Source organism: Caretta caretta, chromosome 2, assembly GCF_965140235.1.
Source record: "Caretta caretta isolate rCarCar2 chromosome 2, rCarCar1.hap1, whole genome shotgun sequence".
In the NCBI taxonomy this organism is placed as follows: domain Eukaryota; kingdom Metazoa; phylum Chordata; order Testudines; family Cheloniidae; genus Caretta; species Caretta caretta.
Window position 1 is genome coordinate 245,302,238 of NC_134207.1, and position 288,358 is coordinate 245,590,595.

The window sequence follows — 288,358 nt, forward strand, 5'->3', positions numbered from 1 at the left end:
GTTCAGTCAATCAAACCGTAATGTGTTGATTTGGGTTAAGCTGACCCAAAGTTAAGTATTTTGTTTTGATTTCCTCGATAAAAATAAAATATTGGCAACATTTTGGGGGAAACTGCATTTTCTGCCAATCATTTAAAGGAAAATTCTTGACCAGTGCTAGTGATTTGTTTTGTGGGAACAATGATTTTTCCTTTGTATATTGCTCCCTACATGTGCACCGCACCCCCCATGAACGCATATATGCATGCACACAGACATCCACCACTGCCCCCACACACATTTGTAACCCATTATATACTACTTTATGAGATGGATCAGAAATAGAGCTGGTTGAGAATGTGTAGACTACATATTTCTGTTGATGTTGATGTCTGCAGAAACATATTGGCTTCAACAAAGCTCTGTCAGGAAGGGCTGGTGAAGCGGCTGTTCCTGGTGTCCGGGAACCTGAGCCACACATTGACTCGTTCTGCATTCATTGCAAGAAAACCTGACCATACAAAACCAAACTGGGGAAAGGTCAGACTGACTTTTGGAACTACTGCGGCTCTATGGGTCCTACTCTTCCAGCCACATAGTGAAGATGTAATGGAATATGAAAGGAGAAAAGAAGAGAGGGAGAACCTGATGCATGTACAGGATGTTCATAGTTGATGATATGCTCTAAGAAGTGATTGAGCAATAATTGTAATCCACAAGGAAATGATAAACAGGGTATCAGAAAATATCTGGATATTTCTCTGTTCTCAATGTTTTGTACAGAGCACTGTGAAATAAACAGCAATTACTATGGGGGGGGGGGGAAGAAGGGGGTCTCAGGTCCTGGGTGGGAAAGAGAGAGAGAGAAACAGACAGAGTGACTCTCTTATCTACTCCAGGTTAGCCAATAGCTTACTTATTATGCCAATCCTCTAGGATGTTAGAGACCCAGGTTCAAATGCCTATACTGCCTCATTCAAAGTAGGGACCTGAACCTGGTCTCCCACATCCCAGGTAAGTACTGCAGCTATTGGCTCTTCCAGGGTGAGGTTCTTTCTCTCTTTTTGTGAATCCTCAACATTTGTTGTGAAATGAAGTTCTTGTTTTCTGGCCAGTCCTAATCACGACAGTAAACAAATGGCAACTCAGAGAAAAAGGGATACACAAAGGATTTTTTCACAAACCTTTTCCATTTTCATTGATTTAAGTCAGTCCTCCTGTGTTTCACTCTGGCCCTTTCAGTGTCTCTCTAATGATTTGGTCATGGCCACCTTAATTCACCTCATTTAGTGTTTACGGTGGGGAATCCTGTGTCCCTAGCTGTATTTATTAACCCAGGGAGCTCGGATTTAGTATCTAGAATTTAGCAGCATTTTTATTGTCCACTTACAGTACATTCAAAGAGTAGGGCCTCTTTCTCTTGCACTTGCATGGGTGTAACTCCATTGATTTAACTTAAGTTAGTCCCAGTACCCATTGTGGTGAATGAGAAGAGAATCATGCTCCATCTCTGTAATATCTGGTAGAGTTACTCTCAGGGCTCTGCTCCATAATACAATCACAGCTTCCTTGGGTAACTTAAATTAATTTATCCTGTAAATATTTGAGGACTGAAGGTAAAATTAAAGCTCTTAGCATTTCAATGCAGCTCCAGCCTGGTATATATATATATACAAGGCCAAATTCTTTATTCCAGCTGAGCTGAGCTTGCTGCCGGAGCAGCATAAAAGAGGCTCAATGGAATGGAGAATTCAGAACCATAGTTGGTTCATTGATCATTTGCAATCAATGCAGGGAGTACATCCTTTGGTCCTGCCACATGGTAGCTCCATGACAACATCCATCTCCATTCACATGTCAGAAGCAGTACATGATCCCGTTGCCTCCTTAAACTCTACATCCTCAGCCTTGATGAAAATGACCTCACACCATCATATCTTAATATGTCCTCTGTTGTCACAACTACAGTCTACAAAAGAGTTTTACTGAAACACTGAAAAGAGCTACATCAACTCTTAGTCTCAGAGTGTAAACTAAAAATATCATGTACCCTCATATGGTGGGGGAGATCCATTCTGTTAGAGAAAGGAGACTTTCTCCTAGTCTAGGAGATAATGCAAGCCCATACCATGTGACCTGTAGGGTCCTATCTTATGGTAAGGCCACATCTGATCAGTTAGTGGCTCATCACCAGGTATTCCCTTCCTCCTGTATCTCTGCCTCTTTCATGTCTCTCACTTCCTTTCCTTTCTGTGTCTCAGTCTCTTCTGTATATTCCACTTGCTTTGCCTTCTTTAGTTTTCATTTCATAGAAATTCATAAGATATAAATTAACATTTTATGTTCTATATATAGATTTTTATACTCTGCTAATCACTGTAGTATATGAGCACCTTCCATCAGTGCATTAAGCGATGTGACTACACATCTGTCACATGTTGTTTGTTTTCTCATCCTCTCCCCAGGGGGAGAAGCATGTGCAGTGGAGTGTCTTGTTTTGACAGTGTGTCTTTTAAAAAATATATAAATATACTTGTGATGATGTCTTCATGTTAGAGAAGGCAAGGTCAAAGAAATGTGTTTTGCACTTGGAGCAGAAAGCGGTCCTTCATTCCTGGGCCGGGGGCGGGGGGGAGAGGGGGTTCATTCCACAATTTTAGAGCACCCTTGGAGAAAGTTCTGCCTCCCACACAGGTAAGCTTTGCTCTTATTGTTGAGAGCTCCATTGTGCCAGAGGAACAGTTATTGACCATGGTCTTTGTTTTAGAGCTTTAGATGATATTCTAGGTATGCTGGGCCTAGGTCATGGAGCACTTTGAGGATAAGGACTCAGACCCGGAACTTGATTTGAAATTCTATGGGAAGTCAGTGTAGAGAGTGAAGGGCAGTTCACAGTTCCCTGTGTTGCTGAGGAGATGCAGGGAAGTATTCTTATTAATTGGAGTTTCCTAAGCATGGAAGACTTCATGCACTGCTGTAATCCAGCCAAGAGGGGATGAAGTCATGACTAACTGAGGCCATGTCTGTGTCCGCCAGGATGGGATACAGTTTCCTAGCCAAGTGGAAGTGGTAGTAAGCCTAACTTGTGGATACTGCAATGTGAGAGCTCAGCATCAGGGAGGAATCCAAGAGTACTCCTAGACTACAGCCTGAGTCGATCAGTTGTGGTTGTGTATTTTCAACCACCAGAGACTGCAATGTAGCTGCAAGCTCTTCAAAATACTTTCCTCTGCTCTCCAGTGGCAAGCCTGTCGTGCTCGGGTTTGGCTTCAGCCTACAATTCTTCATCCAAGAGCTGATCTTATCCAAGCACTGGTCCATCTTGGTGGTAATAGGGTGGTCATATGTGGTGAAGGGGCATAGCATCTGCATAGTGCTGGCACTTGCATCCATGTTGACTGACCAGTTCACCTAGAGGTTGCACATAGATATTGAAAAAGCCTGGAGAGAGAATTGATCCTTGTGGAACTCCACATTAAAACATTAACCTACTTTACAAAGTGGCAACACTCTTAGGCTCTTAAGATTTTGTTCTTTTTCTCCTTTAAAAATAACCAACATTTTGGACTAAATTGTATCTTTAAATGTTTCCATATAAAGATTTTTCTTTTCATTGTTAAGTATGACATTTAAAGCCTGATCCAGAGCCCTCTGATTTTTCCACTGACTTCAATGGGACAGACTTTGGATCAGATACACAATATTGTGAAATTTCTTTGTTTATGGAGTTTGTATAGATGTTTGTGGTAGCATTTTTAATAAAGTAAAACAGATGTCTAGTAACTAAATTTCTCACTGTTCATAAATTAGTCATGTGACCAGTCTGTAACAGAATTACCAGTATTTCCATATTAATACTGCACAGAGTAACATCTCTTTGTAAACCTTGTTCAGCAAACAGAAATGAAATATGCACTGTTGTGAAATTCTGTTTTTTTAATATATATTTACAATGTTTGAGTGAGGCTGCAGAAACAGAGGAAGAAATAATTGAAACATACAGAACAGTTTGTTCCAGATACGTTCCTCTCAACCCTTCATGATTGTGCAAGTAACCACAAAATATTTGCTGCAATTGCTCCTTCTTATGGACAATGTTATTGTTTTATTAAACTGTCATTTGCTTGCACAGGTCAGATTCAGTAATGCAGTGACTATACATTAAAACAGTGATGCCCCCTTCACATAGTAAGTGCATACACCTGCCAGGTGGGATTTTTCAAAAGCACTCAGCATTGGCCTAATTCTGTTCCCATTGATGTGAGTGCGTAAAGCTCCCATTGACTCTGCTCTCATGTTTATAAACACAAGTTAGGACCTATTGAGTTAAAGATAGTCATATTAAACCTGGGGGTAACCATGATCAGCAAATACATTGGTAAGCAGGAGTGTTAGAGCTGATTGAAAAATGCCAATTATTTTTGCAGCAAATTTAGAAAAAAAAAGGGAGGTGTTTTAATGTCTTAAAGAAATGTTGGTTTTAGGAGGAAAGTGTTTTTCTAACTGATTTTTTATCAAAGCTCAAAAGATTTTACTAAAAAAAAATGTTGGTTTAAAAGGAAAAATATTTTGGCTCAATAATTTCATCCAGCTCTGAGTTGCTAAGTGGTGATTAGAAGCATGTTAATGAAACCAGGTTATAATATATTTTCGAACATCACTCATTTTCCCAGTGTTGAAAAACCCTTTACTTGGCTCCCCCATTGCCTGATTCTCCCCTCACATGGAAATTACTTATACCTTGTGGGGAGGGAATTGGGTCACCAGTATCACCAGTGATACTACTATGGATTTGTCTTGATGCCCCTAAGCTACAACACAGCTTCAGATGTGTTAGTTTGCATCTTAAAGAGCATCAAGAGGGCTTTTCTGTCTTGTTGGGCTAACTTGATTGAGGTAATATGACTGAAACCTTTTGCCCATCTAAACAGAGCTTTAGAGATATAAGAGGGGAGAAGAGTAAAAGGGGACAAAATAAAGACATACAAAGTAATGAACAGTGTAGAGTAGATCAGGAACTTCTGCTCACCATTTTTTCAGACTTCAAGAAGGGGACTTTCAATGACATTGAAAGGTAGCAAATTTAAAATGGGTGAAAGGAAATACTTTTTCACGCAATTCACAACTTGCCTATGGAACTCATTGACACAAGTTATCATCACTACCAAGAAATTAGCAGAATTCTAAAAAGGATTGGACACTTCTGTGGATAACAAAAATATCCAAAGTCATACTAAGAATGATTTTGAAAGGTCCAAATTTTGGAAAGGAGATAAATCCTTATAATTCAAGCAATAAACCAACCTTAAACTAGTGAGGGTTAAGATGACTTTGCCTGTGGACAGTTTAGTCCGTATCTGCCTCATGCAGGGTTTCTTGTACCGTCTTCTTGAGCATCTGCTACTGGCCATTGTCAGATACAGTTTATTGGACTAGATAGAAAACTGGTTTGATTCAGTATGGAGTTTCCTGTGTTCCTTCCTTTTCTCAGTAAAACGGCTGCTAAAAGTAGTCTAGAAATACCAAGTGGACTAGAAATGCCAAGTGTCATTAAAGATGAAAGTTTTATTTTGAGATACGTTATAAAATGGATTTGTAGGAAGTTGCTACTTTTGTGTTTCGGGCCTGTCTTGCTGTCATTGGGAGAGGATTTTTACTAAATAACGTTGTCATGAACATCACTCAATTAAATGTTAGATGTCTGCCATTTTGAGTAAGATCCCAAGTGTATCCCAGCTATAGTAATTATAAGTTCCAGTACCATTATGTTACCTTTGTTTTTCAGCAGGTATGTTAAGTTATATATAATGTCGCACACACAGAATACCAAACTGGCACTAGTGCTTGAAACCACATGTGCAAACGAATACATTTTTATAACCTCATAAAACCCTGGGGAATAGGTCAAGCATTAAGTTGATGCTGCTCTGTTGAATGAGATGACGGACTGGAGAGAAGCTCCACTAAAAACAAAAAAATGACAACTTGTACCATACAGGATTTCTTGACAAAAAAGAATGCCGTTTATTTTGCTTTATTTTTCACCAATGTGTGCCATTCAGTTTAGGTTATCCCAGCTCGCTCCCAGTTCTTGGAAGAATTTCAAGTGCATTTGAACACAGGGCTTGCTGGTGGAAGCTAGCATAATCCAAGGCACAGGGAAAACTCACCATGGGCTTTAGGGGAACAATGGTTAGGGTGCTAGCCTGGGACTCAAGAGATGTGGTTTCAATTCCCTGCTCTGCTGCAGGTTTCCTGTGTGACCTTGAGCAAGTCACCTAATCTCTCTGTGCCTCAATTTCCCATCTGTAAAGCTGGGTATTATGTACTTCCCTACTTCATAGAAGTCTTGGGATAAATGCAGTAGATTATGAGGTGCTCAGATACTATGGTAACAGGGACCATATGAGTACCTAAGATAGATAGGGGCAGTGTAACAGAGGGAAGAAGGCACTGGCAACCCTTGTTCAGTTGGAGGCCTGCAGCCAGTGCAGGCCCAGGTGTGCATGGAACTGGTTTAGCAGGTTTTATGGCCAGAGTGATTCAGCAAATGCCACTGACCAGGCTCCTATGACATGCCTGCCACAATTTAAAATTACTGCTCTTTCCATAGAGCCCAGGAGAGGGTCAGAGTTGAAACACACACCACCTACCTCCCCTCAGGAGTGAATTCCTTTCAACTGGAGTACATTGCCTCCAGAGGGTCAAGGGGATGTGAACTGACCCAGCTGAGGCAAGGTGAGCAAATAGTGTATTTTGTTGAGCTTTTGGTCAAAGAGGTTGTGAACACTTAGCAATGCAAAAAAGTAAAAAAAAAAAATACAGGGCCAGCTCTAAATTGGCCTCTTTTGAAATCTACTGAGAGTGTAAATTCGCCTCCTTTGAAATCTATGGAACTATGTTAAGTTTGTCCAGATGAGATTCTAGCCCAGAAGCTTGATTCAAAATCTGAAAAACTTGGCTTTGAAGAGAATATGAAACATGGATGTGGGCTAACATCAGACAATGGTGGCTCTCATGAATGAAGCGAGAACTCTGAGGTGACAGTATTTTCTAGTGGGATCAAATGAGCAACCAGCCAATCCATCATTGCAGAATTTCTAAATCTTCCTTTATATTTGAATTGAGTTCTCAACCTCTATCTACAGTACAATCATAATGCCATTCCTCTAATTCTCTTACTGAGTTTCCCACCTCTGTGACCAACAAAGCTTTTCTCTTAATCAGATAATGACAGAAGACAGTCTTCAAGTTGACATTTGAAGCCAAGTTTTAATAAACAGTAAACCAGTAATGCTTAATTGGCCAATTAAATAGGGTTGGTTCTGTAGAGGGAATTCCATCTACTAGTTAGAGCAGAGGACTGGAAATCAAGACTCTTGGATTCTTCTCCTGGGTCTGCCATTCACCCATTTGGCAGCCCTAGGCAATTCATTCCATTTATCTGCCTCAGTTCACACTTCTGTAAACCATTTTTATCAGTCTGCTACCTACAGAAATGTAGGATTGTAATGTTGCCTCTCAGTTTTATTGATGGCTTGACATTGTCCTAACAATATATTACCTGTTTCTATAGGGAAATTCATGTTGTATTGTGGTGTTTTGAGGAGCTGTGTGTCTTTAATGTTTAAAATCTAAACTTATTGAGATCTCTAGATTTTTTCCCCCTATACTATGGGATTTTCAGTAAGAGTCAGAAAAAAATTGAGGGCACCTGTCTCAAGGAACTCTTCCACTTACAGCAAGGTCTTTACTGGTGGTTGCTTGGCTCTGTGCCCTCTATTACTGGTATGTGCCAGTTTAAATTCACACTTTCAGTAACTTTGTTGCCTTCCTGGACTTCCTTTAGTCCTTGGCTTTGTATACCCTGACTACTGCTCTCATGAACATTATAGACTATTGCTGAGCACCCAATAAAGTAATCGGAAGAAGATGTTCAAGTTACTGGGCTAATCCAATGTGAATCTATTGTGTAACTGTAATGACTGGGTTGTTGATGGACAGCTGTATCCTCCAGTTACATTCTATCCAAACTCTCTCTTTCAGATCAAATCCAAATACATCATCTTCCATCAAGGCTGTATACAGCCCTCTCTCTGTGTTCATTTAGTATCTTGTTTCTCACTTATTTTCCTCTTGGGCTCTGTGCTCCTCCAATGACATTTTCCTTAATGTCTCTTTAATTCTGTCTCCTTAGTGTCTGTCTCCAAACACTTCCAAGCCTTTGCTGATGCTGCTTCCATCACATGGAGTATCCCCCTTCGTTCCAGTTGCCACACAAATGTCCTTCCTTCTCCTCCATCAAATCCATGTTGAAAACCCAGCTCTTTATACAATTTCTCTGACATACCAACTCAGTCCCCAAACTAGCCACTTTCAAGAGGCCAAAGGTGTGTTTAAAGGAGTTGATATTGTGTGGGAGATTTTGGGACAGCAGACTATTTCCTTTTGTCCTGTTTGACAGGGATGGTACCCCACAGAACTGTAGCTTCCCAGAACCCAGCAGGGCCCACAATAATATTGGCTGGAAGGATGCCACTAAGATACCTTACTTGCTTATCAGGCCAAATTTTGCCTCCTTTTATTCATTTTGAGTAGTACTTAATTTCTTGGGCTATTGAAGTCAGTTGAGTAAGGGCAAGTCTACACTACAAAATTAAGTCGACCTAAATTAGGTTGAGATACAGCCTGCAGTGGTTCAAGGCCACATTATGCCCCCTCTGTCAGTGGCGCGCGTCCTCACCAGGAGTGCGGGGCAGGGGCGGGGCCTCATGGAAGGGGTGGAGTGGGGGCGGGGCCGGGGCCAGAGTGGGGATCGAGCACCCAGGGAAAAGAGGCGAAGTCAACACCTATGGGCACTGACAGCTGAAGCCTCTCCCGACCTGCCTTGGGGTCAACAGCCTGAACTGTCAGCCCCATGCGAGGTGGCTCCAGCTGTGAGCCACGTGCAGGGCTGACAGCCAACAGGCGATGTAAGTAACTACATCAACCTAAGCATTATGCCTCTTGCAGTAGTGGAGTTATTAGGTTGGTGTAGTGGGCAACTTACATTGGCGGGAGCAACATTGTAGTGCAGACACTTAGAGTTACGTCGATGTAAGTTGCCTTACATTGACCTAACCCTTTAGTATAGATCAGGCCTAAGTTGTTAATCAAGGATAAGGGTGGCAGAATTTGGCCTCAGGAAGTTGAGATCTTCGTAACAGGAAAGATACAACTCCAGCCCAGCAAAATACACATGGTCCTCCCAGAACTGATTGATTTCACACCTAGACTGGATTCCTTTTTCTAGGTGTGAATTATGTGTCATGATTTAGCCACAATATCATCTCATATTGCAGCTTTTGAGTACTTGCACAAGTGGTATCTTCTCAAAAGCTGAACAGTAATAGTCTTTTAATGTAGCATAAAATGTTCCACGATCCTCTTATACTGGCTGAAATTCATCCATTCCCCCATGGCGCTATGTTTTGTCTCAGTTCCTACACAGAGGTATTTCACTAGCTTATCTCTTTTCATTACCATTTCAAGGAAGAAAGTGTTCCATTGCCAGCTGATAAAAAAAATAGGGTGAATGACAGTAACAATTTTATTAAAGAATCTGGCTTTAAAAATATGAATGTAGCTGGGGTCACTTATCTTCCTATAGCTTCTGCTTATGTGAAAAAACCCTCTCTTTTTATAACTGCTTGTAAGCTGAATAACAGAAGGGGGGGAGCCAACTTGAAAGACATGGGTGATTGGTGAGATTGAAAAGAGCTTTACAATCAGAATTCTGGCAGAGCACAAAAAAGAAATTGTTTGGCCATGAAGAACGGAGCCTACTTTAGAATTCCCTTTCCTCAGCCAGATAGCATGCATCACTGTTCATACATTCTCTTGACATTGTATAGAGGACTTCAGAACTACCACCCAAAATTATCCTGTACTGTTTAGCTCTATTTATGATATTTGTTTGGGGTTGAGGGAGAGGGGAGAGTGAAAGCTCTAATACTACTGACTATAATGGCATGTGGTTAAATCCCATTCCATTTATACACTGAATCTGTTACGCTTTTCTTTTCTTCAACCTTACAACACCCATTTTACTTAATTAGTTCTTTCTATGTACATTTTCATAAAAAGGCAGTTTTCCTATTCTGTCCCCTCCTATACCGTATTGCTCCAATTTTTTTTTTAATTTATTTTGCAAAGGAAAGTGTGAGTATAAGTGAGAAAAAGAAAAGAAACGAAGCCTTTTGCAGGTGTGTTTTGGATTACAGTGTTAGAACAATGGGGTAGCCTTCAATTAACTATATACCCATTCATGGACATTGTTTGTTTGTTCCCTGGTTTCAAATGTTATTTAATATTTGAAAACCTTGCCTATTACACAATGTACTCGGTAATGAGAATAGGCTTTCAATTCCAACTGAACTCCTCTGTACTCACAACTGACGTCCCAGTTTTTAATTATTTTTTAATAGTGAGCTTTACCACCATCTCCTAGCACAAAGGAATCACAAAATGCATATTGTTAACTATTTCACAGCAGTGAGATGAGTTTCACTGCATGGGGGATCTTGTTAATGGCATGTGCTCAATTTCTTCTAGCATATAAATCTGAAATGCTAAATACTTATATTTCCATAAATCTTACAGCTTTAAAAGGACCCCATCAAAGTAGCTTTCATCATTTTAAAAAACTACCATATATGTAACCCTTCTGCCAGGTAGACTTGGCAGCAACAAGGGCCAGGTTCAATATCTAGGGAGTTCCTCTTAACGATACAACACAGAACCAGCTAATCTGGGGAAAATTAAACACCATCCCTGGGAACCTCTAAGAGGCAATACTTCCCCTCTTGCAAGCACTGAGTCTGTGTATAGCAAAGACAACTTTTAATAAAAAAAAAGGGAAAGGAACCTGGCATTAATTTGGGAAGAAACCACAACAATGATTCGAGAGCACATGACCATGAGAAAGACACCCACCGCAGAGTACGTTGAGCAGTTTTCTTTGCTTCAGATTCTCACCTCATGATGTGAAAGTCTGACAGACAAACAAATACCCCAGTCCCCTCTTCCTCCACCACACCCCGCTCACAGTTGCTGTCCTGGGTAATCAAAGACACAGAGTTCAGAGGTGTGTTTGCCTGAGTTCACCGCCCACCCGGGGGCTGGAGGAAAGGTGTTGAGCAATGCCTCAGCCACTGATGCCTCCCTGTTCACTCTGCATTGCTGCCTGCTGCCATCATGGTGCTGGCAGAGCCAGGCTTAGGGGTAGGCCACCCAAGCTACTGCCCAGGGCACCCTGGTCATGGGAGCACCATGTGGCAATGCAGAGGTGCGTGCTGCCAGCGTAGTGTCAGGGCAGTGCTGTGTGGGGGATGCCCAGATTTCTTCCTGCTTCCTCCCAGTGGAGGATCATGGGGGGCAAGCAGTCATGCACAGATACTGTTCCTCCTCACCCCCGTTGGGGCTATGAGGGGGGAGCAAGGAGCAATGCCAGGGCTCCTGCATTCCAGGTGACTTTCCCCACCTGCACTGTGCTGTGAGGTGAGCATCAGGAGCTGCTGCTTTCCTGCCCTCCCCATATGTAGCCCAGGTGGGGAAAGTGACCTGGATGCAGAGAGCTCTGATGTTGCTCTCTGCTCCCTCCCTCACAGCCCCCTAGGGAGGAGCAGTGTTCTGGGGGAGGGAGGGAAGCGAGCAGCAATGCCAGCCACTTCATGCATCCAGGTCAGTTTCCCCATATGGGTGCATGAGGGGGTGCAAGGTTTGGGGTGTAGGGGGAGAGTGCAGGGATTAGGGGGTGCAGGAGGGGGTACAGGGCAGGGGTTAGGGGGCAAAATGCAGGGGTTACAGGTGAAGGGGGGTGGGGAATCTGGGATCCCGCAGGCACAATGTGGGGACACCCACTGGGGGCCGGGGGCAATGGGGTGGGGCACCATGCCAATGGGGGCCAGTGGCGCCATATACAAGTTTACCCAGGGAGCCATTTTCCCTAAGGTGGGCCCTGGGGGCCGTCATTCACTCCACCGCTGCGCCATTGGCTGCTGTGTCGTCATTCACTCACTGCTGGCTGCTGCATCATTATTCATTCTGTGGCTACGCTACTGTTCACTCCGCCATCATTCACTCTGCTGCCATTGACTGGGATGCACTGTGGCTGTCTCTGCTACAACCGACCTCTCGACTGCAACGGCTTGAGGTCCCACCACTTCACACCGCTCTCAGGGGTGTCAGCAGCTAGTGGGGAACCTCACGGCTCATGGAGTCTCTTTCACTGAAAGTGCTGTCCCACAGCAAGTCCAAGGCTTAGCACTCTGCCCTGGTTACCAGTGACTTCAGCTCTCGTGATCACTTTACAAAACAAAAAACTCGATTGAGTCTAATCGGCTCTCTCTTTAAATAGTGGAGAGGGGAAGAGTCAAATGGCACTTAGGACCCTTAGGCAGAGCCCACACCACCAAGTAGGAACACCCATCCTCACCCTCTCTCCCCTTTCACTGGGATTTGGCATGCTGAACCCCTGCTTAGCAAGTGCAGTTCAGCTGAGGGTGACCCCCTCAATCAGGGCATGCTAAACACAGTTCTGCTGCCCTTTACTCATACCACAAAGATAACAACATGTCATTACCCTTGCATTCAATACTAAAGAGATTTGTAACCCAATACCAGCCAAAAATGATCACTCTGGCGATACAGCTTTGTCTGCTGAATATCTAGGCAGAGTAGGTGTGTTCATAGAAATACGATCTGGTCCTGAAGTCCTTTTCTTCCCCTCTACCCCCACCCCCACCCCAGCTCATCACTGGGTGCCAGGGAAGCTCTCATTCAGATCCTGCTTACATATATATTTTTAAAATCTGCTGGATATGAAAACCTTTGCATGGCGAACAGTGACAATTCTTTTCTTTCTGAAGAAATGTGTAGGCACAGAGCTGCTCAGTAGGGAACACTGCTACCACTAATTTTTCTATTTTTAAAAAAAACCTAGGACAATCAAGATTTGAACAGCTTCTTAATCCTAAAGTTCGCCTGAGAGGTTTCCCCTGGGATAGTTTTGAGCAGCTTCAGGACTAGGGCTGGACAAAAATGTTCAGAGAAAACTGTTTTTAGATGGAAAATTTGGGTTTTCAATCAAATTTTCAAAAATTAATAGAATCATAGAATATCAGGGTTGGAAGGGACCTCAGGAGGTCATCTAGTCCAACCCCCTCCTCAAAGCAGGACCAATCCCCAATTAAATCATCCCAGCCAGGGCTTTGTCAAGCCTGACCTTTAAAATATCTAAGGAAGGAGATTCCACCACCTCCCTAGGTAATGCATTCCAGTGTTTCACCACCCTCCTAGTGAAAAAGTTGTTCCTAATATCCAACCTAAACCTCCCCCACTGCAACTTGAGACCATTACTCCTTGTTCTATCATCTGCCACCACTGAGAACAGTCGAGCTCCATCCTCTTTGGAACCCCCCTTCAGGTAACTGAAGGCTGCTATCAAATGCCCCCTGACTCTTCTCTTCTGCAGACTAAACAATCCCAGTTCCCTCAGCCTCTCCTCATAAGTCATGTGTTCCAGTCCCCTAATCATTTTTGTTGCCCTCCGCTGGACTCTTTCCAATTTTTCCACATCCTTCTTGTAGTGTGGGGCCCAAAACTGGACACAGTACTCCAGATGAGGCCTCACCAATGTGGAATAGAGGGGAACGATCACGTCCCTCGATCTGCTGGCAATGCCCCTACACATACATCCCAAAATGCCATTGGCCTTCTTGGCAACAAGGGCACACTGTTGACTCATATCCAGCTTCTCGTTCACTGTAACCCCAAGGTCCTCTTTTGCAGAACTACTGCCGAGCCATTCGGTCCCTAGTCTGTAGCGGTGCATGGAATTCTTCTGTCCTAAGTGCAGGACTCTGCACTTGTCCTTGTTGAACCTCATCAGATTTGTCTAATTTGTTGAACCTCATCCTCTAATTTGTCTAGATCCCTCTGTATCCTATCCCTACCCTCCAGCGTATCTACCTCTCCTCCCAGTTTAGTGTCATCTGCAAACTTGGTGAGGGTGCAATCCACACCATCCTCCAGATCATTTATGAAGATATTGAACAAAACCGGCCCCAGGACCGACCCTTGGGGCATTCCTCTTGATACCGGCTGCCAACTAGACATGGAGCCATTGATCACTACCCGTTGAGCCCAACAATCTAGCCAACTTTCTATCCACCTTATAGTGCATTCATCCAGCCCATAATTCTTTAACTTGCTGGCAAGAATACTGTGGGAGACCGTATCAAAAGCTTTGCTAAAGTCAAGGAACAACACATCCATCGCTTTCCCCTCATCCACAGAGCCAGTTATCTCATCATAGAAGGCAATTAGATTAGTCAGGCATGACTTGCCCTTGGTGAATCCATGCTGACTGTTCCTGATCACTTTCCTCTCCTCTAAGTGCTTCAGAATTGATTCCTTGAGGACCTGCTCCATGATTTTTCCAGGGATTGAGGTGAGGCTGACTGGCCTGTAGTTCCCAGGATCCTCCTTCTTCCCTTTTTTAAAGATGGGCACTACATTAGCCTTTTTCCAGTCATCCATTTCCATTGAAAATGTTTGGGCCAAAACCTGAAAATTTTCATCTGAAAACATTAGGTTTTTGGTTTTTTGACCGAACATTGAAATTTTCTCGGGATTGGGGGAGAATACATTTTCCAACCAGCTCTACTCAAGAGTGCGGTAAAGTACACACTGCTGACTGTGGCCCTAAGGCGGCTCTTTTCCAGCTGAGGACTGCTGTAGTTCAGCAGCACTCTGGGCCTTTCTCCCTGACCCTCAAGAATAGCCCTGGCCTACAGGAACTGGGAGAGAGGTAGGTGCACAAGTATCAGAATTGTCCTAACGACATACCATGGATAGTCCCTAGCTTTAGCATAATTTGGGGCATGGAGTATCCCATTAAGGCAAACTATAAAACAGAGACATGTTTTAAGCTTTGGAATGAGAGACAATTATGCTGTTACTGGGTGAAGGTACAATAAGGATGGGCGGTGACACTCACTTGGCTGCTAGAGCTCTAACAGGCACATTTCCAAAACTGGCTACTGATTGGGAGGGCCTCTGTTTTGGGGTGCTCACCTTGAGACACCTTTGGGCCTGATTTTCAGAAGTGCAGTTCCCTTTAAGTTCAGTTGGAGTTCCTGGTGCTCAGCACCAGCCCAAAGGGTCTCAGAAATATAGGCAACCAAAGTCAGTTTAGACATTTGGGCCCACGTGTGTAACGTCCCTCCTGGAGAGAGCGCAGGAATTTACCTCAGTGATATTACAGTATTTTCTTTGGCATGCAGCCAAGATTTCCTTGAGTCACTTTTAAACCCTGAATGCTTCCTACTGTGCTGTGCGCTGTCATTGGGCTGCCATCACCTTTCCAAGCATGTTTCTTAATGCAATAGTCTTGTAAGGAAATTTTCCAGTCATGAAAGTGGAGAAACAGGTAGGTACAGTAAACACTGAAAATCCAAAGGCAAGTCTAATCTTCATTCAAACTTGTCTAACTCACCATGAAAGTGACCTTTGCTCTGATCTGGAGAACAATTTCACTTATCTGTAAATGGTATTTCTCTGATGGACAAGGGCAATATTTTTCTTTATATGTTTTCACTTAACAATAGTGGTTCTGTGCCGGAGCTCAGAGAGTATTTCTAGCCTCCCCCTGCAATGGTTTAAATCCACTTCCTCCCATGTAAATTTCTGCAGAATTTAAACTTTCCTTTGATATATGCAAAACTCCAATTCTTCTGGCTGTGATGGTAACGTTCAAAGTGTGATCAGTTGTAGTGCTCTCTTACCAAGCCTACATACAGGCAGAAGAAACAGCACCCGGGGAGTTGTAATCTGTCCAGTTCATCTCAATGGAATGCTTACTCTGAAGCCTAAGTGTGACGATTTATATGTCAAAGCTCTTAACTATTTCAGTGCTGACCTTTTTGGCAGAGCTATCTAGGTAATGTGTTTATCCTTCCTTGTTGGATGCAGTGTGCCTGTCAATAGGGTGGAGTGGGGATACGGTAGGCTGTAGTGGAGTTGGCCTCTCCCCCAATCCTATACTTTAAATGAAGTGTGCTGCTTTAAGTGACTGAACCCTGCCATGCTGTCCTGTCTTTCCTTCTCTCTGTGACTAGGCCTACTCTTCAACTGAGTTTCCCTCCCTGCTGGGGGAGAAGGGGAGAAATGAGCTTCTCCATCCTTTGAGCAAAAAATAAGAAAAAGCTTTTTCTTAAGCACGTTTTACCCTCTCGCCACTCCTGCAGCTGATGAGCTCTTGTTCTCCATGTCCTGAGCTAAATAAATGGACAGTAATCGTCTTTTAATGTAGCATAAAGTGTTTCATGATCCTCTTATACTGGCTGAAATACATCCAGTTAGGGTGTGATCACAAGACTGGAAAAGGCCTGAGATTTACTTAGACTGATTTGGAGCATGGGACCATTTTTTGTTCTGTGTTTGTAGAATGCCTAAGACAATGTAGCCCTGACCCGTGGCTGGGGCACCTAGGTGCTATTGCAATGCCAATAATAAGTAATATTAATAACAAAGAAGAGTGTTTATTTTCTCTGAACTGGTTCATCCATTTCTATTCCAGGCACATACATTTTTAGATTTCATAATTTTATTTCTATGTCTTGATTGTCACTTGAGATGCCCTGGGACTGGCATGTTCTGCTTTCTCCCTATCTTTATGAGGGGGCGGAACATAAACTCAAAATAATTAGAGATTAAAAATATGGAAGGAAAATGTTTTCTCCTCGTAATTTGAATTCCCCATGAAAAGCACTTTTTAGATCTGTTTGTTGTTAATACATGTGTGGGTTGTTAACTCTTAGTGGATTAATGTTGATTATAGTCTGAACTGATTAAGAAATCTTGATCCAAAGTACAACTTTATCTGCCATTCATTTGAATTACTTCCACTTGTGTCAGCACTATTTAAAAGGAATCAATGAAGATTTCTGAAGAAAAAAAGCTTTGTCATCTACCTTCAAATGGACTAAATTAATTAAACTTCTGGAGCCAAATCTATGACACTTCTCATATATTATTACTTTTCATGGATTTGCTGCTGACATTGATTGAGACAGGGAGATGAGCCTTTCAAACAGGATGCAACGGAGATCTGTTTTTTATTTAATTTTGAATGTATTTATACAGATTAATCTCAATGGGATAAACAGTAGAAATGTTCTGCATGAGCCTACAAAAATCTGGGCAGCCTCCAAATGTGAGGCTAGAGAAGGTTTTTGTTACCTTACACAGAAGGTAACAAAATTCTCTGAAATCTGATTCACTTTGGCTGGAAATGACTTCAACAGAGACTCCCAGACTTCGACTCCCTCAGGGAACGGATGGCCAGGATCCCCTGGGGGACTAACTTGAAGGGGAAAGGAGTCCAGGAGAGCTGGCTGTATTTCAAGGAATCCCTGTTGAGGTTACAGGGACAAACCATCCCGATGAGTCGAAAGAATAGTAAATATGGCAGGCGACCAGCTTGGCTTAATGGTGAAATCTTAGCGGATCTTAAACATAAAAAAGAAGCTTACAAGAAGTGGAAGGTTGGACATATGACCAGGGAAGAGTATAAAAATATTGCTCGGGCATGTAGGAATGTTATCAGGAGGGCCAAATCGCACCTGGAGCTGCAGTTAGCCAGAGATGTCAAGAGTAACAAGAAGGGTTTCTTCAGGTATGTTGGCAACAAGAAGAAAGCCAAGGAATGTGTGGGCCCCTTACTGAATGAGGGAGGCAAACTAGTGACAGAGGATGTGGAAAAAGCTAATGAACTCAATGCTTTTTTTGCCTCTGTTTTCACTAACAAGGTCAGCTCCCAGACTGCTACGCTGGGCATCACAAAATGGGGAAGAGATGGACAGCCCTCTGTGGAGATAGAGGTGGTTAGGGACTATTTAGAAAAGCTGGACATGCACAAGTCAATGGGGCCGGACGAGTTGCATCCGAGAGTGCTGAAGGAACTGGCGGCTGTGATTGCAGAGCCATTGGCCATTATCTTTGAAAAGTCGTGGCGAACCGGGGAAGTCCCGGATGACTGGAAAAAGGCTAATGTAGTGCCAATCTTTAAAAAAGGGAAGAAGGAGGATCCTGGGAACTACAGGCCAGTCAGCCTCACTTCAGTCCCTGGAAAAATCATGGAGCAGGTCCTCAAAGAATCAATCCTGAAGCACTTGCATGAGAGGAAAGTGATCAGGAACAGCCAGCATGGATTCACCAAGGGAAGGTCATGCCTGACTAATCTAATCGCCTTCTATGATGAGATTACTGGTTCTGTGGATGAAGGGAAAGCAGTGGATGTATTGTTTCTTGACTTTAGCAAAGCTTTTGACACGGTCTCCCACAGTATTCTTGTCAGCAAGTTAAGGAAGTATGGGCTGGATGAATGCACTACAAGGTGGGTAGAAAGCTGGCTAGATTGTCGGGCTCAACGGGTAGTTATCAATGGCTCCATGTCTAGTTGGCAGCCGGTATCAAGTGGAGTGCCCCAAGGGTCGGTCCTGGGGCCGGTTTTGTTCAATATCTTCATAAATGATCTGGAGGATGGTGTGGATTGCACTCTCAGCAAATTTGCGGATGATACTAAACTGGGAGGAGTGGTAAATACGCTGGAGGGGAGGGATAGGATACAGAAGGACCTAGACAAATTGGAGGATTGGGCCAAAAGAAATCTGATGAGGTTCAATAAGGATAAGTGCAGGGTCCTGCACTTAGGACGGAAGAACCCAATGCACAGCTACAGACTAGGGACCGAATGGCTAGGCAGCAGTTCTGCGGAAAAGGACCTAGGGGTGACAGTGGACGAGAAGCTGGATATGAGTCAGCGGTGTGCCCTTGTTGCCAAGAAGGCCAATGGCATTTTGGGATGTATAAGTAGGGGCATAGCGAGCAGATCGAGGGACGTGATCGTTCCCCTCTATTCGACATTGGTGAGGCCTCATCTGGAGTACTGTGTCCAGTTTTGGGCCCCACACTTCAAGAAGGATGTGGATAAATTGGAGAGAGTCCAGCGAAGGGCAACAAAAATGATTAGGGGTCTGGAACACATGAGTTATGAGGAGAGGCTGAGGGAGCTGGGATTGTTTAGCCTGCAGAAGAGAAGAATGAGGGGGGATTTGATAGCTGCTTTCAACTACCTGAAAGGGGGTTCCAAAGAGGATGGCTCTAGACTGTTCTCAATGGTATCAGATGACAGAACGAGGAGTAATGGTCTCAAGCTGCAGTGGGGGAGGTTTAGATTGGATATTAGGAAAATCTTTTTCACTAAGAGGGTGGTGAAACACTGGAATGCGTTACCTAGGGAGGTGGTAGAATCTCCTTCCTTAGAGGTTTTTAAGGTCAGGCTTGACAAAGCCCTGGCTGGGATGATTTAACTGGGAATTGGTCCTGCTTCGAGCAGGGGGTTGGACTAGATGACCTTCTGGGGTCCCTTCCAACCCTTATATTCTATGATTCTATGATTCCCCTTCTTCTCTCTCTGGACTATAAATGACATAACATACTGGGAGGGATTGGTGGCTGTGTAAGGATCACAGTTGTTAGAGACAGAGAACAGCAATTAGCTCACCAAGTCCATCCCATGCAAGGTAAGGATATAATCTCCTGTCAAAGGGTGTTTCACGTATTACACATAACCACAATTGATTCATGCTGAGGTGATTAAGGTTAAATGCAAATAGAAGCATAGGGAGAAATCTGCCACCCCTATTAATATTGGACTAGATTGCACCTTACAGGTATAGCTCATATTAAGGGGCACCACTAAGCTGCACCATCCCTGAGGGAGAAGTCGCGGATGTTCTGCCTCAAAGATACAGGATGCTTCCTGGAGCTCTCTCTCTCTCTCTCTCACACACACACACACACACTGTGCATCTGCTACAACACTTTACTGGAGCACAGTTTACTCCTCCTTTCACAGCCAACCAGCTCCACTGACAGATCAGAAGGGGAACCAGAGCCATGATCCTGCCCCATCTCTGCCACTCCCAACCCTCTCGGAGCTGCTGTGTACCCCAGGAGAGTGGGGACCAAACAGTCTCATGCTTCTGAGAATGCTGGAGTCCAATTCATCGAGGCCCTTTTACAGGCTCCACAGAGCGTTGGAGAGGCTGCCCCCACAGCATTTTCACATAAGAGGCACACTGAGCAGCAATTACTTTCACAAGCAGTTTCATTGTCCTTTAAATAAGGCTTGCAAAATCAGGGCCTTCGTGATCTACTGCCAGCTGTAGGACCAGGCAAAAATAAGTAAATGAGGAGTTTTGAAAAGCTATATACAAGTACCCATGTTCCATGTTTGTATAGCACTAGGACACAATAGAGTGCTTGACTCAGACCCCTAAGTGGTACCTCAATTAACCAAATGGGAGAGTTCAGGCCTGATTCTCAGTTGTAGGAAAGCTTTGGCATTGTAAAGGCATCAGAGCAACATAAAGGGGTCTTGGCATAACTGAGAATCATAACCAGAGCACATTCAATTTGCCAGTGTTAATTTCCTTTAATATTTTTTCCCTAAAGTTTGGAAAAAATATTCTTAGTGCTGGAATATCTCGCCCAAGATAACAGAGAAGAAGAAAATAAGCAACGTGAAGAATAATGTAAATGTCCACTTTAATTATTTCTGTATCTTTACTCTAGATAGGTTTGTAAAGCTAATTGCAAAGATGATTAAGACAAATGCTATGAGTCACCACTTAAATAGTTTTTAGAATAGAAGAAATGTTGAGAACAGGAACAGGCGTAGTCTAGGCTAACATATTTTACCAATAATAGATTTATTTACTGAAAGGTAAACAAGGGAAGGGAAGGGAAGGGAAGGAGCGAAAACAGAATGGCTGGTAGAAAGTTGCAGGCAGAGTGACAGAGGTTATGTGAAATCACCAGAGAATTGTGAGTCAAGGTCTCCCTTGTTTAAAAAACAAAACAAAACTCTTCATTAGCAGTGAATAACTTGCACCTAGAAGGAATTTTTAGCAATTCTTCAATAACTGATGAACTTTGTTATGAATTATCAAAAAGTCCACTGCTGCAACACAATATTTTAACTAACCAATAAAAAGAATGGTGTTATTTCTCTATGTACGGGGAACCACATGCCCTCAGACCTAAGTTTTCTCATGAGAATCTTTAGTGCACATGTGTTTTGCCTTGCTAGTTTCCTTCTGTGGCTGGTGAGGATGGGACTTCCTCTTCACCTGCATGGCATCCAGGGCCATGTCAGACCCACATCCAGATTTCTCCACCAGCTGTAGGAAGTGTGATGGTTTGGATCAAAGAAACCCCCTTGGGGCTGCCAACTGATGTGCCAAGACTACTTCTGCCCCTGCTTTCCTGCCCTGGCAGCTTGGGACTTCAGTGCCCTGCCTGGTTTGAGCCAGACTCACTAGCCTGCTGCAAACCCAGACCCAGGTCTGAACCACATCCCCTAGCAGCTGTAGGCTTAACTGAAAGCAGCTTAAGAAGTGTTCCTGTCTTTAACTCTCAGATGCCCAACTCCCAATGGGTTCAAACCCCAAATAAGCCCGTTTTATCCTGTATAAAGCTTATACAGGGCAAACTCATAAATTGTTCACCCTCTATAACACTGATAGAGAGATATGCACAGCTGTTTGCTCCCCGCCCCCCCCCCCCCCCAGGTATTAATACATACTCTGGGTTAATTAATAAGTAAAAAGTGATTTTATTAAGTACAGAAAGTAGGATTTAAGTGGTTCCAAGTAGTAACAGACAAAACAAAGTGAAATAACAAGTAAAATAAAATAAAACCCACAAATCTATGACTAATACATAGTAAGAAAACTGAATACAGATAAAGCCTCACCCTCAGAGGAGTTCCAATAAGCTTCCTTTTACAGACTAGTCTCCTTCTAGTCTGGGTCCAGCAATCACTCACACCCCCTGTACTTACTGTCCTTTGTTCCAGTTTCTTTCAGATATCCTTGGGGTGGAGAGGCTCTCTCTTGAGCCAGCTGAAGACAAAATGGACGGGTCTCCCGGGGTTTAAATAGACTTTCTCTTGTGGGTGGATACCCCTCCCTCCCTATGTGTAGAATTCCAGCTACAGGATGGAGTTTTGGAGTCACATGGGCAAGTCACATGTCCATGCATGACTCAGAACTTACAGGTAGCAGCCATGGTTCACTTGCTACCTTGTACATCCTCATGTAGACTTCTTATGTGGATTGGAGCCTTCCAAGATCCATTGTTCGTTAAGTGCTTCTTGATTGGGCACTTAACTTGCAAATTCCTTTCTAAAGAAGCTAACCAAATGCCACCCATTGGATTAGATTACTCCACTCTGAACCCTTTCAACCCAAACCTGGATCTCCCCACACTAAGCCTCTCCACACTTGGATCCTGCCTTGCTGAGCCTGCCGGTCCATGCCTGGTACACCTGGCATGGAGGGGCAGGGACCTGAGGTGTTGCTAGGCCAGGCCCAGTCCTTGCGCTGTGTCAGGGTTGGGTGCAGCCTCACCACTGAGTCCATGTCCCAGGGGATAGCTGCACAATGATCTCCCATCTGTGCTGCCAGTGGCCTGTGCTCCCCAGTGCCATGCTGGAGCCTCCACATTTATGTGACAAATAAAATTTGCAGAATTTTAAAATATTATGTGCAGAATTTTTAATTTGTTAGTGCAGAATGCCCTCAAGAGTAATCACAGTGTAAATACAAGGATTCTGTTGTTGGTTTGGGGTTTTGTTTTTTTGTTTTTTTTTTTTTGCTGTTCACTTGTTACTCATAACATGTGTGAAATTTACCACAGTGAAAACTGGGCTTAATGGGACTTAGGTGGTGAATAGGTTTCGTGTTGGCTTTCTGGGGTGAATACCATGCAAAATGATGAAGGAACCAGTAGATCACAGGTTGATATCATCCCTCAAAATGTTTCTGCTTGTTTGAGTATAAAGCTTACAGAGAGCAATATGTAGATTTCTTTCCATTTGTTTAGACTTTGTGTACTAGCCACCCTGCCCCCCCCCCCCCTTTATGGATGTTTATGGCTTTTGGCATTCAACCAGTAGATCAATAGCATCAAGATGCTTTTAACATAATTTCTGGGGAAATTACTGACAGTTTCAGGCCATTCTGAAGGGAGGAGGTTATGTGTCATCAAGTTGCTTGTCCATTCACTGCAAAGGCACAGGGATGAAAAACAAGCCAAACTTGACATTTTCTGAGACTGTTGTGTTGTTTGTCTCATGGAGAAAATTAGGCTGACAATTTAAAGTATGCAATGAATGGTATGTAAGCAATGCCTTGCCACTGATTTATTGTGCAAGAAGCCAAAGTGATCTGCGTGATTTCACAGTTCTAGAAAAGTTAGGTTTGCTGTAAACACAGGCCCAATAAAATGCATCTTACAAGCTAGTGGGATCGCAAGGTCACCCATGAAATATTTGTGGTATTGATACTTTCCCCCCTCAATCAATGCCAGACTAACAGCATGGGAAAAGTTAGGGCAGCAGCAATGCAAGCTTCCCCCACATTTCTCTATCAGTGTGCCTGGAATTCTGACCTGGAGGGGACCAATGAAGGTAGCTTGCTCTGCTGAGACTGCCAACAAGGCTGCCAGCCCAAGTCAATTGTCAAGGCAGTTTTTATGATGTCCACCCTTGTCACTAGTCATTGGATTGAGACTATCGGCTCAGTTCACATATCAGAAAGCCATTAGATGTTAATGGCTTTTGGTCACTAACAACCCAAATTTGAGTTGGTGAAGCTTTATGGGCAAGATTCCTGCTCTGCTTGGCTCAGGAGAAAGGGAAGGTGGGTGTTAGAGAGCAGCTTACAGTCTTGAATCTTGGGGCTAACCTCAGCCTTGACACAACTTACAGCTGCTGACAGGCAGCTCTCAAATTTGCCCCTATCATCAATTGACCCTATTCCCACAGATAATTGCTATGGCTCCCCTCCACCAGGCCTCATCCCTATCTTTCTCCCCTTCCTGCCCCTGGCGTGCCCCCTATTCTGGGTGGTGGGCGGTAATAGAGGTGTAAGCTTAGAGACAAAGCCCTGCACCACTCAAGGAGTTTTCTTATGCCAGGGAAATGTTGTGCTGGGCATTTGTAGCCAGATTACATCCTTTTACACCACCTGAGCATAAACTCTGCAGAGAAGATGGGCACAAATCTGCACATGGGGAAAAAACATTCCTGATGCAGTAACTACACAGGGCTACCACAGCAGTATGATTCAAGAAAGCTTGGTTCAAAATAGAACAGTGGATCAGAATTTTGAACATACAACTTGTAACAATCTAACTGCTTGTTAAGATACCTAGAGTCCTTAGCACATTTGAGCTTTAAAATTTGTGTTGAAATACCTCCAGCTTAGTCAATGACTGTATTAAAATACAGGGTGATGGGGTGTTAGGAAATTTTATCATCAGCTTCTTACATCCAAGCAAAATCTCATTTTTGAGTAGGAAGTGTGAATCAGTTTGGATTCCAACAGTCACACAAATACACACAGTGAATCTTAATTAACAAGAAAGCAGCAGTGAGTAAAGGTTATTTTCTTAAATATATTCCAGAAAAATCTCACAGGTTTATAGAGATTACAATGCCATTAAGTCATAATAGTAGAATGGAGTTCTTACTGAACCAGAAAACAAGCAAATGAATAGGGGCAGTAGGATAATATCCTGCTGTGAAACCAATGGTTACAAATTGGTTCCCTCTAGTCAGAGTTGCCTTCTACTGCTTTAGATTCTCAGCAGCTTTTCATTAAGAACACTACATGTTCCTCTTTAAATAAGGAAGTGCATGACCCCTTTATTTATGCGAATGAAGGTACAATGAGTCAGACACTGACTTCAGATTGGTAAATTGATAGAGTTGTTTAATGTTTTGTTTGTGAATGTGATGGTAAAGTACGTGGCAAATTTCTGTACTGTACAGGGTGTGGCTATCTCCTGAGTCAGTCAGGCCCACAGGTGTTTTCATGTTATTTATTATGTATCTCATGATTAGAGCTGGTCAAAACTTTTCATTCAAAACATTTGACAAAAAATAGCATTTTTGTGGCGGTAGAAATTGCTGTGAGAAATGTCTGGCTTTGATGAATTTTGAGGCCAGAGGATACTGAAAAAAAATTGTTTTCAGGCAAATAGATTAATTTTTTAGTTGCCAAAATTATACAAAAATATGAAAGTTTTTAGGTTCTCATTTTTTTGATGTAAGCCAAATGCTTTTGAAATAAAATTGTGATGAAAACAGACTTTTCCATTTTTATCAATTTTATTTTTCACGGGAAGAAAAAACATTTCCCAACCAGCTCTATTAATGATTTTCAGTTAGCTATAAAACATCCTGTGAAATGTTAAGTCCCTCAACTCCTATTGATACTGAGCACCACTCAAGATTGGGATCTTGCCTCGGTAACTGTGCATATTTATTTTGCAGCTTATTCAATGGCATGTGGTTGTTGTAGGAATCTTCAGTGAAAGTAGCAACAACTCTGTGTAAAAAGTGGTGCAATATTTCTGGTGAGCCCCCAGCCAATGTTCCCTCTAATTTTTGATATGCCGTGTGCACAAAAAATTTCTTCTGTGCAAATTGTTGTACTTCTGTGCAATTTTTGTGTGTGTGGTATTTCGCCGTGTGCGCAAGGTTCAGGATCTGTGTGCATGCACACACACGCACAGCTTAGAGGGAACAGTGCCCCCAGCCTGTTTTCAGGTTAACTTTTGGTGAAGTATCTAAATCTTTGATTGTTCATCTGAAACTGATCCATACAAGTCATAAAATAGCTCATACTCAGCAAGACTGGGAATACTGGAAAATGTACCAGTTTTGGAGTATGTTCGTCTCTGGACAGAGGTGAAATTAGAAAGTGCAGATATTTGAAAATGTGGGGAAATAATGTAACTATTTTGAATCTCTTTCAAGTTTAGGTTTCCCCCAACCCCGCTGTCAAGGTTCCTTCTCTACTCTGAACTCTCGGGTAGAGATGTGGCGACCCACATGCAAGACCCCCTAAGCTTATTTTTACCAGCTTAGGTTAAAAACTTTCTCAAGGCACAAATTCTTTGTCCTTGGAGGGTATGCTGCCACCACCAAGTGATTTAGACAGAATCAGGGAAAGGACTACTTGGAGTTCCTGTTCCCCAAAATATCCCCCCAATACCTCCTTTCCTGGGGAGGCTTGAGAATAATATCCTAACCAATTGGTTACAAAGTGGACACAGACCCAAATCCCTGGATCTTTGGACACTGAAAAATAAAATCAGTTCTTAAAAGAAGAATTTTATTTAAAAAAAAAGAAAAGGTAAAAATCCTCTCTGTAAAATCAGGTTGGAAGATAACTTTACAGGGTAACAAAAGATGCACAAAAACACAGAGGAACCCCCTCTTGCCTTAGTTTCAAAGTTACAACAAAACAGGGATAAACCTCCCTCCAGCAAAGGGAAAATCCACAAGTTGAGAAAACAAAGAAACTAATATGCCTTGCCTGGCTGTACTTACAATTTCTGTAATATGAAAGACCGGTTCAGAAAGATTTGGAGGACATGGATTGATGTCCGGTCCTTCTTAGTCCCAAGAGCGAATGAACTAAGAAACAAAAGAACCTAAAACAAAGCCTCTCACCCCCCCCCCCAAGATTTGAAAGTATCTTTTGTCTCCATTGGTTCCTTTGGTCAGGTGCCAACCAGGTTATTTGAGCTTCTTAACCCTTTACAGGTAAGGAGGAATTTTAGGCTACCTTTATGGTTATAACACCCCCTTTTTCCCCCAAATTGGTTCACGCTTCTCTAGTAATAAAATGATCTGTCAGTCAACTGGCATTGTCTAACAGCTAGACATAATTTCCAGATATACCTCTTTGGGGAGAGCAGTATTTGCAGGAATAAGAACACACCTGGCACATGAGATACAGAAATGGTTCATAGTTAGGACAATTAGTCAAACTCTGAATTAATCATAGTGCTCCAAACACTCAGATACAGAAGTGGCCAAGTTTGTGGCTTAGGTCAACCCCTGCTACGCAGTATAAAATATTACCCTAAATTCTTTTTGATAGAATCTCTGCTGCTGTAAATCAGGGTACTATTGAAAGCAACACTATTCAACTAGCTAATAATGTGGCTCTCTACAGTTATTCTCTTAATCTCAAAATCTGAAGCTTTATTTAAACTAGTAAATTATCCCTTATTTGAAGGGCCAGTACCTAATGTTGACTTCATTTGGATCAGGCTCATATTAAAAAGGCTGATATGGAAAGAATACTGAACTAAGGGCAAAATCCCATAGCAGAAGGGATGGAGCCTTAGTATACCATGGGGTTGTGCAAATACATGAACAAGTTGATTGTTTGTTTTACTTTGTCACCAGTGCATTTCAAATTGACATCAGTAATTCACTGTAGCTAGTCTATTGTGACAGTAACCCAGGCTTGTCACTGAGATTTCACAGTAGAGCTGTTCCAGAGACCTTAATGCTTCCCTGTATTATATCTGTTAACTTTTCATTCCCCGACACACAATAATGCTATCCACTGAGAATCACATTTGGAGCCCACAATGCTCTTTGTACACTTGCCCGGTAGGAATGGCAGGACTAATCTTCAAAAGCAGTGTCCAAAAGAAAGGCTGCCACAGGAGCCTGAGAAATGCAAATCCTATTGTAAATAAGGAAAAACATGTTCTTGAAAGTTCTCCTGAACAAGCCAGAAATGCAAACAAAATCATAGGGTATACAGTCTGGCTCAACACCCAAGGGTGTGGTACATGCTGGGAAGAAAGTGTAAATGATAATAAATCAGAATGCCCAGAAGTTTCAACATGAATAGTATCAGCAGGGGTGTAGTTCTAGACAGAATGCCTATTGGTCCTGCCTTGCTGGAGAACATCTTGCAAATGCCATGTTGTGTCAGAAATGTACAGGTGTAAACAGAGCAGCCTGAGCAAAGCAAAGTCAGGAGGAATACAGGAGAAAAAATGATATTTACACTCATATTGCAATGGGGGTGTGGGGCCAGACACATGGATTTCAATTCTCTCCACCAAGAGTGTGTAAAACGTTAAATGAAAAGAAGAGGAATTGGTCAGATGTGGACAGATCATAATGCACTGTGATTTTTAGCCTCAATGATGAAGGAAGAATGGCAAAGAAGAAACTGAAATCAGAGGAGATGAATTAATGTCTCTGGGCCAGATTCTGTATTAATAAAAATAATAATAATAATTAATGTGACTATTTATTGATGTGTTGGTTGTTTATTATTGTAGCACCTTGTAATCTCCATCAAGGATGAAGGCCTCTTTGTTCCAGGCACTGTACAAATGTAGCAAAGAAACACTCCCTGCCCCAGACAGCTTATACCCCAGAAGTCAAACCAGGCACAAAAGGAGAACAAAGGGGAACAAAACAAACATGGGATATAAGGAATACAAGTCGGTTTCACCTTTATTAGTAGCGTCATCACATGGATAATCATGAAAAACACAACAAGTAGTAGTTTAGTAACCTTTCAATATTTCGTTTGCAACACTCTGTAGTGTTTTGATGCCTGTCTTAAAGGGATTTATCAGGTTGCATAGGCCCAGATCCTCTCAGGAATTCAGGAACCTTACTCCAGTGAGAATTAGATGCCTAAATACCTTTGTAAAAATAGTTTTGTAAAAAACACAAGTAAAACTGTCACAAAAATTAAGCATGTTTTCATGGCATTGTTTTAATTAAACTGTTCGCCTGTAATGTTTACAATGCAACTATTAGAATTGTGCACATACATGAAAATCCAAAACTTAAACAGCTAGAAACAAAGGAAAAATTTACTAAATAAGAAATGGGGGTGTTGCATTTAAATGTCAAATTCTTCAACTTAAAAATCAAAAAAGTTATTAGTAACACAGAAGGGGAAATGTGTGGGCGAGTGTTTATTTTTAATCTATGGCCAGAAGTTTAGCTGGTGTAAATCGGCATAACTACATTGAAGTTAATGGAACTATGCCAGTTTTCCCTAGCTGAATATCTGACCCATGGTTTTCAGCTTCAGGTTTTTTTTTTTTTTTAAGTAGAAAGAATGGGGAAACAACCTTGTCTTCTACGCTAATTTTAAGCCATTTGGTGAAAAATCAGCTTTTTTTTTTTCACATGGCATAATACAGTTAACCCTATTATAGTGGCATTCCACTTATTATAAGTATCTTTAAAGAGATGTGTATCAATTTATTCTAGCAGTAAATCCTAGATTTACTTAGATCTTCACAAGATCAATTGTGGACCTTTCCAAGAGGAATGAATATTAAAGAGTTGATGTCTCATGTAGTGCCTGCAAAGATTAGAATAGCTTACTAGGTACATCAAAGATTTATCCACCTTAAGCTCCTACAAAAGAAGTTATTTTTTTCACACTTGCACATGCTATGCATGCATAAGCAAGTAATGTTAAGCTAAGATGAAGGGGAGGGGGAGGTGTATCTGATACCAGCAAAGACAATACACAGATGAGAGAAAGCTACTTCATAGCAGCTAGATGCCATTTTCACAGCTAACAGATGTAGGTGGAAACATTTTAGTATTAATGCAGGCTTATTTATTTGACTATTCACACTCTCTCTCCTTCCTCCTCACACACTTTAAACATAAAATTGGTTACATGATTAGGAGACCACCTAAGGAAAAAAGATAATATATTTTCTACAAATTGGTTTTATTTGTCATTAGCTGTATTGCATATTCTTTCAAATTAAATTCACAGTTAAAGTATATTTAAAGTGTTATCAAACATGACCAGTGCTAATGGTATTTAAACTCAACACCAATGACTGAGACTAGCTTGTGGATCAGAATGAAGCTAATGTAAAATATGTTTTGCTAAGGAATGTGGTGGATCTGTCAAAGGGCACTGAAACATTCCCTTACTCCTAAAATCTTTGCCAAAGCCCACTGATGTCAATGGGAATATTCCCATAGAGTCCACTGGGCTCTAGATTAGGCCTTTAGAGCACACATTAATGAAGGGTACTTTTGCACATGTACCTTACTCCTTGATAGTGGTTGTCACAGCATTAGTGAAGTAGGAGAGTTCTTTCAGAATTTCTGTGGCTTCTTCCATTCTGCAGTCTCCAAATTATGGGGCACTGGTGCAATTTTTCCTGAGGGACTGGAAGTGCTGCCCTGTTAATAGCTGTGTATGAGGCAGGAAATGCACCCCATTCTTCTTTAAATTCATTTTTATATTTGAGGATTTCAGAATACTTTACAAACATGTTTCACAATGCCACTCTGAGATTGCTGCTGTAGGTATTATCATCCTAATTTTATCAGTGTGGAAACTGAGACACAAAAGTCCTTTCCTGAAACCCTTATGCCTAGGCTATGGCACAGCGAGCTAACACCTTCACATGTGTCAGCCTGTGTCTTAATTCTTGTTAAGAGGGCTTTGCAATGGTATAGCGCTAACTTGATTGAAAAAAATTACCCTTTTTATCTATCAGGACAGGGTCAGGATGTAACATTACTTACTTAAGGTCACAGAGTGAGAACCAATAGAGAAATCCAGAATCTGACTCCTAGGGCAGTGTGCTGTAACCACTAGACAATGCTCCCTTTGTAGAATCACCATCAGCTGTGAGTGAGAGCAATGTATAATATCCAGAGATCTGATGAGGCTTTCTGGTACCCAGAAAAGAGACAGGATGGAACAGTGGAGAGAGCACAGGACCAGAGGTTAGGATTCTTGGGTCTGCCACTGAATTCCTGTGGGATATTCAGTAAGTTTTTAGGAGTGCAGTAATTTGTATGACTCAATTTTTGGAAACTAATTTAAGAAACTAAGGGCCTGATTTTCAGACCAACAACTCCAGTTGAAATCAATGTGAATTGTGGATGCAGGCCATAGATGTCTTAAATGGGACAATCAAAACCCCATCCGACTACATACTTAACAAGTTAGATCTTAACCCATCTTTGCCTCTGTTTTCATCTATGTAAAATGGCACTTAACCTCCTTTGAAAAGCCTTTTCAGATCTATGATAGATCCTTATTTTTTATGTCTGTCAAACGATTAAAAAAAGAATCACAATTAATCACAAGGTTTAAAAAACTAGTTTCAGAGGTTCAGCTTTGTGACTTTGTCCTTACCCATAACTATTTCACATTTGGGGACAATGTATACCTTCAGATCAGCGGCACTGCTATGGGTACCCGCATGGCCCCACAGTATGCCAACATTTTTATGGCTGATTTAGAACAACGCTTCCTCAGCTCTCGTCCCCTAAAGCCCCTACTCTACTTGCGCTATATTGATGACATCTTCATCATCTGGACCCATGGAAAAGAAGCCCTTGAGGAATTCCACCATGATTTCAACAATTTCCATCCTACCACCAACCTCAGCCTGGTCCAGTCCACAAAAGAGATCCACTTCCTGGACACTACAGTGCTAATAAACAATGGCCACATAAACACCACCCTATACCGGAAACCTACTGACCGCTATTCCTACCTGCATGCCTCCAGCTTTCACCCTGACCACACCACACGATCCATCGTCTACAGCCAAGCTCTGCGATACAACCGCATTTGCTCCAACCCCTCAGACAGAGACAAACACCTACAAGATCTCTGTCAAGCTTTCTTACAACTACAATACCCACCTGCAGAAGTAAAGAAACAGATTGATAGAGCCAGAAGAGTTCCCAGAAGTTACCTACTACAGGACAGGCCTAACAAAGAAAATAACAGAACGCCACTAGCGATCACCTTCAGCCCCCAACTAAAACCCCTCCAACGCATTATTAAGGATCTACAACCTATCCTAAAGGATGACCCAACACTCTCACAAGTCTTGGGAGACAGGCCAGTCCTTGCCTACAGACAGCCCCGCAACCTGAAGCAAATACTCACCAACAACCACATACCACACAACAGAACCACTAACCCAGGAACTTATCCTTGCAACAAAGCCCGTTGCCAATTGTGCCCACATATCTATTCAGGGGACACCATCACAGGGCCTAATCACATCAGCCACACTATCAGAGGCTCGTTCACCTGCACATCCACCAATGTGATATATGCCATCATGTGCCAGCAATGCCCCTCTGCCATGTACATTGGTCAAACTGGACAGTCTCTACGTAAAAGAATAAATGGACACAAATCAGATGTCAAGAATTATAACATTCATAAACCAGTCGGAGAACACTTCAATCTCTCTGGTCACGCAATCACAGACATGAAGGTCGCTATCTTAAAACAAAAAAACTTCAAATCCAGACTCCAGCGAGAAACTGCTGAATTGGAATTCATTTGCAAATTGGATACTATTAATTTAGGCTTAAATAGAGACTGGGAGTGGCTAAGTCATTATGCAAGGTAGCCTGTTTCCTCTTGTTTTTTCCTCCGCCCCCCCCCCGATGTTCTGGTTTAACTTGGATTTAAACTTGGAGAGTGGTCAGTTTAGATGAGCTATTACCAGCAGGAGAGTGAGTTTGTGTGTGTATGGGGGTGGGGGGGATGTGAGAAAACCTTGATCTATGCAGGAAATAGCCCGACTTGATTATGTAAAGAGTTGTCACTTTGGATGGGCTAGCACCAGCAGGAGAATGAATTTGTGTGGGGGGGTGGAGGGTGAGAAAACCTGGATTTGTGCTGGAAATGGCCCACCTGTTGATCATTTTAGATAAGCTATTACCAGCAGGACAGTGGGGTGGGAGGAGGTATTGTTTCATATTCTCTGTGTGTATATAAAGTCTGCTGCAGTTTCCACGGTAAACATCTGATGAAGTGAGCTGTAGCTCACGAAAGCTCATGCTCAAATAAATTGGTTAGTCTCTAAGGTGCCACAAGTACTCCTTTTCTTTTTAAAAAACTAGTTGCCATTAATCACAGTTTTAATCACTCTGTTAAACAATAGAATACCAATTTAAATTTATTATAAATATTTTGGATGTTTTTCTACATTTTCAAATATATTGATTTCAATTACACAATACAAAGTATACAGTACTCACTTTATATTTTTTATTAAAAGTATTTACAATGTAAAAAAACCAAAAGAAATAGTATTTTTCAGTTCACCTCATACAAATGAACTCATGGGCGACTTTAATCATCCTGATATCTGCTGGGAGAGCACTACAGCTGTGCATAGACAATCCAGGAAGTTTTTGGAAAATGTAGGGGACAATTTCCTGGTGCAAGTGCTGGAGGAGCCAACTAGGGGGGGAGCTTTTCTTGACCTGCTGCTCACAAACCGGGAAGAATTAGTACGGGAAGCAAAAAGTGGATGGGAATCTGGGAGGCAGTGACCATGAGTTGGTCGAGTTCAGGATCCTGACACAGGGAAGTAAGTAGCAGAATACTGACCCTGGACTTCAGGAAAGCAGACTTCGACTCCCACAGGGAACTGATGGGTAGGATCCCCTGGGGGAATAACATGAGGGGCAAAGGAGTCCAGGAGAGCTGGCTGTATTTCAAGGAATCCCTATTGAGGTTACAGGGACAAACCATCCCGATATGTCGAAAGAATAGTAAATATGGCAGGAGACCAGCTTGGCTTAACGGTGAAATCCTTGCAGATCTTAAACATAAAAAAGAAGCTTACAAGAAGTGGAAGATTGGACAGATGATCAGGGAAGAGTATAAAAATATTGCTTGGGCATGTAGGAATGTAATCAGGAGGGCCAAATCACACCTGGAGCTGCAGCTAGCAAGAGATGTCAAGAGTAACAAGAAGGGTTTCTTCAGGTATGTTGGCAACAAGAAGAAAGCCAAGGAAAGTGTGGGCCCCTTACTAAATGAGGGAGGCAACCTAGTGACAGAGGATGTGGAAAAAGCTAATGTACTCAATGCTTTTTTTGCCTCTGTCTTCACTAACAAGGTCAGCTCCCAGACTGCTGCGCTGGGCAACACAGCATGGGGAGTAGATGGCCAGCCCTCTGTGGAGAAAGAGGTGGTTAGGGACTATTTAGAAAAGCTGGACGAGCACAAGTCCATGGGGCCGGATGCGTTGCATCTAAGAGTGCTAAAGGAATTGGCGGCTGTGATTGCAGAGCCATTGGCCATTATCTTTGAAAACACATGGCGAACGGGGGAAGTCCTGGATGACTGGCAAAAGGCTAATGTAGTGCCAATCTTTAAAAAAGGGAAGAAGGAGGACCCTGGGAACTACAGGCCAGTCAGCCTCACCTCAGTCCCTGGAAAAATCATGGAGCAGGTCCTCAAGGAATCTATCCTGAAGGACTTACACGAGAGAAAAGTGATCAGGAACAGTCAGCATGGATTCACCAAGGGAAAAACATGCCTGACTAATCTAATTGCCTTCTATGATGAGATTACTGGTTCTGTGGATGAAGGAAAAGCAGTGGATGTATTGTTTCTTGACTTTAGCAAAGCTTTCGACACGTCTCCCACAGTATTCTTGTCAGCAAGTTAAAGAAGTATGGGCTGGATGAATGCACTATAAGGTGGGTAGAAAGTTGGTTAGATTGTCAGGCTCAACGGGTAGTGATCAATGGCTCCATGTCTAGTTGGCAGCCAGTATCAAGTGGAGTGCCCTAAGGGTCGGTCCTGGGGCTGGTTTTGTTCAATATCTTCATAAATGATCTGGAGGATGGTGTGGATTGCACTCTCAGGAAATTTGCAGATGATACTAAACTAGGAGGAGTGGTAGATACGGTGGCAGGTAGGGATAGGATACAGAGGGACCTAGGAAATTTCAGGATTGGGCCAAAAGAAATCTGATGAGGTTCAACAAGGATAAGTACAGGGTCCTGCACTTAGGATGGAAGAACCCAATGCACCACTACAGACTAGGGACCGAATGGCTAGGCAGCAGTTCTGCGGAAAAGGACCTAGGGGTGACAGTGGACGAGAAGCTGGATATGAGTCAACAGTGTGCCCTTGTTGCCAAGAAGGCCAATGGCATTTTGGGATGTATAAGTAGGGGCATAGCGAGCAGATCGAGGGCTGTGATCGTTCCCCTCCATTCGACATTGGTGAGGCCTCATCTGGAGTACTGTGTCCAGTTTTGGGCCCCACACTACAAGAAGGATGTGGATAAATTGGAGAGAGTCCAGCGCAGGGCAACAAAAATGATTAGGGGACTGGAACACATGACTTCTGAGGAGAGGCTGAGGGAACTGGGATTGTTTAGTCTGCGGAAGAGAAGAATGAGGGGGGATTTGATAGCTGCTTTCAACTACCTGAGAGGTGGTTCGAAAGAGGATGGTTCTAGACTATTCTCAGTGGTAGAAGATGACAGGACAAGGAGTAATGGTCTCAAGTTGCAGTGGGGGAGGTTTAGGTTGGATATTAGGAAAAAAATTTTCACTAGGAGGGTGGTGAAACACTGGAGTGCGTTACCTAGGGAGGTGGTAGAATCTCCTTCCTTAGAAGTTTTTAAGGTCAGGCTTGACAAAGCTCTGGCTGGGATGATTTAATTGGGGATTGGTCCTGCTTTGAGCAGGGGGTTGGACTAGATGACCTCCTGAGGTCCCTTCCAACCCTGATATTTCTATGATTCTAAGTACTGTAGTGCAATCTGTTTATCATGTAAGTGCAACTTACAAATTTAGAAGTATTATTATATTTTTTTTAAATAACTGCACTCAAAAAAACCCACAATGTAAAACTCTAAAGCCTACAAGTCGAAGCATGAAGGGGCATATGATTGTTTAGCATATCTGGCATGTAAATACCTTGGAACATTGGCTACAACGGTGAGATGCAAATGCCTTTTCTCACTTTCAGGTGACATTGTAAATAAGAAGGAAGCAGTATTATCACCCGTAAATGTAAACAAACTTGTTTGTCTTAGCAATTGGCTGAACAAGATGTAGGACTGTGTGGACTTGTAGGTCTAAAGTTTTAAATGGTTTTGGTTTTGAGTGCAGTTATGAAAAAATAATTTTACATTTGTAAGTTGCACTTACAGATAAAGAGATTGCACTACAGTACTTGTATGAGGTGAATTGAAAAATAATATCTCTTTTGTTTATCTTTTTATAGTGCAAATACTTGTAATAAAAATATAAAGTGAGCACAGTACACTTTGTATTTTGTGTTGTAATTGAAATATATTTTAAAATTTAGAAAAACATCCAAAAATATTTTTAATAAATTTAAATTCATATTCTATTATTGTTTAATAATGCGTTTAAAACTGATTAAGCACAACTTTTTTTAAATTTAGTTAATTTGTTGTGTTTATTGCATACATTAACTGCAATTAATTGACAGCCCTAATTATTTTTATTAGTGATGTCCTGCTTCATGGAAGATGCAAGGCCCATATGTACAAATACTGACTTTTCATTTGTGCAGGACATGTCTCATTACCATAATATGCCAAACAGACTGGAACCCATAGAAGCATATCTCACAGGAAGTTTTGCTATCAATAGATGAGTAAAAGCAGGCAACAGCTACTACTTACGTGTCTGTTTTCAGATTTACAACGTTGTTGTTATGCAAGGGCACTAGGTTAATGGAAGACATGGTGTAATGTCAGCTCATGAACTGACACAGGACCTGACAAAGAAGATCTTTGAGAGAAAGACAACAGACGGTGGCATTTTGGGGGAGGAAGGGTGGAGGATATTATTTTTTTCTATAATAGAAATGAGGTTCTTTCCTGGAAAAAGTCTATTTAAAAAGGTAGCCAAGCACAGCAAAAGACACAACCAGATCCTTCCAATATTTAAACAATCTCTTTAGAGAAATGTATTCTTAACAAATCATTCATTTTAAAAATGGAAGAAGATAAGAACAAATGCTGACTTTACTCAACTGCAACTCAGTCACCTTTCATGAGCGAGCAGCTCAGATGTTCAATTCTAGCTAAAAATAATTTATGGCAACAAAGTTAATTGAAAACATCCATACCTAGAACTTTCATCCATATAAAATTCACATGATCTAAAAAGCAAACTATGTTCTAAATGAAGTGGAGGAGGAAGTGATTTGAGTCTGTTTAGCACTTAGCTCCCCTAACATTGTGCTGCAATTGTGTATATCACAATTCAAGTTTCCTCTATGTGAGCTGGAGGAGGCTGTTTCAGAGGCATTTCTGATAGACATATCAGACTATTGGATGAGGAATCATATGGATGAGAAGGACAAGGCTAAAGTGATTAATTTAATTCAGAGAGAAAGAGGAAGAGAGGGATGGGATCCAGTAATAAGAACATTCCTGGATCCATGTGTAAGAGTAATCCTTATGTATCTTTCCCTATGCAATAAGAATTAGTAGAAAAACACATGCCAGAACCCTTGTAGTATGCATAAATTACTGTACTGATGGTAGGTCACACTAGCTATTAAGGTATCATCTGGGTTAATAAATTATTAGCAGATATTTTAATAAATGGTTAATCAATAATTATAGATTGTTATACAATCCAATAGGTCAATGGGTTGCTTATAACCATCTATGACACCTGTTTACTGATGTGCTGCTAGCCATTTATAGCATATGCTACTTATTACTACTACTAATATATATTATGTATATAATATCCAATATATAGTTAAATTAACATGGCTAATATAATGTTATCACAAATAAAAAGTGGAAGTTAAATTATGAAAGGAATGTGCGTTCTTATGAAACATGCAATGTATACAGTAAAAAGGCGTTAAAATGTAAAGAAGACCTGCTACTTAATAAAAAATCCTAAAAGAGTTTCATATAGAAGCCACAACATGTTTTGTTTTCTTTTTCAGATGGCTCTGGGCTTTGATATATGAAACCAACCCAGCACCAAGGAAAATCTGGAAATATAAGAAGTAAAGTCCAACCACTGAAATCCTATTGAAAAGTTCTGTTTAACAGTGATGTAAAATAAATGTTACTAAAGGAGAAAAAACAAAAAACTATATGGTGGCATTTGATAAATTAAAAAACAACAACAACATGTTCTAAATTGGAAATAGGTCCAAATGGTTTAGAGTTAAGACCTATTAAAATATTGTACAAAAATGTTCAGTTTGGTTAAATTCAGTAATATTGACACAAATAATCTTCAATTACCTACTGGACTGTGTCCACAAAAATTTGGTAGAATATGGTTTCTAATTGTAGAAAAATCTTTCTAGGCAAAAATGTATACTTTAAAATCTATGCAGCATAGTTGTAGCCTGGAAAGCTCTGTGTGGCTCAAAAGCTTGTCTCTCTCACCAACAGAATTCAGTCCAATAAAAGATATTACTTCACCTACTCTAAAATGTATAAGACGCCAAGGTGCGTGGGTGGAGCAAGGGGCAGCTACAATGAAGGATACTTAATAGTATTGGCATGAAAACTAAACTATTTCAAATTGGAATAAAAAGAAAGATGGAGACTAACAAATTTATTAGAGCATAAGCTTTTGTGAGCTACAGCTCACTTCATTGGATGCATTCAGTGGAAAATGTAGTGGGGAGATTTTATATAAACAGAGAACATGAAACAATGGGTGTTACCATACAGACTGTAACAAGAGTGATCAGGAAAGGTGAGCTATTACCAGCGGGAGTGTGTGTGAGGGGGGAACCTTTTGTAGTGATAATCAAGGTGGGCCATTTCTAGCAGTTGACAAGAACAGTAGGAGGGGAAATAGTTTTACTTTGGGTAATGACACATCCACTCCCAGTCTCTGTTCAAGCCTAATTTAATTGTATCCAGTTTGCAAATTAATTCCAATTCAGCAGTCTCTCGTTGGAGTCTGTTTTTGAAGTTTTTTTTGTTGAAGAATTGCGACCTTTAGGTCTGTAATCGAGTGACCAGAGTGACTGAAGTGTTCTCCAACTGCTTTTTGAATGTTATAATTCTTGACATCTGATTTGTGTCCATTTATTCTTTTATGTAGAGACTGTCCAGTTTGACCAATGTACATGGCAGAGGGGCATTGCTGGCACATGATGGTATATATCACATTGGTAGATGTGCAGGTGAACAAGCCTCTGATAGTGTGGCTGATGTGATTAGGCCCCATGATGGTGTCCCCTGAATAGATTTGTGAACACAGTTGGCAATGGGCTTTGTTGCAAGGATAGGTTCCTGGGTTAGTGGTTCTGTTGTGTGGTGTGTGGTTGCTGGTGAGTATTTGCTTCAGGCTGGGGGGCTGTCTGTAGGCAAAGACTGGCCTGTCTCCCAAGATTTGTGAAAGTGATGGGTCGTCCTTCAGGAGAGGTTGTAGATCCTTGATGATGCGTTGGAGAGGTTTTAGTTGGGGGCTGAAGGTGACGGCTAGTGGCGTTCTGATATTATCTTTGTTGGGCCTGTCTTGTAGTAGGTGACTTCTGGGTACTCTTCTGGCTCTGTCAATCTGTTTCTTCACTTCAGCAGGTGGGTATTGTAGTTGTAAGAATGCTTGATAGAGATCTTGCAGGTGTTTGTATCTGTCTGAGGGGTTGGAACAAATGCGGTTGTATCGTAGAGCTTGGCTGTAGACAATGGATCGTGTGGTGTGGTCTGGATGAAAGCTGGAGGCATGTAGGTAAGTATAGCGGTCAGTAGGTTTCCTGTATAGGGTGTTGTTTCTGTGACCATCGCTTATTAGCACTGTAGTGTCCAGGAAGTGGATCTCTTGTGTGGACTGGTCCAGGATGAGGTTGATGGTGGGATGGAAATTGTTGAAATCATGGTGGAATTCCTCAAGGGCTTCTTTTCCATGGGTCCAGATGATGAAGATGTCATCAATGTAGCGCAAGTAGAGTAGGGGCATTAGGGGACGAGAGCTGAGGAAGCGTTGTTCTAAGTCAGCCATAAAAATGTTGGCATACTGTGGGGCCATACGGGTACCCATAGCAGTGCTGCTGATTTGAAGGTATACATTGTTCCCAAATGTGAAATAGTTATAGGTGAGGACAAAGTCACAAAGTTCAGCCACCAGGTTTGCCATGACATTATCATGGATACTGTTCCTGATGGCTTGTAGTCCATCTTTGTGTGGAATGTTGGTGTAGAGGGCTTCTACGTCCATAGTGGCTAGGATGGTGTTTTCAGGAAGCTCACCGATGGATTGTAGTTTCCTCAGGAAGTCAGTGGTGTCTCAAAGATAGCTGGGAGTGCTGGTAGCGTAGGGCCCGAGGAGGGAGTCTACATAGCCAGAGAATCCTGCTGTCAGGGTACCAATGCCTGAGATGATGGGGCATCCAGGATTTCCAAGTTTATGGAACTTGGGTAGCAGATAGAATACCCTAGGTCGAGGTTCCAGGGGTGTGTGTCTGTGCAGATTTGTTCTTGTGCTTTTTCAGGGTGTTTCTTGAGCAAATGGTGTAGTTTCTTTTGGTAACCCTCAGTGGGATCAGAGGGTAATGGCTTGTAGAAAGTGGTGTTGGAGAGCTGCCTAGCAGCCTCTTGTTCATATTTTGACCTATTCATGATGACGACAGCACCTCCTTTGTCAGCCTTTTTGATTATGATGTCAGAGTTGTTTCTGAGGCTGTGGATGGCATTGTGTTCTGCATGGCTGAGGTTATGGTGCAAATGATGTTGCTTTTCCACAATTTCAGCCCATGCATGTCGGTGGAAGCACTCTATGTAGAAGTCCAGTCTGTTTTGACCTTCAGGAGGAGTCCACCCAGAATCCTTCTTTTTGTAGTGTTGGTAGGAAGGTCTCTGTGGGTTAGTATGTTGTTCAGAGGTGTGTTGGAAATATTCCTTGGTCCTTGCATGGACCTAGGGAATGTTATTTTAATTGGCCTATGTTCTATTTCACACCTAAATTTCCTCTGGTAATCAATGGAGAGATTTTTATACCAGTTTTTAATAATGTAATTAAAATAGAAGCAAAGTTAGAATTAAAAAAAAAAGTGCTTTAAAGTCAGAGCAAGTTTATAATGTGGGATTACACCCTGGAAGTCTGTACCATAGGAACTAAGATTGCACTCCCTGGTTTATACTTTGAGCCTAGTATTTATGGTGGGTCAAGTAGATACAATACTGAGGTCTTGAGAATGCGTTGCTGGGTAATAAAGTTAAAAAAGAAGACACAGAACAGGAATATAATGCAAATAAAACAAATGATTATGCAGAAAAAAAGATAAACGAATGTAGGCCTTGCTTTATATGAGTAATTAAACATGGGGGAGATCTCATTTCTTGGGAGACAGGATTAGGGAGGTAACTAAATCGGCAGGCTGAAAAAAGAATGCTTGTGCTAAAATAAGTAAATGGGTCAGTGAGCTAAAAGACAGAATGCGTGAGCTAGCTAAGATAAGAAGGGGAACACCCAGAGACTTATGAACAAGATAATAATGGACAAGAGAAGTCAGAAGCATAAAGATGAGGTAAAGAATAAAGTTGAATATGGACAGTACGTGTGCAGAGCATGCTGTACAGTGATTATTCATGCAAAATAACCAAGCCAATCCCAAAACATGTGATGCAATGTATAGTAAATGTAATGTAATGTGTAAATGTATAAAAGGCAAGGGGATTTCAGTGCAACTTTGGATGTGTGGTATGCCCTGCATCCATCTCCTACGCTTGAGCCTGATCAGCTCAAGTATAGTTTGTATGTCAATAAAGAAACATCAGGAATGAGTTCAGAGTTGGGCTGAGTTCTTAGGAATCAAGTGGATAAGGGCTCAGAGGCTACTGAGTGGATAAGGTCCCAAAAGCCACTCCAACATGTAACAGGCTTATAACATGTATTAATAATTTATTAATCCTTTATAAACCATTTGTAAATTGAACCTTAAAAGAAAGTGTCACCAGCAATCATATAGTGATTTTCATCCTCAAAGCTTTTTATTAATATCATCCCATAAATTCTCACGACACTCCAGTGGGATGGGGAAGTATTTTACAGCTAAAGAGTCTAAAGCAGAGGTTAAGTGCTTTTTCCAAGGCTATTGAGAGAGTCTAGCACAGGATGAAGTTAACCCCTATGCACAGAGGATGTATGTCACAGGTCCTAGCGGGACTTTCTCTCCTTATCCCCCAACTAGGATTGCACTGAGGGGAATCCAAGACTCTGCTGCTCTGGATCCCCAGGATGTTTGTTAGAGCCTCAGGAGGCTGCAGCACTAATTCTTAGATTCCAAGGCCATAAGGGACCATTGTGAACATCTAGTCTAACTTCCTGTATAACACAGGCCATAGAACTTCCCCCAAATAACTTCTAGAGCAGATAGTTTAGAAAAACATCTAATATTGATATAAAAATCATCAGTGGTAGAGAATCCAGCAAACCTATTAGGTCCCTTAATGACTAGTAGCCAGGATGGGCAGGGAGAGTGCCAGAAGCTGGGAATGGGTGACCGGATGGATCACTTGATGATTACCTGTTCTGTTCATTGCCTCTGAAGCACATGGCATTGGCCACTGTTGGAAAACAGGATACTGGGCTAGATGGGCCTTTGTCTGACCCATGATCCTTATGTTTTTACCCTTAGTTAATTCCAAGACTAATCACTCTCACTGTCAAAAATTTACAGCTAATTTGCAGTCTGAATTTGTGTAGTTTCAGTTTCATAGAATCATAGAATATCAGGTTGGAAGGGACCTCAGGAGGTCATCTAGTCCAACCCCCTGCTCAAAGCAGGACCAATCCCCAATTAAATCATCCCAGCCAGGGCTTTGTCAAGCCTGACCTTAAAAATATCTAAGGAAGGAGATTCCACCACCTCCCTAGGTAATGCATTCCAGTATTTCACCATCCTCCTAGTGAAAAAGTTGTTCCTAATATCCAACCTAAACCTCCCCCACTGCAACTTGAGACCATTACTCCTTGTTCTGTCATCAGCTACCACTGAGAACAGCCAAGCTCCATCCTCTTTGGAACACCCTTTCAGGTAGTTGAAAGCAGCTATCAAATCCCCCCTCATTCTTCTCTTCTGCAGACTAAACAATCCCAGTTCCCTCAGCCTCTCCTCATAAATCATGTGTTCCAGTCCCCTAATCATTTTTGTTGCCCTGCGCTGGACTCTCTCCAATTTTTCCACAACCTTCTTGCAGTGTGGGGCCCAAAACTGGACACAGTACTCCAGATGAGGCCTCACCAATGTCGAATAGAGGGGAACGATCATGTCCCTCGATCTGCTGGCAATGCCCCTACTTATACATCCCAAAATGCCATTGGCCTTCTTGGCAACAAGGGCACACTGTTGACTCATATCCAGCTTCTCGTCCACTGTAACCTCTAGGTCCTTTTCTGCAGAACTGCTGCCGAGCCATTCGGTCCCTAGTCTGTAGCGGTGCATGGGATTCTTACGTCTGAAGTGCAGGACTCTGCACTTGTCCTTGTTGAACCTCATCAGATTTCTTTTGGCCCAATCCTCTAATTTGTCTAGGGCCCTCTGTATCCTATCCCTACCCTCCAGCCTATCTACCTCTCCTCCCAGTTTAGTGTTATCTGCAAACTTGGTGAGGATGCAATCCACACCATCCTCCAGATCATTTATGAAGATATTGAACAAAACCGGCCCCAGGACCGACCCTTGGGGCACTCCACTTGATACCAGCTGCCAACTAGATGTGGAGCCATTGATCACTACCCGTTGAGCCTGACAATCTAGCCAACTTTCTATCCACCTTATAGTCCATTCATCCAGCCCACACTTCTTTAACTTGCTGGCAAGAATATTGTGGGAGACTGTGTCAAAAGCTTTGCTAAAGTCAAGGAACAACACATCCATTGCTTTCCCCTTGTCCACAGAGTCATTTATCTCATCATAGAAGGCAATTAGATTAGTCAGGCATGACTTGCTCTTGGTGAATCCATGCTGACTGTTCCTGATCACTTTCCTCTCCTCTAAGTGCTTCAGAATTGATTCCTTGAGGACCTGCTCCATGATTTTTCCAGGGACTGAGGTAAGGCTGACTGGCCTGTAGTTCCCAGGGTCCTCCTTCTTCCCTTTTTTAAAGATTGGCACCACATTAGCCTTTTTCCAGTCGTCCGGGACTTCCCCGGATTGCCATGAGTTTTCAAAGATAATGGCCAATGGCTCTGCAATCACATCCGCCAACTCCTTTAGCACTCTCGGATGCAGCGCATCCGGCCCCATGGACTTGTGCTCGTCCAGCTTTTCTAAATAGTCCCGAAACACTTCTTTCTCCACAGAGGGCTGGTCACCTCCTCCCCATGCTGTGCTGCCCAGTGCAGTAGTCTGGGAGCTGACCTTGTTCGTGAAGACAGAGGCAAAAAAAGCATTGAGTACATTAGCTTTTTCTACATCCTCTATTACTAGGTTGCCTCCCTCATTCAGTAAGGGGCCCAGACTTTCCTTGACTTTCTTCTTGTTGCTAACATACCTGAAGAAACTCTTCTTGTTACTCTTAACATCTCTTGCTAGCTGCAACTCCAGGTGTTATTTGGCCTTCCTGATTTCACTTCTGCATGCCCGAGCAATATTTTTATACTCTTTCCTGGTCATATGTCCAATCTTCCACTTGTAAGCTTCTTTTTTGCGTTTAAGATCAGCAAGGATTTCACTGTTAAGCCAAGCTGGTCGCCTGCCATATTTACTATTCTTTTTACACATCGGAATGGTTTGTCCCTGTAACCTCAATAAGGATTCTTTAAAATACAGCCAGCTCTCCTGGACTCCTTTCCCCCTCACGTTATTCTCCCAGGGGATCTTGCCCATCAGTTCCCTGAGGGAGTCAAAGTCTGCTTTTCTGAAGTCCAGGGTCCGTATTCTGCTGCTTTCCTTTCTTTCTTGTGTCAGGATCCTGAACTTGACCATCTCATGGTCACTGCCTCCCAGGTTCCCATCCACTTTTGCTTCCTCTACTAATTCTTTCTGTTTTGTGAGCAGCTCAAGAAGAGCTCTGCCCCTAGTTGGTTCCTCCAGCACTTGCACCAGGAAATGTCCCCTACATTTTCCAAAAACTTCCTGGATTGTTTGTGCACCACTGTATTGCTCTCCCAGCAGATATCAGGGTGATTGAAGTCTCCCATGAGAACCAGGGCCTGCGATCTGGTAACTTCTGTGAGTTGCCGGAAGAAAGCCTCGTCCACCTCATCCCCCTGGTCCGGTGGTCTATAGCAGACTCCCACCATGACATCACCCTTGTTGCTCACACTTCTAAATTTAATCCAGAGACACTCAGGTTTTTCTGCAGTTTCATACTTGAGCACTGAGCAGTCATACCAATCCCTTACATACAGTGCAACTCCCCCACCTTTTCTGCCCTGCCTGTCCTTCCTGAACAGTTTATATCCATCCATGACAGTACTCCAGCCATGTGAGTTATCCCACCAAGTCTCTGTTATTCCAATCACATCATAATTCCTTGACTGTGCCAGGACTTCCAGTTCTCCCTGCTTGTTTCCCAGGCTTCTTGCATTTGTGTATAGGCACTTGAGATAACTCGCTGATCGTCCCTCTGTCTCAGTATGAGGCAGGAGCCCTGCCCTCTCGTGCGCTCCTGCTCGTGCTTCCTCCCGGTATCGCACTTTCCCACTTACCTCAGGGCTTTGGTCTCCTTCCCCCGGTGAACCTAGTTTAAAGCCCTCCTCACTAGGTTTCTTATTGGATCATATTATACCTTTCTCTGCTAGACTGAAGGGACAATTATTGAATATTTGTTGTCCAGGAAGATACTTATAGATTAATCAAGTCACCCCTTAGACTCACTTAACAAAGAGAAAGTTATCACTATAAGGCATATTTTCTAATCCTTTAATTGTTCTCATTGCTCTTCTAAAAAACCCCTCTAATTTATCAATGTCCTTTTTGAATTGTGGACACCAGCAGTGGTCACACCAGTGCCAAATAGAGAGGTGAAACAACATCTCTGCTTGTACTCAAGATTCCTCTGTTTATGCCTCCCAGGATTGCTTTATCTCTTTTGCCCACAGCATCACAATGGGAGCTAAGTTCAGATGATTATCCACCACTATGCTCAAATCTTTTTCAGAATCACGGCTTCAAAGGCTAGAGTCCCCCATCATGTAAGTATGGCCTACAATGTCTGTTTCTGGATGTCTACATTTACATATAGCTGTATTAAAATGCATACTGTTTGCTTGTTCACAGTATACAAAGTGATCCAGATCATGCTGAATCAGTGATCTGTCATCTTCGTTATTTACCACTCCTATAATTTTTGTTTCATTTGCAAACTTTATCAGTTATGATTTTCTGTTTTGTTCCATGTCATTGATAAACATGTTAAATCACATAGGCCCAAGAACCAGTCCCTGTGGGACCCTACTGAAAACACACTCTCTTGATGACAATTCCCCATTTACAATTACATAGTGAAACCTATCCATTAACCAGGTTTTAATCCATTTAATTAATGTTAATTTTATATCATGTTAATTGTTTAATCAAAATGCAGTAAGAAGTCAAACAGCTTACAGAAGTTTAAGTATATGATGTCTACAGCCAAGCTCTAAGATACAACGGCATTTGCTCCAATCCCTCAGACAGAGATAAACACCTATAGGATCTCTATCAAGCATTCTTAAAACTACAATACCCACCTGCTGAAGTGAAGAAACAGATTAACAGAGCCAGAAGAGTACCCAGAAGTTACCTACTACAGGACAGGACCCACAAAGAAATAACAGAACGTCACTAGCTGTCATCTTCAGCCCCCAACTACAACCTATCCTGAAGGACGATACCTCACTCTCACAGATGTTCAGAGACAGGCCAGTCCTCACTTACAGACAGCCCCCAAACCTGAAGCAAATACTCACCAGCAACCACACAACACACAACAAAAACCACTAACCTAGGAACCTATCCTTGCAACAAACCCCATTGCCAACTCTGTCCACATATCTATTCAAGGGACACCATCAGCCACACCATCAGGGGCTCACTCACCTGCACATCTACCAGTGTGATATATGCCATCCTCTGACAGCAATGCCCCTCTGTCACATACATTGGCCAAACCAGACAGTCTCTACGCAAAAGAATAAATGGAAACAAATCAGACATCAAGAATTATAACATTCAAAAACCAATCGGAGAACACTTCAGCCTCCCTGGACACTCAGTTACAGACCTGAAAGTGGCAATTCAACAAAAAACTTCAAAAACAGACTCCAACAAGAAACTGCAGAACTGGAATTAATTTGCAAACTGGACACCATCAGATTAGGCTTGAATAAAGACTGGCAGTGGATGGGTCATTGCACAAACTAAAAACTATTTCCCCATGCTAATTTTCCCCCCTACTGTTACTCACACCTTCTTGTCAACTGTTTGAAATGGGCCATCCTGATTATCACTACAGAAGTTTTTTTTTCTCCTGCTGATAATAGCCCACCTTAATTGATTAGTCTAGTTAGAGTTGGTATGGCAACCCCCATCTTTTCATGTTCTCTGTATATGTATATCTTCCTACTGTATTTTCCACTCATGTATCTAATGAAGTGGGTTCTAGCCCATGAAAGCTTATGCCCAAATAAATTTGTTAGTCTCTAAGGTGCCACAAGTACTCCTCATTCTTTTTGCTGATACAGACTAACATGGCTACCACTGTGAAAGATGTCTACATTATTACATTTATCAGCCACGCTCATAATCTCATCAAAAAAGATATTGAGTTAGTTTGACAGGATCTATCTTCTATAAACCCATGCTGATTTTCGTTATATACATTACCCTCCTTTAATTCTTTTTTTTTTAAAAGTCCTGTATCAACCGCTGCATTATCTTGCCCGGAATCAATGTCAGGCCGACAGGCCTATAATTAGTCAAGTCACCCTGTTCACTCTTTTTAAAAATTGTCACAAGATTAGCTTTCTTCCCCAGTGTTCCAAGCCTTATTGAAAATCCAGCAAGCTCCTCAACCAGCTCTTTTAAAACTCTTAGATACAAGTTATCTGGACCTGCTGATTTTAAAAATGTCTAATAATTAGTAACTTGTGTTTAACATCCTCAAGAGATACTAGTGAAATGGAATGAGTGTTATCACGACAATATAATGAAACTATAACATCTGTTTTTTCTCTCCAAATACAGAACAGAAATATTTATTGAACACTGCTGCCTGTTCTTCCATCTAGTAATAGACCAATACCAGAGTCAGGATTCTTTTTATTCATAATATATTTTAAGAAAAAGACTCCTTTTTGTTGTCCTAAACTGCTGGTCATAATTTTTTCCTTGTGTCCCTTTGTTTTTCTTATTACATTTTCTACAATTCCTAACTTCTGATTTATATTCATTAGTATCAACTTCCCCTTTCTTCCATCTGTTATATACACATTTTAAAAAAATTATAGATGCCTTCACATGGCCTCTAAACCAGGTCATTTTTTTTAAAACCAGCACAGCCTTTTCCTTCAGCTGGGAATGTAGCTTTTTGATCATCTAGTAAGGCATTCTTAAATTATTCCAAATCATCATTTGCAGTTTTCTGATTAAATTCTTCCTCTCAGGTTATTTGGCTCAGAATTGTTTTGAGCTTTGTAAAATTGGCCCTGTTAAAGTACCAAGGATACATATCACTGATCTGGACTTTATTCTGCTTGCACATTATAAATGTGATCAAGTCATGACTACTGGTACCTAAGTTACCATTATTTTTTAGTTCTGTGATTAGTTCCTCTTTATTTGGTAGGACAAGATCTAATAAAAAAATCCTCCATGTTGGCTGTAACACTTTTTGAATTAGGAAATTGTCATCTATAATGTTTAGAAATTCTAGCACGTCATCCAAACGTAAGTGCCCCATAATCGTGCATCTTTTTTTCTTATACATAGGTTCCTTGCTTGGCCTCTCTGGCAACTCGGGTAACTGACTGAGAGTTACCCTTCTCAGAAATAGAGCTCCTTAGCCCACCTGCCCTAGGCCCCAGGACCAGCACTGACTCCCCAAGATACTCAGTTACTCAAAGCACACACCTCTCCCAGAACTCTTCCAGAGGTGTGAAGCCTCTGGTTTACAGTTCAACTCGAGGGCATGCAGTAGTTGTGAAGCTGTCAACACACACACACTTTGTACAGTGTAACCCCTTTGTGCTCTTTTATACTTAATTGTGGTAAGCACAGGAGAGTACAGATCAAACCAAACAACAAACATCTGAAATCAGAGGTCCCTCACTATCTAGCTCACACTTCCTGTGTGTCAGTTTCCCTTGTGGAACAACCTGGGTCCAAGAAGGCAGGCAGGCAGGATGTCCCCTCCTCATGCAGACGGTTGCATCCCAGCTGGTCCCTCTCCCTCATGGAGCCTCTTATCCAGCCTGTGTCTGGGGAGTACATGTTACATGCCCTGTCAGCAATAGTGGCTCTCATAGGCATTCATAATACAGCAGTTTTTCATAATACCACTAAACAATACCCAATCAGAATTCACAAGTTGTACAGCTATAGCTCCAACTCATCACAACATATAAGGCATATGCACCACTTAAACCTTTTTTGAAAGCTTAAGTGTGTCTTCAGTGGTAAATAGGCCTTAGGCTGGTCCTCTGCACAGTAGCAATTTTCACAGTCAGGATGAAATCCTGGCTCTACTGAATCAATAAACGTTTTGCCATTGACTTCAGTGGGGACAGGATTTCACCCATGATTAGAGAATGGCCCCCAAGTTAGGTAATATTTCAGTAGGCATCTCCCCTTCACGTTGTTTTCAGGTATATTACATCAGAAGGAACTACAGAGGGCAAGTTCACCTTTGCTGCTCTGAGGTGTGATTTTCTAGATTTTACTTAGGAAAAACAGAATGAATTGCAAAATGACCATCGATTTGGAAAAAAGGCTTCGTCAGAAAGGCTTAGTTTCTCAAGTATCTTTATCTACTGATCCAATATTCTGTGGCTGCTCTTCATTTCAGGAGTGGATATGACAATTATGAAATTTGCTATTTTTTTAAATATCAAAGTTTACACAACATTTTATGGAAAAAACCTGCAGTTCTTCAAATTATGTATATACAGAGGTTACAGGAGAAGGACAGACTAATGGCTACCTGTCATCTCTAATATAGAAAATCTACTCCACTTTCAGCTAGCATGTAGACTCAGCACTGGAGCTGAGTAAATAGCTCATAGTCAAAGGACAATTTAGCAGATTTTTCTTCAATTTTTTCATGAGTGGTTTATGACTTTCTCAAATATGTTTCTTAATCTTAATCATTCTTGGAGGAATTTTGGCAAACAATTCTTGATTTGTAAAATCTGAAATGTTAACTGTGTTGATTCGTTTTGATTGGCCACATAATCACGTAGTATTATTTCTTTTTCTTCAATTGGATGAGTAAGTCTTAGAATCACATTTCAGGTGAAAATCCTCATGTGTGAGTTCAGAAATTGATTTGGTGAACATTATGTGGTATTAACCTTCACTGTTTTTATGGATCTTCCTGCTAGAAAAAGCATGTGGCAGAATATTTGGAGAACGACAAATGCAAAGAGAGTGCTCATCTAAGGTGTAGATACTCAGAGCCCCTTGCCTTCATGGTTGGTGACAATACAACAGCCTGAATAGATCAGCAGAAATACAAGCAAAGAAAATTCAATGTTTTATTCAAGAGACCTATCATGGAAAAAATTTCCCAGGATTTGATCAGCTTTACCCAAGATGCTATACTGACCAAACCCTGAAGAGATTTTTTTGAGTCACATACTACTGAGATGGGGAAAGTGACTGTAATTCTGTACTTAAAGCTCCCTCATTTCCTTTTGCCAGACAGTCCATGTAAAAAAAGCTCTACTTTACCTGATGCATCAAGATCTCTACATTCTCTTATTGCTGTGATTCTCCTCTCACTCACACCCCAAGCACTCAGTTAAATGTTACCCCTCAACAATATTGAAGACTGTCTTGCTGGAATACAGAGCTGCAAGAAATTAGAATCATAGAATATCAGGGTTGGAAGAGACCTCAGGAGGTCATCTAGTCCAACCCCATGCTCAAAGCAGGACCAATCCCCAACTAAATCATCCCAGCCAGGGCTTTGGCAAGCCTGACCTTAAAAATATCTAAGGAAGGAGATTCTACCACCTCCCTAGATAACGTATTCCAGTGTTTCACCACCCTCCTAGTAAAAAAGTTGTTCCTAATATCCAACCTAAACCTCCCCCACTGCAACTTGAGACCATTACTCCTCGTTCTGTCATAGAATCATAGAATCATAGAATATAAGGGTTGGAAGGGACCCCAGAAGGTCATCTAGTCCAACCCCCTGCTCGAAGCAGGACCAATTCCCAGTTAAATCATCCCAGCCAGGGCTTTGTCAAGCCTGACCTTAAAAACCTCTAAGGAAGGAGATTCTACCACCTCCCTAGGTAACGCATTCCAGTGTTTCACCACCCTCTTAGTGAAAAAGTTTTTCCTAATATCCAATCTAAACCTCCCCCACTGCAGCTTGAGACCATTACTCCTCGTTCTGTCATCTGCTACCATTGAGAACAGTCTAGAGCCATCCTCTTTGGAACCCCCTTTCAGGTAGTTGAAAGCAGCTATCAAATCCCCCCTCATTCTTCTCTTCTGCAGGCTAAACAATCCCAGCTCCCTCAGCCTCTCCTCATAACTCATGTGTTCCAGACCCCTAATCATTTTTGTTGCCCTTCGCTGGACTCTCTCCAATTTATCCACATCCTTCTTGTAGTGTGGGGCCCAAAACTGGACACAGTACTCCAGATGAGGCCTCACCAATGTCGAATAGAGGGGAACGATCACGTCCCTCGATCTGCTCGCTATGCCCCTACTTATACATCCCAAAATGCCATTGGCCTTCTTGGCAACAAGGGCACACTGCTGACTCATATCCAGCTTCTCGTCCACTGTCACCCCTAGGTCCTTTTCCGCAGAACTGCTGCCTAGCCATTCGGTCCCTAGTCTGTAGCTGTGCATTGGGTTCTTCCGTCCTAAGTGCAGGACCCTGCACTTATCTTTATTGAACCTCATCAGATTTCTTTTGGCCCAATCCTCCAATTTGTCTAGGTCCTTCTGTATCCTATCCCTCCCCTCCAGCGTATCTACCACTCCTCCCAGTTTAGTATCATCCGCAAATTTGCTGAGAGTGCAATCCACACCATCCTCCAGATCATTTATGAAGATATTGAACAAAACCGGCCCCAGGACTGACCCTTGGGGCACTCCACTTGATACTGGCTGCCAACTAGACATGGAGCCATTGATCACTACCCGTTGAGCCCGACAATCTAGCCAGCTTTCTACCCACCTTGTAGTGCATTCATCCAGCCCATACTTCCTTAACTTGCTGACAAGAATACTGTGGGAGACCGTGTCAAAAGCTTTGCTAAAATCAAGAAACAATACATCCACTGCTTTCCCTTCATCCACAGAACCAGTAATCTCATCATAGAAGGTGATTAGATTAGTCAGGCATGACCTTCCCTTGGTGAATCCATGCTGGCTGTTCCTGATCACTTTCCTCTCATGTCATCTCCTGTCATCTACTACCACTGAGAACAGCCGAGCTCCATCCTCTTTGGAACCCCCTTTCGGGTAGTTGAAAGCAGCTATCAAATCCCCCCCTCATTCTTCTCTTCCGCAGACTAAACAATCCCAGTTCCCTCAGACTCTCCTCAGAAGTCATGTGTTCCAGTCCCCTAATAATTTTTGTTGCCCTCCGCTGGACTCCTTCCAATTTTTTCACATCCTTCTTGTAGTGTGGGGCCCAAAACTGGACACAGTACTCCAGATGAGGCCTCGCCAATGTCGAATACAGGGGAACAATCACGTCCCTCGATCTGCTGGCAATGCCCCTACTTCTACATCCCAATATGCCATTGGCCTTCTTGGCAACAAGGTCACACTGTTGACTCATATCCAGCTTCTCATCCACTGTAACCCCTAGTCAGCAGAAGCAGGACTGTAGCTCCCTGAGAAAGCAAGCAGTATTGACAAGAAGAACCTCCACACAGTCAATCAATATGCACTACAAAACCTCTCTTTAAAACAGCATCATTCATCTTTGGCAGAAGAACCCACTATCCTGCCAATTTTTCCTTAGCTGTACCCCAGGCTTACTAACCTGTTCCCCTCCCCTTTATTCCCTTCTCTCCATTCCCTCCCCCCTCTGCTCCCCTCCCTGTTCTTACTTGGATTTCACCTTTTAAGATTCATAGTAACATTTTCAGATGTGCCCTTCACTTATCAAATTTTGTTCCATATGACAAGTAACCTTCCAGCATTCTCCTGAGTACAACTGCAGAAATGAAGAGGAATTCATTATAAAACAAAAGCTAAGGCCCAAGTGTGCAAGGAAAGTAGTGTCCTTTCTCTCTCTCTTAACAAGCTATCTGATTTTGCAAGAATTTGTGATAAGCAAGGCAATGGCAAGGAAACGAAATAGAGTCTCTCTTAACAATGTTTCATTTACTCTGACTTGACCTTTCTGAATGAGGTTCATACTACACAGGACATGAAAACAGATTCTATTCAAATCAGGACCAAAAAGAAAAAAAAGAAAAAAAATCACATTAGAGATTCACTTTAGAGCCATCACTAAGCCAGATGGTTTAGGCTTAGTTTGTTGGCATCTTTCCGCTCATTTATATTCCCTCTCCTCCCCCCAATCTATTGTAATTGCCATTATCTTTTTTTAGCAGTGGGAGAAGGTTCTTTTAGAACTTCCTTCACACAGCAGAGAAATGAACAGAATATTATATTGTGTGTGAATATCTGCACTGTAATCAGAGGATTAAAAGAATGCTTTATGTTGGTTTTATATGGTATATGTAAGGATGTCAGGTAGGAGGATATTATTTATCAAGAAGGTCTATATCTGACACATTGAAAGTGTAAGGAATATATTTTGCACAAAAAGCTATAGCATCAAGCACAGAGAACATTTGGGCACACCAGATCATAGTATGGGCTGTTTTCAGGTGGTATTGAAACCAAGTGGAATTGTTTGTGTGTTGATGACGTATATTATTGATACATACAATTAGTTGCAGATCTACACTTTACATGGGGAGGATGTACTGGACATAGACTTGGGGCTAGTCTACACACAGAAATTGTACCAGTTTAACTGTGGGATTGTCTATATGCTAACATGCACCAGTTTACTTACATTGATACAAATCTCTGTATGAGCACTTTTATTTTGGATTAAAAAAAAAGTGTCTTAAACATAGAATCATAGAATATAAGGGTTGGAAGGGACCCCAGAAGGTCATCTAGTCCAACCCCCTGCTCGAAGCAGGACCAAATCCCAGTTAAATCATCCCAGCCAGGGCTTTGTCAAGCCTGACCTTAAAAACCTCTAAGGAAGGAGATTCTACCACCTCCCTAGGTAACGCATTCCAGTGTTTCACCACCCTCTTAGTGAAAAAGTTTTTCCTAATATCCAATCTAAACCTCCCCACATGCTCATAATCAGTTGAAATAAGAGTGTCTGCACAACCTCTTGCACTGGTGTAACTGAATAGGTTTACACCTTAAATTAAACAGTGAAATTCCATACACAGTCAAGCCCTAAAACTGGCAACTTCCTGTATGGACACACTAATATCAGTTTAAAACTGGTCATATCATTTGCACCTGTAAATTTAATGAGACAAGTTAAACTGATACAACCTGGATTTAAATAACTCCTCATGTGAACACTTATTGTGAAGAAGAGCTTTATCTTATTGTGAATAAGAGTGTATTTCTGGTTCAACTTAACCCCCTTCTGAACAACAGTATCCGCATGGGGCGTTATTCCAGAACAGCTATAATTCTTTAAATTCATACTCTACTTCATTCTAGAATAATTTCCTATCTAGACAAGCCCTTAGTCAGTTTAAAAATCACACTATTAGTTCAACCAGTGTTTAGACCAGGCCTTTTCTGTTGGGACCCAGCTTTTTGGAAATCCAGATTTTGAACATAGCAATATATTTCAATTATGATTCCAAAAAACCTTTGCCATAGAAGAAAGCATAATTTATCATACTGTGCTCGCTGATTTACTGCACATGTAATCTATAGTTGTCATTTTAAATACTGATGGATTTAATGCCAGGCCACACGAATGAGCAAGTATTTTTCCTTTTCTGATTCAGTTGCACCGCACTAGGGCTTGAAAAGTGTCCTGAGCCTGAAAAGGAAACTGAAGGGTTCTTCAGGTCTCTCAAGATCCAAGGATATCCCAGCCACAGGGTTAGACCCACTCCTGTGTGGAAGGCATCCTTATGGCTACTTCTATATTTGTGGAAGCTCTGCTGCTTATAAAATGCAGTAAATACTTCTATGTAGTCACACAGGTATTTCCTATTTAACCTGAAGACTTTAAACATTTGTAGGTGCCTGCAACGCAGTCAAAACGGCCCATCAAATTAAAAACCAAAACCTGGCATGCCAGTGTAGTTGGGCAGACCCTAAACTGATGTGTAGCAGTGTCACTCTTTTCAGAGTAGCAGCCATGTTAGTCTGTCATTGCAAAAAGGAAAGAAGGACTTGTGGCACCTTAGAGACTAACAAATACTCTATTAGCTTCAATGGAATTACACTGATCTACAGCAGCTGAGAATCTGGTCCTCAATGCATATCCCATACTATCAGCAGTAGATAACAAAGATAGTAGTGCTAACGGGATGGTGTGCCCACAGCAGACCAAGAGACAAACGAGGTTAGTGTTGGCTAATTAAACCCTTTTCTCTGCTTTCACTTCAAGTGGGTTGCCTCACCCTGCAACAGAGTAAGACTCCCTTTCCCCAGTTAAGAAAGTGATGATATGACATGGATCAGCAACCTTTCAGGGACTTAAGCCTAATCAAAAGCCCATGGAAGTCAATGGAAAGACTCCTACTGATGATGTTCATGGGTTTTGGATCAGGCTGACAGTGATCTATGGAAATCATGGCAGGAGTGGAGGCAACTCCATTATTATTTCAGAATCATGGAAAGGGCAGTTGCTCCAGGAAGATGGGAGCTCCTTCTCCTCCACGTTCTTCATGGGGGTGGCTAGAGCCGCCCCAATGGAAAAAGACTTGTGTTTGATATTTGTTATAGTGTTAACAGAAGTGCTGAGCAATTCATTCTGTGTGTATTAGTCTCTTTTCCTTTCTTTACTCTGTTGCCGATCTACCGATCTTATCTCGGTCAGGGTTTTGAATGGTTGCCCATCACTCTAGTATCTGTGCATCTTTCATAATAAATGGATTGGAAGTAACAAAGTCTATAGTGATTTTTATGGTGTATTTAACTCTTCTCCCTGTGACAGTCATGGAGCTGCTATGTATTAATCTATGAATAATGAAATTATTGGTATGAATGTTGCAGGGGAACTGCTTAGTGAGGAAAAGCTGCTCTGTTACTGTGTAGGGTTATTAGAATTTCCTGTACAAATGTATTGACCTAACTTAATAGTGGGCAGTGGGAAGAACAAGCAGGATAGTCACACAACAGATCTAGATAAGGACAACCCAATATACACAAAAGACAATGGTCATGCTGTTAGCTTCAAGAATTGTATCCACAGTCTCTAATCGGTTACAAGCTTTGTTCTTCCAAAGCCATGAGACTAGAGATCAAAAGAACACTAAAGAATTTAAAATACTTTCTCAGTAGAAGAAGGAGGAGTCACTGGTTGGCAGGTGTCAAGGAAAACTCGGAGAGAGACTCTGCATAGGAAGTCCAGGGAATGGTCAGCCTTAGGGAAAAGGTAGATACATGTACAGTCTTTTTAAGAGTTGTTCTAAATAAATGATATTTTGCTTTAAGGATGCTGTTTGATCATCAGTTACAACTGTCATTGCTCTGGAGGGAACAGAACTGCAGGACCTGTACATAAGTCAGATCTGTTGGAGTAATCACGGTTGATACACAGGGGACTTCAACCCAGGGCCTGGCCTGAGAGTGGAATGACGATGTATGAGTCAATCCTGAGAAACAGGGAATGACTAGAGAACTGAGACATAGGGAGGGGTGTGTTTGGACAGACCAGGAGGGTATAAATATTGTACTTACATTTCAGTGTATAGCAGGGGTAGGCAGCCTATGGCACGAGTGCCAAAGGCGGCACGTGAGCTGATTTTCAGTGGCACTCGCACTGCCTGGGTCCTGGCCACCAGTCCCAGGGTCTCCGCTGCTGGCCTGGAGTACTGGCTGCTGGCCCCCTTGCCAGCTGGGGTTCTGTCCTCTGGCCCCGCTCAGCCCGCTGCCGACCCCAGGTCCCTGGGGCTCAGCTGCTGGCCTGGGGTACTGGCCACTGGCTCTCTGCAGCTGGGGTTCCATCCGCTGGCCTCGCTCAGCCCGCTGCCGGCCCCGGGTCCTGGCCACGGGTCCCGGCCACCGGTCCGGGGGGGGCTCTGCTTCCGGCCCGGGGTCCAGGCCGCCAGCCCGGGGCTCTGCAGCCGCCCCCAGCTGTGGCTTACTGGTCCCAGCTTGGGGCAGTGAGGGGTACAACCAGGGGCAAGAGGAGGCGCAGCTCAACACCCCCACCTTAAAAATTGTTCCAGCGCCGCTGTGCTGGGATATTTTTAAGTCCTGATTTGCTGCTTACATCACTATCCTGCCACATGGAAAAGCGCCCGGCGTTTGATGTTGAGATTAGAATGTACATGCAAGAACTGGAATCAGAATTTCACAGATTTCAAGATTTCCAGCGATTTGGCCCAATGCTTTCTTTTCAAATTAAACCTGAAAAGTTCAACGAAAGCGACTTATTTTAGGGGATGGGTACTGAAGATTTCAAAATGCAGCTCATTCAGTTAAAAAGCTCAGAATTGTCATCAATCATCAGGACATCAAAGTTTGGAGATCTGCGGAATGTATGTGAAGCTACCAAGAGAGATCATGGGGCCTCTATACTGACCTGCTGGATGTCCCTGCCAGTGAAATTTAACTGTTTGGAGAAAATTGCGTTTGCAATGCTTTCAACATTTGGATCCACATACTTGTGTGAACAGGTATTTTCACACTTGAAATCTGTCCTCTGTCCCTCTTGGAGCTGGTTAACAACTGATCACTCAGAAGCCTGTGTGCACCTTAAAGTATCCAAATAAGTTCCAGACATTGGAAAACCCAGCAAGGAAAAGCAAGGGCAAGGATCACACTAAACTGATAAGATCTGCATTTTACTTTAATTTTAAATGAAGCTTCTTAAACATTTTAAAACCCTTATTTACTTTACATACAATAGTTTAGTTATGTATTATAGACTTATACCAAGAGACCTAAAAACACTAAAATGTATTACTGGCATGCAAAACCTTAAATTAGAGTGAATAAATGAAGACTTGGCACACCACTTCTGAAAGGTTGCTGACCCCTGGTGTATAGTATATAGAGCAGTATAAGCAAATCATTATCTGTATGAAATTTTAGTTTGTACTGAATGCTAAAAACTAGGCAAATATCTAGATGATTTGATGTACCCCCTGGAAGACCTCTGCATACCTCCAGGGGTCCTCATATTCATGATTGAGAACCACCTGGATAAAAAATTTTACTCAAATGTGGGTGAGATCCTGGCCACAAAGGAAGTTTTTCCATTGGCTTAAACAGTACTAGACTTTCATCCTATATGTGGGAGTCAAGGCCACAAAATGAGAGTGCAATGCTGTGGCTCTAACAATGTGTGGCATTATGGAATGACTGCTGTGAGTATGAAACCTAAATCATCTGAACAGATGGGTGGGGTAAGGGCAGTTGATGAAGATGGACTGCATGGTCCGCGGATGTGGGATCCTGAAGTTGAACCCATAAGTCAAAAGAAAATGGGTTCTTTTTTGGCTAATTACTAACACGGCTACTACTCTGAAACCTATTTCTTAGTTGCAACTTGTTCTGAACGGATTTTATTGAATTTGCAATAATATTTTCTATGATAGTATATTATACTCCTGAGACACTTATTTTTTCTAGTTTCCTCCTACAAAACACCCCTTTAGTTCTAATGAACCCAAATATTATAATGAACCCAAAACCTCAAAGCACAATTCACCAAAATCTCCATGATTCACCTGGTTTTGCATCAAAATTGCAAAACCACAGAGTTTTTCATTATTTCCATCCAAATCCATAAATCAGCCCCAGTTCACCGGAAGGGGTTGCAAGTGTAAGGCCATGTCTTTTTCTGCTAGACAATTAAAGAACCATCTGCTATCAGAAATTTCTCTTCCCAATATAGGTACTTGTATACTGTTATCAAGTCACCTCAGTCTTCTCTCAGATAAACTAGATAGATTGAACTTCTCAAGGCTCTCACTGTAAGGCAGGTTCTCCAGACCTTGAAGCATTCTTGTAATTCTTTTCTGAACCCTTTCCAATTTTTCAATGTTTTTTGAAGTGGGGTACACTAGAACTGGACACAGTATTCTAGTGATGGTATCACTAATGCTATATAAAGAGATTACACCACTGTGATGGTTCTTGTGCATCACCTTGTTATTCCCTGCTACCAATGCAAGGAAGTCTTGCTTGTGCTCAGTTTGGTGTCAGCTTCCTAATACCATCAGCCTGTTAGCCACTCAAGCATTCTGCTCTGTGGTATGCCAGGCCTTACTTTGCCTTGCAGGTTAACAATAGGTGCACCCCAGTCCCTGAGACCTTTGAAGCATTCCCCTGTGATATCTAGCCCCCGACACTGACTACTTAAAAAAATACCAAGTCTGCTGTCAGTATTCAGCTCAGGACCAGCACTTTGCTTAACACCACAGTACTGAGATATATTTATAGTGAAAACATGAATAAACTTTACCTCCTGAATCCTTAGACTGATGATGTAAGGATATTGGAAACAAATGGTTACATATAAAACAAATCATAACATACTTTCCAGACACTAAACTTAAATAACAGGTTAATCTCCTGTCTAAAGAGGCTTATCTCACCCCAAAGTCCTTTTCAGTATCTTAAACCAAAGTTGGCTAAGATCCCATTTTCATGAATGTAAACACTCTTCCTGTTTACTTGCTAGGTGCAGAATGAAGGGTTGTCTTCTTTTCCTCCAATATATACCCCCAAAGTTCATTGTCTGTATTCAGAGACAGGATAACCACCCATAGCTTTCCCCCTCCCACCCCCCCACCCCGTCTGCTGCTTTCCTATTGACTTTACATCCCTTTATTAACATTTAAATCCCAACAGAGATATACATTTTTTGCTTCGTATCTGGAGGAAAACCCTGTTTTTCACCTCTGCTGATGACTAATGCCTTGTCACAAACTTTAAAAACGTATTTTCAGTATGTATGCATAACTCCTCACACAATAGCTGAAAATACATATCACAACAATATTAATGACCAGTGTGACCCCAGCTGTCATTAAAATTTCACATGACATTCTTTGGTGTACCAGACTGAACACACCAGACACATGAGATTTCTGTAACCCCTTGCCAACTGGCATTAAGAGGTGCTTGGATCTAAACCCTGCTCCTACTTAATGCTTCCAAGGATCATGTTCACTCTCTAAACTACAGCATCACACTGGGAGTCCATGTTCAGTTGGTTATCTACCATGATCCCTCAGTTCTTTTCAATATCACTGCATTCTAGGTGCTCCCATCTTGGAATTGTGCTCTACATACTTCATTCCTAAATATACATCCTTGATTAGGCTGCATTAAAACTCATGTGGATGACGCTCATGGTGGAACACAACTAGGTAAAGAAGCAGTGATCAGGAAGAACTTGTCTGTGGTTGTAGCTGGAGTGTAGTGTATTACAACAAACACTCCCAAAGAACAGGAAATATCTCTGATGAAACAAGTAGTTCAGGTGCAATGACTGGCAGAAAAACACCTGTTCATGGATTTCCAGTTTCCTCACACCATCGCATGCTATGCTGGCTGCTATGCTGAAGTTTAATTGCAGACTCATCATCACTAAATAGCAATACTTAATGTAAACAATGTTTCAGTATTTTTCAGCTCATACTTCTGGCACCACAAAAGATCATGTCTGAGAAGGTAGGTTATGTAGGCTTGGAAGGATTAGATTTTTGTCAGAATCTGTCAGTAAACATTGCTTTCACTGTGTATACACAAACAAAAGATAATATTTCCATACATAATAACAGAAATTTACAGATAGGCAAAGTAAGACAAATGGTGCTTGAGAACTAATAGCAGTTTGATTTAAGGGTTTTTCCTTTGTATATTTTGATATGTAATGTTGACAGTTTGTGTTCTTAAAGCTTTAGCTATTTGAAGTTCAATATCTAGTGTCATTAAATGATTGTCTGAATCTCCCCATAATTTCCTGCAACTGCAAAAATTTAAATTGATAAAAATAAAAAAGATGCTTGAAAATGAACATTGATATTATCTGTCGAACTTACAAAAACAAAAATCTAATTTTGCCAAGCCTAGTTTTATGCAGTAAAATACAAGTTGTAGAATATCTTATCAAGGTGCCTTTGAATTAAAACAAAAGGAAAATAAGCACAGCTTGGTTATAAGTTGTGTCTGACATATAACTGGATTACTCCAGTTTTCTGCCAGTGTAAATGTACACTGGTGTAAAACTTGATTAAGAGTGGATCAGGCCCCATACTTATATGTTCACTGTTTAAAAATGTACCCATGTCATGCTACTCAGTGTATCAGGTACGGTATGTGGGCCAAATGCATTTTTGATGCTGCCTGGTGTACTTGATAGAGCCCTAGGTAGTTGTGAATGATGTTTATAGAATGCCATGGAATGCTGCTGTCATTATACCAAAGTGGTAACAGCACTAAGCAGCTAGAAGATTAATAGAGAGATCTTCTGTGAGTGCCTGTGGCAGTGGATGAGGCATTTCAGATGACAGGTATATTGAGAAAAGTCTGGAATCTGACCTTAAAAACTAACTGAAGGTCTATATAGAAAACCCTTAAAAAGAGTGACTAGAGAATGTTTTCCTATTGGATGTGTTTTTCTCTGTTTTCTTTGCCCTGTTTGCTAGCTATCAAAGGTGTAGTTCTCTCACAACCTATCCCTCCATTGAAGTCATAACCCTGGATCTGTGACACCACAATGATTTCCATGGCAGCTTGTCACTGTCTAACAGAGAGCCACTGCAGTGACTGTCACACAGGACTGGAGTGTTCTGATCAGCAATTTTAGTCTGCCCACAGAATTCCAAGGTGGTGGAGAGGATACATTAGTGACAGAAAGGCCAACACAAAAAGCCCTAATCAAGCCTACTTGTAATGAAAGTACAAATAATGATCTCTAGTCATTTGCAGCTAATGAACACCTCATTTGCTACATTCTTCAAATGATAAAATACCAAGCTTGAGGGAACAGTAACATGCCCAAATGTTTCAAGATCTAGCCCATCAAAATTCAAGCACAGGAAAATCACCCTCCTGCATTTGTGCCTTGTACCAATCAACAGTAATTCAGTTGGAGATTTAGGCAAAGCCTATTGACTTTCTGTCCACCCAAGAATGAATTCAAATCTTTCAGCAAAAGACCAAGGAGAGTGCCATGCCAGGATGCGATAAAATGCATTGGAGTGTCATTCACATAATAATGGAAGCCCTCATTATTCTTGTAGATAATATCTCTTAAGTGGTGCTCTCCACTTCCAGCATTTAAAAAAAAAAAGGTGCAAGAGTGAAAGCTTGAGAAACATCACATGCAGTTTCATAAAGGTCTGTAGCTGCTTAACTAAACAGAATATTTGAGAGAAACGTAATTCAAACCACAAAACTAATCCATGATAATGCTAGAGAATGTATCAATATGCCATACCCTTTCTTTCAGTAATGAGATGCAAGTTTCCCCTCCCACATAAGTGATGAGGTGAGTAGAAAGTACCTATCCTACCTGTAGGCCGCCCATGCACCCAGTCTCAGGAGGTAATATTTGGGCTACCTACAGCACCTCAACGCTAATCTTTAATGAGCCACTGTAGTGTCCATGAACAGTGTAGTATCCCTTTAAATAGTTTGTGAGTCCTCTACCAATGCATGCAGTGTTTTATGTTTGGAAGCAGACAGAAACCAGTCACAGCAACAATGCGTATGTAGCTAGGCCTTGCACATTTGTGTGCAATTAGTAAACATGGTTCTTTGCCCATATGATTTCTTCATGTTCATGTGCAAAGAGCTAAAGACACAATGCCCACCTCGACATATATTCTAAACATACAGGTCTAGATCCTCAGCTGGTATAAACTGGTTTAGTTCTATTGAAGTAAATGGAGCTATGCTAATGTACACCAGAGGAGGACATAGCCCTTTGCCTTTTTCATTTTTGTTAGTAGCTTTCTCTCTTTCTTGTTTAATCTAGACCTTCTTCTTCCACTCCCTTGCCTTCGAGGAGAAGAATTATGCTCTCTCACTCACAAAAATTAGTCCTTTCATCATCTGTAGCCTTGTCATATAACTTATTATGGGTTACTCTGAAACCTGTTATTATGGTGGGTACACTAATGCTGACCGGTTTCCAACATTTACTGAAAACAGCAGGCCAAATTCTCCTCCAAGTTCCCTGAGACTGTCTGAGTGTAACACAGAGCAGAATTTGGCTGAGTTCTTCATTGACTTTCAGATTACCACACAGCTTGTAATAAGGCCATTGAGTCACCAAGCATAGTTAAGATCAAGCATGGGGAAACCTATTATTTTAGTAGTGTTACAGCCCTGTTGATATTGAGGCTTTTAATTCCTAAATGTACAAAATCAGATAAAATGTATATCATTCCCATGCATGCCAGCTGTATTCAACTTTTATTGCTACTTATACCCATGCTTGTAGATTTAATTCCTCCTGCACAAAGCATTTTCTTTTTAACTTGACATCCCACCAATGAATATATGCAATATGTTTGATATGCTTAAAAATAATAAAATCAAGCCTTACAATGGCAGTCCTGCTTTATTTGAATAACACCTGCTTAGTAGTATGATGCACCACGTACTAGTAGTTATTTTAAAAGCACAACTTTTCGTAGGGCTCCTATCCCAAACAGGACACTTAGTATTGGATTCATTGTTAAACCAGACTGCATGCAGAGCTGGCTGCCTTTCAAAGCAGGGCACAAGGCCTGTTTTATCAATGAGTTCACAAACAATCAATAAGAGCTTGAGAAGAAAAGCACTCTTTCTGGTCCAAATGGCAACAGAGATTTATCATGGGATTTTTATCTGTTGATATGACTACACTACTTCCATCTCAAGCAGCTACAAAAACAAAAAACTCCTTGAAGGAGTCACATTTTCAGGTGATGACAGTGAAAGCTGAAAGCGTTGTTTGGATGGTTTTATTTTGAATGTTCTATACTAAGAAAAAATCATCAAGCAATAAACAAAGTCATTTTAATCAATTTCTTATAGTGTGTCCAATTCATGGCTGTGCTAGGTTTCAAATAAAGTATTATTGTAATAACTGATTCGTAGTATCCCTGACAAGACTTGTTACTTTTAGCTCACTTTCCTCCCAGGGGTCCTCTCCTCAGGGAATCTGATGGTATGTATTTTGAGGGGATAACTTAGGACTGTCTCCTTATCCATTACCAGGATACCAATCAACTTCACTTGTGTCTCTTGAGAAGATGGGGGTAGCATCCTTTCAGAAAGTGCTAGAAGGTATCTGACTCACCCCACTTCACCTCACCTCATTATAGTCAAAATCCTGAGGTCCTTACTCAGTTTATACTCACTTCTTAAGTACAAAATAGGTAAGGACTGAGTAAAAACTGAGATTGCAATTCTGCCTTTAATGCCTCACATCTCTCTGGGTGATATCTGGGAGACTGAGGCAAAGGCATCAGAGGTGGGCTGAAGACCTGGCCTAGTATACAGAAGAAGAGAGAGAAGTGAACTGATAATACTGTAATAACTGAAAAATACTGATGGTGGAGAGGAACAAAGGGGTAACTTTGGGGTGAGCACATAGAGAAATAAGTATTTCCATGACACATAAAGGGGATCTAGCGAGTTGCTTACAGATAGAGCTGGTTGGAATACCAAAATTTTTACCATGATATTTTGAACAAGACATTTGGGGTTGAAATATTTTATTTTTCCTGCTGGAATTTTCAAATCAATTCAAAATGAAAATTTTGTTTCAAATTTTGTTTATTTCATTTTTTCATTTTACTCCAACTTTAAAATGTCATTTTGTTTTGGTTTTCAAACTGACATTTTTGGTTTGAATTGGCATTTTGACTTACCATGTGGATTTGTTTTAAGTTTTTTTATACTGGAAAAAACAATGACATTTTAAGTCAAAATTAAATGAAATTATTCATTTTGACATTTCTCATGGAAAAATCAAAATGTTTCCTCAGAATGTATAGGTTTCAGAGTAACAGCCGTGTTAGTCTGTATTCACAAAAAGAAAAGGAGTACTTGTGGCACCTTAGAGACTAACCAATTTATTTGAGCATGAGCTTTCGTGATCATGGTCTCTGTGTGTATATAATGTCTTCTGCAGTTTCCATGGTATGCATCCAATGAAGTGAGCTGTAGCTCACGAAAGCTCATGCTCAAATAAATTGGTTTGTCTCTAAGGTGCCACAAGTACTCCTCTTCTTTTTTCAGAATTTATATTATCTCACTAAAAATTTTGGTTTCACAAAACCATAATTTTTGGTGGGAAAAGATTTTTGACCAGCTCTACTTTCGGAACAAGGATGAAGAAACTGAGGTTTTGTTATTGACTCCTACCACTGACACACTAGCCTTACTTGTACAAATAATTTAACCAGACTGAGGCTTATTATCCCCATCACTAAAATTGTGAGAATACCTACCAACTGCACAGAAGTGTTGTGATTAATAACTATAAGATTCTTGAAAGTTTAGAGCCTGATTGTCCTCTCACATCAGCATAAAATTAATGTAATTTTATTCATTTAGGTGGTCTTACTTTAAGTCAGGAGTAACTGAGGTAAGAATCAGGCCCATAAAATAGTAAACACTACGTTGTTTTTAAGTATTTAATTCCCTCCTGTGCCTCATAATTATTGTTAGTGATTGGGATGTTCCAAATTTCCCAGCCTAGAGCAGTGCAAATTCATCCATATGTACTTGGGCCTACAAATCCTTAAAAACTCAGGTCCTTTAAAGTATTCTTGAACCATAGAAAATAATTGCTGTTGAATTTTCTTTTGATTCCACCACAGGCATAAAAGGGCCCCAAAGGAGATTTTGTATAAAACTGACAAATCTTTAACTATACTCCAGATTTATTTTTCCTGATATTTTTGTACCTGTTGATAGAGTAGAATTGCAATCCTTCCTCTCTGGAGAATAAATCAGAAGATCATGACAGTACAATTGGAAGCAGTCAGGCACCTTCCACAGATTGCTATGTTTTGCTTCACTTACTCCAGTCCCCCAGTTGCTTTCCTACTTTTATCTGTAGATTTTTTTTTTAGTCTGGTTGCTTCAGACCGTACACTGGAGTGAGTGATGTCAATTGCATACTTGTTGCACGCAAACCTTGTAACAGCCAGTTGAATACAAACTTGTCAATGTTCTTCCATTTTTCCCCATTCCCTATTCGTACCATGTGAAAGACAAAAATACTTATGGCTTCAGCCTCTACTTAGCTAGTTCTAGCAATAAGTTATAAGTAAAACTGGTATATTCACCAAAACCTGCAGTTTTGATGAACCCCAAACTATTTGCAATATGTGTAAAAACTTCCAAATAGTTTTGACCAAATTGAAAAAACCAAAATGTTTTGTTTTTACCCAACTTGATTTTTTTCATTTTGATTGTGGGCATTTTGATAAAAGTAAAGGAGGACTAGATTCACCAAATGGCCTGGTGGGGAAGACTCCTATATATCCTTGGAGCCAGGTTGTGAACTTGAGTATCCTACATTATAGATAAGTGATGGGGTTGGGACTCACCACCGCTGCGCCTCCTGCTGGCACATCTGCGAATTAGCTCTGTCCGTTGCGGAGCGCCCTCGTCTGCTCCCCCATTGGTATCCGGACCTGCGTTGCTCCCTGCTCGGCAACATCTGTTTCTGGTCACTGCCCTCCAGCAGTGCCCTTTAGTCCATCCTCACCCCATTCCAGGGGGGAAGGGGAGGGCTCTTAATGGCAGACCTTCTGCTCGGGCCTGTTGCACTGGCCAACTGCGACCCAAAGTCTAGCCCCTCACGTCTGGGGCCCATTGCAGTCTGACATGGCTGCTCTTCGTCAGCCAGGTGCAATGCAAGGGGAAAGGGGGGGCGGGACCCAGGCTCACCCGCTACTCTGGGTCCCGGCCCAGGAACCCTCTAGCGGCAGCCTCCTTGCTCTCCTTCTCACCCCTCTATCCTCCCTGGGCCAATTCCCATCTGGCCCCTCACACCCACTAGGCCCTTCCAGTCAGGGCCCGCAGCCTGACAGGTATTGGGCTGGAGCTCCCCCAAGCCAAGCCAAGCCAAGCCAAGCCAAGCCCTGCGTGCTGGTCTCCATCCCTCAGGAGACGGATCTTCTCCCTTGAAAGTCTTGGAGAGACTGCCCTGCTCCTCTGCTGGGCAGCCTTTATATAGGGCTGAGCCTGGCCCCGACTGACCACTTCCTGCTCATCCCTGGCTCTCCCACAGGCCCTCCCTGATTGGCTGCCAGTCTATGCAGCCGCTCTGGCCTGCCCTAGCCCTGTCTTGCATGGGGGTGGGGAAGCCACCCCACCACAGTAACGTTACGAGTATGTCACAGAGGTCAGGAGAGTCACAGAATCAGTGACTTCCAGAGACCTCCCTGACATTTTCCGCCCCAGGGCTGAAACTGTCAGCTGGCAGCAGGCCCCCAGCAGCTCCTAGCCCCTGGGCAACAAGGGGACCCCGGAGCTCCCAACTGCAGGGGGACCCCACAGCTCTCCTGTGGTGGCGGGCAGCAGGAGGACCCAACATCTGCCTAGCACTGGTGGGGCTCCCCCCGCCCCCCAAAGCTGTTCAGCTGCTGGGAGGAGGGGGAAAGGGACCCTAGAGCCCCCACCTGCTCTGGGTGCTGGAACCTCCTCTCTCCCCATTTTGTCAGGGATATTTTTTGTAAAAATCACAGACAGGTCAAAGGCTTTATTGCCTGTGACCTGTCTGTGATTTTTACTAAAAATATCTGTGACAAAATCAGAGCCTTAATTATAGGCGGGTGCCCCAGTCACCAGACTAGAGAATGGTTCTCACACTGTTTCCCTGGCCCAGACTATTCATTGTAATTCATAATGGTAATTAATAGTCATGGGGGAAGAGCATGAGAATGACTCAATAGCTTGGTGATTAGAGCACTTACCTAGGATGTGAAAGACCCAAATTCAAGTCCCTGGCTGCTTCAATGGCTATTTAATTATTTATAAAAAGTGGAACAGCTTCAATAGAAGAGATTGGGAGAGCACCCATACCCCATCAGAATATTTCATAGTCCAGTTGCAAGGACATATTCCTACAGTGTAGTAGATATGTTCAAATCCCTCCCCATATCAGGTAGGGTCTCCCACACCTGACGTGATTTACCTGAGCTACAGATTTCACCCTTCTCTCCTCGCTCCAGCCCACAGAACTCTTGTGAATCTAGTTTTCCTTTGCTTTTGTCAAAATGCCTGGATTTTTTTTATTTATTTTTTTTTACTTTTCAATTTGCTAAATATTTAGAAAAATATTGTTTTCAGTTCAACCCAAAATTAAGCTGTTTTTTTTTTCAGAATTGCCATGGAACCAAAACATTCATTATTCATATAGGTTTATATGAGGTACTTAAAAAACTTTTTGAACATTAAATACTCCTACAAGTTATTCTGACTAGGTAACAGTGCATATTGTTATTCAACAGATCTATTCCCACTATGCAGTAAAAGTCAGATCAGTTTACTTTAATGATAAACTAAATGTTCACTGCTTTTTACTCCTGAGCCAATAACAGCAACGGGAGGGTGAGCTAGATTTTATTTTGTCTCATGCAATATCAACAGAATTATTAACAACACACTGATGAAGAATCTTCATTTGTTGTTTAGGTATGAACCAGAAAGAATCCAGCTTTTCTTCCTGATTCCCAGGTAAATGTGCAAGCTGGCAGATCAAAATTAATAACTTATTTACTTGAAAACTAAGCCAATTTGATTCCGAAGTAATTGCAGAATATTAACCACTGTGATACCATTTTAGAAGCTTATGCTCAGATAAATTTGTTAGTCTCTAAGGAGTCACAAGTACTCCTTTTCATTTTAGAAGAAGCAATGTAAAGAGCAGAACTACATAAGGATCAAATATCAAACCAAGGCATACATCTCAAAACCTTACTTACATTTCCAATAATTTGCATAATGCTCTCATAATTAGCAATATGTGAACATTCAAAGTTACCATTCAGTTTTGCATAAATCGCTTACAGGAAAATATGATACCCATATTCATGCTGACTAGTAACTTACACTATTCTTACATCTTAAGCAGTTGATGTGAATGTAGATATCACAATCTGGCCCATAAGCATTGAATTTCTGTCTGAATTATCTATAGCTAATGGACCAAACTCTCTCTTGCAGGAGAGAGGGGCAGGGGAATCCACATTACAGTTCCCTAATTCTGAGGACCAACTCCAGCCCCGATAACTCTTAGAGATGATTCTGAGCAGCTCTAAGTTACACCACTGGCACAGAGTTCTCGGTGATCCCTCTCAGTGGAGGACTGGCATAGCACAGTACAACTTTGCCATCCCGAAAGGTTAGGGGACATGGAAATCATATTCTTTCTACCAAATATGCATGTCAAGATGATGATTCCCTGCAGGTAGCGGAACAGAAATGGGTCTTTACGAGGGACTTCAAGAAAGAGTGTTGGGGGTACTTTGCAGATGAGCTCAGGAAAGTTGAACTACGTGTGATGGGCAACAAGCAAGAGTAGAAGGATGGGCAATGCAAACTGAGAGAATCTTGGATCATACAGAGCTTCATAGATAGCTGTACTGATTTGTACGGCGTTGGCAATTCTAATTTATGGGCATAAGAAAAGGAATCACAATGTAGAAGTGCTGTCTGGAGTTTATCCTGTTCCCATAGTGAAAATAATGTCAAAATGCCCATTGATTTCAGTGGCAGCAGGATCAAGCCCTATAACAGGCAATGAAAGACCTAAATTTTTTACTGGTGAAGGTTATTGTCTTTGTACACTACACATTCAAATACACCAAGAAATAAAAACTTACATTTATACAGTACCTTTAATCTTAAAGCATCCAAGAATGGTTTACAAATGGTAATGATGACTCAGATATGCAGTGTCAGTTTCTATAATGCTAGACACATAAGAAAAAATCCCAGCAACAGATCATTCAGTTGTCTTCACAGGACCAGCATAATCATACTCTAAGAATTGTTCATTTCCAACCACACGCTGCAGAGTAGGATGAAATGGCACATTCCATTTTTCAAAGACGGATGGATGCTCTGCTAAGACAATAAGCATTAGTAAGGGCTTGAAAAACTCTAGTCCCCCAACCTGTGCTAACTTACTTGCTAAATGTACTTACTAATGAAATACAATTGAATAAAAGATCACCCACCCATGTTAATTCTAAATACCATATCAGAGTCAGACTGGAGCAGAGTCAATGTTGATTTGTGCTTAAGATAATGAAATTTGAAAGTCTAGAAATTATAGGGTTGTTTATATGTCCATCTCTGTAAAATAATTGCATCCAATTTCCCATAATATAAAAGAGAGGCATTCTGTTGCAGCTGTTTGAAAGGATGGTTTGATTAAGGAATATAGATAACATTTACAGCTTTTGAAGGACTTCAAAATCTATCCGGCAAATCAGGGAATTTTAAGAGAGAATAAAATTTCTAAACTTAAAAGCATTATTTTTCCTCAGACATCTAATTTAGATTACATACAAGAAGCCTATAATAAACCTCCCACAAAGAAATAATAGTACACTGCATATATTACGGTTGTTCAACACTCCATTTAAATACAACTCCTGGCCCTCCTCCAGAAGCCAGGAAACATGCCTTTCCATAGCAACAGTAAGAGAAAGGTCAGGACAATATTTTCTTAGGAAAGCTGGCCCTTCAGAGGGATTCAGGAGGACATTCTAGGACACATGTCAAATGAGATACTGTGGTTTCAGACTGAAACTCAGATCTTTTTTCTTTTTTTTTTTTTTTTGCTATACAAAGCCTGGCGCCTGGTTTCTTAGGAACTATTCCTTCTGGAAACACAGCCAGCATACAGTTGCCACAGCTTCCAGCTTAGCAAAAGTATAAATGAGATGTGAAAACTGTTCCTTGTTAATTCATTGAGAGGATAGCTCAGGATCTATTTAATTAAAGGCAATGATCCGAGCTAATCTATGTAGTTCATTTTATTGGATTTGGGCCAGTAAGTATCCATTTAGACAATAGAATATTTAAAGGACAAATGTGACAATTTTTATTTTTATCTATTTTTTTAACTTTTTAAAAATATTATTCTGATTGTTCAGAAAAGCCATCTTGCAATTTGAAAGTGAATCAATTCCTTACAGGAATTGCTTTCTCTATCATGTCAGGAGCACACTGAGTTGCTGTTGTAAAGTTGCATATGATTATTGGGTTAATGGCATCCTTTTCCAGGCCCTGATCCTGCAAACACTTATGCACATTAATAACTTTGTCATTGGACTCCTATTGACTGCTTTGAGTCAGAGTCTCTTTTGGAGTCATATTCTGTGTTAGACAGAAATGCAATCATTTTCCTTAGTTACCTTAAATCAGTATGATTTTTTTCTCCATAAAAACAACTTAAAAACAATAAAAAAAAAAACAACCAGAAGAATTTATAGGTATTTATAAATAAGAATAATCCTTGAGAAGGAAATTAGACCGTGATAGTAAGGAACACAGGCAATGCCCCAGTGAAGTGGAACCTCCTCATCCCTAGTATTCTTTAACAGTATGTCACAGAAAAAGTTTCTGAGCGTTAATGTTATTCAAAGCTACAGTGGAGTAAATTTAAACCAGAAAGCTTTTAATGAAAGAGAACTTTCCTAAGGCAATACTATAAGAACATAAGACAAGAACGGCCATACTAGGTCAGGCCAAAGGTCTATCTAGCCTACTATCCTGTCTTCTGATAGTGGCATGTGCCAGATGCTTCAGAGGGGAGTGAACAGAACAGGGCAATTTATTAAGTGATCCACCCCTGTCATCGAGTTCCAGCTTCGAGCAGTCAGAGATTTAGTGACACCGATAGCCATTGATGGACCTATTCTCCATGAATTTATCTAATTATATGTTTAATCCAATTATACTTTTGGCCTTTGCAACATCTTCTAACAATGAGTTCCACAGGTTGACTGTGCATTGTATGAAGGAAGAAGTATTTCCTTATGTTTGTTTTAAACCTGCTGCCTATGCATTTCATTGGGTGACCCCTAGTTCTTGTGTTATGAGAAGGAGTAAATAACACATCCTTATTTACTTTCTCCACATCATTCATAATTTTATAGACCTCTATCACATCCCCTCTCAGTCATCTTTTTTCCAAGCTGAACAGTCCCAGTCTTTTTAATCTCTCCTCATATGGCAGCCATTCCATACCCCTAATAATTTTGTTGCCCTTCTCTGTACTTTTTCCAATTTGAATATATCTTTTTTGAGATGGGGTGACCAGAACTGCATACAGTATTCAAGGTGTGGGCATACCATGGATTTATATAGCACACTATGATATTTTCTGTCTTATTATCTATCCCTTTCTTAATGATTCCCAATATTCTGTTCTCTTTTTTCGCTGCCACTGCACATTGAACAGATATTTTCAGAGAACTATCCACGATGACTCCAAGATCTATTTCTAATTTAGACCCCATTGTTTTGTATGTATAGATGGGATTACGTCTTCCAATGTGCATTGCTTTGCATTTATCAACATAGCATTTCATCTGCCATTTTGTTGCCCAGTTACCCAGTTTTGTAAGATCCCTTTATAACTCTTAGCAATCTGCTCTAGACTTAACTGTCTTGAGTAATTTTGTATTATCTGCAAACTTTGCCACCTCCCGTTTACCCCTTTTTCCAGATCATTTATGAACATGTTGAACAGCACTGGTCCCAATACTGATCCTTAGGGGACCCCTCTATTTATCCCTCTCCACTGTGAAAATTAACCATTTATTCCTACCCATTGTTTCCTGTTTTTTAACCAGTTGCTGATCCATGAGGTGAATGGTGTGCTATAGGTCCCCCTCCCTGATGATCTGCAGAGAACATCATTATGTTACAGCTCCAGCTATGGAGCTTTAGCTCAAGCTGTAGAAGCTAGACAGTGAGGATGGAGTCCCGTGGCTAGGGCACTCTCCTGTAATGTGAGAGACACCTGTTCAAATTCCTTCTCCGCTTCAGGTAGAAAAAAGGAATTGAACAAGGTCTCCTGCATACCAGGTGAGTGCCCAAACCTCTAGGCTAAAATTTATACGAGAGCTTCCTTCTCTGCCCATTTTGTGAATCTAGTCCTCATTTCCCTTGCTTTTGTCCCAATGCCTGAAACCAAAACATTTCTTTTCAGTGGGGTCAAAACAAAACATTTCATTTAGACATTACTGAAATGTTTTCATTTTTTTCAGTTCAGTCAAAACTATTTGGTAGACTTGACATAAATTTATGAAGAGTGTAGGCCGACTTGAAACTGCATTTTTCAGCAAATATTGTATTCACCAAAAACAAAACAAAAAAACAGCCAGTTCTAATCCTTGGAGAGGCTCTTAAACCCAGTGGATGGCACGCAAAACCTCCCAAGAAGTACTCAGCACCTTGCATAGGGTCCAGCCCAAAGCACATTGAAGTCAATGGGAAAGTTACTGTTGACTTCAGTTGGCACAGGATCAGTCTTGGAACCTTACTCCAAATAAATGAGACTTGGCCAGTCTACCAATTTGATGGGTTTTCTCATTGCTTTTAGTAAAGTGCAAAACCTTGGGTGGGTTAATTCAGAAAATTAAAATAGAAAAATAAAACTAAAAAATCTGGCCTATGCCTTAATCATAGTCCACTGACATGCTTCTTCACAAAACAAGTGGCTCTAATAGTATCACACTCAAGCCAGTGGGAGTTTTGCCTGAGGTAACAGCTGGACTGAGTAAAGACTGCACCACTGAACCCAAAGCAAATAGTGCTGTCTCAGAGTGTCTTGCCTTTGTGCCTGTAGGCAGAAAACTTTCTGAAAAGTGTAAAAGAAACCATTTTCCCTGCTGTGATTATTATAACTGTTTACTTAAAACTTTCCAAGAGCAGAGGATCTTTGTAGACACCTATTTTCAGAATGAACTTTTCATCCGTTCTGCCACCTGGCAATTGAGCAAGGCCTAACCTTAACTATTTTTTATTTTAATTCTGAAATAAGGATTGTACAGCTATTCTTACTGATTATACCCAAGCTCTCATACAACTTTGAAAAAATCCCCAAAGCCCTCTCTGTCAAACAAGTTATTATAAATATTTTTGTTATGTAACAAAGCATGACATCTAATTGAAACACACACACACACACAGAACAATAACTCTTACCAAGCAAGCACATTGTAAAACACTAAAGGCCTCATTCTGCAGTTAGTTACATGTCATGTGCTCTATCTCTGATTTTGATATAAATTTTATGAGAATGGCCACAACACACGTCTCTTGATTAAGTTACACAAAATTAGCATTCTGCCATCCAGAAAATAGTGTGCTTCTCCAGTACTGGCTGTTCCGCTTGAACATACATTACGTAGCACAATTCCAGATCTGAATTGTACAAGTGAGAAGAGACTGGGATATAAAAAAAGGATCTAACTCTTTCACTTGGCTTAGTAGAATGAGTGAATCCTTGTGTCAGGCAGGTTGGCCCAGGAGGAAGGATGATCTTCTGGTTGAGACACAAAAGTGGGATTCAGAAAAACTGGGATCAATTTCTGGATCTGCCATAGACTTCCTGTGTGGCCTTCGGCAAGTTAAGTAGGCCTCAGTTCTACTAAGTATTTAAGCATGTAAATCAGTGGTGGACATAATTAAAGTTACATAAGTGCTAACCTTGCTGAATTGGAATCTTAATCTGTCTGGCTCTTAAATTTCAATGGGTCTTAAAAGTACATGCTTAAGTGTCCTGGGGTTTTTATTTGATTGGGGCCTCTCTAAATACATCTGCACAGCAAAAGAAAAAAAAGAAAAGAAAAGAAAAAACACTCAATAACAACAACCCTACAACAACAACAGCGAGTCTCAGAGCCTGGGTCTATGGACTCAGGCTGATGAGTCTAGGACTACAGGATTAGCCATGTAGACTTTTGGGCATGGACTGGACCCTGGGCTATGAGACCAGATGAGGAGGAAGAGTGAGGAGTCTTGGCTCTGAAACTCTTTCTCCTCACCTGGTCTCATAGGCCAGGCTCCAGTCCGAGCCTGAATGTCTACATGACTATTTTTAATCCTGTAGTACAAGACTTGCAAGCCTGAGCCAAATGACCCTGGCTCTGAGACTGGGGTGTTTTTGCTGTGTAGATGTACCCTGTGTCTCAGTTCCCTTTTGTAAATTGGGATAATACTACAACCTTTCTTCCTTCCTTTGTCTTTTCTATTTAGATTGTAAACTTATGGGGACAAGAAGTGTCTCTTTACTCTGTACTGTGCTTAGCACAATGGGATGTTGATTGTGGCCGGAGCCTCTAGGCTCTACTGAATCTAAACAGAAATAATAAGTGTCATATGATTACGGGAGTGAGAAGGCGAAATATTGATGGGCCAAATTCATTACAGGCCTAAATCCACTGACTCCGGTTGATTCAATCATGCCAGTTTTGAGGTTTTAGTCCATTGTGTTGTAAGGGTCCATGAATTCTTAATAAACAAATTTGACTTTTTTTGAGTTTTAAATATGACACTCTTTGTTAAAGCTGAACATGCTAGAATTTTTGGAAAACGTTTCTTTGTGATGTATTTGCTCTTTGAGCAGAGAAATAAATTTATTTGAAATTTTTGGAATGATCTCCAGTTTTACTATTGTTAATTAAAGCATCTTGTTGCAAACAGAGATTTTGTTTACCTCTTTGTTTTGTACTAAAGATAAATAGAATTGCTGGCAGCACAAGTTATTTCTTTACATAAGCAGTAACGGAGAGAGTGACAGATATACAAGATAAGGGAATACAGCAGAGTCAAGACACTAAGTTATGGATTACAGTAAGTTTATATACAGCTTTTTATAAAAGTTATATAAATGATTTATTTTTAACCACTTGTCCCATTGTTCCTCAGATAGATGAGCTGTTAATCTAATACAGGCAGTAAGTCATTCCATTTCTCTTAATTCCTTTAGTCTTGTCACACATTTTTTTTAGTGGATATTTGTTTTTGCAGCCACAGTAACTAAATTCACTTGTTGGCATCAGACACAGGAATTCCAAAGACCTCTCTATCTTTATTTAATTTCTGTAAATCAGGACATTTCCCTAATTCCATAATAATAAGAATATGGGCAATATATCAATGAAATAACTTGTGCATCAGTTTTCTAAAATCGGATCTGATATCTTTTGACCAAGAGCTTTTTTGCAGTCTCTCACACAACAGCAGAGAGATGAATGTAATAAGATTGTTTGGATTTTCATGCATCAGTAAAGTTAAAATAATATAAAAACCGTAACATGTAAGACCAACAAACATGACAGGTCTCAAAGGGAGTTCCAGACATTTCTCCTAGGCCAGAAGGATTGGTGACCACATCAGATCTCAATAGAGAACATATGAAAGCCTGGAGAAAGTGGTACCCTTGGACCTCTGCATCCCTGTGAAAATTCACTTTCCTATATTGAATGAAAGGAACAACTGACCTTCTTCTTCACTCTCAGAAACATATTTTGGAAAAGTATTTAAACTTGATTTAAACACTCTGCCAGCCACACCAGCTTCTAACATGGCACCTAAATCACAACCTTGTTTATAATCATGGGGTCAGACCCTCAGCAGATATGAAACTAGATGCAAATTATCTCAGTCCATATACAACAGTGGTGGGCAACCTGCCGCCTACGGGCCGCATGCGGCCCATCAGGATAAGCTGCTGGCGGGCCAGCAGACAGTTTGTTTACATTTGCATGGCCGCCTGCAGCTCCCAGTGGTCGTGGTTCATCATTCCTGGGCAATTGGAGCTGTGGGCAGAGGCACAGTCTGGCGGCTGCTTCCTGCAGCTCCTATTGGCCGGGAATGGTGAACTGTGGCCGCTGGGAGCTGCGGGCAGCTGTGCCTGCGGATGGTCAATGTAAACAAAATGTCTCGTGGCCCGCCAGTGGATTACCTGATGGGCCACGTGCCGAAGGTTGCTGACCCCTGCCCTAGCTGTTTTCTCATCACTTCGGTTTTCTCATCACTTCTGCAGTATTCAAATTCTCAGTTTTCCTCTCCGCCAGTATCTTTCATTCATTGGCTCTAATTTCTATAGAGCTAAAATATATGTCTGCCTCTTTATAAATACAGTGAGTTTACATTTAGAGAGCAAAGCAATGCAGCTTGATAAACAAAGGTGCACATGTAAGCATCCCCTACTAGAGAGGCCTCTGAACTTAATTGGGAGTATTCCAGTCAGCAGAATCCTGAGTGCTGCAATCCAGCCTTGGAGATTTCAACTCCCATGATGCCTTGGGGAAGAGAGAGAGACTTCCACTTCCCGGGGGAGCATGTGGTGGGCTCCATCTGGGTGGGGGAGATGAGATCCTGGTTAGGTGAGTGGTGATTGCTTAGTGGAGCTCTGTCCAAGCCAGGAGCTGTTGCTAAACTTCTGATAGAAAGCTAGAAGCTGCTGCGGCTGAGAAACTGCTGGGGCTTTGATCAGGCAGGGAGCCTCGGAGAATGTTGCTGGGCTTCACTGGAGTTAGGATTGCCAACGTTCTACTCACACAAAACTGAACACCCCTGTCCTGCCTGTCCTCCGAGGCCCTACCCATGCCCTGCCCCTTCTCCGAGGACCCCCACTCACTCCACGCCCCCCCCCATTCGCTTTCTCCCCCCACCCTCACTCACTTGCTCATTTTCACCGGGTGGGTGCAGGAGTGAGTGAGGGATCCAGCTGGGGGTGTGGACTCTGGGGTGAGGATGTGGATGAGGAGATTGGGGTGTAGGAAGGTGCTCCGGGCTGGGACTGAGGTGTTTGGAGGGCGGGAGGGGGATCAGGGCTGGGACAGGGGGTTGGGGCGCGGGGAGGATTCAGGGGTGCAGGCTCAGGGTGCTTACCTCAAACAGCTCGTGGAAGCAGCCTCATGTCCCCACTCTGGCTTGTATGCAGAGGCGCAGCCAGGCAGCTCTGCACACTGCACCGTCCACAGGCACTGCTCCCCGCAGATCCCATTGGTCATGGTTTCCAGCCAATGGGAGCTGCAGAGCCAGCACTTGGGGCAGGGGCAGCATGCAGACCCTCCTGCCTGCCCCTATGTGTAGGAGCTGGAGGAGGGACATGCCACGGCTTCTGGTAGTCATGCAGAGCCCCGCTGCACCGCCAACCAGACTTTTAACAGCCCGGTAAGCAATGCTGACCTGAATCACCAGGGTCCCTTTTCGACCAGGCGTTCTGGTCAAAAACTGGACAGCTGGCTACCCTAATTGTAGTCAGAGCAGAGACTGTTGCTGGGTCCAGAACTGAGTGAGGTTGGGCTGCAGTGCAGGCAGTGTAAGTAACCGCTGCCTTTGCTGTTTGGGAAAGTGCTTGCAAGGGAAGGGAGACAGCAAAGAGACCTTAAGGGGCTTCCCTGAGTCTGAGAAGAGACAAAGTGGTCTTATCGTCTAACCAGAATCCAGGGTTACTGACCTCTGGTTAGAACAACTCCCATCTTCAGAATGGGTGTGTAGCTTGGAACGATCCCAAGTTAGAATTGCTCTGCCCCTTGTTACCTTGGCTGGGCTGTTTTGCTGGGCCAAGGGAGTACTGTCCCCAGCTTCAAGATCTTCAAGTGCAGCCATTCAAGTGTCTTGAACTCTGAAATTCAGAGGAGTGCACACTCAGGGCTGGGGTAAATGGGGACAGTGTAAATGTAAGTTAGTTAAGTTTCATATACTGCATTTATTAATTGATTTATTGAAGTGCCACTTAGTGACACAAAGTGGTTGTGATATATTAATTAATCTCAATCTGTTATATCATGTTTTTCTAAATTGTTGAGTAAAGGAGTGTTAACGCTAATCTAAGAATATCTTGGTTATATTGTTTATAGTTGGTACTTTTGAGCTAGACCCATTGCATAGATTAGCTCAGGTTTACTCCTGGAGACTCCCAAGACACGCCAGTGAGTGTGTACAGGGCCCAGCGATGTGGAGGCGCTGCCAATTTTAATTTCCAATAGATGGGTGGAGAGAGGATTCCCACCTATCCAACATCACCACTGGGATACGCAGGATCTCCTTTACAGTTGACAACATCAGGCACCTCAGCACACAGGTAACCCAGAAAGGAAAGGTGGGCTTACACACGTGTAGGTTGTCTATGATACGACCTAGGGATGTGGTTCCCCCTGCTAGTATACACATACTTTCACTAGCTCTCATTGCTCTAGGGTGAGTATAAATAGCTGTGTGGGCATGGTAGCACAGGTAGCAGCAGTGGAAGCATTGCTGAGCCGTGCTGGGTAAGGACCCAGCATTTATGCGGGTTTGCACTTGGCACTGCCAAGCCATGCCTTTGCTATTGCTACTCCTGCTCCCATGGCTTCGCTGCTATCTAGACTCGTGCTTGCTCAAGGAAAGCTAGCGCAAGTGTGTATGTGAGCAGGGAAATCACGCCCCTAGTTCATAGAGTAGACATAGCCATAGTTTTTGGGGGGGTGGGAGAAACACTTCTAGCCGGTCATAACCGAGTCATTACCCCCACCATTTTTATATTACAGTACTTTCCCATTGAAACACTGAGCAGCCTCATGCACTGTCCTGCAGGTACCAAGTGTGGGTTTGTGGATTATCGAATGTGGTCAAGTTTCCCAATGTGTTCACTACAGAAAAACCTGCCATCAATTACTTTTGCTCCACATGCCTTGCTTAGCTGGGTGAAGTTGGTTACTGTGTAATTGCTCATCTGGATGCAATATAAATCAGGGAAAAAGTGGTTCAAGGCAACTGAAAGGACTTTCCTTTTTTAACTTCTACCTTTTAGTAACAGCAGCTTTTCATCCCTTATCATCAGAGGAGTTTTTCTACATTTCAGCTCTTATTTCAGCACATTTCAGGAAAAGGCACAGTTAGACAGATTTTAAGATGTGCTATCATTCTAAGAGCACAATGAAACCAAATTAAGGCCAAGCAAATAATGACCACCTCTGGGGGGAATAGTAAAAGCCATGCAATGTTCAGCTGTGATACTATCAGATTTTATACATTATAAAGGGTTGGACTAGGTTTATACTTGGATGGGAGACTCCCAGGAAAAAATCCTCAAATACCCATGTACTGAAAGAAGTCATAGGAGTGACTCAATAGGTGGCATGCTTCCCTCTGTTAGGACTGCACCAGTGCTCCAGGACCCAATGTACTGCCCAGGCAGTGCAGTGCTGTTGGAGATACTGTCTCTTGAAGGAGACAGAGAGGCAAATCCTCAGCTGGTATAAATTGACTTCAGTGGAGCAATAACAATTTACACCAGCTGAGGATTTGCCTAATAAATCCTAAATTCTGACCATGAGTGGTTATTAAGAACCCCATGACATTTTCTAAAAAGTAGAGTATTTTTTAGGTTGGTGGCTTTCTGGATCAGTGATGTACTGGTCCAATTCTCATGTCGTCCCTCTGCAATTGCAGTGGGATAAGACTGCCATGCATCACTTCAAGCTGGCTGTGTTTTACCAGAAAGTGCAGCATTCACCAGAGGTGGTTACACTTCAGTGATGGATGAAATGAGTCCCAGTTATAATATGTAGTTAATAAATCTTGCAACGTTTTTTGCGGTTACTTCGTAGGGCAAACAAGACACTGGCTTCAGAGTAGCAGCCGTGTTAGTCTGTATTCGCAAAAAGAAAAGGAGTACTTGTGGCACCTTAGAAACTAACCAATTTATTTGAGCATAAGCTTTCATGAGCTACAGCTCACTTCATCGGATACATTCAGTGGCAAATACAGTGGGGAGATTTATATACATAGAGAGCATGAAACAATGGGTGTTACCATACACACTGTAACCAGAGTGATCACTGAAGGTGAGCTATTACCAGCAGGAAAGCGCCAATTGCCATCACCTTCAGCCCCCAACTAAAACCTCTCCAACGCATCATTACATCTGAAACCTGTCATTATGCAAGGCACTGAATTTAGCCGTATGGAGTGGAAATCTATCAACTGCATGAAAAAACTCAAATGCAAACAGATGGACATCATACCAAAAGGACTGAAGGTAAAAAATCCATTACAATCTATATACCACACAGACTATGCTGACAGCTTGTGCCACATGCTCTCAAAGAAACTGTGGAACCACCTGATCAACATCCTCTACAGCAAACAGGGAAAGATTAAGAATGAGCTCTCAAAACTGGATACCCTCATAAAAAAACAACCTTCCATACAAACTTCCTCGTGACTGGCCTTTACAAAAATTAGACAAGCCATTTACAACACACACTTTGCTTCCCTACAAAAGAAAAAGGACACTAAATTATCTAAACTACTCCATGCCACAAGAGGCCACAACAGTGGTTCCCTTAACCCACCCAGCAATATTGTTAATCTATCCAACTATACTCTTAGCCCAGCAGAAGAATCTATCCTATCTCGTGGCCTGTCCTTCTGCCCCTCCACCCCTACGAACATGATGCTGTTCTGTGGTGACCTAGAATACTATTTTTGACATCTCTAACTCAAGGAATATTTCCAACACACCTCTGAACAACATACTAACCCACAGAGACCTTCCTACCAAGACTACAAAAACAAGGATTCTGGGTGGACTCCTCTTGAAGGTCGAAACAACAGACTGGACTTCTACATAGAGTGCTTCCACCAACGTGCATGGGCTGAAATTGCGGAAAAGCAGCATCATTTGCCCCATAACCTCAGCCGTGCAGAACACAATGCCATCCACAGCCTCAGAAACAACTCTGAAACCATAATCAAAAAGGCTGACAAAGGAGGTGCTGTCGTCATCATGAATAGGTCGGAATATGAACAAGAGGCTGCTAGGCAGCTCTCCAACACCACTTTCTACAAGCCATTACCCTCTGATCCCACTGAGGGTTACCAAAAGAAACTACAGCATTTGCTCCACAAACACCCTGAAAAAGCACAAGAACAAATCCGCACAGACACACCCCTGGAACCCCAACCTGGGGTATTCTATCTGCTACCCAAGATCCATAAACCTGGAAATCCTGGATGCCCCATCATCTCAGGCATTGGCACCCTGACAGCAGGATTGTCTGGCTATGTAGACTCCCTCCTCGGGCCCTACACTACCAGCACTCCCAGCTATCTTCGAGACACCACTGACTTCCTGAGGAAACTACAATCCATCGGTGATCTTCCTGAAAACACCATCCTGGCCACTATGAATGTAGAAGCCCTCTACACCGACATTCCACACAAAGATGGACTACAAGCCATCAGGAACAGTATCCCTGATAATGTCACGGCAAACCTGGTGGCTGAACTTTGTGACATTGTCCTCACCCATAACTATTTCACATTTGGGTATACCTTCAAATCAGCGGCACTGATAAGGGTACCCGCATGTCCCCATAGTATGCCAACATTTTTATGGCTGACTTAGAACAACGCTTCCTCAGCTCTTATCCCCTAATGCCCCTACTCTACTTGCACTACATTGATGACATCTTCATCATCTGGACCCGTGGAAAAGAAGCCCTTGAGGAATTCCACCATGATTTCAACAATCTCCATCCCACCATCAATCTCAGCCTGGGCTAGTCCACACAAGAGATCCACTTCCAGGACACTACGGTGCTAATAAGCGATAAGCACATAAACACCACCCTATACCAGAAACCTACTGACCGCTATTCCAACCTGCATGCCTCCAGCTTTCATCCAGACCACACCACACGATCCATTGTCTACAGCTAAGCTCTGCGATACAACCGCATTTGCTCCAACCCCTCAGACAGATACAAACACCTACAAGATCTCTATCAAGCATTCCTACAACTACAATACCCACCTGCTGAAGTGAAGAAACAAATTGACAGAGCCAGAAGAGTACCCAGAAGTCACCTACTACAGGACAGGCCCAACAAAGAAAATAACAGAACGCCCCTAGCCATCACCTTCAGCCCCCAACTAAAACCTCTCCAACGCATCATCAAGGATCAACAATCTCTCCTGAAGGATGACTCATCACTCTCACAGATCTTGGGAGACAGGCCAGTCCTTGCTCACAGACAACCCCCCAACCTGAAGCAAATACTCACCAGCAACCACACACCACACAACAGAACCACTAACCCAGGAACCTATCCTTGCAACAAAGCCCGTTGCCAACTGTGTCCACAAATCTATTCAGGGGACACCATCATAGGGCCTAATCACATCAGTCACAATATCAGAGGCTCATTCACGTGCATATCTACCAATGTGATATATGCCATCATGTGCCAGCAATGCCCCTCTGCCCTGTACATTGGTCAAACTGGACAGTCTCTATGTAAAAGAAAAAATGGACACAAATCAGACATCAAGAATTATAAGATTCATAAACCAGTCGGAGAACATTTCAATTTCTCTGGTCACTCGATTTCAGACCTAAAGGTCGCAATATTACAACAAAAAGACTTCAAAAACAGACTCCAATGAGAGACTGCTGAATTGGAATTAATTTGCAAACTGGATGCAATTAACTTAGGCTTGAATAGAGACTGGGAGTGGATGGGTCATTACACAAAATAAAACTATTTCCCCATGTTTATCCTCCACCCCCGACTGTTCCTCATACGTTCTTGTCAACTGCTGGAAATGGCCCACCTTGATTATCTCTACAAAAGGTGCCCCCCCCCCCGCTGGTAATAGCTCACCTTAAGTGATCACTCTCCTTACAGTGTGTATGGTAACACCCATTGTTTCATGTTCTCTGTGTATATAAATCTCTCCACTGTATTTTCCACTGAATGCATCTGATGAAGTGAGCTGTAGCTCATGAAAGCTTATGCTCAAATAAATTTGTTAGTCTCTAAGGTGCCACAAGTACTCCTTTTCTTTCTAAGACACTGACTGTGTTCCTCCTGAGCAGGTATGAAGGTGATCGTGAGGAATGTATTGATGGTTCATTACTGATGATGCATGTATGCATTTTATCTCTCTCTATTTCTAAAGCCATTCAAATAAATAAGCATTTATTCCTACAGGACCTCCAAAGCTGGGATTGTTAATTGTCTTTTTAGGTAGTGTCCATCCTAGCACAGTGACGTGAAGACCAACAGTACAATTCTCACTCACCTATCCACCCCTCAAACCTTCAATTATTAATTAATTATTAATTATTATTATTATTATTTATTATTTGTTTGATAGTAACACCCAGAGGCCACAATCCAGATCAGCCCCCTGTTGTTCAAGGTCCTGTTTGTATACATAGTAAGAATATAGTGTGAGGACAAACACAAAGAGCCTTGCTTTAAGCAATAACTAGAGAATTCACTGACTCCTTAGTCCATGTTTTTATTTAGCTTTCCCCGCAACACATCCTGTTCCTCTCTATTAATTGTGTATAACTTTACAACCACTCTGCATGTCCCTTTCTTTGTAATCAAATACAAAAACTTAAATGATAAACCAGTGTATCTATATGCATTGCATCGGATAGGTGAGTGGCAGCCTGTAAGTCCCCCTTCCCAACAGTCAGCGCAGCTGCTTGGAGGGGGTATCACGAACTCTCGTGATGGTAGTTGCGGGTTCTGGCAAGCCAGGGTAAAGTATTTTTTGGATAAATGGATAAGGAAGAACCAGGGCCCATACCAGGTGCAGAGGTCAACCTGGGATGAGATTAAAAAGGAAATGGAGGAAGTGTTAGGGGACGCTGAGGGATAGTGGGTGGCTGAGGAGCCCACCCTCCTTGGTATATGGGTAGTGGAAGAAGGTCACTGCCCATGGGGGCTGAATGCCTTCCAGGAAAAGGAGGCGCTTCAGTCTGCTTGTGAGAGGTTTGAAGTAAGGGCAGCATTATGGGAAGCTGCCAGTAATCTTTCAAGTTTGGTGCTGCTTCAGCAAGGGCTGCTGAAGGGTTGTAAATTAGTTAGGGGTAGTGAAAGATGATTTGGCACAAAAGGGTTTAAAGTCAAAAGCAGAGTTAACAGACTACCTTTAGAGACAGGAGCTGGGACTTGGTCCTGGGGGAGTGGACAGAAAGAAGGGGGAAAAAAAAGTTTCAAAGTGCAAAATGACACGGTTTGCAGGAGCAGGTAACAACCCCCACTCTTCTCCCAGAGCCAGAATGGGAACCTGGGGATAAGGGTTCCCAACTGTTTCAACCCAGGGAGCCTACTCTTGGCTCAGAGCTAACTATATCCTTTTCTTCTTTTCCTTCTTCTTTTCCTTGGTTTACTTAATTTGCTGCTGGTAGCCATTACTTTAAACTGACCTGACAGGCTTCATTGGTTTCTTTCCACCTCTCCCCCTGCCTTTCCACACTTTTGTTTTTCTGAAGTTTTAATGGAGGGTACTTTGGATACTTATGTGAGATGTTTTTGGTTATTTTGGACAAAGTATGACGGAGGTTTGCTGTATTCCACTGGGATATTTGGAGTAAAAGATCCATGGGCATCCAAGGAGACAAATGTTTTACTGCCTCTTTGAACAGTCTCAAGGTAAAGACAGCACAGGTTAAGGCAGCTGTGTGGCAATAATTGTACTTGGTGGCTAAGTTGTTACAGACAAATTGCACTACCTTAAAGAACTAAATGTAGGAGTAAATGATTTAGAGAAGTGAGTGAAAAGTTACAAATACCTTTTGCAGAAATTAATAATACAGGGTTTGGAGGAAAGTAAACATTTGGAAGTTGTGGAAATGGTAAAAAGTAACTGTTGTAAAGATGTTAAAGAGTAACAGTTGTGGTGTTACAAAAAAGTTTTTGTTTAATAATAAAATCCAGTTATATAAATGTAACTGTATGTGCAACTCTGTGCAGTCACATTGGATGAAAGCTTGGTAATTAGATTATCCAAGGGGGTCAGGTAAAGTGGCTACTACCACCACTATGCTTCTGTCCCCAGAAGCCTTTACAGCCATTCTGAGGGAAAATGGGCCCTTTTCCCATTGGAATGGTCTATAAGGGACTGCTGCAGGCAGCAGGCGGAGAGAGAATCTGATCCAAATGATTTGACTATTGGGTAATGTAATCAAAATCACTAAAGGATGTAAGGGGTTTCTATTGGAACTTCACTTGGCTGCCCCTGGTTGTGTCTAGTTGTACAAGATGGAAGTGTAATCGGGGTACAGTTGTGTAAAAGAGTAATCACAGTGCAAGGGATGTTAGGCAAAAAAGAGAATTTTGTGTGTGTGCACAGGAAAAGGAAAAGGAAAAGGGGAGGAATGATGGGAACACTGAGCCTTGGGATGGCTCTGGGGGATCAGATTGTTGCTTTGGTGGGTGTGCATGAAAACTCTGTGGGCATAGAGGCAGTTACACCTTGTGTAAAATTAATATGGCTAATATAATGTTATGGAGATTAAACTATGGAAGGAATGTGCATTTTCCCAGGACGTGTGCAGTGTATATTGGAGAAGGGATAAAAGAAATGCAAATAAAACATGGTACTTCATTAAAACAATAACAATAGGTTGTGCTTTCTTTTTCAGATCTCTGTGTGTTTTGGAGCAGGAGATGAAAGTGGAAAGTAATCAGAACTCTAGTGGAAGTGGAATGTTTCCCTTTTAAGACAGTCTCTGAGCAGCTAATAGCTTTGGATCCAAAAGCAAGCTAGTAAGCCTCTGTGTAAATGCAGGTTTCAGAGTAACAGCCATGTTAGTCTGTATTCGCAAAAAGAAAAGGAGTACTTGTGGCACCTTAGAGACTAACCAATTTATTTGAGCATAAGCTTTCGTGAGCTACAGCTCACTTCATCGGATGCATACTGTGGAAAATACAGAAGATGTTCTTATACATACAAACCATGAAAAAATGGGTGTTTACCGCTACAAAATGTTTTCTCTCCTCCCACCCCACTCTCCTGCTGGTAATAGCTTATCTAAAGTGATCACTCTCCTTACAATGTGTATGATAATCAAGTTGGGCCATTTCCAGCACAAATACAGGTTTTCTCCGCACCCCTCTCCCCCCACATAACAAAATTTATTCCACACATGGATGCAAAAAATTTGAGAGAACATTGGTAGGTACCCCAGTGAGCAATCCATCACCATTCTCTGCACTGTCTTTTGGATAGTTTTGGCAACGCATGGTGGGACAGAAACGAGTTGTGCAGGGTGACTGGAAACAAGAGGTCAACTTCCCATAATGCAATGTTCTCCATCCCATAATATGATACCTATCCCATAATTTTTGCACCTACTTTCAGTTTCCAATGAACCCTCACTGTATTTGTTGCTGTCCACCATCTGTGACAGAAGCATGGAGCCTGCACAGCTCTATGCACAACTGTCATGTGTGTTGCAAGCACAGGATGCACGATCCTCCATTATTTCCAGAGTTTTCAGCAGAACCACAGGGAACGTGACAATTTCTTGGAGGACAGATTGCTGTGGGACATAGCCTGAACCAATTCACGGTTGTTGGTGGCATTCACAGAGCAGTTGTAGATGGTGGAGCACCACGTCTGGCCCTCAGAAATGAACACTGACTGGTGGGATCATATCATAATGCAGGTTTGGGATGATGAGCAGTGGGTGAAGAACTTTTTGGTGTGCAAGACAACATTCCTGGATCTGTATGCTGAGCTTTCCCCAGCCATCCAACACAGGGACACCAAACTGAGAGCTGCACTGACCGTGGAGAAATAAGTGGTGATCACTCTGTGGACACTTGCAAAGCTGAATTACTACTGGTCAGTGGGAAATCATTTTTGAATGGGAAAATCCACTGTTGAGGCAGTTGTCATGCAAGTTGAAGGGCCATTAATAATCTGTTGATATGCAGAACAGTGCTCTGTTTGACCCTGCTGTTTTGGGGCCTATAGGAATTGTGTGATGCTTGATGTACATGTCTGAATATAACACTGTCAATGCAGCTATGAATTTTGTGGTGCTTGCTGTACATTTGTGATTATTACACTGTGTTTGTCACTGACCCTAAGTGTTGTGAGTGTACACGACCACTACATTCACTTCCCGCAGGAATTAAATCCATGTGTTGTAAACTAATAAAAATGAATAATTTTCAAAATAAGAGTTCTCTTCAGTAACGAAAACAGCACCTAACAAAAAAATCTGAAGAACATAATAATAAATATTTTTTAACTTCAGAAAACTTGGGAACCCTTAATAAATAAACAAGGGAAAGGAACTTGATGTCCATTGTAGCTACACATACATCAATCATGGCTCTCGGAGGTCAGTGTGTATGTGTAGCTGTGGTTGTTCACGCTTTCCCCCAATGTGGAGTGGTGGGGTAGGCGTGCAGGCCCTAAGGCCATGTGGCTAAGGGGGCATGTAGAGAGGCCCCTCTACCTCTCTTTGTTGTATCACTACCTCTTCTAGTGAAAGTAAATTAATTAAAATGTGATAGCTTTGTCCTGATAAGTCGGGGGAGTTACAACCTTAATAGGAATTTTATTTATACGCTTACCCGAGGCTCCTTCTCCTGCTTTGGTCTCGCCTGTGCTCAACTGCAGGGACTGGCTGGACTGTGGTGGAGTCAAAAACTCATCCTGGCTCATAGCACAACTAGACACCCTGGTCGCCTGTCCCCCATACACCTCCTCCTTTTCCTTTTTCATCTCCTCCTCCTCCTCCTCTTCCTCCTCCTCCCCTTCTCTGTTCATGGCGGGGGTCTGTGACTTGGGCTCCTTAGATGGGTGCACAGTGTTGGGAGAGGTCGTGGTGGTGTCTCTGCCAAGTATGGCACACTGCTCTTTGTAAAAGCAGCAGGTCTGTGACTTGGCCCCCCTGGCCTTCTGATATGCCTACCTCAGTTCCTTGGCTTTCACACAGCACTGCTGCTGGTCCCTGTCATAGTCCTTCTCCTGCATCCCTGAGCAATCTGCTTGTTGATTTGGAGTTTTGCCCACAGTCTCTTCTTCCCACAGACCCAGGAGATCCGATATCTCCTCTCTACTCCAGGCAGGAGTGCATCTGGAGTGTGTATCTGGCATGGTCAGCTGGGCAATCACACACAAGAATGGCAAATTGGTAGGAGTACTTGCTCAGCTGTATAATCAGAAAAAGGCATTTCAAAAATCTGTGGGTACTTTAAGGGGAGGGGGGGAGTGTCCACCCCACACAGGAGTGGAAGGAGTTAATGGAGGCCGGATGGGACAATTAACTTAATAGATTGGAGGCTGAGAAGAAAGCCTAAATAGAGGAACAGGCTCACTTGTGCAGGAACTGGAGGGGCCTGTATAAAGCCATGTAGCTGGCTGCAGAGAGGGAGGCTGCTGCTGCTGGGAAAGGCTGCAGGGAAGTAGGCTACTGTCACTCTCTTAGTGGAGGGCATTAGAGGCTGGCAAATTTAGCGAAGGAGGAAGCTAGATATGAAGGAAGAAGCCCAGTGAAACAGCAGCAAGAGGTAGGTGCAGGGACTGCGGTCACAGGGTCCCTAGACTGGAACCCAGTGTAGCGGTGGATCTGGGTTCCCCTACCAGCCACTGGGGAGTGGCAAGAGCGTTGGAGGCACCAGCCAGATGTGAAGTTTCTGGTCTACATGATGCCCGGGCAGTGGAGTTAACAAACCTAACCAGAGCAGCCAGTGTCAATCATTGTGGGACAGCGCTGGAGGACTGTTAGGGTTGACTTAGGCAACGCAGTATCTACACTCATGCTGCATCGACCTACACATATGGACCATTGCTCAATGACACTTGGGGAGGTGGCATTACTATGGCAGTGTAATGGGGCACTTATATTGGTGGGAGACAAATTTAAGTTAGACATGCGCATAACTAGGTCGATGCAAGGTGGCTTAAGTCAACCTAACTTTATAGTGTAGACCAGGCCTAAGTTATGTAAGGTCCACACAAATCCAGATTTTGCCACTGGGCTTTGATACTACAATCAACCCTGCATACCAGTAAGTGGGTTCTTCTATCTGGGAAATAAATCCCATATCTTCCATTCTCTTTAATTCTTCTTTGACTTTCCCTAGCAAAGGGTATAGGGATGCAGCATGTGAGAGCAAAGACATGAGGACCTGGATAAATCTCCTATATAGTTTTGTTTTCCCATTATTGTATTCCATTTTCTCTAACTGTTTTCATTGCACTGTTGGCAATCTTCGTAGAGGAGTTGTCAGTCCTTGTATTACATTATTAATTGTTGAAGAACTTTCCACCCTTTCTCCAGTTTCTAAAGTAACTGGCCACAAATATCCAACGTAGTATTATTAGGACCCTGTAGAATCTTATTTAGTCTCTGCAGATGTCCATCCAGGGCTCGATTTATTTATTTTTTTTTCTTTTGGCATTGCAGTTACTACAGCCTAAGTAACAATTTTAAATTTAAGGTTTTGACCATTCAGATTCATGCTTGAATACCAAGGTGTTGTCTGTTCCATTGAGCATATAGGCCCTTGAAGTGTGGACTCATTGTCATCAGATGATAACAGTCCCTCCTGGATTGTTTCCATTATTCTTGGTGATCTGGGTGCTATTGCAAAATGGCCCATTTTGTGACATGTCCTACATTCTGCCTCTTGCTGGACATTGTTGCCAGCTGTGGGTTGGTGTCTTGCCATATCTTTCACAGCTTTTACAGCCTTCCCTCTTATTAAGGTTATTTGGCTCCCACTTTCTGGTTGCCACTGTTCTTACATTGTAAACTTGGTCTGCCTGCTCCTTTCACGTTTGTGTCTTTTCTCTTTATTGTGTCACTATTGTCTCCCCTATGCTACTAGCACATAAGTTATATTGCTGTTTCTTTATGCTTGCTTGCATTCTCACTTTTGTTATAGCTTTTGCTAGTGTGAGATCTGGGTCTAACTAAAACTGTGCTGATAAATTGGTGTCTCTTATACCAACAGCTATCCTGTCTCATCAGTTCTTCATTTAGAATTCCATATTTGCACTGGTCAGCAAGACTATGAACTGCAGTAATAAAAGCCTTAATTGTTTTCCCTTGTTCCTGGTACCTCCTATTAAATTTGGCCCTTACGTATATAATAGTCTCTCTTCCTGTGAAATGAACACCAAAAGCCTCTTTCACTTTGATATATTCAAACATCAGCAGCATTACTCTTGGTAAACATCAGGGCATTTACACGGTATTCTTGTTTTTTCTTTATGAAACCAGAAACCATCCAGAATCATGCAAATCTCCAGATCCAGTAAAGCCAGCTGCCTGAATGGTCAAAATCAGACTTTTCTAAAAGATCATTTGCACTATGGGCTCCCGAGACAACATGTCTGCTCCCTGATTTTCCACTTTCCCCACTGCTCATGACCCTGGCAATCTGGTGACTCTCTTATTTTCCTTAGTCCTTCTTTAGAGAGAGAGGAATTCACTCAGTTCTAATGTTACATGGCGTGAGGACAAACACAAAGAGCCATGCTTTAAGAAGACTAGAGAACTCCCTTACTGTGAAGTTCCCTTCTTTATTAAGCACCACCTACAATACATTCTTGTCCTCTCTATAACTGTGGAGGACCATGAATGCTATAACCACTGCAAAAGTGACAGTTCCTACTGTGACTAGCATACAATCTAAGCAGACAACACAGAGAAAGGCTGGGAGAAAGGAAGTGTTATCCCTATTTTACAGAAGAGGTATGGATTCATGGAGAGATTAAATGACTTGCTCAAGGTCACACAAGAGGTCCATGACAGAGCCATAAACTGAAGGCATATCTCTTGAGTTCCAGTGCAGTGACTTAACCCTAAGACCATGAGTCATCTGGTCACCCAAGTGTGCACTTGAGTTATTAGGTTCTCGATATGGAACATAACATATGCATAACAGATCAGACTCTAGTTTTTCTATTCCAGCATTCATAATTAATGCCAGAGAAGAAAAGGTGGGGAAACCCCATAATGAACCTGTTGAATTCTTTGTAAAGTAGGTAGGTAAGCGGAAAAGTAATTTTATCTTAGACAAAATGAAAAATCTAGACCAATCAGAAATGATAAAAAAAAATGGTAGACAGCATAGAAAAGCAGAGCAAGAGAATATTGAAAGGGATTTGATATAGTAGTGGACTTCTGTCCCTTAATGTGCAGACAATTTTAAAGTTAAATTTAAAAGCCAATATAGTGCTATAAATGTAGAATATAAATATAAGGAAGTAGTAATGAAATCTCTGGCCAGACTTCACTTATAATATTGTGTTCAGTCCTGCTTACAAGATCATAAAAAATGGGTTTCTTAAAAATGTGGTGAGAGAAGGAGAGTTGATAAATAGTAAAAAAGCAATAAAAGAGCTCTGAGGACAGGCCAACCCCCCCCCCCCCCGCCCCAGCCATGGTTTAAGAAGGCAATTAATTGAAAGACACGAAGTACTAAACATTGCAAATGAGTCCACAACAAAGTCCACCAATTTATTTTCAGCATACTACACCAATTTGAAATTAAAATAAATGTAAATCAATGAGCCAAGACAGAACAAGGATAAGTGTTAGTTACCGAATACCCAAATATATATGCAGAAAAAAAATACTGAGGAACTGCCATGTCTTTACATCATTCCTATTAAATACCATCTCAACGGTGATGTCTGACATGATAAATAGGACCACAATCCCTATTAAATAGGAGGCATTTATTAAAGAAAACAAGAACAAATGACAGATGCAAACAGCCTTCCATAGAACTTGAGTTCCAGTTTTATCTCTCTTGTTAACCACACCTCAAGTGGAAGTCTGTCACACAGAGACATCAAGTGGCTGATACGTTGCAAGTAAATGTATCGCTACAGATCACATAGTTTGTCAATGAGTGCTGATCAATGTCAGCCATAGAAGCATAGGCGCTGACTCTGTGGGTGCTCCAGCAGCTCCCCCTCCCCCGCAGCTCCTCCCACCCACCAGGGGCCCCGCTGATCAACTCCTCCCCCTCCCTCCTGCCTGCCACGATCAGCCATTCTGCGGCATGCAGGAGACACTGTGGGAGGAGCGGGGATGGGGCGTGCTCAGGGTAGGGGGCAGAACTGGGCAGAAAGAGGCAGGGCAAGAGTGGGGGCTTGAGGGGAGGGTTGGAGTGGGGATGGGATCTGGGGCAGAGCGGGGGTTGAGCACCCCTGGGGCAAGGAGGAAGCCGGTGCCTGTGCATAGAAGAATCTTCAGATAGAGGTGCGTGGTCTGAATAAAGGTCCAAAAACTCCTTAATTCGGTTCTCCTCACTGACAGTGATTCCTTCCGCAACCTCAGACTGTCACTAAACCATCCTGGCATAAGTTTCCCAATTTGTAAAATGCAGATCTGGGGCCAAATTCTGTTCCTACTGAAATCAACGTGTTTCTAGGGGGTGGTATATAAGAGCATAATTTAGTTCAGCATCCCCCAGCTTTGGGGGTTATTGTGAGGATGAAATAGCTAATGTTTGTAAAAAGCTTTGAAGACAAAATGTAAACAAAATTAAGTTTGGGGGTTTTCTGAAAGCTGAATTTTGGGAACATCATAATTCAAGGTGGCATCCATTTATCTGGAGGTAGAACAGGAAGTCAAAATAAATTCTATATTCATGAACTACAGAAATCAAGGCAAGTTTGCATGGCCAGTGCTATTGCTTAAAGAAATCTAATCCAAAACGTATCCTAGGCACAAATATGATCCTGTTACTGAAGTATCTCAGCACTCGTAACCTTTAATGTATTTAGCCTCACAACTACCTGAGAGGTAGTAAAGTGCTATTATCCCCATTTTACCAATGGAGAACTGAGGCACAGGGAAGTTAACTGACTTGTCCAAGGTCACACAGGAAGTCTGTGGTGAATCAAGGAACTGAACCCTGGTTTACCAAGTCCCAAGCTAATGCCCTAACTAGCTCAATATTGGCAATTGTGAAGATATAAGGGATACCATTCCTCTGGGGTCAGCTGGCTGGCTGGCTAATTCACCTCACCCACTGCACCTGAGAAAAGATCTGGAACTTAATTAGCTGATCCTTATAAAAGAGGGTAGCAGGCATGGGCAGCAGGTGAACCACGGGCTCAGGGAGGCTAGTCCCTGGCCCTTCTCTTGTGCCTGAGGCCCTGCCCCTCTCATCCCCCTTCGCCTGCTAGAGTTCAGAGTCCCCCAACCCCAGAGTGCCTGGCAGGTGGGAGCCCTGGAGCACCGGCCAGGCAGCATGTGCACCAGCTCCAGCCACCCGGAGTCCCTGGATGCAGGCCAACCCCCACTAGCTCCAGCCCAGGGCCCAGGCCATGGGGGGAAGAACTGCAGAGCACTGGGAAGCAGGAGGGGGCCTAGGGATGGAGCGTGGGCAGGCCACACAAGGCTGTTTGCGGAGGCTCAGCCTCCCCCATGACAGCAGGAAACATGGGGGAGGGACTGTGACACCTTCCAGAAAGATAAGGGGGCTAGGGGCTGTGCTCCCAATGGACTGTTGCCGGAGCTAGAGGAATTGCTCCAGAAACCAAATGGACAGAATGGAGACTTTGTGTAGTCCTTTATTACTGAGGCTCTGTGGAAAGAGCCAGGAAATTTGGGGCTGCTGAAGTTACTGGTGTGAGGGGCAGGCTTTGGGCAGAGACTACTCAGCATGCACAGGCTTTGAGGGAAGAGTTGGTGAGGTTTTGATTTGTTTTGTTAAGAAGGCTTAAAATAAAAACAACTAGCCCAGCTGGAAACTGCTAGGTGAGCGTTCAGACAGAATCACCCCAGGGAGTGAGCTGGCTCAGCAAGAACAAACCTGACCAGATAGGAGGAGGGTGCTCTAAAATGGGCCCCAATCCTTTAGAGAAGTGTTATGTATTTGTGTGGTTGCTGCCTGAGAATGTATCTATGCAAGCTATGGCTCCAGCCCTGGTGGGGGAGAGGGTGCGGCGGGGGGAGGGGGGCTAAGTGCTTTCTCTGAAGAACGGGATGCCCTCATCTCCCAGTGACTCGGAGGCTTGGGGCGGGGGGGACTCTCCATCTCACAGTATTAGGCCTTATATTTTGTGCTCACTGGCACACTCCCAGAGACTGTTAAGTGGAAACTGCACTCTAACATCATCTATTAATCAAATTCTGAAGAAGCAAATACTGGCCCAGAAAAAAGGCTGTCAAGTCAATAACAGACATTTCAACCTCAGTTGTAAAGAAGACTAATATGCATCAAATACAGGTGAGGAGGCTGCATCACATGAAAGGAAACTAACAGCAGCAGAAAATAGAGAGACTCATGAGTAGCTAATTGCTGACAGTTCTATAAAACTAAAAATAAAACATGGGGAAATATCACTGAGCTAGAATGTACTGACAGCAGTGGCAAAACACTAGAATCACATACCATAGAAAAATGAAGAGTTGGGGATTTTTTAAAAGGTAGAATTATTTAAATCATCCCGGCAGAAAGATTTGTAAGATGGTTACTGTGTTCTAATTATTTTTATCAAAAATGTGTTTTATTTGCTACCTGATGGGTTTTATTGCAGGAAAAGAATAAAACTACAATTACCAGCATAGAGTTAATTGATAAGATGACATTTTGCTGATGAAAACGGCAACTTCTTAAACACAAAGGGCTAGATCTGTGGCTGATTGGCGTTTTTCATGGAGTAATGGAGTTATGCCTGGGCACCTGAACTCCTCCTGTGCTTTTGAAAATCCTACTATGTGCCTATCTGCAACTTCAACCACCTAAATACCTTTAAAAATCTAGCCCTTAGTTGCTGCGTTCCTTTCCTGATGTCATCCCACCCAAATGTTGAGCTTTCACTATATTTGTGCACACAAATCCATATGCTTACCAAAGCCATGATGCTACTCACACTGCAGTCAACACAGACTGATTCTGCTCTCACTGGCACTTGTTTCACATCAGTATAATTCTATTGATTTCAGTGGAGTTTCTTCTGATTTACAGAAATGTAAGCAAGAGCGAAATAAGGCCGGGGGATTTTTGCCATTGATTTCACTGAAGCAAGATTAGGCCTTGAAAACACCAATTCTGATCTAAGATATGGATAGTACATGCAATTCTAACTGGTCAGCATACAGCTATAGGAACACAGAATTTGCCTCTCTATCTTACACATCATGTTATTCTCTGGCTAACTTCACAATTCAAATTATAGGCTAATTGCTCCTTTCTAACCTGGACAGTGGATCTCTTCAACGTTCTTGGGCTCTCCTTACATGTATGATGCACCTCTAACATCAGTAGAGATTCTGCCCTTATAGGGAGCTCACAGTGCCCTTGATTTGAAGCCCACTGTGTCAATGTAAATACTCCCTCTGACTCCAGTGGGCTTTGAGTCTGGTCATGTAACCCTGACCAATTTAATTGTGCTGATTGGAATGGAAAATTTAGCTCTCTGAAAGTAAATACCTTTATTTAGGTATATACCATGTGGGCACTACTTTGAAGATACCTGTGTAAAAGATGTTCTGTAATTTACTTCCATTTGATTGCACATACTCAAGTAAAAAGAATAGGCCAAGTATTTGTGAATCAGTTCAGGTTTGGAATGAAATATGTAGCTATTTGGTACACCCATGTGAATTGACTTCATGTGTAACAGTACCGCACAACTGGCAAACACAGTGAGAACACAAGTTGTAACAAGCTCTATTTTATGTAGTAAGTATTCTCTTAAAATTTGAGATGGGATTTTAGTGCTCACAAAAGAACACTAGCTTGCAGGCAGGCAGGCAGCTGTGTACCAGCTTCTCTATACACCTCTGCTACTGTACACACATACACCCACTCACACATACACAGTGGTGGCCATAAATAGCTTATAGTTACAAATACTCACTGTTATCTGTAGATACTCCAGTATACCCCTGTGATCAGAACAAGAGCTCTCAGAGATACCATCATTACTTTCTATTAGTGTAAGGAAATTCTTCTGTTTCTCTGACATTCTTAGTAAATATTGATGGTTTCTAATGATGTCCTCGGAACACATTTGTTTGTGCCTGTGTGTCTACCTCTTAAATTCACAGCTCTTCAGTTTTATGAGAGATTTTGTATAATGGATTCAAGAGAAGACATTTGCCCACAGTTTGTAAAACACTCAGATCCTTTGGGAGGAAAAGCAAGATCTAATTGTCAAGAGCTATGACTTCACTAGAAAAGGAGCATAACAAAGTGGTTAACAAACTGGTCTAACAAAACATGAGTATTCAAAATCTGGGGATTGATACAGGTGATACATGTTTTCCAGTTACATCATTGATATTCCATTTTCTTTTTAATGGTTCAAATCCTACTTCTGTCTCTAATGTAATAAGAAAAAAAATCATTGTTATTTTACCTCAGTTTCCATTTCAAGCCTGCCTGAGCTCCCTGCACTTAAATTCAATGCCAGCCTTTTCCCACAAATATATGCTGTTAAAGAAGAGACCTAAATTCACAGAGCTGTCAAGTAAGATATCCATTAAGATAGAAGGATGCTGGTACTCAGACTTCAGCATTACAGTATTAAATCTGCAAGAAATTCACTTTCTTAATGAGAAACAAGAGAGTAAGGAGGAGGGGAAAGAGAATATGAAACAATATAACAGTGAAATAGAAAGCACAGATTCAGGTACCACAAGGATATCTGCATTCCTCAACTAAGACTTGTCAATGAGATTTTTTTTTTTTTTAGCATATGATATGCAGTTTTAATTAAATTATGGCCCGGAGTCAGAGAACAAAGCCAAAGGACCAGTTTTTATTTCATTTTTAGAACAGAGATCTTATCATCTGGAGCATTTCATCCACTTCTAATTAAATATGGATTTATGGCTTTATGGTACCTGGAAATACATTATGGCTTCTGGGTATCTATTATGTACTGGAGCCATACTGGAATGGTTTAAGGGTGAAATCCTGACCCCCACTGAAGTCAATGGAAAATACCCATTGACTTCAGTGGGGCAAGGATTTCATCCAAAGTGTTAAGGGCAATAGTGCAAATCTAGTATAGTGTATGAAAGCTGCTATTCTTGTACCATTAATAAAGTGTATGTATGTGTGAGTGTGTGCACACGCCCGTGCCCATGCACATGTGTAAACAAGTTTAATAAAACTTCCATTGTTTTCTGCTTCTGGTAACGGTGTAATTTCACAAAGAACTGAAGATCCTTGCTGTCAAAAGTGCTATTTTTAATACAAAAAGAAAAGGAGGACTTGTGGCACCTTAGAGACTAACCAATTTATTTGAGCATAAGCTTTCGTGAGCTACAGCTCACTTCATCGGATGCAAGTAGCTGTAGCTCACAAAAGCTTATGCTCAAATAAATTGGTTAGTCTCTAAGGTGCCACAAGTACTCCTTTTCTTTTTGCAAATACAGACTAACACGGCTGTTACTCTGAAACCATTTTTTATACAATGGTTCTTTTTCTGTCATTTTTCTTTTGCCAAATCCTACACTTATTGGCAACTCTCTTTCCACTGCTTACACCCCACCGAGCTCTCTAAAGTAAATACACTATCTTCTTAGTTTAGAAAATATAGTTTTCCATCTCCAAAGGGAAATTGCTACTCAGGATTTCAGCTGTGGTGGTGTGTTGTTAAATATATTGAATCTGAGTGTATTGAATCTTTTAAAATAGAAATATAGACTGGGTAAGGACTCTACATCTGAGCGTGAAATGGTGAATGAATGTCAGAATCAATTTTTAGTGCTTGGGCAGGAAGAGGTGATGGAAACATTAATAAAATTAATTTGATTGAGGCTGTTTGGTTTAGCAATGATTTGCATGTATTGGAATAGGGAGTACATTGCATTCTGAAGATGTGATTTTTCTTTAACAGCTTTACAAATGCTTCCATTTTATATTGGAACATGAAGGAAGGATTCACAGGATATTATTGTTTATCCTCTTCAGCAAAAATATGAAATTGATTCTTCCTACAATGCACACACCAAATTCCTCTGTCACATTCCAACACAAAATCTTAACTTTGCTGTCATACTTTTACCCCATTGCACACTTACCCAGTAATGCACATAGTAATTTTGCTGAGGTCAGAGTTAAGGTTTATGTCTGAATATGCAAGAGAAATTTGGTGAATGTGTGTATTATGTGCTGGAAAGACAGGGAAGTTTCGTGTGGGAGGTAGTCAGTTAATGTGATTTGACAGTGTGATGTGGGGCTATTAAGGTATGTTAGCAAATGTTAACTGAACACTTCCTTTTTGTTTCAGGACTAGCATGAACAGGTTTTGTAACAGTAATGATTAACTACCTTAATGATGAGATTAACACACAGTCTTTGAACACCTTATTTTTTTTAAAGGACAAATGGTTTCAATTCTGGAAGGGTGTTTCTGAGGTTTAAAGAAGGGATCTGTACAAAAAGGGGCAATGGGTCAAATTCAGTTCACACACCACCTTTACTAGTGTGGAGTGGATTAGTATCTTAGGGCTTGTTTACACTGGCAATTTACACCGCTGCAATTTCCTCACTCAGGGGTGTGAAAAACCACACCTCAGCGCTGCAAGTGTCAGCTCTGGAAAGCACCGGTGTAGATGGGGAGGTGGGTTCTTTAGAGCACTACTCTCCCAGCGCTCTGCCGCGACCACACAAGCCCTGCTAAAGCGCTGCCATGGCAGTACTTTAGTGTTGCCAGTGTAGACTAGCCCTGACTCTGCCTATAACCTCATTAGTTTCAGTAGGAGTACTCACAACAAAAGTAAGGATATTAGAATCTTGGCATCAGAGAATTAATACTGTACGTCCCACTCTAACCTGGCTGGAAGTAGTTAGGATAAACTGTGTCACTTCTGAGCCAACACTAGTAAATCACTAAATTCTGTGCAGCCACACGTGCTCTGTGCTCCTTGCTCCTGCCTCCCGCTCAGCAGAGCACCTTGCACTGCTCTGGAGACGAATGGGTTACAGTACGCCAGCTCCACACTTATAGGAACTGGCAGGACTGGATTATGGAATGGGCATTATAGGCCTGTGTCTAGGGCCCCAACTCCTGGAGTCACATGATGAGGTCAGAATCTCAGCTTCCATTAACAAGAAAAGTACATTTCTAGCTGTTATGAAAACAAGCTTGAAAATGTGAATCAATGCAGTGACATCTGCTTGAGTCTGCAGGCAGTCTGCAACAATATCTCTGAGAGATGTAAAGTTCCCCAGGCTTCTCAATAGTGTGTTGACTCCAAAACTTATTGCGCTAGGGAGCTCCATCCTTTTGCTCCTCTCTCTCTCCGGGAGCGAGGTGGCATCTGCCTCCCATTGCAACTTTAGGTGGAAAGTGGGACCCTGGCATGCAACTCATGGGGAAAGTGGTGTAGCTATATGGGCTCTGTCCTGCATCCTGTCTAAACCTGCAGGTTGCCCTAACCCAGATCTGAGCACTAGTGTTGGGAGTGCCTTGAATTCCCTGAGGACACGGACTGTGACCCTACACTGGGATGAAAATAGGAGGAAGTATTAGGGAACCAGGTCATAGACAGTAATGCCTAGTGGTTGGAATCCAAATGCCAAAACCAAGGGGCAAGACTGGGTCAGAACCAGGAACCAGGGCTGAAGGTCAAAATCAAAGTCAGAGTCCGAATGCCAGAACCAAGAATCAAGATAGAGTCGGAGCTAGGAATCAGAACCAAGGACCAGAATTGAATTGCCAGGAGTCAGGGAAAGCGGAGAAGTAGGGCTGGTTCTGAGGCAGATGCAAGGCTGGCACAGGACTGGAACAAGGCTGGATGAAGGGCAGGGTCTAGGCTGGGGCAGTGGAGGGGCAAAGCAGCAGCAGCGCTTGGAGTGAGGGGAGCAGAGAGAGGCAGAGAATCCATGGGCATGTGCACTGAGCAGCCAGCAAGCTGCTGCTGGGCTTAAGAACTTGCCTGCTGGCTTCTTCGGTCAGTCAAGCAGCCTAGCTAACTTGTTAGGCTTTCAGGAGACCGAGCAGGTGCAGCTGCAGGGCTGTACTCCTGACAGGAAGTATCCTGATTCTCCCTGCCCCAACTCATGCACGCAAACCAGACACTCTCTGTCCTGCAGTGTTTTATTGTTTAACAAAACCTAAAGTGACCACTCTACTGATTCATTTATTTTGGACACTGGTTTCGTCAGAAGCTTTCAAGGAGAATATCCTTCCTCACATTGCCAGAGACAGGTAGCTGTGATGTGAAGGACTGGCTAGTGTTAGGTTGTGTTTAAAGAGGGATGCTGCAATCTCAACTCTCATAAAATGCCACCAAAGGAGCTTGAATGTGGGCAAAGAGCGCAAAACCACCTGAAGTAGTATCCTGCATGCAGTAGATGGGATTCTGATCTCCCCTGAAACCCCAGGGGTGCCACTATCATATGTGTGAGAAAAATCAGGCCCACAGTTTCCATTATAGGTTGTTCTCGTTGATCTTCGTATTTTAATCAATTTTCTGCTGCTGTCTCTGTGAGATGATTTCCAACACTATTGAAATAAATTGTATTACTCTGAAGAACACTTAACACCAGTTCATCACTACTTCTGCACTTGACAAACAATTTTGGTCTCTTATAGAGGCAAAAGTGTTTTCTTATGTGATCAAATCTAAATGGCTTTTTTGGGAGGAGGGGGGAGGATTTTCCTGTGAAAATCAGGACAAGGATGCTGATTTAAAACCCAGGACCCATCAGAACACTGCAAGTGAAATCCCCCCTGTTCCTTGCAGCATGTCAACCTCAAGGAAAAGATGATAGTCACCTTGATCGATCAGTCCATCAGCCCTCACATAGAGAGCGCCGATCACAACACACTACTTGTGTTGTTCTAGCCAGTTCTTCAGCCACCCGCTGACCAGGCTGTCCGTGACACCGGACACCCAATCGGCATAGATGAAAAGATAGTCTTGTAGCTTATTGACAGCTAACATCTACGTTCACCAAAGACAGTTAGATTTTTAGGCTGCAGACTCAGCATGGGGATACTAGCCAGAAAATAATCTTTTAGGTGCAAGCAAAGCACATTTGATATGGATAAGGACCCTATCCTGCTCCCAGCTAAGTGGTTTCAATTGAAGCAGAACTGAGCTGCAAATATGAAACTCTATCTAATTTGTGTAGTGCCACTTTCCTGAATGTGAACTAGTGCTAGGATTTTAAAGGTGGTGCGCACAGAAAACAGTTTGGTTGCTAATTATAATCCAGAGCAAGGTGAAAAACCAAGCCAAACCAAAACCCACAACTGTTCTGTGTGTCTTTGATTGTGAAAATGAATTTGATTCAAGCATCTTCGTACCTCTTTCGTGTGCACTTCCTGTGAACATTTGATATTTTACTTACACAAATATTCACCACAAGTAACTTCAAACTTCTTCATTCACATATTTGAAGTAAGGAGTCCCACGCTGCTGTGACAAATCTGTGCTGGCACTGACTTTAGGTAGAGCAGGTTAGAAAATACTGAATGGCTTTCACACAAATTTTTCACTAAACTTCTTTTGCTAAATGTGCTGAAATTTAGCACATTTTAAAAATTTCCTTCCACTCTAATTTTAGAACTAGGGGCCTGTATGTGTAACGCCGACAGACCCCAGTCATCAGGATTAAACCTGGGACACCCGAAGCTTAGTGTATGAGCCTCTACTGCATGAGCTGAAAGCTACGTTGCTATTACCCAAGGCCATAGGCACCGACTTCCCTTCCACCAGGGGGTGCTCGACCCCTCTCACCCCAGGTCCCACCCCCACTCCATACCTTCCCCAAGCTCGCACCCCACCTCTTCCCACCCCTCCTCTTCCCTGCCTCTTTCTGCCCCCTCCCCCGAGCATGCCCCATCCCCGCTCCTCCCTCTCCCTCCCAAAGCCAACCTGAATGCTGTGAAACAGCTGTTCCCGGTGGGCGGGAGGTGCTAGGAGGGAGGGGAAAAGTGATCAATGAGGCTGCCAGCAGGGGAGAGGCACTGGGGGTGGGGGCGAGAGGAGGGAGCTTGTCTGCTGGTGGGTGCTGAGAACCCGCTAATTTTTCTCCATGGGTGCTCCAGACCTGGAGCATCCACGAAGTCAGCGCCTATGCCCAAGGCAGAGGTAGTCAACAGGTGGACCGCAGGCCACATCTGGAGCACCAGACACTTTTGAATGGACCCCAAAATCTTTTTATTTACTTATTATATTATTTATTATTATTATTTATTATTAATATTGATGTTGTTGTTGGGTTTATTATTATTTTCTCTGGAGTCTGGACCTCGACTATATCTTGACCAAGAAATTTGGACCTTGACAAACCATAATTGCCTATCCCTGCTGTAGAGACTTATCAATCTCTAGCTGGGCTAGGTGCCACTACAGGGGGACAGAATGCCACACCAACCACACATGGGTTACATATGCATGAAGCCTTAAAATGTCGTTTGGCATTTAGGGGGCAGATTTTTCAAAGGCACAAATAGTCATCGAACCCCTAACCCCAATGGAAAGTCATTTGTGCCCTAAAATTATCCTTTCTCTACTAGGGAAATTTCTCTTCATGGTGCCCTGGTGATCAGTGAAGGAGGTCAGTATGTTTGGAAAGGGACAATGCTTAACCCAGCAGGGTAACTGGGTTCCCAATACTCAAAGTGAGATCCCTGGACCTGTCCGTGCTCTTTACAACTCGGACCACACATCCACATACAATGATTGTGAAAGTGACAATAGAAAATTAATTTAACCTGTGTGCACTCATCTGTGCAATCTTACAGTATCCTTAATTTTTCTAGGAACAATGCCTAAGGCAAGGCTTATGTGGCCTAGAAAGGAAGAGATTTAAAATGTTCTAAAATTCCTTACTCCTGTTTATCTGCTGCCTCTCCCTACAATGCAACTTCTCTCTGAGTGATTCAATGACTTCTTAAAACCCTCTATCCCAGAGCTCAAATATTCAACATTAAAACTGTCAATGATGTGTTCATGACAAAGTTTTTAGTAATATTACAAAAAAGGTATTCTATACATTCAAATAATGAATAAGTTCAAGGAAGCTGCAATCTGATTGAAGACATTCAACGAGAAGAAAAGAACCTTACACTTGTCAATACATTCACTTGTTAGTAATTATTTATTATTCAGCATTGCTAAACCTACTTTCCTCCACCTCAGCTAGTGGATTGTTTCTGTCCCACCACAAAACAAGAGTTTAGCTTGTAGCAATGATCAGTTCTATTCCTCCTTACATGCTGGCAAGAACAGACAAATAAGCATCTTTACAGCTGCCTGTTTGGGGTTTTCAAAATTCAGCATGGAAAAGATAAGCAATTTTTTAGCATAGCCAGATTTTGTATGTGCTGTTTTTCTGTAAATGATTTAGTCACTTTTTTGGTGTCTATTTTCTGTGATGCTTTCAAAACACTTGTGTGATCTCATAACAATTTTTTTAAAAAGTGTCTTTCCCTGTTTCAATAGGATAACCATAGTAGGTCTGATTCATATTGATTTATTGTCAAGATGGGGACATCCAAACCCCCTATCATTTACGTTCTAACATCGAATTTCTGTATGTGCATTTCCAAGGAGGGTTAAAAGAGAGGAAAAATAAGGAAAATGAATTTTAATAATGCTTTGGAAATTCGTAATATGTGAAAAGTTCAGTAGGTTTTGTACAGTTAAGCAGTTCTGTGAGCATCTCCATCCCTGTTTGGCAGAACATTTCCCTGAAGAACCAGTCGGATTTATGCAGGGCTTTTTAGTAAATCCAGTTAAGTGTTCTTTAGCTAAGACCGTCAAACATGCTTAGTGTGGTTCATATAATTATTATATTTTTTTGTTTTTGTTTTTCTTAACCACACACACTGACTGAAACAATAAGTTCTCTATAATTTCCCCTAGCAGGGATCATTTGTCAGTACTTTCCCAAAGCATTTCATTCAAGTGGAATTTCTAGCACACCTAATTTTTATCCTCTTTTGTTTCGGTTTGGGGGGTTTTGTGTTTTTTGCTGACTTGATCTCACTTAGCAATTTGGGAACAAAGGCAGATATATTTCCCAACCTCACAGAGCCTTACCTTATGAGCAAGGTCTTCCTATAAGCCATAGTACTGATTCACACACATAGACACACACAGCTTCCACCCACTAAACAATACCTTGGTAATACTTGTCGTAGAGTTATGCCCAAGATATTGAAGATAGCTGTACAATGTGGAGTTTATGAATCTGCAAAGTAACATAATAGTGCCATTTGTTCTTCCTCATTGTTAAGTGATTCAGAGATGAATAATAGCATCATCTCTGTTGGATGTTCACATTTCAACATTTGTAAGTTGACTGAGTAGTAATCCTGGATTATGCAAACTATTTACTGTGGAACCCATGTACAGGTGCACTCAGATGTAATGGAACTCTGTGGAGGGCAAGGTTGATGGTACAAAACCCCACTGTATTTTAATGTACAGATTGCAGTTCCAGGTATCATCCTCACATGGTGAAATGTATGCTGTTGTTTGAGGAAAAATGAACCTTATTATGGGTCAAAGGTTCTGAACTTGTGTGGTTCACATTTACTAGCCAACGGGAATTGCCGTTGTTCAGCACCTCTCAGGATTTGGACCTATGAGAGGATTTCACTGTAACTATCACAAGCTCTTGACAAATTAGGCATTCTTTTCTTCTTTTGGTGCCTTAGGTCCCAAATGTATGAGGTGCTGAGTGCTTTCTACAATGTCATCAGGATCCGCAATTCCAAATGTTTTGCAGGAAATTCTAAGGCAAGTCACATGACTGGGTCCTCATGAGGCCAGGGCCATTTTAAGAAGCATATTCAAATGAATGCTACTGTCATCTGGAAAGTAAAATATTGGGGGAATGAGAATGCTATTGGTCTTGGTTACTCAAGTATGAAAAAGTGAGATCCATTTACAATCTTGTGCTGCTGTGCTTTAAAAAGAAAAAAAATAGAAGAAAAAAGTACCTGTCTTTACCTTTACTGTAACTCTCTTAGATTGCTAAAACTGAAAGATTATATAAAATTCAATTTACTATTCAAACTGCTGCCAACTCTCATGATTTTATCATGGATCTCATGATATTTAATGTTTTTCTTAAAGACCCAGTTCCTAGAGTCCTGTAATTATTAGAGCTGTTCAGGAATTTTCCATCAATTTTTTTTATAGAAAATGCAGTTTCTACAAAATTGAAATTTTAATTGTTTGTCTCCTTTGGGAAACTCCTGATTTTTGAGTACTTGGTGTTGTCAACACAGTATTCAGCATTTGCACTGTTTGTTTACTGTTTGCATTTTATGCAGTTTGAAGAAAACCTATATTAGTCATTTTCACTTTGTTTCAAATCTATTTCACTTTCACTTGTATGCACTAGCAGGGGCTACATTAATGGAGAATGTTTAAATCCAAACAAAAAAATCTATTAAAATTGAAATTACAGACAAAAAATTCATAATTCATTAATATTAGGTTCTGTAAACACATTAATATTTTAGGAGGGAGGGAAGAGTTCTTGAACATTTAGGAGTCCAAAAGTGTTTTTTACCTTAGATATCAGAGTTATCTGGTTACATCTGTATCTTTTACTTGTTGTTCCTGAAATTTGCATAGTATTAAATTCAGCCAATCTACTGTCGTTCATTCAGAGAATACTTCCTGCATTCGCACTCAGTAAAATACTGTACATCCTGGGCTTTAATTAAATGACTACATTTCAAATATACTTTATTTTTTAAATCACATTATCAACTTCTGCTTGTCAAGAAAATGATTATTTTAGATTTCCCCCCATGGCCATCAAACTAAGCAAAAGTTTGTCTTAAGGGGTAGAAATTTTGTGGGGACACTTATAAAAATGAACACTACACAGCCTCTTCCATATAATCTGATTGTGGTGAGGAAGTAAAACTTGAATGTATTTGATTTTTTTTTAAGGCCTTTGACTTTGTCACCCTCAGTGATGTGATTAATCTTATTACAGTAAATGAGGGCTAGCATTTTGCAGCCCAGTATTCTGCAGAGGCAAAACTTAGTCATGTGAGAGAAAATTCTTCCAATCACCATTAGAGAGCAGAAAGAAATAGACTGCATATCAGTGAGATAACTTTATACTCAGGCACCAAAAGAAAAATCTTCCATTGTCTGATGAAGGAAGGTAACCCTGTATGACAGGAGCAAAACTCCCAACTACTTTTTGACCATTGGAAAAAAGGATGCTGAGAAACAGATAAGAAGAAAAATTAGAAAGTTACAGACTATGAAGCGTTTACCTTAGAGATGTGCCCAAATATCTCCTGAACTTTAGAGTGGTTATAATCTGGATCTGAATCTGAATTTCTCAAAGGAGCTGTGTCTTTATTCTGGGCCATATAAATATTTTGAATCCAACATATCTGAAATTCAAAATCCATATCTGAATGTTGGTCCCTCAAAGTATTGGATTTATATGCATAGTAATATTTAGAGTTATAATAGTAAAGATTTTTAAACAAAAGTTTCATAATGATAAGGGATATAAACTCAAGTTTCAAGGCATAAGTCAGCTTCTAATTGTGGGGGTTAGGAGGGAATGTTCTGAGGGTAGGTTACCCCATAATGTTCTATTGCAGGGGGTTTTTGTACCTTCCTCTGAAGCATCTGGAACTGGCCACTACCACAGACAAGCTAGTGGACTAGATGGCCCACTGCTCTGCTCCAGTATGGCAATTCATATGTTTACTGCATCTACAATAAGTGCCACTGTACAAAAATAAAAAGTTAAAAGTTGGTGTGTGATCTATTTAGAACTAATATAGAAATGGAATTTGTAGTTTATTTTGCATTTAACTTCTAGTTAATGCCTAATGAACCAGGACTCTGGGTGTTCCCTTGTCAGTGACACAAAATATACAGTATGATTCATCTAAGCAATGGATTGTATCCATCGTGTTTATCTAAAGGTTTGCTATTTTCCACTGACAAAACATGCATGCTGCCAATAAAGGTAAACCTTCCACACCCACCAGCTAGTCTCAGACTTGTAAATCACATTTTTAACTCTTTGGTGACATGATGTGATTCACTAAGAATAAAAATCATTGCTGGAATCAGTCCAATTAAGAATCATCATCTTAAACCTTACTTTGCAGCTGTAGCTTTGTATCCTTTTCAGCTGATTCCCAAATGGCTTTGACTAAACTAGTGTTGGCTCTCTTTTGCATTTATTCGCAATCCCACTCCAGTCCCCACTCAACAGTTCCTGAATTTGCAGCTAATTCATACCAGCATACTCCATATCAAACTGGAAGAAGAGTCCAGTCATTTATACACTTAACAGGAAAATGCCCATGAAAGAATACTAAAATATAGGATAGCTAATGCTAGCTATTCTCAGTGATTCAAACATCAGCCTGATCTAGACTGTAAGATTCCTAATGCATAATTCGTCCTGCCAGATTCCCTTTGACACCCCGCTATTTCCTCCGATACCATCTTTATACTGTGATTCCATACATCTTTGTGTTCTTCTAGCAGGTTTGATATGTTGGATCTAGTTAGACTACATGTTCTCAACTCAAAATGCTCTTCATGACTCATTTTACAGAACTCATGTCATGTTTTATTCTCCAAACACATCGCAGAACTTCATGCCCCAAAAAAGCATTTTTCTAATTCCCCAGCTTCATGACTCTTCCTCCTCCACAACCCCGGCTTTCTATTTTCCTCTTGTAATCAGGCCTACTCCACTTCCTGTTCCTTTTAAAGCAATAGTCTACAAAAGGCCATAACAGACAACATTGGATGGCTAGGCTCAACATAACTAACTATGCTGCCAACATTGTAATGCCTTGTGGAGCTCAATAGAATTCTGCTGGGCCAGCTTATCTCTAAGTTCAGCACATAATGAACTGAAACAAGAGAGAGAATTTTTCTGTGCACATTGCTTTATTTCAAAAGTAAGCAAAATGAGCCTATTTTCACATATGAGGGAACTTGAAAAAAACAGTCACATAGCAATGAATACTGTCATTAACCTGAATGGAGGGCTTTCATTATCAACTTTAATTCCTGGAAAACTCACATTTTTTTAAACTCAAATTTTCAATGCTTGGTCTCAGTTGAGAAGGATTCTCTCCCCCACCCCCCACCCCCATATTGAGCAAAATCCAGTTTGAGTTATGCAAGGATGGGAAAAATAGAGTACCACTTACAAAAAGGTCTTAAAACATTTTAATTTTGCACACAGATGATTCAAAAGTCTAAATTTTACTACCTGCCAACTCTCTGAGTTTGCCAGAAAACCTGTTCCCTAAAAACACTGATTTATCTTCTGATTTCTGCCTGTACATGTACAGTACATACAAGAGGAAGTGTATAGTATGCTAATTCTAATGTATTCTAATACAAAACCAAACCTATGCCTTATAAGCATCAATATTATTTATGTACCTAACTTGTTAGACAAACTGCTGCATAGTTCAGATTAGTATCACATAGGGGAGTGGAGAAAGCATTCACTAAGATTGTAATCTTCTCATGGGCATTAATTACTTTCAGAAATCTGCATTCTAGAAACTAGTTCACCGTTGCCCTGATATTTCTTGGCAGAATGTATTTTACTCAATTTCTTGCAACGTTTACATTGCTTACTGTGGTGAAGCCCTGGCTCCTTAGAAGTGAATAGGAGTTTTGCTACTGACTTCAGTGGGGCCAGGATTTGTCCCTATGTGTTTTACATTTGACCAGAAACAATTGTTTGGGCAAGAGTATCACCGCTATGCATCTGGCATTCTGCCCAATACTGGAAAATCTTATGTTCCTATTCTGGTCTCATTCTCTAACCATATCCATAGGACAGCAGGTCAATGTGTAGTGTCTCTTCTGTCTCCGGTACCCACCGACAAGGCAATAACATTCAGAGTTATTCCCTCCGTTCTGGGTATTTAATTCTCCAGGAGTGAAGGTGATTCACAAGGGCCAAGAGCTGCATCAGCACTTACAACTAAGGCCTTGCAAGATAGGGAACTAGCAGATATTTGAGAGTCTATAACATAAGCATTCAGCAAAAGTCATCCCTCTCTTGCTTCCTGAACAAGAACTTCTTTCTAAACAGAGGTGCTGTTGTGTGTTAACAATCTTCTCCAGTGTGATTCATTACCACAAAATGGGGAGCGAAAAAAAATAAGTACACAAGATAAAAACTATTTATCTAAACCCTTTCTTAAGGCCAGCTTACCAATGCACTGTCAACACATTACATAATGTGGTACTGGATGTGTCTAGTTGTGGGTGGGGAATCCAAGTTTGGGTTTTAGTTCTGTCCCAGGCTGGGCCAGGAGTTCTGGGAGCATAATAGATGCAGCACCCTCAGTCCCTTAGGGAGCTAACACCCTGCGTTGTGATCTCATCAGTTCACCCTCTGAATGAGCTCCAGGTCAGATCGAGGTCACAGTTGCCCAAAGCTCTCCTGGGTTGGGTGGATAACTGTGCCAACAGCTATACTCAGGCCACACCCATCAATCACATGTATTAAAGGATAAATTATATTACAGATTTATGATTACTAGGAATGATTATAAACTGCAATGATTGGCACTAACTTTGTACTTATTATATCACAGGGATCGGCAACCTTTGGCACACAGCCCACCAGCGTAAGCCCCTGGCGGGCCGGGCCAGTTTGTTTAACTGCCGCATCCACAGGTTCGGCCGATCGCAGCTCCCTCTGGCCGCGGTTCGCTGTCCCAGCCAATGGGGGCTGCGGGAAGCGGTGGACAGCACGTCCCTCGGCCCGCGCCTCTTCCCGCAGCCCCCATTGGCCTGGAGCAGCGAACCGTGGCTAGGGGGAGCTGCGATCGGCCGAACCTGAGGACACGGCAAGTAAACAAACTGGCCTGGCCCGCCAGGGGGCTTACCCTGGCAGGCAGTGTGCCAAAGGTTGCCGATCCCTGTGACATCATTAACATTACTGAAAATGAGATGGGGGTTTCTGCCCTCCCTATCCCTTCTCTCCAACAGAAGAGGGAGGAATTCCTTGAATAGCCTGACTAAGACTATGATACTGCAAGGTGCTCCATTCTTATTGATTTCAGTGGGAGTCTCGGGATCTCTCTGGTCTGATCTCTAAGAGTGTCTATTGACAGGGAATAGGGAGAAAATATAGAGGAACAAGTAAAGGGCCAGATACTCTTCACCTTTAGTTTGGTGTAAATCTAAAACAAAAACAAACAAAAAAACCTCTTGAAAAAGTGGCATTACCCTGGATTTACAGTAGCATAAACAGGAACAGAATCTGGTGGCTTTGGGAAGAAAAGTCTCTGAATAATAATTTTCATTTACAATAGCACCTTTCCTCCCAAAGGATCCTAAACTGCCTTGCAAACACAGGAGCAGATTGTGTATGCCTTTCTTCTTCTATAAAGATATTATTACCATTCACCTACCTCACACAGCCTTTGGTATGACTTAAATCATTAATGTTTTAAAGTCCTTTGTGATCATTAGATGAAATGCGTTATAGAAACATATTCATAATTGTGGTGACCACTGTGTTGGACAATGTTGCACACTTTCTAAGGAGAGGTTCCTTCCTGGAAATTTTAGAAACTCTCTAAGGAGTCAGGGAGAGTAGGCAAAGGTAGTTCCTGGCTTGTGCTGAAATACTTCCTAAGATTCTTCACCTCCCATTTACTGCTGAGACTACTGAATCCTCCTAAGTGGCTGGAAATATTTTAAATGGGCATTTCTCTGTATACTTGGAAGTGTGGGAAAGTTTGTTTTTTTTTTCCAAAGGGGCATCCCCTATCTGAAAGTGGTGATTCACCCTTTGCAATGGCTCTGTGGGAAATATGTCTCATTTCTCCTAAATCCAGTGAGATAAACTCAAGGAAGTGGTCAGAGAAAACCCTGCCTTTACATGAAATTAAGTTGTGAAGCAGCCTAAAACAAACCAGGAAATTTACATTAAGCTCAGTTTGTACCCTTTAGGGGGGGTTGTTTGGTTTTGGTTGTGGTTGTTCTAATCACCACACCAAAGCATGAGTTTAAGAGGTCATTTTCTAGTTTTTTTTACTTTGGAGATGCTAGCGGCAGGTCTTAAGTGAAAATCTCATTCTGATTAGAGAGGGATATAACTTGGGATGGTTCAGGTAAACACCCTGTTTATCTGAGTCCCCGAAGTTTGCAGGTAGTAGGGAAGGAGAGGAAGATATGAACAAATGGTCTGGGAACTTGAGCTATCTCTGTGCAAATGGGGCTGACAAAACTGAGAGTGGTTTTCTTATCAGAAAACTCCTTTTTCCCCAGGTTTGGACATGAAAAACCAAAAATGGAGTAGTTTGAAGGTGGATCTTATTTAACTAAATACCCAAAGTTCTGGCAGTTTAGATAAATATTTCTAGTTTTAATTTTATTTTGGAGATAGGCCTGAGTTGCAAAATTAGGATCCAGAACTTGATTTACCCTAGGTAAATCACAAACTTTGATATCTTGGAACCAACTTTTGGGGAACATCCAGATTAACCTTTACAAACATGCCAACCACATTGTGTTAGTTGGCAATCAATTAACTTGATGAAAAAAGTCTAGTAAAAACACTTTTAATCCTACAGCTCGCTATCTGTAAAACTGGGAATACTTTTCTGTACATGTTGTCTACCCAAATCGCTAGGTTTTCAGGGCAAGTAGGTACTGCCATACTAAAAAGAACAATAACAGTCATGATAGCTTGTCATTTTTTTTAATGATTACAAAAAAAAAAAAAAACCTTCAGAATTGCATAGTCTCTGTTATCAGAAAGTGGAATTCAGCCTGATTTGCAGCTTGAAGATTTAACCAAGGGTTTGGCTCCTTTTTTCTGAAGTTCTATTTGAATACCATTTTGCTTCCAAAGAACATTAGAATGACCTTTTTCATCTTTTAGAATAAAAAAATGTAGTGTAATCCTAAAACTTCCCTCTGTCTCATTAGGAAATCCCAATGATGGTTTGGTCCAGATGTTAACATTTGAATCACAGAATGTTAAGCCCATTATTGCCCTCATTGCAGTTCTTGTCCAAAATTGCCAATTATGTAGTCCAAAACTCAAGCCATTGCACAAAACACTTTCAATCAAATGCAGAGTCTATTAGACTCCTTCATTAAAGGATTTTTTTCAATGTTAATATTTTTTTCAGTCTTTATGAGCCATTATGAGCAACAATCATTTACACTAAGTCTATTTACAATGGTTATGTAATGTTCAGAGACTCAGCTAATAACACATTAGCACTTAGCCAACTGGAGAGGTGGTGACAGCAGCCAATTAATTGGAATACCTCTAATAAACAACAGATCCACCTTCTCATGAAATGTATGGAAATTGACTATTATGTTAAGTGTAATACTATACTGAAATGGCACCAGTGCTTGCTGTGAAGTGACAACACTGCATTCCAAGCGAGAAATGGAGCTACATGGAACTTCATGTTCTTGGGCTATTTCCTGCAGAATCTGTGAATGCATTTAAAAATGTGGAAATATATGCAGTAAAGCGTAGTTTCTTTATTGTTCTCATTTGGACAGTTGATGTCTGTAACTTATCATTCCATGTGCCCTCTCCTTCGGACATCACAGGTCTGAGCATGTTTATGAGGTAATGGAGATGGTCAGGAGAATGCAGCTTGTTCTCAGCAATTACCCCTGAGATCTCATTTTTGTTAAATACAAGACATGCCTCAAGGGCTCAGCAACAACTTATGCCCTAACAATTTAGGTATGCCCTACATTCCTATTTGCTCAGCTTTTTCTATTAAAAATAATCCTTACCTGTTCTCCTCCCCCCCCCCCGTAATTGCTATATTGTACCTGCAGCAATGGGGACAACCCATGCATTATGCATTAATGACTTGTGAGCTGACACAACAGTGTTCATGTATTATCAGGATGGGAGATTAATGCTTCCAGATGCCTTCAGTTCCTATGGAAACCTGTTTTCACCTCTCATGTACCAGTGCAATGCAGCAAGCCAGTTGACATAACAGAATGGACAGTTATTGAACAACAGTATGCTACTTCTATGGCTTCTGGCAAAGAAACAACCTTTCCCCTTTCACCCTAAAATTATTTTGTCAGATAAAGTAAACTGCTATATCTTTAAAAAAAATCTTTTAAACCTATTTATTGGAGAGAGCAGAGGTTTAGAAATCAGATCCTGGAATGAAATCCTGCCTCTACTGAATTGGCTTGGAAAACTCCCATCGACTTCAATGAGGCCAGGATTTCAAGGTTTCTATCCCTTCCTCAGTAGATGCGACTTTGAGCTGGTCACTTAACTTCCTTGTTTTCCCATGCAAGTGAATAGTTGCACACACAGATCTGAGACCATTTTGGGCTTAATGTAAGACAACCGATTGGGGGCTAAGATGTCATGGGTAGTCATAGTTAAACTGTGATTGGGATTTATATGGGTATTGCCAATAAGACTCCAGAAGGTTTCCAGAGATGGTCCGAGTCCTTACTTAGTCTGTGTCTTCACTAGAAACCCTGCAGTGGCACAGCTGCAACACTGAAGCTGTGCAGCTGTAGTGCTTCAGTGTAGACACACTGAAGCAAAGGGAGTAATTTAATTGTAATTAATCCAGCTCCCCAAGAGGCAGAAGAATTTTTCCATCAGCCTAGTACTGTCTACACCAGGGTTTAGTGCAGCTTAACTATGTCTCTCAGGGTTATGGATTTTTCATATCCCTAAGCAACGTAGTTAGGTCAACCTAACTGATTAGTGTAGACCTGGCCTTAGAAGAGCCATAAGTAGAAAGAGGTCAAAAATAGAATAATTTGTTCAAATTCTCTCAACCCTGAACATTTTTCATCAGAAAATGCCCATTCATTGAAACTGAAACTGTGGGAAAGAGTAGCTTTTGACAAATTTCCAGCTTTTAGAAAAAAATTTGGAAAAAAGATTAGAAATTGTTAAAACATCGTGTTTGGACATTTTCAAAATGGAAAAAATAATCTGTTTTCTAGGTCAAAATGACATTTCATTTTAAAATTTAATTTATAGTAGAAAAATATTATTAAAAACATTAAAAGGTAGCAATCAAAATGCACCATTCTGAAGCTATTGAAACAAAATAACCCAATCAGAAACTCTTGGGAGATTTTGGCATATGAAAATTTTCAAGATTACAACTTTTCATCCTGAATCAGGATGGGGAAAAAACTTTAAAATCTCAACATTTTTTGCAAGGCAGAAGAACTGTTTTCTGGCCAGTTATAATTGTTAAATAAAAACTCTCTAACGCTCAAGGGATATTTGAAATCAAGATTTTGTCTGGGCCTGTTACAGAAATAATTATGAGTCTCAAAGTTTAAACTCAGATTTTTATTTGAAATTTACCTTCATTGTGGTCTGCTGTAATGGAAGATTTTTGGTTTGATCCCAGCTCTAGCTCATACTCTAGAAAATGAGATATATTAATATGTATATATATATTTGGTGCATTTCTTTTCTGAGAAATAGGGTCTCCTATTTCTACTGATCTAAAGACAAGAAAATGTTTCTATGCTCTGTATCATGTAAGATGTACAGTACAGTAAATACGTGTTATAGTTTGGAATTCTGCTTAGTGTAAGCAGCACATAAACTTAACAGGCTGGAGTTGCTTCCAGCATTTGTCTGTGACTAATCAAATTCTACATAGGCCTGAGATATTACAGTATTCCATTTTGTTCCCGGAAAAGCATAAGCCTGATTGGAGCCAATTAGTAAGATTACAGTTAAATGATTTACATGTAGTAATAAAATAGAATCTGCTATAGCCAGTGCTCAGCTATGTGTTTATAAATATGGCTTTCCCATAAATGTGTGCCTCTTGCCAAAAAGCTTTGGAATGACCTCTATGGTAGGATATTTAACTGTACAGTAGTCTTGTTTCTACTTTAATTAGGCTTTAAATGGTAAATATTTACTAATTGCCCTTTGGTTAAATAATTAATCAGCAAGACTCTGGTCTGCTTTGTTCAAGAAAGGTTTATATGGCAATACTTTCAAATCAGAACCTATCCAGTATTCTTCCCATATCATTTTTAGATCCAGTGGTTTAAAGCAGATAAGCCACTTCAGATCTTTTGTATAAATTGAAATAAAACAAGTATCTTTCCAATCCCATTGGGTCCTTCCAAATCTGTTCATTCAACCATCCAGGCAAATAAAATTGTGTTACAAAGCCATATTCGGATTATGATATATTTGTCGTCTGTGATATCTGGGTGCAAAATTCAAGGATTTAAAGAAACACTAGGTTTAAGACTCTGCTTAAAGATAAACTATACCTGCAGTCTGTCATTCAACTTAAGGCCATCAGCCACTCTTCTAGACGAAGCCTTGGTAGAAAAGATCACTTTTGCAAGGCTTCCACATAGCTGTAAGACTAGGATTCACCTTAATCTTAAAAAAAAAAAAAAGGAGTACTAGTGGCACCTTAGAGACTAACCAATTTATTTGAGCATAAGCTTTTGTGAGCTACAGCTCAGTTCATCGGATGCATTCAGTGGAAAATACAGTGGGGAGATTTATATACACACAGAACATGAAAAAAATGGGTGTTATCATACACACTGTAAGGAGAGTGATCACTTAAGATGAGCTATTACCAGCAGGAGAGCGGGGGAGAGAAAACCTTTTGTAGTGATAATCAAGGTGAGCCATTTCCAGCAGTTAACAGGAACCTCTGAGGAGCAGTTGCGGGGAGGGGGGGGGGGAGGATAAACATGGGGAAATAGTTTTACTTTGTGTAATATCACATCCGCTTCCAGTCTCTATTTAAGCCTAAGTTAATTGTATCCAGTTTGCAAATTAATTCCAATTCAGCAGTCTCTCGTTGGAGTCTGTTTTTGAAGTCTTTTTATTGTAATATTGTGACCTTTAGGTCTGAAATCGAGTGACCAGAGAGATTGAAGTGTTCTCCGACTCGTTTATGAATCTTATAATTCTTGACTTCTGATTTGTGTCCATTTATTCTTTTACGTAGAGACTGTCCAGTTTGACCAATGTACATGGCAGAGGGGCATTGCTGGCACATGATGGCATATATCACATTGGTAGATGTGCAGGTGAACGAGCCTCTGATAGTGTGGCTGATGTGATCAGGCCCTATGATGGTGTCCCCTGAATAGATATGTGGACACAGTTGGCAACGGGCTTTGTTGCAAGGATAGGTTCCTGGCTAGTGGTTCTGTTGTGTGGTGTGTGGTTGCTGGTGAGTATTTGCTTCAGGTTGGGGGGCTGTCTGTAAGCAAGGACTGGCCTGTCTCCCAAGATTTCTGAAAGTGATGGGTCATCCTTCAGGAGAGGTTGTAGATGATTGATGCGTTGGAGGGGTTTTAGTTGGGGGCTGAAGGTGATGGCTAGTGGCGTTCTGTTATTATCTTTGTTGGGCCTGTCCTGTAGTAGGTGACTTCTGGATACTCTTCTGGCTCTGTCAATTTGTTTCTTCACTTCAGCAGGTGGGTACTGTAGTTATAAGAATGCTTGATAAAGATCTTGTAGGTGTTTGTCTCTGTCTGAGGGGTTGGAGCAAATGCGGTTGTATCGTAGAGCTTGGCTGTAGACGATGGATCATGTGGTGTGGTCTGGGTGAAAGCTGGAGGCATGTAGGTAGGAATAGCGGTCAGTAGGTTTCCTGTATAGGGTGGTATTAATGTGACCATCGCTTATTAGCACCATAGTGTCCTAGAAGTGGATCTCTTCCAGGCTGGTCCAGGCTGAGGTTGATGGTGGGATGGAAATTGTTGAAATCATGGTGGAATTCCTCAAGGGCTTCTTTTCCATGGGTCCAGATGATGAAGATGTCATCAAATGTAGCGCAAGTAGAGTAGGGGCATTAGGGGACGAGAGCTGAGGAAGCGTTGTTCTAAGTCAGCCATAAAAATGTTGGCATACTGTGGGGCCATGCGGGTACCCATAGCAGTGCCACTGATTTGAAGGTATACATTGTCCCTAAATGTGAAATAGTTATGGGTGAGGACAAAGTCACAAAGTTCAGCCACCAGGTTTGCCGTGACATTATCAGGAATACTGTTCCTGAAGGCTTGTAGTCCATCTTTGTGTGGAATGTTGGTGTAGAGGGCTTCTACATCCATAGTGGCCAGGATGGTGTTTTCAGGAAGATCACCGATGGATTGTAGTTTCCTCAGGAAGTCAGTGGTGTCTCGAAGATAGCTGGGAGTGCTTGTAGCGTAGGGCCTGAGGAGGGAGTCTACATAGCCAGAAAATCCTGCTGTCAGGGTGCCAATGCCTGAGATGATGGGGCGTCCAGGATTTCCAGGTTTATGGATCTTGGGTAGCAGATAGAATACCCCAGGTTGGGGTTCCAGGGGTGTGTCTGTGCGGATTTGTTCTTGTGCTTTTTCAGGGTGTTTGTGGAGCAAATGGTGTAGTTTCTTTTGGTAACCCTCAGTGGGATCAGAGGGTAATGGCTTTTAGAAAGTGGTGTTGGAGAGCTGCCTAGCAGCCTCTTGTTCATATTCCGACCTATTCATGATAACGACAGCACCTCCTTTCTCAGCCTTTTTGATTATGGTTTCAGAGTTGTTTCTGAGGCTGTGGATGGCATTGTGTTCTGCACGGCTGAGGTTATGGGGCAAGTGATGCTGCTTTTCCACAATTTCAGCCCACTATTTCCCCATGTTTATTTCCCCCCCCACACACACCCCACTGCTCCTCGGACGTTCCTGTTAACTGCTGGAAATGGCCCACCTTGATTATCACTACAAAAGGTTTTCTCCCCCCCGCTCTCCTGCTGGTAATAGCTCATCTTAAGTGATCACTCTCCTTACAGTGTGTATGATAACACCCATTTTTTCATGTTCTGTGTGTATATAAATCTCCTCACTATATTTTCCACTGAATACATCCGATGAAGTGAGCTGTAGCTCACGAAAGCTTATGCTCAGATAATTTGGTTAGTCTCTAAGGTGCCACTAGTACTCCTTTTCTTTTTGCGAATACAGACTAACACAGCTGCTACTCTGAAGCTTAATCTTTGAGGCTCCTGTCCTTTGAATGCACTACCATCTATGAAAATGCTCTGCCCCTGGGTCCAATAAATTTCAATCTGGGTTCCATCAGCCTTAAAACACCCACTGATTGCAGCTAATGTTGTGGGGAGCATAGAAAGAGACAATTCCTTCAGGAATCAATATCTAATAGCATTTGGGGGGAGCTCTCTGAAAAAGGCCAATTACCTTTTTTTGTGGGAAATTTCATTTGAAATCATGTAACCACTTTTAAAAATCCCACTAGATGCCTATCTTCATCTTTACACAACTAAATCATTTAAAAAATCTAGCCCTAAGTGACTTGCCTAGGTAGCATGGTTTAGGGCTAAATTCATGTCTGTCCACTGTTCTGCTCACTCTGAGTGCACCCCCTCAGGTGTTATGCTTCTTGCTTTCACCTGTCCTAGGGTGAAATCTGAGGTTTCTCCCACTTTTAGACCAGGCCCTGGGCTACAGTATCCTGTGTCTCAACTGTGATTATTCAGCAGGCTCAACTGGGATCAGCATCTGCAAGTCTTCCTGTGGTAGGTTGTTTACCTTGGTGGCAAATTGATTAATGAGGCCTGTTAACATACCTGGTTGCACTTGGAGTGTTGGCCAGACACAAAGTTGAGTCCCAGCTTGGGGAGGAGTTGGGTGGTTTCTATAAAGGGAAGAAGCCAAGAGTAGGAAGGGCTGCAGGGAGAGAGTTTGCAGTCCCTCTCTGGGATTAGAGAGACGAAACCCCAGGGGAGGGCAAGCCCTGGGAGCACACCTGAATAAAGGAGGTGGGCAAGCAGCTAGGAGTAACAGAGTAGCCATTAGCATGGAGCAGGCTCTGGTAGGAAGCCCTGACAAAAGGTCAGGAACTGGACTTCCAGGGACAGAGCTCTGCAAAGCATTTAACTGAGAAGTATGTATGGTCAAGCCCAAGGAGGGCAGAATTGGGTTTATGTTAATACTTTTATACTGGGATTTGTTAGGAGATTCAAGGGAGGGCTGTGGGAGTCTCTGCCCTGAAACAAGGTTGAATCTCGAGAGATTGCAAGGCAGAACGCTTGAGAGAGGCTGGGTAGAAAAAAGCTTAGGGAAGGAAGATCAGCGAACAGCATCAAGGAGTGGGACTGAACAAACCTTCACTGCCAGTTATAGGGTTCCTGGGCAGGAAACTGATGTAGGGGAACTCAGGCCCTCTCTCTATCAGCCAGTGGAGAAGGTGGCATGGAGTTCTGGAGAAGGGTGTGTGAGAACCACAGGCTCCAGAGTTGGGGCTGAAGATGAAGGCCTTTGTATTGTTTATTTGTTGGATGCTGTCTGTGTGGGTCACTGGTACCCTGGGGGGAAGAGTTTTTAAAGTGACCTGGCTGGAACATGGTGTCTCAAGAAGAGTGACCACCACAGGACCTGAGCAGCATCAAGCGGTGCCAGATGGGGAAAGAACCGCTCTGCCATGCCTGGCCTTAGTGGTGTATTTAGCCCTTTTATATTTCCCTTTAGGAGTTCATGACTAGTGGTTAACACAGGTGATGAGGCAGCTTCATCAAACCAAAGTATTATTTAATCTTCACTTGCTTCAGGCTATACCCAAAGTATTAATGGATGGATGGGAGGAAAAAAACTTCTACTTTTAGGTTATTCTGTAACTTTCCAATATGGAATTTTTCGTATTTGGTTGTCACAGGTAGTGGGATGTCCAGAAGGAAAACTTGGTTGCATACCACCTTAATGACTGGAAGGAAGTTATTTTTGTCAGGTTATGGCTACTGCTAGCTTCCCATACTGCTCTCTGTGCCTACTAATATTACCATCCTTTCCTGAACTGAATTTTAGAGAGCTGTTTCTTATCCAGGTCCCTAATTCTGTCAGACCCTGGGGTGCAGTAGGTAACAATGATAAACTGTTATGACTTCTTTCATTCTGAGGGATCCAAAAGCATTTTCCAAGCTATCTAATGTAATCTAATCTGAAAGGCATGCAGTTAAATTATCAGTATCTACAATGAAATCTACTGACTTGGATATAAAACACAAGAAACACACATGGTGTGAAAGGTGACAAGACAGATCAGGTCTTTTCTTGGTGACAGGCCTTTCTATCCTTGATGAAATGAAGACATAAAGGAAATATGCTAGTGAAGCCATTGTCAGCATCATTTTATTATCACATTTAAATGACTGATCAGTGAACAGAGCGGTGTGCTAAACTGTATTAGAGTCAAAAGAAGCTGCTTGAGTCTCTCTCTCTCTCATCCCAATAGGTTTCATATACAGTTCAAATGAACAATAATTCTATTCTAATTATGCAGTCAAAAACAATTTTTAAACCTTGCATTTACAATTTTTTTTTTCAGTAGCCCTCAGCCAAGAACAGCCTCTACTGTGCTGGGTGCAAACACATAATAAGAGCCATTGTCTGCCCAGAAGGGTTTACAATTTAAGAACACAAGAACAGCCATACTGGGTCAGACCAAAGGTCCATCCAGCCCAGTATCCTGTCTTCCGACAGTGGCCAGTGCCAGGTGCTTCAGAGGGAGTGAACAGAACAGGTAATTAAATGATCCATCCCCTGTCACCCATTCCCAGCTTCTAGCAAACAGAGGCTAGGGATACTTCAGAACATGGTTTTGCACCCCTGCCCATCCTGGCTAATAGCCATTGATGGACCTATGCCCATCTTGTTCGTTTTTGAACCCTTGTATCTTGTTCATTTTTGAACCCTGTTATAGTCTTAGCCTTCACAACATCCTCTGGCAAAGAATTTCACAGGTTGACTGTGTGTTGTGTGAAGAAATACTTCTTTTTGTTTGTTTTAAACTTGCTGCCTATTTATTTCATTTGGTGACTCCTAGTTCTTGTGCTATGAGAAGAAGCAATACTTCCTTATTTACTTTCTCCACACCAGTCATGATTTTATAGACCTCTATCAAATCCCCCCTTAGTCGTCTCTTTTTCAACCTGAAAAGTCCCAGTCGTATTAATCTCTTCTCATATGGAAGCTGTTCCATGCCCCTAATCATTTTTGTTGCCCTTTTCTATACCTTTTCCAATTCCAATATTTTTTTTTTGAGATGGGGCGAGCAGATCTGACAGATAAACAGAGAAATGGTAGGAGGAGAAAACAGAGGCCCAGAGACTCACCCGAGTTCACATGGCAGGTGGGTGACAATGCTGGGGATAGAACCCAAGTCTCCCAAGTCCCAGTACCCTATCCTACAGCCCATACTGCCTCTCATATTAACTTCCTTAAAAGTGTTACTGTGGACCTGGCTTATATGGCTTAACATGTCCATCATCTATTTTTTGCTTCCAATGTAATAGACCATCATCCAAGTGGGGTCTTGAATAGTGTTCACTGACCAAACTTTTATATATATCTTTAGATCGAAAACACAATTTGTCTCATTAATGGTGCTCAAGGTGCAAATCTACAACTAGGAGCTGTCACCGTTCTGTGTGGGACATTTCTGTTGAAGCCAATGGGAAGCTTGCATGTGGTCATTGCAAGAACCAGTAAATGTATAATCTACATGGGTGATGGTTTTAATTAAGGAAAGGCAAACTGTTATTCTTTCAGAACCAATCCCCATGGGCCTTCACCGACTTCTAGAACCAAATTCAAATTGAGCCAAAGTTTTGGGTTCCTATCCCCATTTTCAGTTAGACAGGCCTGGAACTAGAGGTATCAAAATATACCCCATATTTCCAGCTGTGATCAGAAGTGGGAGTGTCAGGTAACTCACAAGAAAGCCAGCTCTCATGAGATTTCCAGACTAATGTTACAGACTCAAGAAATTTGGATACTTTAGATACCCATCTGAAGAAAACCCAAACTCTCAGGTTTGCCCATCATTAATTTTAACTGTGAATATTGCAGGAAACCAAAGGAAAGTACATATTTCCTCAGGATATTATCATGAACAAAAAAATCTCACTCCAGCTCTGAAGATCAAGATGTCACTGATATTGTTGCTGCTGAGAAGACTGAAATGAGTGTTTTCTTTTTTTGTATCTTCGGTTTCTGATGCCATAATCCCAAACATAACATGGCTTGTGGTGATTTTATTACACAAGTGCCAAACATACTGCAATTATATAAATTTAAATTAAAAGACCTTCAATATTTCTCGCTACTTCCAAAAGGTCTTTTGAGAGCCACTGTCTTATTTGTACTGATCTTGTTAAAACCAATTTCACTGACCAGCTATTACAATAAGAGTGAAGGTTTTATATCTTCATCTGGATATCTTGTCAATGTAAACCTCTTTTGTTGACTTACTGTGAGAAGTAAACAGTAAAAATATTGGAAAGAAGATTATAAATTAAGTAATTATGTCAGAAAATGTTATTTTAATTAAAATAATGAGGTAGACTCTTTCATCTTCAAAGATTCCAAAGAACTCAACACATTATTTGTTCAATCCTCCATCATTTGACATCAGTGGAAGTTTTGATACTGACTTCAGTGGGAGCAGTATTGAGCCTTATGTATGTAGGTAGAGAGAGCTTGTGCAACAAGGAGAGACTACAGTGCATCATGGGAGGTAATCTGGCCAGGGAGCTGGGCCTATCATGGAGAAGGGGTACCTGAAGCACCCAGAACTACAGCTCCAATGAGGCATTGCAGTAGCTCAGGCAGCCAGATTAATGACCCAGACAAACACACATTTCATTCCAATGTTCCCGAGTGAATTTATCTCTTCCCCTGGGGGAAACCCCCTTCGGTGAAACCGCATTTTCCAAGTTTCTAAACATTTCTTTAGAAACTTCTGACCAGCCCGAAGATCACCAGACAGTAAACTGCATGTTAATCAACCATAATGAGTCAACCAATCATTGATTCAGACATGAGTATCCAGGCAATCTACATCTCCTACTTCATGTTGTATTTTGGGTCCTTTCTTTATTTTCCAGAGTTATAAAAGTACAGTACCATTGGAGGGAGCTCATGTAGTCACAGAAAAGATTGCTGCTTTATACTACCTCTCATCCCATCTACTTGAAAATCAAGAAAACTAGACCAACAATCAGCCAACACCAATTATGCCAGTGATCACAATGGTTCTCTCACCTACTCCAGTCTAAATCAGAAGTAACTCCATTAAAGGCCACTGATTTACACTAATCTAAATCCGATATAAGCAAAATCAGAATCAGGCCCTATCTGGAAGGGCTTCAAATCACTCTCCTTCTGTGAGTGATTATAACAGCTGACGGGACTACCTAAGATTTCTTTCACAGCAACTCTTTATTTTTCTTTTGATGTGCTATCCAAGTGTACAGATGATGACATTTCAGGTGTCTAGTGGAACCTTTAAGATAATTTCCAAGTCCTTCAGAGCTTAAGTAGTTGTACTGAATATGATGAGAGTATTTTCTAGAGATGGTCAGGAACTTTCTGTCCAAATGATTCTTCAAAGGAAATCAGTTTCTGCAAAAGAGCTCTTTTTCACAGTAAAATTCTAATTTTGCTGAAATGTTTTGATTTTTCCCAAAAAAAATTCAAAACAAAATATTTTATTTCATGTTTTGACCAAAATTAGATTGGTTTGTTGAACTGAACAAAAGTTTTGGGTTTTTTAGTCAATTCAACATTAAACTGCATCTGCCTAAGGGTGCTATAGCTCCTTATAGTTTGGAGTTGTAGTTTGAGTGCCTCATACCTTCGTTTTTCACTGTGGGCCATTTACATCCTCCATGACACCTTTGACTGAGCCACATGGTGGATCATGGGAGTTATGACCTCAGGAGCATCCTAGATGATGTAGTCTGTCCTGTTTTTGGTTATTACCCTTTTAGAAAACTGAGCCAGATTTGAAAAGTTGGATGCCTACAGTTAGGCTCAGAAATCCATCCATCTTTTTGCAACTATATGAATGGCCTGATTTTTTCAAAAGCTCTGAATGTCCAGAAACTCCCACTGGAAACCAATTGCTCTTTATTAGAAATGGTTAGAAAAATTTCAGTGAAATGTTTTTTCATTGGAACTTGTTGATTTGTCTAATCCAGACCTTACATGGGATCATGTAGATTTTAGTTAAATTCTTCCAGAAACCAGGCAGTTTCAGATGAAGTTCTGTCTCTCAGGCAAGCTTCTCTTAGGACCTGCTTCTCTTCCTGCCACCTCTCCTCCAGGCTATCTAGCAGCCCACCTGGTGGGCTGACAGAGAGCCAGGAGCCTGGATGCCCCAGAAGACCCAGCTCGCAATCTCCCAGACTCACAGGTCCTCAGGATCCTCCTAAGGATTCCAAGTTTCCTGGCTCAACAGCATCTGCCATGGGAAGTGCCCAAGAGGCAGGGCTCCCAATAAAACTGGATGAAGATTGGTAACTCTGTTTTATAGAGAATTTCAAAACTTGGGGGGAGGGGGTTCCAAACTGCTATGAACCCACATCTCAAACTCTCAGTCCTCTGTGAAGCACAATTACCAATCTCTGGCCAGATCTATGTTCTAATCACTATGTGGAGTTAGTGCTGTTTACCTCAAAATATGACTCTCTGATACTAACAGTCTCCGGGCCAAAAAGAGACGGTCATTCCTCTCCTTCCTTGCATTCATATATTATAAGGTAACACAGTTGGGAATATGTTCCATGCTTAAAGAGCATCCAGGAGAGTAACCAGTAAAAGGGTACCCCCAATGAGACATCAATGGGAGCTCCTGAGTCCTCAGCACTCTTGAATATTAGGCCACTTATTTCAATGTCTAAGAAAGCTTCCCAGTGTAAATCCTGTCTCTAGGAACCTAGTGTGCAACATTTTGGCCTTAGTTTGTTTATAAACACACAGACATACTTAAATCAATGGCCATCATGTATATGGAGAGATTTCTAGATACTGTACTAGTAACTTTTTTCACATCTGTAAAGTCACATAATGAGTCAATGGGAGAGCTGAGAGTAGAATTTTTCAGATCAGGATGCACAGAATGTAACAAGACATATTGACCTTTTCTTGTATCAGAATACCAAGATTTATTGTTCCCAGCTAGTACCTGTTGATCGAGCTTTACCTTAGTCAATATTTAATTCTTTTTTTCAATAAGTCTTGAGATCACCTCAGCAGAAGTCAATATCTGCTGATAATTATAATAGTAATAATCTGCTCCAGGTAGTACAGCATTTGGGTGAAGGAAGGACATAGAGGTACGAAGATTAGAGAAGACAAGTGAGTTTTGTCTTGATCAGTATTCTCCAAACACGAACAATCCCCTTCACTTTATTTTAACCCTTCCTTCAGTCTCCACCAGCCAAGAAAATAGTACAATAAAGGCCTCAATGCAATGGTACTTCTGAGTGGGCCAAGGAAGGTTAAAATCTCCAAATTTTCTGGAAAGTTGAAGTGGCTTCAGGATTCTGAACTAGACCATGGGACATATCTCGTCCTTATTCCCCCTCCCCAGAGTGTTAATTTATAGTATATGAAAGCAGAGAAGGAGAGAAGAGGTTGTCTCTTGGGCTCGAGGCTGCAGGTCTAAGAGGGCCATACAGATGGAAAAACATCATATCATGTGAAACTCAGCCCTATGACAATTAAGAGCAGCTTACATGGTGCATAGACTTTCTGCTGATCCTGTGCACAGGGTGAAATTCACCCTCATTGGGAATGATGCCTAGAAGTGATTTGGGGCAAAGAATAACATCCAAGAATTCAAAAGAGAAAGAGCTCTTCAGTGTAGTCTATATAGTAAACATTGGCAATAGAGGAAGTGTGGCTTTGAATTCAAAACCTTTTGGCACAATAATAAACATGTCAATGCTATCATGTTCATCAATATAGATCTGCCCAAAAGAGACATTTCCTTTCCCGAACAAAGTGCTTAAAATTCTGATTAATGCAGTTGTGAGCTGAGTTAGATTAATTAAATTGGCTAATTTGAGATAATATGGCATTTTGTAATGTATTTGACAGTGTAATTTAGGCTCTTAGTTCACTGATGAAAAAGGCCTTGAAGATGTTCATCTCACAGAGTTTTAGAAGTAGAATATTTTTTAATTTAATGATGATCCAGGTAATAGTCACAGTCTCATGCAAATGAGACAGTTTTCTCTGTCACAGTCCATAACTTTATATCCACATGGATAGTGTTTTTCATTCATTTAAGTAATTGTGATGGAGGATAGGAAGAACATTTCCATTGAATTCAAAGGCTTCTGATTTTGGGACAAAATCTGGAATACATAGAATCTCTGGAATCACAAGTTCATAAGAACATAGGTTGGTGTGGCATGATTTCCCTTTACAAAAGCCGTGTTGATTCTTCCCCAACATATTGTGTTCACCTAGGTGTCTGATAATTCTCTCCTTCATTATCATTTCAACCCATTTATCTCATACTGAAGTTAGGCTTACTGGCCTGTAATTGCCAAGATTGCCTCTTGAGCCTTTTTAATCATCAGCATTATATTAACTACCCTCCAGTCATCTAGTACAGAGGCTGATTTAAGTGTTCAGTTACAACAGGAACTACACAGTTAGTAGTTCTGCAATTTCACATTCAAGGTCCTTCAGAGCTCTGGGGTGAATACCATCTGGTCCCGGTAATTTATTACTGTTTAATTTTTCAATTTGTTCCAGAAATATTGTGATACCTCAATCTGGGACAGACCCTCAGATTTGTCACCTAAAAAGAATGACAAATTTCAGAGTAGCGGCCGTGTTAGTCTGTATCCGCAAAAAGAACAGGAGTACTTGTGGCACCTTAGAGACTAACAAATTTATTTGAGCATAAGCTTTCGTGGGCTACAGCCCACTTCATCGGATGCATAGAATGGAACATACAGTAAGAAGATATATATATATATATATATATATACATACATACAGAGAATATGAAAAGGTGTAAGTAGTTATACCAACTGCAAGAGGCTAATTAATTAAGATGAGCTATTATCAGCAGGAGAAAAAAACTTTTGTAGTGATCATCAAGATGGCCCATTTAGACAGTTGACAAGAAGGTGTGAGGATACTTAACATAGGGAAATAGATTCAATGTGTGTAATGACCCAGCCACTCCAAGGGTATGTCTACACTACAAAATTAGGTCGAATTTTTAGAAGTCGGTTTTGTAGAAAACGTTTTTATACAGTCGATTGTGTGTGTCCCAAAACAAATGCTCTAAGTGCATGTAGTCGGCGGAGTGTGTCCACAGTACCGAGGCAACCATCGACTTCCAGAGCATTGCACTGTGGGTAGCTATCCCACAGTTCCTGCAGTCTCCGCCGCCTATTTGAATTCTGGGTAGAAATCCCAGTGCCTGTTGGGGTAAAACATTGTCGCGGGTGGTTCTGGGTACATATAGTCAGTCCCCCCTTCCCTCCCTCCTTCCATGAAAGCAAAGGCAGACAATCATTTTGCGCCTTTTTTCTTGAGTTACCTGTGCAGACGCCATACCACGGCAAGCATGGAGCCTGCTCTGCTAACCATCACTGTATGTCTCCTGGGTACTGGCAGACTTGGTACTGCATTGCTACACAGCAGCAGTTTATTGCCTTTTGGCAGCAGACAGTGCAGTATGACTGGTAGCCGTCATCAACGTAGTCCTGGGTGCTCTTTTAACCGACCTCGATGAGGTCAGGTGCACCTGGGCAAACATGGGAGTGACTCAGCCAGGTCATTTCCCTTTTAATTTTCGTCTCATGGCGATTGAGTCCTACCGGCAGTGCACTGTCTTTTAATCAGCAGACAGTGGAAGATGATAGCCAGCAGTCATACTGCATCGTCTTCTGCCAAGCACCCAGGAGATGATGATGGCTAGCAGTCGTACTGCACAGTCTGCTGCCAGCAAGATGTATAAAGATAGATGAAGTGGATCAAAACAAGAAATAGACCAGATTTGTTTTGTATTCATTTTCTTCTCCCTCCCTCTGTGAAATCAGTGGCCTGCTAAACCCAGTTTTGAGTTCTATCCTTGAGGTTCTGAGTTCTGTCATTGAGGGGGCCATTCAGTTTCTCGCAAAGCGACCCCCTTTGTTGATTTTAATTCCCTGTAAGCCAACCCTGTAAGCCATGACATCAGTCGCCCCTCCCTCCGTCAGGGCAACTGCAGACAATCGTTCCGTGCCTTTTTTCTGTGCAGAAGCCATATCACGGCAAACATGGAGCCCGTTCAGATCACTTTGGCAATTAGGAGCACATTAAACACCACATGCATTATCCAGCAGTAAATGCAGCATCAGAACCTGGCAAAGCGAAACTGGGTGAGTAGGTGACATCAGCGCAGTGATGAGAGTGATGAGGACATGGACACAGATTTCTCTCAAAGCACGGGTCCTGGCAATGTGGGCATCATGGTGCTAATGGGGCAGGTTCATGTGGTAGAACGCCGATTCTGGGCTCGGGAAACAAGCACAGACTGGTGGGACCGCATAGTGTTGCAGGTCTGGGACGATTCCCAGTGGCTGCGAAACTTTCGCACGCATAAGGGGACTTTCATGGAACTTTGTGACTTGCTTTCCCCTGCCCTGAGGCACAAGAATGGCAATAGCGAGTGGCAATAGCCCTGTGGAAGCTTGCAATGCCAGACAGCTACCAGTCAGTCGGGAATCAATTTGGAGTGGGCAAATCAACTGTGGGGGCTGCTGTGATGCAAGTAGCCAACACAATCAAAGATCTGCTGATATCAAGGGTAGTGACCCTGGGAAATGTGCAGGTCATAGTGAATGGCTTTGCTGCAATGGGATTCCCTACCTGTGGTGGGGCCATAGACGGAACCCATATCCCTATCTTGGCACTGGAGCACCAAGCCGGCAAGTACATAAACTGCAAGGGGTACTTTTCAATAGTGCTGCAAGCACTGGTGGATCACAAGGGATGTTTCAGCAACATCAACGTGGGATGGCTGGGAAAGGTACATGACGCTCGCATCTTCAGGAACTCTGGTCTGTTTCAAAAGCTGCAGGAAGGGACTTTATTCCCAGACCAGAAAATAACCATTGGGGATGTTGAAATGCCTATAGTTATCCTTGGGGAACCAGCCTACCCCTTAATGCCATGGCTCATGAAGCCATACATAGGCAGCCTGGACAGTAGTCAGGAGCTGTTCAACTACAGGCTGAGCAAGTGCAGAATGGTGGTAGAATGTGCATTTGGATATTTAAAAGCACGCTGGCGCAGTTTACTGACTCGGTTAGACCTCAGCGAAACCAATATTCTCACTGTTATTACTGCTTGCTGTGCGCTCCACAATATCTGTGAGAGTAAGGGGGAGACATTTATGGCTGGGTGGGAGGTTGAGGCAAATCGCCTGGCTGCTGGTTATGCACAGCCAGACACCAGGGCAGTTAGAAGAGCACAGGAGGGCGCGGTGCTCATCAGAGAAGCTTTGAAAACCAGTTTCATGACTGGCCAGGCTATGGTGTGGAAGTTCTGTTTGTTTCTCCTTGATGAAACCCCCCACCCCTTGGTTCACTCTACTTCCCTGTAAGCTAACCACCCTCCCCTCCTCCCTTCGCTAACCGCTTGCAGAGGCAATAAAGTCATTGTTGCTTCACATTCATGCAACCTTTATTAATTCATCACACACATAGGGGGATAACTACCAAGGTAGCCCAGGAGGGGTGGTGGAGGAGGGAAGGACAAGGCCACACAGCACTTTAAAAGTTTAAAACTTTAAAACTTATTAAATGCCAGCCTTCTGTTGCTTGGGCAATCCTCTGGGGTGGAGTGGCTGGGTGGCCGGAGGCCCCCACACTGCGTTATTGGGCGTCTGGGTGATGAGGCTATGGAACTTGGGGAGGAGGGCGGTTGGTTACACAGAGGCTGTAGCAGCGGTCTGTGCTCCTGCTGCCTTTCCTGCAGCTCAACCATATGTTGGAGCACATTATTTTGATCCTCCAACAGCCTCAGCATTGAATCCTGCCTCCTCTCATCATGCTGCTGCCACCTTTCAGCTTCAGCCCTCTCTTCAGCCTGCCACCTCTCCTCCCGGTTATTTTGTGCTTTCCTGCACTCTGACATTGTCTGCCTCCATGCATTCGTCTGTGCTCTGTCAGTGTGGGAGCACAGCATGAGATCAGAGAACATTTCATCATGAGTGCTTTTTTTTCGCCTTCTAGTCTTTGCTAGCCTCTGGGAAGGAGAAGATCCTGTGATCCTTGAAACACATGCAGCTGGTGGAGAAAAAAAAGGGACAGTGGTATTTAAAAAGACACATTTTGTAGAAAAATGGGTACACTCTTTCACAGTAAACCTTGCTGTTAACATTACATACATAGCACATGTGCTTTCATTCTAAAGTCGCATTTTGCCTCCCCCCCACCGCGTGGCTAGCCCCTCCACCCTTCCCCCTCCCCGTGGCTAACAGCGGGGAACATTTCTGTTCAGCCACAGGCAAACAGCCCAGCAGGAACAGGCACCTCTGAATGTCCCTATTTAAGAAAAGCACCCGATTTCAACCAGGTGACCATGAATGATATTACTCTCCTGAGGATAACACAGAGAGATAAAAAGAAAAGGAATACTTGTGGCACCTTAGAGACTAACCAATTTATTTGAGCATAAGCTTTTATGAGCTACAGCTCACTTCATCGGATGAAGTGATGAGCTGTAGCTCATGAAAGCTTATGCTCAAATAAATTGGTTAGTCTCTAAGGTGCCACAAGTACTCCTTTTCTTTTTGCGAATACAGACTAACACGGCTGTTACAGAAAGATAAAGAACAGATGTTGTTTGAATGCCAGCAAACATACACTGCAATGCTTTGTTCTACAATGATTCCCGAGTACGTGCTACTGGCCTGGAGTGGTAAAGTGTCCTACCATGGTGGATGGAATAAGGCTGCCCTCCCCAGAAACCTTTTGCAAAGACTTCAGGAGTACATCCAGGATAGCCGCGAATGCCAGGGCAAATTAATCATTAAACATGCTTGCTTTTAAACCATGTATAGTATTTTAAAAGGTACACTCACCAGAAGTCCCTTCTCCACCTGGCAGGTCCAGGAGGCAGCTTTGGGTGGGTTCAGGGGGGTACTGGCTCCAGGTCCAGGGTGAGAAACAGTTCCTGGCTGTCGGGAAAACTGGTTTCTCCGCTTGCTTGTTGTGAGCTAGCTACAACCTCATCATCATCTTCCTCGTCCCCAAAACCTGCTTCCGTGTTGCCTCCATCTCCATTGAAGGAGTCAAACAACACGGTTGGGGTAGTGGTGGCTGAACCCCCTAAAATGGCATGCAGCTCATCATAGAAGCGGCATGTTTTGGGTTCTGACCCGGAGCAGCCGTCGCCTCTCTGGTTTTCTGGTAGGCTTGCCTCAGCTCCTTCAGTTTCACGTGGCACTGCTTCAGGTCCCTGTTATGGCCTCTGTCCTTCATGCCCTGGGAGATTTTGACAAATGTTTTGGCATTTTGAAAACTGGAACATAGTTCTGATAGCACAGATTCCTCTCCCCATACAGTGATCAGATCCCGTACCTCCCGTTCGGTCCATGCTGGAGCTCTTTTGTGATTCTGGGATTCCATCATGGTCACCTCTGCTGATGAGCTCTGCATGGTCACTTGCAGCTTGCCACGCTGGCCAAACAGGAAATTGAAATTCAAAAGTTCGCAGGCCTTTTCCTGTCTACCTGGCCAGTGCATCTGAGTTGAGAGTGCTGTCCAGAGCGGTCACAGGCCTTTTCCTGTCTACCTGGCCAGTGCATCTGAGTTGAGAGTGCTGTCCAGAGTGGTCACAATGGGATAGCTCACGGAGGCCAATACCGTCTAATTGTGTCCACAGTACCCCAAATTCGACCCAGCAAGGCCGATTTCAGCACTAATCCCCTTGTTGGGGTGGACTAAGAAAATCGATTTTAAGAGCCCTTTAAGTCAAAAAAGAGGGCTTCATCATGTGGATGGGTGCAGGGTTAAATCGATTTAACGCTGCTAAATTCGACCTAAACTCCTAGTGTAGACCAGGGCTAAGTCTCTATTCAAACCCAAGATAATGGTATCTAGTTTGCATACTAATTCAAGCTCGGCAGTTTCTTGTTGGAGAAAAGAATGAATCTCTCTCACATCCTCTGCAGTGAAGACAGATGCAAATAATTCATTTAGCTTCTCCACAGTGGCCTTCCTGTGACTCAACTGAATGTGACTTTTTTTGTTTGACTGTTTCTTTTCAGATCCTACCAGTATTTTTATGAATTTCTATCCTATTCTCTTTACTAGAATATAGAGAATTCCCTTTAATAAATCCCCCCTAAGTGATATTTTGTCCAAACAGTATGCTCCTCTGCACCTGTAGGCTTTTCCTGAGCACTTAATTTAAAACCTCCTCTACAACCTTTATTAATTTTACATGGCAGGAATCTGGTTCTATTTTGGTTTAGATGGAATCCATCCTTCCTGTATAAGCTCTTCCTTCCCCAAAAGGTTCCCCAGATCCTAATAAAACCTAAATTCCTCCTTCCAACACCATTGTCATATCCACATATTAAGACCCTGCAGATCTGTCTGTCTAACTGGTCCTGTGCCTAGAACTGGAAGCATTTCCAAGACTGTTACCATGGAGGTCCTGGACTTTCATCTCTTATGTAGCAGCCTTAAACTTGGCATCCAGGACCTCTCTCCTACCTTTTCCTATGTTATTGGTACATCCATGTACCATGACTACTGGCTTCTCCCCAGCATTACACATAACCATCTCTAGATGTCATGAGAGGTCTGCAACCCGGTAGGCAATTCACTATGTGGTTCTCCTGGTCATCACAAGCCCAACTATCTATATTTCTAATAATTGAATACCCAATAACTACTACCTGTCTCATTATAGGTTCCTATTCTGCTGGCATTCAGACAAATGAATACAGTTCCATGTAATTATGATGTATGGGTTATCCTGAAAAGGTAAAAATCTGAGCACTTAGCTCTGATTGTCCCCACACCAGTATTAATCAGGTTTAACTACACTGAAGCCATTCAATCTCCTTGGCATCTTCTACTGGCTAACCTAGGTGGTTACTGTTAGGATATAGATATTCGGGCCTGTATGTAAAGGCCTATACTCTAAGAATTTAGATGTATTCTTATCACTTGGCTAGTTATAGAGGTATAAAAGAAAGAATCAAAATCACTGTCTGCCAGTGTAAGGTCCTTCTCTTACTGTGACAGACTGAGGCCCTGTGCTTAGGCTAAGGCCTTTGGCTAAGCAACAGAGGCAGCCATAAGCTGGGAAGCGACCGGTCACCTCCTCACATTCCAAACTAGTCACATTGAAATAAGGTGCTATTGGGCTGTTAGGAATACAATCCTGTTCTGATAATGCCCATTGCCTCCAGAGAAAGGGAAGTGCCTAGAAGAGGTAAAAGGAAACTTAGTTTGATAGCATCCTGTCTGTCAAGAACTCACTTATCAATAGCTGAGATGTGAAATCCTCATTTCTGTGTTTGTTCTATCACTGTAGTTTCCATTTCCCCATTATTTGTCTGTATAATCTCTGTCTGGTTCTGTGATTGTTTCTGTCTGCTGTATAATTAATTTTGCTGGGTGTAAACTAATTAAGGTGGTGGGATATAATTGGTTACAGAATCATGTTACAATATGTTATGATTGGTTAGTTAAATTTCAGTAAAATGATTGGTTAAGGTATAGCTAAGCAGAACTCAAGTTTTACTATATAGTCTGCAGTCAATCAGGAAGTGAGTGAGTGGGTGTGTAGGTGGGGGAAATGGGAACAGGGAATGGGGGTGGGGAAATTGGAATCATGTTTGGCTAAGGGCAGGAATGGGAACAGGGACACAGGTGTAAGGCTCTGTGGTGCCAGACCTGGGAAGGGGGACACTAAGGAAGGAAACTGGAATCATGCTTGCTGGAAGTTCACCCCAATAAACATCGAATTGTTTGCACCTTTGGACTTCGGGTATTGTTGCTCTCTGTTCATGGGACAGAGAAGGACCAGGGAAGTAAGTGGGTGAAGGAATAAGCCCCCTAACAGTTACCCATTCAGCTTGATGCCTATTTTGGAGCCTGTTCTTTGGCATTTGTCTCTCCCCAGGCACAGTATAGGGAGCCTCGGCACCTAACGTGGGGCTGTGGAGTCCACCAGGTGGCAAGGCCCCTAAACATTATGTGTTGCAGTGCCTAAATCCCTTTGTGGATCTAGCCCTTAGGTCAGTGGTTCTCAAACTTTTGTACCGGTGACCCCTTTCACATAGCAAGCCTCTGAGAGCGACCCCCTTTATAAATTAAAAACACTTTTAAATATATTTAACACCATTATAAATCCTGGAGGCAAAGCATGGTTTGAGGTGGAGGCTGGTAGCTCGCGACCCCCCATGTAATAACCTCGCAACCTCCTGAGGGGTTCCGACCATCAGTTTGAGAACCCCTGCCTTAGCTCCATGCGCTTGACCAATATGTCTCTCCCTCTTCTGTTCTGCATTATCCTGTGGATCTGTTAGTTGCTGCACTAAGCCAAAGATGGCTGCATTTCAGCAATGCTCTGTTTGCTGTTGCTGAAGCACTTCGGAATGAGAGGAGCTAAATCAATCTAAATAAATAGTATTATAACAACACAGAAACATCGCCCAGCCTGAAAGAAAAAGTATGTGTTCAAGCTGTGGATAAATTATAGATTTTTAGATCTTTTGTAAATCACATTTTTATCTTTGTTCTAATGAACCAAGTTAGTATGAACAGTGAATCATGAGAGTTAGTTTCAGCTAACTTATAAACTTGAAAACAAAAATGAACATTGTGTGAGCAGATCTTATCTATATTTGCACGACCTTGTTCACTTATAATTCTGTTTAGTAGATTCATAATTCATATTTAGCTCAAGTGACAGTCGTACAGAGATAGCTCTGACACAATAAGTGTGTGTGGCTTATGCATAGACATTAGAGCTCCTTAACCGCAAGTAATGTAATAATATGAGCTGTGCATCCCAGTGCAGCAAATCACTGAGATGCTTCTCTCCCTAATATTCTTATTCTGGATTTCTGTGGGAGTTATGTACTCTGAAGTTGAGATGACATTCAAAAATCAATGTTTCAAGTAGATAGTCTACATATTCTGACTCATTAGGGTTAGTGGCAAGTTTCAGAATCAAATAAAAACCAGTTATTAGATACCGCAAAATAGTTCTCTTTGGATGAATTGAGGGATACTTCTGAGGTCATGAAAGAGCTCACTAATGCTTTCACAGACTGAAGCTCAGCATAAAATTGTAGTAAGGATGTACTTAGCTCCTGTTGTAGTGAATGCCTTCACAATGTATCATTCTGAAAAATTGCTGGCACGCTTGTGATTGAGGCAGTTCGCTGATGCAACTATTATTACTATTTATAATACAGTACGCTCTTGAGGCCCCCCAACAAGATCAAAGCACTGTTGTGATAGACAAAAGATAGGTGGGAAAACAGAGGTGAGATGACTTGTGTAAGGCCCCTCAGCAGATCGATGGCAGAACCCAAATCTCAGTTTGGTGCTCCAACCACAGCTTGCTATGTTGGGCCTGCCTGCTATGCCCTAGTGTTCCAAGTTAACTAGACCCTGGAAAACATTATACAGAATGATTAGCCTTTTGTTAGCGTCTCTAACACCAATCATTGTTTCTAAAGCCGTGCTTACTGCCTCACGTAATCTATTAACAGATGGAAAGCTACTGGACTTGACTGGAAATTTTCTGATGGCAACTTTTTTTCTGAAAAATTCCATGACTTTTTATTTTCAGCTTTAGGTCCAGCTCTAGCGGCTGACTGACGGATGCTCTTCTGCTCTTTAGAAGACTGACTTTAGCTCAAAAAATGCAAAAATCCCTGCCACCACTCACTGTAAGGCTGGACCATGTTCAAGAACCAGAGAGCAAAGTAAAACTAAGCAATTTGACTTTAATGGCTGACGATAGAATGCCACTTTTAGGGTTTCTTCCTCAGTGTTGTAATATGGTTCCTTGTGTGGCTGCATCTGTAGGCCTAGAAGCCCCAAGAAAATCCCTCCTCTGGTAAGCCCAATATGTTCAGTGAGGCTCCACGCAGGTCACTGAGTCTGCTCAAATGGGTTCAGTTATGGGATCTAGGCCCAAGGGATTTATATGGTCACACACAAAATGATAGCAAGACCTCAGCAGTTCTTTGCTCTTGATGAGTTCTGAGCCCTGGGCTACAATGAGTTACTCTTTACCCTGTTCCTATGAAATGGTTACATTCTGAAAGTGTTGCTAGTCAAGCATTGAAGTATGAAAGGTAGAAAGAGAGAGAGGAGGGAAATAACATGTAATTCTGTTTTCTTGCTTTCCTTTTAAAATATATTTTTGTCTTTCATTTTCCAATGTATCTAGCCTGTTTTGATTTTTTCTGTGTGTAAGGAAATTGAGCACTGCAGTAAATTGCTAGACTTTCAGCTTCGGGAGACGAAAAGGGATGGAGAAAGATAATGAATATCTGCTACCTCGAGCGCTCACAATAACCAAGGGCCCCAGATTCTTTGGACATAGTGAGAGGCCTTGAAAAGAAAAATCAGCCAATTATTCTGAAGCATTGAGGTCTGTCTGAGTCACTCTAATAGTTCAATACAGATGTACATATAGCTGGCCTCTAAAATCCTAAACCCTAACCTGAATGAGAGAATACTTGCTTTGGTGCTCATATTAATGAATAGTAAGCTAGGCAAGAGAAAATTAGGCACCCGTGTTTGGGTTATCAGTAACTGCCCTTTAATTTCTGCTAAACTGGTAAGCATATTTTAAATGGAGAGCATGAAATACCTGAATAAGCCATGATGAATCTGTGACTGAAACCTTTTGAAAAAAGAAACATTTACCATCTAATGCCTATTGTTCCCATCCATGGTTCTGAAGACCAAAAGGTTAATATCTTGAAAGACTCGGAAGCTGAATACCTATATCCCATCATTACTGTTGATTCTGCACCTGCTCAATAGCAGAGTGAGTGAAGCAAAACAAGGATGCAAAGAAACGGCCTTTGACATTCACTTTACAGGTTCATTTGACAGCATTCCAATATATTGTTAATGTTAGCTAGGTGACTGGACAGCACAATGGTAGGTGAAATTCAGTGTTGACAAATATAAGGTAATGCACACTGGAAGGAATCATTTGAACTACTCATATACATAACTGGGTCTAACTTAATTGTGACCACTCAGGAAAGAAACTTGGGCATCACTGTGGATGTCTCAATGGAAATGTCTCTGCTCAATGTGCAGCATTGATCAAAACAGCAAACAAAATGTTGGGATGTATAAAGAATGAGATGGAAAATAAAACTATTATAATCTATCCAGCAATCTGAGGCTTCAATAGCGTTTCCCATCCCCATAGATTCTATTCTATATAGGTTCTTATACTGTGTTAACACAGTAATAAGAAAGTGCCTTCCATTTCGCTGTGAGTGCATTAAGAAATGTGATTCACATCTTTCAGATGGTGTTTCTTCTCTCATCCTCTCCCGAAGGGGAAAAGGATGTGCAGTAGTGTGTCTTGTTTTGGTACAGCTTTGGGAAATTTTGGTTTGGTTTTGGGGATTTTTTTTTAGATATACATGTTGCTATGTATTAATGTTAGAGAAGGCCAAGTTTAAAGAAATGTACCCTACGCTTGGAATGGAAGGTGATGAGGTTTATGATGGTCCATAGTTCCTGAGCATCTTTTATGTAAAATAAAAAACAGTAGGGAAGTCCCTAGTGAACTTCATGGAATCTCTGGCAATACCGGTTTTTTTCCTGGGTAAAAAACTCTGCTTAGAATAAGGTTTTTCTTTATTTTTGTATGTCTTTAGATTCCTCTTTTGTTGGGGGAGTAGGGAAAAAGGAGATATCCATGTTGTATCACCATGGTAAAGGAATGCTGTAATGCCATTGTATCAGTCAGTGACACATTCAACTTTCATAGATTCATAGGCCAGAAAGGACCATTGTGATCATCTAGTCTGACCTCCTGCATAATAAAGGCCATGGAACTGCCCCCAAATAATTCCTAGAGCATCCAATCTCAATTTAAAAATTGTCAATCATGGAGAATCCACCACAATCCTTGGTAAATTGTTCCAATGGTTAATTACTCACTGTTAAAAATAATTATGCCTTATTTACAGTCTGAATTTGTCTAGCTTCAACTTCCAGCCAGTGGATCATATATACCTTTGTCTACTAGATTGAAGAGCCCAGTTTCAAGTGTTTATTCCCCCAAGTCCTTTCAGTGGAGCTATGCTGACTTACACCAGAATATAACAGAAAGAGACGGAGCTCAGACAGGCAGCAATGCTGTAGCTAGAAATAGAAATAACATAATTAGCTAGACTCTATCTGAAATACTTTAATAATGAATTATTGATGGATTATAGGACAGCATGACCAATCAAGGCACATCAGATCTGAGAGTACAAAGACAATAGTTAGGCTACTTTAATTTATACCGATTTACAGCTTCCAATGAATGGCTTTTCCTACTGCTCCTCTCTCCTGGCTCCTCAGCATATGAGTTATCCCTCCTTAGACTCCCTGGGCCTGATTCTGCTCTCACACAAGTTTTATGCCAGTGTAATTCTATTGACTCCAGTAAAGTTGCTTCCAGTTTAGGTCAGCATTGGTCCTTGTTAAGCTCAGTGGACCAAATTCATAAGGATAGCTGGTCAGAACTTTGACAGAACAGTGTTTTGTGGCGAAAACACAGTCCTATCAAAATCAAAATACTTCATGAAATTGTGTCCATTTCACTGAAACTTTTTTCAGACTGTTCTATTGTATCATAATACAATTCTTTAAAAAGGTTACATTGAAATGAAATATTTTGATTGAGCTGAGAGGAATTTGGAGGGTTGGGGGGAATTTTCTTTCACAGAGGATTCTGAACTGTCCAGGTTTCATTCCAAATGAGAATAAAAAACAAGTTTCAAACTGACAGTCCTCCACAAAACAGAATTCCCATGCTCCATCCAGCTCTATTCATAGAATATCAGGGTTGGAAGGGACCCCAGAAGGTCATCTAGTCCAACCCCCTGCTCGAAGCAGGACCAATTCCCAGTTAAATCATCCCAGCCAGGGCTTTGTCAAGCCTGACCTTAAAAACCTCTAAGGAAGGAGATTCTACCACCTCCCTAGGTAACGCATTCCAGTGTTTCACCACCCTCATAGTGAAAAAGTTTTTCCTAATATCCAATCTAAACCTCCCCCACTGCAACTTGAGACCATTACTCCTCGTTCTGTCATCTGCTACCATTGAGAACAGTCTAGAGCCATCCTCTTTGGAACCCCCTTTCAGGTAGTTGAAAGCAGCTATCAAATCTCCCCTCATTCTTCTCTTCTGCAGGCTAAACAATCCCAGCTCCCTCAGCCTCTCCTCATAAGTCATGTGTTCTAGACCCCTAATCATTTTTGTTGCCCTTCGCTGGACTCTCTCCAATTTATCCACATCCTTCTTGTAGTGTGGGGCCCAAAACTGGAGACAGTACTCCAGATGAGGCCTCACCAATGTCGAATAGAGGGGAACGATCACGTCCCTCGATCTGCTCGCTATGCCCCTACTTATACATCCCAAAATGCCATTGGCCTTCTTGGCAACAAGGGCACACTGCTGACTCATATCCAGCTTCTCGTCCACTTTCACCCCTAGGTCCTTTTCCGCAGAACTGCTGCCTAGCCATTCGGCCCCTAGTCTGTAGCGGTGCATTGGATTCTTCCGTCCTAAGTGTAGGACCCTGCACTTATCCTTATTGAACCTCATCAGATTTCTTTTGGCCCAATCTTCCAATTTGCCTAGGTCCTTCTGTATCCTATCCCTCCCCTCCAGCGTATCTACCACTCCTCCCAGTTTAGTATCATCCGCAAATTTGCTGAGAGTGCAATCTACACCATCCTCCAGATCATTTATGAAGATATTGAACAAAACCGGCCCCAGGACCGACCCCTGGGGCACTCCACTTGACACCGGCTGCCAACTAGACATGGAGCCATTGATCACTACCCGTTGAGCCCGACAATCTAGCCAGCTTTCTATCCACCTTATAGTGCATTCATCCAGCCCATACTTCCTTAACTTGCTGACAAGAATATTGTAGGAGACCATGTCAAAAGCTTTGCTAAAGTCAAGAAACAATACATCCACTGCTTTCCCTTCATCCACAGAACCAGTAATCTCATCATAGAAGGCGATTAGATTAGTCAGGCATGACCTTCCCTTGGTGAATCCATGCTGGCTGTTCCTGATCACTTTCCTCTCATGCAAGTGCTTCAGGATTGATTCTTTGAGGACCTGCTCCATGATTTTTCCAGGGACTGAGGTGAGGCTGACTGGTCTGTAGTTCCCAGGATCCTCCTTCTTCCCTTTTTTAAAGATTGGCACCACATTAGCCTTTTTTCAGTCATCCGGGACTTCCCCCGTTCACCACGAGTTTTCAAAGATAATGGCCAATGGCTCTACAATCACAGCCGCCAATTCCTTCAGCACTCTCGGATGCAACTCGTCCGGCCCCATGGACTTGTGCACGTCCAGCTTTTCTAAATAGTCCCTAACCACCTCTATCTCCACAGAGGGCTGGCCATCTCTTCCCCATTTTGTGATGCCCAGCGCAGCAGTCTGGGAGCTGACCTTGTTAGTGAAGACAGAGGCAAAAAAAGCATTGAGTACATTAGCTTTTTCCACATCCTCTGTCACTAGGTTCCCTCCCTCATTCAGTAAGGGGCCCACACTTTCCTTGGCTTTCTTCTTGTTGCCAACATACCTGAAGAAACCCTTCTTGTTACTCTTGACATCTCTTGCTAGCTGCAGCTCCAGGTGCGATTTGGCCCTCCTGATATCATTCCTACATGCCCGAGCAATATTTTTATACTCTTCCCTAGTCATATGTCCAACCTTCCACTTCTTGTAAGCTTCTTTTTTATGTTTAAGATCCGCTAGGATTTCACCATTAAGCCAAGCTGGTCGCCTGCCATATTTACTATTCTTTCGACTCATCGGGATGGTTTGTCCCTGTAACCTCAACAGGGATTCCTTGAAATACAGCCAGCTCTCCTGGACTCCTTTCCCCTTCATGTTAGTCCCCCAGGGGATCCTGGCTATCCGTTCATAAATTATGTGCAAGAAGTTGAGAGGTGTAAATTACATGTAAGGATACGATTCTGTCACAGAGGTCACAGCTCCTGTGACTTTAATGGACCGCCATGATTTCTTCAGCTTCAGCCTACCGCAGCAGCAGGACTGGAGCAGCAGCCGGCGGTCAGCAGCTGGAGCAGCCACTGCGGCTAGAGCAGCAGCCAGTGGTCAGACCCCTTTTAGTAAAAGTAACAGACAGGTTGCAGGCTTCTGTGAATTTTTGTTTATTGCCTGTGACCTGTCCATGACTTTTACTAAAAATACCTGTGACAAAATCTTAACCTTAATTATACGTGGTATATGGGATTTGAGTCTAAAGGAGAGTATTCTACACATTAAAGAGACCAGAAGGTGTAAATTATACTGGTCTCACCTCTGTTAGCTAAATTGAGTATATGATATGTCTCAATTAGAAAAAGAGGTCAAGATTAGGTCAGGATTCTTACCCCTGACTCAACCTAGGCCTCTTTTCCTAATTTAGACAAACCCTTAGCTGTGCCTCTGAATTTGGCTTTGTGTTCACACTATTTAGATAATCTAGACAGATTATATAATCTGCAGTGTCTGTACTGTGTGCACCTGGAATATACATATAGTGAAAAAGAGCAGGTGATGAAATATTAGTTCTGCCTCGAGTTGTCAGGTAGATCCACGTTAAAGGGTACCTGAATTTTCTTGGCCTTCCTTAGATCATCAGTAGTTACTATGGGGGGAAATGTCTCTTCAGGAAAATTCTTGTTACAGCAATTCTACTTCCCTCCTCTCCCTTATTTAACATTCAATGTTTTTCATTGTTTTTAATGAAGAGCTTCATGCTGGGAGAAAGTTCCGACAGTTTAATGATGCCATATAACACTGAGCTACACTACATTATGCCTCACTGAACTCACACTTTATTTAAAGAAAGAAGAGGTAAAGTACAGTTTGGACGAAGAGTGTAAATAACAAGTTCAGATTTCAGAATCAAATTGTTCCGCACTGAATATTGGATCAGGGCTTGCTACTGCCATTTCATGTAAATTACCTTTGAAACAGAAAGGCACACTTGATAACATTTTGCTGACACAAAAATATGTTACTGAGCCCTATAGTTCTTCTCTATACTTGCAGCCCATAAAGAACCAGTACTGAAATGGGGAATTGAGGTTAATTACTTTCTAAAAAAAAACTACCTAAGAGGTCTTCTGTTAACACACTAAAAAGAAAAGAAGTATTTGTGGCACCTTAGAGACTAACAAATTTATTTGAGCATAAGCTTTCGTGAGCTACAGCTCACTTCATCGGATGCATTCAGTGGAAAATACAGTGGGGAGATTTATATACACAGAGAACATGAAACAATGGGTGTTACCATTAACACTGTAACGAGAGTGATCAGGTAAGGTGAGCTATTACCAGCAGGAGAGTGGGGTGGAGGGGTGGGGGGAAACCTTTTGTAGTGATAATCAAGGTGGGCCATTTCCAGCAGTTGACAAGAACGTCTGAGGAACAGCAGGGGGTGTGTGTGGGGGGGTGGAATAAACATGGGGAAATAGTTTTACTTTGTGTAATGACCCATCCACTCCCAGTCTTTATTCGAGCCTAAGTTAATTGTATCCAGTTTTCAAATTAATTCCAATTCAGCAATCTCTCGTTGGAGTCTGTTTTTGAAGTGTTTTTGTTGAAGAATTGCCACTTTTAGGTCTGTAATCAAGTGACCAAAGAGATTGAAGTGTTTCACAATAAATTATCAATCTGTTCCTTTGTTGTGTAGTCTGTATTTTTAATAGGTTATGGACAATAATTATGCTAGTTATTGCCAGTATTGTCAGGATTTATTGACCTTGGACCTAATTCTGTAACTTACTCATCCTGAGTAGCAGCTATTTTCTCAAAAATTCCTATTTAATGTCAATGGGGATACTCCCATGAGTAAGTTCTTCTCCAAGTTATAGAATATGGTCCTATGCAACTTTTCTAAAACCACAATGCCATTTTAAAACGTATGGAGGGAAACTCTCAAATCACGTCCTTCTCTGCCAGATTTCTTCTTAAAATATAGATTTTGTCCATACTTGGTTTAATCCCTCCTGATTCTTTTAGTTATGTCCGGATGGAGAGTCCATTTATTTGAGTATAATATGTATTGCACCACCTAATTAGCTACACTATTAATTGTACATGTTCTGATTGCTTTGTTTGCACTGACTAAGACGGACACCTGTAATATTATGTAGTTGTGTTTGTGTGACCCTTGGGGTTAGGCTTAAACTGCAGAGAACAAGGAAATTCAGTGCCCAGCACTGTTATTGTATCTTCAGATCATGCTGCTGTGAGTAGAAATCATGGCTCATAGTACCCCTCCTCCTTATGACCAATGTGCCAAACTATTTAAGCCTAAGGAAACATTGACAGCTGCTGTTGGACACAGGCATACACTCATGTCTCACCCAGGATAGCTCTGAAGTTTTTTCATAAACACACACATACATGTCATGTATATTTACATACATATAAATCTCAACCCCAATTTTCTTGCCTGAAGGAAGCGATTTTGATTTGTTTGGTTTTACTTCCTCTCCTCCCCGTAGAGATCTACAAGAGAGAAACTTGTTAAAAGAAGCTGGGAATAGAGGTAGCTGTACTAAGAGCCTGACCAAAAGCCCACTGAAGCTAATGGATGCCATTGACAATAATGGGCTTCAGATCAGGCCCTTAAGTCCTAAACGTGTCTTCTAAGAAAAGGAAAAGTGGGTCGTCTCCATGCAGTGCTGGGTAAGAAGATCAGGCTCTCCACACTACAGCCTCCCTGTGTGCTAATGGCTGATGCTGCTGTAATTCCTACAGCTTCTGGTTACTATTTCTGCTTGCTTCCCCTCTGTGTCTTTGTCCCACTGTGCTACATTAGAAAACAGCAGTGCATACTGAGTGCTCAAAGTCCCTAGTCCTCTGGTTCTTTTTCTTTTGGGGGTTAAAGTGCTTTTGTATGGAGATGTACTAGTCATTCCATAGTGAAAGTAGAAGCTAACTTTCAATTATAAGCAACGCTGGTCAGAAAATGTACTAAAAACACGCTAGGCATCCAGATGCCTAAGCCCCAGCATTATGCACAAAGCAGTGGAAGATAGGTGTGCCTCTGCCTGTCTCACCTGTGGGGGCTGAGCCGGGCTAGGCATCCTCAGAGTTCACCTACCAGACTGGCTCCCTATAGGTCAGCTCACACAAGGAGTCAGCAGAGGATCTCCCTTGTAACTTTTAGCCTAGTGATTTAAGGTACTTACCTGGGATGTAGGAGACCTGGTTCAAGTTCCCTTCCATTTGAAGAAAGAGAAGGGACTTCAAACTATTGCCACCTCAAGGTGGGTACCCTAGCAACTGGGATCTAGAAAGCTCTTCTGTGGGGATTTTTCAGTTTCTCCCATTAAATCTGTTCCACTATGGAGACATTTTAAAAAGTCATTAGAGTAGGAGGACTGGATCCAGGCTCTGCCATGCATGTGCTCTAACCACCAACCTACAGCATCATTCTCATATGTGTTTGCTTGCTCTGTATCTGACCCAATGACTCTTGAGAAACTGAGGGTGCCCCTATGTCAAAATATCCTTGTTTAGCCCAGTGATTAGGGCACACAGCCTGAAAGGTGGCAGATCCCTGTTCAAATCCTTTCTCCCTTTTCAGGTGGAGGTGGGACTTGAACAGGGGGGCCTCCCATGACCCAGGTGAGTACCCAAACCACCGGCTTAAAAGTTATAAAGGAGCTCCCCTCCTCCCCTGAACTTTTGCAAAAATTGTATAGGCATGTGACTCCAAGAGAGGGCTGGTAATGGAGACTCCCAAGCACATGGAAGAACCTCCCTGCAGTCAGACTTAGGTACCAAACTCAGTGTTGCCTTGTCAAAATTCCTCTGTAAACATAGCCATAAGCCTCTTGCCCAAAATCACAGCCTGTCGGGAAAGAGGGACCTGAATTTGTGGTTCCTGACTCTCAGGCTATTAGCTTAACCATACACAATCATCCTTCCTCGCTCTGCTACTTTGTTTGTGGGTTTGTAATACTTGGTTTGGGAATGATTACAGTGTGGCAGTGATGTTTTTTATACTTAAGTAACTGATATGTCTTCCCAAGCGTAACTCTACTCTAATGTGATTTTTTATCTGGGAACACAGATGATCTATCCTGCAATTACTAGTTGGATAGCTTCTTGGAGGTGTCATGGTAGATGTCTTGGTGGTGTCATGGATTTTAAGAAATCTGGATGAGGAGAGGGTGATGGTCTTTCAGACAAACTAAGGGAGGTCATCTCATATGTGGGGAGCAGCAGAGAGGAAACTGGTAAGGAAGCTGTGGGGGGAAATAGGCAAATGGTGCATCAGGGATGGATAACATTACAGGGGGTGTGGAAGATTAATTCATTAAGAAAACAAGGCAAGCCACAATCTTTCAGGATCTTAGGAAAAGAAGAAGCTTGACCATCTTTCTAAGTCACATTCCTCCCCTTAAAATACGTGTTTATATATTTAGAAATCTAAGTGCAACATGATGAGTTTTTTGCCTGGGACGATACAGCTAATTGGATTGTGTGGTTTATAAAGGTGTAATCTTCACATGGGGAACTCTGCTCCCGTCCTGCATTCTCAACAATTGACACATAGAAATTAAAGATGAGACCTACTTCCAAGACAATTGGATTGCACAAATGTGAGTTACAACAGAATTTGTCTGTTACTGTGTGTCCTTGAACTCAGACCTTCCTCTGTCTTTCTTGAATGCTCTCCCGCTCAATGTGTTTCAATAAAGTTAAAAGATGTGCCCCAGTTATAACTTTCAAACGCTGGCAAGTACAAAAATATCATCCTATAAAAGAAACCTAGTTGAATTACAAAGAAAGAGAGAAAAACATCTGAAATCTTTCTTAGATACTCAATCTTTGTCTGTCCCACTTTCTTTCATTTTATTACAGCCATGCCTTAGCATTCCCTCTACCCCAGATTTTCAGTCCCTGTCACTTTCTCTCTCCGCTGTTCTGAGATTTTGTTAGCCAAATTTCTACATGGAGTGTACTTTAGGGCACATGACAAATCCCTCGAGGTGTTTCTTATCAGCAAAAATCTGACAGTCCATTAATGACAGCAACAAGCAGCAGGCGCCACCAGCATTAAGGAAACATCTCAAAAATGCAAATTGCAAGCAATGATTTTCTAAGAATCCAACATGAAAATTAATTAGACACATCAGAGGTGGGTTTTTTGTTTCTCTTGAAGCCCTCCTGTGCTGGTAGAACTAGAGGAAAGCTGAATATTGTTTTGGCTTTTGCAGTGGGGTTGTTAGGTCTGAGATCTCATGAGCCATCAGAGCTTTAGAGCGCAGTGCTGTCCACTTGCTAGGTTAGGGTGATCTGATCCAGAGCTGTTCTAGTTTTAACCTGTCTAAACGCAATCCTCATTTTACACCAACTGCTTTTCCCTGAGATTTTTTGCCATAAGCAGTTTGCTGTCTTTTGAACTTAAATTAAAGCCCAACTAACTTTTATATGGGAAGAGGGGAACCATAATTACTGTAATGAAAATGCATTGCTTGTTCTTTGGGGATTTACATCAACAATTTTGTCCAATTTATTTAGGCTTGTAGAGCTGAAATGACAGGATAACCCTCAAGAGAAATTGCTAAAGATCAGAGGATCCTAACTGCAATAGATGAAAAGAAATGGGAGGGTGGCCAATTATTTGTACACACACAATACTGGGCTTGAGATCCTTCAAAGAGAGGACTTTTGTACTGTTGCCACTTGATACACATTAGAGCGATGATGCTATCTCATTAATACTAATACATTGCACTTTTTCAGCATCTTTTATCCCAGGATCTCAACATGCATTGCAAACACTAACAAATTAATCTTTGCAACACCCTTGTGGTGCATTATATCTTACAAATAGGGACACTGAGAGATGCACTAGTTAAAGGCCAGATCTTGATAACCTTACATTGAATAGTACTTACTCCCTGAGAGCCCCACTTTAGTTTAATGATGCTACTTGCTGAGTAAGGTACTACTCAGAGTGAGTGAGGGTGGTGGATTAATTGCTGTAGGTTATGCAGCAAGATTTTGTGAGAGCCTAGGGAAAAAAATGTTGGCCCCACTGAAGTCAAAGATTTCAACCCTGATCTCCTGATGAGGGTTGGCTGGAAAACAACAAATTCTGACAGTGACAACACATCAAGGTTTTGAACATTTTCTTTCTGTCTGATGCAGAACAATAACAAGAGGCAGAGCTCTATCTCTCCAGTGCAGAGTAGCTCACTGGTTAGGACATGTTTCAGAGTAGCAGCCGTGTTAGTCTGTATTTGCAAAAAGAAAAGGAGTACTTGTGGCACCCTAGAGACTAACAAATTTATCTGAGCATAAGCTTTCGTGAGCTACAGCTCACTTCATCGATGAAGTGAGCTGTAGCTCATGAAAGCTTATGCTCAAACAAATTTGTTAGTTTCTAAGGTGCCACAAGTACTCCTTTTCTTTTTGGTTAGAACATGTATCCCAGGCTGTGGAAAACCCAGTTTCAAGTCCTCCTATGCCAATGAAAAGGATTTTTTTTAATGTAAAAGTTTTGTCTAAAACTTTCCAACCAGTTGTACTCCTGACCCCACCCCCCACCCATATTCTAACCATATAAATGACTGTTCTGTCTTGTACACATGTAAGCTCTTATTTAAAACAAAACAAAAAAACCCTGGAGGCTCTTTTTGTACCCAGAATTATTTATGGTCAAGGCTGTAAGAAAGCTGTGACTTTTTTTTTTTTTTTGGATGCACGAGTTGCAGCCAGAGTTTATTAAAGTTGAGGTTTTGTGCGTTCAGTTCAAGTATCCTAAAAGGTGGGAGGTACAAGCCCAAGCCCCTGCTTGGCTCTGCTCATCGCAGCCTCTCCATTATTGGGGAAAGGTAACCAGTGTGGGGGAGGGCTTGGGGGTGTCGGAGTTTGTGGAGTGAAGGAAGGGTTTTGTAAGGCAGTCATCTGATGGGGCTGTTGATTTGGGGATTTGGGAAGATGGGGGTTGGTGTGGGGAAGCAGGAGGAGATTTCATGAGGTTTTGGTTTATTTGGGAGTGGGGCTGTGGGTTTATTTGGGTGTGGGGATAATAGGGGTCTGGATGCGGGGGTCAGGGTTATTTGGGGGCGGAGAGAGGAGTTGAGAGGAGGTAGCTGGACGCTGTTGGGAGAGGGGTTACGGTGGAGGGCTGCAAGAGGGACTGAAAGCACAGGGAGCTGTGTGGTTGTGCCAGTGGCCACAGTGGGCTGTGGCTGGCCCAGTCCTCTCCAGCCCCTCCCCCCTCTCCTCTCCTCCCACTGTCTCACTCACACTCTCTCTTCCTCCCTCACAGGTACCAGCCCTAGCTCCACTCACAGCCCGGAAGGGAGGTGACTTTGTCACTGTGGCACCGGGGATGGGGCTGGCTTGCTGGGAGATGGCCACATTTGGGACACCTGTGCCTGCGGCACCATGCTGGGGGCCTGCGGACTTGCCTTGCTGCCTGCCACCAGGCTCCCGGGGGCTCTTTCTGCTTCTCCTGTTACTGGGCAACTAGGCAGCTGAGCGCCACACCAGCCCTGGTCCTGCTGGGTGCTCACTTCATTGGGACTGCACGGGTGTAAATAAGAGCAGTATTTCGCCAGCTCGTGGTGCAGGTGTGGTCTGCATTCAGTACTCGTGCAGTTCTGGCCACCTTTCATGGAAAAAGATGCCAAACAAATACAGTATATTTTAAAACAATTTTTCCAGCTCTATTTGGTATTTATGTGTATTAAAATATGTGTCTTTCATTATATGGGGAATTTTTTTTACTGACATTTTTTACCACCAGCTGTTCATGATCCATGGGTAGCATCATTACTAGGTAATGGGTAGCATCATTACTAGGTAAGCTAAAGGGGAACCTCCTGCTAGCACCTGTCTGTGGTATTAAGAGCTGCCCTAAACATTATTCCTCTGTCAGCCATTCTTACATGTGCTTGGCTAGATCCTCATCTCACTTACACCAGTTAAACACAGAATAGCTGCACTGATGTCACATTCACAGGTGCAGCATATGGAACTATAATAGTGGTACTTGCAGGACCAGAATATCCTCTTCGGATAATAGCTCTACTCTAGCTCACTTTATAGCTTCATCTCAAAGGGGCTTAAGTGAGAGAAAAGTGGTTTGTAGTATATGGGTTGTCCCTCTACTTTACAAAGGCAACTATTGTTATCTCATTTTCACAGATAACTGATTTTTGCCTCAGTTTCCTCAAGTCAGCAAGTTAATGGCTTCATTGGCTGACTCCAAAAAGCCTACACAGTTATAAATTATTTTCAGCTATCTGTTTAGGTCTGACCTTATTCACTTTATTTATATGTTACACCCTTATTCTCTTCCATTTGTCTATCTCTTTATCTTTTTAGACGGTAAATTTCTCAGGACAGAGATTGTGACTTTCTGTACACAGTGCCTACCACAGTTTGGGTGCTATTAAAAAACAGTTATAATACTTAAAGCTGGCCAGAAAATGGAAATCCCTTCCCATTAAAAAAAAATATTTAAAAAAATCATCCAAAATCAGGATGAAAAGTAAAAAAAGGCAACTTTTTTTCCATGGGAAAGCATTTCCAGAAAAATTCCGTTTCACGAGAACTGATTAGAGGCAGGCACTTAGGGAGCTGTCATTTCAATTTTCCCAAGAAAAATAGAAATTTTTTCTGCAAAATGAGAGTTATCCCAGAGAAAAGTCTTATGTTGTGAAAAGGGCATTTTCCAGTGGAAAATTCCTCACTGGCTTTAATAATAATCCCATTTGTACCATTACATCCCTGCATTTAACTTTTTCTTATGTTGGTGTGGTAAATGCTATGCTTTTTTCATGCTAGCCTTGATCTCATTTCTAATGGCTACATAAAGTTAAACTGTAATGAACTAAAGCTGAGTGCATAAGTCATAATAGCTAATCATTTATTAGTGCATTTTGCTTCTGATTATTTATGAATTGTCTATGACACTTTCTCAGGTGTATTCATTGTTGGAAATTATCCATCAAATGATTTCTTTGAACACTTCTTAGTTTTCAGATTCATCATGAGTAGGGCTGGTTGGATATGTTTCATAGAAACAGTATCAATTGAAAAATTGAATTTACAACAAAGTTATTTTGTTTGTGGAAAGTATTTGTTTAGTTTGGCATATTGACTTTTCATCCAACAACTGAAAAACCAAAATCTTTTTGGCCAAAACCCAAACCTTTCATTTTTTGCACTAAAACTCTTATTTTCATAGAAATTTTCCACAGGAGGAAAAACTCATTTTCTGACCAGCTCTAATTATGATTCATTTGTTGTGAGTATTTACAGTTCTGGTCTGTTGGGTAGTTTTGATTGGTCAGCTGAAGTTATTTCTATCCCCTGACTGGAAGAGCATTTTTGGAATCAGGTTTCCAATGGGAAAAATCACATTAATAAGTTTACATTTCTTTCTGCATTCTGTTTTAACACTCATTTAAAATGAAACATTAAAAAAAATGTTTCCAGGAGCTCCCCGGCCAGTAAATTTGTTCCTTAATAATCAAAGGGCCACAAACAAAGCCCAAGCAAATTAATTATTTTATTTGGACAAATACTGGAAGAAATTGTTTTGAAATACTTGCCTAGCCTTAGACTGGAAACTCCCTGTGGTACTACAGTGCTAAAATAGGACCCCATTCCTGGGTAGGCCCTCTGGGCACTACTGAATATAAATGTTAAATAATACGAATAATACAAGGAAGAACAACAGATCCCCTTCATGGAAAAATTACTTTTCCTTCTGTTAATTCATAGTGGTACTAAATGTAAAGCATCTTACTGGAACAATGACTGTAACCCGCAGAGTGGAAAAGGAAGGAAAATGATCTTGTATTTTTATGAGGAAGAAAAGGTTCTTTACATCACACAAGAATAATTATAGTTACTATGGTACAATAGCTTGTTGACTTAGGCAAACTTATAAAGTGGCTCTGTTATCAGAAATCATTGATCCATACTACAAAACAAACAAAAATGAGCTACTAAATCTAATAATCTCCAATGCCATTGTCTACAGTGAAACCAAAAGCAGCAGCCGCTGCTGAGTCAATATTTATGACTAAATGGAATTTAGTTACACTAGCGGTAGAAATGTAAAGTGCCCGTAAAAAGCCTGCCAGGGCTTTGCTCTATATCTCCCCAGCCATCTCAACATTGTAAACAAACAGACTTTTATTGCCTTATATGGAATAACAAGGTACAGAGTGTCTTGGAGAGTCATGTGGTTCCATGTACAGTTGTGAATGGCGGTAACAGGAAAAAGCTTTGTTTTGGGAAACAAAATAGCTCGTGTCCCTACTGCTTTGCTTGCAAGGCAGAAATACTTCACAGCTGATGTAATGAAATGCATTTGAATAATCTCTTTGCAGTGCTGTAGCTCATTTTTGTAACCTCTTCCAAAACTATGGGTAATTGGTTCATTTTGCCAGACTATAACCTTTAAACTGTCTCTAAGGACTATATAATAATTATAACTGGAATGAGCAAAGTTTTAATTTTTTCTTGGCTTTCTGAGAAAAGCATTTTACTATATGTAGGGACTTTCACACTGTTTCTCTCCTGACTTTCACCAGTGTAAACCAGGATTATCTCGACTGACATCAATAAAGTCCACGCATAAAATTGATCTACATCAGAGGAGAATCAGGCTTAGTGTACCTCAGCATAATTCATCATTAGCAATCAGGCAACCCTTTAAACATGTAAGTAACTTTATTCACATAAGCAAGCCTATTGATTTCCATGGATTTACTCATGTGCAAAGTTATGCACAAGAATTTGCAGAATCAAGCCATAAGAATTATTAAACAGCAGACCCTGCTGGCATTTCTCAGGGAATTTCACCTCCTTTGGTAAACTAAACAAGCAAACTAGAGTTCAAACCTCAAACCATTCATTTGGCCAGTGGTGATGACCCAACTACAAGCCTCAAGATCAGCAGCAGATTTTCACTGCCACAACAGAAGTAGCAATGAAGATTTTGTAGGGAAGCCCAGACTTCTGCCAGAACTGTGTCTGTAACACATTAATAGAAATAAACTGTTTTGGCTCTAGGAGCCAGCTGGTGAGGCAGATAAAGATTTAATTTTAAAAAAAGCCCATAATAATATTCCTAAACTGGCCAAATTGTTTATTCAAGTTCCTCTTCTTACAAAAGCAAATACAACAGTTGTATTTTAAAGGCAAGGCGTAAATCTGACCGATGGCAATGCTGAGTGACACAAACTAGCTAATGCCAGGTAATTCACATGGGGGCAGACTCTGCCTCTATTCAAAATGCGTTAGAGTCTCTTACTTCAGATGAAGTCCCACTAGAGCCAATGGGATAACTCTTGGTGCTGCTCAACATATCTGAATTGGCCCAAAATGATCAACGGATTCAAAAAGAGTGGATTTTTTAAATCTATATTTGCATGAGTGGCATTATTCTTCCTTCTGGAGTTTTTTTTAAATAGTATCTCAGGTGTAGAATTATAATTTATATACCACCAGTGGAATATATCATTGCACCTGCTATACTTATTCATAGAAATGTTGAATCCCCTTTGAACCTTATTGAATTTTTTGCCTAAGTAATATCATGAGGCAGTGAGTTCTATGTGTTAGTTATATGGAACGCAGTATAATTTTTCTTTTAATTTGATACTTTGTAATTCTGTAGAGTGCCTTTTTAATCTCTTATTAAAAGGTAAATAAGTGCCCAGCTGATATATTATCCCAACCATTCATTAGTTCACATATCCTGTTTTGTACTATTCCCTTTTCCACATCAAATCCTGTAGTCCTAGTTTTTTTACATAATTTAATTTACAAAGAATCTAAAGTCAGGTGCAGGGTTCTACCATTTGGATAGTCATAATTCTCTTTTCTGCAGCTGTTCCTTCAAATTTGAGAATCTCAGGAACAGATTGTCTACAGTATAAAATTCAAAAGGAATGTATTTTTGCTGTCACACAGGCTGCTTCCTTGAGCTTATCTTCACTATGGAGTGAACTTGGGCTCTTGGGTGTTGCCCCTAACCCAGCTTCCCTTCCCACACAAATCCTTCTGGTCCAACTGTGGCTGTGCACAACATCTAGCTGGCCTGTCCCAGGGCAGAGACTAAAGCCTGACTGCTATTGTCTCTTAGATTGGAAACCCTCCTACTTTGCAGTGAAGATGCAGGCTAAATCTCTCAAGTGCCTCCTCCAGTGTCTTCCCACTATTCCCCTCATGTACACAGAAGGACAGACAAGTTCTCCCACAATTCACTGAGAAAGAATTGTAGAGCAGAACAGTTTAGTACAGTGCTAAGAACTGTTCAATGTGTTCCCAGAAGTCCTCACCTCATACAGGTGAGTACACCATTAGTGTGGAATTTATATCAGGTGCTAGAATCCTGTACAACATGCAGGGCTATTTCTTTGGATTCACTCTGGTGTCAGACCAAATGAGCCCTAATATCTTCAGCTCAGGCATATGGGTATGTCTCTGAAGCAGAGAAAATTAGGGTCAGGGACACAGTGGATCTTCAGGGAAAAACCTTAGGAACAGTTAAGTTCCTCTGAAACTTTAGGCTGAGGTTTGTGTTGCTATTGTTAATATTAATAACTGCACAACCTAAGAATGTAGTAAGTTTGGATCAGATCCACTGTGTGTGGGTAGTGTACTGGGAACAGTGCTGGAATACCCCCTGCTTACTTGCTGTAATAATGAAGCTTATTGCTACAGAATGTAGAGTAAGAACAGACTCAGCACTGAACAATCATATGAATACTATTACGTACCCTCAATTTGTTGTTTTTGATTAAATTAGTTAATTCTCAGTGTTGATCTCTTGTAGGCTATGAACATGGATGGCACCTCTCCAAACAGCAGTTCTTAATGCATATGCAGTGACATGGATCTAATATTGAAAACTATCTGACAATAAAAGAGTGTTACCCGAGGTTTGTCTTGCCTGGGGGAGGGGAGAGTGCTTCTCTAACTTACTTACAGCTTTTTAGTTTTCTTTTTTCTTTTTAATATTATTTAAGCACATAGCTGAAGAGAGTCTTCAATACATTTTAGTAAAAGGACTGTCTTATGGACCACCACTTCCACGTGCAATTCCATTATGTTGCCATGGCAACTACAGCAATTAATTTCATGGAGAAGTAACATTAGGAAAAGATTGAATTCATCTTTTAATGAAAGCTGGCTAGAGAACTGGTTATTTTGTTGAACAAAAATTATTTTTATTCATCCAAATTTTTTTAAACTCTTTTTTTTTTTTACCATTACTATCACTGGCTGAAAGATAGAAGGAATTTTATGCAAATGTGTTTGTGGGGGAGAAAATTGGGGGGTTGGGGTTGAAAATTAGAAAAGTCAAAAAATGTTGATCAGCTCTACTTCTAATATCACCCGACAGTTCTCCTTGAACCACCACTAAGTGCTTCATGGACCAACGTTTGGGAACTAGTGGTCCAGCCCAATGACTGGGAAACAATGAGAAATCTTATCTTGCCTTAACACCTCATAAATGCTGTGTGTTTTGTTTGCAAGTACTAGACACTAGTGTCAGGGGAAGTCTCATTTCAAGTGGCTAAGGTCCGGTCATTGAGAGGAGATAAAGAAAACCAGGTAGCATGTTTTGAGCAGCACATAGGGTTAAGCTTTAACCTTCATCACTAGTATCTTTGCTTGTAGATTAATCCAGGTTCCTACTTGATTCCAAATTCCATTCTGCTATCAGAACCTTAGAATTCCTGAAATCCGGCAGGAATGCTTGTTATAGGTTTATAAAATGGAAGTGTGTTATTGTGAGCTAGTCCAGAAACAAAATGTCCTATGACAATAGCACCACACCTAGAAAAAAAAATACTTCGATTTCATAGATGATAATCAGAGGTATGTATATACTAAGTAAATAAAAGCCATACCCAATGTTTATCTCCACTGTTAGTGTAGCAGGCTGTGGGTCTGGTAACCACGATAAATGGCTTGGAGTGTTCTCTCATAGGAAATAACTCCAATCATGCAGGATGTAAGTTGGTGCTAAAACTGATTGAGAACTGGCTGTCTTACAGCTTTTCTGTTTTCTTTTTAATATTATTTAAGCACATAGCTGAAGATAGGCTGCAATACCACATTGCAATTCTGTACCTTGGCCAGCACAGTTCATCACCCAAGCTGAAGTGAGCTGGCGCTCACGAAAGCTTACGCTCAAATAAATTGGTTAGTCTCTAAGGTGCCACAAGTCCTCCTTTTCTTTTTAAGAGCAAAGAAAGTACCCGTCCTACCCTTCAGGAACAGGAGCAGGGCGTTGACCTCAGTTGACTCTGGGGTGCTGCGTGAGGCCACATACAATATTAATTGAACAGTGGTTAACCAGAGGACTTCTGTTTGTGCCGCTGCAAGTCCTCACTTACTCCAACCACAGACTAGAAGGAAATAAGATACAGAAGAAGGACAGCATGTTTATATGGGACAAAGGCTACATCTACACAGAAAAAAAGCTGCGCACAGGCTATCTTGAATCCAGCTAGCACAGATAACAATAGCAGGAAGCCAGCACAATACAGACTGCAGAGCAGGCTAGCAAGCAGAGTACATACAGAAGGTCTTTTGCTGGGCTTGTATTTGGTACACTGAAGCCAACATTGTGCTGTCTTCTCTTCACTGCTGTTGTTACCTGCAGTAGCTTGGGTAGGCTAGCCTGTGCACAGCATTTGCTGTGTAGACTTAGCCAGAGGAAGCCTAATTCTGCTCTCATTGACTTTGCTTTTTTTACAACAGTGTAACTCCCTCGACTTCAATGGAACTTAAGCATGCACTGAAAGTTAAATAATGTTGGTCCAAAAAATAGGTTAGAATATTTTGCATTACATTTCAGAGAAGACGTCTTTTGTTCACTTTGAAAATTTTCACACTTTTTGTTTTTCAAGTAAAAATTTCTAAACTTTTTTTTTTTACTAAAATATTCTGTTTCAGTTTTTTCCTCTAAAGAAATAGAGGGGGGCACAGATGAAATGGGAGGCAATCACTTTCTCCTGATATTCTTTCCCTTTTGTCCAAAAGAAAATGGGGAGGGGAGAGAAGCAAAAAAGTGAAAAAGTTAATTCCAAGCTCTCTGCCCTCTCATATTTTCCCCCAAAAGAAAAAAGGCGGGGGGGGGGGGTGAGAGTGAAAGAAATTATTATTTTCTCCCCACCAAAATTAAACAAATTTTCAAAACGTTTCACTTAGAAATTTTCTTCAAAAATTGCGATGAAAATGTGAGACTTCCATTTGATGGGAAAGCCATATTTCATAAATAAAAACACACAAAAAACATTTTCAGTGAATAAATGTCAACCTTCCCTAAGGTTAAGCACATGTCTAAGTGCTTTGCTGAATAGGGAATGGATGAAAGCATGCACCTAAAATTGAAAACTTGCTTAAATTCTTTGCTGAATTGAGGTGTTAGACAGTAAGGTGAACTCTTTGATGAACCTGGGGATGAGTTTTGTCTGGGATTTCTTAATGCAGCTTAAACCCAGGTGAGATTTTTGTGTTTTGAGCAATACCACGTTTGATGAGCATGGTACGGACCCTGGACTTCAGGAAAGCAGACTTCGACTCCCTCAGGGAACGGATGGCCAGGATCCCCTGGGGGACTAACTTGAAGGGGAAAGGAGTCCAGGAGAGCTGGCTGTATTTCAAGGAATCCCTGTTGAGGTTACAGGGACAAACCATCCCAATGAGTCGAAAGAATAGTAAATATGGCAGGCGACCAGCTTGGCTTAATGGTGAAATCTTAGCGGATCTTAAACATAAAAAAGAAGCTTACAAGAAGTGGAAGGTTGGACATATGACCAGGGAAGAGTATAAAAATATTGCTCGGGCATGTAGGAATGTTATCAGGAGGGCCAAATCGCACCTGGAGCTGCAGCTAGCGAGAGATGTCAAGAGTAACAAGAAGGGTTTCTTCAGGTATGTTGGCAACAAGAAGAAAGCCAAGGAATGTGTGGGCCCCTTACTGAATGAGGGAGGCAAACTAGTGACAGAGGATGTGGAAAAAGCTAATGTACTCAATGCTTTTTTTGCCTCTGTTTTCACTAACAAGGTCAGCTCCCAGACTGCTACGCTGGGCATCACAAAATGGGGAAGAGATGGACAGCCCTCTGTGGAGATAGAGGTGGTTAGGGACTATTTAGAAAAGCTGGACGTGCACAAGTCCATGGGGCCGGACGAGTTGCATCCGAGAGTGCTGAAGGAACTGGCGGCTGTGATTGCAGAGCCATTGGCCATTATCTTTGAAAACTCGTGGTGAACCGGGGAAGTCCCGGATGACTGGAAAAAGGCTAATGTAGTGCCAATCTTTAAAAAAAGGAAGAAGGAGGATCCTGGGAACTATAGGCCAGTCAGCCTCACTTCAGTCCCTGGAAAAATCATGGAGCAGGTCCTCAAAGAATCAATCCTGAAGCACTTGCATGAGAGGAAAGTGATCAGGAACAGCCAGCATGGATTCACCAAGGGAAGGTCATGCCTGACTAATCTAATCGCCTTCTATGATGAGATTACTGGTTCTGTGGATGAAGGGAAAGCAGTGGATGTATTGTTTCTTGACTTTAGCAAAGCTTTTGACACGGTCTCCCACAGTATTCTTGTCAGCAAGTTAAGGAAGTATGGGCTGGATGAATGCACTACAAGGTGGGTAGAAAGCTGGCTAGATTGTCGGGCTCAACGGGTAGTTATCAATGGCTCCATGTCTAGTTGGCAGCCGGTATCAAGTGGAGTGCCCCAAGGGTCGGTCCTGGGGCCGGTTTTGTTCAATATCTTCATAAATGATCTGGAGGATGGTGTGGATTGCACTCTCAGCAAATTTGCGGATGATACTAAACTGGGAGGAGTGGTAGATACGCTGGAGGGGAGGGATAGGATACAGAAGGACCTAGACAAATTGGAGGATTGGGCCAAAAGAAATCTGATGAGGTTCAATAAGGATAAGTGCAGGGTCCTGCACTTAGGACGGAAGAACCCAATGCACAGCTACAGACTAGGGACCGAATGGCTAGGCAGCAGTTCTGCGGAAAAGGACCTAGGGGTGACAGTGGACGAGAAGCTGGATATGAGTCAGCAGTGTGCCCTTGTTGCCAAGAAGGCCAATGGCATTTTGGGATGTATAAGTAGGGGCATAGCGAGCAGATCGAGGGACGTGATCGTTCCCCTCTATTCGACATTGGTGAGGCCTCATCTGGAGTACTGTGTCCAGTTTTGGGCCCCACACTTCAAGAAGGATGTGGATAAATTGGAGAGAGTCCAGCGAAGGGCAACAAAAATGATTAGGGGTCTGGAACACATGAGTTATGAGGAGAGGCTGAGGGAGCTGGGATTGTTTAGCCTGCAGAAGAGAAGAATGAGGGGGGATTTGATAGCTGCTTTCAACTACCTGAAAGGGGGTTCCAAAGAGGATGGCTCTAGACTGTTCTCAATGGTAGCAGATGACAGAACGAGGAGTAATGGTCTCAAGCTGCAGTGGGGGAGGTTTAGATTGGATATTAGGAAAAACTTTTTCACTAAGAGGGTGGTGAAACACTGGAATGCGTTACCTAGGGAGGTGGTAGAATCTCCTTCCTTAGAGGTTTTTAAGGTCAGGCTTGACAAAGCCCTGGCTGGGATGATTTAACTGGGAATTGGTCCTGCTTCGAGCAGGGGGTTGGACTAGATGACCTTCTGGGGTCCCTTCCAACCCTTATATTCTATGATTCTATGAAAGCCCTAGCTGGGATGATTTAGTTGGGGATTGGTCCTGCTTTGAGCAGAGGGTTGGACTAGATGACCTCCTGAGGTCCCTTCCAACCCTGATATTCTATGATTCTATGATTCTATGGTACAGAAACCTACACAAACTGATGATAAACAAACACAAAGATAGCTGGGTAGATAAATGGTGATGTAAGTGTGACAAATACAGGCATCTTACAAACACAACAGATGGACAGCTATTGTCGTTGTTGCATCCTGAATGCTAATAATGGTAGGTTTCAGAGTAGCAGCCGTGTTAGTCTGTATCTGCAAAAAGAAAAGGAGTACTTGTGGCACCTTAGAAACTAACAAATTTATTTGAGCATAAGCTTTTGTGAGCTACAGCTACTGATGAAGTGAGCCGTAGCTCATGAAAACTTATGTTCAAATAAATTTGTTAGTCTCTAAGGTGCCACAAGTACTCCTTTTCTTTTTGCTAATAATGGTGTGGCTACTGTTTAGACTTTACAGGGAACTTTGAAGAATTAGTCCCTTGAGGCTAAAGAAGAAAGATAATAGTGTAGCCAGCCATATCTGTTAGAGCCATTAATAAGGAATATATAGGTATTACAAAGCTGTAACACAAGGACCTACAGGCCTCAGGTCTGTATAACAATTAGCTTAGCATAACTAAGGCCTAGATATAAAATGGTATGGTATGAATGATGTAGGTAGTTACTAGGTAAGTTGTATTTAACTGATAGTGTGACCTTAAGTCACAAGGTAAGTATTACAGTGAAGAATGGTACACGATGGGAAAAGACAAAGTGAAGTACTACAAAAATATACTTTTGGAATTTTAGGGAAAGTCAAAGAGGACGTTGGACTTAACCAAAAATTACATGTACTAACCACAGGTGTTCCAGGGCAACTAATTGACAAAAATGCTAATGAGTATAATGTAACTGACTAACCTATTGAAGATAGAGACCCCAATATTATTGAGGGATGGAAGTACATATAAAGAAAGAAGGTTAAAACCAGTTTTGATTATGTATAAGATATGGTGGCAATTAGCGTAACCTACAAAAGTTAAGACCCAGCCTGAGGACAGTGATATATGTTGGATCATGCCGGCCTGACGACCACACACAAATCACCTCATTTATTCCAGAGTTCCCTGCAAGGCATGATGTGAGTATGCAAGTGCTGGACTGTCTGTATTGGCTCTGCCTCCTTTGCTAAATTACAGTGAATCATAGAAATATAGTGCTGGAACAGATCTCAAGAAGTCATTGAGTCCAGTTCCCAATGCTCAGGGAGGACCAAGTAAACCTAGACCATCCCTAATGGGTGTTTGTCCAGCTTGTTTTTAAAAGCTTCCTATGATGGAGACTCCATGATCTCCCTTGGAAGCCTACTCCATAACTAACTACCTTTATAGTTAAAAAGTTTTTCCTAATATCAAACCTAAATTTTCCTGGTAGCGATTAAACCCATTATTTCTGGTCCTACTATCAGTGGACATGGAGAACAGTTGGTCACCGACCTCTTTATAACAGCCCTTAACATACTGGAAGACTGTTACCAGGTCACCCCTCAGTTTTCTTTTCTCAAGATTAACATGTCTAGGGAAACCATATGTCTCAAAGTGAAAATGGGACACCTCCTGGGGTTAGCCCCCTTCCCCATGCAGGTCTTGCCTGAGCCCTCCTCTCCCTGTGCAGGGCTGGTGTCGCTGTTCACCCAAGCCCCCCTTCCTCCCCTCTGCAGTGCTAGCATTTCCGAGCCTCACCACCCCCACCTCTGGGAAGGTGTGGCCTGAGCTGCTTGCCTGAGCCCACGTGGGGCTGGCCTGACCCGCTCGCCCCAGTCCTCCCCTCCCAGCCTGCATGGGGCTGGCCAGAGCTGCTTGGCATTACTGCTTACCTGAGCCCCTCAAGCGGGGTTGGCATTGCCACACGCACCCCAAATTTTCCTCCATGCCCCACTGGCGGGGGGGGACATGCCCCACTTTTTTGGCAAAACTGGGCATTTGTCCCATTTAGTTTTGGCAACTGATCATCCGTTGGCAAGAGCAAATGGAACAAATGCCCAGTTTTGCCAAAAAAAAAAAAAAAAGGGAACATCCGGGATAGGGCTTAAAAAGGGAACTGTCCTGGCCAAAACAGGATACATGGTCAATTACCATGGCCAATTTTTTCATCCTTTTCTCATAAATCAGATTTTCTAAACCTTTTATCATTTTTGGCATTCCCACGCGCACCCCAAATTTTCCTCCATGCCCCACTGGCGGGGAGGGGGGGAGACACACCCCACTTTTTTGGAAAAACTGGGCATTTGTCCCATTTAGTTTTGGCAACTGATCATCCGTTGGCAAGAGCAAATGGAACAAATGCCCAGTTTTGCCAAAAAAAAAAGAAAAGGGAACATCCGGGATAGGGCTTAAAAAGGGAACTGTCCTGGCCAAAACAGGACAGGATACATGGTCAATTACCATGGCCAATTTTTTCAACCTTTTCTCATAGATCAGGTTTTCTAAACCTTTTATCATTTTTGTTGCTCTCCTCTGGACTCTTTCCAATTTGTCCACCTCTCTCCTAAATTGTGGTGCCCAGAATTGGACACAATACCACAGCTGGTGCCTCACCCATGCTGAGTAGAGCAGGACAATTACCTCCTGCGTCTTACTTACAACACTCCTGTTAATACACCCCAGAATCATATTAGCCTTTTTTGCAGCTGCATCACATTGACAACTCATTCAGTCTGTGGTCCATTATAACCTACATATCCTTTTTAGCAGTATTACCTCCTAGACAGTTATTCCTCTTTTGTAACTGTGCATTTTACTTTTCCTTTCGTAGCTTTGCACTTGTCTTTACTGAATTTTATTTTATTTAGTTGAGACCAATTTTCCAGTTTGTCAAGGTCATTTTGAATTTTAAACCTGACCTCCAAAGTGCTTGCAATCCCCCCCCCCCCGGCTTGGTGTCATCTGCATATTTTATAAGCATGCGCTCCACTCCATTATCCAAGTCATTAATGAAAATATTGAATATACCAGAACCAGGACTGACACGTGCAGGACCCCTGTAGATATGCCCTCCAAGTTTGACAGCAAACCATTGCTAACTACTCTTTGTGTACGGTCTTTCACCCAGTTGTGCACCCACCTTATAGTAAATTCATCTAAATTTCATTTCCCTAATTTGCTTATAAGAATTTCATGCAGATTGCCTTATTAAAATTAAGGTTTATCATGCCTTTCCACTATCCAATGTTTGTGATTCTGTTTTGCTAATAAAGTATATAACATTACAAGTCAGAGAACACATAGTGGATTGTTTCTCATGTGCTCCTCAAGGTCCTCATTCTAGTGACAATTTTATTATTGTACCTGATTTGGGAGCAGAACTCCTTTTGAACTAATGGATAGTAGATAAAAGTAAATACCCCCTTATCAATCAGGCTACACTAAAGAATGAAGACAGAAATGTGGAGGGTGGGAATAGGGTCAGACCTGCAGGGGATTCATAATTCTGTATGGTACCACTTATGGGCTACCAGGGAAAGAAGCAGCTACCAAGCCAAAGAACAAGTAAACAGGAACTTATTCTCAACTTTGGAAAACTTTCAGTGATTCAGAAACATTCCCAATGTTTTTCACAGTTGTGGTTTTGACCCATTTTTAGCTTCACACTTATATCTTCTTCAACGAAGCAGATGTGAATCCCAGCAATCAAGGCATGGTCAGACCTTAAGTAGCCAAAATACCCTACATTTACATGCACAGTGATAGTAATTAAGATCATGCTTTTGTGTTTAGATAATGGTACAGTGGTTTCATGGTATATCTCAAGGCCACAGTAATATTAACTAGTTGCAATGGCAATTATAAAGTTGTTAAATGGTGACCATTGTGTTGGTGTGCATCTATCTAATTAGCTTGCTATACGAGTGTCAAGTGATGTGTTGATATATACGCTCAGTTCTTAAATATCTGTGAGCATTTAGAATTAAATACATTCTTATTTTTCTAATTTAACATGACTGATTAGTCACCATTAATTGTACTGTGTTAGTAATTTTTGTTATATTGATTAAATTGACTTAGGGGTATCCAAACACAGAGTGACATCCTCAAGAAAAGGCCAGAAGTCTGCAATACTAATTAATATGAATTATTATCCAGTGTGGAGTGTTCATAGCTAATACTTCACTCGAGTACAGTTGCTTGTTAACAACCATTGGGAGAGGAGAAGAAAAAAACAATTGACAGCTTTTATTTTTAACATACACAACAGTCCATGAATTTCCATATAAACTCTGTTAATTTTTTCTTGGCATGGTGGCTTCCTTTTTACATGAAAGGAGGCTTTGGTATTTATGACTAATGTCCATATTATTAGCTGAGCTTTGAGATTTTCAAACAACTCCTTGAATTCAGGTAAGATGGGGCAATGTGAAGCAGCAATTTATAATCAATGCACTATTGACTGGCTGGGCCTAATCTCATCATAGTCTTTGTAATAAATCACAAGATGTTTTGTAATTAGGAAATCCATACTAAATAAAGGAACTGCTATCGTTGTAACCAGGGCCGGCTCTACCATTTTTGCCGCCCCAAGCAGTGAAAAAAACTTGTCGCCGCCGAATTGCCGCTGTGGCCAGCAGAACGAAGAAGCTGCCGTCGAATTGCCACTGCCTGGAGCTGGCCCTGGTTGTAACCTTATCAGGTACGGAATAATGGAAAAATGCTATTATATGGACTTACTGGTTTTATGACTTTTCATTTGAACTTGGTTCAGTGGTTTAGGGGGATCTACTGCCTTTGCCAAGAGTCATTTATAAACTATATACCTAGTATGCTAGCAATATATTTGATCCCAAACGAATTTTTGTGTCCTCTTTCCATTGTACAGGAAGTAAGTCTCCTCTCTCCTTCTCTGTTGGGGTAATTGATATAATCACTTATAGCAGCAGCCACTAGATCTTGTGTATAATTCGATGTCTGTCAGTGTTTCCATCAGAAAACCCTGATTTATAACTTAGCCATAAAAAGGTGAAACATACAGAAAACTTGGAATATACTTTTTTTAAAAGGATGATTTTAAAAGCTGTTAGATTGGGGGGGGGGGGGAGAGGGAAAGGGTGTTATATTTTTTAAAAAAGCTAAATACTCATTTGGATGTTTCTCTTCATTATATACCCCAGAACTAAAACCAGCTTCCTTTTTGGCCAATGTCACTTTGTAAGCAATCTTTCCATAATGTGTCCCCCTAAATCACTGAGGATTGAAGAGTAGAACCAAGGATATTGAAGTCTGATGGGCACTTTGTTACATGCAGCACCTACCCCTATGCTAAATGAATATTTACATGATATAAATATATATGCATAATACCTAAACTCATGGGTTAAAATCTTGAACCCAAGAAGTCAATGGCAAAGCTTCCATTGACTTTAATGATTTCACTCATTATATAAAGGCAAATTTAGTTTCCAGTCCCCATCATTCAGCTGGGTGCTAAGGAGATGTATAGGATTGAGGAAGGCAAGGAAGAGGAATCACTACAGTGGAGTTGCACATGATTAAGGTGAGCAGGATTTTCACAGCACAAGAGCATCTGCATTTCTCTGAAATGTAGCCTATGGTGGGAAGGACAGCAGGCTGGTATATAATATGCTACTTAAAGAGAAAAGAAGAATTTTAGGTTAGGACATGAATGCTTATCCCTACTTGTAGGAAAAACAACATGAAATCTTTAATGCTCCTGAATATTACACCAGACTTTGATTTTTAAAGTCCCATGCAAAACATCCATGTACACTTAACTGCCTGTTTCTCAGAGGAATGAATGTAATGACTTCAGAAAAGCTGTCTAATACCCACAAAGGGCAAGATAAGTCACTGTAGCAGAAATTCCCTAAATAAGTATTTATATTGTGGAGTCAATAAATAACCAGCATGCTTAACAAAAAAGAAACATTCAAAATGAATAGTAAGGCAAAGGAGTAGGTCTTAGAATTCACTTTTTTTCAATTACTATTGCAAAAAAACAAAAACAAAACAAAACAAAATCACAGCAGTTTGGTCCTGAGGGCAGCTTCAGATACACAGGTGGCTCCCATTGAATTCGGTGTATCAGGGGGCAGAAAAACAAGAGCGTGATTCTCATTTGCATTGAGGCCACTTTACAGCACTCTCTCTAGCAATGTGAAAGTAGGCACAAAACAACTTGCCAAAGCACTGCAAATGAGAATCTGTCCCTAAGCTTCCGTAATGCAATAGTGTTAAGATTCTGATAAATTGTTCTACAATGTAACATAAGCAAAGAAACTGAGAGGTAAAGCCAAAGCACCATTAATTCACCCCATTGTGCCTCAGTACTATTGCTCATAATATATTTTCTGAGGTCTCTTGATGGAAAATTGTGTCACACTGAATGCATCAAGCAAGGTAAGAATGGAGTTTCAGCCTTAAGTCTGAAATTTTTCCTTTGGTAGATTATAGTCCTATCCCTAGCATTACTATAACATAATATAGTTTTTTGCTGATTTAGTTACATACTCAGGGGTGTACTCTCCCTTTGAATGGAGCACATAACTTCCATTAATAGTAATTGAAGTCATATGTGTTTATCAAGAGGGAATGTTGCCCTCTAAAATTTACACAGGAAAACCCCTATGGGAATAATATTTTCTGCAACCACACCATTACCCTATCAGAGACTAAAAAGTTAGCATGCACAGTAATTAAGCAAGCACAACGGGCAAATTCAAATTTCAGGAGTCTGGATTTTATTGTTACAGATGTTCTTCAGAGAAAGTCTGCTCAGCAGTTCCTTGGATCATAAATATTTAATTTTTAATCTGTGTTTTATCGGTTCTGTGTAATGCAAGCTTCCAAAAGAATTTTTACAAGTGCTTTTTATGTCTTGGACGTTTAAAGTAAGAACAGTTGTTTGGACTTTTAATTTTTTTTAAAAAATACGTAGGCCAAAAAAGGAAGCAAAATGATTTCTAACTCTAAATATGGGGTATTTTGCTTTTCGTTGTTGGCCTGCTCCCACGAAGGGCTAGGAGCCAGATTTTTAATGGTTTTTAGGCACCTAATGATGCAGATAGGCACCTAGTGTACTCCCCTAGGAATTAGGAACCTACATGCTTTTGAAAAGCAAACTAAAAGCCTATTTTCATCCTTAGGGACAGATTTTTAAAGCTTTTTAGGAGTGTAAGTGCCTAACTCTCTTTTGAAAGGGGTCTTAGGCTCCTAAGTCACTTAGGTGCTTTTGAGAATCTTACCCTAACTTTCTTGCATTCCCAACCAATGCTGAGGAGATCACTTAGCACCCCACACCATTGGATCATATAATCAGGACACATTATATGCACAGTTCTGATTTCTCTTGCTATTTACAGATGATAGTGTGTTTGCAGAGATTTAGTATTCTCCTGTGGAAACCATACAATTTATGTTGCCACTGTATTGTTGCAGTCACATTGGGTTGAATCATCTGTTTGCACTGAAAATGTCTATTTAGTAGATTCAGGAACTCTAAACAATATGTGTTTCAGGAGATATTTATCTTTTGTGACTCAAACAGCTGTCTTCTCTTCTCATATTACAAGACCATGTGATGTAGGTTGTTAGCTAACGTGCACTGATGAAAGGTAAATTGTTGTTGAATGACTGGAAATATAATACCCTGATGGTTGGGAAAAACTTCTGGTGATTTAACTTATTTACATTTTATCTTCCACCATCTGCCATAAACCAGAAATGTGCTCACCCATATGAAACTACACCGATGTGGGTTCCAATCAACCACTCCACTGTACAGGATGCAACAGTAAAATACCCAACAGTCATTTTCCTTTTCTGAACTATAGTCTCTTAGTTAGATTGTAAATTCTTCAGTGCAGGGCCTGTCTTTATATATTTGTACAATACAATGGGTTTTAGGCCTGAAGGTGCTACTGAAATAATAATAATAGCCCCAGTTAGTTAATAAATATGTAATAATCATAGTGACATCGATCTGTTGCTGCCTCAAACTTTATGGTTATCACTATATTGCACACCATTGTCATTTGGAGCTTCATGGGAGCAGTAAAGAGCAAAGCAAGAATCTCCCACTCTAAAAGCACAGCTCCGTACCATTTGATCTAAAGATGAACTTCACTGGCTCTTACTAGTTTAGGGTTTGATACATACCTGAGCAGTTCTGGCTGCATCCAGCAGAGGGCAGGGCATAGCACACATTTACACGAACAAGATCATTGTGTGCTTTGCAAGAACTGTACATAGCATCTTCCATCCAAAGATCTCAAAAGATTTAACCATGTGAAATTACTATTGTTGTCCTTTCTTATCCTTCTCCACTGCCCTCTTTTATGTCAGTATATGTCACAATTTGTGGTGAATTTAATCTGGGAGGTGCCCACTGGACACTGGAAAACAATGCTCAATGTGCATTTTTCAAAAGTACCTGAGCAGATAGGTGCCTAAATCCCATTGTGTTAGGTGCCTAAACTGCTAGGCATCTATATGCATCTTCATATCTGTAATAGCATTTCCAAAGTGAGTTAGGCACCTAACTCTCAATGACTTTCAAATGACTTTAGTGCTTTTAGAAAAGGAATACTAGTGGCACCTTAGAGACTAACCAATTTATTAAGGTGCCACTAGTACTCCTTTTCTTTTTGCAAATACAGACTAACACGGCTGCTACTCTGAAACCTTTAGTGTTTTTGAAATTTTACCCACTACTGCTACTGATAAAAAAAGGACCCCTCAGCAACTGGAAATTCAATTAATAGAGATTCTCCCACTCACATGTCTTTATCAAATTGAATGTAAAGTGCAGTTTGAATTGAAAGACGATAGGATTGAACAGTAGACTTCTGTTTATTTGTGGGCTGAGCAGATTAGAGCTGGAATGAAAGACAAAAACAAAGAACCCCAGCAGCTTTTATCTGATCCCCTTTCGAACCAGAACCTTACTTTCAGAATAAATGCTTCTCAAAACTCACCGGAAACCTGTTGTTATCTTGTAGCTGGCTGTGTAATGTATTGACTTGTACAATTTTAGTTCACCTTTCAACAGGTAGTGTTATATGTCTATAAGGGGCTGCTTAAATATATATTTGACTCATTGTTATTCTGGAGGTTTCCCAGAAGGCAGAGAGAGAGAACACTTTGGCATATAATGAGATCAGGTTCTGATTAACTTTTAAATTTTAATCATGTTTTCCAAAATCCTCAGATTAATTAACAGACAGAGCAATCATGTGTATAAAGGAAAACACTGTGGTACTGTATTAGGTAATGTGTAAAATCCTCATGATTGAAAATCAGAGTGAGTACTGGGAGCTCCTAGGAGTGAATGCAGTTTGCCGTTCATAGCATTATTTCTTCATCACCATCTTACCTAGCTTCTGATGAGCCAGAAGTTGAGCCTGAGATGTTGAATGCTCTCACTTTCTACTGGCTGCTGTGGAAGTGGAGCGCCCTTATGCCATGCAACAGAAGCTCAGTACCAGTCAGGATTGGCCTCATACACAGTATGATTTGCAACAGCAGAAGTCATGGAAATGTGCAAATGTGGTGGGGAAGAGCCAAGTGCCAAAAGTGGACCTTGATCTCCGGTGAAATAAACTGCGACTACTTTATTTCATTTCACTGTAAGCAAGATGTATGACACCGTGGTGAGAACTGAGCTGTGATAACAGGTTAACATTCTGCAGATAGTAAAGTTAAACAAGGAGAGAATAATGATACCAGCAAGCAGAAAATCATCATCCGTATTACTAACCGTAAGCATTCAAAAAATCACATCAGAACCTCAAAAATCAGGAAATTGGCTTAAAATCATAGGTGCTGACTCCGTGTCTGCTCTGGGGCTGGAGCACCCATGCGAAAAAAATAGTGGGTGCTCAGCACCCACGGGCAGCCTCGCCAATCAGCTGCTCCTTCCCCCCAGCACCTCCCACAGGCTGGTGATCAGCTGTTCAACGGTGTGCAGGAGATGCTGGGGGAAGGGGTTGTAGCAGGGGCAGGAAGAGATGGGGGGAGGATGCAGAGCGGGATGGGAAGAGGTGGGACAGGGTGGGGGGTTGGGGGTAGGGTTGGAATGGGGGCGGGGCTTGGGGCAGAGCAGGGGTTGAACACCCGTCAGGAACTCAGAAAAATAATTGCTTTCTGATTCTTGAACATTTAGAGTTCACGATTTCCATCTTTTCTTCACAGCCGTTAGGACTAGGAAGTTACTTTGTTTAAAAAAGGGAAACTGAGTCTGTCACACTACTATCCAGCATGTACACATTTCTGTTTCACACTTTCTGATGTCCCTGGATGCTCACTGCCAGCTGTGACCCTTTTGCCAAATGTTACTTTTTTACTGCACCACTTCCTCTTGCTCATAACATCCTTTGCCGAGGAGGGAACACAGGACTTGGAAGGAAGAAAAGATTGCTGTTCGTCTATTAAGCCGAGCACATCACTCTGACAATTTCCAGTTGTGCCAATGTGACAGAAAGAAAAAGGCTAGTGGTTGGTTGGTTGGTTTCAGAATTCACTAGACTTGTATCCAAACCAAAAGAAATAGCCTTTCTAAACAGGAACGTTATAGCTACTGAAAAAGGGGAAAATGTACTTTTTGTCCAGGAACATTGTCGTTCCTCTGCCAGTGAACATAAAATAGCAATTAGGACAGCAAAATGTTTATACTGCCTTGAAATCCCTCCACAAACACAATGGTAATCTGCCACTTCATCAACTATGTCCAGATCCAATTCAATTTCCTTTACTTGCTGCCCCTCTCCCTCAGACTTAAGCTGCTTGGGCCAGATCCTCGATGGTATTTAGGCACCTAACTTCCATTGGTGTCAATAGGAGCTAGGTTCTTAAATCTCTTTTGAGGAGCTGGACCCTAATCCATACCTCCAAGGTCCTGCACAATTTAATTCCCTGCAAATCTCTCTGCTCTCATCTCTCATCATTTCTTCCTTTGGCCCATTCATTCTTTCAAAGTCACTCAGCTAGCTTGTCCCTCACTCCAACATCCATTCAATCAGTGATGTAGCTCCCTAATCTTAGAGCCCCTTCTGTTGCACTTTCACTCCTGATTTTCACTGGTGTAAATGAGAGCAGAATCTCTCCCTAAATGTGTTGAAAGCACGTTCAAATCACAGTCTCTCCTGAATTAACTGAATGGAAACCACTTATTTTTTCTTTTTCGTTTTCTAGACAAAGATTCCAAAACAGACAATAGAACTCCGAGTAATACCTACAAATCTTTTATCCAACCAACTGTATGCATCTTGATTAAGTGTATTGCTTGGCCTGATGGTGGTAGGAATACTCGGTCTAGTAATGAGGAATAAAAATACACTCTACAATAACACAATATGTCCTCTGCTTTTAGAAGGGATTTTCAAGGCTAGGCATTTAGTAATTGCTGTAAGAGCTTCTTTGGAGATCAATTTCTTTTTTTGTTCCATGTCCTTGGGAAAATGGCCTGGTTACTAAGAATGAACAAGGCACAACATGTGTCCTGCAGACCCTTATTTAGACATATTTAATAAAAAGAATTTCCAGAGTCATAATGGATTTTCTCCATGCACATTTCTGTACACCATTACTTTGCTTCCACAGTATTATGGCATCCAGAAATCATTATGGCTTTTTTTCCCTTCCTCCATAAATTACAATTTTATTATACTCCTGGGTCAGATTCTGCCTCCCACTGAAATCAATGGCAGTTGTATCTATTGGCTTCAGCAGAAGCAATGTTGGACTCATTTGGCGCACATAGGGCCAGATTTTTAAAGGTAGTTAGATGCCTAAAGATGCAGCTAGGCACTTAGGCAGCTAGGTACTCTTGAAAACTCCACTAACAGGAAGCTCTCAGAGCCTTGGTCTATGTCTTTTCATGGCCGGACTGTGGGCCTGATTTTCAGAAGTCAGTGAGAACTGCAGGTGCTCAGCACCTAGAAATTAGGCCCCAGATATCTTAGGCTAATAAAGTTCTGTGTCTTTATTCTCTTCATTGACTTCCCTGGGCTTTGGATCAGGCCTCCAATAGCCAGATTTTCATAACTGCTGAGCACCTGTTGCTCGTATTAAAATCAGTGAGAGCAGCAGGCCCACAGCACATCTAATATGACCAGAGGATGAGAATAGAGAAAAAATTCCCACAAAACCAACCTTTTTTTTACCAAATCTTTTTTTGTCTTCTTTACTTTCACTGTGTGAAAGATATTAAATGTCAGTTTTCTCCTGATGCTGTTACAGGAGTCTCTGTCCTTTCTCCATACCTTACAAAACTATCTAAGTAATGCATAAATACATTTTAAGTGAGCCTTTTATCCTACCTGTATATTTGTATCATATTGCATTTTTTCAAAAGCACAATTTACATGACAAATATAATAATGAGCACCCAAAATGCAATATTAGAAGAAACATATTCTTTCCTTAGTGTATGTTCAAATTCTGCATTGCTTAATTCTTAATATATAGAATTGCTGTTGACTATTGTGTATTCAAATCTAGAAATGAGCTGGGGCTTTTTCCCTCATCTGTCTTTCCAGTCATAACTAGTGGTATTAAAATCTAGATAGACAGCCATAGATAGATAGACAGCCATAAAATAGAAGTAAGAAAAGAGGCCTGGGGGGAGAATAGTAATTCAATTTGCTCCTTGGAAGTAGGGTTGATTGTACAATCATTATCTATAATTATTAAATTCTTTAGAGGAATATATATTTAATTCTTTAGGAAAATATACATATATGTTAAATAATTATATAACCATATACAGTTTTGTTATATATAAAATTGTTAAACCAGTCACCATGTGTGTTGGTAAGCAGCAAACATCCAGAAGCCTATATTAGACTTTGGCCCAAATCCTGTTCACTTCAGGCAAGCAGTTAGTGCCAACGAAGCCAAAGGGATAACTCACATAAATAAATTTAAACTAAATTTATCATAACTAAGAGCTGCTGAAATGAGTTCCACAGAGTCTGTTTTACTTCTCAGAGGTAAAATTCTTATTTTTTCCCTATGTAGGCCTTCATTTGGCAAACGCTATTGCACTTGAGCACTTCAAAAATAATGAATTAAGCTCCCCAAAATCAAGTAATTGGCTTAAAAATCATGCAGTTGACACAAATAATACTTTTCCCCCTTCTAGTTTCTGAGTCTTTCAGGTGCACTTGGGCCAAGCTTTCTCTGCAACCACGAGAGCTAAAAACATACTTTTGTTTTTTCTAATGAACGCTCAAATTCTCACATAACAGGAGCTGGGGCTTTGAGAAAACCACCAAATATTAGAAGAGTTGATACATAATTCAGACTTACATTTCCCTAGCCTTTTTTGTGATGGGAAAATATTCTGATGACTAAAACAGAGTAAATACAATTAATAATGTATCTGAATTTTTCTGTTCACAGACTATTCCTGAGCAGACTGTTGATTTCTTGAATGTATTAGTTAATGAATAACTTATTACCTTGGGCTAAGATGTTCAAAAGTGAGTAGTGATTTTGGGTGCCTCATTATATAGGTGCCCAACTTGAGACACCTTAAAGTATGGAGTACTCACCCTCTGAAAATCATAGACCTTTAAAATATCTCAAATTGGAACCAACAAATCAATGGCCACTTCTGAAAATCTGGGATTACTCTACATATTGATCACACATTGTTTGTTATGAACATTTGAAAGTCTGGATTTTAAATCTGAGCTCTTTTGCTTAGTCAGATAAATCACAGTGTTGTCCTTTCCCCTTGATTATAGAGAGCTTCTCCTGCTCCCACTGAAGCCAATGGGAATATTGCAATTGAAGTCAATGGAAGTATTTCCATCAGTACCAAAGATATTCCAGGATGAATATAGGCACATGGATAAATTTAAAAATGGGATTTCCTACATGTGACTTTTACTTTTCTTCTATATTTATGAGATGTGTACATACAAACTGATAGCAAACTCAGATATTTGCAGAAAGTGAACACAATAGCCCCTGTTCAATATATTCCACATAGCTACTTCTGGGCCTACTCCTTCTCTAAGTCCTACAGCTAGCAACAACAGGCCTTCATCCTTTATATTAAGCTATAGTGACTTATGCTTTTTAGCGCGGGAAGATCCCAGTTCACTCCTGGCTGGGATATGATCAAGATGGCAGTCATAACTTGAGCACAGCCAAAGCACATTTATTTAAAGATTCATGTGAACCTTTTTTGCAATACCCACTCACCTCTTCTGATCACTTCTCCAGAATTCACAACAATACAGAAGCCCAGATGGTTCCAAACTATCTTGTTTTTTCTCCTATTCAATTACATTACAATGGATAATACAAAATGAGTTTTACAGCTCAATGCAGTTTCCCCATTGACCAAAAAGGTACATTATTATATGCTTGATACCTGACTATTCTAGAGTACTTGGCTGAAGGATGTCCAAGGACTTCTTCACTTGAGATGAGCTGCTTACACAATCGGGGGGAAAGATGAGGAAATGTAGTTTGTGTTTCTTTTATCCCATTTTCAAAAAAAGAAAAGAAAAAAAGATTAATAAATAGACTTTGACTTTTTCACTTAAATGTGTTAAGGTTAAATTTGATGGACATTTCTCTTTGTACGTGGACACACACACGTTTATTCCATTATTGTTCTGAGCATAGCAGGTCATCAGCAATACTTCTATTTACTGGAGACTAATTAATCATTCACAGTCTTCTCTGTAAAGCTTTCAGTCCTATTTTCTTTTTTTCCTTCTATTTGGAAATATATTAATCTGGTAGCTTGCCTTTTCCTTTTGCACGTTATCTTTTATCCTTCTGTAACAGATAATTCAAATAACAAATTAAAGATAGATAAATCAGGCTGGGATTTCCAAATGTGGGAGGTAGGTGATTAAGCTATGTCTACACTTTACAGCAAAATATAGACTACAGGTACTATATGTGAAAGGCTCTGGCAGTAGGTAGCTGTCAGAGCATTTTACTTCTCCCTCCTTGCTGCTAGAGCATGGGTGGCCAACCTGAGCCTGAGAAGGAGCCAGAATTTACCAGTGTATGTTGCCAAAGAGCCACAGTAATATGCAGTAATTATCTGTGGGAGGGATAGCTCAGTGGTTTGAGCATTGGTTTGCTAAACCCAGGGTTGTGAGCTCAATCCTTGAGGGAGTCATTTGGGGCAAAAATTGGGGATTGACCTTGTTTTGAGCAGGGAGGTGGACTAGATGACCTCCTGAGGTCCCTTCCAACCCTGATATTCTATATACGTATAGGTGTGTATAGACAGATACGCACACACATAATCAATTATATAAGTCGATAATGTATATTCATTATACATTTATAATGTATAGTTAACGATAATAACAACTTAATCTTAGCGGGACTTCTGGCAATCTTTGCTTTCAACAATTCCCTTGCAGTTTGGTTTGTGTTCAGTTGTGCTCACGCAGCAGTTCTCTTAAGTGGCTGTCTGTCAAAATGGATCGGTGCTTGGATTTCACGTTTGAGTGTAGAGAAAACAGACTCACAAAGATAGGTCAAGGCAAACATTGAGATTAATTTAAGGGCTGCGCCTCTGATGTTAGGGTATTTATCCTTTGGTACAGATTTCCAGAAAGTAAGGGTCCCTTCTGTCTTCTGAACAGATTTCAATCTGTCATCTTCCAAAAGTTTTATTATTTCCATCTGGGATGTTGCTTTGCCAATGACTAAAGGGAACTTCAGATTATCGACTTCAGCATTAAAAGAGTCAATCAGACATCTGATCTGAGGTCTTTTCTGCTGCAAATCTTGGAATCTTTTCTCAGAACTGTCCTTAAGATCTTTAATCACACTTGTATAACTAGTTGTGCTCCGTTTTAGAGGTTCTGCTGCATTCTCTTTTGATCTGGCTTGAAGTTGTGATATTGAGGGAAAGTGTGTCAGTTCTCCCTCAGCATTTGTCTGTGAAACAACTGCAGTTTGTTCATGAACGCAAATACGCCTTGCACTAGATCTGACAGCAACCGGAATTTTCCTTGTAAGTCCACATTTAGTTTATCCAAATGCAGCAGCATTTCTGCAAGAAATGCCAAGTCTAGAACCTACCCAGGATCTATAAGCTCACGGTGTATTCTGTGCTTCTCCACCATAAACAATTGTACTAGTTCCAGGGGCTCGAAAAAACTGGAAATAACTTTACCTCTCAAGAGCCATTGAACTGCACAGTGAAATGGCAAATCGGCAGGGGAGTCGTCTTCATCCAGTTCTTCAATTTGATTTTGAAATTGTCTGTGATTGAGTGCATTTGAGAGAATTACATTCACAATGTGCAAGACAGGTTTCATGACATGATCAAATATGAGATTTTTTAGATGCCAGTTGCTCCCGATAATAATACAATTAAATGTTCAAAATTCGGGAAAGCTCTCGTCAGACTTACAAAGCCCTACTAATCCATTCGCAGATCCCCATGGCAGAGCCCATGGTAGTGATTTTCTGAAAGGGCAAATGGCTTTTCGCAACTATCAACAACAACACCTCCTTTCGAGCTCATCCACGAGTTCTGTCCTTTAGTGACATGATATCAAGGAGTTCTTCCCTTACAACACAGTCATCAGACGTGTGGAAAAATACCGATAAGGTTTATCCTGTGCATGGCACGACTCATCCAAAGTGATGTTCAAATACTCACACTGCTGAAGTCGCAACTGAAGTTGCGATGTGATATCACTGTTCAGGTTGGAGATTCTGAATTCTACTGTGTGGCGGGAAAGCTGCAGGCCATAAATTTTCTACTGTAGATTCACATTCTCTGGAGACAAGATTGAAACAACATCAGTGAGGCACATTTTTATAACCTTGCCTTCAGAGTAGGGCTTTTTCGCATGGGCTATGTGCCAGGCCACATAATAGGAGGCTAACATTACAGTCTGCGATTGGTTGGCAAATCTGGTGAAGAACTGGGCTTCTACATCTGTTTGTTTTTTCAAAGTTTTCAGTTTTAAAGTGCATAGTTCAGAACTTTGTGGGAATTCTTGATCTATATGTGCATGGCTCGAAGCGAAATGACGCTGCAAGTTTGAAGATTTGAACTGAGAGATACATGTCTAGAAGACACATGGCCTTACCATTACATTCAACGAAAAAGTACTTATTCTCCCACTCCTGTTGGAAGCATAGATTTTCATCTGTGTATTTTCTTTTCTGTTTTCACTTGCCTTCCATTGTTTGATGGTGTAAGAAAAATTTTGATTAAAAATTTCCACACCAGCTAGTCACTGTGTGCTTTATTCAAGGAGACACTGGTGCTGGCCAGGAGGTGCTGGACCCCTGGCTCTGTCCCAGGCCCTGCCCCCCACTCCACCCCTTTCCCCAAGTCCCCACCTCTGCCCTGCCTCTTCCTGCCTCCTCCCATGAGTCAGCCGTGTCCTGCCCCACCCCCCGAGCCTCCTGAGAGTCACAAAATACCTGATCGCAGTGGGCAGGAGGCACAGGGAGGGAGGAGGAGGCACTGGGGGAGGGAGGGGTGAGGCTGCAAACCACATCCTCTCTCCTCCCCCAAAGAGCCTTCTCAATGCCGCGAAATAGCTGATTGCAGCGGGTGGGAGGCACAGGGGAGGGCTGCCAGGGCTGCCAGGGGTGCTGAGCCATTTTTCCCCAGAGTCGGCTCCTAGCAGGAGCAGCATATTATCTTCTGAAGAGCCGCATATGGCTCCAGAGCCACAGGTTGGCCACCTCGGTGCTAGAGCCTTTCAATGAGTGGGGTAAATGCTCTGGCAATGGGGAGGCAAAGGGACACTCCACTGCTAAATATAGCAGCATAGATGTGGGAGGCACTGCTTGGGAGTGAAGAGAGATGTGTCGGGTACATACCCAAGGGTTCAAACATGTAGGGCATTCTACTCACTTAAGCTATGCCTCACCGTCAACACTGCTATTTATACCCATGCCAGCTGAGTGACCAGTGTCTGTACGTCACATACCAACATAAGTGTAGCTGTACCTTAAGTCCCATTGAAATTCAATAGAAGTTGGGTGCCTAACTTCCTTAGGCACCTTGAAAAATCCCAGCCTAATTGTACAAATAAGAAGCATTACTAACAAAGGGGATGTGCTGCAAAGCTAATATTTTACCTGGCCCTGTGTGGACATGTTAGAATGATGACTACCGTCTTGGCTCTTACACCAGGGACTCCATAGCTAGACCCATGAGCTGCTGCAGCTTGAACTAAAGCTCTCTATTTGGGGTATCCATAGACGTTAGCCTCTGTGGATTGGACACAGAGGGGGACCTGTAACACACACACACAAAAGTGGGTTACATAAGCCTTCCTTCTCTTGCACCCTCATGGAAAGGCTCCAGCACAGTGACATTCCGTATGTTCCTGGAGCTAAAGAGCTTCTGAACAGCTACCCACACTATCAGCACCCCATGCCAAAGTTGTCAGAAAAGAGCAGAGTGAGGCAGGTTGGAGTTAGATGGGCACAGGGGGGAGCAGCTACTGCACTTTTGCCAAGAACTCTGCCTACCCTTCCTGGAACTCAAGGAGCCTCTTTGCCTCCCCTCTGCACCACCCCCAAGATGGGGCTGTGCCTTACTGGCACAATAAACCCCTCTAATCACTGAAGGCCAGAAGCATCCTGGCCCTTACGCAGATGGGTTATAGGTGCAAGGAGCACTGGGATTATAGGGTGCAGGGAGCTTTCTATCCCTTGTGTGGGCTGGGTAATTACCAGGCTCTGTGTTTATTCTCTGAGAGAGGCATGGAGAAGAGGCAATGTCAATGCTTTGCTCCCCCTCTGCACGGGCTTTTGAAGGAGGATTGGCACAGCAGGAGGGGCAGGCTATACCACATAGAGAACATGTATAGTAGCAGGCACGCTCTGAGAATGCCTCCCCGTGCCCCCTGGGGTAATACAACTCCCTAATGCCCCACAACAAGGCTGGGGCCTAGGAATGGGGGCAGCCTAGAGATGGTTGTGTCAGGTCTGCATTTCTGTGGTGGGGCAGTTTTCCTCTAGCCCATTGCGAACTGTTTAAAAATTCCATGTGCTTCCAGAGTGGCATATATGGGCTAGAGTAACAGCTTCAGTGTGTGTGTGTATGTGGTCTTTGAAATATATACCTGTGATATAGAGACCCAGTGGCAGTTCACTATTCTAGGTCAGCTCTTATCGGTCCCTGACATACTCACTACATCTAACGCACACTGTTGTCATGGTACATGCCATCTTTTGGTATATAACATATCATTGGAATACTAATAACTCACTGACCATTAACAGTCTTGCACGATACATATACGGAGTTATAAATGTGTGCTAGAATTATGTTCTGAAAATGTGTTTGGCAAGTGCTGGATAATCATAGTCTGCATTAGACAAAGGAATGCGTATTTGCTTGTCTGACTAGCCTAGTCAGCAGGCAGAGACATGAAGGCAGAAGACATTTTACCTTTCATGTAAATGAAGGTACATTTACATGAAAGGTAAAATAAATAATCAAGCCGGGGAGAAGACAGCATGGTGACTACATCCCAGCAGTCAAGAGCAACTTTCTCTGAAAATACATTTCAAAGGTTTACTGCTCTTTAAAGACACCCTGTCGCAATCTCAAATGATAAATAATTGAGTCAACTAATTGTACAGAGTGTTACTGTATTATAAAAGTACATTGAGTCAGGTCTTTTTATGTAAGCCTGGAGCACACTGGTGCTAAATATCATTGTGGAATGTATGTATTAACACTTTATGAGCAATTATGGATAGTCACTGATATTAGGCTTTAAAGTCTGTGACCAAAGACAGGGAAAACAAGTTTTCTCCCAGATAGGATGGAAGGTAACTATCTACCTGTTTCCATTGTAAATTAGGCATTTTGGAATCAAAACAATGGAAGCTCCATTTACTTACTACTCAGCAGTGGGATGGGAAGTCAATAGGAAGGAAAGGACTGCAGGAATTCTTCCTGCCTCTTGTAACAGAGTCAATGAACTTTAGAAGAGATAAGTCGAACCAGAAAGCCATTTTTGGTACCCATCACTTGGAAAATTAAGGAGACCAGAGCTCTTGAAATCACTGAACGGTGCATCCGTCAACCAAGGGGGCTGAAGTCTCTGGAAACTAGTATATAGAGAAGAAACCTGCTTAGGAGAAGACTGTAGCTTGCAAAAAGTAAGTTTTAGTCTTAAAAGCATATTTTCACTTTTGTTTGTTTGGAATCCTTTCTGTCTTTATTACTTATACCTGGTATCACTTAAACCTGTGACTTTTTGTATAATAAACTTGGTCCACATTTACTATAAACCAATTCAGTGCTGTGATTGAAATAAGAGGGTTTGTCAAACCCTAGTTAAATTAATGAGCTTGAATTAAAGAGACAATATGTCTCTTTAAAGGAGAAACAAATTTAAGAACCTCTGTGAGTGTTCTAGGATGGGGTTTTACACTACAGGGAAATATGTCTGGGGAGCTTGGGAGTTGGGGTTCACGGGTTGTTACCTGCAAAGCAAGGTTTGGACTGGCAGAGTCCTGAAGAATTTTCTGGCAAGGCAAACAAGCTGGTATGTCAGGGAGTTATCACATAGTTTAGCAGTAGCAAAACTCACACTTGCTGAGGCTAAGAGGCGTAATGCAATTCTGGGAACCTCAGCAGATTGTCGCATTGGCAGACAATTTGGGGGAAATGCAGGACTGGGGGTATTAGGGTCACTCTGCAAAAAAGTAGCTGGGCAGCAGAAGCCAGGGTGTGACCTGCATGCTTGTAGGCTGTCTGTTGGTGTCAGGGTATGAGCCACAGCAGTATAGCATTTCAGGCACCCAGAGTTGCAGGGCAAGCCATGGAACAACCTCTTGTTTTTTTTGGGTTGAACCTCAAAGTGTCAGAATACCATGGGCCTAATTTCACACTGCCTTGCACCTTCCACAACACCACAGAGCTTAAAGGGCTCACCCTGAGTGTGAGTGCGCTGACTGGCTTTGCATGTTCTTGCAGTTTTGCCGAGAGGAATTCTAATTAGTCTGGTAATGTCAGCTTTGAGGTCAGGTTCCCAGGATTAATGAACTTCACTCGCTTCAGCTAAGTAGACCTAAATCAACAATAATGTGCAAATATTCGGGGAAGTGAAAGGCCTAGACTCTTTCTTGTGGCATATGTTTTCATTTATGGGTAAATGTCTATACTCCTCAAACTAAAACCCAAGTTCTTAAACATCTTGCTGCAGCAGTAAATTTTTCAGTCAACATTTATTTAAGGAGTGTGGACACTTCATATTATGTGAATATGTCTGTCATTAAAGTTGTCATCTGCTGACAAATGGGTTGTAACTGTGGAATTTGCAAGAATACTACACATATGTTGCTCTGATATCCCCAGTTATATAAATGTATCTATATTACTAAAAAAGCAGTGAGAGAGCTGCATTCATGCATTCAGCTCAGCGATTATGAAAGTGGAAGAGGCCTACTTTAAATAATGGTATAATGTACATTATGAATAACTATTCAGTGGTGAAATGTAGAAATTTGATTCTTGATGTACAAAGCAGATTTCATACTGTGATGCAAATGGCTCTGAACCTACAATAGCCATCCAAATTCGGGTAGGGGCATTTCAGTGCTGAGGGTTGGCATCCAACCAGCCCACTACAGTGGTCTTCTTTTATCTAAAGAAATATATCTACAATAGTCCTATTATTTACAATCTTTCATTTGCTGTCTAGATCAGCTTTCACACTCGTAACCAGAAGATCTTAATGGGCCAAGCTAATAGGCAAAAGCCAAAACAAAGAGAAAGGTTTAATGCCCAGATCTGAAAACATGCACATACTGTGCATTCTCTATGTCCTAGGGAAAAATTCCAGAGACTGTGTGAAACACAGAGCTCAGAAGCCTACTAGCTGTATTCCTCCAGGTGAGATTCCCTCTGGGCTTGACTCTCCAGCACCACCAAGTTCTGAGGTCCCACTGAAATTAATGGAGATCCATGTGTGCTAAAGTTTAGACTTATCCCCTTTGGATCTCAGTTACACCAATATAAATCTAAAATAACTCCATTGACTTCAGTAATCACAGCAGTATAAGCAGGAGCAGAATCTGGCATTTCATTTTTAATGCAGCCCCAGAGAGAGCAGAGGCCAGTGTGGGACAAAATGTTTACAATGCAGCAGAGAATGTAATGAGTTAAGGCAGCCACAGTGCCATGATACCAACATACAGGGTCTTCTGTTGAATAATGCCCCAAACTGCAGTGCTTGCTCAGGCAAAACTTACATTGAACACAACGGGAGGTTGCCCAAATACGCAGTGAGTAAAGGCTGCAGGGTTTGACCCCTACTTTGTAAATGTTTTTTTTTTATTCACGTATGATTCCCAGATGTCCAAACACATTGTATCCAAAGGCCTGATCCAAGGGTGGTGTGCATCTTTCAGCTGGTGCTCATGTCAATGTCAAAATGCTTTCCTCTACAACTTTATGGGGCACAAACTGGATTAAGTTATGAAAGAATAGCACTTGATCCTGCTTCCAAACAGATCAATGGCAATTTCTCTGTTAACTTCAGCAGGAGCACAGCTGTGCTCTTCCAAAATCAATAGGGCCACCAGGATGAGGTTTGTTTGTTTTATGAATGAATCTGTCAGAAGGAAGGTATTATTGAGGGAAAGCATGGCTAAGAGGTGGGTGCCACACTTAGCTTTGAAAGCAGCAAATGGTCATTCTGGTTTCTTCTTCTCAGCAGGAAGTTGATGTAAGGTTCATACTTGTTCCATCTAAACACTAATATTCTTTTACATTTGTAGCAACCCTAACACTAAGAGAGTGCATTACAAGGATTAACACTGTGGGCTTTTAACTAGTGCCTGTTGTTTTCCTTTGGAAATCTCCAGAAAAACAATATCTAGGATCAGATTCTAGGCTTGCATATCAGTAAGATATAGAGAGAGAGACTTAAATTATGGCAAGGTTACAGACCTGATGTGAATTTTTATCTTGATCTGAATCCTATGTGTTTACAACTATTGTGCATGTATATCAGGTCATGGCTGTTCCATGTATACAAAGTTATTAGCAGGGTCATATTAACACTGTGAAACTAGCAAAAACTGCAGTTAAAATATTTTTGCTCTATTTGCACATTGCAAAAATAGCCTGAATTCATTTCAATACAATCAGCCAAAACCCCTAAATCCAAATTGTGTGCTAACTGCTCAGGCTGATTAGTGTGAAATATTAATTTGCACTAATCAGCTTGAGGCAAGGAAAGCATAATAAACTTGACACATATATTTCACACTTTACAGTGTTGAAACTTGTTTACAGTTCAGTGCCTGTAAACATTATTGGTGCTGTTAGTTATGTTACAGAGGGCTGTATTTTCAAGATACTCTTAGCAAAATTCCCTTCACCAGTGCATTAGTTGACCCTATTTTGGCATGGAACTGCTGGGCTTTCGGAACTGCTGGTCTGCACCAGTTCATGGTCAAATGGTGCAGCCAAGTATTGTCTAAAGCATTGTCTCGGCAATGGTTCAGAGCATCTGCATTACACACCTGATTGTTGTAAAATGATTGTGAATCATCTGCATTCATATTCCCTTCAACTGTTCTTGGCCAGTGTGTGATTGGACTCCCAAGGCAATTATTCCGTACTTCCCAGTAGAGATACCTGGAGCAGCTGTACTTAGGGTAAATCCAGACACTAGTGCTGGGCCCAAGGAGACAGGGCAGGTAAAAGGAGATACACAGGCTGGGTGGGGGAGGGGAGGCCGAGAATAACCTACATGAAACATCTACATGTCCCCTCAGCCCAAGCCTGAACATCTACATCACAATTTTAGAGTCCCATAGCCCAACCCCGAGTCACCTGACACAGGCCAGCCATAGGTGTTTAACTGCAGCGTAGACATACCCACAGGGGCTAGAAGGGAGGATCTGTGCACTTGTCTCTGGCCCACGCATACTCCACCCTCTCTTATTCTCTGTGCATGCCTGCACAAGGGGCTCAGAGCTCTATACACCACGAGGTGTGCACATCCCCATTCACATTGGCCATCCTCTATTGCTCAACAGAATAACACTGATTCCTCCATGCAGTCACTCTCTGAAGCCATGTAGGATCTAAATTTTTCACTTATGCCAATGCAGCAAGTCTCAGTAGCACAGCCATGTTTATAAGAAATTTCTTTCTGGAAACATGTTACTTTGTTTCAAATCCCAAGGTATAGACAGCATCTAACTGTGTTCTAGAACAGGAGAACCAGGGTACAACAGTTTCATTACCCTTTTGAAAGGTGAATAGGCACTGTCTACACTGAGATTTGAAACAATGTCAGTACTTTTCTAGCAAGAAGCATTTTTAAGTAGAACTCTGGCTACTTTGATCTGAAGTCCAGCGTGGATGCACCCATAGAGTTGCTGGAAGCTAAAACACTGGTTTTGAGGATTTTGCATACATTCCACTGACCCTAGTAAGGTCTCATCCTAAGTGGAACCACAGTCCTTCCTAAGCAATCATTTGTCAGGGAGAACAGAAACAAACTATCAGCAACAACAAAAACAACAAGATGGCTTCCATCTTTTGGCTGTTCCCACACCCTTTTCCAGAACCCTCAATATGGCCTGGAGATATCTTCTGGGTGAACAACATAACTGCAAGTGCACATCATTAGGGGAGAAGCACTCTGAACACTTTCCCCAGATTCTTATTCTTTTTGTTTCTGACCTAAATGGCTGTGGCAGGCAACTGCATGCATGCTATGTTTCAGGCTATGTTTAGGTTATTCACTGGAAAGGTGATATGCAGGACATCTGAAATGCAGGACACTGTCTTTAGCAAGGAGTACATTCCTTATTTTGTGCGTACAGAGGGCATGGAAAAGTTTGAAGTCCTAAAGCTCAGTGTGTTTAATCTTGATTAATGTGATCTAATAAAATGGTGTTATTAACCCTACAAAAAATGGACAAAGCTAGGTGCATTTTGTATCAGCCCAAAGCAAGTTCATTAACCACAATGAAACCTGATATAACTGTCATTTATGTGTAATCTGATGTGTATTTTATGCTTTGTGCAATTTAAAACAGATCATTTATTCACATTAATACTAGCATGCTACCATAGTTAAGGATTTGCCTATTTCATTTTACATTATAAATCCTGGATTTCCAGGGAAGTTGCATGAGATTTACCTTTCATTAAAACAGGGACATTTGGTGAGCTAAAACGCAATGATGGTATCTGTTTTAACAGTAAGCAAGTGAATCTGGTTCATCAAGAAGCCTGGAAAAATCTCATTGCTCATTGGTTGTGTTTGGCTTTTGAACAATGCATCAAGACTTGGAACAAATTTCCTCTGTAGTTTCCTTCCCCCACTTCTGCCAATTTCTTTTTGTGTCTAGATCAAAGGAAATTAAAAGAACTATTGGTAATTGTACATGTACAGCTGTTCAGTCTTGAATACTTGTTTTTATTTTTAAAAGACTCCTAACAGATTCCAGAAATGTCTTGAGAATCTTTTGTGGAATCATTTATCTGTATATTTGCATTTCATTTTACTGAACTATAAAAGTAGCTAATCAAGGAATGCAATATCTACCATCTAGAGTGCTTTTATACATATGTTTAGCTTGAACAAACACAATCATTTATTTCTTATATTCATCCAAAATAGTGTCCTGTCTCATAAATTAAATAGCTTCTGGCTGAGCCAGGAGTTGGCCAGAGCATTTTTTTTAAAGAAAACCAATGGCCAGATGCTGCCATGTGTATTCCTTACTCTCAGAAGTAAATCCCACTGACATCCATAATTTAATATCTGGCTCTTTTATAGTGTTTTTCATCTATAGATCCCAAAGTACTTTACTAACAAGTTAGTATCATTATCCCCATTTTATGGATGAGAAAACTGAGGCAAGAATCAGTGAAGTAACTTGACCAAAGTCACCTAGCAGCAAGCTGGGAATAGAACCCAGGTCTTTTGCTTCAGTGCTCTTTCCACTAGATCATGCTACTTCTATGAGTACTGTATGAGTATGGACTCCAGTGCAATGCAACAGGAAGAGGCATTTGCAATTCAGGGCCTGATCCCAAGAGGCCTCTTGTCTCTGTGTTAGGGGCAATTGGCATTTTTTTGGATGAGCTGTAAAGCTATAGTCCTGGCCATTTGTAATCCATGGCATGTTCACAGTAAACTCTCATATCCTAGCCAAATTCCAGTGTGGGTAATAATATTCAGCCCATGTTAAAGTCCCGCTGTAGTTTCTATTTACCACACCTTGAAATGGCTGAATTCTTCATTTTTTGTTCTGCATTTTTTCCATCATCTTCAAATGCTCTCTTCTTGATTATTACTACCAGTACAGAGGAACAGCCGTGTTTGTCTGTATTCGCAAAAAGAAAAGGAGTTCTTGTGGCACCTTAGAGACTAACCAATTTATTTGAGCATGAGCTTTCGTGAGCTACAGCTCACTTCATCAGATGTATACCGTGGAAACTGCAGCAGACTTTATATACACATATTCTCTGTGTGTATATAAAGTCTGCTGCAGTTTCCATGGTATACATCTGATGAAGTGAGCTGTAGCTCACGAAAGCTCATGCTCAAATAAATTGGTTAGTCTCTAAGGTGCCACAAGAACTCCTTTTCTTTTTACTACCAGTACGTTTCTCACCACACGAGACCATAATCTTCTTTCTCCTTTTTTTACTGTTTCATTAAAATCCATTACAAAAACTGGTTCTTAATAGAATTTCAGCATATTACTTCTTTTCCAGAGACTTCTATAATATCAGGAGCGCTATTATCTACAGAGTCAACATAAAAATAAATGAGAGAGTGAATTTCTAGGGACTCTGAATCTTCAGATCTCTCATGCTCTTTTGTTACTGGAACAAAAGAAAGGGGTGACACTGGGTATCTTTGTTTTGTTAAAATTGTAGTTGTTTCACTACCTGAAGCCATAATCAAAGCAACAGGAATGCTGTATGTGCAGGTTACCTACTTGTATTAACCAGGTATCATTCCCAATTCATGTTTTTTTCTTAAGATAAATTGATTACCATTTCAGTCACTATGGTAGTGCCTAGAGGCCAATCAGTTTTGGGTCCTATTGTGCTAGGTGCTGTATAAACATATACTTCTTGCTCCAAAGAGCTTACAAGCACATGCATTTATGCATAGGCGCCAACTTAAAATTAGCGGGTGCTTAGCACCCACTGGCAGCCAAGCTCTCCTCCCTCCAGCACCTCCCTCCTGCCACTGATCAACTTCTCCCCTTCCCTCCCAGCGCCTCCCACCCACCAGGAATCAGATGTTCTGCAGCGTGCAGGAGGCGCTGGGAGGGAGGGGCAGGAGCGGGGACGAGGTGTACTTGGGGGAGGGGTGAAAAGGGGTGGAGCCTTGGGGGAAGGGGTGGAGTGGGGGTGAGGCCTGGCATGGAGCAGGGGTTGAGCACCCCCTGGGTAGAGAGGAAGTTGGCGCCTATGCATTTATGCATCTCTACCAATTAGTAAATTAAACAAAATCAATATAAACCAGTTGCAAAACACTTCACACTGGGCTTTGCACCAGCTTAACTACATTGATTATAGTGCAAATTGTATGTATAGCCAAGATCTCAGTTTGACAATGTTGCTGTGAGTTTCCAATTTTGCAAATTATAAAAAACAGAGGAGCAGAAAATAATGGGTCTGTATACAGCAATACTTATTTCAATGACCTATCTTGGCTAAAGAAGGCAAGTGCAGTTCAAAGCAGATAAATGGAGAACAATGGAGAAAACCCCAAAACAGGAAATATCTGCTACACACATTAGAGTTGTAGCAGATAATCCAGGTGCAGTAACATATTGACCAGGAAGGAGTTTTAGCCTTTTGTTGCAGAGAATAGGCAAATCCCCAAAGCATTCAGCCTGATATGCAGCTGCAGAGCACAAGACAAACAAAAATTATTACAGCAACAACAATAAAAAAAGCACACAATAGAAATTAAAGGATATGATATTGCTCCTAAGAATAGCACTCCTTATTAGTCTTTACCTAACAGGCTGAGAGCAGTACTATTCACCATGATTTAGAAAGATAAAACATCTCTTGAAGAGCAGTGCATCTAAAAGATACCAGGGTTCAAAGACTTAAGTAGTTGGCAGGAGGGTTCTAAATTTGGGTTTAATACCACCCGGGGGAGAAAGAGAGAGAGAGATTTTAAACAGGCTAATTTCAATTTTTAAATTTCTCTGTCATCATATTTCATGCAAAGTACACCACCTACCAGTACCAAAATAGTGTAGTGAAGAGCATATCTATGGTCGGGAGACAACCTCAGTTACACAAAACTCTCACAGGACAACTGAAACCTTTGGATAACTGGGGGAGCTGGCTTCACAGATTTTGGAGTGTGTGCTCAGGGCAATGGCTTATGTGAAAGCCACATCACATAATAGCTGATGTAACCCTTGAATTATGAAATTCAGATTGAGACCCTGTCCAATGTGAGGCGAAAATAAAAACAAATACTGAGGCAGTTCCTGATTACTGGGAGAACTTCAGAAAGAGGGTAAAGGTTTCTGCCTGGAATACAAAGACAAGGCCTTTCTTCTGTGGTAACAAGAGAACTCGGATCTCAGGCAAAATCTTCTCCTCCAAAACTGAGATACAATTGTGCAAAACAAACAACTATAAAAGAATGAGTCAGCTACCAATAAATGGGGAAATTATAGATGGTGAGAATTTACGAGAGGCCACTGCCAGAGTCAAAACAGAAACAAGGACAAAATGTTGTTATTGGTTTGCTTTTTCATAAATATCCAGCAAGGGAAGAAGATTCAACAAGAATCCAACCTCTCTGAAAAAAGCAATGAAAGTAATTACTGCTGAGCTGAGCTGACATCTCTATGAGATAGTTTGAGTCAATTAGGGATGAATGCAAGAGAGATATCATGTGCCTTCCACCATACGATGTGTGGCCCCTGCCTTATGTGACCTGTCTCAGCAAACCAGACTCAAACTCACAATACAGTGAGAGCAGCAGTTTGAGGCTTGCTACTGTTTGAATTAAAAATCAAGGCCAAGGTTTTCAAAAACAGGAGCCTAAAGACAGACTTTTAAATACATTTGGCCTGATTTTCAAAAATGCTGAGTTCCATCAGCTCCCATTTGAAAACCAGGCCAAATGTACTTCAACCGGCACTTACAGAAGATGAGATTGTGTCTTTTCATATGGCTCCGAGCAAGGAGTGGTGCATAAGCAGCACCTCTCCAGGAGTAACACCAGGAGGCAGCATGACACAGGCACAATGCCCTTTCTACTTACTGCTTGTTTCTGTAGGATAAGTTCCAGTATATACCATATAAATACTGTCTCCCCTCATGGTGGCTAACCTACTCTGGCCAGCCAGGAGTGGGAGCTGAAACCAAGCCTCCACACACTCCCTGCCACCCTGCTGTGGAGAAGGAGTAATGGAGGAGTAGCTTCATTTATTTCCACATGCCTGGACCTGTTGTAGATGGGGATGCAGACAGCCAGACCTAGCAGTCAGAACAGGGGTCAGGAGCCGGAAACGTGAGGTCAGAGACAGAGTCAAGAGTCAAGTCAAGGGTCAGCACCAGCGTCAATAGCCTGCAATTGGGCTTAGCAGTAAGGATCTGGAAAAAGGCAAGAGACCAGGAACAGGACACATAGGCAGGAATCATGAACAGGGCTCAGGGTCAAGCAATAAGGCAGGGTCCAATGTAGGAGCTAGCCAGATATTCACCTAGTTGCTCAGACAACTTCCTGTGTCTCCTTCTGGCTTAAATAGTGAATTTTTGAGCCAATCAGAGATGTTGATTTCTCCTCCAAATGGCAGTTTCATTGGTGGTGCCTGTGGTCAACTAGGGTCCAACAGCCCAAACTCTGCTCATCTCAGTTAGCTGCCAGATGGTGGGTGTGGTGAGAAGTGCTTGTGGACCTGGGTTTGAGACCTGAGATCCTTCACATCACTTCCTCACCCCTTAGGGCATTCTCTGGACATCAGTGTGCTGGATTTTCCAGAATGGTTCTTGTGGAAGGTCTTTACCAGGTTGGGGGCATAGACATTTTCTGTGGGCTCCCAAGAGAATCCTCCAGGATTGTAACCCTCTGAATCAAAGACCAGAGTTTATCCCCATCTCATTTCGACATCAAGTATATCATAGACAACGTATTTGTTGTTACCCTAACCATGTATTGGCAGATTGGGGAGGGACAATGGGGGCAGTGAGGAAGCACATCCTGTGTATGGGGCTTTAGAAGCGATATGTGAAACACGAGATAGATTTTGAGGGCTCCAGGCAGGAGGAGTTCAAAGGTAACTGGACTGATTGGGCAACAAATTCAATATGGATCCAGGAACTGGTAATCCAGCTAGGGGGTGGTCTATCTGTGTTCAGATGTTTTGTGAAAAGCCACACCATCTAGCCTATGAAAAAAGTGGGACCTTCGTGTCATTGGCAGACTGCATATTGTTTGTATTTTCTCTTGGCATCTTCTAGATTGGTTTTCAGGTCAGTTTGGAGCCAATGGATCCGTTGCACCCAGTCAAAGGCTGTTGGGTTCGGTGAGGTTGTGTGTAGTTCCAGGTAAAATCGAGGGTGGAGCCCATATTTTGAAAAAAAAGTTCCTCTGTCTTGTAGAGGCATGTTCTGTGTTATTTTACGCAAATCCTAACTAGGGTAGTAACAAGGACCAGTCATCCTGAGGATAGTTTATATAGCACCGTATGTACTTTTCCAGATTTGTTCTCTCTGCCTGACTTTTTGGTGTGGAGGATTTCATACCAGAAGGAGGAGATAAATTGTCGATGATGATCAGAGACTATGTGATCCAGGAGGCAATGGAGGCATAAGACTTGATCAACTCAGAGCCAGGAGGTTTCCTGGGAGGAGGGCAGGTCACTGCAGGGCATAAAGTTTTCCATTTTGGCAAGGTGGTTCACCACAGTCAGGATGGTCGTGAACTTAATGAACTCAGGCAATTGTAGTATGACATCTAGGTCAATGACTGCCTAGGGTTTAGATGGAGTCTCAAGAGGTTGCAGGAGGCTGGATGGTTTGTTGTGTGATGCCTTGGAGTGGACACACAGATTACAAGAAGTAACATAGACCTGCACTGTGGCTTGCATGCAAGGCCACCAAAAGAGATAAGAAATTAGATATTGGGTCTTGAAGCTGCCAAAATGTCCTGCCAAGGGAGAGTTGTGGCATACCTGCATAATTCTTGGAGGTTCAGGAGGAACATATATGCACCCTTTCATATAGGTTATCCCATCTCAGATGCCATAGTGTTCCTTGTTTATGGCTTCCTGCCTGTTGGAAGGGATCCCCTGAGCTGAGGTTGATCATATTGTGGCAAGCAGGTCTTGGCGGGGACCTGTGCCCAGGAAGTCATGAGGTTTAAGAATGTTGGAGTTTGTGGAGTTCAAGCCCATCATGTCAGTGAAGCATTCTCATTTCTGGGACAGACAACCAGCTTTGATGTTTCAGGTTTCTCGAGATTGCAAAGTTGTAACATGAAAAAAACAGGGCCCATCAGAGTTGCCATTGATTAAAGGCTTTGGCCTTACGCAAATATTCTCAATTCTTATGGCTGTGCATACTTGGACAGGATACGGGGCCCCTTACAGACAGTGGTGTCATTCGTCAAAGGCAGTTTTGATCACCAGGAGTTCTTTATCCAGGATCTCATAGTTTTCTTCTGCAGATGTGAGTTTCCTGGAATAAAAAGCACATGAGTGTAACAGTATGGGGGCGGGGGCATGTGTTTGGGAAAGTACTGCTCCAAACAACACATTAGAAGCCTCGGCTACGATTATGAGGTTACATGACCATCAGAGGTCCAATTTTGAGTATATCCAGGTGGCTCCCAGGCAGTCCAATAGTTCAGGGATTACAGGTAAGGGGTACCAGTTCCTAATGGTGACCTAATTCAGTGCTCAATTGTCCACACACAATTGAAAACTACCATTTTTATTGTTAACAAAAAGAGAACCAGCGCCCCACCAGGAGAGGTGGACTTCTGAATAAGCCCTTTGCCAGATTCTCTTGCAGGTCAGTGTGCAGGGTGGCCAATTCGGATTCAAACCTGGCATAAATGCAACCAAATGGAATTTTTACTACCAGTTCAGTTCAGCTGGACAGCCATAATCCATATGCTGGAAGAGGATGTCTGCATTTGTTTTTCAAATACATTGGCAAAGTCACTGTACTTGAGTGGAAGTTGATGCTCAAGAGCAGCAGGCAAGTCTGTCCGACCAACTACCCTGGCTTGCTATTGCCAGGGCCCTGCTGTCCACTCTCTGCTTCCTGGGGTCAAGCAGTGCTGCCAGTAGTAGTCTGAGAAGACACTCACCTTTAGTTCATGCCAGTGAACATGAGGGTTAAGGAGGTTCAGCCACAAAATACCCAGGATCAGGGGGAAATGTGGAAAGTGAATGGCATTAAACTGGAGTATCTCTTGGTGCCCTTGGATGGTGACCTCCAGGGGCACAGTCTCCATGGCCACTGGCCCAGAAGATAGGAGGGACCTATCAATTGTCACTAGTAGGTTTGGGCCTTATGGGAATCTGCAGGGTCAGGGCTGCATCTAGGTTGAGAAATTTGTCCTCTGCACCTGAGTTAACAAGGGCCTGCTATGGAGGGATTGGAAAGGAGATCTCTGTAACACATACCTCAACAGTACTTGCAAATGTGGTGGTACAGAACCAGTACTTGCAAGTGGCCAACATCATTCAGAACACATTCTGGATAGGACCATGGCTTGAGACTCTGGGGAACATTTTGTCCAGCTGCTCAGGACAGCTCCCTTTACTGGGCCTGAGCTAGCTTGTTTTCCCAGGTCTCTTTGGTCTGGATTTCTCATGGAGCAATCACAGTAGAACCACAGGTTAAAAAGGGCAGGCCGCTCCTTTTCCTCAGAGGTGCGTGGCCGGCTAGCCAGATCTACCTGCATCAGCTTGGTTTATGGAGCATGGCCCAAAAGGAGGGGGCATGACTTCAATGCCACCCATCTTCATTCTTCCTGCTGTTCACACAGCTTATTGTTGATCCAGATGACAAGATTGATAAAGGCACCCAGATCCGTCTGGGTCTCAGCTCCAGCCAACTCATCCTGAAGGCCCCATCAGAACTTGAACAGCTGGACTTCCTTATTCCAATCCAGATCTGATGTGAGACAGCTGACGTGTGCTGCATGGGAGGTGGCTGTGCCTGACCCCTATTGGAGTTTCCTGAAGGTGACCTCAGCAGAGCAATCATGGTTGGGGTTACCAAATATGGTTCATATTGCCCCCTGGAAAACATTGCAGCTAGACAGCACCACACTGCTGGTCTCCAGTAGGAGGGAAACCCAGTCCAACACCTCCTCAGTCAGCAGGCTGCCTACCAGACCTGCCATGGCTTGGTTGGATGAGTACGTTTGAGGGCAAAGAAAGGACAAGAGGCAGCAATGGTTCATGATGCCTCAAAATTTGGAATGATCCTCCACTGAAGTGCTCCAGGAAGGGGACAACAAGTCCTTGATCAGGGAGTGATGCAGCTGGTTGAGCCCAGAGCACATTGTTTTCAGCACAGAGCTGATGGATTTGCCCCTGCAGTACCTGATTCGTGGCAACCAGCAGGTGCAATCTTCATCGCACAGCATGGTTGTCCATCTGGATGTGGGTCACCTGCTCATGGAACGCTAGGGCAGCTCCATCGGGTCATACCTAGCTGGGCTCCACTCAGAGGGTTTGGTGTCAAACTGTCATAGACCAGGACATAGCCGGTCAGAGCTAGTGACCTGAGCAATGGTGATCAGGTCTAGTGGTGAAAGCAGGAGCCAGGAGCCAGAGGACAGAAATAGGGACAGAGTTGGGAGTTAAGCCAAAGGTCAGAGCTGGAGTCAGCATCCAGGGGTGGGGCACAGAAGAAGGGATCTGGAACAAGGCAGGACGGCAGGAATCAAAAAGAAGGAAGGCTCAGGTGTCAGGCAAGAAGGCAGGGTCTAATACGGCAACCATCCAAGTCTTTGACTAGTTGCTCAGACAACTTCCTGTGAATACTTTTGGGTTAAATAATGAGTTTGAGCCAATCAGAGAGGTCAGACATCTCCTCCAATTGGGAGCTGCGCAGGCAATGTCTATGGTGGGAGCTAGCGTCCACCAGCCCACACTTCCTACTAGTACCAGCAAGCTGCCAGGTGGTGGCGGCTTCAGTCTGAGTAGTCCCTGGGACCCATGGACCTGCATTTCAGACCCAGAATCCCTTGCCCAGACAGCATTTGAGTATCCAATGGAGTGGCTTAATGGGAGTTCTCGCTTCCGCTTGTAGCCAGGTAGTCCAAGTCACAGTCTAGCCCTCAATGTCCAGGAGTTCTCTGAGTACATTCAACCAAAGAGACAGGGAAAAGGACAAAGCAGAGGGCAATAGGAACAATCCAACAATCTGAGAAATTTTGGCCATATTCTGATCTCCTGAATTCATTATACTGAAGATAATGGAGTTAATCTGGAGTTATACCAGAGTAACTGACAGCCCAGTCCTGTGAGGTGCTTAGTGACCTCAAGTCACAGAATCACAGAATATCAGGGTTGGAAGGGACCTCAGGAGATCATCTAGTCCAACCCCCTGCTCAAAGCAGGACCAATCCCCATTTTTTGCCCCAGATCAACTAAACGGCCCCCTCAAGGATTGAACTGACAACCCTAGGTTTAGCAGGCCAATGCTCAAACCACTGAGCTATCCCACCCCCCAAGGTGGGACTTCATGAGACCACCTCTCTCTTTCCCCGCCTATGCTGAAGACAACGAGAACGCTGGGAAGATAAAACTTTGAACTGAGGAGACTGGTCCCAGGCAGAGAAGGAAATTCAGCTGCATATTAAGAACTGGAACCTGCATTCAATATGCAATGGGGCGAGAAAAGCTATTTGATTCAAATCTTGCTTAGTCTGAAAGTTTAGGATTTAGAATGCATGTTTAAGTCCCATGGCTCTGGCAATAAACAATACACAGAAACTGGTCCTGTATTATTTGGAAAACAGGAAATGAAAAGGGGACCTCAAGGAAGAGGATTTCCTCCAGGAAGGGAGATTCTGAAGTGACTGGAAGACAGTTTCTAAAAGGGGTATTTGAGTGAATGCCAAATACAAGAAAAAGCCATCAATTTAAGGTAAGGAGGACTGGGCACTAAAGCAATCAAGGTATAATTTATACAGCAAAGAGAATAGTTAAAATGACTTAAAATACCCTGGGGGAATGGAGGACAGTATTAACTGAGGGGTTTGGTGAGGGAGGGGATGTATATATGTATGTCAGGGAGAGAGAAAAACAAATGCCAATTCAAAAGAGGGGATGTACTACATGTTATAAGTTTCCTTGTCTCCCTTCACCCTATGTTTCTCTGAGTTCATGTTACTGCTGTCTAAATGATATACTGTTTTACCTTCCTGTCATAAAAATACACTGGCCTGGTCATACATGAACACAGTATCATTGACCTTGAATAGAGGTTTCTGGACCTTTACAATTGTATCTTAGTTGAATGTCATGTGTCTAAAATGTATTTTATTTTGCTGATTGGCTCTAAAATATTTATAATGCAGTGAAGCACATATTATGTGAGCTTTTTTCCAAAGGAGCTGCTTTTGTGGTTTCCCTATACAGTACTACTATTCAGAGTTCTGAAATGAAAATCTGGTGAGTAATATCATTTTAGAAGCCAGCCCTTCCCTCTTCACTCAGGCCATGATTCAGAAAGGTACCTGTAGTGTATGGAACTGGATAGTACCCCTTTAAATAGTTTATGAGCCCTCTAGTGGAACTCACTGTGTTCTATGTTTTAGAACAATGTTTTTCAACCTGTGGTCCATGAGCCTCTGTGGTCCACAGACTCTGTCAAGGGATTGAGGAAAGGTGACTTTGAAAATAAAGTTTCAGATCCCAGAAAAGGCATTCTGTTTTTCTAATCAATCAAAAGTATGTGAGGTTGACATACTTACAACTTACAAGTCAAAACCTGGAAGTGTTGTTGTTACCATAGAAACCCACTGGGGTGGGTTTCCTCCAGGATACAACCTGGAACTGGGGTTCCATTGAGCCTTCTGAACTGTCCAGCCTGGGCTGTCTCTCATAATGCCTTACTAGTGACAAGCAGCAACCCCCCCCCCAGGTGCTAGCACTTAGCACAACAGCATGTGGAACCCCACACTCAGCTAAATTGCATGAATGGTCCCAGAGCCACTCATGAACTAACAAGTGAGAGAGGCTCCAGCCAAAATACCCCCAGCTCCCCAGTCTAGGACCCCGGAGCTGCCCTAGTCAAAAGCCTGACCAGTATATGAGTTATTACCCAGTCTGCCACTTCTACAAAGGAAAGTGGATGTGCACCAACTCTTATTCTTGAACTGAGATTTTTCCCCAACCACTTCACTTAAACCACACTGTTTTAGGTTAAAAAAAATATAATATAGATTTATTAACTACAGAAAGATATATTTTAAACAGATCAAAGTAGATTACCTAGCAAATAAACAAAAATGCAATCTAAGCCTAATATAATAGATAGGATTTGAATTAAGCAGTGTCTCACCCTGTTAGATAGTATAAACAGTCCACCAAGGTTTCATACACAGGCAGGGTTCCTTCCCCCAGGTCAGTCCTTGCTCCTCAGGTGTTTCTAGGTGTTCTCTTGTGTGGGGAATGAGACCCATTGGTGATGTCACTTCCCCATTTTATAGCTTCTTCCATATGGCAGGAACTCCTTTGTTCCAAGCTAAGTCCCCAGCCCAGTTTGTGGAAAAATACAGGTACCAAAATGGAGTTCAGTATCATGTGATCTAGTCACATGTCCTTGCATGTTTCGAGTCATGCACATTATTCATGTGCTGACTGAAGCATCCCCAGGCGAGGATAAGCCTTTTCATGGCCCATTGTCTTTGTTGATAGACCATTCAACTTGAATAGGCCGTTCATAATGTGCTGGCTAGACTATATGTAAAGCTTTGGGGGTGTTACCCAGAGCAAGCACATATGAAATACAGATGCATAGTCAATATTCATAACTCCAGATACAAAAATGAAACATGCCTACAAATAGAATAATCATATTCAGCAAATCATAACTTTTCAATTTTTCACCGTACATGACACATTTTGTAGAAGGTGCATCATAATTATGTCATAATCATATCAGAATTATACTGCTATGGTGAATATGGGGTGCTGAGTGTCACACCCACCGTTTAGTGCCCTTTCTCCCACTACATCAAATGCCATGCCGAGCACATGCAACATTTATAGCTGAATTTTGTTCGGTCAGTTTTTACTCTAAGACTTATCTAGGAGGAGTCCACAGACCACATGTTGAATTTCCAAAGGGGTCCTCACCTCCATTTGAAATTTTTTTAGAGGTCCAGAAAAGGAAAAGGGTTGAAAACCACTGTTTTAGAAGATGCCAGAAACTAATCAGAGCAGCAGTGTGTAGGCAGGTAGGCCTTGTCTGTACTTAACACACAGTTATTTGGGACCCAGTTGTGTCTGTATGTTTTCTTCATATTGTTGTTGTGTAAAGAGCAATAGCCCTAACAGTACTTAAGCGCACGGATAATTAAGCAGATGCGTAGCCCCAGTGAAGTTAATGGAATTTCCTCATGTGTTTAAAGTTATACATCTGTTTAAGTACCCCAAACATCTTAAAGGAAAGTAAGTTTAAGATTTTTAACAGACTACATAAATACTATATTTAGAAAATATTATTCCAGGGGAAAAAAATTACACAGACAGAATACATTCTTACATATTTTAAATGCAGGGTTTAATTTTTCATAATTATTGCATGAGCCCTGGGAAGATAAAAAAAATTGCTAAAAATAAACCTACAGCAAAATATGTAGGAATAAATTTGACTTTCAACATCAGCTTCATTTCCATAAAGACAGCACCACTGAAGAAATAAAGCTAAAATTGGGTGATTTATTTATGGATTCTTTAAGCTTCATTTGCATACTACTTGACATGAATCCACTCTGTTTGCTCCTATTAGTCTTAGCTATAAACCGCCATTCTCCAACTTAGGTGCCTGAAGTAAGGTACATAAATTCATATTTAAATAAAAGTGAACTGATTTTCACAGGTGTGGTGCACCCTCAACTTTCAATTAAGTCAGTGGAAGCGAATTTTTTTTTAGGTGCTCAGGATAGATTTAGGTGTATCACTTAGTCACCTGAACTGAAGATTTTGGCCACAGATTTTTTTTTACCAAATTTTGTGACATGTAATTGGAAGACATGAAATAACCCCATAGGGATGAGTCTGTATCATGTTTCAGTGGTTTGAGGAATATCTAGTTACCAGACAGGGTTTCAAATCATAAACACTTTGAAATTATGGGAGTCCTTCGCTCCAGAACTAAACTTGAGAGCTAGCCTTCAACCTAAAATGGGGGGTGCGGGAGAGGTGGATCTAAACGTGGCTGAACTTTGGAGATGTCCTGATCCAGATCTCAGCATTGTATCTCGGCCCCATCTCTCCTAATTACTGTGAGATAAAAATAGTGTATGTTTTTTGCAAGGGGGAGGGCATCAGGAGGCGTTGGGTAGGTAACAAGCTTTCATTCAAAAAGCAAACGGCAACCACTGTAGAACTTCAAAATGTTTCCAAGCAGTACATTTTCAACAAAGTTATCACAAGCAGTGTCTCTTTCTCTTTGTGTCTAATCTTCATTGATTAGATCTGAACAAGAAACAAGATATTCCCAAATGTCTACATTTGACTAGAAATAGCAATTACTTAATGTCCAGTACTATGCATCTCACACTTGTTTGGCATTCCTTCAATACTCATTGATTGCTGTTTATTTGCACCACAAATTAAAATGTATCCTTAGGTACAGAGGAACATTGAATCTGGCTCACTGGGAGAAATCCTGGCCCAGTTGTAATCAATAGCAAAGCTCTCATTGACTTCACACATTGCTTGAGACCATTGGTCCTCCAAGCCAAGTATTCAGCTTCCAGCAGTGGCAAATAACTGATGCTTCCGAAGGGTAGAAGGAGGACTATCCTTTTTTTCTAGCTATTTGTGCAGTGGAATCATATCCTTCCTGACTCTGGCACCTTTCTAAGGATCCGTTGAAATTTGCAAGCTATAACAAGATAACATTTATAATATTTGTCTAAAGAACAGGGGAGGCATTAATGCCTAGTAGATAGAATTTGGACTGGTACTTGGGAAACCTGGATTCTATCGCTGGCTCAGCCACTGACTTGCTCACTGACATTGGGCAAATCACTTTCCTTTCCTGTAGTTCAGTTACCCCATCTGTAAAATGGGTACAATGATACTGACCTCTTTGTAAAGTACTTTGAGACCTATGGAGGGAAAGTGCTGTAGAATAACTAAATTAAAACATATTATTGGGCCACACTGATTTTCAGCCACATGTAGCCCTGGAAAATTGGATATTAACCTTTTAATGTGACATTGAAATCTTTATTAATGTTATGGGCTAGGTCCCTATGCAGCTATGTGGCTGGGTGTGGGGAGGAAGAACACATTCGTAGACTCTTCTCCTTCCATTCCCCAGTGCAAACAGCACTGAAGTAGCCTACGTAGCACAAATGGGAGTGCTAGAGAGGGGCCAGCTACTAGGCAGTGCCCAATAGCTCTCATCCAACAATGAAAATGTTTTTTGTCCTTCTGAGATGACATGCTGGAAGTGTGAACTTTCTGCTTCAGCCACTGCTGTGACTAAAATATGTTCCTCCTGAGCCCATTCAGTCATTTCAGCTTGAGGCAACTAATGTGTTACTCTTTTTCCTAGTGCCCCATATTGTTAGTGTTGTTCACCTCAGGAGAGCTAAAAGTAAACATTTACTTTCACCTGGAGTCAGTAATTGGATTCTGTTGTTAGAGTGGTTGAAAAGAGGGGACCTGTGGCAACAACGCTTCCAGGAAATGTAGTGCAAAATTGGATTAATTTAACTATGGCTCATTTTATGAACCTACATCATGAAGCATTATTTGTATTGTGGTAGCACCTAAAAGCACCAACCAGCCTCACTGTGCTAGGTGCTGGATAACAAAGAGATAGCCATTGCCCACAAATGCTTACAAGTTCAGTAGATTTCTGTTTGCACCATCTTAGTAAAATTGCCATCTTCCTACACAAACCATGCAGAATTAGGGTCAGATTGAACGCCTGGCTAATATAGCTGCACAGGGACACAAGAGGGAGTAAGCATCCTCCCTGCCCCTAGAGTGGTTCACATTTGCCCTTGCAAATTGCAGCGCCGGCACTTGGAAGACAGCAGGGGTTGCACCCTGGATGGTTCCCCCTTAAGCAAATAGGCAAGGAGTGGTTAAGATGGGTGAGGGATTAGGAAGAGTCATGGCTCTGTCCCCCAGGTACCAGCCACTAGTGTTGTCTGGCCGTGTAGAGACAGTATATGACACCACAGAGAGGTATCACAAATCAAACCCCACTTCCCTGTACAACTGGGAAGCTCCAGGAGAATGTGCCTCTCTGGCTACATCTACACTGCACATCCCGGGTGGCGATGGCAAGTAGGGCATGTGTAGCTACAGGCTGCACTGAAAAGCAGCGGCTGCGTCCACACTGTGGTGTGTAGCTACATGTGGCAGTGAAAGGCTCTGTCACAGGAGAAGCTGTGAGGGAAGGCTCCAACATCCCTGCTACCTTTCCCCTGCCAGAACCTTTTCCTCTGCAGAGTTTTTCACTGTGTGGGGAAAGGCCCTGGCAGCTACCAGCAGCTGGGAAAGGCTCCAACAGCAGGGAGGCAGTGTGACACTTCACTGCTAAAAATAGCAGTGCAGTTGTGGGAGGCCCTGCTCAGATGTGTAGCAATCTGTGTAGGTGCACACTGACAGGGTTCAGAAGTGTCTTTACTCTGTTCACCTAAGCCGTACCTCACCATCAACACTGCTATTTATACCTGTGCTAGGGCAGGACGTGGAGTTTATGTACTCTACACGCTGCTGTAAGGAATGTGCAGTGCAGACGTACCCTCTGAGGCACTATGCTTCCTGGAGCTCCACTTCAGCCACTGTGCCAACACCCCTCCCTGAATAGGGGCTGCATGCTAGACGCTGACCTAGCCCTTTGCCACTAGAGCTCATTTCCAGTGAAGGAATTTTAGAAATTAGCATTCCATTTTTCCTTAAAAAACACACCAAAGCCATGGTAAAGTTCAATCGCTTCATAGAATCATAGAATCATAGAATATCAGGGTTGGAAGGGACCCCAGAAGGTCATCTAGTCCAACTCCCTGCTCGAAGCAGGACCAATTCCCAGTTAAATCATCCCAGCCAGGGCTTTGTCAAGCCTGACCTTAAAAACCTCTAAGGAAGGAGATTCTACCACCTCCCTAGGTAACGCATTCCAGTGTTTCACCACCCTCTTAGTGAAAAAGTTTTTCCTAATATCCAATCTAAACCTCCCCCACTGCAACTTGAGACCATTACTCCTCGTTCTGTCATCTGCTACCATTGAGAACAGTCTAGAGCCATCCTCTTTGGAACCCCCTTTCAGGTAGTTGAAAGCAGCTATCAAATCCCCCCTCATTCTTCTCTTCTGCAGGCTAAACAATCCCAGCTCCCTCAGCCTCTCCTCATAACTCATGTGTTCCAGACCCCTAATCATTTTTGTTGCCCTTCGCTGGACTCTCTCCAATTTATCCACATCCTTCTTGTAGTGTGGGGCCCAAAACTGGACACAGTACTCCAGATGAGGCCTCACCAATGTCGAATAGAGGGGAACGATCACGTCCCTCGATCTGCTCGCTATGCCCCTACTTATACATCCCAAAATGCCATTGGCCTTCTTGGCAAAAGGGCACACTGCTGACTCATATCCAGCTTCTCGTCCACTGTCACCCCTAGGTCCTTTTCCGCAGAACTGCTGCCTAGCCATTCGGTCCCTAGTCTGTAGCTGTGCATTGGGTTCTTCCGTCCTAAGTGCAGGACCCTGCACTTATCCTTATTGAACCTCATCAGATTTCTTTTGGCCCAATCCTCCAATTTGTCTAGGTCCTTCTGTATCCTATCCCTCCCCTCCAGCGTATCTACCACTCCTCCCAGTTTAGTATCATCCGCAAATTTGCTGAGAGTGCAATCCACACCATCCTCCAGATCATTTATGAAGATATTGAACAAAACCGGCCCCAGGACCGACCCTTGGGGCACTCCACTCAAATTCATGGCCCGTGAACACAAAAGAATCACGCCAGCTAGGTCCAAATTCATTTTCCACATGGAAACAATTTTTTTCCCCACTATTGTTCCAATGTAATTTTTTCATCACTTTGGGTCGGATTCTGCCACTCTCACCACTGAATAATACCTTACTTCGAAACGGGATGACTTACATTTTAGGATACTAAGCAACATAAGGTTGGCTGCATCGGGCTGATAGCACAGAGATCCTTCCTCTGTGAGGACAGGCCACAAACTCAGGATGGGAAATTTGTTCAAACACTAGTAGAGCTGGGCATTTAAAAATATTTTCCATTCAGAAAGGGAACAAAAACAAACAAACAAAAATGAAATTTCTTGTGAAACAATTTTTTTTTTAAAATTAGGTTTTGGTCAATCAAAATATTTCCTTTAGCACAAATCAAAATATTTTGTTCCAATTTCAATCTTTTAAAACTTCTTTTAAAATTATATAAAAATAATGAATTTCATTTCAAAGTCATTTTGAAAAGAAAATTTGAAATGTTCCATTCCACAACTGTTGAAACAGAACATTTCAACATTATCAAAATGCTTCATTGTTTCTTTCTAAAAGAAATTTCATCAAAATTGATACTTTTCCAAAATGTTTCAATTTTCACAAAAACAGCATTTTTTTGTTGAAAAAACATTTCAGTAAAAAAATTCCCAATTAATTCTAGTCACTGGATTTATTAGTGAGCAAAATAAATCCGCATTTTATCTTTTTAGGCTGAAAAATATTTGTTGTCATTCTCTATGACTTGCTCCCCAAGTAAGGTGCTGCTCACTATGAGTAAGGTGTCAGAATCTGACCCCTGGCAAAGCTCAGCACAAAAACTGAATCTATGCAAAAGTCACAAGCATGTGAAAATGCGGTTATAGTCGATCTCTGAATGTCAGAACTCTGTATTTATTACAGCTGTTCAGTGCTGCAGTACAGCAAACCTCTCAAGTACTAAAAAAGGAAAGGAGTACTTGTGGCACCTTAGAGATTACAAGTACTAGACGTGCATCAGATTTACCGCATCTCAGAGAAAAAAGCATTGAAGGTGCTTCAGCTACTGGGCCCTAAAGGTGCTAGCCTTGGTGGGTCCCAATAACCAGTCAGGCCCATGCCTAAGTGAAGGGGTAGTTTACTACAGCTGCAAGAAACCTGAAGTAAAACCATAGCGGTTTCTATTTGAGCACCTGGGGTGGGGAGAGGGCAGTGCAATTGAGGGTTAGGGCTTCTCAAGCCTAACACCTGGGTGCCCTCTCCAGTCTAGTCTTTCATTAAAGGCAAATAGGAGCTTGCAGGTTTTGAGACCAGGATCAGTGGTGTATCTCACTGGGGCCCCTACCCAACCTCTGCTCCTTCCCCATGAATCCTGTACAGACCTGAACGCAGCTGCAATGTGTAACAGTTACACTCTGTCCCACACACAGTTCCCTGGCTCCTGTTGCAACCTGCTGTGCAACATGCTTCCCTGGCAGTTTCCCCTGCATCCAGCTTCTCTGCTGCTCCTGGCTTGCCATGCGTCCATCACCTCTGAAGAGTCAAGTCACTTCCTGAGTCAGGGTCTTTCTATAGGTTTTCTGTTCCCTCCCTCCTCTGACCACGCTAGGGGGGGATGCCTGCGTGTCCACCTCCAGTGGGGAAGGAGGAATGACGACCCATGCCTGTCATTAGTGGGTGGGCAGAGTGAGGGGAGCCCAGCTTCAGCACTGTTACTGAGCATGCTCAGTCTTTGTGAGCAGGCCAAGCAACAAATTGGGGGAGGGAGGAGATCCAACATGCCCCCACCCATGTGTCGCCTCTGGGAGTGGGGTTTGATGAGAATTGGTGTTCCCTGCTTAGCAGATTCATCACAATCACTGAGAGGTATGACTCGGTCAAGGTCACACAAAATCAGTGACAGAGCTGGGAAAAGAACCCAGTTCTCTTTAGTCCCAGTCCAGTGCACTATCCATGGGAATACACTGCTTCTTTGTTGTGTACAAGAAACACTCTCCTAATAATAGAGACATGACTAAGTGTGCTCTGTGGTATTTAAATCTACTGTGTATACTGAACTGTTTAATCACCCTGTAAATTAATAGTTTATTTAATAGATTAGTCAGGTAATTAAGTAGTTGGTATGTATTAAAATTAATATGTCTAAGTTTGACCTACTTTTTGTATAATTAAAATCTGAGAAGATTAATTATATTCCCATTAGACAACTCCTAGTGTTGTTATTAATATATTACAATAACATCAGAAATAAATGATAGTTCAGTTTTAGAAAGTTGGGGACCTCCAATCAGGAAAGGATTTGCTGTCCCACTGATTTGGCCCAATGTGACTGAGGGTTTCTTTAGGCATTCTTTAAATTACATAGACTCTTTCCATATGTCTGTCTTAAGCATTGATAAAAGAATACGCGATGCCCATGATATGCCACATGGCTCCATCAGAAGGAAGACTGCAGTTCACCATGGGAGGTGTAGGAAGGCCAAAGAGCCTGACCCATAGGGGAGAATGGGGGAATGAAGCACTTTACTTGAACTCCTGTTATGTACCATGGCAGATGGAGTTTAGGGTTGAATTTACTTGAAACAGGGCATTCTGATTACTACATGTGTAATTCATCTACTGTCAACAAATATCTATGAAATCCAATAGCAAAGTGTATGTCTCCTTCCCCTCTCGTGCTTATTCAAATACAGGATGAGAATGGCGCTGGTCAGAAAATTTCTGACTATACATTTTTCTAATGGAAAATAGTAATCTGGCAAAATCAAAACCTTCCATGGATTATACCGTATCATAATGCCTGCACACAAAGGGGCGACGTGAATGTTGCATGGGCAACTTTAATCCTGGCATTTCCCAACTTTTGAGTGCTTGACTTTGCAAACTTAATAAGGTTCTTTTAATGTAGTATTTTGTATCCGGCATAGTAAATACAGGATATATTGAGCATATTGTTTGAAATTCACCTGGTGCCCAGGTTTGTGCAAAGACCTTCCATGCTACAGTGAAGTGGGGCCCTGGAGGCTGCACAGGGAGTCACCTGCTCCCCTGTGTGCTGTAGAGGGCAGTGATGCAGATGGGCCAAGAAATCCATAATTAGGTGGTTCCAGTGTAGATGTGCTGGGGACACTATTCCAGCCCATGAGCAGCTGTAGTAGCTGCGGGTGGCTGCACTGCTGCCTGCATCTTGGTTTTGGGGGTGGAGATTGTTCATGGGACCCCGTGCTCATCACCTGCCTCAAACCCCTGTCTTTGTGTGTGTGAAATGAATTCCACCATGAAGAACCCAACACTCCAAGTGATCTCTCATGGTCCATCATCTTCCTTCTCTGAACAATCCCTTGTGGTTCCCCATGTGCAGCCCTTTGTGGCACCTACCTTTATTCATCTCCCTTGTCACATCTATCTCTATTGTCCCTCTTTTTTAACACGCTGTATGTGGTCCTGCAGATACCAATGAATTTGTTGAATAAACCAGTCTAACTTGCCTCTGCTGCCCTCTGAGCTCAGAATGTTAGGGGGCTACCAGGCAGCAGCTAGGCAAGAGCTGCTGACATTACAGCATTGTTGCATCATGACCTGCAATGAAGTACTGCATATCACAGACACAGGAAGGTCTCAGCTGGTTTTGAACACATACTGGTTTTTCAGCTGTAGCCCTGCCTCATTCAGAACACAGAATTGACAGTGTTCTGGAAAGTTCCAGAGTCAGGAACAAAACCAAACTCTCCTGAGTTCCAGAATATACCACTTCTCTCTTTTTAGTCTCTTGCAGTACAATTTGTAGGTGGAAAAAGAAACCTGGTGAACAAGGTACAATGAAATTTCCCCCCATGCTTTAGAATGAAGAGCAACCAACCACTTGTGGGATATTTACTTGCCTTCCTAATATTGTCTTTTCCAAGAGAATTCCAAAAATCTTCTCTGAAATTCCTGGTATGCTGTGTGATCAAAGCTCATCTGGTTTTCCTTAGGTGCTCATACATTTCTGAGATTTCAAGGGTTGCACATCATGCAGAATATGCACTTTGCAAGCTCCAAAGAACATCTGCAGAAAACTGAGCAAGATATGCTTGAGTACATAAAAAACACCTGAACTGCAACCCTAAATATGGTAATATAATTAGAGCTGTGTGAATAATTGATTGTTGTTGGTTTTTGCTCCCTGGCAGTTCCAAAATACTGGGGGGGGGGAAATTAATTGAGGTCAAATCAAAACCAAAATTTGTCAGAATTTTTGGCAAATGGAAAAGTAGTAAAAATATCATTTAGACATTTCTGAATTTTTTCCTCTTTTCTTCTGTTTCAGTTGAAACAAGTTGCTAAAATTAGAACGAGAAGTACTTGTGGCACCTTAGAGACTAACAGATTTATTTGGGCATAAGCTTTCGTGGGCTAAAACCCACTTCATCGGACACATGCAGTGGAAAATACAGTAGGAAGATATATATATATATATATATATATATATATATATATACAGAGAACATGAAAAAATGGGGGTTGCCATACCAACTCTAACTAGACTAATCCATTAAGGTGGGCTATTATCAGCATGAGAAAAAAAACTTTTGCAGTGATAATCAGGATGGCCCGTTACAAACAGTTGAGAAGAAGGTGTGAGTAACAGTAGGGGAAAAATTAGCATGGGGAAATAGTTTTTAGTTTGTGTAATGACTCACCCACTCCCAGTCTTTATTCAAGCCTAATTTAATGGTGTCCAGTTTGCAAATTAATTCCAGTTCTGCAGTTTCTCATTGGAGTCTGTTTTTGAAGTTTTTTTGTTGTAATATTGCAACCTTTAGGTCTGTAATCGAGTGACCAGAGAGATTGAAGTGTTCTCCAACTGTTTTTTGAATGTTATAATTCTTGACGTCTGATTTGTGTCCATTTATTCTTTTGCATAGAGTCTATCCGGTTTGGCCAATGTACATGGCAGAGGGGCATTGCTGGCACATGATGGCATATATCACATTGTAGATGTGCAGGTGAATGAGCCCCTGATGGTGTGGCTGATGTGATTAGGTCCTATGATGGTGTCCCTTGAATAGATATGTGGACAGAATTGGCAACGGGGTTTGTTGTAAGGATAGGTTCCTGGGTTAGTGTTTTTTTGTGTAGTGTGTGGTTGTTGGTGAGTATTTGCTTCAGGTTGGGGGGCTGTCTGTAAGTGAGGACTGGCCTGTCTCCCAAGATCTGTGAGAGTGAGGGGTCATCCTTCAGGATAGGTTGTAGATTCTTGATGATGTGTTGGAGAGGTTTTAGTTGAGGGCTGAAGGTGACGGCTCGTGGAGTTCTGTTACTTTCTTTGTTGGGCCTGTCCTGGAGTACGTGACTTCTGGGCTCTCTTCTGGATCTGTCAATCTGTTTCTTCACTTCAGCAGGTGGGTATTGTAGTTGTAAGAACGCTTGATAGAGATCTTGTAGGTGCTTATCTCTATCTGAGGGATTGGAGCAAATGCGGCTGTATCTTAGAGCTTGGCTGTAGACAATGGATCATGTGGTGTGGTCTGGGTGAAAGCTGGATGCGTGTAGATAAGTATAGCGGTCAGTAAGTTTCTGGTATAGGGTGGTGTTTATGTGACCATCGCTTATTAGCACTGTAGTGTCCAGGAAGTGGATCTCTTGTGTGGACTGGTCCAGGCTGAGGTTAATGGTGGGATGGAAATTGTTGAAATCATGGTGGAATTCCTCAAGGGCTTCTTTTCCATGGGTCCAGATGATGAAGATGTCATCAATGTAGTGCAAGTAGAGTAGGGGCGTTGGGGACGAGAGCTGAGGAAGCGTTGTTCTAAGCCAGCCATAAAAATGTTGGCGTACTGTGGGGCCATGTGGGTATCCATAGCAGCGCCTCTGATCTGAAGGTATACGTTGTCCCCAAATGTGAAATAGTTATGGGTGAGGACAAAGTCACAAAGTTCAGCCACCAGGTTTGCCATGACATTATCGGGGATACTGTTCCTGATGGCTTGTAGTCCATCTTTGTGTGGAATGTTGGTGTTGAGGGCTTCTACATCCATAGTGGCCAGGATGGTGTTTTCTGGAAGATCACCAATGGATTGTAGTTTCCTCAGGAAGTCAGTGGTATCTTGAAGATAGCTAGGGAGTGCTGGTAGCGTAGGGCCTGAGGAGGGAGTCTACATAGCCAGACAATCTTGCTGTCAGGATGCCAATGCCTGAGATGATGGGGTGTCCAGGATTTCCAGGTTTATTGATCTTGGGTAGCAGAAAGAATACCCCTGATTGGGGTTCTAGGGGTGTGTCTGTGGAGATTTGTTCTTGTGTTTTTTCAGGTAGTTTCTTGAGCAGATGGTGTGGTTTCTTTTCGTAACCCTCAGTGGGATTAGAGGGTAATGACTTGTAGAAAGTGGTGTTGGAGAGCTGCCTAGCAGCCTCTTGTTCATATTCCGGCCTATTCATGATGACGACAGCACCTCCTTTGTCAGCCTTTTTGATTATGATGTCAGAGTTGTTTCTGAGGCTGTGGATGGCATTGTGTTCTGCATGGCTGAGGTTATGGGGCAAGTGATGCTGCTTTTCCACAATTTCAGCCTGTGCACATCGGTGGAAGCACTCTATGTAGAAGTCCAAACTGTTGTTTTGACCTTCAGGAGTCCATGCAGAATCCTTCTTTTAGTAGTGTTGGTAGGAAGGTTTCTGTGGGTTAGTATGCTGTTCAGAGGTGTGTTGGATATATTCCTTGAGTCGGAGATGTCAAAAGTAGGATTTTAGGTCACCACAGAACTGTATCATGTTCGTAGGGGTGGAGGGGCAGAAGGAGAGGCCCCGAGATAGGACAGATTCTTCTGCCGGGCTAAGAGTATAGCTGGATAGATTAACAATATTGTTGGGTGCGTTAAGGGAACCACTGTTGTGGCTCCTTGTGGCATGTAATAGTTTAGTGTCCTTTTTCCTTTGTAGAGAAGCAAAGTGCGTGTTGTAAATGGCTTGTCTAGTTTATGTAAAGTCCAGCCACGAGGAAGTTTGTGTGGAAGGTTGTTTTTTTTATGAGAGTATCCAGTTTTCAGAGCTCATCCTTGATCTTTCCCAGTTTTCTGTACAAGATGTTGATCAGGCAGTTCTGCAGTTTCTTTGAAAGTGTGTGGCACAATCTGTCAGCATAGTCTGTGTGGTATGTAGATTGTAATGGGTTTTTTACCTTCAATCCTTTTGGTATGATGTCCATCTGTTTGCATTTGGAAAGGAAGATGATGTCTGTCTGTATCTGTACAAGTTTTTTCATGAAGTTGATGGATTTCCACTTCATACGGCTAAATTCAGTGCCTTGCATGGTGACAGGTTTCAGAGCAGTAGCCATGTTAGTCTGCATTTATGGAATGTTTCAGTTGATCTGAATCTACATATTTCAGCATTTTTTTGCCCATATTTACCCAAATAGTTTTTTTTTTTTTACTCTTTGTGTTGCCTATCTCCTCCCATCTGTCTATCCATTCCTCTTTTTCCCGTCTTCCCCCCATTTATTTCAATTAAGTAACCTCATCCTTCCTTTCTTAAATCAACAAACAGACAAACAAAGCCCAATCAAGAAGGGGATTACATGTTTGGAGACAGGTGTTGTTGCTGTAGATTATCATAACTCCATTGACTTTGTTAATTTACACCAGCTAAGGACCTGGCCCCTACATTTTAAATAACTTACTATCCCTAAATTCTATTGCATTGATTTAGAAATATTGTAAATAATAACACATAAATATAATCTCCCCATCATTTTCTTCTCCGAATAAAAAAGCCCCTAAAACAGACACAAACAGGAAGCAGTTTATGTTCTAATCTTCTTGTTCTTTCCCTACCATTACACAATTACACTACCCTCAGCAATGAAAACCCCTGAGAGAATTCACCTAGGTTTCCAACTGTTATGTACTTGCTTTCCCCAGTGTGAAAAAAAGTTTGAAGTGCCAGCTGTTTAGAAGAAATCATTACAGTGCTTCCTGCTAGCACTTCAAATTAGAGAAAGATAGAGAGCAGCAGAAGTCACCCAGTTCCACATTGCTTTTTTATTCATTTCCTTCTTATTCTCTTGCAGTCTTCTCCCTTAGTCAGTGAAGAGGCTTTTAAGCTTCTAGACCCATTGGAATATCTCCTGTATGGGTGCTCAGATGCACTAGGAAAGACAGCAGCCCGAGGAGATCAAGAATATTCTGCTTTAGGTAAAATCATCACATTTTGCTAAGGGTTTATAATTCCAGTAAGCAAATTCCTAGAAGCCATATCAATTGTGTCATTTCAGATTAGGTATTTTGTAGCCCCACCCCATTATAGATATGCAAATCTTTTTAGGATTAAATCTAATCTGCACCTTCTAAGTATGTAGGCTGATGTGTGTGACAAAGAGGTGTTGAGAGATGTCTTTTTGCACAAGATTACAGACTATAAAAGCAATAACTGTAATTTGTGTTGCCATTGTTCACAGCTTGCTCGCTGTTTACAGTTAATTGCGTAGAAACAGACCATCATCATTCACTGCAGATGCCTGTGTAAATTTTATTCATATGCAGCAATGTTACTTCCTATTTCTTATGCTGCTTGTCTGTCATGGCTCGTGTAACAATTACTTGTGGGTGGGCATCTCTATGAATTGCTGGTCTGCTATTCAATCAGCAGTCACAACTGTCTGTAATTTACCATCTCTGAAATAGTGGGTTTGTGGATTGGGTTTACAATGGGTTGAAAGCAACCAAATTAACAAACCCAATTCAATTGTTTTCTGATATCTTTCCAAGACCTCCTTAAAGGTTATTGGGATGGCACATTTGAAACAATTTACGCCCATTTTTGCTTCATTTCATTTTGTAAAATGTTGCCACTTGGAATGAAAATAGAGTTAAACTATGGCACCAAAGCACAAAGCTTTGATCCCATTCAGTTTAGGAAAGAAGACAAAACAGGCACACTTAATCCACTATTTGTTCAGTATCAATGAGCTGGTTTTAGGCGATGTACATTTCCAGCGACTGAGCAAAGAAGAGACAAAATTCATATCATTAAAGTTATGGCCACAGGCAGGTTCCTATTACAACAAATGTTGAAAAGCTCTAAACAGTGATGTTGTGTCACTATACATAGGGATTCGCTGGAACTGGGATTTGCAGTGAGCACACTGTTATGCATTGAAACAATTTGAGATTTTCATTCTCCTTCCATATAGGCTGAATCATGATGCATTCTATACAAAATTTACTGCGAAATACTCATTTTAAAACACCTGACCAGGTGTGATGACATTGACATCTAGCACTTATATAAAACATTTCATCCTAAAGTTCCTTATGAACGTTCATTATTCACAACTCTCCTCTAGGATATGTATCATTATCCCAGTTTTGTAGATAGAGCAACAGAGGCTGAAATTAAGTGATTGATCAAACCCACATCAAAGGCAATGAAGACCCTCTCATCAGCTTCAGTGGGACTTGGATCAGTCCTTAAGTGATTTGTCTAATGTCACAAATCAGGATTAGAGCAAGTTACTTGTATCTGATGCAACTCTGTAACATCAGTTTTGTGTCTGCATAACTTCAGAGCTATGCTTGTATAATTTCATTTATTTCGGGGTAACACCACGGGTGCAGCAGAGTGGAGAATTAGGCTGCACACTGCATGCTTTGTTAATATATATTGTAATGTTCTGCAGCATTTCATTGCATCCCTCTCAAATTGGCTTTTTAGTAGTGACAGGACACCAAATCATGCAGCATGCCTCAGCGGACAACCCCAATGTGACAAGCCTTTCACTTCACTGAGAATATCACAGGTCAAAATGCTGCAGTCCCTAGCACATCTTTACAAACACTTCCTACTCTGTTGTGTTCTCAGTCATGACAGTTATGTAAAAGAAAGACTATTTCCAAGTTATCGTAGTAACTGGCAAGGGATTATACTTGGGAGGCTAATTTAAGAACATTAGCAATATTACAGTGTATGTCTGTCACATGAAAAAACCCTACCTCGGTGGATGACTGTAATCCAGGGGTGGCCAACCTGAGCCCGAGAAGGAGCCAGAATTTACCAATGTACATTGCCAAAGAGCCACAGTAATACGTCAGCAGCTTCCCATCAGCTCCCCGACCCCAATCCAGCACCTCCCACTCACCAGCAGCCCCACTGATCAGCGCCTCTCCTCCCTCCCCGCACCTCCCAATCAGCTGTTTCATGGCATGCAGGAAGCTCTGGGGGGGGTTGGGGGAGGAGCAAGAGCACAGCAGGCTCAGGGGAGGGGCGGGAAGGGGTGGAGTGGGGGCAGGGCCTGTGGCAGAGCCAGGGGTTGAGCAGTGAGCACCCCGTGGCACATTGGAAAGTTGGCGCCTGTAACTCCAGCCCCAGAATCGGTGCCTATACAAGGAGCCGCATATTAACTTCTGAAGAGCCGCATGTGGCTCTGGAGCCACAGGTTGGCCACCCCTGCTGTAATCTGTTCACTGTTTCATGGGTCCACAGTCCTCCAGAGAGTGCCACAAAACCCCACATGGTTTTTGTGGCTCTGAATGCTGGATTTTACATTTAGATTTTCTGGCTTAGCTAAAAGATGTGTAAAATAACAAGGCAGAACATTTCCTGGGAACTAAATCATCTGAGGATGATCTGAGGTGACCTAGTGCTCATGAAATGTGGAACAGGGGTGTCTGTGCTTTTCTAAGGGAATGGATGACTGAATCCTTGCCCTTTGGGGGGATACTGTGCCACTTTCTATGGCTATTAAAGCACAAGCATGTGGGACAAGTCTAGTTGTCCAACACATCTGTGGAAGCTCTGGGGTATCCCAAATCAATTACCATTGAGAATGGAGGTTGTGCCTTGCCCTGACAATGCTGAGGTTGCCCCATCCATTTGGGCTGAACAAATGTAGATCTCAGATCAGAATCAAGCCCTACGAGTCTCAGCAAAACCAAATAAAACATAGAAATGTTGAGTTACGGTTGCCACCCTATACTTTTCTAATCTCTCTGACACATCTTTCTACAGTATTTCTCATGTAAACACCTTTGTGGTATCCAGGAACCATCTGTGGTTCCTGGATTTTGCAAGGCTTGCAAACAATGTGAGGCCACTAGGTTTCAGCCAGCCTTTTCTTTTGGATGTGCACAGTCATGTCATGGTGATTCATGTCTTTGTCACCTGAAGACCATATCACTGCAGGAGGCTCTGGATGAGGCTACACCTTCAGACAACTCACAAAATCTAGCTGGTGAAGAACGTCCACAGTGCGTCTCACAAGGTGAAAAATACATACCTGGCTGTCTCTCAGTTATGATTTAAGGTGACATTTTTAACTAAGCAATAAAACCAAACCGCTTTCTCCAATAAAACAAAAAGAAACCCCCACCACCACTTTTCCCCAGGGCAGAAGAATGGAGGAGGGAGCACTTGTGAGTGATAGATGCTAGCCAAGTTAGTCCAGATACCACGGTGATGGGCACAGTATAGAATAAAAGGTTTGGCTCTTGGACGCCTGAGAGCTCCTTTCTTTCCTTCTAGAATTGTTGTGCTCAGCAGTCCTAAACATCACGCCCTTGGCTTCTGAAGTCAGGCACCCGAAAGCTCAAGCAAGAAAGGTTAGAGGTCACTTTTGAAAATTTGGGGCTCAGCCTCTTTGGACCTCAGTTTACCAGTCTGTTAAATAGGTATAATATGATTTTTGTGCCTCGGAGGGTGTTGTGAGGCTTAATTTGTGGTTTGTAAAGAGAGATTCTCAAACAAGAAGTGCTATGGAAGAACAACATATTAACACATAAAGAAAAGGCGTATACTTGTGGCACCTTAGAGACTAACCAATTTATTTGAGCATAAGCTTTCATGAGCTACAGCTCACTTCATAGCTCACGAAAGCTTATGCTCAAATAAATTGGTTAGTCTCTAAGGTGCCACAAGTACTCCTTTTCTTTTTGCGAATACAGACTAACACGGCTGCTACTCTGAAATATATTAACACATGCAAATCATGGGCCAATTCTGAACTTCTTTCAGAGGGGCCAACTCAACTCTCATTGAAGTCAATGGGATGATTTCAGTGGGAGCAGGATTAGGCCCTAAGTCCTTAAAAAACTCCCGTCGATTTCAGTGGGCATCTTGCCTAGATAAGGACTATGAACTGCACTATTTGGCCTGCTGTAAGTGATGTTGAAATTTGCTCAACATTTCTCTACAGTTTAATAGCAGAAAAGCAAAAGCTAATTTGCCAGTTTTTCCTCTACTTTGGGTAGAATGTGTCCCGGGTCACAGATGGTGAGTATCATATACTCAAAGAAATATATGAAAATACCATTGATCTATCTTAGGTACTTATATGGCTCCCATTACCATCATATCTGAGCACTTCCCAATCCTTTTTGATGTGTTTATCTTGACAACACCCCTGTAAGGTAGGAAACTGCTATTATCCCCATTTTATAGATGGGGAACTGAAGCTCTGGGAGGCTAAATATCTTGACCAAGGTCAAACAAGAAGTCTGTGGCAGGACAGGAAATCCTAAGCCCCAGGCTAGTGCAGAGAACACTGGAGCATCCTTCTTCCCTTGGTATAAGTAATAAACAAGACAGAAAATGTTTATGGCTAGCTATATATATTTGTCTTTTAAAAGGCTATAGAATGGACTTGGATTTCAATAGCCCAGCACAGCAGTGCTAATGGCAAGGTGCAGCAGCATATTTCTATGTATTTTTCCATTTAACAGTACCATTTTCCCTCTTGCAGCAGGCTAAATTTACATCTCTTATCATGTCTTGCAAAGAAAAACTTAAAAAACTTAAATTGTGAAAACTAAATTATTTATATGATTTCATTTGTTATATGGTTTTGGTACAGTTGAGTCTTGCTTCTTCTGAATAGCATAAGACTATTAGGAACTGTAATACTCTTCAGGGGATGTAAGATTTATCAGCCCTTGCAGAATGGGATGGAAGCCAAGGCAGGAGATTAAGGGATACTAGTTAAATTAATCAACCTTTTCTATCTATATTGGCCAAGAGAATGCAGTGGGTTGTTATTCATATATTTTACATAATAGGAGTTTGCAATTTGACCACAACCATATGTTGAATTTAATATTAAATGTTAGGTCTTTCCAAAAACAGCCCCATTAAAATGTCAATAGCCTTCCCCCCCCTACCCACCCCCCAAGACAAATGGCTCTATTCATTTCAAAAAATAAAAATAAAAGGTGTTGACATGCAACAAAGTGAAAATGTGCTTTTATTCACCAGCTTCCACTGTGAAATATTTTGGTTTAATCCTGGTTCAGAAGGCAGCCATGTTTGTTTACAAACCTGAGTCCAAAGAAGAGATTGATGGAGAAGGTGAAAATGAGCCATAAATATATCTTCTTAAAAAAACTGTAATAGGGTCAGGCATACATTCTTCCTGTCGAACAGTGTACAGGTCCCAGTCTCAAATTTTGAAGTATGATCTTTTTCCTTATGCGCAAAGCTGATGTTTAAGTTTGCTGGAATGAACACAGACCATTATTTCTGTGCTAGTACAAAATGAAAGCATCGTTATGTGAGCAATTTTTAGAATTTACAGTTTCAACGCACTGAAATTGGTTAAAGAATTATAACATCAAAACCTAGAAAACTATCAAATTAGGCCATCCCTTATTCCTGAGCAGGGAGACACCAGTAAATAGTGTCTTTGGACCAAATATTATGCCCCACCAGCAATGAATGAAACAAGCAAATAGATCACATGCAGCAGGATGGATAGTTAAGCAGTCAGTAAATGTGTATTATTAGTCACGTGGTAGCATCTGATCTGTGGCTCCCACTGTAAATATATTTGGAATATGTCCTAGAGTGTAGAAGAATCATGTCCCCCAGGATAAAAGAGGGCATCCTTGTGCCCCAGCTATCCCTGCATGCCAGCCTGGCCCGTTGGGTCCATGGGCAGTCAGGCATTAATCAGACAAGCCTTCAGGCCAAGCATCATACTGTTAGTAGATAGGGTCATGTACCCACACCCGCATATGTGCTTTGAGCCAATGACTGTGGGTAAATGACAATGTTGGATGGAAGAAAGTTACAGGCCAGTAAATGCAATGCACTCTGTATATTCTATAAATGAAGGGACCTTGGATACTGAATCAGAGCCTAACACAGTAGGGAAACAGTGTTTCCCATCCTCTTCGTCAGAGCCCGGGCACAGCGGCAATTAATAGATTCATAGATTGCAAGGCCAGAAAGAATAACTGTGATCCTTTAGCCTGATTTCCTGTATAACACAAGCCATAGAACTTCCCTGAATTAAATCCTGTTTGAATCAGAGCATATATTTTAGAAAAATATCCAATCTTGATTAAAAAATATCCAGCGATGGAAAATACACCACAACCCTTGGTCAATTGTTCCAATGGTCAGTTAGCCTCACTGTTAAAAAATTGCAATTTATTTCTAATCTGAATTTGTCTACCATCAACTTCCAACTGCTGGACCTTGTTATACCTTTGTCTGCTAGACTGAAGATCTATCTATTATCAAATTAAACAAGCCACACAAGGATCAGACCACATCTTTCACAGCAAGGATCGGATGATCACAATCTTATTGTGAATATGACATGAGAAAATTCAATTTAAACATCGTGTCCAACCAAAAAATCTTATGGTTGCCTAATTTTGTGTGTGTGCGTGCTGTTCTATGCTGTGAAATAACTGTCATGTTTTAGTCCAGAAGTAGGGTGCCAGTAGAATAATTCTGATGTACAAAAGTAAGCCCATTTCTGAAACCAATGAGAGCTACACTTGTGGAACAGAGGGCAGAATGGGTCCCTCCCTATATCAGTATCATTGTGTGTGATATCTACATGCAAGGTGTTGAGAGTGTGACAGTATATTAAGTTATATTGTAAAGCCTCTGTAACAGCAGAACTTCCACTGACAACATAAGAGCTCCTTCAGAAAAAGAAAAAAAAATAGAAAAAATCTTCTACCAAAAAGATAAGAGTGTCTGCGATAGAAAAATAAATCAATTGATAGTGCAATGCCTTCAGTACAATGTCAACAATAATGTTTTGGTCCATGCAATCATATAATCCATAAGCCATTCAGCTGATATTGCATCCAGTTGGCAGTACATTTTTTTGTGAATAAGGGCTTGTGAAAATTCATTTTGCACTCCATTGTATCACGAAAAGTGCTTGTTATAAGTGAAACCTCTTGTCATGTTCATTTGTCATAACCAAAAGACAACAATAATAAGGTTGTTAAACCAAGAAACATTATTATTTCATACAGCGTGCACTCTATATCTATCTGCAGCTTCACAGCCCAACCAATCTGAAAGTGGATTATGTAATCTGCTCTACTGAAGGTATAACAACTCTGTCTGAAGTGGAATGTGTAGCTCACTAATCCAGAGTCATTACATTACACCTATAGCTGGGTAAAAGCTACAAAAAGCTATTCACACATATTCACTTCAATAACAGCTGTAAATTCATAAGAACATAAGGATGGCCATATTGGGTCAGACCAAAGGTCCATCTAGCCCAGAATCCTGTCTTCTGACAGTGGCCAATGCCAGGTGCCCCAGAGGGAATCAACAGAACAGGTAATCATCAAGTGATCCATCCCTGTGTGATACAGGAGCGCCAGGGAGCAGTGGGAAAGTGCTGGAGGGGAACTATATAAGCTCAAGGCTAATTAAGGCGTGGTTCCCTGTAGACTAGGGAAGGTGGCTGCAGATTTATTGGAGCACCCACAGTCAATCAAGGCCCTGTTAGGACCCTAATAAAACCCCCTGCTTCAGGCAGACAGAGGGGGAAGAGGAAGGAGAGAGGACTGGAGCTTGGAGGTGTGTTGAGAGATTTGGAAGACCTGAGTACTGAAGTAACAGAAACCCTGCCCCAGCAGGACAGGGAGACTCCCTTCCCCCAGCATCTAAGGATCGAGAGTAACCCCACCTAAGGGGGATGAGGGTAAGAAACCCGCAGGGGTTGAGAGGGGCTGGGACTCAGAGTGAGGAGCAAACCCAGACCCCTCCCCCGCTTCCCTCCTCTACCACCTTCCTGGGCTAGTAGCGGGGCCCTTGGCACCCAAGAGCAAAGGGTGGCATCTTAGCTCCCTGCCAAGAAAAGCGCAGGACCCACCAGACTAACATTGGCCATCTTGCCACACCTGTTAGCCAGTCACAACTTCTGGCAAACAGAGGCTAGGGACAACCTAACAGGAGTCATATATTTGAAGGCCAGAAGGGACCTTTAGATCATCTAGGGTATGTCTACCTTTCATCTGGGAGCAAGCCTCGCAGCTGGGGTCTACACACTTGTGTTCACTGGACTCATGCTAGTGAGCTAAAAATAGCTGTGTGAACATTGCATTGATGTTGCTTGTGATCAGGCGAACGCCCCACACTGGCAGAGAAGGTTAACAGAGTCCAGGGGAGGCTGCACAGGAAGCAGCCAATAGGAGAGGAGCTGCAAGGAACAGCCAATCAGGACCGAGCAGGTCCATATAAAAGGGAGCTGCAGGGCAGAGTTAGAGTAGGGGAGTTGCTGCTGGGATCCCAGGCAGTAAGGACTGCGTCCCTGGAGGGCTGAGGGAATAGTAAGCACCTTGGACAGAGCAGTGGCTGGCTCCTGGGACTGAGCAGCTGAGGCCCTGAGATAAGGGTGAAGAAGCTGCTGGGTTGTGGTCCCGGAAATAGAGCAGCATTGTCAGAGGTTACTGAGGAGCAGCAGGAGGCACTATTTCATGGTACCTGGGTTGGGTCCTGGAGTAGTGGGTGGGCCTGGGTCCCCTCCACTTGCCACTGGGGAAGTGGTCAGACTGTTGGACAGAGATACCACCTCCCTACCCACCACAGAAGGGGGAAACACAGATGATGACCTAGCTGGAGGGCTGAATCGAGAAAAGGAAGCTGCAGTCCTGGGAGCTGAGAGGAGCCATAGACAGGAGCAGAGACAGAGGGTGGCATGCAGACTGCAGATATGGACATTGGCCTCAAGCTAATCCCCAGCATGACCAAGAGGAGATGCCGGTCTGGCGATGACAGCTATACCCCATGACAGCTCTCAAGCCCAGCCCAGCCCATCTTCACAAGGCTTGAAAGCCCAAGCTCCAGCCCAAGTCACAACATCAAAGCAACATCTACCCAGCTAATTTTTTAGCGTGTTCATGTGCGCACAAAGTTTGTGGACCTGGGCTGTGAGGCTTGCTCCCAGATATAGTATAAACATACCCAAAGACTGTACTTGACAGGTCATAGAATTTCACCCCGTTAAACCTGCATTGAGCTCAATGACGCATTTGTTACTGTTTCCATAAACTTTCATGAAAGAGAAATCTTGTCGGTAAGAAATTATTGTGGAAAGAAAATATGTCCCAAATATTCACACAAATATGTTTTTGCACATGTGTTTCCAAGTGGCCATTTTTACATGGTAGTCTTGAAATAAGTTTGAAAGTTCTGGAGTCATCCACTCAGGAAGCAGGAACAATACTATATAATTTAGGTTACCAATCGCACTGCATGAAAGTGAATTACCACTAACTGAATTACCACTAATGGAAACAACACACACAATTGTGACAGCGCATAGATTGCAAGAAATCCACAGGCTGCAAATGCCTGATCTGGCCACCCCCATTCAACAGTGTGTACAAATTGACTCCCAGATTCATAAAAATTGAAGTTTGTTCAACATATGTAGCCCCTTTTACATTTGGCAAATCATTTGTGAATAAATTGCTTGTTAAGAATAGTTCATCGAACTCTATTTGCACCTATATGTTATGTAAAGAAAAATGAATGCCCTTGATGCAAAAAAACCACCTGAGTGTATCAAATAGATACATGAATTATTGGTAAGGTCAGACCAATTTCACCCACCAGGTCACAGTTTCAAAAGTATGCATGTGCATGTAATTGCACACAGCTAATTTATGTGCACAGATGGCCATTTAGGTGCCTTATTGGCTAGATGCACTTGCAAAATACCCAATGTATGCACACAGATTGGATACTTGTGCTCATAAATTAGGTGCATGCAAATATATGTGCATATCTTTGAAAATGTGGCTTCCCCTTGTGCAGTAAATCAGTGCAACCTTCTCCTTTCCCACAATCTGCTATTTAGTAGAAGCACCTATGGAAACCCAAAAACACTGATAAGAAAAAGCACTCTCATGGATGCAATTCATGTGTAACCCTCACACATCACAGAACAATGGCAATCTGAAAAGTTTTAAAGCAACAGACATTCAAGTTCACTGTTCAACAAAACTTCAGCTGGAGGGTAGAAAAACACTGTCTATGAATGAAATATAGAGCACGTTAGGGAAGAGCAATAATCTTTCTTTCCAAGAATTCTTAGGATTTCATTAATTCCAAAGTTCATTTTACCCTGTTTATCAATCAAGTGTTGCTGACTCTTCTTTCCATGTGCATTTTTATCACCTCTTTTATATTTGCAGGATGGTTTCCCCTTCTGAACCATCAGATTTTACATAATTTATATTTGCCAGCTCCTATCTATCTCTTACAGACCTGTCAAGTCAGAGTAACGAGTGGGTCTGGGAGATAGCAGTGCTGTTTAAATGTGGATGTGGCATCATGGATCGGTTTCAATCACTGGCCCATGGACCATTCTGCAGGAGATCACCAACATTCAAGGGGTGAGATTCTGTCCTGTGCCTCTAAGACTATCTGTTGGAGTCAGGCACCTATCCTGCTTATGCACTTTTATAGATCCCATCTGGCACCTTCCTGCATCTTCAGGCACATAAATATCTTTGTAAATCTGGCCCTGGATCTACCTCTGTCACTTCAGTCTCTTATAATTATTTGTGTTACAGTAACACCTAGTGGCCCTAATACATAAACACAGCCTTTGCCCTGATGAACTTACAATCTCAAGAGAAGCACAGACAGGCAAAGTAACTTGCCCAGGATGACAAACACCAAGAACTGGGAATAAAACCCAGGACTCCCTGGTCCCAGGCCTGCGCTCCATCCAGTGGCCCACATTATCTCACCTGTTAACATGACACTGTTCTTAGCCTTCATCTCGGGATAATGAGCACAAATTAAATAAACATCCAGTCTCTCTTATCTGGTGCCAATGCCTAGCTGTTACTACAGATGCTGGGGAAAACACTTGTGTTTCTCAGGTTTCTTTGTATCACCTGGGCTCCAAAAAGTACTTCTAAACAAGTGCTTTTTTTGCTTGCATCCAAATTATGTTTTTCATTGCCAAGATAATGCCTGATTCTGCAAGTGTTGAGCCCCTCGGAGGATTGGGCCCTTACCAGTGGAAGTCCTGGAATTACTGTGCTAGAGATGTCTAACTAGTATTGTGTAGTATTGTTCAATCCAGGATGAAGTAATCCCTATACAACTCTCACCTACCTTACAGGACTGTTGTGTGATTTGAGATCCTTGAATGTACAGCAAGGTGCAATGTATTGTAATTATAGTTCTGTTGGGTTATTTCTAGAAGTCCTGTAGATGTTGGAATAAAGTCCTTGCTATGGAGACTGGGCTGGCACACATATAAAAGTGTCCATGGATCTGAGGGATAATTAGTGAATATGTGGAATGGAGTTTCCTTTCAATTCTGTATCATTCTGATAAGACCTCAGGAATATTTGGGTTGCCAAATATGATTACTTCTCTTTTGGGTGTAGGGGAACATACAAAATGAACTGCATCAAAAATTAGCATTTCTAGCCAGATGAGAAATGTGATTGTCATCTTTATCTCCCTCTCTCTTTCTCTCACTTCCACACACATCAATATTATTTGATATCCTGACTGACCGAATTAAAACCAAACCAAACCAGGGGAATCTAATCCATTGCTCTTGATAATCTGTGATTTACAATTTTAAAAAACATCCTGAAAATCATGACATTTCTCTAAAAAGAAAAAAAAATTGCGGTTTAAATATGTAACTGAGGGATCAGAAAATACTTCCAAATATGGAAGTATCTACAATATGTACTGCCAAACTATTCAGCATTTCTTTAGGTCAAGGCAACTGTGAGTTTCACTGCCATTCCCATGCTTTGCTGTAAAGTGGTTAAAACTGCTATCCTGACATTTCCAGTTCGTAGTACAGTCTGTGCTGGCTGCTATGGGACATGCCAGAGGGCCTCTGGCATTCCTCTGCAGTCAGTGCTACATTGAAAACTTCTCTAACTATGAAAGCATGTTCTTCTCTGCTGCACAATAATATATTTTCTGTGGGCAGTCATGAAGTGCACTTGGGATTTTCCCCAAGAGTAGTGTAGAGTTTCTAGTCCTTTCTTCTATTCATTGATTCACCTGCACTCCTCTATTTGAATAAATCCCTTTTGATGTTTTAAATGCTTCTTTCCATATGTTGGTGGGAGCCAGTGCAGAGATTATATTTCCTATACTGAGATCCTATTACTTCCCATCTGTTTTTGCTCAGCTAGGTTGTCCATTAACCAGCCCACATAAAGTACAGGTCACTAGTGGATCCTTTGTGTTAGGCATGCTACATGTTTTACAAATAAAAGTGAAAATTCAAAAGTATGTATATGGAGCTCCAGCAGAGCTGGGAGTAAGGGATAGCTGATGCTCATCTAGATTCTGGACTCAAGCAACAAAATAACAAAGTAAAATATCTCTAGATTTCTGATCCTTGAAATTATACTTTCTTGCACTTCACAAGAATCTAGCAAATTTCCCTACTTTGCTGCCCAGAACCAAATATATACGAGTGTTTGTGTCTATGTGTATAATTCAAATATTGTGGGCCCTAATTCTCCATTGCCTATGGCTTAGGTAGTCATTTACCCTATTTTTACACTCACTTTGCACTGGTATAAATGACTACAGCAAGTGTGGGCAACAGAGAATCAATCAGGCACTTAGAGTATAATAGACTTTACATAGATGCACAAATGCTGAGAGGATGCAAGGAGCCTGCCCATGAGCTCCTAGCATCCCCCTGCACAAGGGCCGGCACAAATGCAGTCTCTGCACATAGAAGAGAGCCTGCATGCTCCCGCCTAGCACCTCTGGAGAGCTAACCACCCTAACAGATAGGATCTTGGACCGCATATTCACCAAACCAGCCAATGAGGCTGGCCAGCCACAGTCAGGGACAAATTGATATGAGAATACAACATGAGCACCTGCCCTTGGTATCAGAAAGTTCCAGGTGAGATTGTGCTTCCTGTGCCTGTATCTGTTGGGAACAAACTGGCCTCTGGAATAAACCTTTATTATATCAATTTTGTATCCAATTTAATATAAAACAATAAAATATAAATATTTCTATATAGTAAAACAAAAAGCATTACCTTCCTTTGACTGCCTTGTTTTTGCTCTTCCTTCACTCCACACTTTCTACTTCTTCTAGAGTTCAGTCCTTTTCAAAACGTTTCACTTTATATTTTTCTCAAATGTCTCATCCTTCTTCCATCCCTCCTTTCCTCTTTAACGCTATTTTCTTTCTTGATGCTGCCTTTCACCATTGCCTTATTTGCTCTCTTCCTAACTCCATATTCTGAAGCAGGAGTCCAACCTCAGAAAGATGGTAAGGACAGTGCGCATCCAGAGGTTTCCTTGTGCTGCCTCATCATTTTAGGCTTCAGAGATTGGCTTCATCTTGAGTGCTTCTTTTGATTCACCCTGTCAGGCCACTACTCCTGAAGAGCAGTCCACTCCAACAGATCAGGCAATCTTACCTGAGCGTCCCTCCAACAAAGCTAAGATACCCTCTAAGCATCTACTGGATCCTTGGTAGTCCTTGTTGGGCAACTCCTCCAAATGCAGGAGACAGATGCCTCAAAGATAGAATGAAGTGGCTTCTTCTCTTATTCTCAGAGGTTCAAGGGATTGGTCAGAGGCCCTAGTAGCATCCACAAATGAGAGCTACTCAGTCTGGAAAGCTCTCAGCAGTGCACACTGCAGATGTGTAATGGGAAGGGCAGTCACAAACAGTCACAGAGTGTCTTATCACACCAAACTAGGGGAATCAGATCAGAACTGGTGAACAATTTGGCCATAAATAAAAAGAAATTGGCCAGATCCTATCCTACTTCATTTTCCATCCAGCCTTTCCCCTTTCAGTCCTACAATTGCTGGTAGAATTGCCTGTACTGGGACAGCTGGGGACGGTGGCCTAAATGCAAGAGAAGCAGAGGCATGACTCTGCAGTGAAGGACTTTCTGATAATCGCATCTAAACTTGCAAAATGCACCATTTCAGATAAAGTGATAAACTGCTTTCAAGCTGGGAAAAAATGCAACCAATAAATCCTACAATGGAGTTTATAGGGATTTTGTTTTGTGGCCAAAATCAAAGTTAGGAAATAAAATTTGCTTCAGGGACTTAGCCTCTAATCCTTGACTCTCATTTGACCAATAAAGTGGCTGATGGAAAGTATATGTCTCTTTCAAATCCTGTCCCTCAACCCTGGCTCCTCTGTTCCCTGGAGTCAACAGAACCAGGGAATTTCACATGCTAGTCAGAGCTGTCTCACTGGACAAACCTCTGAGGCCAAAATATGACTTTTATGGATTGTAATCAACTGAGCCTATATTCTATAATATTAGAATATAATATTTTGCAAAATACATTTCCCAGACTTGATGAAAAGCTATATGTAGCTCAAAAGCTTCTGTCTCTCACCCACAGAAGTTAGTCCAAAAAAAAGATAATACCTCACGCACCTTGTCATTCTAATATCCTGGGCCAACATAGCTACAACAACATTGGAGATTGCAAAATACTGTACTTTACTGCAGCCACAGCTGGCGTACTGTGTCCCATTCTGGTGCCCACAATTCAACAAGGATGTTGATAAATTGGAGAGGATTCAGAGAAGAGCCATGAGAATGATTAAAGAGTTGGAAAACATGCCTTATAGTGATGCACTCAAGGAGCTCAATCTATTTAGTGTAACAAAAGGGCTCAGTTGATTACAGTCCATAAGAACCTATCTGGGAACAAATATTTCATAATGGGCTCTTCAATCTAGCAGAGAAAGATATAACACGATCCAATGGCTGGAAGTTGAAGCTAGACAAATTTAGACTGGAAATAAAGCATAATTTTTTGATGGTGAGAGTAATTAATCATTGGAATAATTTACCAAGAGTAGTGGTGGATTCTCCATCACTGACCATTTTTCAATCAAGATTGGATGTTTTTCTGAATGATTTGCTCTAGGAGTTATTTTGGGGAAGATCTATGGCCTGTGCTATACAGGAGATCAGACTAGATGATCACAATGGTCCCTTCTGACCATGGAATCTATGAATCTTTTGGTCCAAACTGTGTTATGCAGAAAGTCAGGCTAGATTATTAGAATGGTCCTTCTGGCTATATAATGCCTCTATAATTGGCCTCTATATATGCCTCTATATGCCTCTATAATTGGCTCTACTTGAAAATACCAGTGAACCCTCATTAAAGAAAAATCTGAATGGAAGCAAATTTTAGCTGTCAAAGGAACACAAATTCATTTAGGGTAAAATCCTCTCTGTGCAGAGGGCCAGCGCAAGTCCTATACATCATCCCAACAAAACCTAGTGGGTTTTCAAAAGTACCTTGCTTTTATTTTAGGTGTTGTGCCTACTCCAAAATCAGTTGAGACTATTATGTCAGGCCTATTTCTATTGGATGGGAATCATGACTGCTTGGTGCAAAGGACTTGTGTTAGCTCTGATTTGATGGCTGGCAATAATCCAAATATAGCTCAACGATGTATCATTATTCCTATCAAACAAAGAGAAATACCTGCTCTTTAAAAATCAAAGTGGTGTTTTCTACGAGTCCAGAATCAGACCCATTGGTCAGGCCCTGTTGGAGAAGGTACTATTCAATATGATATTAGAATCGGGCCTCTTATATGTAGCTTTGTCTCTTCCCTTAGTTACTAACTGAGCTGGAATTTTCCAAAGGATCACCCAAGCTGTTAGATACTCAACTGCTATTGAATTTCAGGGGTGTGTGTGCATCTCTGTTCGTTAGGCTCCTTTGAAAATCTCTGCTCACAAGAAAAACATGGTTTGCACACTGTCCTGAAGAAAACAACTTGTGGTTCCAAGGACACTTTGGCAAATCTCCCTCCCTCAAAGCATTTCCAAATATGTGTGGCAACATCCAACTCTTGGAACAAAACTGATTAACAAGGTAAAGGTTGGTGACCAAGTGGCACAGGAATTTATGGCAACTGAGACCTCATAGCTGCAGTTTGGGAAGGGAGGATTTGATCTGAAACAACTGGGCAAGTTGGAGAATCAAGACATACAGTAAATGATCTAGGATTTATTAGCAGTAGATAGTTCAAAATAAGGTGGATGCCTGCTTGTGCTGGAACTGATGTGAAAACACTGAGCAGCATGATGTTCTGGCACTCTTAAAGGCCTTGTGGTATTGACATCTTAAGAGACTAAAAGGATCGAAAGGTGTTCCAGTCTTGTCTGCCAGCTACCATCTTGCTCTTTGAGTGAAAAGTGTTGATAATGTACTAATAGTCCATCTATCCCACACAGAAATGACAGACTAAATTGGCTGCCTCCTGTATGTCTCAGCACTTCCTACTTTGCTATTGATATTTGCCATTTCACCACGGGTAATTGGCAGTACATTTCAGTGCTCTTTAACAGGAATACACGACAAAGGAGTACTACAGGACAAGGGATAAGAATGTACTCTGATGTTCACAGTCATTTACGGTAACTCAGCCAAGGGGCATAATGCATAATGTAAGCACTGCACATCACTACAGACTACATTCAATGCCTGTGATATACCACTTCCCATATTCCTTTTCTTTACTAATGTAAAGAAATCTGGACCTTTCCCATAATGTGAAATGAACGTCTCTTTACTTTAAAAAACATCCCTCTCATTCTTTTTTTTTTTTCCTTCTAAGAACAGGCTGCTGCTTTTATTTTCCGTGTTGGCCCACACCAGAGAGAGTTTAGCTTTGATCATTGCCTGTGCTCAGCAACAGGAAATATACAGCACATATTGTGCTGTCACTTGGGTTGACAGGGAACAATACACAAAACTAAGTTAACAATAACATGACGAATGCATATGTAGGCTGTTCCATAGGTTTCCTGAACCAAAGGGCAACTTACGCAACCCAGGCTCCCTCATATTGTTTTTGTTAGCTGCCATTCTTTATTTACTGCCACAGCAACTGGAAAAAAACAGCTGATTTTCTCAGCGTCGTGCACAGGAATTTGTGCTGTAGCCGGCTGTACATCCTATTTTTCTCCAATTTCTTGCATGTTTTATAAGCCTTTTTCATTTTATAGCACCCCAGGCCTTTATTCTCTCGGATTTCAAGTTGATCAGCTATTATGTACATTGACTATCTAGAATATTATGGTCTACTTCTAAGGAAGCATAAATGATTGCATGAGAACATTTAGCTCTCGCACCAAGACCCTAGAGGTCCTTTAAATGTCTGTACTCTCAGCTGGCCTCTTCAGCAGCATGGGTTTAATTTCTACCTGTCACAAAACTGTCACATAAGTAGAGGCCTTTTAAAGATACAGCTTCCAAACCCCTATAAAGCATGACCAATTTTATTATGACTTCTAGGTTCTTATATTGTACATAAGGTGCAAAGAGCAATTTTTTTTAAAAATGAGCCTCTAATAAGAGCTCCAAGTCTTGCATTTGGATGCTCCAATTAACACTGATGCACAGAAATACCCATTTGGTGCATCTAGACCCCAGTCCTCAATCAGCTCAATGCAAAGCTTGTTGTAGTATTGAGGCCCTAAATACTGATTTGATTGCCCAATGGGGATTTGTTTATCCCATTTAGCATGGTCTTTACGTAAAATTTGATTCCCTATAACTCTATGATGGCACTTCAATGCCAATTTTTTCACCAAAGATTGAATATTTAACTGATGGGCATTTATAACAATTACTATGATATGATTCTGAGTGCCTTTTGGTGTTAGAGCTGGGAGGAGAATGTAAAAAATTATGTGGAAATATCCAATCTAATTTTTAAACAAATTAATTTCTACTGCATCTGTGCATCTTCAGTTCAATTTCTATGTCTATTCTATCAATCAAGTTTAGTAGCAGGCATGAGACAGTGAATTATAAGTGAATATTGCAAAATATTCATGGAAAGTAAATTGTAAATTCATATTCATAAGAGATACATACTGGAGACCTGGTTTTAAGAAACATAGCCATCCAGTCAGGTAACAGATAGACACAGATATATAAGTTCAAGTACCAAATTATAGCTATTTGAACAATGTTCATGCTTCCAGGTTCACAGAGTATTCACATTCAAATCTTTGATCTTTCTTAGTGTTTCATTACATTTAAGATCCACTAATTATCTTTTATCAGTCCATTTAGAAAATATTATCTGACTCCTAATTTCTAAGCAAAGTAAAATAAATTACAATGAAAACAATGTACACTACTACTGGAGAAGCAGTTAGAGGAAGAAAAATTGTGAAGACCACGTAAAGACTGAGGTTCATGGATTCTCAGTTCAATATTTCTTTAAATGATTAAGTCAAGCCTTTTTCAAAGGTAAAATATTTAAAGTAAGAATTCAATATTATTCTTGGAAAGATTATTATTTACATATAGAAGTGGATTTTTTTTAAAAGCCAAATCTCAGAAAGGCTGTGAATGTTGGAAACATAATAGGTTTTGTGCTTCTCTGACTCACGCAGATAAATATGCTTCATGTGACTTTTTGGCTGAGTGAAACCTTTTCATTTCTCATTTGTTTCTTTGCAGAAGTGTGATGAAATTCTTGTGAAGTTAGGGTTGCTTTGTGATAGAGGTGATTGTGGGGTGACCCCCTCATATTTGCACAGTGCTGTAAAATAAGCTATATACTTCACAGAGCAAATAAAGATTAAGTCACATAGTCCTTATCCCATGCCTTCCTATTGTTTGTTACTTTCACATGATTCATCAAATGAGAGTAACACAAGATCGGAAGGCGTACAAAAAAAAGGACTATAAACGGCTATAGAAAATGCTACAGAAAATAACAGATTAAACAAGGGTTGCTGTACTAAGATCAGATGATTACTTATGTTTAAGTATTTAATACGATAACACACTTTTGGGGTGACTAGGTGACAAATCAATGGGAACATTACTGGCTTGTTTAGTAAAGCTGTTATAAACTTTGTTTACTTCATTGCTTTGGATTATGGTATTATTTTTATCCAGTGTCTTTTACTAAAATAAGTTATATGCAGCTTTCAGCTGAACTCCCTTGTCAGCTTTTGTTATGAGGAGCTTTTTAGAACCATTTGTTCCACCTTTCTTTTCAGTCCTCTACCCAATGAAATTCTCTACCTGAATTGTGATAAGTTGCTAAGCAACAGCATTACCTTCCAGTTCTCTCCTCCTAATTCTATATACCTTTCAGTTGCAGGGAATCAACTTTTCATCATAATTGGAGCTGGCTAAATAATTCATTAGGAATAATTTAGTGAAAAAATGTTCTAAATGTTCATCAAATACATTATCTGTGATTGTTTTTTTTTAAAAAATATTCATTATTCAACCATGATTTTACAACAAGATTAGACACAAAGGGTCAATATTTTTAAGTGACTAGTGACTTTGGGTACCCATCTTAGAGGGGCTTGATTTCAAAGAGTTCAGAGCACTCACCTTCTCCTTATCTCAATTACCCTGTTGTAAATCAGGAATAAGTCTACTCGCATTAATGGAACTACACTGGTATAAAACTCATGTGAGTGGGAGGAGAATCAGATGCATTTGTCAGTAGTCCAATCAGTAATCATACACTTGGAGAAAAAAGTTATTTTCAGAGAAGATTTGAAGTAAATGAGGTGGAACGATACAGAAAGTCTATTCCAGATAGTATTAGGGACAGAGAAGAAGAAACTTGCATCAAGTGTGATAAGGTTATATGGAGGACAGAGTGGAGACCAAAGCTTGATGAGCGGAGGAAGAAGAGGAAAGTAGAAGGATCAGGTCCGTGTGATAAGTGGAAGGAAGGCTATACAAATTATTAGTATGTGAATGACTATCCTAAAGCTTGTGTTGAGAATCCAAGTATGCCCAGTGCAAGCTAGATATTTCCAGAAACCCAAGCACACTTGGACTCAATCCTTGTCTACACCTAAAAATTAGATCAACCTAACGACATCACTCAGAGCTGTGAAAATTGTCATGCCCTGTGAGATATAGTTAGGTTGACTTAACTCCCACTGTAGATGAAGCTAGGTCACCGGAAGAATTCTTCTGTCAACCTAGCTACTGCCTTTCGGAGAGGTAGATACCTACATTGAGGAAAATCTCCTTCCCCATCAATATAGGAAGTGTCTATGCTACAGCAGCATAGCTGTAGCTCTGTGTTGCTGTAGTGTAGATATGGCCTCAGGTAAGTACTCATACATTTAGTAAAAAGTGCTCTGCCTTCTCCCTGGACTCCCAAATGCTTGTTAAACATTACAGAAAAGGGCAGTTAAAACCTGGGTCCTGAGGCAAATGAGCAGCTAGTGGGATTGTGAAACAGTTTTATTTCTTGGTAATTGTTATATCTATATTATAGGGCTATCTTTGATCTGAACTTTTTCCTGTATCCTGTAGTCATAGAATAAAAAACTATTCTACATAATCTGTCCCACAATGCATGTCTGATAAAGGTATGGGGAACAGATACTTTAAATATTCCTGTATCTTGCAACAGAAGCATGTAGGGACCAATTTTTAAAAGTATTTAGGCACCTAAAGACTGTTAGAGAGCTTATTCCTTCACTCTTCCACTTCCCTGGTCCTTCTCGCATGAACAGAGAGCAACAATACCCGAAGTCCGAAGGTGCAAACAATTCGATATTTATTGGGGTGAACTTCCAGCAAGCTTAAATCCAAGTTCCTTTTTCCTTATTTTCGAATCCCAACTTACTTCCTGCTTGCCCCTAATTTATAGAGTAATATTCTTAGCTATTCCTTAACCAATCATTCTACTGAAATTTAACTAACCAATCCTAACATATTTGTAACATGATTAGCTAACCAATTATATCCCACCACCTTAATTAGTTTACACCCAGAAAGATTAACTATACAGCAGACAGAAACAATCACAGAACCAGACAGAGACCATGCAAATAAACAATAGCAAAGTGGGAACTATAATGAAAAAACAATACAGAAGTGAGGATTTCACAACTACATCTATAAAGACATAAGGGTTTCCCAGCTGTGTCTATTGATAAGTGAGTTCTTACCAGACAGAAAACTATCAACCTAAATTTCCTTTTACATCTTCTAGGCTCTTCCCTTTCTCTGGAGGTGATAGATCAGATCACCTTCCTAACAGCCCTATATTGACTAATTTGGAGTGTGAGGATGTGACCGTATGCTTCCCAGCTTATGGCTGCCTCTGCTGCTTAGCCAAAGGCATTGGCCTAAGAACAGGGCTTCAGACTGTCACAGTGAGAGAAGGCCCTTACACAGATTCTTTCTTGTATACCTCTATTACTAGCTAAATGATAAACATATATCTACATTCTTAGAGTATAGGCCTTTACAGACAGGCCTGAATATCTATATCCTAACAAAGACAGTGGTGCTGGAACAATTTTTATAGTGGGAGTGCTGACAGTGGAAACCAGCTGTGATGGAGACCCCCCTGAAGTGCTGGAATTACCTCTGAGCCTGTTTTCTGCTGCCAGCTTGGGACTCCAGAACCCTGCCTTGTTGAGCCAGACATGCTAGCCTGCTGCAACAGAGACTCAGGGTCTGAGCCACACCCCCAAAGCTACAGACTTCAACCAAAAACTGCTCAGCCAGTCACCTATCTCCAAAACCCAGACACCCAGCTCCCAATGGGATCCAAACCTGAAATAAATCTGATTTACTCTGTATAAAGCTTATACAGGGTAAACTCATAAATTGTCCACCTTCTATAACACTGATAGAGAGATATACACAGCTGTTTGTGCTCTTGTTGCCAAGAAGGCTAATGGCATTTGGGGCTTTATAAGTAGGAGCATTGCCAGCAGATCAAGGGATGTGATCATTCCCTTCTATTCGGCATTGGTGAGGCCTCATCTGGAGTACTGTGTCCAGTGTTGGGCCCCACACTACAAGAAGGATGTGGAAAAATTGGAGAGTCCAGCGGAGGGCAACAAAAATTATTAGGGGGCTAGAACGTATGACTTATGAGGAGAAGCTGAAGGAACTGGGATTATTTAGTCTGCAGAAGAGAAAAATGAGGGGGGATTTGATAGCTGCTTTCAACTATCTGAAAAGGGGTTCCAAAGAGGATGGATCTAGACTGTTCTCAGTGGTAGCAAATGACAGAACAAGGAGTAATGGTCTCAAGTTGCAGGAGGGAGATTTAGGTTGGATTTAGAAAAAACTTTTTCACTAGGAGGGTGGTGAAGCACAGGAATGGGTTACCTAGGGAGGTGGTGGAATCTCCTTCTTTAGAGGTTTTTAAGGTCAGGCTTGACAAAGCCCTGGCTGGGATGAGTTAGTTGGGGATTGGTCCTGCTTTGAGCAGGGGGTTGAACTAGATGACTTCCTGAGGTCCCTTCCAACCCTGATATTCTATGATTCTATGTTTGCTCCACCAGGTATTAATCACTTACTCAGGGTTAATTAATAAACAAAAGTGATTTTATTAAGTATAAAAAGTAGGATTTAAGTGGTTTCAAGTAATAACAGACAGAACAAAGTAAGTTACCAAGTAAAATAAAGAAAAAAACAAGCAAGTCTAAGCCTAATACATTAAGAAACTGTTACAGGTAATATCTCACCCTCAGAGATGTTCCAATAAGCTTCTTTCACAGACTAGGCTCCTTCCTAGTCTGGGCCCAATCCTTTCCCCTGGTACAGTTCTTGTTAGTTCCAGCTCAGGTGGTAACTAGGGGATTTCTCATGACTGGCAGCCTCCTTTGTTTTGTTCCACCCCTTTTTATAGCTTTGGCCCTAGGCAGGAATCTTTTGTCTCTCTGGGTCCCCACCCCACCATCTAAATGGAAAAGCACCAGGTTTAAGATGGATTCCAGTATCATGTGACATGGTCACATGTCACTGTAAGACCTCATTCTTCATTATCCATGTCACGTACACAGGAAGATGTGCAGGTAAATAGACCCATTCACAACCAATTGTCCTAGTTAATGGGAGCCATCAAGATTCTAAACCACCATTAATGGCCCACACTTTGCATAATTACAATAGGACTTCAGAGTAATACTTCATATTTCTAGCTTCAGATACAAGAATGATACATTCATATAAATAGGTTGAACACACTCAGTAGATTATAAGCTTTGTAATGATACCGTACAAGAGACCTTTTTCATAAAGATATTCCAGTTACATTATATTCACACTCATAAGCATATTTCCATAAACGTTTGGAGTGCAACGTCACAGCATCTACATGGTGTTTGTTGTTACTACTTCAAGCCAGAGGTGCGGCAGCACCCCTAGAACCCTTAGTTCCAGCATCTATGCCTAAAGATGCAGATGGGATGAGGTCAATGGGAGTTAGATGCCTGGCGCTTATGAAACTTCCACTAGACCCTTATTTGCATTTTAGGTGCCTAAATACTGTTTAAAATTTGGTGCTTTGTTCTCTGTAGCTTTGGTTTTAGACAAAGGCTGTGAAACTGGAAGGGAAGTAATAAACTAAAAGTGCTATATCAGGGTTGGCACCCTTTCAGAAGTGGTGTGCCGAGTCTTCATTTATTCACTCTAATTGAAGATTTCGTGTGCCAGTAATACATTTTTACGTTTTTAGAAGGTCTCTATAAGTCTTTAATATATAACTAAACTATTGTTGTATGTAAAGTAAATAAGGTTTTTAAAATATTTAAGCAGCTTCATTTAAAATTAAATTAAAATGCAGAGCCCCCGGACCGGTGGCCAGGACCCGGGCAGTATGAGTGCCACTGAAAATCAGCTCGCATGCCACCTTTGGCATGTGTGCCATAGCTTGCCTACCTCTGTGCTATATTATTAAAACAGAAAAGAAACTGATCTTTTCCTTAAAATGCAGAAAAATGTCTTTCTCTCTTTCAAGACAGTAAACACCTTCAGTAACGATGGTCAAATACATACTATACATTTTTAAAACAAAATTAACAAAGAAGCCCAGATTTTTTTTTAAATGACTTAAGTTTTAATAGGTTCAGTTATGTGTCCATAAATAGTTGCACCTTCTATTTTTGTTCATACAATTCTTTGCAGGAATATTCTGCTACTTTTCTACATCAGAAAATGTGGAAATTGGATAGCTGGGCCTGCTGTAAGCTAGATAAAAACAGAGGCCTAGAGAAAACCTGGTTGGAAAATAAGCATTTATCATTTAAAAGCAATTCTAAAAAGGCCTCAGAAAAGTATAAAACTAGAATGACACTATCACAAGCTAGGATCAACATGATTGTACAGCATATCACGAAAAAGAAGGGGTGGTTGATAAATCTCTGAAGGAATGATGCCATAGCATTTGTCACTTAGCATATTGCCTAAAAATGGGTGACTATTTCAGGAAGTATCATTTTGATATTTGTAATTCCAAAAATATCTGCATTAAGAAAGGAATTGGGAGGAATGTAATGAATAGCAGAGGATTAGTAAAGGGATTTTCAGTGGGACATAGATGTTTTCAAAACTTTACCCATGGAGCTTTTCACTTCTAGATCACACATTCATTTATGTTGTATATCCTTAATGAATGCCATGAGTAGCTCCTGGGTGTTGCTCTCTGCACTTCTCCTGAATCTGTCATGCCATGAAGATCATGTTGGTTGTGCCTTGGGATGGCCTGAAGCCACACTGTGATTTGGGGAGGAGTTCTTCTGCAAGGGGGAGGAGGCGATTTAATAGGATCTGGGCAAGGATTTCCTTGCAATGGAGAGGAGGGCAATGCCTCTGTAGTTCTTGCACACATATTTGTCCCCTTTCTTGAATATTGTAACAATATTGGTGTTCTATCAATCATGATGCCCTATGGAAGGTGCTCTGTAGGTTTGGCTGTCCACAGAAATTCATTTCCATCATCAGGCTACTCCAAGATGGGATGACTGTCACCATTCTGTGCAATGGCTCAGAGACCGAACCATTCATCATTCGCACGGGTGTCAAGCAGAGCTGTGTCATTGCTCCAACGTTCTTTTCCATTTACCCTATCATGATCCTGATTCTCATCTGTGACCGCCTTCCTGATGGAATCAGGATTGAGCATCGTATGGATAGCCTGCTCCTCAGTCTCTGACATCTCCAAACAAAATCTAAGATCCTGAGAATTGGCATCACTGACCTTCAGTATACAGATGACTTCATCATCCTCGCACACACAGGGGCCGACCTGCAAAGCACCCTACATCTTTTTGCAAATGCCTATCACAGCTTGCCTATCACAGGTCTCTCTCTCAACAACAGAAAAACCGAGGTACTCTACCAGCCCTCATCTGCACAAACTACTCTTCATACTCCACAAATCAACGGAGAACCCCTGGAAAATGAACCATTTTCCATACCTTGGCAGCCAGCTCTCCCAAACAGCCAACAGTGACACAGAAATTGAATACAGGATCTGCTGTGCTATATTCCACATCCTTTGGAAGACTACTCAAATGAGTCTTCAATTATAGGGATCTGTAGACATGCACCAAGATCTTGGTTTACAAGGCGGTTGTCATCCCCACCCTTCTCTATGGATGTGAGACCTGGGTAACCTACAGATGGCATCTCAAGCAGCTGGAATGGTTCCAGCAGTGCTGTCAGTGGGATTCTCAGCTGGGAAGACTGACACACTAACATCAGCATTCTCTCTGCAGCCAGCATCAGCAGTGTAGAAGTGCAGGTCATGAAACACCAACTCTGTTGGGCTGGTCACTGAGTATATACGCCTGACACTTGCCTCCCGAAGCAAGTACTCTTCTCTCAGTTAAGTCAGAGAAGAAGGGCTTGCAGAGGGCAGAGGAAGCACTTCAAAGACATATTGAAAGTACACCTTAAAAGGGGAGGCATCAACTCAACAAACTGGCACCTAACATAACACACTGATGCCACACCACAGACAAAGCTACAGCCCACTTTGAGGAGAACAGACGTGCCTCATAAGACAGAGAAGTGACAAAGGAGGAAAGAAAGGGCACAACACTCCAGTCAACAACTATGTTGCCTCCAAGATTACACCTGTCAGTTCTGTGGGCAAATCTGCAGGGCACGGTTGGGCTCCTTAGCCACCTAAAAACCCACCAATGAACTTCCTTGGCAGACATCATCCTCACATCAAGGGATAGCCGAAGGAATATCCTTAATATGGCCCATGTCACTATCTGATAGTTGTTGGATGGCCAATGTAAAAAGTTGATGGTGCTAGTAGACACCTCATAAATACTACAGTACCATCATGTACGGCACTGATTAGTACCCCAGTAAGAAATTTTAGCAGAGAATGAAAGTACTAAATAGGCCTGGGACCAAACTACCTTCTTAATCCTAAAGGTGGTTGTCACAGTTAGAGGTAAACTGCACCTCTGACTTCTCCTAGTCTTCCTGAGTGCACCACCTTTAGGTCTCAGGTCTTGAGCTTGGGATGAAATCACATGATTTTCCCTGTTCAGTCCAGGCCCTAGTTGCAGCTCCCTGTGCATCAAATATGATTTACCTAAGCAGACCTGACTTATGTCCAAACCCTGAAATTACATTCCCTCCAGGGCAATGGCGGTGGTAATCAGTCCACTTCTTCCACAAAGCAAAGTATTATTTATTTAGAACAAAAGCATTTCAGAGAAAACATATCTTAAAAACAATAAAACAGACTGTACAAGTATCTAGATTTTCCCAAGGCTGACCGTTCCATGGATCAGAGAAGGCCCTATTCCTTACACTCCCTCTGCAGATTCTCTGAGTCAGCCTGTCTCTATTAACAGAGTCTGACAATTGACTTTCCTATGTCCCCTTGAGAAAAGTTTTTTAACTCTTTAGTGTTCTGTTGATCTCTAGCCTCTCAGCTTTGAAAAACATAAGGATTGCAACCTATTAAAGACCAGAGCCAGAAGCTTTAGGCTAACAGCATAACCCATTGTCTTTCAGGTGTGTATAGGGGTGTCCTTATCTAGATCTGTTGTCTGCCTGCCCTATTACTCCTCCCACAGCTCCCTATTAACTTAGATACATTCACCTACTCACCAACCTACTGAGGAGGTCTTTAAATTAGGTTCAAAGGGGGCAGAAGACAAAAGCCCACAGATGGATATAAAAAAAGGTAGCCTTATCAGAAGGCTAAATGTTAGAGGGAGTATATGGGGCAGGGCGGAATAGGAGCAACAAGAAGGATAACAGTGGAGGAATCTGCTGAACAGTATAGGTGTTTATACATAAATGCAAGGACTATGGGAAATAGGAAGAAGTGGAAGTATTAGTACATAAGCTAAATTATGACTTAATAGGCATCAGAGTGACTTGATGGGAGAAATTTCATGACTGGAATATTGGTATGGAGGTTCAGCTTGTTCAGGAAAGACAGGAAGGGGAAAAGGGAGGAAGTATTACATTATACATCAAGAATATATACAGGTGTTCCGAGGTCCAGAACGAGGTGAACAGTTGAAAGTCTTTGGGTGAAGATAAAAGGGGAAAAAACAGGAGCAGTCTCATGGAGGGGTCTACTGTAGACCTCCACATCAGGAGGAGGAGGTGTATGAGGCATTTCTAAAACAAATAATAGAAATATCAAAAGCAGAAGTCCTGTAAAGGGTAAACTTTAGCTATCCAGACATCTGCTGAAGAAGTAATACAGCAAAACACAAAATGTATAATAAGTTCCTGAAAAGTATTGCAGAAAACTTTTAGCTTCAGAAGGTAGAAGAAGTAACAAGGGGGCAGCCTTTTCAGCCTTGACTCTAAAAAACTGCAAATCTGATGGTTTAAGGTAATTTGGGTGAAAATAATCATGACATTATAGATTTCATAATTATAAGAAAAGAAAGAGTCAGAGAAGCAGAATAAGGAGACTTTAACAAATTCAGAGCTGATAGGTAAAGTTTGATAGGAAGAAAATCTAAGGGAAAAAGGAGTTCAGGAGAACTGGCAGTTTCTCAGAGAGACAGTTTTAAAGGCACAGCAGCACACTATTCTAATGCAAAGGAAAGATAGTATGAGTAGGCAGAGGACAATATGGCTGCATCAGGAGCTCTTTAATTATCTCAAAATTCTAAAAAGAATCCTACAAAAAGTGGAAACGATACATTGCTAAGGATGAGAACAAAAGAATAGCACAAGCATGCAGGGATAAAATCAGAAAGGTTTAGCACAAATTAATTTACATGTAGTAAAGGACATAAAAGACAATAAAAAGAAGGTATACAAATACAGTTGGAGCAAGATAAAGGTGAAGGAAAGTATAGGTAGTCTACTTAGTGGGGAAGGAGAACTAATAGCTGATGATGTCAAGAAGGCCGAGGTGTTTAATGCCTATTTTGTTTCAGTCTTCACTAAAAAGATAAATTGTGACCAATTACTTAACACAATTAGTATTAATATCCAGGGGGAAGGAATGCAAGCCAAAGCAGGGAAAGAACAGGTTAAAGAATATTTAGTATGTTAGATGTATTCAAGTTGGCAGGGCCTGATGAAATTCACCCCAGGTTACAGAAACTAGGCCCTGGTCTACACTACGAGTTTAGGTCAAATTTAGCAGCATTAGATCCCGTCCACACAACAAAGCCATTTTTGTCAACTTAAATGCCTCCTAAAATCAATTTCTGTACTCCTCCCCGATGAGGGGATTAGCACAGAAATCGACATTACTGGGTCTAATTTGGGGTAGTGTGGACGCAATTTGATGGTATTGGCCTCCGGGAGCTATCCCAGAGTGCTCCATTGTGATCGCTCTGGACAGCACTTTCAACTCAGATGCACTATCCAGGTACACAGGAAAAGCACCGGGAACTTTTGAATTTCATTTCTTGTTTGGCCAGCATGGCAAGCTCATCAGCAGAGGTGACCATGCAGAGCTCATCAGCACAGGTGACCATGGAGTCCCGGAATCGCAAAAGAGCTCCAGCATGGGCTGAATGGGAGGTACTGGATCTGATCGCTGTATGGGGAGATGAATCCGTGCTATCAGAACTTCATTCCAAAAGACAAAATGCCAATATATTTGAAAAAATCTCCAAGGGCATGATGGACAGAGGCTATAACAGGGACCCACAGCAGTGTCGTGTGAAAATTAAGGAGCTCAGGCAAAAAAAACCAAATAGGCAAACAGCTGCTCTGGGTCAGAGCCCCAGACATGTTGCTTCTATGATGAGCTGCATGCAATTCTAGGGGGTTCCCCTACCACTACCCTCTCCCACCCCTCGTCCGTGGACACCTGAAAGGGGGGAGTCTCACACAACAGGGATGAGGATTTTGGGGACGAGGAAGATGAGGAGGAGGAGGATAGTGCACAACAGGCAAGCGGAGAAACCGTTCTCCCTGACAGCCAGGAACTGTTTATCACCCTGGAGCCAATACCCTCCCAAACCTCCCAAGGTGGGCTCCCAGACCATGAAGCCAGAGAAGGAACCTCTAGTGAGTGTACCTTTGTAAATATAATACATGGTTTAAAAGCAAGTATGTTTAATTATTAATTTGTCCTGAAGACTTGGGATGCATTCACGGCCAGTACAGCTACTGGAAAAGTCTATTAAAGTGTCTGGGGATGGAGTGGAAATCTTTCAGAGACATTATTAAGGGGACATTCAGAGGTGGCCGTTCCTGCTGGGCTGTTTGCCTGTGTCTGAAAAGAAATTATCTCCGTTTTTAGCCACGTGGTGGGGGCGGGGGCATTCACGCAGAGCTGTTTGTGTTTGGCTGCCAGGGATCGTCCCTGATACTAGTCATGTGATGGGAGGAAGGGTGAAGCAATCATCCCAGAGAATTGGGGGTGGGGGTTAGTTGGGTTTGTGCTCCGCGTTAACCCAAAAACTGCAGCCCCTCCTTTAAATGGCCAACCCAATGGGTGCTTGGTATGGGAAAGGAGGGCACTGCTGTTTGAAACCATTCCCACATGTTATGAAGGTTGAAGAAGCCAAAAGACTGTGGCTTACCATGGCTGCCTGCAAGCCGAATTCTGTTGCCCGGCCCTGCATGTGTGATCTCTCATACCAAACTCGCAGGCCCTCAATATAAGAGGCAAAATGCGACCTTGTACTGAAAGTATATGTGCTATGTAATGTTAACAGCTTGGTTCACCATGAAAGAGTCTACCCATTGTTCTCTAAAATGTGTCTTTTTAAATACTACTCTCCTTTTTTTTCCTCCAGCAGCTGCAAATGTTTCAACGCTCCCACTATCATCTCCATCCCAGAAGCTAGCACAGATAAGAAGGTGAAAAAACCGCACTCACGATGAAATGTTCTCTGAGCTCATGCAGTCCTCCTGCACTGAAAGAGCTCAACAGAATGTGTGGAGGCAAACAGTGGCAGAGTCTAGGAAAGCAGAAAATGAATGAGAGGACAGGAGGAACGAGCAAGATGAAAGGTTGTGGGAGCAAGATGGAAGGTTGAAGAAGCAAGAGGAGAGGTGGCGGCAGCGTGATGAGAGGAGGCTACTAGGCGATCAAACTGATATGCTCCGGCATCTGGTGGAGCTGCAGGAAAGGCAGCAGGAGCACAGACTGTCCACTGCAGCCCCTGTGTAACCACCCGCCTTCCTCCCCAAGTTCCATAGTCTCCTCACCCTGATGCCCAAAAACACGGGGGTGCGGGCCTCCGAGCACCCAACCACTCCACCCCTGAGGACTTCCCAAGCAACAGGTAGCTGGCATTCAATAAGTTTTGAAGTGCAGTGTGGCCTTGTCCTTCCATCCTCCCCTCATCCACCACCCCACCTGGTGCTTCCCTCCTCCCCCAACCCTCCCAGGCTACCTTGGCAGTTATCCCCCTATTTGTGTGATGAATTAATGAAGAATGCATGATTTTGACACAACAATGACTTTATTGCCTCTGCAAGCAGTGATCGAAGTGGGGAGGGCGGTTGGCTTACAGGAAAGTAGAGTGAACCAAAGGGGCGGGTTTTCACCAAGGAGAAACAAAGAGAACTGTCACACCATAGCCTGGCCAGTCATGAAACTGGTTTTCAAAGCTTCTCTGTTGAGCAGTGCACCCTGCTGTGCTCTTATAATCTCCCTGGTGTCTGGCTGCGTGTAATCAGCAGCCAGGCGATTTGCCTCAACCTCCCATCCCGCCATAAAGTCTCCCCCTTACTCTCATAGATATTGCGGTGCACACAGCAAGCGTCAATAACAATGGGAATTTTGGTTTCTCTGAGGTTTAACCAAGTCAGTAAACTGCGCCAGCACACTTTTAAACATCCAAATGCACATTCTACCACCATTCTGCACTTGCTCAGCCTATAGATGAACAGCTCCTTACTACTGTCCAGGGTGCCTGTATATGGCTTCATGAGCCATGGCATTAAGGGGTAGGCTGGGTCCTCAAGGATAACTATAGGCATTTCAACATCCCCAACAGTTATTTTCTGGTCTGGGAATTAAGTCCCTTCCTGAAGCTGTTCAAACAGACCAGAGTTCCTGAAGATGCGAGTGTCATGTACCTTTCCCGGCCATCCAACATTGATGTCGGTGAAACGTCCCTTGTGATCCTAGAGCTGGCCCTGGTCTCTGCTGTCCTCGGGGCCACACAAAGTTTAATGTCAGTACCCTGACATTTATAGATTGAGACAAACAACTGGGACAAGCAACTTATATACCACCTTATGTGTCTTATGACATCTGTTTGTTACCTCCCCTTGTTCCTGATATTTTGGACAAAATATCGCTATTCATTAGTCGTCAAACCATCTTCTCTTATACTAGATTGGGATATATTTGTATTAGCCTTTTGAAATGTATTTACATAAATATTTAGTGTGTTATTATGTTGGCAAAGCCAGGCCTACTCTGGTTCACAGCCTTTGGTTTAGGCCTCTGGTCTTGCACCAGGCCCAGTGCTCCAGGCTCTTTTGCTCTACTACACCCCATATCCTTACTCTCCTCAATTGACGAGTTATATGAGCAGGTAGAGTAGCACCAATATTGGAAGGGCAGCTGACTGATGACCAGGATGGTGTCTGCCCACAACATCCATGCTGTAACAAAGTTGTAAATCTAACTGAGTACATGGAAGATGGTTTTGAAACCAGCAAAATGGTCTAGGTGTGCTTGGTCCTACCTCAGTGCAGGAGGCTGGACTAGATGTCCTCTTGATGTCCCTTCCATCCCTTTATGTCTATGATTCTGTGATCCATACAGGAAATTCTAATAATCCTCCATAGTTACAGAACAGCTTTACCTCACTGACCAGTACAAATTCATACCATTGCATATTATTATTCATAGACTGATAGATAGCAACTTCATAATTGTCACAGTGACCCCTTTAGGTCAGTGTTGAAGTGCCCTGACAGTGCAGTGTGAAGAAGTTTGCAGTCCCACTGCACATGCTTGTGCCTGGTAGACAGACAGATACAGAGTTCAATCTCCACTTCAACCATGCCAGCACTTTTCATAAGCACAAAATTTACTTTTTAAAAGATTTTTTTAAATCAATTTTAAAAGGATAGGATGTGATTCTTATACCCACCAGTCTGAAGGCACATTGAGTAGGCAATACACAGTAGCTATCATGTTGCCCTATATCTATTTGTATTGTACTAATCACTTGAAATGGCACCTATCCATTCGCTCCATTTTAAAAAAAAAGAACAACTAAATGGACACCCAGATGTTAGTAAAGTACAGCAGCAGAATGCAGTATAAAACCTCCCCAGCACATGGGAAATTCAAAAACTTAAATCCACCTCTTCTTCCAACCATTCCCCAAATTTCCATTTCCCTATATTATCTATTGCTGGGCGGGGGCGGGAGGAAGATGAGCTCTGCAGTGTACTCTGCAGGTCTCCATATTTGGGCTATTATTGACCCTGCAAAAACAGCAAATTCTAATGTGCAGGGAACCTCCCAGGGTATCCAGGATGGTCCAGATCTATTCATTCCACCTTCAGATAAAAACCTTTTTATTATCACAAAATTATGAGATCCTCACGACTCCATCAAGAACATGAAGGATCCCACAGGGAATGAAAGGTTGTATTTCAAGTTTTTAGTGAGACAGCTATAATTGAAGCTATAGAATACTGATTATAGGATTGAATGATGAGAATACTGAAAGAGAATCAGCAAAAATAAGAATCTTCATTAAGCAGGGCTTGATGGGGATAGTTCAGAGAAGTTAGTGAAGCATAAACTGAAATGGAATTTTCAAAGTCCATGACTGATTTAAAGACAGGAGAGATAATGTTTAACTAATTTTCAGGTAATGTATTGATTCTTCACTTCCCCATATTTCTGTTTGATTTTATTCATAGAATGTGCCTGATGATGAGCATAGAGTTTTGCTAACAGCAGATCTTAGAATAGTTAATGGATGAGCCTGAAACAGTTTGTTCCAATGGCTATCAAAGTAGCCCACAATTTTGGCTCTTCCAAATTACACTGAAAATCTCAGAGAACAGGCTTTCCTGATTCTGGTTGGGTTGGGAATACCGTGAAGAGAGGTTGTACTGAGGTATTTTGGCATCTCCATTATGGTTGAGGCTCACAAAAATGAACTGTAATGCGGGGAGGGAGGGTGATAAGGGGCTGTGGTTTGAACACAGGATCTTCACAGCTACAAGTATAAACCACTACTACCTAAGTAAAAGGAATAATTCTATCTCTAACCATTAGCTGAAGTAGCTTCTTGTCCTCTTATGTGGACTAACCTCTAAAGAGGAACAATGATACACACTTTGCTAGTTCAGGTTTCAAAAAAATAATGAACAATAACCTAAATGTTTCTGACTCATGAAGTTAGTTTGCTTTAGGTCAGTTTGAATTTATTATACAGGTCATGTGAGTCAGGTGCCTCTAAAACCCCACAACTGGGATGTCATATTCCAAGTACAGGAAGAATTCAGCCACGTTTTTTAAAGATACTCCTCATAGTCAAGGATTTTCCAGTGATCACATAGAACAGGGGTGGACAATCTATGGCCCGCGGGCCACTTCCGGCCCATCAGACATTTTTATCCGGCCCTTGAGTTCCTGGCGGGGAGCAGGGTTGGAGGCTTGCCCCGCTCCGCCTTCCTGGCACTCGCCAATCCCCAACTCACAATTCCCTTGATGAGCACCATCTTCCGGCATGCAGAGCCACACTGCACAGGTGCGACTTCACCGCTCTATTTCCAGGATCGGAACCCCACCCTTATGCGGCAGGCCCCCCCGTGCGGCAGCGCGCCCAATCCCTTCCCGGTCTCCTATGGCCCTACCCTCGAGAGCCTCAAAAACCACCCAGGGCTGCACCTGTCCCCTCTAGGGTGCGTCCGCCCCTGGTGGTGTCTGGTACGGCCGCCTTGGTGTCACTGCTGGCAGGACCCCTAGGAGTCCCCAGTACTGCCCCTGTAGAGCTCCCACCCCCGTGCCACACCCTCTGAGTCCCCTCTTCCCCCCACCTTGGTAACATCCCTTATAGAGCCCCCCATGCTATACCCCATAGAGTCCCCCAACCGCACAGGGCATTCATGATCCACCATACAATTTCGATACCCAGATGCAGCCCTCAGGCCAAAACGTTTGCCCACCCCGATACAGAAGAAACAAGCTTCTTCCACCGACATAACTATTGCCTCTCTCAGAAGTGGATTGACTACGCAGATGGGAGAGCTCTCTCCGGTCGACGTAGAACGTCTTCATCAAAGTGCCAAACCAGCGCAGCTGAAGCTGTGCAGCTGCATGAATGCAGCCTTTCAAGTGTAGATCTGCCCAGAGGCAAGCAACCTTGACTAAATTCAGTGTGTCACATTTGTGAAGTAGATGAAAAACTCCTCACAGTGAGAAACATTTTACTCTGTTTCTGACAAAGGAAAACTGAGTTCAGCAAGCTGACAGGACTTTGCAGATATTCTGGTGGAAGTGGAGACATTTTCCTTGCCTCCATCACAGCATAACACTTCAGACATTCTGTGTGGTGTTCGAATGGAATTAGGGCATGATGTCACCTCTGGGTATCAAGGTGATTAGTGAACATAGATGACAGAACGAGGAGTAATGGTCTCAAGCTGCAGTGGGGGAGGTTTAGATTGGATATTAGGAAAAACTTTTTCACTAAGAGGGTGGTGAAACACTGGAATGCGTTACCTAGGGAGGTGGTAGAATCTCCTTCCTTAGAGGTTTTTAAGGTCAGGCTTGACAAAGCCCTGGCTGGGATGATTTAACTGGGAATTGGTCCTGCTTCGAGCAGGGGGTTGGACTAGATGACCTTCTGGGGTCCCTTCCAACCCTTATATTCTATGATTCTATGATTCTAAATAGAGGGGGCATTTAAGAGGCACCATTGAAATAGCTGTGGAGTAATGATGATAATAATGTCCCACAGAACACAGAGAACTGCTCACAAGTCAAAGAACACTAAAACCCAGCTGGGTTCATTAATCCCAAAGATGTACCTTAATATCAGCCTGAATGAAGTAATCTTCAGACCATGACAAGTGTATAATAATCCTGACACACTCCTTACCACCAAACTGCCAACTCCATGCCAAAAATAGGAGCCACCAATATGCGTTGAATATATGTTCAGACACCCTCTGAAGTAAATAGAAGACTCAACCAACTGTAGCAGAGTTGTTGTCTGCATAAAGGCTGAAGGACAATATCTTTAGTGACTCCAACCTCAGGCCAGAATGTAACAAATGCAGCCTAGGGTGGCAAGACTGCAGTGGCTTGTATACATCCACAACTCCAATTTTATTCTAGCCCAGAACTAATATATGAAGTGTTTACCCTGAAACAAATCTCACTTTAGTATGGGAGACTTCCTATCTTTATGTTCTGACGCAACCAACAGAGTTATAACACCACCCCAACCATTTCTTGACTCATGCTACAGCAGATATCCTGGGATAATAATAGTCTGGGTATATCATTCAGCCAGTAGTTAATAATACAGGCACAGACAGTGGCACAAAAGCAGTTGTGCAATTATTATATATTTAGGTTTTGTACATACGTTATTTATCTATTTAGTTATTTATTTATTTATTTCTATTGTGATCTTGCTCAGAGGCCCTATTTGTGCTAGGTATTGTACAAAGAAATAGAAAGGGGGGTGCCTGTCCTCACAAGCATACAGAGGTGCTATATTTGTAAAATTTAATATACTATATCCAGTTATTAGTCTCAGGGTTCTGGTCTTCTGCCTTGCTGCTATGCTGTCTGGTCAAACTCTTTGTGAATTCTGATGAACTGTTGAAACAGAAGTTCAAATGCCTGAGGTGACAAACTACATGGAACCAGGAAGAAAAGTTTCATGAAATTACCTTAATATTCAATCACACATTTTACGTAAATATGAAAAATCTCATTAAGAATCTAAGGCCACTGACAAAACAGAAAATAAAAATCTAAGGAAATGGGAAATAACAATCTAAGGCCAAAACAGGAAACAACACAGGAAATATTGAAGAAAAATTCCATTTAAACACCAGCAGGAAGCATGCATGCATGTCAAGACTTTGCATGTCAAACTTAGTGTCATTTTAAACTTTAGATTCTTTCACTTGATACCCAGCAGGAGTGACATTTCTATGTATTTGTGGAGATATTGGTGTTTAATCAGTTGTTCTTAGGTATAAATGGGAATTGAGTTACAGATTGTGATGGCTTAGGCATTTGAGTGGTTGTATAATATCAAAACTACATCTGAGACAACGTATGGTGTTAAAAATAAGGATCTTCAAATTCCACTATATGGAAGCTTTCAAGTTACAATTTATACATTGTTAAAACAGATTATGTTACCCGTATTACTAGAAATATCAAAAACTCTTAAAATGAAGAGAATTTTAAATATCTAATTTGCCTTTCACCATTTTTGCTGGATATGTACTTTTCCCATGCCATTTCAGCTTTCTTGTATGTCACTTTATTTCTTTTAATTTACACAACCCTTACACAAAAATAGCAAGTCTAGCCTGAGAACATCTGAGCCATATAACACGACAAATCAACCAATCAGTCAATCATCTATGAAATGAAAATCCCAACCTTCCTAAAAGCACCAGCTACCCCATGCTTCTCAATTGCCCCTTTAACCAGTGAAAACAAATAAACCTATCCTGGAAGTCAATAAATCTAGGCTATTTTGATCCAAGGGCATGGAAGCAAATTCCTAAGTCAAGATCCCTTCATGCTAATGAAGTCAGGAAAAATTGCACAGTGGAGCAGAAGAGAGAGGGAGAGAGTGGGGACTGTCCTGTGGAGTGCTAAGAGGGATTGTGACATCTGAAAAAATATATATAAGGAATGTTCATAGAGTCATAGAGGGCCAGAAGGGACCATTAGATCATCTAGTCTGATACCTCCTGTCTATCACAAGCCACCGACACAACACAGCACTCGCAAACTAAACGTGAAATAAGACCAAAGTACATGAGACCCACAGGAGACTAGACTATAATATGCCATAGGCAGAGAATAAGAGGGACTCATGTGCGCCAGAGCTCGAGGTCCCTGAAATGGCAGATGATCCCAGCAAGTGACCCACACTTACATGCTTCTGAGGAAGGTGAAAAAACCCCAAGGTCACTGCCAATCTGACCTGGGGGAAAATCTTTGTCACTTTGAAATATTAACATGGAAAAATTCTAAGCGCCAAAAGATTCTAGTCCGAATACCTGAGAAAATGGCTAAATTCTCAGTCAGGGCCCTGTATCCACACAGAGATCACTGCAAGATTGGGGCCTTACATCCTTCATAAAATATTTCACACATTTCATACATCAACAACATAGGCTGCCTTTGTACCTTTTTCCCTGGACTGTAGGAATCCTACACCAGCACACCCACTGAGAAAAACAGTTGGCTCTTTTACACACAAACACATTTAACCATCTCTCAAGGAAACCAGAAGATTTAGATTCTTTATTCTTGGCTGTGTCACCACCAACTTGTCAGTGTGCAACTAACATTGGTGTGTAATGGTGTTTTCTTTCACTTTGGTTGTCTCAGGTGTACTGACACAGTTTGGTAATGCACTGTAAATAAGTAAACTGCCCTTTTATATGCAAGACACTGTGTCCAGCTTCTTCAGGTGCGATGAGATTTGATGCAGAGCTGAGGTGCTGCAAGAGGGTGAAGACAGTGGGAGGTGAGAGGACTTCTTATCTCACAGCACGCACTCTCATCACCTCTCTGATGCCTTCACTGGCATTGGACCAGTGATACGCCCTCTATGTATGCAATGCATGCATTGCATGCCCCAGAACTGCCTGTGCCTGTCGGACAATTATCCAACCCCCAAAGGCACATGCAGAACAAATTGGCGTCCTTCACATAGCATGACCTCACATATATGACATATGACCTCACATGTCATATATGTGAGGTCATTCCTTGCAGCAAGTGCAGAATTGCATGTCGTACTAAAAACGTCATGGCATGCCATTGAGTTGGACCTTCTTACACTAGTGGTGAATTCAACTCTATGGCTGGAAATCTCTGGTCTAGCCAAAGTGCACTCCACACAGGACCAGAAGGGAGTAGCAACAATGGCTTTGCATCACCTTTGTAGCTTCTAGATCCATGGGGTGGCCACAGGCCAGTTAAGACAGCTCTAATACATGCCTGGATCCTTTGGTCCCAAGGAGAGACCTTACCCAGTGGTACTTTAGCCATACTCCCTTCCCTTGGAACACCTGCACTGGAGAATCCAGCTTTACAAGCCCTTTGCCATGCAGTATAATACAAAGGGACTACAGTAGGACTGAGAGTCTGGCCCTCCGTCTGTGACTACATCTACACTACAAGGTAGGGGTGTGATTTCCCACTTGCAGTAGCTCATAGGAGTGCAACCATGGTAGCGTGGGTAGAGGCGTGGCTTAGCCATGCCTAGAACATACCACTGGCATGAGGCAGGTTTGTATTTGGCATGGCTCACCTGTGTTGCCACTATCTGTGCTACTGTGACTACAGTCAGGTATGTGTACATGAGCTGGGGAATCATACCCCTAGCTTCTAGTGTAGATGTAGCCTAAATCACCCCTCATTCCAAAGCACTTTGTATTGAGAGCACCGGGCCATGTACTCCATTGTTAAAGCAGTTTTAGGCAGGTGTACTAATGCCACTGTAATTAATGCACCAGCCTAAAACTAACACAATACAGCAGAGAATCAGGCCCACTTTCTACCTGTAGTACAAATAAATTGCATTGCAATATATTAAGAAAGTACCTTGTAATCTGAGTATTTATCAGATAAACTGTTGTCTGCCTATGTTTTAATGTATGTGTTTGTATTAGTTAATGTTTGTACAGTGCTTTGAAGCTAGACCTATACAAAAAATCTAAGCATTAGTATTATACTTTAAAATAAATCTGTGAAATGCCTGTATAATGTTTTCAGTTCAATCTACTCTCCACGCAGCTCTTAAAGCAGACTAGTGTCTCTGTGGTTTGCATGCAAGGACCGCACCTACAGTCCTCCTCACTTCTTCCAATCCTCTCCCTGGCTACTCTCAAAACAAAGAGAGCATGTTGTCCAAGCCACAGCAAAAGATAATATGAATCACAGCCTGCCTTAGCCACACATCAGATTACTGCTTTCCCTACCAAAAGTAAAGAGCAAAGAGAACAAGTCTTTATGAACTGCAGTAATTACAGGCTCGAATCAAGCAAATACATCATGAAATAACTATGATGTTTGTATATATAAAGAGAGAAAAAACTTGCAGAGGGTTGCTTGAGTCAAAATAAAGACTGGTGGGGACCTTGAGGATGGAATCCTGCCTTCCTGCTGGTTGCTGTACTCGTCTGTAGCTGCTAGTGGCCACATTCAATGGAGTTTCAGCAGGGAGGAATTTGGCCCTTGCACTCCTGAAACGCCATAGCACTCCTGTAACCATAGCAATGAGCAGTTCAACTTTTAGCTATTCAGCAAGTTAAAAGAAAAGATACTGCACCAAATTCTGCTCTTAGTCCTATCCATGCAACCCTGTTGCCATCACGGACCAGGGAATGGAACTCAGACCAATTATTTTATCATTTTCTTTCAATGGCTTCACAGTTCATAATAGCAATCGTGACCCCCAACTTGATCATCTTCCTGCATTTAATGACTTTCTGGAGTAAGGACCATCAGGGTATGTCTACTGAGCAACTAGACACCCGTGGCTTCCCCGTGCCAGCTGACTCGGGCTCATGGGGCTTGGACTGCGGGGCTGTTTCACTGCAATGTAGACATCTGGACTCTGGCTGGAGTCCCAGCTCTAAGACCCGGTGAGATGGGAGGGTCCCAGATCTCAGGCTCCAGCCCAAGCCTGGAAGTCTACACAGCAATGAAACTGCCCTCCAGCCTGGGCACCAGAAGCCTGTGTCAGCTGGCATGCACCAGCTACAAGTTTTTCTTTTCTGCAATAAAACACCCGTGGCTGGCCCATGTCAGCTGACTCGAGCTTGTGGGGCTCGGGCTGTGGGGCTATAAAACTGTAGTGTAGACTTTCAGGCTCGGGCTGGAACCTCAGGTCTGGGACCCCACATGGAGGAGGGTCCCAGAGCCTAGGCTCCAGCCTGAGTCTGAATATCTATGCAGCAATTTTATAGCTCCGCAGCCCGAGCCCCACAAACCCAAGTCAGCTGACATGGGCCAGCCACAGGTGTTTTATTGCAATGCAGACATACCCTCAGCTACGTCATGCCTTCAGCATGTCATTACGTGCCAAGGGGCCCCATCCACCAACCGCTAATGCTGAAATAGCAGTTTCTGCTTGTGCTAGATGACAACCACCATGCGAAAGGAAGGCTGGTCTTGTGCTTAACGTACTGGCCTGGGACTCATGAGGGTTTATTTCCCAGCTCTGTCTCTGTGATGTGGGACCAGTTACTTAATCTTTCCCTTCCTCTATTCCTCATATGTACAAGGACAGTAATACTGCCCCCCACCCGTGACCCATCTTTGCTTGTTGTGTCTGTCTAGACTGTAAGCTGCTTGAGGCAGGGGTTGTCTCTTATTACATGTCCATACAGTGCCAAGAACAATAGGGCACTGATCTTGTTTGGGCACTCAAGGTGCTGCTGTAATCCACATAATACTAATAAGAGAAAGACAGATGTTCAGACAAGAAGTAAGATTTCCTTAAAAGGAATTTAGACTCATAAGCATAGGGCATGTGTTAAACCATGAAACAAGCTTAGTGAATAGTGTCATTGATATAAAAATAGAGCACATTGCCTAATGGAACGGGTCAAATTTAAAAGAAAGAAAGTAAACAATTTTGTGAGTTCAAAATAGCATTATTTTTATAATAAAGAACAGCCTCATTTAGGAGGCATTCACATCATGCCATAACAGTAAATTAAAAAACAACCTAAACATATGATCATCATTTTCAATTAGTAACTCTGGGTGGGGAGTGAATTAGAATGTTTCCATACTACCTGTTATGTTATTCTCTGAATCCTTATAATATTGTCTACATGGGAGAAAGTAGAAACTGACCTGCCCTAGAAAGAACCATCCCACCTACCCCTATGTTCCTGATCATAACTTTGGACACCTAAGGTAGAGACAGGTTCTGAGTAATCCATCACAGAAGTGTAGAAGATCCAGTGCAAGCTGTGAGAGCATTTTGAGTGTATTACTTAGAACACTAAGCTCACCAACCCTTGTGTGCATTGACAGAGTGGATTTGTTTGATAATGCTGATCATTGCCACAATAACACTGAGTCCATCGGGTTAAGTTCTTTGCTGACTTACATCTATGTGATGCCTCTGTGCCAAATTCTGTTTCCTTATCTGACTAAATCTCTGGCTGAAAGCAATGGAATCACATCAGTGTAAAACTGGTGGAGAATCAGACTCATTGTTTTTATTTATGGGGTGAATAACTTGGGGTGAAAATTGATATAGAATTTGACCTTTACAATTGTCCCAGCCTCTTTGCACCATGTAAAAGAGCTGGAACATTGTAAAGGGGCTCTGAAAGACACATAGCCAGGAGAGGATTCCCCCACCACCAAGCAGACACTGTGCAGAGAGCTATAAGTCTACCCTCTAAAAAGTCCCTGGTGTAGGGTGTGTGTCAGGGATGTTGAGATTCTGGACAGCACTGCAGCCCATAAAAAATGCTGTGGAACTGTTGTAACTTAAACTTGCACACAAGTAGCTTAAATTATGCACAGAGACTCTCTAGTTCCTGGATCAAGAACGTGCAAAGGTGGCTTAAAATTAGTGCTAGTCAGAATCTAAAATTTCCATTCCATAGAAATTCCAAAATGTTAAAAAAATTATTCAATGTTGGAATAAACACTTGTAGTTATGAAATTTCCCCTGGAAGTGGGGGAGCCAAATTTTTTGTTTTGAAAAACCAAAACAACATTATGTTTTGACTCTTTTAAAAGGAAATTGATGAGGGTCCCCGAGTTGCCCAATGCTTCCACTGCCCACCTGGTGGGCTGCTAAGATTCTAGGCAGGGATCTCAGGGCTTCTAGGGTCCCAGTACTGCAGCAACTGGCCAAATGGGTGAGTTGGAGGAAACCAGGCGAGTTTCCATTAAAAACCTACTTTGTTTCCATTCCAAAATTGACATATTATTGGGAAATGTTTTGATTTTGACAAAACAACATTTTCCAACTGAATATTTTTCCATCAGGAAATTTCCAAACAATTCTACTTAAAACCACCGTAGCTCTCTCTATGTGCTGTGTCAGAATTTCACCCTTTGTGTATTAATTCTGCGTTCACAGTTGTCTGGGACCAGAGGTCAGCTACTTTATTTTTTCATATTCATGTCACTGATAGCAGAAAGCTGGTGGAAGGCAGCGTGGTACACAATACCAAGTAGAGGGTAAAAGATAATAGGGAAGTGTTGGTGAGCAAATTTTTAAAACAATAAGTTTGAAAAATGCACACAAGTGTAGGTGAGCTTAATGAAAATTAGCAGAGAAATATCCAGCAAACACAGCATTTGCTGTAAAAATGCTCATTTACTTTTGAGTTCTCAGAAACCTTTTTCTTGGTGTCAGATATACTATGATTCCACCAGACAAAATCGATCTTCAAGGGAGCTGTCATTTCAGCATTTTTTTTTCTGGCTAATTGTTTGTTGTGAGTAGTCACTGTCGGGCTTTTAATTAAAAGAAAGGCTCAACGTAAAGCAGGAGTAGCGGTAAACTTTAGAGAGCTGAGGGACTCAGGCCCTATTTATGACATCACGTGCACTCGATTTACACTGGGGTAACTCAGTAGAGTACCTCCTAACTGGCACCAGTGTAAATGAGAAAACAATCAGACCTTTAGGCCTCCAAGTAAGAAACATTCACAGGCTGGTAGGGGCCCATCTAATTTAGCAACGACAAATGTGCAAAGCCTATGGTGCTAAGGAAACAGGACTTGATAAACCCAATGCTGTTCCAGAATCGCTTTGCTAATTTTATTTATCTCCATGAAATCTTTTTTTCCATTTTGAAATGCAATGTAAATCCTGAGTGCTTCTTCATCAGGCCCAGAGAGTGGCTCAGAATCTTCATCTGTGCTATTTTCTTCAAGAAACACTCATACCAATTGTAACCATTCACTATGGTTCCTTGCCAGGTTACTTGGCAAATCTGTAGATCCAGGCAGAAACATTCATTCAGTCTGTCATTTTGCCAAGGTGTTGTTGTTGTTGTTTTTTTAATTACTAACCTTCTGTCATGCCTATTATACTGCAGTCCAGAATCCTCTGGAGTCTTTGTCAGAGCTGCCAGTGATAGTTTCTGACAAAGAAACAATAAGGACTCAAAACCAATCGTATTTAATTGCTTGCGAATAACAATAAAGTATCACAGGATTGGATGGCTCTGGGTATGGAGTCTAGTGTGTTAGTTTGGTTCTGGGTGGACTGTTGTTCAGTGGCCTGCCTGAAATAAATTTGGTGGCCCTGTTTCAGTTTCTACAGAACAGATTTCCATATTTCTCCCCCACAATAGCTGCTGTACAGCATCCTTGGTTTGAAGTCTCTGTAGTGGCCAAGGACTGAATGGGTATGAAGAATGAATCGCCCTCCCACTTACTCGAGATATGTCTAAACCAAAGCCCAATTCAGAACACCCAGACTTTCAAGGAGATCAGAATCTGGCTCCGAATTTTGTGGATAACCTCCATTTCAGCAATGGGCTGAACTAAACCGCAGCCCAGTTCCAAATTTTGCAGTCCAGACCCATCTATAGTTGTTACTAAAGATCGTCTCTAGTTCAGAGGTGATGTGCATTAGCCACTCCAAATGCATTTGTTCTATGGATAAACAGAGGCCTTCAGTCTCCTGGGCTCTCCTCTCAGCCCCTATACCAGCTCTAAATTCACCATCAAAAAATACCAACAATGAACCATTTTAAAACAAAACACACTGTTTTCTGTGGTTATAAAATTTCAAACGTAATTTCCTGCTTGTCGGACCCAAGTCCTAAATGATGGACTACACCAAAGGTAGCTGTTCCCTCAAACACAGGAACAGCTGAGAGAAATCCATGGAGGCTGTTCGGAGAACTGGTGTTTCTTCCCATAATGGTCAGTGCTGCCTAGGATTGGATGGTTCACCTGTTTCCTGCAACATTCCTTGAGACTGGCCTGTCAGTGGTGATATCTCACAGAGGTGAGTGAGCTATGGGAAAGAGCAGTGAAGTCTCTCAATATCATGTAATACTTTGGGTTCCCTGTTGGCCTTATGCTTCTCCAGACCCCAAGAAGAAGCAGTACAGTAGCCAAGCTAACATGGTTTCACCATTCCCTGGCCGTGATGCCCTCAGCTGTGGCTGTGTACTTACAGCAATTTATCCAGAACACATTATTTTACTTTCTCAAGGGAACATGCCAGAAAAAGCAACATATTTCTGAGTTTTCATGAGCCAGCCCTGCCCCCACTGCCAAACACTTCCCTGCTTGCTATGCATTATTGGGGTATGGGGACTGCAGCTGGCTAAACCAGAGGGGGCAGGGAAGAGTGCTATCACTTAGTAACCTTTCCCCTCTGTGTGGCCTTATTACTTCACTTGCATGTAATATCCACTGTTTTGCTTCCCTCCCCACCGGACAGTGGAGAGGAACACATGGCCACAGTCACATCTTGGTTTGTCTATTATTACTTCCCATCTTTGTCAATGGCAATTGATGTAACATGTACTAACAAACCATAATCTTTTATTATATTAGCACCATGTTTGCATCCTCACCAGAAAATGGCAACCATCTATGGTATTATTTTATTACATATTAGTATGTATGGTGCCCATGGTTTTTCTTAAACAAAAGAAATTGGCACATTCTCGTGAATAAAAATAAGGTTCTCTAATACAAGAAAATGAGTTCACTGATCTGTAGCCAACAACCTTTGTGTGACAGAGGAAAGTTTTCTAAAATTACCAAGAGGCCAATTCCTGCCAGCTCTGTGCAAACAAGTAGTTCTTCTAGCATCAGGCTTTGGGATCTTGAAGTCAGTAGGACTAATCACTTGGGTATAGCAAGCAGGATTTGGTCCAAAGATAGCAACATAACTGGTTGGATATTTTTCCTTTTAACAAGCTACAGTGTATGTACAAATAAAAGTACAAAGAGAGGTGGTCTTGCAGCCATGGTGCTAAGCCATGCTGCACCTGCACCTTAATCCTGAAACTTTCATAGACTTCCTCTGTGGTGGTTTGTAAGTCACCTAATCTCTTTCTCTCCAGCACTGATTCAGCAACTGCTTACATGCTTTGCTGGATCCGGCTTTTTTGTGTCCTAGTTTCTGTGTAAAGCAGTGGTTCTCAAACTTTTGTACTGGTGACTCCGTTCACATAGCAAGCCTCTGAGTGCAACCCCCTGCCCCATAAATTAAAAACACTTTTTAATATATTTAACACCATTATAAATGCTGGAGGTGAAGCAGGGTTTGGGGTGGAGGCTGGCAGCTCACGACCCCCCATGTAATAACCCCATGACCCCCTGAGGGGTCCCAACCCCTAGTTTGAGAACCCTGGTGTAAAGTGAAGATAATAATGTTTCCTGACCTCACAGGTGATGAGAAGTTTAAATCCCTGAGTGTTTGACGGGTGCCACGGCTGTCTAGACAGATAGACTCCTCACTATGATGAACACTTTACAGAGTTGTTCTAATATTTCAGTGCATGCACCCACTCACACAATCTTTTTTTTTCTCATACACACATATACTCTCTAACTCACTCTTTATATTCACTGTGAGATCCAGTCATCATGTATTACACCAATTGAAGAATGCATCAACTGACATGACAGCAGGTTAAGGCCATTAATAAAATCTACTGAATAAGCAACCTTCCAATGAACATGTGCCCTGTGGTAATGATGAAACTGTCAGTACCAACTAAGCAGCAATAAGAAACCTACATAAGGAAACTAATAATCATCTAACCTATGGTAGCTGGCAAGTAATGACCTAACTCAATACTGTAATGTATACCTTTGCTTAATGAGTATAGTGAAGCAGAGAAAGGGGAAATATGTGCATATCTCAAAGTGCTAATTCAGCAAAAAGCAAGTGAGGCACAGCTGTTAATGACTGGTTATTAGCTATTTAAAAAAGCCTTTTGTCAAAAGATGAGGGGACACATACGTAGATTAGTTTGTGGTCACAGGCCTTATCACTGTAATATTACAAAGCTGGATCCTGCCAATGCTTACTTTCTTGAGCAACCCAGTTGAAGTCAGTGGGCCTATTTGTCTGAGTATAGGTTACATGATCCAGGTTATATCCATGTTATGCAATAGTAGCAAGCAGTATAATAATAATGTATTCTTTATGGGTGTGAGAAATGGGTAACATAACAAAGTCGTCTTAAATGTCTGGAGTGATACCAACTGTGCTGCCTTAGGAAGATTCTCCAGATGGGAAGATCAACGCACCAATGCCAGCATTCTCTCTGCAGCTAACACCACCAGCGTTGAGGTGAAGATTATGATTATGAAACATCAGTGTCGCTGAGCTGGCCATTGTCTGCGAATGGCTAATACTCATCTTCTGAAGCAAGTTCTCTTTTTTCAACTTAGTCGTGGTAAGAGGTCTCACAGGGGACAGAGAAAATGCTACCGGGACATGCTGAAAGTATATCATCAGAAGGGAGGCATTGACACCATGCACTGGGAAGAGCTGGCTGGCAACATCAAGCCTCAGCCCGTTTTGAAAAGAATCGGCTTGCTCAAGAGGCTGAGAAACGGCAGAGGAGAAAGGAAAGTGTACAGCATCTCAGTGTTCTCTACAAGCAACCACCTGTCACATATGTAGAAAACCTGTAAAGCACGGATTGTACTGCTCAGCCATCTTAAGTCTCATCAGCGACTTTTCCCCCATGGCAGACATCATCCACGTATGGAGGGATAGCCGCCGCCGCCAAATAATGTAAGAGGAGATTTTTATCTGATGGAAAGAAAGTGTTTCCACAATAAGGAGTGGAGGGTCCTCACAGTAAAAGCAGAAAGGCTTGTCCTACATACAGAAATTGTACTGATTTAACTCTAACAAAGCAGTACAACTCCCCAGGCCAGCTCTACACATGGAAGGCTTTGCCAGTATTGCTGTGCAAACATACTATACCTACCAGCAAAGCACTCCTAGTGCGGCTGCAACTTATACTGACAAAACTGAACTTATAGTTTCTTCCAAACCCCACAAACTGAATAAGCCATGTTAGCAAAAGTGCAGGGGATTTTTCCTGGCATGCTATGTCATTCACAAATCATACCTCCAATCACCATAGCTATACCAGCAAAAGTTTATCATGTAGACCTGACCCAGTGTGGACACAGGTATCCCTGTATAAAAGTGCTTTATATCACTATAGCTATTACTATACAGGAAGGGGATAAACTAAACCAGTATAAGGCTCCTTCATGTGAGTATAACTGTGTCCACACTAGGAGCTGTATTGATATAACAATGTCAGTAAAAAATCATATGAGTATCTAAAATAGCTGTATAGTATTGATACAAAAACTATGTGTAGACAAGCCCATGGCATGGTTGGCAAGGGGTAGGGGGCAACAAGCTAGGAAAGAGGACTATGTGAAATAATGGCACATTCAGAGGTAGTGGGGCAACCCCTTGATGTCACATTGGGCAGAATGTCTTTTTGCAGTCACTGAAGAAAGGGCCTACCATGGTATAAACTCTCAGGTGCCCTGTACAGTGTTTACGTAGGCAGGGATGCCTGGTGCGGAACAAAACCAAAGAAGAACTCTTGTGGGCTATTACCTCATGCTGCCACAGTTGCAGCAGGGTGAAAGGATGGGTGCTGGCAGGAAATCGTGCTTTCAAGCCCCGATCTTGGACGATTAAGTAATTGGAAGCTTTGCCACTGACTTCAGTGATCATAAGATGAAAAGCAGTGATGTTAGAAGGTATCTAACTTAAGGCAGAAGTATTCTATTACCTGTTATTATATATGCATGTTTATAGTGTCCATCCTTATTGTATCTGGGTCCAATATAATGAAAAAGCAGTGGTAAAATGAAAATTGCTTTTATGTTGATGAAAATTTATAAAAAAAATTTTGTTTCTATTGATTTTCTCTGTTTTCTCATGAGCAAGGACAGCTTTGGTGTATAAAAAGAGCTCTCTGTTTGTGGAAGACATAGACTTTGTGCAACTAGCCAAACTGGGAAAAGAAGGAGAGTGGATCATGTGATTCTCTCAAAGACAGCATAGAATACACTGTAATATGTTGTGGGAGCTCTTCTTTCTCTTTCTCTCCATCTCTCCTTTTTATCATTTAGGATCCAATCCACCAAGGGTCCTGCTACAACTACTAGAGACCAGAGACTGGAGAGCAGGGGAACTCAATGGGAATGGTTTAACTGTAAAGGAAGACTGGAGATAAGACTGTGGGTCAAATCTTGTGCTAGTGTAAATCACCCTAGCTCCACTGAAGGTAATGCCTTCTATTGTTTTCATTGGAGCAACCCTAACTTATACCAGTTAAGAATATTGCTTTATATTTCCAGGAATTAACAAACTGTGGATCAAACTAAATTCTGCAGTGTTGTTCTTATGTTGTAGCTCTGTTCTGTTTTCTTAGGTGGAAGGTAATGGCGTTACATACAGTATGTTCACTGATATATGGTTATCATTAATTATCTTTTTGTACATGATGCATATCCTATTAATAGATGCACTTCCAAGCTGTAAGGATCAAGAGAAATTGATTGACCAGCTGTTATTCTGGGACGCAGTATTTCTGCAAAGTAGCCAAAGCTATGAGTTTTCACCTTGTTTTAACCAGTATTTATCATCACTTTGTGTGAAAATGGAAAAGATACCTGATCAAATGTGATTAATTCTTCTCCTGTTCACAAAAAATAAAAAGCTTTGCTTTCTCTGTTTAATCTGTTATTTGTGGATCTTTCTCTCTCTCTCTCTCTCTCTCTCACACACACACACACACACACAGTATGTACCATTGGTTTACTTTCAAATATTTTATAAAAGATACTTTGGCTGAAACAGTAACAGCCGGGCTGCCATCTGCTGGTTGATGCTCTGCAGAATAATTACATTAGCCAAGGAAATTGCATTAACCTGAGAGAAGTATGCTCTGTAGTGACACTGTATCAGACACTTCAGTGGTTAGTATTGCAAATCAAAGGACAAATGGGAAAAACAAAAACAAAATCAAAATGACCAAAACCTGATCTTGACATCATCTATTCACAGTGTGATTTGTTGTCAGGCTTATACTAGTCTTAATGATCCTGATCATATACACTTGGGTTTATATACTGAAAGGCACCGTGAATCTGATGCTGTGTGTTCCTAGCAGTAGTGTTTTGAAAACCTAATTTTCTGCCTTTTATTTAGAGTCTGGGGGAAGAGGAAATAGAGTGGGGGAAGAAGAGAGAGGTTGAATTTCTGAAAGTCTTTCTTTGGGAATCAGCAGATAGTGCTTCTGGAGATGGAAATGTTTCCTCTTGGACTGACTCCATCTCTTTTTTTGTTCTGCAAGCCCTTGAGGTTCATGTCTGAGGTTGGAGAACTTGGAGCACATGCTAGTGCTGTGAATATGAAAAGGGGAATTTGTACAATATGGGCACATTAGTCATTTGCAGTTCACTAATTATCTGTTTTATTTTAATGCTAATACTTCATTTAAGTAGAGTAATTGACATCCTAATATAAGAGAAGAAATTCATGGCATAGATAGCATTTGTAGCCATAATAAATCTGATTTCATTCCTCACACATAGCAAATAGTCTACTTAGGTCTCTAAAGTAAATTAGAAGCTTGCTGAGACCTTGCTGCTCTAAGTAACACCAAGGACAGACTAACATGACATAATATTGTTGCCATGGTAACAGGGATGTGCACCAGCAGAATCATGACTATATATCATCAATTTAGTGCTCTGCTAAACACAAAATAATACCTCTCCTAATTATGCTATGGCTTTGATTCCTAAGAATGTGGTGCCACTGTTAGCTAGAGTCAACCATAAGAAATTTCTGAAGAAATGGGTGGGGGCGCATTTAGCTCTCTGTACACCTACCAACATGAACAAATGACTCCACAAGTCTCCCACAATTGTCCTAAATATGGCACTTAGAGAAGCTAATTGGATGTGTGCCATTTGGCGGTCCCCTTCTATAAAAGCTATCTGGGGCTTTGTGATATGAACCACTTCCCAGAGCGTGGAGGCTCAGACTTGTCTCAGAACCGCATCTGGTGCTTTTGGGAATCATACTCAATATCAGCAATTACAATGCACACACACAACTTCCAAAATATCTTACCCATACTCTGAATCATAATCTGGGGGGGGGGGAGAATCTATTGTGATTAAATGATTAAATATATTGATGGTAAACCACTGAGGCTGATGAATCCACATTATGGTACAAAATGGTTATAACCAGCTTAATGAGAAATGATTCTGCAGGCAAAAAGCAAAGAAAAGGCTATTTTCCTCTAACTGGGCTTTTTAGCTCACACAATGTACAGTTTCCAGACGTTCTTTTAGCTCAATAATGCACATACTCCAAGTATCTCAAACAGGATACTCCTTCTAATCCTCTCAGTCCAGAGCCCGGACATTTGTTGCTAGCCCTGATTCAGCAAGGTATTTATGTATGCATGTAACTTTAAGTACAGGTGCAGTCCCACTGAAATCAAAGGGACTACTTGTGTTTAAAATGAGCATGCATAAGTACCTTGCTGATTTGGAGTCTGACCACTTCATTTTGGTCTGCATTGTCCTTCAAACACGTCATGCTGTTCCCTCTTAATGGGTTGGCACTTTCAGCTTATTCATTTTGAATCTGTGTTCCCTTTTGGATTTGCAACAAATGTGAACACAATTAGATAATTATGCTTTTTTCAGTGAGTGGAATGTTAGTCCCAGAACTATATATCTGTTTGTGGAAAACCTCTGAAATCCTGGAATTGTCCATTATCTTTTCCCAGTCCACATATCTGGTTGACCCACTTTTTTAGGACAAGAGCTGAAGGCAGTTCCCCATGGAGCCATCTTCTACTCAGCAATGTATTTTTATTTTCATTTGGCTTTTGTTTTGTCCATTGGGGTTAGTTACAGAATTAATCATATTACCACTTTAAAAATCAAGAGGAGTCATGATTTCTTTAAATATTCTTTTCCAGCCTAAATTCAGTTCCTAGCCTTAGTTAACTGCATACAAAAACAGGCACATTTCCTATATGAGTAAAATTTCTATTTTTAGTGTATTTTAGAATCATGCGGGGGGGAGGGAGGGTTTCTTTTGAAAAGACAATGTAATTTGTTTGCAGGTTTCCTGGTTATTCTTCCAAAGGACATTTTTCTTCAAATGATGATTATACTTCTAACAAGGTTCAATTCAAACCACGATTTTATGGGATATAGCATCATTTCTGAGGAGCACACTGACACCTGGTGGAATACAATTGTATAAAGATTTACTGTATGAAATGCTGTGAATTGTACAGTCTGCCCGTTGCTTGTACTAGTAGAATACTTTGATCATTTTTGTATACCCAGCAAAACACAGGATAAATACATCTACATTTTCTAGACTATCTGTTCCTGTGATTATCTTTAAAACCCTAAAAGCACCATCTGTGTACACTGTTTAGTAGGGGGCATGATATCTAGATGGGCATGTGAACTCCCAGCACTGATAATGAGAGTTTTGTGGAAGCACAGGTAAGAGAATATCACTAGATATGAAACAAAGATCCACTGCTGGTAGACACTGTATAAAGTTTAACTTGATAAAATACTGAATATTTCTATTTTTCATACATTTTTCAGTTTTATATAGGACAGCAGCAATGTAATATCTTTTGCTTTCATCCTATATTTAATTTTATTCCATTTGCTTTTACCTTAGTTAAATATAGTGTGTACCTGTTTTATAATCTGATATTAAAAGGGATGATACTCCTACCAGTAGCTTTGTGTAGACTTACTTTTAGCCTCTGCTTCTTACAGATAGTAGCCTTCTGACAGATCTAGGATTACAAGATGGATTTGCCTGAAATAACCTCTGCTTTAATAAATCCTTAGCAAGAATCAGACTACCGTATTATGGACCAATCCTTCAGAATTAGCACAACTCCATTAAAGTCAATGGAACTAGTCTGTCATACACTAGTTGAAAATCTGATCCATGTATCTTGGGTCTTATTCTCAGTTATTTATGGCAGGTACTGGGTGGGGTGGGGGCTTTAAGCCACATTTTTGCTCCCCATATTCTGGGGCCATACAAAAATTGGAAAAAGAGATTCACCTAATGAACTCAATAACCTACATTTGAGGAAATCACCCAACCACTTGCAAATATTCTGCAAATAGAAAAAGAAGTTAAGTTAGTTAAATAATTTGTTCACTACAAATGATTTCCTCTGAACTAATCAAGACTATGTTGCTAAGTATGTAATAGCTGCCTGCAGTTAACATTTGACAGTGGCAATTTGTAGAATGCTGTACTTCACCTAAGAAAATGAATTGGGCATTCACCGCCTCATAGTGACTCACTGCAACAAATCCAGTTAGAAATCAGCACCTGAAGAGGGCAAACTGTAGCCAGTTGAGTCATGCGCTTATATTATACATCATTCTGTGTGAACACTAAATGTGAGAGTAGCTCTTAGTCATTACAGAGTTTAGATCACTGTATTTTACTTCATTCTGTCTTTAGCCTTTCCACACAGGACACCTTTTAATGGTCATTAAAAATGGAACATCATTTATTATGATGATTTGTATGTGTGTATCTCTGCTCTGTGGTGGAACATGACAGAGCTGCTTGGATATAACCATTTCCTCTAACAGCTGCTATCCCTAAGATAAAAGGAGTACTTGCGGCACCTTAGAGACTAACAAATTTATTTGAACATAAACTTTCGTGAGCTACAGCTCACTTCATTGGATACATGCCGTGGAAAATACAGTGGGGAGATTTTATATGCAAATCTTGGGAGACAGGCCAGTCCTTGCCTACAGACAGCCCCCCAACCTGAAGCGAATACTCACCAACAACCACATACCACACAACAGAACCACTAACCCAGGAACCTATCCTTGCAACAAAGCCCGTTGCCAACTGTGCCCACATATCTATTCAGGGGACACCATCACAGGGCCTAATAACATCAGCCACACTATCAGAGGCTCGTTCACCTGCACATCCACCAATGTGATATATGCCATCATGTGCCAGCAATGCCCCTCTGCCATGTACACTGGTCAAACTGGACAGTCTCTACGTAAAAGAATAAATGGACACAAATCAGATGTCAAGAATTATAACATTCATAAACCAGTCGGAGAACACTTCAATCTCTCTGGTCACGCAATTACAGACATGAAGGTCGCTATCTTACAACAAAAAAAACTTCAAATCCAGACTCCAGTGAGAAACTGCTGAATTGGAATTCATTTGCAAATTGGATACTATTAATTTAGGCTTAAATAGAGACTGGGAGTGGCTAAGTCATTATGCAAGGTAGCCTATTTCCCCTTGTTTTTTCCTACCCCTCCCCCCGACATTCTGGTTAAACTTGGATTTATGCTGGAAATGGCCCACCTTGATTATCATACACATTGTAAGGAGAGTGGTCAGTTTGATTGAGCTATTACCAGCAGGAGAGTGAGTTTGTGGGGGGGGGGGGGGCATGAGAAGACCTGGATTTGTGCTGGAAATGACCCACCTTGATTATCGTGCACATTGTGGGAAGAGTGGTTGCTTTGGATGGGCTGTTACCAGCAGGAGAGTGAGTTTGTGTGTATAGGGGGGTGGGGGGTGAGAAAACCTGGATTTGTGCTGGAAATGGCCCACCTTGATTATCATGCACATTGCAGGGAGAGTGGTCACTTTGGATAAGCTATTACCAGCAGGAGAGTGAGTTTGTGTGTGTGTGTTTTGGGCGGGGGGGGGGGAGGGGGTGAGAAAACCTGGATTTGTGCTGGAAATGGCCCAACTTGATTATCATACACATTGTAAGGAGAGTGATCACTTTAGATAAGCTATTACCAGCAGGAAAGTGGAGTGGGAGGAGGTATTGTTTCATGGGTCTCTGTGTATATAATGTCTTCTGGAGTTTACACAGTATGCATCCGATGAAGTGAACTGTAGCTCACGAAAGCTTATGCTCAAATAAATTGGTTAGTCTCTAAGGTGCCACAAGTACTCCTTTTCTTTTTGCGAATACAGACTAACATGGCTGTTACTCTGAAACCTGTCTATATGCACAGAGAACATGAAACAATGGGTGTTACCATACACACTGTAATGATCAGGTAAAGTGAGCTATTACCAGCAGAAGAGCAGGGTGGAGTGGGGGAACCGTTTGTAGTGGGTCAATCAAGGTGGGCCATTTCCAGCAGTTGACAAGAACGAACTTAGGCTTGAATAAAGACTGGGAGTGAATGTGTTATTACACAAAGTAAAACTATTTCCCCATAAAAAGAAAAGGAGTACTTGTGGCACCTTAGAGACTAACCAATTTATTTGAGCATAAGCTGTAGCTCACGAAACTTATGCTCAAATAAATTGGTTAGTCTCTAAGGTGCCACAAGTACTCCTTTTCTTTTTGTGAATACAGACTAACACGGCTGTTACTCTGAAACTTATTTCCCCATATTTATCCTCCCCCCCCCCCCAACTGTTCCTCACATGTTCTTGTCAACTGCTGGAAATGGCCCACCTTGATTGTCACCACAAAATGTTCCCCCCCGCCCCGCCCCACTCTCCTGCTCAACTTACCTGATCAATCTTGTTGCAGTGTGTATGGTAACACCCATTGTTTCATGTTCTCTGTGTATATAAAATCTCCCCACTGTATTTTCCACGGCATGCATCCGATGAAGTGAGCTGTAGCTCACAAAAGCTTATGCTCAAATAAGTTTGTTCATCTCTAAGGTGCCACAAGTATTCCTTTTCTTTTTGCAGATACAGACTAACATGGCTGCTACTCTGAAACCTATCCCTAAGATATTCTTTTAAGGTCTCATCCGACTCCCATTGAAGTCAATGGGAGTCTTTCCTTTGACTTCAATGGGAGTTGGATCAGAACCTTAACTTATGAGATAAGGAAGCAGTTGGGATGTAAGCCTGTAGGTATGCCATCTAAATCTATAGGTGATGTAGATGGAAGGGATGATTAATAGCATGGATTTGGAGTAAGAATAACAATGGATTAATCCCACACAACATTGCCATTTAATTCTTGTAGTGAATCATTGTAATAGGAAATGTGGATTTGTGCAATTTCACTGAGATCAGAAGAGTAGCGTCCTACATGTTTCTGGGCCTAGAAAATAATAATACTTTGAACTCAGAGATTGTGTTTCATCCAGTGGTCTTAAAGCATGTTAGATATAATAATTAAGTCAGTCTTGTGAGGTAACTTAGTAGATGTGCAAGACTCAGACAGCACAAGATCACACAATAAATCAGTGGCAGCATCAGAACTAAAACCCTGAAGTCCTTCTTTACTCCCACTCCCCTGTGTGACCACTAGACCAAATTCAGAATAGTTGGGTTTCTCCATTTCCTGGCCTGACAATACCATACATATTTTACAAATTTGTTATTGACGGTTTTGGACCAAAAGAAGGCCAGATCTTCTGCTGATGTAAATTGGTGCAGCTCCATTGACTTCCATGCATCATGTCACGAATATGACCTATCTCATGTTTAGCTTTCATGGAGAATGATATAAACTATGAGAACTTAATTTTGGCTTCAATGGGCCATCTTCAGGTCCTGCTGTCTAATTCAATTAACTTTGTCACTGACTTCAGTGGAGTTATGCCAGTTTGAACCAGCTGAGGAGCTAACCCAGAAATCTCATAAAGATCTTGAAAATACAGAAAAAAACCCTAAAATATGAAGTAACATGAATGACTGATTTATTATAAATCATTAAGCAAATATTTAGGCATTTTCTATATCCAACAAGCATGGGACTTCATGGTGGATGGATATAGAAACACAGTTGACTATAACCAAGGAAGTGATGTAAGAATGTGCAAGATTGCTCTCTTTTATCAAGTTTACATTTACAAACAAACAAAAATTGAGAATCATACTAATGACAGAGAAGACAGGAATGACACACTACATCAAGCAATCATGGAATTTCAATTAATGTTTATAAAGTACTTTATGTGTTCAAAGCATTGTGAAAACATTAGTCAAATAATCCTCACAACATCATTGCAGGGTAGAATTTTTAGTATCATTATTGTCCCCATTTTACAGATGGGAAAACTGAGGCATAAAATTGATGTGTCTTGCCAAAGTGCACACAGTAGGTGAGTAGTAGGCCTAGGCTGTCAATTTAGTATTTCCTGACTCCCAACTTTTTGCTCAATCTTCAAGACATTAGAATCTTAGTTTAGGAGGGATTTATCTAGTGATACACTGTCATCATTGCAAGTCATCATTTGGGGGGAAAGAGGTAGTATGACTGGGCCTTACAAGTATCAGTTTTCAAATCTCTCTCTGAAGAGTTGTCATATTTGGCTAGACATGAGCTCTGTCTGCCTCCTGGTGCTGGGTTTTCTCAGGCTTCAGACTTTTCAGATATGTGTTATTCCATTAGTCAAGGTCAGAAACTACCACAGCTTCAACAAAACTGACTTCTTAACAGCTAACTAAGCACTGAAACACCTTTCCTTTTGATAGGAAAACATCACCTTAGATAGAAATATGACAGAATCAGTATTCATATGTATGTATGTAAGCCCTGCCTGTTCCATGTGGCACTCTTTCCCTGTCTAGTGGTGGCTAGGCCAGCTAGAGATTGATGAGCTTGCTACAGCCTTGCCTGAGAGAAAGGTGCTTTTTTAGCTCAGGCAGTCGAGGCTTCATTCTATAGGTCCCAGGTTTGATTCCTGCTGCTGATGAGTAGGGTGGTTGGCATTATATATACATGTAATTCCATAACCCTTCCCTTTAGTGGCAATGTTTAAAACAGGTTGGATTTCATTTTAAACACAAAAACACACGTGTATGTGTATGTGTGTGTGTGTGCACATGTGTATTTAAAATCAGATCAAACCAATTTTTTACATTGCTACTAAAGGGAAGGAGTATAGCCTCTAACATGTGTTAATGAGCCTTTAGATCAATAGCAAAGGCTCTCTTTAGTCCTTCTCTCTATACACTGTTTGTCCCTCATCTTAAGGTCCATTGATTTGGTCTGAATGTCATCCAAAATGTTAGCTCATCCCCTGGTTATTTTTAAATATTCATTAGGGCAATTCCAGGATTTTAATATAGCACAGAGTTATCATTTTAGCACATCTGTCATCATTTACAACACCAATGTTGCATGTTTATGACCAAAATCAATCTCACTACCGCAGAATGGCTGGGCAAAAGCCTAATTTCTACTGTAATGATGTAGCATTTGAACTTGAACATTTCATTGATGACTTTCTGAGCCGAATGGCATGAATAGGAAGGATGGTTCCTATTGTATTAAAAATGGTAACTTCCTATAGATTCATGTACTATTAAAGTCACCCCCGTCCATGTAATTTCTGGATCTGGAAAAACAGTGAATCCATCCACTGAGAGACCCTGTGAGCAGCAATGCCACAATTTTGGCTATGATTACACTGTGTGAGAAAATGTTTCATGATAGAAACTGTGTTAACTAACACCTTTTAACCAACATGCTGTTAAACATGACTTACCACCTAGTGTAGACTGGGACCAGTTGTGTTTTAAAACATGTTCGCTGGTTTTGGTTTACCGTAGGGCTCCATCTAGGGTTAACCATGACCAGCTATGACTGTCCATGTCCACACAATAAGGGTGAAATCATGTTTAATTTCATGTTAGTTTAAACCTGTTAACACAGTTTCTAAAATGGCGCATTTTCCCAGGGTTGACCAAGCCTTTGATTTAGCATTGAATTCCAGTTTTAATACTTCCTTGATCATTCAGGTTGCTGATGCTGTGGGAAAAGAAATCATGCCACAGGATGTTTCAAGCAAGGAGTCAGCACCAATGTAAACATTTTATCCAGCTACGAAGGTTGAAGTTATTTTATTTTTACAAACATTGTCAACCCCTTTTATGTGCTTTAGTGCTAAGAACTTCAGTCCCATTGGTAGCTTCACACTCACTTTAAGGCTTCAAGGACTTTCTACATAGTCAATGGTTGGCTTGATTGTAGGAGTTATGCTGTTGGGTTTTAGTTTTTTTCAGGACACATGCTGAACCGGGGCTACTTTAATGTCTCTGAGCTAGATCTTCAGCTGGTATACATTGGCATGACTCCACTGAAGTAATTGGCGCTATGCCAATTAGCACTGACCCCAGGTTAATTGATGGAATTAATAGAAGACATGCGGCTAAATTCCCCGCACCGATTTGAAAATCAACCAGGGATTTTGCACATATCCATTGGTCCTTTATACAACCAGCAAATATATCCTGAACAGGGATGACCATAAACTCTCAGAGTTCAGGATGTTCTGGGGTTAGGAAGGCATTTGTAATATTCACAAATTTAAACTATTGAACTGGCTTGTGCTGTAGATCTCAATGAGATTTCAAAATCACGCAAAATTGGGGAAAAAAATCACAAACATGGTCAATGGATTGAGAGCCTTCAATGTGTAATGCTGGACCTACAGTCATTTGCATAAATATGCAAAATGTTTGACTCTGAGCCATGACTATAAATAACACATATGAAGTAGGATGTAGAACTGATATAATCTGAGAAGAAATAAAGTGTTAGCATAAACTAATAGGAGGAAGGGATTAAATTTGTTAATTTAAATTAATGGAAGTTATGTGGCAAACCCCACCACACTGCTTTGAAAATCTTATCCCCTGATCGTAAATGATCATAATTTAAAAAACTAATGAACCAACTTTCTTCAAACTCAAAAGTTCAAAAGTTTGCTTTTCAATACCCAATGAGCTAGATTTTGACATGGACATGAAAAAACGGGTGGTTCATGAGCTACATCACGCCAACACCCCGGAAATAGCCCTATTGACGCATCATGACTTACCATCACAATTCTTCCCTTGCTTGCAGGGAAGGATTTTCTATACCAGCAGCAAATTATGACACCTCCTGCAATGTCTCATCTGAGCTGGCATGCAAATAGGGCTGGAGTCAAGGATCAGCCCATCACTGTCCACTCCTTACCCAGCTGCTGGGTGCAGGAGAAAGCAGATGCATTCAAGATTCACGTTTTGTGCAGTGATACACAAGGATTCCTTACTCCCTCCTATGCCATTGCACAGGCACAGGCATGCAATCCAACTTCCATTATAGCCCCGTGAACCTACAAAACAAAACAAGTTTGGTGTTTCTAATACTATTTGTTTCTGAAATATCCAAAGACAAAATCTCTAATCATAATACTTGGAGAAAAGTGTGTTTCTTTCCGTAGGAACATGGGAATTGCCATATGGCTTTAGACCTGTAGTCCATCTAGTCCAGTATCCTGTCTGCAGATGCTTCAGAGGAAGGTGTAAGAAGTCTCCCAATCCATGCTAGTTAAACATTGTTTTAAGCCCTGAACCATGAGGTTTAATATCTCTTCCAAAATGTATCCATATAAATGCCCAGTTCTTTTATTAATTTCACTAAGTTTTTGGTCTCAACAGCTTCCTGTGGCAATGAATTCCACAGTTCAATTACCCATCATGTTAAAAAGTATTTCCTTTTATCAGTTTTGAATGTATAACCTTTTAATTTCATTGAATGTCCCATTGTTCTTGCATTATGATACCGGGAGAACCATGCAATCTACTTTATTTATACCATCCGTTATTTTATATATATTTTATCATGTCTCCTTTTATTCGTATTTTTTCTAAGGTAAACAATCTCAATCTTTTCACTCTCTCTTCAGATGAAAGTTTTTTCTCCATTCTCTAATCATTTTATGAAAATGAAGATGAAACTTAGAAGTTGGTCCAATAAAAGATATTACCTCACCCACCTTGTCGCTCATGAAAAATGAAGTAATTTTAAAAATGGTTGAATCAGATAAAATATCTGGAGCTTATAAAAATATTACCTCTGTACTGAAACCAAGCATGAAATATTTTATTAGAAAAGTAGTTTGTTTGACAAAGCTATGACTAATTGGAATAACTAAGTAGAATGGGAATTGCAACTCAAACTTAAATATAATAGCTGCAACCACTTTCACATATAAAATACACACACACACACACACACACACATATATACATTTGTGTGTGTGGTAGATTAGACTTCTTCGGGTGTATACTGTGTTCTATGTCCATAGGTCAATGAAACATCAATTTACGTGGATGAAACATCAAGTTACATCAATTACTGGAAATATTTTAGCTACACAGATTTGATAATTCATGCTGGTATCTCAGATGTCCTGGAATCTAAAATTAATTTGTCACACTATTTGAATGGAACGTATATTAATGTGATAGAAAACTATATTAATCATGGAATCATAGAAACATAGGGCTGGAAGAGACCTTGAGAGTTCATCTAGTCCAGCCCCCTGCACAGAGGCAGGACCAATCATCCCAGACATGTGTTTGTCTAACAGGTTCTTAAAAACCTCTGATTACAGGGATTCCACAATCTCCCTTGGAAGCCTATTCCAGTGATTAACTATCCTTATAGTTAGAAAGTTTTTCCTAATATCTAACCTAACTTCCTTTGCTTCAGATTAAGCCCATTCCTTCTTGTCATACCTTCAATGTACATGGAGAACAACTGATCACTGTTCTCTTTATAACAGTTCATGATATATTTGAAGACTGCTATTGGGTTCCCCCTCAGTCTTCTTTGCTCAAGACCAGTGGTTCTCAACTCTGGTCCACAGCTTGTTCAGGAAAAGCCCCTGGCTCACAGTTTGTTTACCTGCCACATCTACAGGTTCAGCCAATCGCAGCTCCCACTGGCCGTGGTTTGCCGCTCCAGGCCAATGGAGGCTGCAGGAAGCGGCCCGTGCCGAGGGATGTGCTGGCCGTCCTTCCCGCAGCCCCCATTGGCCAGGAGCGGCGAACCACAGCCAGTGGGAGCCGCGATTGGCCAAACCTGTAGATGTGGCAGGTAAACAAACCGGCCCAACTCGCCAGGGACTTTTCCCGAACAAGCAGTGGACCAGAGCTGAGAACCACTGCTCAAGACTAAACAGTGTTTTTAACCTTCCTCATGGGTCAGATTTTACAAACCTTTAGCCATTTTTGTTTCTCTCCTCTGGACTCTCTCTAATCTGTCCACATTGTTCTTAAAGTATGGTGTCCAGAACTGGACACAGTACTCCAGCTGAAGCCTCACCAGTACCAAATACAGTGGGACTTATAGCTCCAGGGCTTTACATACAGCACTCTTGTTAATACACCCCAGAATGATATTAGCTTTTTTCACAACTCTATCATATTGTTGACTCATATTCCATTTGTCAGCCACTATATCTCCCAAATCCTGTTCCACTCTAGCCAGTTATTCCCTATTTTGTAATTGTGGCATGTGATTTTTTCTTCCTAGTACTTTGTACTTGTACTGTAGGATCCCACTAAATACATTCCCCCAGTTTGAGTGAACCATTGATAACTACTTTTTGAATATGGTCTTTCAGCCAGTTTTGCACTCACCCTATAGTACTTTCTTCTGGATCACATTTCTCTAGTTTGCTTATGAGATTGTCATGTGGGTCTGTGTCAAAAGTCTTACTAAAATGAAAATATATCACTGTCTACAACTTCCCCCCTATCCATTAGGTCAAAGAAGGAAATTAGGTTGGTTTGGCATGATTTGTTCTTGACAAATCCATGTTGGCTATTACTTATATCCCTATAATCCACTACAAATTGATTGTTTAATAATTTGTTCCACTATCTTTCTAGGTATTGAAGATAGGGTGACTGGTCTATAATTCCATGGGTTCTCTCTATTCCCCTTTTTAAAGATATGTGTTCTGTTTGCCCTTCTCCAGTCCTCTGGGACCTCACCTGTCCTCCTGGAGTTCTCAAAGATAATCATGAACATTTCCAAGATTGCGTCAGCTAGTTCCTTAAGTATCCTAGAGTGAATTTTATCAGGCCATGCCAACTTAAATACATTTAACTTACCTAAATAATGTTTAACCTGTTCTTTCCTTATTTTGGGTTGCATTCCTTCCCCTTTGATATTAATATTAATTGTGTTAAGCGTCTTGCCTCGGTTTACCTTTTTTAGTGAAGACTGAAACAAAACAGGTATTAAACACCTCAGCGTTTTTGATGTCATCTGTTATTAGTTCTCCTGTGCTGGTAAATAGAGGATCTACATTTTCCTTCCTCTTCCTCTTGCTTCTAATGTATTGTGACAAAGTTCCTCCTCTGCCTTCATGGGTCCTGCACTTATTGGCAGATTTGCTTGCCTCAGAGATTCATGGTAGCCCTCAGTTTGGCCACTTTTGCTAGTGGTTCAGACCTGCAGTTCACTCAGCTAACCTAATCACTGGTCAGCATGGGGAAAAGGAAGGAGAACAATCCCCACAGTCGCTGCAGGTCCACCTAGTGGGTCGGGGGACAGGCCAGGGACCTTCCCCTCTGGTGGGACCTACAGTCCAGGGCAACTCCTCCTGTATCCAGTAGGGAGTTGGGGGGATGGGGGGAACCCAGGCCTGCCCTCTACTCCAGATTGCAGCCTAGGGCCCTGTGGATCACAGCTGTCTACAATGTTTCGTGTAACACCTGTGTGACAGCTACAACTCCCTGGGCTACTTCCCCATGGCCTCCTCCCAACACCTTCTGTATCCTCACCACAGAACCTTCCTCCTAATGCCAGATAGCATTTGTATTCCTCTGTCCTCCAGCAGCACGCTCTCTCACTCTCAGCTCTTTGCGCGGCCCTCACTGACTGAAGTGAGGTCCTTTTTAAATCAGGTGTCCTGATTAGCCTGCCTTCATTGATTCTAGCAGCTACTTAATTGACTCCAGGTGTCATAGAATCATAGAATCATAGAATATCAGGGTTGGAAGGGACCCCAGAAGGTCATCTAGTCCAACCCCCTGCTCGAAGCAGGACCAATTCCCAGTTAAATCATCCCAGCCAGGGCTTTGTCAAGCCTGACCTTAAAAACCTCTAAGGAAGGAGATTCTACCACCTCCCTAGGTAACTCATTCCAGTGTTTCACCACCCTCTTAGTGAAAAAGTTTTTCCTAATATCCAATCTAAACCTCCCCCACTGCAACTTGAGACCATTACTCCTCGTTCTGTCATCTGCTACCATTGAGAACAGTCTAGAGCCATCCTCTTTGGAACCCCCTTTCAGGTAGTTGAAAGCAGCTATCAAATCCACCCTCATTCTTCTCTTCTGCAGGCTAAACAATCCCAGTTCCCTCAGCCTCTCCTCATAACTCATGTGTTCCAGACCCCTAATCATTTTTGTTGCCCTTCGCTGGACTCTCTCCAATTTATCCACATCCTTCTTGAAGTGTGGGGCCCAAAACTGGACACAGTACTCCAGATGAGGCCTCACCAATGTCGAATAGAGGGGAACGATCACGTCCCTCGATCTGCTCGCTATGCCCCTACTTATACATCCCAAAATGCCATTGGCCTTCTTGGCAACAAGGGCACACTGCTGACTCATATCCAGCTTCTCGTCCACTGTCACCCCTAGGTCCTTTTCCGCAGAACTGCTGCCTAGCCATTCGGTCCCTAGTCTGTAGCTGTGCATTGGGTTCTTCCGTCCTAAGTGCAGGACCCTGCACTTATCCTTATTGAACCTCATCAGATTTCTTTTGGCCCAATCCTCCAATTTGTCTAGGTCCTTCTGTATCCTATCCCTCCCCTCCAGCGTATCTACCACTCCTCCCAGTTTAGTATCATCCGCAAATTTGCTGAGAGTGCAATCCACACCATCCTCCAGATCATTTATGAAGATATTGAACAAAACCGGCCCCAGGACCGACCCTTGGGGCACTCCACTTGATACCGGCTGCCAACTAGACATGGAGCCATTGATCACTACCTGTTGAGCCCGACAATCTAGCCAGCTTTCTACCCACCTTATAGTGCATTCATCCAGCCCATACTTCCTTAACTTGCTGACAAGAATACTGTGGGAGACTGTGTCAAAAGCTTTGCTAAAGTCAAGAAACAATACATCCACTGCTTTCCCTTCATCCACAGAACCAGTAATGTCATCATAAAAGGCGATTAGAGTAGTCAGGCATGACATTCCCTTGGTGAATCCATGCTGGCTGTTCCTGATCACTTTCCTCTCATGCAAGTGCTTCAGGACTGATTCTTCAGGATTGTCCTAATTAGCCTGTCGGCCTTAATTGGTTCCAGCAAGTTCCTGATTGTTCTGGAACTGCCCCTGTTACCTTAGCCAGGGAAAAGGGACCTGCTTAACCTGGGGCTAATATATCTGCCTTCGATTACTATCCTGTAGCCATCTGGCCTGACCCTATCAGAGTATTATAAACCTCTTTTATTGCCTTTTATGTCCCTTGCTAGATGTAACTTGTTTTGGGCCTTAGCCTTTCTGATTTAGTCCCTACTTGTGCTGTTCTTTTGAAATCAGCCTCAACAATTTGCCTGTTTCCACTTTTTCTAAGAATCCTCTTTGATTTTCAGGTCAGTAAACAGCTTCTGATGGAGCTATATTGGCCTCCTACTATTCCTTCTATCTTTCCTTTGCATCTAGATTGTTTGCTGTTGCACCTTTAATATTGTCCCCTTGAGAAACTGCCAATTTTCTGGAACTCCTTTTTCCCTTGGATTTTCTTCCTATGGAACCTTATTTACCAGTCTGCTTTTTTGAAGAATTGTCCTTACTGAGCTGCTCTCACTCCTTCCTTTCCTTAGATTCATGAAGTCTGTAATTTCACGATCACTTTCAGCTAAATTGCCTTCAACCTTCAGATTTCCTACCAATTCCTCCCTGTTAACCTGAAGCAAGATCACAATGGCTGCCCCATGGTTACTTCTTCTACCTTCTGAAACAAAATATTGCCACCAATACATTCCAAGAACTTATAGGTGTATGTGTTTTAATTATGTCATATTTTTTAATAATAAAAGACTGTCAGTATGGTGCCATAAAAAAGTCCAGTTCCCAATGAAATCCAGGGAAGTCCTTAAAACAAACCTTGAGCCCAGTCTTGCACATATTTATACATGTAAGTAACTTTGCAGGATTTGGACTCTTGTCTTTTCAATTCTTTCATCAATTCTTGCTTTAGCTTGAACATCGAAATAGTTTTCCTCTGAAGCCAGAGGCTAACGAAAAAAGTATTTATGAGATGACAAACAGATAAATATTCTGGTTCTCCACAAGTGATGCCATTTTAACTTATTTTATTTTACTTCAAAGCTGTCCTTTTACATTATAAATGACAATATATGCAACGTAATTGGATAGTAAAGCTGTAATTCAATCTTGACTCTCAGCCTCCATACAAAGGTGTGGGTTATAATATGGCTCACACTGAAAGCCAAATCCGTGACTGAATTACAGTCTCAATCTAATCACAAACGGATCCCAGGCTCTATATACTTTATCAATGTAAACAGTAAGCGATAGCCAGACTATAATAGGTAGTTATATTTGCGGCTGCTTTTTCATAACATGTCCTTTACATTTTACACTGGGAACAGATGGAAGCAGAGCCAGAAGGTATAATAGCCATACTTCTATGTGAGTTAATCTCAACTTCAATTACCATTCAGCAGTATCAGAAAATCTACTGAATGCTACCAAAATCTTGTCTGCTGAAGCGGAAATTTACTCAGGGACTAAAGTTTTTAAGAAGGTTGTAAAACAAATACAGAACATGGACTAGAGCGTGGCATTTAGCCGCCTCTCTGAGAAGAGTTTGGGGGGCATGCCCCGCGGAGATCTCAGACTGCACTCTCTCTTTCCAGAGTGTCCGAATACACAGAATGAGAGCACAGGCTGCATTTAAAATCGTGCTACCTGTTCCCTCTCTGCCTCAGACTGGCTCCACCAGGTAATGCAGACAAGGTGAGCCCCTGGCCTCAGCCTCCTCCCAGTCTTTTCGGGGACAATTTGAGCCCCCAGGATGTACATGGGGAAATTATTCCTCCACTCTGCTGAGCTCAGAAACTGCAATTGTCCCTTGCCTGAGGAGGAGGAGGAGGAGTAGGAGGGAAGGGTTTTTTATCCCCCATTCCACACATTGTGGTAAGGCCAGGAACAATCTGGCCACATAGTATCTATCAAACACACTCATACAGATACATTGGCAATATCATGGCACAATATCTTTGGTCAGGAAAACACAAAAGTGATTTATGTAGGGCTAATGCCAGTTTCTTAGATCTACTGGCAAAGGAAAATGCAGAACTGGCACCTCTCTTCCCCAGATTAGAATGGATCTTCTCAACAACACACCATTCTCTCGCTAATGCCTGGTGTCATGCATTGCATTGAATTCTTTCCATCACTACCCAAGAAGATCTATAAAGTGAGCTGCTTCACCTTATTGCTTGTAAGTTAACTATGGGGAAACATTTGAATCACAGTGTGATGTGTTTGATTTTCAAAAGTATCCTGAAACATTAGTCAGTTTTGACTGATGTGGATTCTTGGTGGTTTCTTTAAGTCTAGTCAGCAATGGAATGCCACTCCTCCATCATTGATATGGGGCTAAATATTGGCTCCTATATGAAAAGCCAAGTACAAGAATTCTGTTCAGGGGAAGAGAATCTTCCCCCACTGCTGCAATAGGACCTGATGCTCCCATATGGAGCAACACTTGTGGTCATGAGACCAGTTGCAGGTGTGACCCACTGCATCCTCCCATGAAGATTTGGGGCCAATAGACTCAAATTGTGTGCAGACCCCCTGGCCAGGCCCCTGCCAATTTGGGAAGCAGGATGCCAGTTTGGCCATACTGTACAAATGACACAAGAATGGCTGTACTCCCAAAGGAGGGAGTTTGTCCACAATAATTTCAAGTGATTTTGCATTTTTCTTTGGAGAACAGATTGCAAGGGGCATTACAGCCTGGTCCCCGGTACACACGGGAATAAACTCAAGTTCCATTTTCCTCTTCCTTCCACAGATGCTCAGCCAAAAGGCTATATGAATCTCTTCTGGAAGCACAGGGTATGATCCAAAGCCCACTGAAGTCAGTGGATCAGGCCTTCAGTCCCCAAATCAGCATGAACCATCTATCCCACCTCACATTCACATTCAGGAATTTGCTCAGTTGTCAGCTAATCAAGATGTGTAGCCAAATATTTATCATGCATCGTTCCACTCGAGCTGGTGCCTGGTTTAATAATATGCCTGTCCTGTCTAAAGAAAATGCTTAAGCTTGAGACATTACTCAAATGCAGGTTTCCTCTGAACCTCTCACACTGTGAGCTAAAAATATTGGTAATGGTGTTACAATAAAAACTGACAAGATTTCATCCTCACTCCGCTAAAGAGAGAGAAAAGTTATGATTTTATGGATCTAAGAACTGAGAAAAATAACATTACAAGCACACATTTAACAGGTTGCCACACAGACTGACTTGGTAATTAAAAGAAGACACTGAATTCAATGGGTGATGTCACCATAAACATCAGTGTCTGGTTTTAAACGCCTCAGAGGAACATTTTTAACAGTGAATATTTTTGTAAGTCGCAAGCTTCACAGCCCCAGAGACTGAAGTAAAAGTACGGGATTGGCAGCAGTAGTACATGCTTTCTGGAATGACCCGCCTATGTTCCTCACTTGTAACAGGGCAGACAGAGGACCACCAGAACCAGGGCCTCCATGCCTATTCCATTCTTGGTCTCACTGTCTGCTGATGTTGCCAGAGGGTCGCTTTCAAACACAGAGACAACAAGGCATCACAAATGCATAAACATGTCAAAACTAGACTGTTTAAAACCCTGTTTTATTACATTGGAGCTTGCAACACTGATCTGGAATGAATGATGAGTCTGGGCTTCAGTTTCAGGGTGACCAACCTTTCATTAATTTACATTACTTTTTGCCCTCGGCCATTCACAGTTATTTTTTCAACTTTTCTCTGGCACAGCCCTGCTTGGTTTCTTTCCAGCTGACCATCTCACAATAGGTTTAACTCATTGTTTTCAAGAGAGGTTTTATTAGCATTGTCTAGTGGAGGAGCGCTAAAGCAAAAATTTAGCTCTTAGCCAGAGAATGCAATTTCTCTATGTACAAAAAAAAGTTGTAGTGAGCCAGTAATACTAGAAGGAAGAAAAATAAAAAAATGAACAATAACAAGAAAAATAAAGTTGCCAGAAAATGTTTTAAAATAATAGGAAACAAAACCAATGGGGAATTGTTACTGGGAAATGGATGATTCAAAGTAATTAATGGGATATAGAGCTTTTCACCTCTAAGGTTACTGATTTGAATTTAGAGCAGCATAGTAATAATTGAAGGACACTCCATAACCTTGTCTTTCTTCCCCCTACCTAGCCGATTGTTTTTCGTTTTCAGTTGTTGTGTCTTGCCTTTATTTAGATGGTAAGCTCTTCGGGACGTGGGTCTTACTCTATGTCCAATATGAAGTACTAGCACATTTTTAGACACTGCGTAAATAATGAGATGAAGTCATGTGATGGTTGATCAAGTCCACAGTGAGGTGAGGTTATATGGTCTCAGTCCAATTCCCAGCAAATGTGTCCATAACACAAAATCAACCACTACAGTTGGTATCCTGGTTGTCGGTCTCAGACCTTGTTGACTGGGATGATTATTGGCCATTGCTGAAAAGTCACCAGTGCAAACTTCTAGTGTGGATAAGGTCAGCCAAGATTTGAAGCAGTGCAGTGTACTCCAATTTCAAGCTGCAGTAGTACAAATCATGCCTTATAGCAGTTTACCCTGTCTGTGCTACATTGGTTCAGATACATCAGCGGCTGATCTGTAATGACTGAAATCAGGGCAAATCTATAAGACCTTGGTAGAATGACCCAGGAATTAATTATTATTGTTATTATTTGTATTACCATAGCACCTATGAACCCTAATCATGGACCCCGACCCCATTGCACTCAGCACTGTACAAAAACAGAATGAAAAAGACCGTCCCTGCACTAATCGACCTGGTGATGGAATGTTGTTCTTTCTACTGGTCTATTCTGTCTGGGAGCATGTCAAGGCTGATTTCCCCACTCTGGCACTTCTAGTGCAGAAGGTGGGGGCCCACAAGGATTCTAAAAATTAATACTGGCCACTCCAGGCTTATATTAAACTCCCAAGGTTACAGTTTCTCTCTGACCTTGGATGGGTAGATGCTGCCACCACCCAAATGCAAAAAAACCCTTTGAAACCAGAAAGGCGCACTTGGGAATTCCTTCCTATAGGGTACCCTCAAGCCCCTTCACCCCCTCATCCGTGGAAGAGCTGAGAAAGAAAAACAAAGGAAATCAGCTGTTGCCACCAGCTAATTAAACAACATACGCAAAAACCTCTTAGGACATCAAAAATCCAATCCTGTTATTAAAAAAGGTAAATTTTATGAAAAACAAAAAGAAAGAAAATACACCTGGAACTTAGGCTTTTGCTAGATTTAAAGAACCCATTTACAAAATTTAAACATCAAGAATAATCGTCTTGAGGTCCAGCTTAAAGGTTACAAGCAAAACAAAAAGCATTTGGGATTAACACAGAGGAGTCCACAAGCCTTACAAAATAAAAGAAATAAACCTAATTGCATCTTTCTAGACATTTCCTAATTTACTTACATATTTGGGGTTTCAGATAAGTAATCTTTAGGTATGATCTGATGGTTTTTCATATCTGGCTTTCAGCTTCTCACAGCATAACTACTACCTGTTCCCCTCTTTCCTGGAGAACCACAACACACAAACAAAGGGAAGTTTTTTCCCCAATTTAAAAAAGTTCTAGCTGTCCCATTGGCTCTTTTGGTCAGGTGCCCACTCCTTTCCTTTTATCTGTGGGCTTGTTAACCCTTTATAGGTAAAGTAGATAACAGCTCCTCACAGGGGTTTTATAGCTAACTGGCTGGATGGGTGGCCATAAAAGGGAGCTATCCCCCTTCGTCTATCACAGTCTCCAATGATTTTTTTCAAAGGAAAATGGAAATTTTTGATTTTGCTGATTTTTTTCAATTTTCCTGTTAGAAAATTGTGATGAAATATTTCATTTTGGATGAGTTCCACTCGAACTGAAACATTTTAGGTTGTTGACCTGAAATAATTATTTTCAAGATTCTCTGGTGCTTGATGAGAGTTGTAGTTCAGGTGTCTCATACCCTCATTCTTCCCTGGACTACATCTCCCATGATGCACCATAGTTTCGCCTCTGATTGTGCCACATGCTCTCTCATGGGAATCACATTTCTGTGGGTGCATCATGGGAGATGAAGTCCTGCTAAGAAGCCCAATCTTAAAGGAATAATGGTGGCAAAAGGTGCCCAAACTACTGCTCTCTTGAGGCACCCACACCACAGGCAGATGCAGTTTTGTGCCAAATTAACCCAAAACAAACCATTTTGATTTTGTTCAACAAACAGAAGTGAAATGTTTTGATTCAGGAATGTCAACACTTCCAAGTCAACATTTTTTGAAACTTCTTATTCCATGATAAATTTCAATATTTCAACTTTTTGTCCCAATTGAGGACAAAACAAATGTTGAAATATTGGAGCATGCCACAGGGTGGAAATTCCAAATTTTCAATCAGCTCTAATTACAAAACTCACGATAAAATCTCCAAGAGCAGGCAACAGTGTTATTGCAAATGCATAATACAGAGTCATGCAGATTGTTTTTGTTGTTGTTATTATTTTACTCATTACCATAGCATAAAACTTCTGACACACAAATTCAAATAGATCCACAATTCAGGAAAGTACTTAAGCACACTGTTAAATTCATGCCTCTTCAAGATGGCACTGAAGCACATAGTTAACTTGTGTATAGATGTGACCAGAGGTATTCCCTCACCTCATCCCTGCTCCCTTTAGGGAATTATGTGGCCCTGAAGGAACTGAGAAGTAGCAGTCCCTCCACCCTCTCAGCTTCTTGCATTATCGTGTCCTGCTTAACTTTAAATATGACTTTGATGGGACTTAACATGAGCTTTAAGTTAAGAATGTGCTTAAATGCTGTCTTGAACAGGGATGTTTTTCTCATATCAGAGTGTTTATGAATAAATGGAAAATAATCCATTTGTTTCTTACAAATTAAAAGTACAACACGTCAAATGTGTGTGGGCAATTTGAGAAGAGTGAGTAATAAAACCATATTGTGAGGAATACCTATTAGGAAAAAATACTATGAATTGTTATATAAAAATAACAGATTGCTCTGCATTGGATTTTTCTAAATGATCTCATTTAAATATAAATGTTAACTCAGTTATGCTTCCCTTTGTGGTACTACTATTTAAACTAATTGCTGGCTGTTAGAACTCAAAATCATGTACATACAAAGCTGCTAAATAATTAATTTCTACCATCTCACTAAAGATTACAGAGGTTTCCCCCCTTTTTTGGTATATTTCAGAACCACTTTTTAGTGAAGAGAAGGGGAAGAATAGGTAACCACATGACAAATCTTGGAAATAGATTTTGGCATTTTTCAAAAGACTAGATGGAAACCTTCTGAGAGAAACATTGGTAAACTGGTAAAGTTAAACTTGAAAAAAGTCAATATGAGATCATTTTTCTCTTCTCATTACCAGATGACCTCACAGAGGGCTTTACTTCCTTGCCTTCAATTTTCCACATCAGCTTTTTCCACCCCCACCCCCACCCCCACACACAAGAACTGATTTTCCAAGGCACATTTTCAATGTGCACAACATACTACACAAGGAACTGGATTCATCTGAGGTACTACTTACACTACAATGCTATTACCTGAAAAGCTCAGGTTATAATTTTTGGCCATGTCTTTCTCTCAGGTTTCCTTTAACTTGTAGTAGGGGAACGTTGACAAGGTTATAGTCCCAGTGAAAACTGTTGGACTTGTGGGCCGTGCACAGACCTAGAGAGAGAAAGCTGTTGGCATTATGCCTCAGGGACCACCTCCTGACATTCACCGGCATGCAGAAGCTGTGTGCTTGCCATTACATCCCTTTATAGGGTTCAGCTTACTTTCTCCTAATTGCTAGTGGCTGGTGCATAAAGATGGACAGAGCTATGGTCTCACTTCTTTGATGCCCTCTTTGCAGCATTATATGGTCCTGAATCTAATGGCTGTGGCATATAATAACTTAGACTCAAGAGATCTTGGTTCAGTTCCTGGGTCAGCCACAGATTCCTGTATAACCTTCCCTGTGGCTCAATACCTTAGCTGCAAAATGAGGACACTACTTCCCTCACAGCTCTGTTGTGAGGGTAAAATTAATTAATGGTTGAGGTTCTTAGATATTATGGTCATATAAACAGAGAGCTAGTGCTTAAAAAGTAGACAGGCAGAGTTTGAACCACAGTCCAGGAGACTGATCAGCTCTCAAAGAGTGACACCAACGTACTTCCAAGAATCAAAATATTTAGCTGAAAACTTGGCACGTCTAAGACCAGATGAATGAACCAGAGCTGAATGTATCAGCTGAATGGAATTTAGAACCATTGTTTAAAGGCTACACTATATAAAAACACAGCCTTCCCCAAAGGATGTCCAGCCAGGGGAAATGAAATATTTTACTTTGTGCAGTTCTCATCTCTCTGGTAAGACTATGCAATAAATTAATTAATTCCTCCTACTTCCACATTTCTTTAAAATAAGGTTTCTAAGTGTGCACTCACCATAAATATAAGTTGATTATTTTACACTGAATACACTTCAGAGGGGTGGGAGCTTCCATGATTTAGGAGACTAGTAGTAGGACACAGAACCTTTCAATCTAGATTACAGGTTCAAAGCCAATCAAATTGTTACCACCTGATTGTGAAATAAATGAATGGCCTTGGCCACCTCATGGTGGACAGGAAATCCACTGTTATAATTGGCACTCATTGGTAGACTTGTTGGCAGTCTCAACAGAGAGATTCGGGACTGAGCAGGTGTGGAAGCTGAGCTGCTCTCTCACCTTAGCAGACAATCGCTCCAGGTCGAGGTCGAGGAAACTGACAGAGAAGAGTGGGGGAACTTGTACTAATATCATATCTTCTGTGGATGATGGGCCCGATCCAAAGATGGTTGAAGTGAGAGGGCGTCTTTCCACTGACTCCAATGAGCTTTGGTTCCCACCCAGAAGGAGGTCTTTAACTTTCCTAAGCAGTCAATCTAGCATTTTTCACAACTATAGCAACATTATTTATTAATTATTATGATATTTAGTAGCTGATTTGCAGTAGTGTCTAAAAGCCCCAGCCTCAAGGTTAGGATTGCCAACTTTCCAATTGCTGACAACTGGATGCCCCTGCCCCACCCCTGCCCTGCTTCTCCCCCCCAAAGCCCCACCCCTGCTCTGCCTCTTCCCTCGAGGTCCAGCCCCTGCCCACCTCTTCCCCCAAAGCCTCTCCCCCTGCTCTGACTCTTCTTACAGGCCTGACCCCCCTCGCCCCTCTCATCCCATCCCCACATCGCTCACTGCTCTTCCCCCTCACCCTTCCTCATAGCTGGATCCTCTCCACCTCCTTCCCTCCACCACCCCCCACCCTTCCTCCGGAGCTGCAGCCTGCCTGCCTGCCCACAAGATGCAGGTAGGAGGCAGCCCCGGCTGAGCAGGACTGGAACAGATTGATGACCCAGCAAGCGCCTCCCCCCACACCTGCCCGTGGTAACTGGACTTTTAGTGTCCAGTCAGTACCTCTGACCGGACACTGCCAGGTCCCCTTTTTGACAGCACATACTAGTCAAAAACTGGGCACCTGTCAACCCTACACATGGTGCTGTGCAATGTACAAGCATATAACAAAGAGATGTCCTTGTCCTGAAGAGTTTGCAATTAAGACATAGCAGTAATATAATGGTTGCCATTGTTAATAAATCCATAGTTGCCAAGGTACCAACAGAATTTGCCAGGTTACTGGCAGCAATTGTAAGAAGAGTCAGACTTCAATGGTCTGCTACAGAAGAGACAGTGAGTCTGATTATCATTTGCACTAGGGCCCCTTTATATGACCCTGCCAGTGTATAGAGGCCTTAAAGTGGGCATACATTATATTTGCACTCATGTTAAATCAGTGAAAAGGTAACTGAGTGTAAATGAAAATCAAGTCATGTGTGTCCTGATCCACAGACTATTGAAGTCAGTAGAAAAATTTCCATTGACTTCAATGGGCTTTGGATCAGGCTCACGAGAGACTTTAGTTTTGTTCTTCCTTGTTCTCTTGATATGAAATAAAATAATTCTGACTGAAAGTATATAGTTGCACTTTGTATATGGAAAAATGTAACACTCAGTACTTTGCAGGATTGGCTCCTTCGAGCCAGATTTGTCAAAGGAGACAGTATTTGTTGTCTTGTAAAATTAGGAATAGAGTGTAGAAAATCCACTATGCAGCATGAATCAGAAACTGCAGAAAACTGCCCTTCTTTTTGGAGACTTTCTTAGATTTGTCTCCATAACCACTAGCCAGAATAGCTTTTATTTTCCTCCATGGATTGCCTTATGCATCCATGGAACATTAGTTAAATTGAACCTATATAAATTCTCATTTTGGATTATTGAATGCAATTTTCTTTAATCAGTATAATAAGAGGAAAATTACATACCTTGGTGAGGCCAACTTGTATCATCTCCCTGAACACACTGGTCTTTTCTACTGATTATTTTCAATCATCTTAAAAAGCATTATCAAGCAAGCTACTGGAGTGTAGTATTCTTAGTTTTGACTTTATTCCTTTATTTCATACATGACATATTTTCAACCATGATTTCTGAGAGCCGGACCACATGAAAGGATTTTTGTGACTGTTCCAAAAGTTTGTGGTCTATTTGTTCACTTACAGCCATCATAGAAATAGCTATTCCCTGACTGTATATTTTTATGGGTTTTTTTTTTCCATCTTGTGAGCAAAGATGAAAGAAGAACCTAATTATTTCAGGATTAAATTTCTTTATGTGAAATACATTTCTCTGTGACTTTGAACATTGGCAATACAGATATAATAATTCTCATCTACAACACAGAGGTTGGGAAGATGCAAAGGGATTTACAACCTACTTATATATACATTGTCTTCCAGTGAATAAAAGGAATATTATAGAAAGTGCTAATTAACTTTTGCAGTGTGAGCAAACATTGTTTAACTATTTTGGAATTTTAAGGAGAGAAACAATTTTCTAAATTGTAAAAAATAATTTAATGAGCCTTTTGTCCCGCATGTCAAAAAATAGCTAAACATATATGCCTTTTGATGAAATTTCCTATTTTTCATAAGAGAACTTCAATTTTTATCAATTTTTTCAGTTTTTGTCACAGAAAAAAACAATAATTTGACATTTTTATGAACTGCCCCATAGTTTGACAAATGTTCTGACAAAAAGTAAATTCACTGAACATTCTTCATTTTCAATTACATTTGGTGGGGGGGGGCGGTAACAAAACATATTTCTCAACAAGCTGTAATGGAAAACTTTCTTGCTGTGGGCCTGATCCATGTTCCCATCTCCCATTGAGTTCAACTGAATGTTGGAGATACTCAGAACCCTGCACAACCTTTGATATCAATGGACCCATCCTCGAATGCATTCTGGCTTTAAACATTCCTGGAGTAAGCTCCCCTGGGGCAAGTTTACACCAGTGCAAGGCATCTATACTAGGATTTTGTATCCATGTAGCTATACCTTTGCCTACATATTCCAGTGTAAATAAGCCCTAATTATTCACTAACAGCCAACTTGTACTTACCTCACAAGTAGCCTTATTAATCACAATGAGGTGAGACTTCAAATGGCGTAGTAAGGTACTATCCACAATGAGTAGGTAGGTATCATAATCTACCACATTTTAGGCATCAGAATTAATTTTCTTCCTCTTGGCATGTGATCATCTAGACTATAGAATTTGGTCTAGTACCTGGATAAATGCAAATATATTATCACTGCAAAATAATGTGCAGATACATGCATTTTGCCTCAAAATTCTAGTATTCACACTTGTCTGATTCTCTGACACATTTTTCATAGTGCAAATGCAAGATTTTATTATTTGAAATGAATAATTATTTGCTTTTATAGTAACCTTTGCCAACATCTCCCTCCTGATCCCAAGTAAAGGCTGCTTCTTAAGGGAGGAATAAGTATCCCAATCCCTTATAATTTACCATTTCTCCTGCAATGGCTAAGGTGGGGAGGGTCAGGGAAAATCTAGGGGAAAAGGTGGGAGAGCTGTTTTTTTAGATTCCTGTAAGTTCAGTGCCAGCACTTCTCCAAGAATGGAAACCAGAGCTGCAGTTTATCCAGAACTTTTTGAATGTGAGTCACTTCTACAAACCCCTGAATCTTTGATTCTTCATTTGGATTACCTGCAGTTGCCTGCAACTGTTTGGATGCACACAAGTACCATTTCCTTACAATCCTTTCAAGATCAAAGAGTCACTGGATGTCAGATTTTATCTCAAACTTTCTGAAAAAGATATTTATAAGCCTATGGCAGTACATGCTTACATTCAAAGTCTCATATTCACAATGTAGGTCATTGTCACGTAGCAAATGAATGAGCATAAGAGTAAAAGAAATCTATAATGCTCTCTTGAGGGTTCAGCATGGGGGGGGGAAAGAAAGAGAGATACTGGATTAATTCCACTGAAACACTGTGGTGGGTCATTGTTCTTTAGGTGGATCAGTATGGATTGGGTCTGGGACATTCTAAAACATACCGTTACTTTCCAGAAGGCAATGAGATATTTTGGTGGTGTTGCTCAAACTATAGTAGTTGCAGTTGTCAGGATATCCATTACCGATCACATCTCCAGAAGAATGCTCAGCACTCAGATATGTCAGTACAATCATTTTGGTATTTTAGGAGGAGGTGAGATAAAACTCATAATTATAATTATCCCTAGTCCCATTGTTTATTTTTAAAATTCACTTACAATCCAATCTTACAGAGTGCTGGGTGCCCCCATTCTCTTTGACTGTAATAGAATCTGAGAGCTCTCAGCATATGGCAGAATCAGCCCTTTAAATATTAAAATGACATATTATGACTATTAGTAAAGCAGTTACTGAAAGTCCCTTCCCCCCGCCTTTAGAATGGTGGGACTTTGCTTATTAGCACCATAATTCTTACCTAACACAGAACACATATATTCACTGAGTGAATATACTAGTGTTGTCGACACCTTTAGGGCCTGATCCTGTAAGGTGCTGAGCAACTCTTGGAGGTGCTGAGTACCTTCAACTCCCAGGGGTAGATCCTTAGCTGGTGTAAATTGTCCTAGCTCCACTGACGTGAATGGATTGAATTCAATGGCGCTATCATGACAAATTGCATCAGCTAAGGATATCCTCCCCCGCCCTGCCCCATATTGGCGTCAATAGGACTTGAGGCAACGCAGCACCATGCAGGATTGAGTCCTTAAAATCAAAGGTAAAAATCCCGTCTCAACCTATAAGAAATACGTGCTCAGAATTAATATGCAAAAACTGTTAAGAGCTGCATAATGAACACTACATAATGTCCTTCGTCCTTCTGACACAATCACTGCATACACTGTTATGACATTGACACAATTTCTCTCAACCCTGCACAGAATTCTTCATGCTTATAGCTGATTACTTTTCAGTCTATTTATCTTTGCTGCATCCAACTACGTCAAGGTGCAACATGCATGCATCGTGCACCAAATTGTGCATCTATATGCATTCTCATCACAGCCTCTGTGAATGGCATCAGGGAGTGAACAGAAGTGCCAGAAGCAAAGCAGAAAAGACTTTAATAAAATTATTGGGTGCATTAAAAAGAAACTTTATAAATGGGAGCTGGATAAGATTTTTGTATCTTTTTTTCTTCACTAGGATGTGAGATGAAAGGCTGAAAGGTTTAACTTTAAAAAGACAAGAAATAAAAGAAAAAAAATCTGTTTGCTTTCTGCTTTAGAAATATCAGAAAGGTCAAATCTATCTGTTTTTCCCTGAA